The sequence below is a fragment of the Lepidochelys kempii genome, chromosome 25 (genome assembly GCF_965140285.1).
Source record: "Lepidochelys kempii isolate rLepKem1 chromosome 25, rLepKem1.hap1, whole genome shotgun sequence".
Classification (NCBI taxonomy): Eukaryota; Metazoa; Chordata; order Testudines; family Cheloniidae; genus Lepidochelys; species Lepidochelys kempii.
The window spans coordinates 7,007,895-7,251,687 of NC_136404.1; the positions used below are offsets into that span (position 1 = coordinate 7,007,895).

At 55.1% G+C, this 243,793-nt stretch overlaps 2 protein-coding genes and 1 long non-coding RNA gene across 10 annotated transcripts in view; 2 read left to right on the forward strand and 1 right to left on the reverse strand.

Annotated features, from left to right (window-relative positions):
- NFIC (nuclear factor I C) overlaps nucleotides 1-14,046 on the reverse strand; it is a 158,276-nt gene extending 144,230 nt beyond the window's left edge. For 2 of the 7 annotated variants that reach the window (XM_073324326.2, XM_073324332.2), the window contains exon 1: nucleotides 10,781-11,158. In XM_073324326.2, the coding sequence (XP_073180427.1) occupies nucleotides 10,781-10,903 (123 nt within the window). In that variant the 5' untranslated portion in view covers nucleotides 10,904-11,158. Of the gene's footprint in view, nucleotides 1-9,254; nucleotides 9,682-10,780; nucleotides 11,161-13,459 lie in introns of those variants that run through there. The other 5 variants (XM_073324331.2, XM_073324334.2, XM_073324329.2 and 2 more) reach the window with 5 other exon arrangements.
- Nucleotides 14,047-72,797: 58,751 nt separating this feature from the next.
- On the forward strand, nucleotides 72,798-78,661 carry LOC140903231 (uncharacterized). 2 transcript variants are annotated; one of them, XR_012156190.1, is made up of 3 exons: nucleotides 72,798-72,970; nucleotides 77,247-77,501; nucleotides 78,458-78,661. It is a non-coding gene; the product is annotated as an uncharacterized LOC140903231 (long non-coding RNA). The 2 variants fall into 2 exon arrangements; XR_013635033.1 differs by lacking the exon at nucleotides 72,798-72,970 and adding an exon at nucleotides 73,494-73,655.
- A 41,921-nt stretch (nucleotides 78,662-120,582) lies between these two features.
- Nucleotides 120,583-243,071, forward strand: UNC13A (unc-13 homolog A). The gene is made up of 44 exons (XM_078850628.1): nucleotides 120,583-120,827; nucleotides 161,481-161,510; nucleotides 163,635-163,734; nucleotides 165,559-165,676; nucleotides 166,573-166,696; nucleotides 167,570-167,643; nucleotides 167,953-168,007; nucleotides 170,047-170,082; nucleotides 171,697-171,907; nucleotides 175,535-176,020; nucleotides 180,483-180,582; nucleotides 182,556-182,605; nucleotides 186,090-186,168; nucleotides 190,246-190,251; nucleotides 191,004-191,075; nucleotides 191,634-191,853; nucleotides 192,085-192,312; nucleotides 193,146-193,287; nucleotides 194,261-194,430; nucleotides 195,433-195,548; nucleotides 196,149-196,312; nucleotides 198,569-198,719; nucleotides 200,907-200,975; nucleotides 201,437-201,526; nucleotides 202,047-202,181; nucleotides 202,950-203,083; nucleotides 203,494-203,579; nucleotides 205,578-205,704; nucleotides 208,467-208,563; nucleotides 209,557-209,700; nucleotides 210,681-210,764; nucleotides 212,710-212,787; nucleotides 213,195-213,283; nucleotides 214,249-214,401; nucleotides 215,413-215,536; nucleotides 219,316-219,321; nucleotides 222,378-222,416; nucleotides 224,222-224,251; nucleotides 226,543-226,599; nucleotides 227,063-227,143; nucleotides 227,494-227,641; nucleotides 234,901-234,993; nucleotides 235,341-235,500; nucleotides 236,801-243,071. The coding sequence occupies exons 1-44, from the start codon at nucleotides 120,806-120,808 to the stop codon at nucleotides 237,087-237,089; spliced, it is 5,067 nt and encodes a 1,688-aa protein (XP_078706754.1). The 5' UTR covers nucleotides 120,583-120,805; the 3' UTR covers nucleotides 237,090-243,071.
- The last annotated feature ends 722 nt before the right edge of the window (nucleotides 243,072-243,793 follow it).

A 243,793-nucleotide genomic window follows, 5' to 3' on the forward strand; every position in this document is an offset into this window, starting at 1 on the left:
GGCTGCCATGCGGGGTGGCCACACCCTATCGCACAGACAGAATCACGGCGCTTCTGGGTAATGGGGAGGGAAATGAACAGGGACAAATTAATCCATTGGCCGTGAGTGAGACGGAAAGATTCCCAGCCCACGTGACGCAGGAGAGAGCTGAGAGCACCAGAATAAACTGAAGTGATTTACTCTGGCGCTACAAAGAGAATAAGCTACCCACAACTCCAAGGGAGTCGGCTGTATCCCTGGTGACAACACAAACCCAGAAAGGAAAGTCCCAGTGGTTTGTTTGCCAGGCCAGATCTGCCAGCTGAAAAATTACAGGCTTATAATACGCATGGGGTGGGCGTGTGCTTTCAAAACCTGCTGGGGTCAAAAATAGAGGGCCTGACTCTGATGGTCTCCTTGTAATTAAAGAGAGAACCTGAGCCACAAAGTTCAGTCCCAGGTCAAAATTCACCCACAGTTTGGAGAGGGAGTTTTGTTTTGGCCTGTTGTTCTGACTGGGTGAAGGTCCCCACGAGGCAGCATTCCGGGGTAAGGACTGTGAGCTGCTGAGGTCCCACCTGAGACCTCAGAATGGGGCTTGAGCCCTGCATAGCCCTGGCACGGACTCTGCACCTGGCTGCCTTTCACTCCCATGGTCTGTACAGAAACCGCGCCAACATATGAGATGCACCAATTAGATGTGATCGGCAGGGCCAGCCGCGACATTCAGAACTGGGGCCAAAAGTCACCCAAGTTTTCGTGTGTTTGAATAAAGTCACATTAGCTCAAGTCATCGTGGTCTTAGGGTTAGGGCACTAGACTGAGGAGCCAGGAGAAGGGGGTGCTGTGATGGGTTCAGCCACTGACCTGTTTTGTGAACTTAGGTAAGTTTCTATGCCTCAGTTTCCCTTTGTGGGCCTTGTCTGTTTAGACTGTGAGCGCTTAGGAGTAGGGACGTTCTCACTACGTGTGTGTAAAGGGCATAGTGTTTGGGGTCACTGCAGTGCTAGAATACAATGAATAATAACATACCCATCTTCAATTCCCTTTTACAGCACCAGATTGGCAATGTTCAGGGGGTCACTTATTGGGCACAAACTAATCCCCAACTGCCAGGGTTTGCAATGAAATAAAACCACTGGGCTGTTCTAGTGGCATCACAGCCCATCAGAACAGAGATCAAGGCACCAGGAACAGGAGAGGAGGTGAACTTGAACTCTCTCACTGGAGAAGAATTAGGCTGGTGTCTGTAAATAACACAGGGACCCACCTCCTTTCGTAAAGGGATCGCTTAAGAGAGCCTAGCCAGGCCCCCTACACACTGTGCTTGCTTTTACTAGATAAGTATCAGGCATGTCAGCTCTGATTGTCCCTGGAGGTAGGACGGCCACTTGTCCGGTTTTACACCAGACGGTCTCTCTTTTGGGCTGTCCCCTCTCTGGTACCGGGCCATAACCAGACGTGGTTCTGCCGGTATTGGACAGGGGACGCCCTTTGGAAGAGGGCGCTGCCTCGGCTCCACCAGCGTGACCTCACACGCACCGTGCACACCAGGGCATGCTGCTGTGGGCGGGTCAGGCAGGCAGGGGTGGGAAGTGCCGAAATGTCCAGTATCGCGGGAACGTGGAGGCCTTGTTAGGGATCTCCGAGGATGTGTATTGTACCCTCTCCACCCGGGCTGCTCAGTCTTTAGCAAAGGCTCTCTCCAGCACTGCAGTTCACTGGGTGTGGATCAAACCAAACCAAAGCCAAAGGCTCCACCTCACTGCAGAGCATCCGGAGGGCTCAGCGCCTGGGTCCGAGCCTGGGCTTCGCCGTGCCTGGGGGTGAGCAGCCCCGCTGAAAGCCCTACCCAAGCGGCTGCGTCCTCACTGGCACAGCCAGGCACGTCCGATGAAGCGAGCTGCAGCCCACGAACGCTGATGCTCTAATAAATGTGTTAGTCTCTAAGGTGCCACGAGTCCTCCTGTTCTTCTCACTGGCACCGTGCTTCCCCCACGTGTTGCTAGGACGTATCCTGCGAGCACGTCCCAGGGGCTCCCAGCTGCAGTGAGTGGAGCTGCTCGGTGATTCCTTCCCAGCTATGGGGGGAGAACCCGTCTGTCCTACTGGGCACCGCGGGGGACTGTGGGCAGGCGCTGGAGGACTAGCAGCACAGAGCGGTTTGGCCACAGTCATGTTGCAAAGCGGGTTCCCAGCCTGAGTCAGGACAGGGCCTGAACTCTGACCCACCCTCCAGCTGGGAGGCTCAGCCCAACCCTCCCCCCCCCACCTCCAATGGGGTGAGAGGGTTCGTTTGCGGACAGGAGTGGGGTAGGGGCAACACCAGGTTCAGAGGTGCACCTACAAATCTCTCCCTCTCTCAACAACCCGACTTTCATTCATGCTCCAGGCACCACAGACTATTCCACATAGATGGGACCTGAGTTTCTCATGGAAAAGAAACAAGGAGAACATAAAACAACGTTCAGGCCCTCTTTAGCCATCACAAAGACACAAAAGAACAGATGCACATGGCCAGTTTCTCTTTCACCTCTACATTTCCAAGCATTTTGAATCAGCATAAGGGTGACTCCAGAATCCAGCTATAACCTCACAACAGTCGTAATCCAGATCCTGCTTCTACTGCTTGGGACCAACACTAACCGAACTGCCAGAGCCCCTGGGAAGAGTAAAAGTGATCAACACCAGGAAGTGATTTCACTGAGGCCACTTGAACTACAGCTCCCAGAATGCTCCTGTAACCAACATGTCCTAAAATAAAGCCACAGACCATGTTTATCAGGTCCCCGCGCCCTTAAAGAGACACTGTCAGGAAATTCAGGCCCAACATTGAGATTTTGTTTATTAAAATCTCCGATTAACAGAAATTCTCTCTTGATTTCCCCCCAAATGTCATTGGAAGCAGTTTTTTTTTTATTTTAATGTGATCTCCCCACCCGCTTTTTGCAGCTTAGCAACCCAAACATTGCAGTGCCAGCACATGAGAATCCGAGACTGACTAGCAAGGAGTCTGTTTTCATTGCCAGGCTGAGCAAAATGCTGCAAATAAACCAACCGCAGAAAGGAAGAAAAGAAAATTAGATGCCTAACATTAATTATTTAAGGGTATTTTGGTAACCCAGATGAGGGTTAATAATTTAATGTTTTGAGCCCAGGTTGGCTTTTCGTTACACGGTGTGAGCCCATCAAAACTGACACAGTTTGTAAATCAGAATCACATCTGGCCATTGGTTTTAAACAAACAGTGTCCAGAAGGGGTAACTAAACAACCTGCGATGTATCCCAGAGGGCCCTGTTCTGCCCCGACTCCCCGGAAGTCAATAGAATTTCCCTGGGGGAGCTGAGAGAGGAAGCTAGCTCAGATGCACAGACACACACATATACATCCATACACTGACACGCGCAAAGCAAGACCCTGCCAGCTTCATGTTACTGATCCGACCCATCCCTGCACCCCACGTCTCCCCAGCTCCGGATCTGAGCTCCCTGCAGGCTGTGGGTTCATATCCGGGTTCATAAATTGCACTAAAAAGGGGATCTATTTTTACTGACCCAGCTTTTAAAATTAGAGCAGGCAGAAGGAGCCAAATCCTCTGCTAAGCCACTGCAGAGCATACGGGCATGGCTGAGAGACATGGCCGAGCCCCCGGACGGCTGTGTCCTGCGCGGTGGAGGGTGGGCACAGACAGTGGGAGAATGTGACATGGGCGAGAGAGAGAATCACGAAGGTTACATTTTAAGAAGGGGCCCATTGTTTTTCCTAAACAATGCGCAGTAAATGGGAGAATCGAAAGTATGTTGCAACTACCCCCCCCCACAACCCACGAGTTCCTAGCTAGTTACCCCTCATGTTTCAGCACATGATCTGAGATCACTGCTGGAGTTCACTGCTCGAGCGGCTGTCTCATCTCCTCTGACCTCCCCTTGCAAAGAGGCACCAGGGCTCCCCTTTTTGAGCACCTGAGGCCCAGCCCCGCAGGGCCCTGGAGCCCAGCCAGCCAGCAGGCTCAGACCTGGGCTCGGAGCCACCAGCCCTGCCAAGTCATTTTCCAGCACAATTCAACTGAGGTTCATTTGAAGCGAGTTTTTCAAGGCACTCCCTCTTAGGAAGGACTATTTTCTTCACTGATACCCACACCCGGGGGACCTGGTTCTCCTCCGCCTGACGCCAGGGTAAATCAGGTGTCACTGGCCTGAAGGTATGAATGGGCCCAGCGGGAGTAAACCGGCAGAGCCCCAGTGGGAGTGGAGCTGGGCATCCGACCCCCTTCACAGAGGCTCCCACACGGGCTGTGGAATGAGGACAAAATAGCACAACCGCCAAGCACATCTCCCGTCCCTCCCCCACCCAGATAAAGACCTAGCCAGGGGGGAGGAATTTCAAGTGCCAGGGGCTCAGCAGGTGGGGGCTTATCAGGTGAGACGACAAGATCATGTGGTTCCAGGGCCAAGGTCTGCATCAGAGACCTGTAGAAAGCCCGATATCACCTTTCCACACGTCCACACACACCTGGTCCAAAGCCGCACTGCCCCCCACACAGGTGCTGCGTTTCCTTTTGACCATCTACTTCCTCCCTCGGCTCCTGCCCCTTGGGTGACGCTGGGCAACACCCCTCTCCTTTGGGAGTTTTAAATACCCATACAGGGCTCTCCTGGTCAGCGTTTGCACACAGTTAGTTCCCTGGATCTTCCCCAGAAGCAGAGGTAGGTGCCCGGGATCCAGGCACCTCCAGACTTACACCTGAATGCAGATTCTGGCCCTGAACTTCACTCAGCCCTTGTGGACCCTTCACGGTTTGCACTGCTCGTCTCTGAAACCCTGCAAGCGCCTCCTCAGCTCTGCAGCACCAAACGTCGGACCAAGACCTGAGACGAGCATCCGGGAGACGTGACCAAACCCATCAGCAGAAGAGGAAAGCGCAGCTGGTATGGGATTCCCTGATGCCGGGGTAAGCCCAGAGAAAAAGCCTGTCCCAGGCAAAGAACTGGGAATAACAACAAGGGAGCGAACGCCAGAGGCCCAATTCTCCTGCCCTGTGTCTGGTCATTTACTCCAGCGTGGCACGTGTTTCACACTCACCAGGCACTAGTCGCTGACTGCACAAGGGCCAGAGGTGGGAGCTGAAGCTGCTGTGGTCTCTATGCAGGAACCCCTGGTGGATTCTCTGGCCTGTGCTGTGAAGGAGTCAAACTAGATGATCACAGTGGTCCCCTCTGGCCTTGAACTATAGGAATCTTCCCCAGGAGCATTTTTCTTTTTGGGGGGGCGGGGGGAACCATGATTTAGTGCTTCTGACGGATTTCAAAGGGGAAATATTTGCTCCTCAGAAGTAGCTTTAGGAACTCAAGATAAGAGTTCATAGAATCATAGAACTGGAAGGGAACTCGAGAGGTCATCCAGTCCCCTGAACTCATGGCAGGACTAAGTATTATCCAGAGTTACCCCTGGCTGGGGCAGTCCTACCTTGTCTGCAAACCAGGGAGTGGATGGACTCAACCAGAAATAAGAAATAATAATTAATTGGCAGGTCACATGCTTTCTTGCTTCTGTAGGCCGAGCTTATTGCACACACTAGGGGCTCCTGGCATTAATAATAATTAATTGCACTCATAATAAATTGCTCATCTAAAGCACCTTCCAGCTGAGGATCTCAAAGCACTTTGCATTTATGAATTTAGCCTCAGAGCTCCCCCCCCAAACCCTCCGTGGAGGTAGATGACTATCACTGTCCCCATTTTACAGATGGATAAACCAAGGCACAGAGGGGGGAGAAGTGTTTTGCCCGAGGTCACACCCCAGGAGCCAGTGGCAGAGCCGAGAGCGCCGTGCGCTAACCGCTAGCTCATGCTGCTGTCCCTTCCCTCCCTGCGAGGGGATAGCAGTGAATCTGGGTTTCGGTGGAGGGAAGCCCCTAGTCAGGGAGAGGCAGCTGGACAGTGTGCAATCACGTCATCGTGCTTCTGGATCGGAATCAAGCCCAGCATTGCAGAGCCCTGGCCAGCGCTGCGCTCGGCGGAGGTGCCTTGCCAGGGCTATTTTAGTGCTGCTGGGTTGATCTCGGAGGCTCTGAGACTCTTTAAACAGCAACACCAGCCTGGGACGAGCTCTGGCAGGGAAGGAATGATTCTAGAGCTGTTGCTCGTCCGTCCCTCCCCCCCACCCCCCCCGGACTCTGCTGGCCCACGAGCAAGGGCAGAGGGCACTGTCTGCGGGGAGCCCTGCAAAGCCAAACCTGGGGCGGGTCCACAATGCCGGGAGGGCAGGAGGCACGTGGGGGTTTGGCTAATTCTGGCAGCTCCCCGAGCCAAACAAGGCTCCCTGCTGGACATGAGTGGGAGCTTCTGCTCCTGGCTTGTCTCAGTCCGGTGCCAAAGCAGGAGAGACCCACTCAATGGGCACAATTGTTATCCTTGGTGCACTGGGCTAGATTCACATTGGTGACTGACAGGCAGCAGGCCCACTACCAGCCCCCCAAAGACATCTGGTCCCCAGCAAGTGCTAACCTAGGAGGAGCTGTATAGGGAGCGAGGCGTGTGCATGGGGATAGGAAGGAAGGAGAGAAGGAAAGATCTTTAAGGTTACAAAGTCAGAACTGAGGAAACACCACAGTTAATGTCACTCATGCAGCCTTAATTCTTCAGCCTCTCGCATGTGTGTTTAACGACATGATCACACAGGGTCTTGGCTCTGTAGCCATCTTTGAATCTAGGCCCTTCTGTCTACAGCCACAGGCCTGTCCCACGGCAGCTCTAGCGGGGGACAGGACACACATTTTGCCAGCAGGCTACACAGTTAGTGGCTGTGGTGGGGTATCAGGCTTCCTGGGTTCCCTTCCTGGAGCGGTGAGCAGAGCATGGGCTAGTGGTTAGAGCAATGATTGCAGCCAGCAAAGTCAAGCACACAGATTTGGCACCTTCCCTCCCAAAGACAGCATGGCTGAGTCGCTGAGACGCATGTTTGGCATCTGAGACCCTTGGGTTCTATTTCCAGACGTGGCCTTGTGCAAACTCAGTTACCTTATTTGCAAAATGTGGGGAGAACAACCGTCGCATGGCTCCTGGGGCAGGAACCTGAGGCCTGTCTCAGGCACACGGGTTGTGAACTGCCCAGAAATACTAACACCAGTAAAACAGGTGAGACCAAAACCCAGGGGCGTCTCTCCCCCTTTCTCCATGAGACACAGGCAGCCGCAACATGCATGACACCTGGCAAGTCTGGCCTAGGGGGCTAAGTAAGGGGAGGTTAGCCTGATCCTGGGCACTGCCTCCTGGGTGGTCAGCGAAGCCTCCTGTCCCCATTGCTTGTCCATCTCCCCTTGGGTGCAGATCTGTGGGCCCCTACCCACACCCAGTGGAGGGGGCAGCATGTGACCCTGATGTGGGGGTTGCAGGAAGGGGAAGCAAGAATCAGGTTAAAGCCATAGGTAAGTCCAGCCCCAGAGGGACTGACTGGCAGACTGAAGGAGAGGCGAGTGGGGAGTCTTGCTATTCTCCTGCCCCACTGACAGCACACTCCTTCTGGGGGGCAGCTGGGGAGCTGAGGGGCTGGGACCCCGGAGCAGACCGAGCCTTTGGTCCCTGCCCTTTCTCCTCCCCTCTTTTGAGTGTAACCCCCAGTCCTAGAATAGACCCTCGCAGTCACTAAGGAGCAGAGGGAGGAGAGATTCATTTAGCTGGAGCAGGGAAAGGGTTACTCAGATGCAAAGGGAAGGCTGGCTGCTCAATAATTAAATAAATATCAAGAATCAATATGGACAGAGCAAGCGATCCAGCCTCCCCCTCCAACGTGGCCCTGCCTCTGCCGAGTTTTGGTGGAATATGCAAAGAAACTTGAAAGTGAATATTTTAGCCACAAAAAGAAACTATGCAAACAGAGCCCACAACAGTAACACACAACACAACCAGGGAATATTCTCTCCTGTCAAATAACACACACAACACCAACTGCGAACAGAACCTAAAAGAACACCCACATACCATCTTGCAGCCTGTGTTTTACAAACTAGCATACACACAACACAGGGCCAATGTGCTGCGATCTAAAGTGACACCCGTGGTCAATATGTTATAACCCAATGTAATACAAACCCACACAATAGTCCCAGGGATCCCCTAAAACAGCACACAGAGTGGGAATATTTTATGAACCAGAGTAACACAACGCACAACACAGGTAGAGATCCTTGCCACCCCCTTTAAAATAACAGGCACATAAAATACACAACACCCAGAGACTATTTATTTTATCACCTAAAGTAACACAACCACCCACAATGAATAGGTTATCATCTAAAGCAACACATGCATAATCAATATTTTAATAACACAGACACAATATACAGTAAGAAAATATCACACACAACACAGGCCGTGAATATTTGTGACCACCTCTAGGATACACACTAGCCACAGTGCAACAGATTATCCCCTAAAATACACACACACACACACAGAGTTGCTCCTAGAGAGTCCACACACACACACACACACACAGAGAAAAAAGAGCCCATGTGATTCCAACTTCTTACAAAGTTAGATCATTTCGAAGAAAAACTGCCCCCCTCATGCCAGAAAGGCGCTTCCCCGCAAGCCCAGCCCTGGGGACATGTGCCGTTCTGTGCAGAGGAAAGTTTCACGTGTATTACTGGGGGGGACGGGGGGGGCTGAAAGCAATTAGTTCTATACCGATGATTTCCCCTCTAAATGCCCAGGAAGGCAGGAGTGCCCCGAGGCGAGCCGGCTGCGAGCTGCCAGTCGCTCTTTTTAATTACACACGAAATGCCCCCCCCCATTTCCCCCTCTCTTCCTAAATGCCCCCCCAACCTTGCAGTCTCCCTGCACCCATCCACCTCCCTCCGCATTACAAAAAAAAAAAAACAAAACAAAAAACCCACACCCGCAACCCTGCGAACAACACAGCCCCAGTGAAAGTGAAGCGGGGCGGGGGGGGAATCACTAGACAGAAAAAACAACCACCACCCTAATGAAAACAACCGGCAAGAACCGAGCTTCATCCCTTCTGCAACGAGCCCAGCTCCTTACACACACGCCAGAAATCCCGCCCTTTTTTCTTTAACTGTAAAACTATTTTGCACTAATGGTGGCAGAGAAATTACTCCACCGAAAAGCCCCTGATCTCAGCAGAGGAAGCAAATCTCCCTCCGTCCGCATCCCAGTTACTAATAAAAGACAGCCAGCAGGGGAGCGGGGGCTTGAAGGGCAGCAGCCAGAGGGGATTTGGGGCGGGGGGGGGGGAACGGGGGGGCTGTTACCTGAGTTAAGCACAGAGGAGACGAATACATCCCGAGCTGATCTGGGAAACTGACTAATTGCAGAAGAGAGACCCAAGGCGCAAAAGTTACTGAGTCATTTCGAAGGCTGAAGCAGGTTCCCCCCCTCTCCTTCTCCGGAATCTCTCTCTTCTCTGGAGACGGATCGCAGGCGGGGGGGGGCTGTTGGGGGGGGACCCAAAATAAAGAGAGCGCGAAAGATCCAACTTTAACCGGAAAAAAAATCAACCCGAAATTTAAGAGAAAAAATAATCATCCTCACGGGGGGGAGGGGGGTAGATCTCCAGCCCCCCCCCACAGGATCCCCCCCCCCAAACAAAAGTGATGGGGACGGAGCGGGAGCGGTCGGGGAAGTTACAGAGAAATTCGCTCCATTTGAGACACGGGCACAAGAGAGAGGAAAGAAAGAATGAGAAAATGAAAAAAAAAAAAGGGAGCGAGGAATGAAGTGACGTTATGAAAAAGCCCATCCCAAAATATTACATCCCATTTAAAGATGCAGGATCCCCCTTTCGGCCGAGCTCGCTGCGCCGCTGCAGGGCAGGGCTGCCCTGGGGGTTGGTTGGGCACGGAGTTGGGGGGCGCGGGGGGCAGCGCAGCGAGATGTGGGGGGGACGCCTCGGTTCCGGGGGGCGGGGGGCACACGGCGGCTGGGAGATGCCAGGGCTGGCGGAGCGTTTGGACGGAGCCGGTAGGATCAAAGCTGCCGGTTCACATTCGTCTGCTGGGCAAGCGCCAAAGGAGGCGCTGAGGATTCAAGGCCCAGAGGAGGGAGGCTCTGGGGAACTCACTGCGCCATGGGGCAGGGGCCTGGGTCTGTTACACACACACCGCCCGCTGTCCCCTCAAGTTTCACCCCTTGCGGCCAACGCATTGTCCGCGCTACAGCGGGGAGATAGAGACCTACACGCGTGTGAACGGCCCCCAGGCCGACACACACATACACAGGAAGCCCCCCCCGCGGTTGCTGCTCCGGATCGGGGGGGGGTTCGTGCCCCTGGGAAAAGAGCTGGCGGAAGCGCATCGTCCGAGTTTTTGTGCCCCCCCCTCCCCCGATATTATGTCGGATGGAATCTTCTGTTGACATCTGGACTCAGGGCATGTAGACAAAACAACAACAACCGCCCAGGAGCGACTACCAGCCCCTGCACCTCACTCGCCTTCTTCCCAGCCCGCAGCCGCTGCCGGGGGAAATCGACAAGGCCAGAAGCGACCCCGACCACGCAAGCGGCAGCCCGAGCCCACCACGGGCGCCCTTGGCAAAGAAGCTGCTCTGGGAGCAAAATCCGGATCTTTTGCCTCGGTCCCCAGCGCAACAGGCCGAAGCGGCCCGTGGAAACGTTATTAACAAATCAATAGCAAACCGTGACTCTCACTAGCGCTGTTACCAGCCCCCCCCCCCAGGACCCCGACTTTCTGCCCGGCCCCCCTGGGTCCCACTCTGCGAGCCTGGCATTCGCACATCAAACCCCGCTCACTCTGCAAGCTGGGCGCTTTAGTTTATTTACTTCGTTTTCTCTTTTTGCTGCAGTCAGACGAGTTAACTTCTCCTCGGGTCGTTCGGTTTTCAAGGGGGCCATTGTAACGATAAGCGACAGGTGAACATTAGAGGACACCTCTGTCAGGTTCATAGATTCCTCTAGTCCAGCAGCAGCTCAGAGTTTGCAACGCCGGGGGGTGGGGGGGGGAGTCGATCAGTTCAAAATTAGTAACATCATTTCGCCTCCTTCCTCAAAACAAACAGCACAAAAAGAAAAGAAAACACCAAACGCAGCGCAGCAGCGAACTCCAAACCACAAATTCTCGCTGCACAAAGCGGCGAAAACAACCAAACATTTCTCGAGGCTTTAATAAAACTAATTAGAGAGAGAGAGAGAGAGAGAGAGAGAGAGGACACGTATCGAAAAAAACAAAGGGAATCCCTGCTTCATAATTCTGAAAGTGAGACCTGAGCCCTTCTCTGCCATGGCTAAATGTCAGACTCTCGAGGTTTGCGATTTTTTATTGACTATCCCTCCACTTCTTTTTCAATTGCGTTGGTCTTCGCCCTGACCTTAAACAAAAAAAGAACACGGGAAAAGTCCTCTCTGGGTAGGAAATTTTGCAGGATTTGGAGGCGAATATTAATTAAAACGACGGGTTTTGCCGAAAGAACTCGTTTGGATTCGAATTGTGTGCATGTGTCTATTCTGTGTGTGGCTTTATAAACGCTGATGGCTTTATAGCTACAGCGGTCTCTCGATATAAGACCAAATGTAGCAGCATCTACGTATAATTATAGGACAAAATATATTCACATGGCTTTCCACCTTATTTTCCTAGTAGCTTATCCACCTCATTAATCCATAGCATCTATAGGGCCAATTATAAACCCTTATTTTTACCCTTACACTTTTGCTTTTCCAAATTCCACAGTGCTTTGCTCTGCAAAATAAATCCAGAAATCACCCCCCCCCCCCAAGTATTTTCTGCAGAAGGAAGCATTCCGCGGGTTTGATTTTCTGCGTCTTGCAACGTATTGCAGGCGGGAAGGGTTCGTTAGAGATTCCCAAATGAACTCGATCCTGCGAAGTTTGTAAGCAGGAGAGTCCCGAAGTTGCTAAGCGCTGCGGGGAGAGAGGAGGCGGGCGAGGGTTCCCTCACTTCTCCCTCGGCAGCGCAGTTTGGAAGGGATTCAAGGCCTAGAGCTGATAGGAGCGATCGAAGAGGAGGCCTAGGGTAAGATGTTCTGTGTTAAACACCTACCCACTGCGGCAGGCAGCCCGCTCTGCATACGCCATCCCGATGGCTTTCCCCTCTGTGCGTGGACAAACCACCTTCTCTTTTGCTTCTAAGGTCAAAGGGATTTTCGTTTTGGGCCAAGTTTTTGGAAGCATCGTTAGAAGAAACCTGTGTTTATTCCAGGCCATTCCCTTTTATCGCGGGCGCAGAGCCGCTCTGAGATTTTCTCCCCCTGCCCCCGTCAAAAGGTTGCATTAAAAAAGAAAACTTTGGTGTCGGAGTGGAACAAATCTGTCTTTATAACATCTTTCGAAAACCCCTATTTGGGGAGTGTTTATTTCTCAGCAACGATCAGAGCACAACAGAAAGGCCCCGAAAGCAGATTTGCTCGGAGAACAGGGTGCTGGGTTTTTTTCAAACACAAATCTCTTCTATACTGAAGAAATAAAACAGCCCCCAAACCTCGAGGCTATTTTTGGAAAGAGAACTGAAATTCGCTTTTAGTTTCTTTGGTGCTGTGGCGGCAGGTGAAGGCTGCAACCTGTCTCCGCTTCGAAACACCACGTTTGGGAGCCCTGATCAGCAAGGGGGGCTGGATCCCCGGGGATACGGAGCCTGTTTCCCTCCCCCCAGCAGCCAGCCAGCCCTGAACTTTGCTGGCGCTGCCAGGCCCGGGCTACCAGCTGGTTAGAGGAGCTGCTACTCCCGCAGCTGGCATGCAGGCTGGGGGCGGGGGAGAGACGGGTGTGCATTGCACGGGGCGGGGGGGGGGCGCTCCTTTCCCCCGCGGGCCCTGCCGGGCCGAGCCGGGCCAGCTCAGGCAGGTGGGCATGAAAAAACAGCGGGGGGAAGGGCAGCAGCGCCGGCTGCGCAGCCGGGGCTTGATCGCGCCTCTGCTGGGCGTCACTGCCAAGTTCAAGTCGGTGCGGCTTGCAGTCCTCTCCGCCCCTTTCGGAGCGGCCATTTTCCGCTACATCCAGCTCGGCGCCCGCTGAGCAGCCCTGGGCTGCGGAGAGCACCCCCCCCCTCCCCGCCGTGCCCTCCCTCCAGCCACCCCCCCCCCAGCCTTTTCCCCAGCACCTCGGGGGCGGGGAGGAGTGGCAAAGAAACTTCCCCAGCAATAACCATCTCCCTTCCCCCTGCCTCCCCCCCCCCGCCGGACGGCACAGCACGACACTGCCTCGCAGGCAGCTCCTGGTCACTTCTGCATCCATTCCAGCTGCGTCCCCAGCCTGCACCATCGCTGGGCAGCCCCCATTCCGCGCCCCCCCCAAAACACAGACCCATGCAGGACACATCTCACCCCCTCTGCCTTCCCAGCCCTCCACGCATCCGCTGTGCCATTTGGGGGTAACCCCGCCCCCCCCAAACATACCCCCCACCCGCAAACTTTTGCTGTTTGATCCATCCACCAAAGAGGGGAGGGGGGAAAGTATAAGAGAAAAGGAAACTGACGGGGAACCTACCATAGCCAAGTGAAATTAACGAGGCTCCAGACCAAGTTGCCGCAAAAGGAAAAGGGGGGGGGAGGGTGCGCGAATTGTGTTTTCCACCCACAAAAAAGAGGGGGGGGGGAGGGAAAAAAATCACAAGTGTCCTCAGAGTTGGCTCATCTCTCCGGCTCCTTCTTGCTCCGGGTGCCCATGTCAGTGCCCCCACCGTGGCTGGTGTGTATTGTTATTGTGTGTGTGTGTTTGGGCTGGGCTGGGCTGGGGGGGGGGAGCGCACACCCCGGCATCAGATCGACTCCAGCCTCTCGCTCCTCGGCGCGGCGCGGCGGGCGGGCCGCTCGAGGCGGCGCCGGGCGCTGCGCGACCCCAGGGAAGGGCAGCGGCGACGGGACGGGCGGGGCGCCGCCGCCGCCGCCGCCGCTCTCCAGCCTCTCCCGGGGCTCGGGCGGCGCGGCCGGCGCGGGCTCCCCTCCGCGCTGCGCCGGGGGCGGCGGGGGCTACTGGGAGGCCATCGCCCGCTCCGCCTCGGCACCCAGGCGCACCCACGCGCCCATCGCTGCCTCCCCCCCGGCACCGGCTCCGGCCAGGCACCGCTCCGGATTGCAGCCGCCCCCCCTTCCCCATCGCACCCCTCCCCTCTCCTCCCCCCGCCGCGCCGCAGCCTCCTCCCCTGCCTCCTCCCCCCTCGCCAGGACGCCGGGCCGAGCCGCACGGGGGGGATCCCTCGCCTGGTGGGGGGCGGGGGCTTCTTGTCCGCCCCCCCCACCCCCCAGCGCCAGGGGGGAGAGCCGAGGCGTCCGCTGAGCCGCCGCGGGATGCCCGCGAGGGTAGGGGGGCGGCGGCGGAGCAGGGGCCGTGCCCGCATCCGAGCAGGAGCCCGCAGGCTAGACCGGGGGAGGGGGGGGGTGAGTGTGCGTGTGTGAGCCGCCGTGACACAGCCCCGTGCATCCCCTGCCGGACGCACACACACACCTGAGCGTGCCCAGCGGGAGAGACACACCGGATCTGGGCTTGCACGCCCACTGCAGGGCGGGTTGCAAGGGGCAGTTACATGGGGGGGGGGCTGGACTCCCCTCACCCCCCCCATCCCCCCCGGCTGTAGAGGTGACAGCCCAGCTGGAGAGTTCTGCATCACGGAGTGACCCCCCCCCCATCAGAGCTCCCAGGACACCCCTCCCCCTTTCCTCAGCCCTCCCCATCTCTTAAAGCTGCACACCCATTTTAAAAACGGAGAGGCCGCTGCACTAGATCCGAGTTCCCTAGCAGAGCAGACACCCCCCCGCCCCAAGTTCCAGCGCTGGTGTGTGTCTGAAAATACAGCGTCAAACATTAACCGCCGCCTCCATTAACTCCAGCGGAGCCCTGGCAGGCACCAGCGGGCAAATGGTTGAATTTGAAACGTGCCTTCGAACTTTTGAGTGGCTGGGAGGGTGAAGGATGAAAGCAGCGAGCCAGACTAGGGAGTGGAGAAATGACTGCATGGGGCACCCACCTCCTGGGCTGTCCAGGGGCCTGACTTCACCTGGGCCGGTGGGTACTCAGCACCTCTGCAAAACAGGCCCCATGGGAAGTGGTGTGAATGCAAAGAGAGGGGAGTGTGGGCCCTATTCTTGATTCCCACCTGCCTCTGCGAATTCAGAGTGGGGCTATAGAAAGAGGAAAGGGAGCGAAAAACACTGACCCTTTAGTTAAAATCATATGCCAGCTGTTCTGCAGCCTGTGTTCCCACTTTTAGCTTTGACTGCTGAATTATGGTGTTTTTAAAAAGAATGATCCTTTGAATGTTCCTGCACACTAATAATATTTAACTCAAAGCAAAGTTCCTTTTGGGTGATAGTTTCCCATTAGGGGCTAACTGGGTTCACAGTACTCTAAGGTGATCAGTGACTTATCTTCAACCCTATGGTACAACTTTAACAGCAGGTTTACTGGGATGGCCAAGGGACTGGAGGCTTGTGAAGTGACACACTGAATATGGTAAAAAAGTTACACGGCCTCCTAAGAAGTGACAGTCTGGAGTTTCTCTGTCTGTTGCCATATCAATATTAGATGTAATTAAAAACATATTTAAAAACCTATTTTGCACCAACATTCATTATTTATGTATCTCTACGGGTAATATACAAAGGTCTAGCGTGCGTGAAATATTTGAAATATGGAATTTTGCATGGACCTGTATTTTTAACCCGTCCTTCCATTCCAGCAAAAGCTTGTTACCTCTTTTAACTTGCTCTGGTTTTTTTATATAAAGGCACCGAACTGGGATTTTTTTTCAGCGTGTGTGGAGGTTGAATGTACTGTGGATGTGTATATTTTTATATATGATGCCTACAGAGTACTTCACAAACAGCACCATAATCTAGTGTTATTTTCCTGGTCAAAGAATTCTAAAATGGTAAAACAGAGTAAATACAGTGCTTGTATTTTTTTTTTTTTATAAAATTACTGAAAGCTGCAGAGGCACTGGGTTTTCATTTTTGAGTTTGCTTCCTTCCCCCCCCCACCCCACCCCCGATATAAGATAGATCAGAGAGCACTGATCGTTCTTAATAGGAATAGCATCGATTTTAACACGGATTTTGTATAATCTGGAGATTTATGCATGTACACACACATCCTCCCCATAACCCATTAAAACACATACTACACGTAATAAGATGTTGTACATTATGCAGAATAATCTGTGTATTGATATCATCTATATTTTATTGCTGTTCAGTTTGTTTGTGGTCTATTTAAGCACTGAATTTGCCTTATGTAAATGAAGATCTAATTTTGCTTTTATTTTCTGTCCAAAACCATTTATATTTACAAGATGAATTTATTTTTTTAAATCACCATCTGCTCCCGAACAAAAAGTCACTTCCCTGTTTTGACGATAAACAGCCTCCTGGCCAAAATAAGTAATTAATTTGCACTGTACCAACTAAATAAGTCTTGTGGAAGTTAAACCTGAAAGTGACGGTTGCTTTGCTGAGGAGACTATAGATTTTATTTTATGCATTTAGCACCAGGAGAAACTAAGAAAAAAATAAACATCAAAAAGAATTTGCCAATGTCTTAATGGTTCTGATTCAGCAGTTTAGTGGCTGTGTTGGGCACAGTGTTAGAAGTTTGAATTTCTTCCCAAACTGTTTTTATATTATCCTTTTGTATCACTGTAGCCCAACCCAAGATTGTGCTGAGCGCTTTCATTATCTTTTTATGTTCGGGGGAAAATTGGTATTCGCACTTATGCACCGCACAGAACTGGTTTAATAAAGCGTGGTTATTCTCAGGCCAAATCTGAGACAAAGGGAAAGTACTCAGCAGTTCTGAAACTTCCCAAGGTGAGAGGCACTGTATCTATCAGCAGAAGTATGCCGTGAAATACACATGCAGGGTGTTTTTAATAACACTTGGCTTTTCTAAGCACATCAGCAGAAGGGTCACAAAAAAGACGTGTCACTTGTGATCACTGGCAGGCTGGGATCTTCAAGACCTGTAAATGTGGGGACCAACCTGCTCTAGTATGGGTCCAAGGGACGGAAGGGAAATATGACATATGATCTGCAAAGGGGGCAAAATGGGTTTGTGCCTTTTTTTTTTCTTTTTTTTCTTTTCTTCTTTGGCGCATGAAGCTCTGCCAGATTTTTGTGTATGTGTCTCTGTGTGTATAATCAGGAACGCCAAAGCTTATCTCCCCCCACCTTCTTCCTATTGCTAAAGAATGTTTGGATGATTCAAAAGTGGGTGCTTTTTCACCCCTAAATTGGAAGGTTGGGAGTACTGGATCTTCAAAGGGACCTTATCTCACAAGTATGAGAGTTAAACTAGTGTTAACAAAACCCAGAGGATTTTAGACAGGCCAAATTGAAATCCTCCTCCCCCAATTAGTCAGATTTCCCAAACCACAGTGATGGGTCCAGTGTTAGATCCGGAATAAAAAGGGAGAAAAAACTGAAAATGTGTCCGTGCAACTCCTCCCCCTATTTTTGACCCACTCTAATACATAAATATATTAATTATTATTATTATTGTAGCACCTAGAGGCCCCTACCAAGGCCAGGGAGCCACAGTGCTGGGTATATATTAGTAACGGTCCCTGCCTCAAGGATCTTACTATCTAAGGCCCTGGTCTTGCAAAAACTTATGTTTGTGCTTAATTGTATCTGCTGTGAGTAGTCCCATGGAAATGTCAAATTAAGCATGAGTAAATCTTTGCAGAATCAGGGCTAGAATCCAGGTCTTTGTTCAAATTTAGTCCTCTGTTAGCTCAGCCCCTATGCCTGCTCAAGGTAGCTGTGCCCTTAATTACAAATGTATAATCCCAGCACGAAAAGAGAACATATTTCTCAAAAATCCCTTTTTAGGCCTTTTCTAAGGAAGCAGAAACAGGCATAAACCCAATTCAATTTTTTTTTTTTTTTTTTTTTGCAGGTCACCATAAAGCTCAATATAAAATAAACATTTTGGGTTGCAGTTTCCTCTCACTGAGGGTGTGTTTACACCGGCTTAACTCCACAGGCTTCAGTTGAGCTGTTCCTGAGGGACACCAAGAGCAGAATCAGGCCTTTCCTTTAAGTGTGAGAGTTTATGTGGCAGCTGTCAAATCAGAATTGGCTTTCCTTCTCCAGAGCACCTCTGAGCTACCTCCCCAAATGGGATCTACCTGGAAATACTCCATGGGTGAAATTCACCTCTGCGAAAGGCCTATGAACTACTTAAGGCCCACTTAAGTGATATCTAGGACTTGTGCTGCACAAGATGAATTTCACCCAACAGCATTTAAAATTAGAGGGATGAAACACTAGCTCTGAAGATTCTCCAAAATGGGGGAAGCCCAGGTCCTTGTCTAATTTTCATGCCTTGCCCCTTTAAGAGACCAAAGCAAGCCCCCAGAACTGAACATCCCCTGAATTTTGAGGCATGTCAGATCTGGGTTTAAAACGTTGTGTCTGGGACACCATCCCTGTCAAAAGCTTTATTTTAAAAAAAGGGACATCTCCCAATTTATTTATGGGGATTAGAACTTCTTAGTGTCAACATTCAGAATGTTGGGCTCAGCAAAATGCATGCAGTTACCTTTCAAGTAACACCCTGCCGTACGAGATCCCCTCATCATGGTGGGGAAGTATAACACAGTCACCATTAGCTTTTTACTAGCTGGGTTCGTGTCTCTCTTGCATTGTCCTCTGCTAAGGGAAAATTTTACTCTTGGTTGCAGTGTATGGCTATCACACGAGTCACAGATTTATATCCAAAACGATAATCAGGGGAAACTGGATCCCTGAAACTGGATTGTAGCAGAGAAGTTTTGTATATTTCACATCCAGATTAATCTGCATTATTTTTATGCAGCTTGATTAAATATAAGGAGCAATATTCTTCCTTTGATTGCCTTGTGGAAAATCCATTAACATATATGGCTTTTTGAACCAGATCCTGAACCGATATAAATAACGAAGTCAAAAGAGCTAAGATCAGTTACATTGACCGAATGAACATCCAGCCATTTAGGTCTAAGCTACACAGTTATTTTCTTTTTGTGTTTCATTTTCTTGTATCCAGATGTGTTTCTCTTTGATTTAAAAAATTGAAAAGTTCAAAATTGAGATGAAAAAGAGTGAAAAAAACCAGCAAATTTTTTAAATGTATTCCCCCCCCCCCGTATTTACAAATTACTGGTACTTTTTTTTAACCACCTTTATATCTATTCTAAAATCTCCCAGTATTTGGGAATTCTGATAAAAATCAGATAAGAGATTCTTGTAAATTCTTCTGTGAACATTTGGGGATTTTTTTTTTTTTGCAGGAAATTTTAGCCACCTCTCTTATCTACTGCTCTCCCAGATAACGAGGGAAATCAGCCCATTAAAGATCATAAAACAGTGAGCAAAAATTGCTTGTGATAATTCCTTCAAATTGAGTGATTTTGCTGTGTAACCAGGTTTGCCTTCCATGAACATTTGAGAGCTTCAATTTACTAGTGCAAACCTGACAAAAAGGGAATTTTAAACTCAATTACTTTAATCAAGAGGGAGTTTTACATTTTACATTCAACTGTAAAATTTGCAATTGGGCTGTAGGCCCTAGTCCTACATGGGCTTAAGTTTAAGCACTCATTGATTTAGAACTAAGCCTATGGATGGGTGTTTACAGGGTTGGAACCTTAGTTATATTATATTAATTATATTAATTACATTATAATTATATTATAGTGTCTGTTCAGTGGTCATGGTTCAATGGATTTAGGATCAGGTCCTTAGTTATATTCAGTTCTGTTTATGTATCATAATTAGGGCTGTCGATTAATTGCAGTTAACTCATGTGATTAATTCAAAAGATTAATTGCAATTTAAAAAATCATGATTAATCACAGTTTTAATCGCACTGTTGAACAGTAGAATACCAACTGAAATTTATTAAATATTTTGGATATTTTTCTACATTTTAAAATATATTGATTTCAGTTACAACACAGAATACAAAGTGTACAGTGCTCACTTTATATTATTTTTTATTACAAATATTTGCACTGTAAAATTATTAACAAAAGAAATAGTATTTTTCAATTCACCTCATACAGGTACTGTAATACAATTCTTTATCGTGAAAGTGCAATTTACAAATGTAGATTTTTATTTGTTACATAACTGCACTCAAAAACAAAACAATGTAAAACTTTAGAGCCTACAAGTCCATTCAGTCCTACTTCTTGTTCAGTCAATCACTCAGACAAACAAATTTGTTTACATTTGCAGGAGATACTGCTGCCCACTTCTTATTTACAATGTCACCTGAAAGTGAGAACAGGCATTGCATGGCACTTTTGTAGCCAGCACTGCAAGGTATTTACATGCCAGATATGCTAAATATTCATATGCCCCTTCATGCTTCGGCCACCAATCCAGAGGACATGCTTCCAAGCTGATGATGCTCGTTAAAAAAATAATGTGTTAATTACTTAGTGACTGAACTCCTTGGGGGAGAATTGTATGTCTCCTACTCTGTTTTACTCATATTCTGCCATATATTTCATGTTATAGCAGTCGCGGATGATGACCCAGCATGTTGTTCGTTTTAAGAACACTTTCACTGCAGATCTCACAAAACACAAAGAAGGTACCAAAGTGAGATTTCTAAAGATAGCTACAGCACTCGATCCAAGATTCAAGAATCCAAAGTGTCTTCCAAAATCTGAGAGGGACGAGGTGTGGAGCATGCTTTCAAAAGTCTTAAAAGGGCAACACTCCGATGCGGAAACTACAGAACCCGAACCACCAAGAAAGAAAATCACCCTTCTGCAGGTGGCATCTGACTCAGATGATGAAAATGAACATGCGTTGGTCTGCACTGCTTTGGACGTTAACAAGCAGAACCTGTCATTGGCATGGACGCATGTCCTCTGGAATGGTGGTTGAAGTATGAAGGGACTTATGAATCTTTAGTACATCTGGCACGCAAATATCTTGCGATGTCAGCTATAGCGGTACCATGCGAACGCCTGTTCTCATTTTCAGGTGACATTGTAAACAAGAAGAGGGCACCATTATCTCCTGCAAATGAAAACAAACTTGTTTGAACGATTGGCTGAACAAGAAGTAGGACGGAGTGGACTTGTAGGCTCTAACATTTTACATTGTTTTGTTTTTGAATGCAGTTTTTTGTCCATAATTCTACATTTGTAAGTTCAACTTTCATGATAAAGAGATTGCACTATAGTACTGGTATTAGGTGAATTGAAACATATTATTTCTTTTGTTTTTTACAGTGCAAATATTTGTAATAAAAATAAATATAAAGTGAGCAGTGTACACTTTGTATTCTGTGTTGTAATTTAACTCAATATACTTGAAAATGTAGAAAATATCCAAAAATATTTAAATAAATGGTATTCTATTATTAACAGTGAGATTAATAGCGATTAATTTTTTTAATCGCTTGACAGCCCTAACGATAATTGTACATTTGTATTAAAGCGGGTGGGGGTATTTTTCAAATGTTGAAATTTCAGCAAAACATTTTTTTAAAAAACCCCACACCTTTCAACAAAATATTTACCAAAAATGTCCCTTCTTTTTTGACTAACTATAGAGCTGGCTAACGTTTTCCAAGATGGGCAAACTTTTTCAAAATTTCCAAATTTTACAATGTATTAAAAATTATTTTTTAAAGGAAAGCATTTTTGAAAATTTGCCCATGCAATTCTTCCCCATGTGTTGAATGGCACTTGTTTATTTATGTATTTATTTATTACGGTGCCTCAGACCAGGACCTCCTTACGCTAGGTGCTGCACATAAACAGAACGGAAAGGCTGCCCCACCCCAAACACCTCACAATCCAAGTAATATCTAACTATTTATTTTATTTCCTTGTGAGACCTTAAGATGGCTACTCTGGGTCATAGCTGCTCCCCTGCTGACTGGAAGTGTATGTCATAGGCTCCATACTGCTTAGAGGTAATAGTCGTCCTCCTTTAGGTCAAGTGGCGGGAGGAGTCTGTGCTTTAGAAGCAAAAGGATCTCAGTTAAACCCTGTTGCCACCAAAAAACCCCAAGTAGCCACAATGTGTAGCCACATGACACTGATGACGTGTCTATATGCCACAGATTAGTTACAACATTTAAAGGGGCCGGGTCAGCTAATTTCAGGCCCAAAATTTGGATTTACAAAAAAAAGAGGGGAAAGGTCCTAGTATGACTAGAAATATTAATGTTTCAGTTCAAACAGGTTTTGGCTGAAAGGGGCCAGGAATTTCCCCATTCCCCTGTAGAGCTGGAAGCCTCGGTCCGGCCGCTGTGTTCTAGCTCAACCGGCTCAGAAAATGAAAGTAGCTGTGCAAGGACATGGTCTCTTTTAAAAGTCAGTGTGTTAGGAGCAAACATTTGCATGCAACAAGTCGCTGCAAATTGGAGTAATACTTGTAAAACTGCTCAGACACACTGATGATTAACCCTTAACTAGCTGTATCACAGTTTAACTACACTGCCAGCATTCTGTGCATGCTTTCTTGCAGCTGCTGAAGGACAAAATGAGGCCATTGTTTCCCCTTAAAGCTAAGAAAGAGGGGGGAATAAGCTTGGAATTTTAATCAATTGCAAAAACAAACAAAAGGCAGTTAGGTAACCGACTACCTGAGCTTAACCACAAGCCTGATTCTAATTTCAGTTACGGTAGAGTGAATCGGGAATGCCTCTGCATTTGAAGTGGTGTAAATGAAGAACAGAATTTGCCCCTTGGAGTTTGAATTGATTGGGTAATCCATTACTCAGGGCCTCATTCTCCCCAGCAGTCAGTGGGTTTGGACAGGGTATAGATGTGGGGACCCAGTGAAACACTTGCTGGAGTCCATGAGGCAGATTTTGCTGTCAGTTTTGCAGGTGTAAATTTGGAGAAACTTCACTGACATGGAGTGTGTCAAGCTGCCAGGCACTGGCTCAAGAGCCTGAGTCCCAACCTCTGGGCAGAGTGTCAGGAACCAGGGCACAAGCCCCACATTGGTGGTGAGTTCTATACTTAGATTTCACCAACCAGTTATCGAGTGTAAACTCCTCGGACGCTGTAACAGCCTTAATATGGAGTCAGAGACTGTCCCCTTGGGTACTCCAGTCTGTCCTGCCACCCAGGTGAGTCTGCCGGTGTGATAGCTAGTACCTTACACCAAGAATCACAGCAATATTCAGGTTACTCCCAGTCACTTACCCCAGGTCAATGGCACTTTATACCTCACACCAAAGACAAGTTGTAGCAAATCCTATAATAAACTATCTAGAGTTTTATAATGCAGGAAAAGGAACCAAGAGAGTTATGTACAAGGTTAAAGCAGGTAAACATAGATACACACAAATGAGTCCCAATCCTAAATTTCAAAAAGCAATGAAGCGACTATGATAAGCAAGCTCTATGTGTCCTTTAGGGCTAACCTAGGCCAAGTACTGGGGGTTTTTTGCTTATACCTCATACTCCTGACCCCCCAGAGTCCAAGTAGCCTAAAGATCCAGTTCCCCTTTGTTAGTGGTTTTTAGTCCCTTTCCCCTTCTGCTCTGCAAACTCAACTGATTGAAGGAATTCACTTGCAAGACTCATCTTCATGAGGTGGGGGCGGGGGGACGAGGGGGAGTAAACAACAAAGTCCTTTGTCCTCTTTAATGTTCCACTCTATTTCATCTGATGTCGCTGGGCCTTCCGTGTCAGGCAGGCCAGAACACCTCGTGCCGCAGAACAGCATTTCACACTAGTTAACGTCTCTCTCCTCTCTGGTGATTTACACAGTTACAGAGGCTCACAATACAACCGAACAAATGTTCCCTTACAATATGGGACATGGATGTTGTACGGGGGATTAATGCTGGCAGCAACTCACCATAAAGTCTAAACACTAAACACATTCTTATCACCCTAATACCTATTTTAACAATTCTAACACACAGGCAAGCCAGGCTGGATCCAGCTCTGTATTTGTCAGAATTCAGTGGAGACTCAGGCACCTTGGCACGAGCTGGCACCTGACTGCCAGCGTCACAGAGAGAGTTATGCCCGAGGTACACCAACAGAAGTAATAGAAGAAGCAAGTGTGACAGGAACTATGCCTGGATAAGGATGCAAGGCTTTGGGGCTATGCAAAGCCCATTGAAATCAATAGAAAGACTGCTTGCTCTGGGCTTCGGATCAGAGCCCGAAGACTGTGCGCAAGAGAAACAAACCCAGAATTCCCATACGGGGCATGGCTAGAGAGTAACGTTTGGACCTGATCCTGCAAACAGATGAGTAACTTTGCTAGTGTGTTGTAGTAACAGCCCCCCTGCCACCAATAAGTTTGGATCAGACACTTGGCCTGTTAGGAAAGTGTTTCTCCAACTGTTCATTTGCAAGAGAAAATTTGTGCTGGAATTTAAAATAAAATGTTTTAGAGGAAGTGTAAAAATTAGATTAGTTTCCAAAAATTAGCCCCATAGTCCTCTGATGTATGAAAACAAAACACCATATGAAAAAGTATCACTGGTATAAATGTACTTTCTGTGGGAGAACTTTAGCAACTTACATAATCAATTGCCAGCATATTTCTGTAGCTAAATCCAATTACTACAGACAAATTGGCATGAATATTTGTCTTGCAAACCTTTCAGTCAACACAAAGTGCTTTTCTTCTTCTTCTTATATTAGAATTAGAAAAAGTACAGGGAAGGGCAACAAAAATGATTGGGGTATGGAACAGCTTCCATATGAGGAGAGATTAATAAGATCGGGACTGTTCAGTTTAGAAAAGAGACAACAAAGGGAGGATATGATAGAGCAGTGGTTCTCAAAGCCGGTCCGCCGCTTGTGCAGGGAAAGCCCCTGGCGGGTCAGGCCAGTTTGTTTACCTGCTGCGTCCGCAGGTTCGGCCGATTGCAGCTCCCACTGGCCGCGGTTCGCCGCTCGGGAAGCGGCATGGGCCAAGGGACATGCTGGACGCCCTTCCCGCAGCCCCCATTGGCCTGGAGCAGTGAATCACGGCCAGTGGGAGCCGCAATCGGCCGAACTTGTGGACGCAGCAGCTAAACAAACCGGCCCGGCCCACCAGGGGCTTTCCCTGCACGAGCAGCGGACCGGCTTTGGGAACCACTGTGATAGAGGACAATAAAAACATCCATGGTGTGGTGAAAGAGAATACAGGCATGTTATTTGCCTCTTCGCATAACACAAGAACCAGAGGTCACCCAATGAAATGAATAGGCAGCAGGTTTAAAACAAACAAAAGGAAGCACTTCACACAAGGAACAGTCAACCTGTGGAACTCATTGCTAGGGGGATGTTGTGAAGGCCAAAAGTATAACTGGGTTAAAAAAAGAATGAGATAAGTTGATGGATGATAGCTCCATTAGTGGCTATTAGCCAAGATGATCTGGGATGCGACCCCATGTTCTGGGTGTCCCTAAACCTCCAACTGCCAGAAGCTTGGACTGGATGACAGGCAATTCAGAGCCTCGACACCTCTAGGCTTGTCAGTTCATAGCCCAGGCAACTCTAGGCCTGGCAGTTCAGAGCCCTGGGACATCTAGATCTGGCAGTTCAGAGCCCCGGCACCTCTAGGCCTGGCAGTTCAGAGCCCCGGCACATCTGGGCTTGTCAATTCAGAGCCCTGGCACCTCTAGGCCTGGCAGTTCAGAGCCTTGGCACATCTGGGCTTGTCAATTCAGAGCCCCGGCCCTCTGGGCTTGGCAGTCCAGAGCCCCGGCACCTCTAGGCAGGGCCGTATTAACCTTTTGTGGGCCCGGTGCCAAACATATTTGTGGGCCCCCACGGAGGCAATGGACCATGGCGCGGGGAGGTCAGCCCCAGGAGCGAGGGGCCGGCCAAGGGCAATGGGGCATGGCAGGGGCAGCCCTGCTCCGCCCAGCGCGAGGGCACTATTTACAAACCGGCAGTTGCCAGACGCACAGTGGCCCACCCGGCCCTGTGCTGCCAACATGCCCCTTCCCCTTGGGGGCAAGCCCATGCCGCGCCACACAGCCCCCCCACCCAACACCCCCCTGACTCCGCATGGCCAGAGTCCCCCCGGACCCACTATGCCCAGCGCCCCCCCCAGATCCCCCCCCACAAATGCACAGTGCCCTGCACAACACCACCACTGCCCACAGCCCCACCACAACTGCCCAGCACCCCCCACAGAACCCCCACTCCCTAGTGCCCCAACACACACATCTTCCCCGTCCCCTCGCAGCCCAGCACCCGCCCAGACCCCCAAGAGACCCACTCCCACGCCCTGCCTCCCGGCCGTCCTCATCGGCCCTGCTGGGAGGTGACTGTCTGCTGGGCTGAGCCGAGGAGCAGGGGGGTGGGGGCAGGGGGCAGAGAGAAGCAGGGGGGTGGGGCAGGGAGCGGAGAGGAGCAGGGGGTGGGGGCAGGGGGCAGAGAGGAGCAGGGGGGTGGGGCAGGGGGTGTAGAGGAGCAGGGGGGTGGGGCCAGGGGGCAGAGGAGCTGGGGGGTGGGGCCAGGGGGCAGAGAGGAGCTGGGGGGTGGGGCCAGGGGGCAGAGAGGAGCAGTGGGGTGGAGCCAGGGGGTGTAGAGGAGCAGGGGGGTGGGGCCATGGGGCAGAGGAGCTGGAGGGTGGGGCCAGGGGGCAGAGAGGAGCAGGTGGGTGGGGCCAGGGGGTGTAGAGGAGCAGGGGGGTGGGCCAGGGGGCGGAGAGGAGCAGGGGCGTGGGGCAGGGAGCGGAGATTAGCAGCCGGGTGGGGGCAGGGGGCAGAGAGGAGCAGGGGGGTGGGGCAGGGGGTGTAGAGGAGCAGGGGGGTGGGTCAGGGGGCAGAGAGGAGCAGGGGGGTGGTGCAGGGTGCGGAGAGGAGCAGGGGGGTGGGGCAGGGGGCAGAGAGAAGCAGGGGGGTGGGGCAGGGAGCGGAGAGGAGCAGGGGGTGGGGGCAGGGGGCAGAGAGGAGCAGGGGGGTGGGGCAGGGGGTGTAGAGGAGCAGGGGGGTGGGCCAGGGGGCAGAGAGGAGCAGGGGGTGGGGGCAGGGGGCGGAGAGGGGCGGGGGGTGGGGCCAGGGGGCAGAGAGGAGCAGCAGGGTGGGGCCGAGGGTGTAGAGGAGCCCTCAACCAGCCAGCAGACAGGCCGAGAGGATCAAGTGGTGGGCGGGGGGAGCCAGCGGGGTCTCGGGGCGCAGGGCAAGCGGAGCAGGCCAGGGCCCCTTCTCAGCATGGGCCCAGCTCCATGGAGCCTCTGGTGCCATTGTAAACCTGGCACTGCCTCTAGGCCTGGCAGTTCAGAGCCCCGGCACCTCTGGGCCCGGCAGTTCAGAGCCCCGGCACCTCTGGGCTTGCTGCATCAGTTATGAATGTAAAAATATTGCTTGAGCCCTGGCACCTCTTTCATTACAAAGTAAGCACTGACGACAGGGGATGGCTCCCTTGACAATGTCCCTGTTCTGCTCATTCCCTCTGGGGCACCTGGCATTGGCCACGGTCGGAAGACAGGAGACTGGGCTAGATGGACCCTTGGTCTGACTCACCATGGCCAGTTTTATGTTCTTTCCCCAATACAATTTTACAAGAGAGGAAACTTACTCACAAGCTCAATGTAAGTAATAAAGACTTTGGAAACAGGACATGATTAAAAATGATACAATTCCAGATGGTGCTTATTTGGTTTTGAGAATCCATTACACTTTTTCCTTGCCTCTTCATTAAAGTGTTGTTTTTTAAATTTGGCTTTCCTTTTTCTGATTCTGCTTTTTTGTTTCCTCCTCCAGAATCTGCTTTGAATTAATGAAATTCAAATCCAACAATCTGGGGATGAATATTATATAATTTCCCATGTTATTTTATTCATTTATGTGCTTATTTTGATTGGGAGGGCTAGGCTGCATTAGGGTATCAGGGGAAAAAATAGCCATGTAGGGAAGCCTGTGGCAGGGGACTAGGTGATCTGGGGTCATTTCACAGGACTTCTCAACTGCCAGTGTGACTTAGAGCAAGGAATGGGGGCTAGACTTCTCCCAGTGCTCAGCTCCTATTTAGGGAGCTAAATGAAGAGCAAGATGTTGAGCATTGGGAGCTGCTCAGTGGAGAGCACTTTTGAAAACCTGGCTGTCTTTGCAAAAGATGCTCTCCAGTTCAGCCAGCAGTGACTGGGCAGGAGTCCCTGGGTGATGTTCTCTGGCTGGCCTGTGACACACAGGAGATGAGGCTGGATGATCCAGGTCCCTTTGGGCCTTGACATCCACAAATCTCTCTCTGGTTCAGTTTCTGGATGTGTACAATAGGGAGGGAACGCAGGGATGAGCTCTTCAGTCTTTCCGAAGTGCCCAGATATTGGGAGGGCCACTTTCACGGCCCTTCTCAGTCAATCCCCACCCTCCTTCTCCCGTCTCCATCACTCTTGAGCCGTCAGTGCCCACCTCCAATCGGGCAATGATGTCGCCTCCACTGCCCATTTGTTACGTTTTCAAACAAGCGCCTTTGTGGTTTCTCCCCGGCTGCCCTGTGTGCTTGGGAGGTGCTCTCCATGAACCTCTGCAAAGCCACCCCATTGACCTCCTTCCAGCCTCTCCTCTAAGCGCTCCTTTGCTGCGGTGCCTTCAGAAACGTGACAACCACTGTGCGTCACCTGCACTATCTCCTGGTGCTCCCCTGTCTGACTGCGTCCAGCCGCGCCCTCTTGTCTTGTACGGAGGACGTGTTCACACTGCAGTCGGAGGGGTAACTGCTGTATGTTTAGGCACCCCTGGGCTCACTTTGAACGAGCTACGGCAAAGGTAGCTCAAGTAACAAGAACAGGAAAGCTACAGCGGGACAGGCAGCTGCATGGGCTAGCCCCACCCGCCCAGGACGGCCACTCAGGTGTGTCTCCATATGCTGCAATCACCCTTCCTGATTGTAGTGTAGACGTACCCTAATTAGTCCAGTGGTTCTCAACCTATTAATTTTTTATTAACCTATTCATTAATGTTTTATCTGGTCTGCAGGTTGAGAATCACAGCACCCCTTCCCCACAGCTATGCCTAGCGCCCCCACCCTGGGGACCCCACCACAGAGTGGGACCAGGAGTGGAGTCCTGGTGGCGGGGCTGCGTAGGAGGGACTCTGGACCCCGCTGTGCGGGGCCAGGAGGCAGCCCCGACCCCAGACGTTGCTGTGCAAGGCCAGGCAGCAGTCCCAACTCCAACCCCAGACCCTGTAGTGTAGGGGCCGGGCAGCAGCTCTGACCCAACCCTGCTGCCAACCCGACCCCAATCCCTGCCATGTGGGGATGGGGGATTGTTCCTGCTTGGTTGGGGACTGATCCTGCTTTGAGCAGGGGGTGGGACTAGATGACCTCCTGAGGTCCCTTCCAACCCTGAGATTCTATGATTCTATGCTGGTTTGTGGGGCTGAGCAGCAGCCTTGGCTGTGAAGCCCGCCACCCTTTCGCACGCCGCTGTGCCGCAGCAGTGTGCTAACTGGGCTGCATGCAGCCTGCGGGCTGCGGGTTGAGAATGCTGCCTGAGACTCTCCGCTTCTCGGGCCAGGGGCAACTTTTTGTTCTGTGTTTGTACCGCACCTCGCATGATGCGGTTCTGGCCCGTCACCAGGGCGCCTCGGTGCTCTGGAAATACAAGTACAAATACGAATACTAACGCTTCACCATGCTCACCTCGCTTTTTGGCGGGATTCTCTCTCCTTGGCACCCTCAGACACAGCCAGGAGCGGGCTTTGGGGCCGGGTTTCTGTCTCCCACTTGGGCAAAGCCACAGGAACTCCGCTGATTGGCGTAGGCGCACTCTGGATTTACACCCACACAGCGGCACAAGGCTAGGCCCAGGGTGTTTTGTCCTCAGGGTTAAGCCACCTGTATTTATGTCCGTCTCGGGAATTACATGCTCTTTGCTGCTGTCTGCTCTTCCTCCCACCTCGCTAGTTTTTTGCTGCACCATTTCCCCATTTTCCAGAACCAAGCTGCGGGCCTGGTCAAGAGCTCATTGCAATCCACTGGACTCTTTCCACTGAGGAAAGGCCGTTGGATTATGGTCTCAGGGCCCAACTGCTTTAACCAGGAATTGGATCAGCCCCAAGGGCCAGGCAGGTCAAAGTATTTTGGTGCCTAAACCTGCAGAGAGGCACCGAGTGTGATTTTTAGAAGTGCCAAACTCCCCTGGATTTCAGGGGCACCCGTCTGCCTCTTAGGCACTTAAATACCTTGGCAGATCTGGCCTAAGCCAAGACCACACTAAATCTTCAAGGTAGCGCTTTCAGTTTCATCTCCCTCATGTACTTGCAGTGGCCTTATTACCATAGTATTCAAATACCTTGCTGTCTTTAAAGGAATCAGCCCTCCAGAGGCAAGGCAGGACCCCACTGTACAGATGGGCAAATGAGGCACAGGCAGACTAAGGGACTTGCCCAAGGTCATACAGAAAGTCTGTGGCAGAGCAGGGCATTGACCCAGGCTTCCGGAGACCAAAGCTAGTATCTCAGCTTCTGCACCCTGCTTTTTCTCTCTTATGCAAAGGAGCTTGCACTGCTGCGGTCCACGCACATGGCGCGCGTGCCCCTTGAGTTCCACAAAGGCAGTGTACCTCCGATGGCCGCAGAGGGATGGATGGGTCTCTGCTCAGTGAACGTCACCCAAGGCAATAGGAGTCAGTACGTTTTCTCTGGAATATGGGGACCTGGAGCAGAAGTGCACTTTAAAAACCACTTCAACGATAGATCCGGGACATACGCTCATCTGTGATTGCCCCTTACACGCTTTCAACCTATGTGTGTGTGCAAAATGTGGGATTGTTCACCCAAATGGTCACAGGGAGCTGTTTGCTCATGCGTTTACCACAGCTGTGGGGGCATCTTGGTAATTCCGCGCCATGCTTCTTTAAAGATTGGCTTAGAAACAGGCCCCGAACAGGAGCTCACGGTCAGGCACTTAGGGGCTAATAATAATGACTGCGACAAGCCGGGGGTTCACCAGTCGGAAGCGACAGAGGAGCAGAGAGACTTGGGCATGTGGGTCAATCACAGGATGACGATGAGCCTTCAGAGTGAGGTGAAAAGGGCAAATGCAATCCAAGGATGTGTTAGGTGGGGCATTTCCAGTAGAGATGGAGAAGTATTAACCCCGTGGTACAAGGCACTGGTAAAGCTCATGTGGACTCCTCCTGGGTGCAATTCTGGTCACCCATGCTCAGGAATGATTAATTTAGACTGGAGCAGATGCGGAGAAGAGCCCCACAGATGATCAGGGGAATGGGGGGTCTGTCTTATGAGGAGAGACTGGCAGATCCTAGCTTGGTTAGTTTAACACTAGAAGGCTGAGTCGGGCTAGGACAGCTCTCTATAGATGCCTTAGGAGGGTAAATACCAGGGAGGGTGAAGAGCTGTTTAAGCTCAAGGACAATGCTGACCATGAACAAGCTCTGGCTGGAACCAAGAAGCAGGTTTCTAGCCTTCTGAGGGGGAGGCTCGGGAACAGCCTCCCAGTAGGAGTTGTGGGGGCAAACGACTGACTTCGTTTTCAGCGAGAGCTGGGTCCATTGCTGAGTGCAGTGGCCTGATGGGTTTGTTTGTGATGGTAGGTGGAGGGCAGGGCTCAGCAGCCTGGGGGTCACTTCCCATTTATGTCCTATGTTCCCACAGCTCACGCTTCGGGGTTTCAGCCAGTCACTGGCAGGGGTCAGGAAGGGATTCCCCTCCCCCCAAAAATGTTTTCAGGGACAGCCGCAGCTGGGAGAGGTCACTGGCCGAGGAGGGCCAGGGCTGTGAGGTGGCCCGGGGCAATCTCTCACTCAGCACAGGGTGTGCTGGCTGGTCCTTGCTCACATGCTCAGAGTCTCTCTGATCACTGTATGTGGGAAGGAATTTCCCCACAACTCAGACTGGCAGTGACTGTGGCGGGGCGGTTGCCTCTCTCTGCAGCGTGTGAGTGCGGGACACATGGCAGGAGTCTCTGGGTATCTCTCACGTAATAATTTCCCTGCCATTGAGGTGTCTCAGTCCCTCCTGTTTTCTGCCTGTGCCACCTAATAGCCTGGTTTCCTGAGGGCTGCAGTACTGTGCTTTCATGCTGGTTGTGGGGTCAGCGTGCGAGGGCCGGGAGCGGTGCTGTACAGGAGGGCAGACTGAATTACCCCTTCTGGACCCTTCTGGCCTTGGACTCTGGGACTCTAAGACACAGCTGAATTGTGGGGTGCTCAGAAGGCATCGTTTTATTGTATCACAGTGGCACACAGAGGCCTCTGGTAAGAACATAAGAACGGCCACACTGGGTCAGACCAAAGGTCCATCTAGCCCAGACTCCTGTCTTCCAGCAGTGGCCAGTGCCAGGTGCCCCAGAGGGAATGAACAGAACAGGGAATCACCAAGTGATCCATCCCCTGTTGCCCATTCCCAGCTTCTGGCAAACAGAAGTGAGGGACACCATCCCGGCCCATCCTGGCTAGTCAGCATTGATGGATCCATCCTCCATGAACTTATCTAGTTCTTTCTTGAACCCTGTTATAGTCTTGGCCTTCACAACATCCTCTGGCAAGGAGTTCCACAGGTGGACTGTGTGTTGTGTGAAGAAATACTTCCTTTTGTTTGCTTTAAACCTGCTGCCTAGTCATTTCATTTGGTGACCCCTAGTTCTTGTGTTATGAGAAGGAGTAAATAACACTTCGTTATTTACTTTCTCCACACCCGTCATGATTTCATAAACCTCGATCATATCCCCCCTTAGTCACCTCTTTTCCAAGATGAACAGGCTGAGTATTTTTAATCTCTCTTGATCTGGATGCTCTGCCATATGCCTACTCATTTTTGTTGCCCTTTTCTGAACCTTTCCAATTCCAATGTACCTTTTTTGAGATGAGGGGACCAGATCTGCACGCAGTATTCAAGGTGCGGGCGTACCATGGATTTATGTAGAGCATTGTGATATTTAATGTCATAGGCTCAGAGCCCCATTGTGCTTGGTGCTATATAAACGCATAGCATGAGATAGTGCCTTTCCCAAAGAGTTTGCAGTCTAAACAGACCAACGAAGCATTATGGTCCACATTGTACAGATGGGGAACTGGGGTCAGGGCAGATGAAGTGACTTACCCAGCCTTCCAAAGAAAGTCTGGAGAAGAATTAGGAGTTTAATCCAGATGTTATGCGTCCCAGTGCCTAACCACAAACCCATCCTTCCTTTTGGCGGTGCTAGGTGTTGTACACAATCAAATAATAATATTACCTAGCATGTCCCATCAGGAGCTCACAAAGCAGTACACAAAGGAGATCAGTACCATTATCCCTATTTTACAGATGGGGAAACTGAGGCACAGAGAGAGGAAAGTGGCTTGCTCAAGCTCACCCAGCAAGAAATAGAACCCGCATCTTACCCAGGTGGGCTGCATGAGTAGGAGCACTGCCAGCAGATCGAGGGGAGTGATTATTCCCCTCTGTATGGCACTGGTGAGGCCACATCTGGAGTATTGTGTCCATTTTGGGTCCCCTCTACAGAAGGGATGTGGACAAATTGGAGAGAGTCCAGCAGAGGGCAACAAAAAGGATTAGGGGGCTGGGGCACATGACTGATGAGGAGAGGCTGAGGGAACGGGGGTTATTTAGTCTGCAGAAGAGCAGAGTGAGGGGGGATTTGATAGCAGCCTTCAACTATCTGAAGGGGGGTTCCAAAGAGAATGGAACTTGGCTGTTCTCAGTGGTGGCAGATGACAGAACAAGGAGCACTGGAATGGGTTACCCATGGAGGCAGTGGAATCTCTATCCTTAGAGGTTTTTAAGGCCCAGCTTGACAAAGCCCTGGCTGGAATAATTTACTTGGGGGTGGTCCTGCTTTGAGCAGGAGGTTGGACTAGATAATGTCCTGACGGCTCTTCCAACCCTGATCTTCTGTGATTCTATGATCTCCTGAGGCCCAGGCCTGTGCTCTGTCCACTAGGCCACATTGCCTCTCAGGTCCTCCCCCAAAGAACATTAAATGAGGGTGAGCGGTGACAGATGGTGGTAGAACACAGCATGGCCAACATGAAATGTTCAAAACTCACAGGTCAGGCCCACCCCAGATAACGAGATTGGTGTAACAATCATGATTATTATTTTTTTAAATATTTTTTTAGTACTTTTAATTTACCTTTTGGTTTTTGAGACTTGGGTCATACTTTCCAACTTTTACATGGGCTTGAAACTAGCTTTGAAGGAAAACTGAGATTGTCCCATGATCCCCTGACTCCGGGAGCTGGGGCTTTAGGAATAACACCAAATATTGCAAGACTCCTGATAAAATAGCAAGAGGTTGGTAAGTGCTGGGAACACAGTGGGAAGAGGAATTGTCCAGTGATTACAGTCTAGATGTTGCTGCTCTTCTCCAGGATCGTAAAGACAGAAATTTATTCCAGTAGACACAAGGGCTCACTCAGCTTTGGGGAGATACAGCCACAGACTACTTTTGATTCCTCTGGCTAATTGGGGATTGAATGAGAGCCGGGTGTGTTATGCCCTCAGTCACAGTCTGTCTAGCCCCAATGACATAAATGCTGACCCCACCCCAAGCGCCAGCTCTGCAGCTCCCATTGGCTGGGAACCGAGGGCAATGGGTGCTGAGGGGAGGCATTTGCAGATGGGGCAGTGTGCAGAACCACCTGGCCATGCCTCCACATAGGAGCCGGAGAGGGGACATGCTAGTTGCCCCAGCCCCAGCCCTGATCCTCCTCCCACCTTCCAAATGCCTCGATCCCAGCCCAAAGCCCCCTCCTGCACTCTGAAACCCTCATCCCCAGCCCCACCCCAGAGCCTGCACCCCCAGCTGGAGCCCTCACCGCCTCCCGCATCCCAGCCCCCTGAGCCAGCTCGGTGAAAATGAGCGAGTGAGTGTGGGGAGCGACCCGGGGTGGGGGAGGATGAAGTGAGCGGGCGCATGGCCTCGGTGAAGAGGTGGTGCATGGATAGGGCCTCAGAGGAGGGGCGGGGCAGAAGGCGGGACAGGGGTGTTCAGTTTTGTGCTGGTAGAAAGTTGGCAACCCTAATTAGCAGAGATCAGTGCAGTGAGGCCTAGTGGGGAGAGCACTGGCCTGTGGCAGACTCAGCAGACCTGCGTTTTCTTCCTGGCTCTGCCACGGGCCAGTGGGATGGCCTTAGGCAACTCACTTGGCTGCTCTGTGCCTCAGTTTCCCCACCTCTAAAATGGGGTGATGATACTCTTTAAGATCTACTGATGAAAGGCACCATGAGAGAGCCAGGGATTATTGTGACTGTCTTACTGGCATTAGCAACCAGGCAGAAGGCTTCAGTCTCTTTCATGACACTTTCCCTTCCTCCTTTATAAACTCGCTATAAAGAGCTGGCGTGGAGGTCAAAATCAGTACCCCCTTCCATCCTGAAGCACTCACACACTTCCCCCACCTCTGACATACGATCAGGTCTGGGGTGAGGCAGCGTGAGTCGCCATTCTGCACCAGCCACCCTGGGCAGAACAGCACCTTGCCGCTGAGCCGAGGGGGGCTAGGAGTGAAGTGCGATGAACTGCTGTGGTGGGCTGTGTTCTTTGGGCGGGGGGAGGGTTCCAATTAGAAATGAAGCCCAGAACATATGACATTTAACCTCTCCTGGTATTATTTATATACATGCAATTTATCAGAAGCTTTGATTATGTTCCCAAAAGGCCAATTAAATCAGGATGCATCTCCTTGAAAAGGGTGTTGTGTTTACCCAAACGGCACATTGTGCATCACCACAGCCAGTTTGCGACTGTGTGTAAATACGTGTTTGGGAGCCATGTGATCTGCAGTGCAAACATCCTTCTGAGCGCTCTTTGAGCGTTCCTACCCAGAGCCAGCCTGCAGTACCGGCCAGGTTTCCACCGCCTCTCCCTCCAGAGAACTCACAGCCAGAGCACAACTCACTTGGGAGGACATTTTTCCAAAGCAGCTCAAGATTCTGGGCACCCAACATGAAGCGTCAAGCCCCCTCCCCACGCCCTTTAAAATTCAGGCCTCTTCATTGGGGTCTTGAACTGAGTCCCCAGAATCAACGGTCATTTTGGAAATCTTGGCCTTGAGCTTTATTGACACTGGAGTCGGGATCCGAATGCTACCCTGGTTCTGAAACTCTTGGGTCTGGATCCAGACTCTGCAGCTGTTTGAAAACAAACCGGAATGAAACTATCCCTAGGTTTTTACCTTCAACACATTGGGTGCTCCCCTCTTCTTGCACATGCTATCCATGTGTCCAGCATGTACGTCTGTGATCTAGCCACACTCGTGTGGTCCTCAGTGTATCAGAGTGGCTCAGAACCCCACTGGGCAGCAGGGAAATCCCACTCTCATTTCACAGCTGGGAAAGCATGGGAGGACCTGAGGCTGCATCTTGGAAATCAATGGGACTGATCTCAGTGGGAGCAGGGTCAAGCCCCGACAGACAGATTTTCATGTTGGGTGCTGATCCCGTTCGGAAGTGGGGCCCTATGTGTCACAGTGGGGATGGCGGGAAGTTCTGGCACTGGGTGGCTGACGCTGGGTCACACAGGGAATTTGCAGCACAGCAACTGAATGTAACTCTCCTAGGATCCAGTCAGTGCTGTGAGCACAGAGCAGTGCTTGCCAGCTCTTGAGTGAAAAGCACGCTGGGAAGGAAAGAGAGGATGTTTATCCCCATCTTATAGGCAGGGAAACTGAGGCATAGAGAAGTGACGTGACCTGATAAAGGTGATACAGCAGGTCAGTGGCAGAGTCAGGGACAAAAGGCAGCAATCCTAAGCCACCAGACCTTGCCGCTTCCCAGCGAGGCAATAAACAGGCTAACGAGCTAGAAAGGGAGAGAAAGTAGACAAGAAATATTGTACCTGGTACAAAAGAGAAAACTCTCCCAGTTTTGATGTATTGGTATTAATAATAACGAAGTAGTACTTATGGACTCCAGCAGAGCTCAGGGCTCCCTTGTGCAGGGTGCTGTACATCCACATGGTGAGAGACTGCCCTGCCCCATTGAGCTTACTGAGGAAATAGACCAGCCAGGCAGGGCAGGCAACACAGGACATTTGCAGGTAGAAATATCAGTGAAATCTCTGCCCACAGATGATTTGTATGTCCCTGAACACTGGAGACATGCGAGTCTCCAGCAGTTTGGGACTTTGGTTCAGCTGGAGGCTGCTTTTAGCCCTAGCCGAACTGCTCTGGGCTGTAGAATTAGGCTGGCGTTCTCAGGAGAGGTAGCTCTGGTGAATTCTGCAGATAGGTCAGGCCAGAGCTACCACGAGAACAGCCTTACGTGCAGCTATGCCAACCTCCTCTCTGTGGCTGGAAGCGCCAACAGCTGAAAAATAACCGGGGAAAGCACAGGACTGGGACCCCGGAGCTCTGGGATCAGTTCCTAGCTGTGCCACAGACTCAGCGTGACCTTGGGCAAGGCAGTGCGGGGGAGACTTTCAAAAGCACCCAAGGGATTTTAAAACACATGTCCTGTTAATTTACAGCGAGATTTATGCACTTAAATCCCTTGGGTGCTTCTGAAAAGCTCCCTCTTAGCTGTGTGTGCCTCAGTTCCCCATCAGCCTTGTGCCTCTCTTGTTGATTTAGATTGCAAGCTCTTCAGGGCAGGGACTGTCTATGTAGACTAGCCCCTAGCGAAATGGCCAGATCCTGGTCAGGGTCTCTTGGCGCTACTGTAATAACAATAATAATAATTTGATCCCCACTTCTTGGAACCTACAGGAAACCGAAGGTCCCAGTCACATGTCAGGCAGAACGTTCAGGGCCCATCTGAATGTTATTTGAAGTGCTAGTGGGCCCAGCCCTGATTCTCTGATCAGCCCCTTGGCATCACAACTGGCAGGGTGGGGCCCAGCAGCCTCTCTGACCACAGCTAGGGTTGTGTGTTCGACACCGAATCCAGCCCTTTAATGACAAAAACATTTCCTCATGCATGCGCTCTGCCATATGTCTGCCAAAACCTCCAGGTTTTGGGTTGGTTTTTTTATTGCTTTCTAAAAAGAACTCCAAAGACACATGACACATTTATGATCTCTTGGCGCATAAATCTCCCAGGCTGTTGTTTCCCGTAAAAAGGGCACAAATGTATAGGAATTTATTGCACTGAAATCCAATGCATTCTGAGCAGCCACAAGTCAGCGTTCAAGCACTGTGGCTCTCCACCTAATGTACCATCCCGGTGAAAGGAAGTGACGGATCTCCCGTTCCCCCAAACCTCTCACAAACCCTGTTCCCAACCAAGAATCAGCCCAGCCCCTTGAAGCAACACCAGTAGCTAGTTTTTCTAGAGGAACAGTGGACCTCCAGGATCCAGACCTAGGGTGACTCCAGCCATTGGTGTTGACGCAAATGCGCTGTGTCCAACTCTAGCTGTGTTCCCGTGGCAGGAAGGTTATCTCCATCCAGCCCTCATCTCTTCCCTTTGTCCACCAAAGATCGCAAATAGAGCTGGCTGGCCATTTTCTGACAGGATGGTTTTCCACCCAATGAGGCTGATTTGACAAAACTGAAACATTTCGTGGGAATGTAGCCACTTAATAAGAATTTTAGACTAGCAATGATCAAAATGCTGCCTTGCAATTTGTACATGATACTATAATATAATATAATTAACATTTTGATAAGGTTGAAACAAAGTATTTCAAAAAATTTTGTTTCATGAAAAATTCTGACATTTCCTCCTGATTTGGGCTGAATCCAAATTTCAAACTCTTTGAATTTCCGGCAGGGTGGACATTCGTTATTTGAGCAGCTCTGATCTCAGAGAGCTGGAGGGTAATCTGCCAAGCACCCTCCAGCCTGCCATGACTGCAGGCACTTAGCACCCTGCAAAGGCAGGACATTAAGAGCAAAAGGATCAAGTCACTCCTGGTTCATTCTCCACATCCTTGTGTGCAAGCAGACGACACACCAATTGCTAGCGTGTTCAGGCTCCTCCAGCTACTCCGCTCCTTAGAGAAAATCAAGCTCACCCATGTGCTGCTGTATCGGCTCCCCTTGTTCCAGTGTTCCCATTACTGCCCCACCCCCCAGTCAGGTGCTACCCCCTTCTCCTCCCCAAACCCTGACACTTCTTCCCCTCCACGTTCCTGAAATCCGCCTGGTGAGCAAAGTGCTCATCTGCAGTCCCCCCTCCTGCGACTCCTCCTCGCTGGCCTCCAGCTTTTCCCCCTCCAGCCCAGATCAACTCTCTGGCTGGGTGCTGAGGTCCTGGAGCCCCCTGGGCATCCCAGCAGTCATTTCACTGGCTCTCCGCCATTAGCCCTGGTATCCAGTGTCCCATAGCACCCAGGTCAGCACTGTACCGGGTGCTGGGTACACCCATTGTGAGACCGTCTCTGCCCCTAGCAGCGTAGCGTCTACACAGACCCAGCACTGCCAACCTCAAGAGAGCAAAAAATAATGAGTCAGGCCCAAAAATCATGAGATTTTTTTTTAAAAAGTTACCTTGTGCGTTTTTTGGTCTCTTGCCTGTTGGAGACCCCGGGCCCATCCCCCGTCTCACCCATGCTCCCAGATGTATTGTGTGTGTGTGTGGGGGGGGGTTGTCCACTGCTGAAGGAGCTTTCGCCCCTGAAGCTGCCCTCCAGGAGCTCTCATCCCCGTTTGCCCCTTCCCAGTGCGTAGTGGGGGAGCTGGTACCATCCTGTCTCTGTTGCTCACAGGAGAAGGGGACAGAGCTGTCCTGTGACAACGGCTTTGGGGTGGTGTGGGGAGGGGGAGGCAGAGGGAGGGAGAGGGTTCTGGCTGCAGCAGCTCTGGTTATTCTGCTCCAGGAGAAGAGCAAATGGGGTGGACAGCCAATGCCCAAATTCGCTAGAGGGCTGGAAAGTCTCGGCTCATTGTCAGCCTGGGCTCTGGCCCTGGCCAATCCCATTGGCAGGAGAACACGGTGAGAGCCGGCGACGCTGCTGTAGATAGGGCAGGCAAAGTAAAGATTCGCACTCATTTTACAGAGGGGAAACTGAGGCACAGGTTGGTGAAGTGACTTGCGCAAGAGCCTGCAGCAAGCCTGTGGCAGAGCCGAGCACTGAGCCACAAACACCTGAACCCGAGTCTGGCATCTCACCCACAAGCCCGTGCAGCCTGTCCACCCAATTCAAACGTCTTCTCCCAGCCTTCCAGGCTCTATGCTGGGCAGCCCTTTCCTGCATCTCTGACCTTGTCTCCTGGTCACTCCCCCATCCTTGCTCCTGCCACTCTGCCTGTCCCGCCAACCTCGATGCACCCTCGGTGTCAGGCTCTGGGTTCTAGGCAGCCAGGCCCGGTGGTTGGAGCCAGGGTCAAGAACAGGTACCATGGGTTGGAGCCGGCTGATAGGTCAAGCCCAAGCCCAAGCCCAGGGCAGTGCTGAACCTGGGATCCGGGGACAGGCCGGGGGTCAGAGTCCATGGACAAGCCGAATCAGGGTCAGAATTGGAGACCAGAGGCAGGGCGAAAGTTGAGCAAGGGCCAATGGCATCAGTAACACCACAAGGCAGCCGAAGGATTCCTGGCCAGGTAGGGCTGGTGCACACACTGACTTGCATCTCGAGCAGCCAGGAAGAAACACCTGAGTCTGTCGTTCAGCTGACCCAGGCTCTGCCCAAGAATAGGCTGCAGTCACATGAGGACTGACTCCCTGGAGGCTCTGCTGGAACAGGATCAGTACAATTGCACAAACAGTCCTGATCCAGCCATGAATCTATCTCACCGTCAATCTCCTCCACAGACCTGGATCCCACAGCATCACCCACTCTGGGGACAGTTCATGTGTTGGTCAAAAATTGTCCACCACAACCACTTTTGGACTGAAAATTGGATTTTCGACAAATCAAATCTTTTGTGAAACCTGTCTGCTTGCCACGGAACATTTTGATTTTTCATTGGAAGAACAAACAACTGAAAACTGAAATATTTCAATTCTGAAATGCCACCGTGTTGCCTCATGGGAGTTGTAGTTTGGGTCCCTCATGGCCTCATTATCCGACATGGGCTGGACTCCCCAGCTGCACTACATCTCCCATTAGGCACCAAGTCCTTGTGACTGCCCTGACGCACTGCCTTACCTCATCAAGAAGGGACACTGTGGTGTATCATGGGAGATGTAGTCCAACCTGGAAGCCCAACCTATAGAGGAAAGTGGGAGCATGAAACACCTGAACTACAACTCCCATGAGGCACTGCATTGGTCTTTCCAAATTGTAATAGTTGAGATTTTGATTTTAACTGAAAATTCAAAATTTTCCATGAGAAACAAAATTCTGACCAGATCTAATTTTTTTTAAAAGTCCCAGCTGCTGGAATTAAGTGATCCCATAAGAAACTCAGCTAAAAAAAAGATTTCTAACTCCTAGGGTTGCCAACCCTCCATGATTACCCTGGAGTCTCCAGGAATTAAGGATTATTCTTTAATTAAAGATTATGTCATGTGATGAAACCTCCGGGAATACATCCAACCAAAATTGGCAACCCTAGGAGCTTCTGTGGTGAAGAGAACAGTTGGAAAATGTGATTTAGTATTATGTAGTGTAGTGCCAGTCTTTACAAAAGGGAAGAAGGAGGATCCTGGGAGCTACAGGCCAGTCAGCCTCACCTCAGTCCCCGGAAAAATCATGGAGCAGGTCCTCAAAGAATCAATCCTGAAGCACTTGCATGAGAGGAAAGTGATCAGGAACAGCCAGCATGGATTCACCAAGGGAAGGTCATGCCTGACTAATCTAATCGCCTTTTGTGATGAGATTACTGGTTCTGTGGATGAAGGGAAAGCAGTGGACGTGTTGTTCCTTGACTTTAGCCAAGCTTTTGACACGGTCTCCCACAGTATTCTTGTCAGCAAGTTAAGGAAGTATGGGCTGGATGAATGCACTACAAGGTGGGTAGAAAGCTGGCTAGATTGTCGGGCTCAACGGGTAGTGATCAATGGCTCCATGTCTAGTTGGCAGCCGGTATGAAGTGGAGTGCCCCAAGGGTCGGTCCTGGGGCCGGTTTTGTTCAATATCTTCATAAATGATCTGGAGGATGGTGTGGATTGCACTCTCAGCAAATTTGCGGATGATACTAAACTGGGAGGAGTGGTAGATACGCTGGAGGGGAGGGATAGGATACAGAAGGACCTAGACCAATTGGAGGATTGGGCCAAAAGAAATCTGATGAGGTTCAATAAGGATAAGTGCAGGGTCCTGCACTTAGGATGGAAGAATCCAATGCACCGCTACAGACTAGGGACCGAGTGGCTCGGCAGCAGTTCTGCGGAAAAGGACCTAGGGGTGACAGTGGACAAGAAGCTGGATATGAGTCAGCAGTGTGCCCTTGTTGCCAAGAAGGCCAATGGCATTTTGGGATGTATAAGTAGGGGCATAGCGAGCAGATTGAGGGACGTGATCGTTCCCCTCTATTCGACATTGGTGAGGCCTCATCTGGAGTACTGTGTCCAGTTTTGGGCCCCACACTACAAGAAGGATGTGGAAAAATTGGAAAGAGTCCAGCGGAGGGCAACAAAAATGATTAGGGATCTAGAACACATGAGTTATGAGGAGAGGCTGAGGGAGCTGGGATTGTTTAGCCTGCAGAAGAGAAGAATGAGGGGGGATTTGATAGCTGCTTTCAACTACCTGAAAGGGGGTTCCAAAGAGGATGGCTCTAGACTGTTCTCAATGGTAGCAGATGACAGAACGAGGAGTAATGGTCTCAAGTTGCAGTGGGGGAGGTTTAGATTGGATATTAGGAAAAACTTTTTCACTAGGAGGGTGGTGAAACACTGGAATGCGTTGCCTAGGGAGGTGGTAGAATCTCCTTCCTTAGAGGTTTTTAAGGTCAGGCTTGATAAAGCCCTGGCTGGGATGATTTAACTGGGAATTGGTCCTGCTTTGAGCAGGGGGTTGGACTAGATGACCTTCTGGGGTCCCTTCGCACCCTGAGATTCTAGGATTCTATGATTTTTAAAATCCCAGGGGTGTTAAGGTGGTTTCATTAGTTTTCAGCGCACAGCTCAATATTTTTGAGCACTCGCGGTCGACAATACTGGAAACAGCCTCTCCCCACCCTGGCCCCCTTCTCTGCCACATTCTGATCACTCCTCCGTACTCATTTCCTCCCAGATGTGCCCCTGACTCAGGGAGTGGCTGGGGTAGTTGCCACACTTCTCCATCCCTACAGCGCCCAGCACAATGGGACCTTGGTCTCGGCCAGAGCTGCGAGGTGCTAACGAGATACAAGTACGGCTGCCACTACCAAAGAAGGAATGCAGGCTAAGATAGATTTAGCACAGTTTGTGAGCTACCCGCACTGCTCCGGAAGGCTGGGAGAGGAAACTAGAAGCCAGACGTGATTCTCTGAGCCAGTCTCCCGGCCAATTCCCTCCCATCTGGGAGTCACGAGTTTCAAGGCCAGCTGGGACCACCAGTGTGAGCCTCTAATGTGGCTTCCTGACGCTGCTTGATGTGTGTGTGTGCGTAGGGTGTCTATCAGAAACAACATATCCACCTGAACCTGTTCCCCGCCCCCATCCATTCTGCCCCCCAGCCCCATCTCTGCTCCTGCTGCAGCTCCTGAGGCTCTTCACCTCCCCTCCTAGGTGGGGGTGGGGGGAGGCTGCAGCAGGGTCTCTTCCCCCTTCCCAGGCTGGGCGCTACCGGGGGCAAAGGGAGGAGCAGAGGAACCGTCCTGTCCCCATTGCTCATGGGGGAGGAGACTGAGCTGCCCTGAGCTGCGCATCTCTTTGCTTCCTCCTCCCTCTCCCCTTCTCTGAGAACAGTGTCAGCTCCTGATGCGGGGGGGGGGGTGCTTCCTGTGGATCTCCCCCACATACCCCCCTCCATTTCATTTGCTGGCTCTAGGGCCCCTTATGAGCAGGCCCAGCTCAAGCACTGCGTCCTGCATAGCAGAGGCCAGAGGATTCCATCCAGTCATTCCTGCAGCCAGCCCATACCCTGTGGTTGAGCTACAGTGCGTCTTTGGAAACAGAGTAATTATTCTAGACTAAAATCACTTTTATTTAGAAATAGAGTGTCTACATGGAGCATTATACTAGCATAGCTAGAGCAGAATAATTAGCTGCTTTAGCTATGCCAGTCCATTCCCCCATGTAGATAAGCCCTTAGTACCAACTGAAATATCCCAGTATTCTTTCTTTCTTTCTTTCTTTTTCAAGCCCTGCTTTGACGATGTAATTTGATCACTCTCTTCCTAGCCTTATTAAAAGATCTTCTGAAGACACAAACATAAATTTAAAAATTAAGAAGACAATGAACGACAAAATGGGGTGAGAGGAGACAGAGAGAGCCCTCAACACTCCATTCTAAAACAGCCTGGCTTTGTTTTGCAAGCCGACCAGGGCAATGGAAAATGAGAGGAATTCCTCACCCCAAATGGATCTTGCTTTACTGCCAGCTGGCACGGGGTATTTGGTATCAGCTGGCATGAGGAGATAAAAGGAGAGCAGTGAATCATCTTACCAAGCCCCTCACGTTTCTGCAGCTTGCAGCAGATTAACACAAGGAGGGTGGCTTTTGTTCCACTGCTGTGTTTTGTCGGTCACCTCCCTGCTGTAATCATTAAAGAAGCTACCATTAGTAACACCTAGCATGTGGCCCCACGGTGCCGGGTGCTGTACAAACACACAGGAGGAGACACCCTGGGCCATAGAGTTTACAGTTTCACTGGACAAAGGGATTATAATTATCCTAATTTCCTAGATGGGTCACAGCCCTGAGAGACTAAGGGACTTGCCTGAGATCAAACAGGGAGTCTGTGGAGGAGCTGGGAATCTACTGTAGCTCAATGCACCAGCACACCTGACACAAATCCTCCAAGCAAGGAAATGAAGTTAAGCCACCTGGCCGTACCTTCCCTCTGTCCCACAACACACACCTTACCACTGCCACAGCCAGGGGCTGCACACCACACCCTTAACTCAGCTCCCTGCCAAAGCCAACTGGCCATCGCCCCCCTTGACTTACCCTTCTGCGCCCAGCTCTTTATCAAGCTTCCCTCTCCCAGAGCAGCCAACTAGAACACCAAGCAGCTACAACCATTAGCGCTGGGGAAAGAATCTTGTCAAGGGGGTATGTGCAGATGGGTAAAGACAAGGGGCAGAGATAAGGCTGCGAGGCATGAGCTGTGGGATATGTTAGCTGGGATGGTGGTAGGCACGTGGAGGAGTAGAAGGGATGTACCGTTAGGTGTCTTAACTAGTGTGTGTGTGTGTGTGAGAGAGAGAGAGAGAGACAACGGCAATGTTACTGCTTCACAACAATATTCATGTGTGTGTATTAATTAATAACAGTATTTAGTGCTGGGTGAGCCATCAGCAAAATGATTGGCCAGCATACCAGCAACTTCTCAAGGGATTTTCACCTGCACTGCACCCCCTCACTCTTTTCATCCATTGATCCCAGGTGGCCATGTGTCCTTTTGACCTGAACAGCTAACCAAAGTTTGGAGCCCTATGGGGTTCCAGTTGCAAGCAGAAATTGGCAGTAGCCAGGTATTTATTTGATGCCATCTTCTTTATTTACAAGGAATGGACAAAGTCCTGAGTCTCTGAACAGAGAAGAACCCAGCGCAAAAAGAATGGCTTCTTAGCCCTTTAGCCAACATCTATCTGACCCACAATCTTTCTCTCTAGCTTTTTCCAGGGTCACACTGTCTTACAGGTTCCTGGCTGGTTGGCTTTTCTTGCCTCTCTTCCTCCTCCCACAGTCTGTTCCTTTCCTTTCTACTTTCTTTCTGTGCATTCTCTCACATGCCCATGCTCACCTGGACACAAAACCCAAATGAACCCTCTGCCCCCATGGTGCTGGTTTTTGGGCAGACTCCATCAGGCTTTGTGTTAGGTGTGGCTCCTTTACAGTCTCTTATGGTTGGTCTACGCTAGAAAATGAGATCGACCCAGCTATAAGAACATAAGAATGGCCCTATTGGGTCAGAGCAAAGGTCCATCCAGCCCAGTATCCTGTCTACCGACAGTGGCTAATGCCAGGTGCCCCAGAGGGAGTGAACCTAACAGGTAATGATCTAGTGATCGTTCTCCTGCCAGCCATCTCCACCCTCTGACAAACAGAGGCTAGGGACACCATTCCTTACCCATCCTGGCTAATAGCCATTAATGGACTTAACCTCTATGAATTTATCCAGTTCTCTTTTAAACCCTGTTATAGTCCTAGCCTTCACAACTTCCTCAGGCAAGGAGTTCCACAGGTTGACTGTGCGCTGAGTGAAGAAGAACTTCCTTTTGTATGTTTTAAACATGCTACCCATTAATTTCATTTGGTGGCCCCTAGTTCTTATATTATGGGAACAAGTAAATAATTTTTCCTTATTCACTTTCTCCACACCACTCATGATTTTACATACCTCTATCACATCCCCCCTTAGTCTCCTCTTTTCCAAGCTGAAAAGTCCTAGCCTCTTTAATCTCTCCTTATATGGGACCAGTTCCAAACCCTGAATCATTTTAGTTGCCTTTTTCTGAACCTTTTCTAATGCCAGTATATCTTTTTTGAGATGAGGGGACCACTGTACTGTACGCAGTATTCAAGATGTGGGCGTACCATGGATTTATATAAGGGCAATAAGATATTCTCCGTCTTATTCTCTATCCCTTTTTTAATGATTCCTAACATCCCGTCTGCTTTTTTGACTGCTGCTGCACACTGCGTGGACGTCTTCAGAGAACTATCCAGGATGACTCCAAGATCTTTCTCCTGATTAGTTGTAGCTAAATTAGCCCCCATCATATTGTATGTATAGTTGGGGTTATTTTTTCCAATGTGCATTACTTGGCATTTATCAGAGGGGTAGCCGTGTTAGTCTGGATCTGTAAAAGCAGCAAAGAGTCCTGTGGCACCTTATAGACTAACAGACGTATTGGAGCATGAGCTTTCGTGGGTGAATACCCACGTCTTCAGATACATGCATCTGACGAAGTGGGTATTCACCCATGAAAGCTTATGCTCCAATACATCTGTTAGTCTATAAGGTGCCACAGGACTCTTTGCCACTTTTATTTTACATTTATCCACCTTAAATTTCATTTGCCATTTTGTTGCCCAATCACTTAGTTTTGTGAGATCTTTTTGAAGTTCTTCACAGTCTGCTTTGGTCTTGCCTATCTTGAGCAGTTTAGTATCATCCGCAAACTTTGCCACCTCACTGTTTACCCCTTTCTCCAGATCATTTATGAATAAGTTGAATAGGATTGGTCCTAGGACTGACCCTTGGGGCACACCACTAGTTACCACTCTCCATTCTGAAAATTTACCATTTATTCCTACCCTTTGTTCCCTGTCTTTTAACCAGTTCTCAGTCCATGAAAGGATCTTCCCTCTTATCCCATGACAACTTAATTTACGTAAGAGCCTCTGGGGAGGGACCTTGTCAAAGGGTTTCTGGAAATCTAAGTACAAATCTAAGTAATCTATGTGTGCAGGGGTATGAAAAATCCACATGCCTGAGTGATGCAGTTAAACCAGCCTAAGTCCTGGTGTGGACAGCGCTAGGTCAATGGAAGAACTGGCTGTTGTGACGCTACATGCTGCAAAGACTGTGAGGTGCTCAGGTGCTTTGGGAGTGGGGGCCAGACAAGTACCTTAGCTGGGTTGGTCACAGATTGCACGTTGTCTACAGGAAGGAAAAGCAGCAGCCAATAGTCCCTGCCCAGTACAAGTCCACGGAATATTTAATCTTTTTATTACTGACCTCAGCACAAAAAGTGGGAGTGTGCTAATAAAGTTCGCGGATGATACAAAGCTGGGAGGGACTGCAAATTTAGACCATGTCTACACTATGAAATTAGGTCGAATTTCTAGAATTCGGTGTTGTAGAAAGTCGATTGTGTGTGTCCCCACACAAATGCTCTAAGTGCATTTAGTCAGCACAGTGGATCCATAGTACCAAGGCAACCGTCGACTTCCGGAGTGTTGCACTGTGGGTAGCTATCCCACAGTTATCCTTGGGGACCCAGCCTAACCCTTAATGCCCTGGCTCATGAAGCCGTACACAGGCACCCTGGACAGTAGTAATGAGCTGTTTAACTATAGGCTGAGCAAGTGCAGAATGGTGGTAGAGTGTGCATTTGGACGTTTAAAGGGTCGCTGGTGCAGTTTACTGACTCGGTCAGACCTCAGCGAAACCAATATTCCCATTGTTGTTGTTGCTTGCTTTGTGCTCCACAATCTCTGTGAGAGTAAGGGGAAGACGTTTATGGTGGGGTAGGAGGTTGATGCAAATCGCTTGGCAGCTGAATACACACATCCAGACACCAGGGCGGTTAGAAGAGCGCAGCAGGAAGTGCTGCGCATCAGAGAAGCTTTGAAAACCAGTTTCATGACTGGCCAGGGTACTGTGTGACACTTCTGATTGTTTCTCCTTGATGAAAACCCGCCCCCTTGGTTGCCTCTAAATTCCCTGTAAGCCACCCGCCTTCCCCCCTTTGATCACAGCTTGCTTGCAAAGGAAATAAAGTCACTATAATTTAAAAAACATGTATTCTTTATTAATTGATAATAAAAATAGGGAGATAACTCACAAGGTAGCCTGGGTGGGGTGTGGGAGGAGGGAAGGAAAAGGCCACTTTAAAACTTCTTGAATGCCAGCCTTCTGTTGCTTGGGCTGTCCACTGGGGTGGAGTGGTTGGGTGATTCCCCCCGCTCCGCATTCTTGGGCATCTGGGTGAGGAGGCTATGGAACTTGGAGAGGAGGGAGGGCAGTTAAACAGGAGCTGCAAGGCAGTCTGTGATCCTGCTGCTGTTCATGAACCTCCACCAGACGCAGGAGCATGTCCCTTTGATCCCGCCGTAGCCCCAGGCTTGCCTCATGCCTCCTCTGATCTTCCTGCCGCCACCTCTCCTCACGTTCATCGGCCACTGTCCTGTACTCTGCTATTTTGTCCCTCCACACATTCTGCTGAGCTCTGTCAGTGCCGGACGACTGCATAAGCTCAGAGAACATGTCCTCGCGCTTGCGTTTTTTTCACCGCCCTATCTGAGATAGCCTTTGGGACAGAGGAGGGAGGCTTGAAACATTTGCAACTGCTGGAGGAAAAAAAGGGAGTGAAGTATTTTAAAAGATACATTTTACAGAACAATGGCTATACTCTTTCACGGTGAACAACGCTATTCACATTACATAGCACATGTGATTTTGGTACAAGGTTGCATTTTGCATCTTATATTGAGTGCCTGCGGCTTTGATGTTAGAGATCACACACGCAGTGCCGGGCAACAGAATTCGGCTTGCAGGAGACCATGGTAAGCCATAGTCTTTCGGCTTCTGCAACCTTCATAACAGCAGCGCCCTCCTCTCCCATACCAAGCAAAGCCCGTTGAGTTGGCCATTTAGTGCTGCAGTTTTCCTGTTAACGTGCAGCAGCAGAAAACCAAACTAACCCCCCCACCCCATCCAATTCTCTGGGATGATCGCTTTACCCCTCCTCCCACCGCGTGGCTGGTATCAGGGAGGATCCCTGCTAGCCAAACACGAACAGCTCAGCGCCAATGGCCCCCTCTCCCACTGCATGGCTAACTGCGGGGAAGATTTCTTTTCAGGCAAAGGCAAACAGCCAAGTAGGAACGGCCACCTGTGAATGTCCCCTTAATAAAATTCCCCTATTTCAACCAGGTTACCATGAATGATATCACTCTCCTGAGGATAACACAGAGAGATAAAGAACGGATGTTGCTTGAATGCTAGCAAACACTGGGACCATACGCTGCCAGGCTTTGTCATGCAATGATACCAGATTACTTGCTACTAGCATGGCATGGTAAAGTGTCCTACCATGGAGGACGGAATACAGCTGCTCTCCCCACAAACCTTCTGCAAAGGCTTTTAGAGTACCTGCAGGAGAGCTTCATGGAGATGTCCCTAGAGGATTTCCACTCCATCCTCAAACACATTAACAGACTTTTCCAGTAGCTGTACTGGTCATGAATGCATCCCAAGTCCTCAGGGCTACTTAATCATTAAAAAACGCTTGCTTTTATAACGTGTGTTATATTTAAAAAGGTACACTCACCAGAGGTCTCTTCTCCGGCTTGGTTGGGTTGGGAGCGTATTTCAGTCAGGGTGAGAAAAAGATCCTGTCTGTCGGGGAGAACGGTGTATTATGTGCTCTCCTCAAGCTTGTCCTCCTCCTCATCATCTTCCCCATCTGCAGAATCCTCAGCCATGGCGGAGAATATCCCATCCTCGGAGTCCACAGACAGGGGTGGGATAGTGGTGGTGGCCCCCCCCCTAGAATTGCATGCAGCTCAGCATAGAAGCGGCATGTCTGGGGCTTTGTCCCGGAGCGTCCGTTTGATTCTTTGGTTTTCTGGTACGCTTGTCTGAGCTCCTTAAGTTTCACACGGCACTGTGTTGCGTCCCTGCTGTAGCCTCTGTCCCTCATGGCCTCGGAGATTTTTTGAAATGTTTTGGCATTTCGTCTTTTGGAACGTAGTTCTAATTGCACGGATTCCTCTCCCCATACAGCGATCAGATCCAGTACCTCCTGTTCGGTCCATGCTGGAGCTCTTTGTCGATTCTGGGACTGGGACTGCATGGTCACCTGTGCTGATGAGCTTGCCTGGCCAAACAGGAAATGAGATTCAAAAGTTCCCGGGGCTTTTCCTGTACACCTGGCCAGTGCATCCAAGTTCAGAGTGCTGTTCAGAGTGGTCACAATGGTGCACTGTGGGATAGCTGCTGGAGGCCAATACCTTCGAATTGCATCCACACTAACCTTAATTCGAAATGGCAATGTCGATTTCAGTGCTAATCCCCTTGTTGGGGAGGAGTACAGAAATCGTTTTTAAGAGCCCTTTATGTCAAAAACAATGGCTTCGTTGTGTGGACAGGTGCAGGGTTAATTCGATGTAACACTGCTAAATCCAACATAAACTCGTAGTGTAGACCAGGCCTTAGAGAAGGACAGGGATATCATTCAGGAGGATCTGGATGACCTTGTAAACTGGAGTAATAGTAATAGGATGAAATTTAATAGTGAGAAGTGTAAGATCACGCATTTAGGGATTAATAACAAGAATTTTAGTTATAAGCTGGGGACGCATCAATTAGAAGTAACAGAGGAGGAGAAGGACCTTGGAGTATTGGTTGACCACTGGATGACTATGAGCCGCCAGTGTGATATGGCTCTGAAAAAAGCTAATGCGGTCTTGGGATGCATCAGGCGAGGTATTTCCAGTAGGGATAAGGAGGATTTAGTACCGTTATACAAGTCACTGGTGAGACCTCATCTGGAATACTGTGTGCAGTTCTGGTCTCCCATGTTTAAGAAGGATGAATTCAAACTGGAACAGGTACAGAGAAGGGCTACTACGATGATCCGAGGAATGGAAAACCTGTCTTATGAAAGGAGACTCAAGGAGCTTGGCTTGTTTAACCTAACCAAAAGAAGGCTGAGGGGAGATATGATTGCTCTGTATAAATATATCAGAGAGATAAATACTAGAGAGGGAGAGGAATTATTTAAGCTCAGTACCAATTATTTAAGCTCAAGAACAAATGGATATAAACTGGCCATCAGGAAGTTTAGACTTGAAATTAGACAAAGGTTTCTAACCATAAGAGGAGTGAAGTTCTGGAACTTCCAAGGGCGCAGTGGGGGCAAAAGACCTATCTGGCTTCAAGATTAAACTCGATGAGTTTATTGAGGAGATGGTAAAATGGGATAACATGATTTTGGCATTTAATTGATCTTTAACTATTCATGGTAAATAGGCCCAATGGCCTGTGATGGGATGTTAGATGGGGTGGGATCTGAGTTATTACAGAGAATTCTTTCCTGGGTGTCTGGTTGGTGAATCTTGCCCACATGCTCAGGGTTCAGCTGATTGCCATATTTGGGGTCGGGAAGGAATTTTCCTCCAGGACAGATTGGAAGAGGCCCTGGGGGTTTTTCGCCTTCCTCTGCAGCGTGGGGCGTGGGTCACTTGCTGGAGGATTCTCTGCACCTTGAAGTCTTTAAACCACGATTTGAGGACTTCAAGAGCTCAGACATAGGTGAGAGGTTTATTGCAGGAGTGGGTGGGTGAGATTCGGTGGCCTGCGTTGTGCAGGAGGTTGGACTAGATGATCATAATGGTCCCTTCTGACCTTAATATCTATGAGTCTATAATAGTCACCTGAGCCTGAGCAACACGTGTACAGCCGAAAAACTTGCCCCACATTTCGAGACAATTTACAAGCAGCAGTTCCTGGCCAGCTAAGATGCTTGTTACAAACTGCTCACCTGGCTCCCTTGTCTATGTCTACACTGCAGCCGGGAGCCAGCCCTCAGGCCCGAGGAGGCTCAGACTCAGGGGGCCCGGTGGAGCCAAGCCTCTGCCCATGCCACCCTGACATTTCTAGTGCTCTAGCTCAAGCCCTGCTCTTGTTCCCAGGCTGGTAGGCCTGTGCCCAGCTGCAGTGTAGCCGTACCTTGGTGACTAGGCGTGGAGGCTGAGGCAATAAGTAACCTGAGAACGGTTTCTGCATGGTTCCTTTTCTACAGGTATTCAACATTTCTTTTAATTTCAACCTGCTCTTCAGCTGGAAACATTCCACACACATTTCACTGAATTTCTTCAGGATTTAAAAAAAAATTGTCAACATTTCAAAGTCCAAACCATTTCCTCCAGCTGTCGCGATAGGTCAGCCCTGAGGCCTTGTGGTGTATCTCTGGACAATTGCTGGTGATGGGCCAACGTGCTACAGACAAGAAACTCAACAGCACGGATTCTACTTCAGTTCTTGTGGTGTCATTTCCACCCGTGGGTGGAAAGGCCTTCAAATCAGGATTCTGCCCTCCCTCACACGCCGGTAGCTGTTTATACCTGCATTGCACAGGTGCTAGGCAAGGGGGAATCAGGCTCAGTTATATAAATCTCACGTGCTCCTGAGAATGTTCTTCGGTGCTGAATGCACAGACCCCTGCCATGTGAGCTACAGGAGATCATCTCTCGGTAACAGCAGCAGTAGATCTCTAGCCTCTCTGGGGAGCAGCCACTAGGGGCCAGTATTGCATTCACACAAATCCAGTAGGTTGTAACAGCCTGATCTTCAACGCCTGAGGGCTTGTCGACACTTGACAGGCTACAGCCGCTGTAGCGTTTCAGGGTTCCCCGGGGACTGTAGTTAATTCACCTCCCCAAGAACTGGTAGCACTGTCTACATCGGGAGTTAGGTTGGCTTCACTATGCCACTCAGGGATGTAGATTTTTCACACCCTTCAGCGATGTAGCTGGGGCAACTTAATTTTTGAGTGTAGACCTGGCTGTATTCTCAAGCTGGAGCACAAAGAGAAGGTAACATGAAATCCTCTAGGGTCCTAGGCCTGGACTACACTGAAAAGGAAAAATCCACACCCCTGAGTGGCGTGTTAAAACAGCCCAATCCCCAGTGTAGACAGCACTAGGCTGATGGAAGAATTCTTCCATCTCAGGGAGGCAGATCACCTCCACAGATGGGAGACCCCCTCCTGTTGGCATAGGTAGTGTCTGCTCTGAAGCGTTTCAAGTGTAGACAAGCCTGTAGTAACCTGCACATCTGGTGCACTTCAGCCCTCTGTCATTGTTCCAACATAACGCCCATGGGAAAAGGACAGCCAGAGCTTATGTTGTCAGTAACACTGTGTCACTGTACCACTGACACCCGGACGTGGGCCATGTATCTCATCAGCTCAGTGCATTCATTTTTAAGCCCTTAAACAGACGTCGGAGGAACACGCAGCCAAACTCTGCAGACTGAAGAACTACACCCATTAATTCATAGCTTCATAGACTTTAAGGCCTGAATGTGCCACTCTGGTCATCTAATCTGACCTTCAGTGTAACTCAGGCCAGAGAATTTCACTCAGTTACTCCTGCATTGAGCCTGATAACTTGTATTTGACTAAAGCAGATCTTCCAGAAAAGCCTTAGTGTCAGACCCCAGGCTGCTTAATTACATTTTCGAAAGGGATGCGAAGAAAACACGAGACAGTCCAAAATATTTGGTCCCCAAGGTGCATTTTGCAATAATGATAATTAAAGACAGGTTTTTTTCCCCCTTCAAAATGCCCTAGAAAAATCCAGCCACTCCGCAGATCACACTAAGTGTTTCCAATTAATCCTCTAACTGCAAGGTCACAGCTTGTCGAGAATTTCCTCGCACTCGCTATTTAAAGATATTTGATTCCAAATCGCGGAATGATCAGTAAATGCAGTAAGCATGTTGCAGCTATGAGCGGTGGGGGTGAGCGGCGGTTCTGAGCACAGCATTTGAAGCGGTTACATGCACTCGATAACAATTGATTAGCCGTCTATTAGGACATCTATTCAGCTTTCATAGGCTATTTTTGAGAGGAGCATTAAGAGGATGTGCGCCTGACAAATTTGTCACCCCATGCAAAACTGAACAGTCTGGTTCCACCTTCTTCCCAGTATCGCTGCTGCTCACCACAGGACAGACCTCGCCAGACGTGATAAGCGCATGGCGGGGGCATGCAGACAGCTGCCTGCTGACAGAACCCTTGTTTCTCTTCCTTACTCCTAGCTGCTAAACGGCACTCAAAGAAGCGAAAGCGGCAGGGAACTCTTTCCCGAGGAAGCACTTGCTGGAGTTGCCAAAGGGGGTCACTGTGCAGCGGTGAAAGGGAGGACAGGTGCCCCCCAAGAGGAGGCGTGTGACCCATTTTGCTAAGATGTGTCCCACCCTATGAAAATAATGGCCAGCCCCAAACATTATCCGGAACGCTCAGATTGGGCAGCATCTCCCCTGCTAAGGCGTTGCCCACTCTTGTCCAGTGAATGCCAGAGAGGCCCCTGGTACGTTCTCATTAGCATTCTCGTTAAGAAGAAAGAAACGATGTCGTACTCTGAAGGGCTTCCAAGGGGCTGCAGATGCCATCGAGGTGGGGAAAATCCCCTGGCCAGAGAGGGGCTGGGGCTGGGGAGGGAAGCGGATCAGCAAACTCCCTCCTCCCCCAGATACTGTTGCAAAGTGGACAAATATGGAATTTCCACCCCGGGCTTCACAGCCCCTGAATCTCTCATCTAAGGGCACCTGCCCCAAACACTAATGCTGCTGGGCCAGTTCCTGAGCTGGAACGCCTTTCAGTGGAGCTGAGGATCTGCCCCATTCGAGAGGGGCAGAGTGGCGCAAGAATGCGGGCAGCAGTGCTGGGAATCGAGGGCTGCAATCCTTAGCCAGGCTCAGAGCACTCTGGCAGGGTGGGAACTTTCCCCCTGTCTCTTCCCCAGAGCTCCCCCCACCTGTCTTTCGTTATTGCCCCAGGCTCTCTCCCCTCCGCCCACCCAATGGACCTGACTCAAAAGGCGGGCGATCTGGTGCAGCAGGAGGCAAAACAGCAGCACCCAGAATTAGCCAACCCTTGCCCAGAGACAGTCAAGCAGGGACACTCCATGTGCCCCACCAGGGATTGTGGTCAGGTGGCTAATGTGCAGGGCTCCTAGGCATAAGCTGTGGGTTCTGGCCCTGCCTCTGGGGTGGGGAGTTGCCTCCTTGTTGCAATCTGTCCTCTTTCCAGCCATGGCCTTTGAAAGACCCCCTGTCCCAGGGCTGGCCAGCTCCTGCTGGGTCCGGGGGCTATTTTTAGCTGTGGACCAGGATTTGGGTGATAAGAAGCAGGCGCCAGGCAAGCTGATTTGATTGCTAAGCTGCTAAGCCAGGAGACAGGAGCTGGGTTGGCCAACGCCCGCCCAGCCCTAGAGAGAATTACCAGGGGTGGGAAGGCAAGAGCAGGAGAGCCAGCATGCTCATCCAGCAAGGCTGGGATGGGGAGACCCAGGATTTGTGCCAGTCAAGTTTTGGAACGTACTAAGGGGGAGGCGCAAGGTGGTAAATTGAAGGGTTTATCTCCCCACTCTACCCTCTGTAAAGCATTTGGGGAGACGCAGTTGGTATCAGAGGCAGCCTGTCTGGGTGTGGGGAGGGACAGTGCATGTGGGGCTGGGTGTGCGGCGGGGCAGCATTCAAGGGTCCTCTTGCATGCATGGAGTAGATGGGCCGCATGCACTTCCGCAGACTAGGTGACAGGGTGCATGCAGATGGTGTGGAGAGACAACCAGGTGCAGCTGGCAGAGCACCTCCAGGTTTCCCCCAGATGGGAGAAGTAGGGTGACCAGGCGTCCAGGTTTTGAGCGGGACACCCGGTCGAAAAGGGACCCAGGCAGCTCCGGTCAGCACCGCTGACCGGACCATAAAAAGTCCGGTTGGCAGTGCTGCAGGGCTAAGGCAGGCTATTCCCTACCTGTCCTGGCTCCACACTGCGCCCTGAAAGCGGCCAACAGATCTGGCGCGAGCACCGGCTCTGCCCTCCCATTGGCCAGGAACCACGGCCAATGGGAGCTGTGGGGACGGTGCCTGAGGGCGAGAGCAGCACGTAGAGCTTCCTGCTGCACCTCCGCCTAGGAGCCGGACCTGCTGGCCACTTCTGGGGTGCGGTGCGGAATCAGGGGAGTCAGGACAGGCAGGAAGCCTGCCTGAGCTCCCCTTCTGCACTGCTGACCAGGCGCCACTAGAGCTAAGCCCATGCTCCAACCCTGAGCCCCAACCCTCTTCTCCAACCTGAGCCCCCTCAATCCTGCACCCCAAACGCCTCATCCCTGGCCCAGCCCACAGCCCCCTCCCACACCCTGAACCCCTCTGCCCCACCCCCTAGCCTGGAGCCCCCTCCTGCACCCCAAACCCCTCATCTCTGGCCCCACCCCAGAGCTCCCACCCCCAGATGGAGTCCTCACCCCCTCCAGCACCCCGATCCCCTGCCCCAGACTAGTGAAAGTGAGTGAGAATGGGGGCGAGCGAGCCACTGAGGGAAGGAGAATGTAGTGAGTGGGGAAGGGGAGGGGCCTCAGGGAAGGGGCGGGGCTAGGGTGCGCGGTTTTGTGCAATTAGAAAGTGGGCAACCCTAGGGAGAAGAAGCTCTTACTTCAGGGCACCTCGCGGACTCCAGTTAAAATGTGTCTAAAGTGAGATGTATGTAAATGCACACGGAGAAGCAAGCCAGTGGCCTGGCCCAGCCTTGCCTTCCCCTGGCAGCTGGGACCATATGCTATAAAAATCTCTGGGCAGTTTTCTTTCCTTTGCATTTTATCCATTTAACACTTTCATTCTGGTGCTAGCACGCCTGTGCCGGAACGGGGTGTTCTTTTGGGAAGGACCCCCCGCCCCACGCCAGCCAGTCAGGATCCCTCCCCAACCTTCTGAGCAGCACGAGACAGGGGGCTGCAGGCCCTTTAAATCGCCCGGGCGGGCACGCGGAAGCCCTGGCTGTGCCGGAAGAGTGAGCCCAGCAGAGCAGCTGGCAGCTCGCTGGGCACCAGCCAACAACCAGCTGGGCACCAACCTTTCGAGGTGGCCCATTGACTGTTCTGTCCTGGCCGGGCACAGCCGTCCCTAGGATACGGTGAATTGGGCCAGAGCGATTGGCCATCACGGTCAGTCCCAGAAGTGACAGGTTGGTCCTGGAAGCAACAGATTCGTCACTCCCGCCCCAGGCCCCGCTGCCCCTAACGTTGGCCCTCACCCTGGGGCCCGGAATTGCTGTCGGCAGGCCTGGGGGGCTGCTTTGAAACTTTGGAGAAACCTGGATGCTAATTGGCTAGCCGAGAGGCCCCGTGTGTTAGGCATTGGCAGCAGGTGGGGAAAGCGAGGCGACAGCAGGCAATGGAGCGGAGACCCTCCCCAGAAGAGTCTGTAATGATTCCCCAGGCTCCAGGGCTGGGGAGGGGAAGCAGCTCTGGGGGAAAGCTCTTACAAACAGGGTGTAGGGGTTTAGGTGAGAACAAGAGCCCGAGTAAAGGCACCCGTTTCAGTTCCCAGGGTGTCCCATGTCAAACCCGTTTCATTTTGTGGCGGGTTCTTGACCCCTGAGTTTCAGCATCAGCCAGTCCCAAGAACCCAGCTGCAGTGGAGACGTTCGGCCTGCATTCGGGTCAGAGATGGGCCCAAATTCCAAGTCCAGAGCTGGCTTTCTCCCAAAGCTCAAGGATGCTCAGAGCTGGAGTTCTGGTGCTGGCCCATCTAGACGCATGACTTTGGTTTCTGGCGTTTCTTGAGCCAAAACCATATGAAATCCCAGTGAGGTTCCCACTCCCACCTGTAAATCAGCCCCCCGTCACTCCAGACCTGACCTCCTGCTCTCCAGAGAGGGTTTCAAAAGTGGCCCAGGTTTGGGCTTTGCAACCAGGCTTTCACACCCCTCTGAGGTTTTGCTCCTGATTTCAGGAGCTCCTGCCAAGGAGAATCAAGGAGAAAAAGAGCGTGTGTTCCTCCCTGGAATGGCAGGCTCTAAACCGGGGGCTGGTAGCACAGACTTTGTACCACACTCCAAAATCAAAACTGAATGCCCCCAAACCTAATATTAGTTTGTAATTGAATCAGCCTCATTAGGTGAAAGGAAATCACTCCCTGTCGGAGCTCATCAGCAATCAAAGTCTCCACTGGATCAGTGTTCTCCTTATCCTCTCATGACAGGGAAAGGGATCCCCAATCTACAAGCTCCAGGTGCCCAATCGCCCCTGCCTCTGCAAGGGGCAGTGTTGTCTAGTGCAGCAGTTCTCAAACTGGAGTCCACGGACCCCTGGGGGTCCATGAGGGTACTCCAGGGGGTCTGCGAGTCATGTCCGGGGCTGCCAGCCCTGGGGATCAACTCCACCCCCTCCCTCCCAGTGCCTCTTGCACGCCACAGAACAGGTGTTCAGCGGCGTGCAGGAGGTGCTGGGAGGAAGTGGGAGGAGCAGGAACGAGACGTGCTTGGAGGAGGGGGTGGAAAGAGGCAGGGAAGAGGAGGGGCAGGGGTGGAGTGGGGGCAGGAAGGGGTGGGTGGGGCTTTGGGGGAAGGGGAGGGAGTGAGGGACTGGCCTGGGGGCATGGCCTCAAAATTAGAAGCTGGCGCAGGGATCAGCGAAAAATTTTAAATCAGAATGGGGGTCCTCAGGTTGCTAAAGTTTGAGAACCGCTGGTCTAGTGGATGGAGCAGTGGCCTGGGACTCCGGCAGACTGGAGTCTGTTCCTGGCTTTGCCATTGACCTCCTGTGTGACCTCTGGTTCCCTTTCCACCCATAGTCTATTTAGATTGTAAACTCTGTGGGGCAGGGACCATTTTACCATCTCTCCGTGCAGCGCCCAGCACAATGGGGCCCGGATCCCAGCTGTAGTATCACACAGAATAACATCCGTGCAGGTCGTTGAGTGGTGAGCACGCAAGGTTTGTGGGGGTCTATGGGGGCCCATACCCCCCTCCCTCTCATCCCTTCTTATATGACCGGGGTTGAGGCGTCACTGCCTGCGTGGTACTAAGACGCCACGTCCGCTGCTATAGTTGTGATGAACCAGACGGAGAAACGATGGGGCGCAAGCGGCTGCCGTGGCCGGAAAGTGGGGCGAGGGGCTGGGAAAGGCCCCGGCTGGATGCCGAAGGGGCAGGTCCGCGCAGGATGGTCGCCGTGCAGCAGAGAGCTCCGTTCCTTGCACAGCCAATGCTAACGCAAGGGAGAAACTGGGGGTCGCTGACACCAGCCCCGGCATATTCCTGGTGCAACCTCTGAGCCATTCCGCTGCATCAGCGCTCGGCTGCTCTGCTTTGGGACCCTGGGCACAGGAGCGGGAGACAGCTCTGCCTAGAGAGGGGCAGGGAGCAGGTGCGGTAGAAGCTACTCCTGGTGCCCTCCTCCCTGACCCACAGCCACGCCCACGCTATCTTAGTCCTGGGCTCCTCCATCCACAGCTCGGCTGATGCCCCTCAGTCCTGACCTGCAGCCCCCTGCTTTTCCAGTTGTGTCCCCCCTCAGTTCTACCAATGCCCCTCAGTCCAGACATGCATCCCCTCTGCTATGGCTGTCCTGGGCTCCCCCACATTGCTCTGCTGATGCGTCTCAATCCCGACCCAATGCTCCCCTGCTTCTGCAGATCTGGGCACCCTTCAGTGCTGCCAATGGCCCCCAGCCCCAACCGGCAGGAGCCCAGCTTTTCCAGCCCTGGGCTCCCCTCCTGCCACAGCCCTGTGGATGCCTCTCCGTCCCACCCTGCAGCCCTTGCTGTTCCGTCGTGGGGCCTCCCCTGAGCAGAGGCTGCCAAATTTTGGCAAATTCACCCCGACTGGTTTGGGGAAGGACCATATGGGGGAAAACTCATTGACCCTTATGACCTTAACCAGGTTTGATCCCAGCCTGTTGAGAAGCAGCTGGATGGTGTCCATGAGCATCTCATTGCTCATTCAGTCCAGTCTCTCTTAATCCCATTTGGAAGGAGATTAGGGGATAATCTGAGGACATTAGCAAGACCCTGGATCTTAGACTGGAGAACAGAGGTGATGAGCTGAGTCACACATCCTGTCCAAATCGCTCCTTTAGTCCCTCTTTTCCCGTCTGCCACACGCAGCCTCCACCTCATTGTGTCAGAGCCTCGCACTCCCTGTGGCACTCAACTGCCCCCAAAATGCCACTTGGCCTGGGACCATTGCTTCAGCTTGCTTTGGCATCTTGCACCATGGCTGCACAAGGCCCAGCTCCGTCCCTCCTGCACACGCTTGCCACGGGGCCTTTTCACAAACCCACACTCGTTCGGCACAAAGCTGGCACTGGGCTTTGCATTGTAAACCGAGGTTAGAGAGGACAGAGTGCAAAAGGCCTTGCCTGCCCCACACCCTTCTGCAGCTTCTAAGAAGACAATGCAGGCGTCCAGTCTGTTCCTTCAGTGAAATGATTTGCTGTGTCACACACGGCTGATTTATCACCCTGACTAGCTCTTGTGGTCGTCTGGCCGCCATGCACAGAGCACCCCATAGCTGCAAAGAGAGGTGGGCGCAGAGCAAGAGACAAATGGGAACAGCTCCTTTGCCCTGACAATATCTATCTATCTACCTATCTCCATCCACCCCATCTATCTATCTATCTATCTATCTATCTATCTACCACATTCAAACTCTCTCCCTTTATAGAGTTGTTCATTCTAAGAATCTCAAAGCACTTTACAAACAGGACTTCCTTAAACTTCATTACAATCCCCATCCCCGCCGCCAACAAGGGAGGTTTGTGTTGGAAGAATTCAACAGAGGGGGAAACCGAGGCACAGAGCGGTGCAGTGACTTGCCCAAGGTCAGAGAGTGAGTCAGCGGCAGAGCCAGGAACAGTGCATAGAATTCTTGACTCTGGTCCGATGCTCTAACTCGTGCTAGAGACAACAAGGGTGATGGGAGAGAGACAAGCTCCCAGTGCGTTATGGACCCAGCGCGCTCTGCCCCAGGCAAAGCTCCTTGTCTGCAGAAGAGGAGGTTGGTGGGTATTTTGCTCCTGATCCACCGCAGGTGGTGTGGGCGATGGCTCCCCAGCGCTGGGTTTCAAAGGGCGGCCCGTGGCACAGTCCCCTCGGGTACAAACCGAGCCAGGGAAAGAAGTTGGACAGATCGATACACAAATAGCTTCGAGGACAAAGCACAGATGCTCTGGCAGGAATTAAGGACTTTATGCCTCTGGCAAAAACAGGCACTTTGACAGCACAAAAGGAGCTACCCAATTCCGAGTGCAAGCTGCCATCTGCCCTGCTACCTGCCAGCCCCAGGCGGGCCGGCTTGGTGTGGCAAGGAGGGAACCAAACCAGCCAGCCTCATGAGCAGGGTGTCTCATGCCATGGCAGGGCATCTGTGCCAGGCAGTGTTAGAAGGGGTCAGCGATCCCAGTGGGACTTGGTGCAAAGGCCCATAAATCACAGCTCTTTCACCCGACATGCCCTGCTAAACCAGTCCAGCACCACACCACTTGCCACCATCTCGAGCCAGCGGGCACAGAAAGAGGTGGGATTAGGAGATTACTAATGGAAGGGACAATTGGTTACTCCGAGGAATAGGCATGGCCAAACATAGGGAGCAACAGGCAGGTAAGGTGAAGTATTGGATGGTTGAGACAGACCTGGGCAGGACATCTGGGTTCTCTTGCCAGCTCCCCACCGGCTCTCTGGGTGAGTCACGGCAGTGTCTGAAACATGGGTAGATTTTTGGCATCTCAGGGAAGGGCAAGTACAAAACTGAAAAATGCTTCTAAGGTACCTACCTGGCTCCCATTGCCATAGGCCCCATGCACCTCGCTATATTTATCCTACAAACCAGGAGGGCAGGACTGGGATCCCCCTTCTGTAGATGGGGAACTGAGGCACAGAGCCTCAAATGTATTTTGGTCCTGAGCTCCCTGTGATCTTGAAAACATTCGCAGACCTGGGCTGACGGGACTTGTTCAAAGTCAGTCCAGGGCAGAAGGAGGAACAGAGCTTCCAATTCTCAGCCTAGCACCCGGCACACTGGGCCACCCTCCACACAGAGCCCCAGACTCCAGGGCCAGAAGGGTCTACAGTGTCTGTAGCACACAGGCCAGAGACCTGCCCCCAGATCACTCCTAGGGCAGATCTTTTAGAGAAACATCCAATCTGGATTTTTAAATGGTCAGTGATGGAGAATTCACCACAGAAGTGTGTCTTTGGGAAGCTGATGGGTCAGAAACGTAGCTGCAGGGAATATGATTGCTCTTGGCTTCTGAGCTAGCCTGGACCACTTTTCAAAAGTGTAAGGACAGCCCAGGATCTGATGAGACAACTCCCCCCACGCAGCTCCATTCGCCAGAGGGAATGAATGAGGAACCAAGAATTTAAATCGGTTGCCAAAGGCCCCATAGGAAATTTTTGGTGGAAGCCTGATTGACCTCTGGTGGGAGCCAGTCACCTGGCTAAGCCACTGGACCCCAGTGCTATAACCCTCCCCATTAGATTATATATATGACATTATTCTCAAGAAAAAGTAAAAATGTTTTTTACCAAAAATATCTGCTGTCAGTTGCTAAATACAGTAACATTTCCCATTGAACCGTGTCCTTTCCAATGTAAATGCTGACATCAGGAAAACAAAAATGATTCCGAATCTACCCTCACAACAATCTGTGGGTCGGAGTTAAGGTTATCATGCAGCAAAGAATATCCATCGCTGAAGACAACACATTTGTTTGCTATATTAGCAGCGTTCAATTTACAAACGGCCTTTCCTATGAGTCTCCATGCTTTGTTCATGCTTGGGTTTGGCAACGTGTAAAGTACATTGCAGTCTTCTAGAAACCTGGACTCGTTTCAGAAAAGTTTTCTTTATTTGTCTGTGGAATATAAAAAACACTCACCAGGAAATGTCTGAGCCAGACCAGGGTTCTTCCAAGAGCAAGGTCCTGTTCCCCTCAGAGACACAGGACAAGAACTTGGCCAAGTCCCTTCTAACTCTGCTGGCTTGTGACCAGACTTGAGGATTTAAGGCCAATATCAAGTTAGAGAGGTGGGGAGTGGGTGGGAAGCATCGCTCTGAATGGAAAACCTTAGCAAGGGATGGGGCTGAGGGCACTGTCTCAGCATAGCTCTTTAGCAAAGAGGAATCAAAGAGGAATTGTTTCTTGACTTTAGCAAAGCTTTTGACACGGTCTCCCATAGTATTCTTGTCAGCAAGTTAAGGAAGTATGGGCTGGATGAATGCACTATAAGGTGGGTAGAAAGCTGGCTAAATTGTCGGGCTCAACGGGTAGTGATCAATGGCTCCATGTCTAGTTGGCAGCCGGTATCAAGTGGAGTGCCCCAAGGGTCGGTCCTGGGGCCGGTTTTATTCAATATCTTCATAAATGATCTGGAAGATGGTGTGGATTGCACTCTCAGCAAATTTGCGGATGATACTAAACTGGGAGGAGTGGTAGATACGCTGGAGGGGAGGGATAGGATACAGAAGGACCTAGACCAATTGGAAGATTGGGCCAAAAGGAATCTGATGAGGTTCAATAAGGATAAGTGCAGGGTCCTGCACTTAGGACGGAAGAACCCAATGCACAGCTACAGACTAGGGACCGAATGGCTAGGCAGCAGTTCTGCAGAAAAGGACCTAGGGGTGACAGTGGACGAGAAGCTGGATATGAGTCAGCAGTGTGCCCTTGTTGCCAAGAAGGCCAATGGCATTTTGGGATGTATAAGTAGGGGCATAGCGAGCAGATCGAGGGACGTGATCGTTCCCCTCTATTCGACATTGGTGAGGCCTCATCTGGAGTATTGTGTCCAGTTTTGGGCCCCACACTTCAAGAAGGATGTGGATAAATTGGAGAGAGTCCAGCGAAGGGCAACAAAAATGATTAGGGGACTGGAACACATGAGTTATGAGGAGAGGCTGAGGGAGCTGGGATTGTTTAGCCTGCAGAAGAGAAGAATGAGGGGGGATTTGATAGCTGCTTTCAACTACCTGAAAGGGGGTTCCAAAGAGGATGGCTCTAGACTGTTCTCAATGGTAGCAGATGACAGAACGAGGAGTAATGGTCTCAAGTTGCAGTGGGGGAGGTTTAGATTGGATATTAGGAAAAACTTTTTCACTAAGAGGGTGGTGAAACACTGGAATGCGTTACCTAGGGAGGTGGTAGAATCTCCTTCCTTAGAGGTTTTTAAGGTCAGGCTTGACAAAGCCCTGGCTGGGATGATTTAACTGGGAATTGGTCCTGCTTTGAGCAGGGGGTTGGACTAGATGACCTTCTGGGGTCCCTTCCAACCCTGATATTCTATGATTCTATGATTCTATGATAATCAGCTTGTGCGGAGGGACAACCTGTCCTGCTCCATGGACTTGGCCAGGTGGGGAGACGATATGATTGCTGGATCTGATGCCATAGGAAGCAATGGTGAGTCCTTGCCCCAGGAGGCCGGCTGTCCAACGAGGGGCGCATTAGAAAGATGGGTTAGATGTGGTGGATGTTTGGGGCCCTCTGTGAAACCCCTGGAGTATCACAGTCCCATTTCTCATGGGCAGGGATCCACTTTATACAAACCACCCTGCTGGGGACAGCCTCAGCACAGGGGCTAACGAGCAAAGGGCCCTGGAGGGGGCCCAGCCTAGAGGTCAGTGTTGAGGGGCGGTGTTGGGGCCACTCCCACCGTGGGTCCATTCTGGAGAGGACTTCAGTCCGCAGGGCTGGCAGCACGTCCTATTGGCACTAGGAGGAGGAGAAAGATAAAACATCCTATGTGCCAGCTCCATCCACTTTATTCTTGTGCCACGCAGAGATACAGGGCCAGATTCCCCTCCCTATCCCTGGTTACCCAAGGGGAATCCCCCCCAGGATGTGAGAACTCTCCTGGTCTCCTCTAGGAAGGTTCTTACATCACCTGAGTATCTGAGCACTTTGTAGAAGGGTGATAAGCAACATGACTGTCCCAAGCGGGTCAGCTGCCCCCCATCAGTGAATAGTCCCTATATGGTTCCTATATGGCCCCCCCAGCACCAGAGTATCTGAGTGCCTCGCCACCTTGAATGTATTACCCCTTGTGAGGCAGGGCAGTGCTACTATCCCCACTGAGCAGATGGGGACCAGAAGCACAGGGGGGCTGATTTGTAAAGGTATTTAGGTGTCTAACTCCTATTGAAATCAATTAGAGGTGCCTAAATATCTGGCTCCAAGGGTATGTCTAAACTGCGGTGTAAACCCAGGGTTTGAAGCCAGGCTTTTGTCTACACACAAATCGTGCTAACCCAGGGCTCAGAGCCAGGGTTCCAGGACCCCACGGGCATGGAGGGTCTGCACCTAAGTCAAGCCAGGACCCAGGGTTCAAGCCCTGTTGCTTTGCAGCTGTAGAAGCAGCCCCTCTGGACTCCAGCTCTGGGAGTCTGTCACGTTCCATGGGCCGACTTTCTTTGTCCTCCGGACAGTCAAGTTTTCCCACACTGCGCCGTGAGCCAAGGGCTAAAGTGGCCACATTTTGGGAGGGCGCTAAGATGTCTGGGATATGGGAGGTTGGAATCGGGCCTGCATAATGCTGTGTAGGGGCCGGAGCCCCAGGTGGGGACCTAGGGTTCAACAACTCCTAATCTGGGGTTGCAAATGAACGGGGCGCTGGTACAATTTGTAGAGTGGGGGTGCTGAGAGCCACTGAACCAAACTGGAAACCCTGTGTGTGATGGAACCAGGGGGTGCGGCAGTGCCCCAGCACCTCTAGTTCCAACACCCCTGCAAATAAGTGTAGATGCTCAAGCCCGAGGTCAACAAACCCAGGGTCTGCTAACTTGAGTTCTACCACCCCTGGGCTTACACTGCGGTGTAGACTGACCCTCAGGGACTCACCCAAAGTCACACAGCGAGTTTGTGGCAAACCAAGGAGTTGAACTGAGTCCCAGAGTAGTGCTCTAACCAGTAGCCAATGCTTCCTTTCTGGAGGGGGGTATGATGTGACAGAAGGGGGAGTGACAAAGTACAGCTGTGCTCCATCAGCTCCCAGCTGGCCTGTGGTCTGTTAGGGAGCACTGCCGACTGGTGTAAGTTAGAGCAGCCCCCAGACAGCTCCAGCTCATGCTGGGGCTGGAGCTGCTGCAGCGCGTGAATCAAGGAGCCAGGGACCATGTCGCTGACAATCCTGCGTCTGTCCCTTGTGCTGAGCAAATTTGGGCAGGAGAAAAGAACCGTCCCTCTCACACTGACACTGGTTGGTTTCCTCCCCCGGCCATGCCACTAAGCTCCCCAGATAACTTTGCTGCCCCGATGTGGTTAATGTCAAACGAACACATACAATGTGTTAAGAAACCACATTCAGGCGGGAGGAAAAAGGCAGGAGTTTATAAACAAACGCTGAAGGTGAATGGTAACCACAGGAAGTCAGTTATTAATCCAGGCAAGACATTTACCCCTTTGATTTCCTGTAATAGCGAGTTTATGTAATGGGGGGAAGGGTGGAGGCAGCTTGCCTTAGCAAGTCGGGGAGGCGGTTAGTTGGGGAGCTTGGGGGGGCGGCTGGGTAAGAGCTAGGGCGGGGGCTGAGATGAACTCACACTGAACCCTGCGCTGAGCGTTTAAACTTGAGGCTGGAGGCTCGTCTGGAAGACACTTTAGCCAAGCACAAGTTATCGGGCTCAATCCAGGGGCAAGTGGGTGAAATTGATGGGCCCAGGCTGGACAGGTCGGACTGGATGGTCTCCTGGTGCCTGCTGGCTTTAACTCTATTGAGCTGTGAAAACTGGGGTTCCATCCCACCCTACTTCCCACTGAATCTCAGTCTCAAACCTGAACCCCGAACCCAGCCTTGGCCCGGCTGAGTCTCGCCAGAGCTGCCAAGGGGCGTCCCGTGACAAGCGCTCTGGTCCCGGGGGGTTTCTCTCTCTCCCTCAGAAGGCAGCCGGTAGGGCGCTACCCTGGGCTCACAGACTCCCTGTATGACCTTGAGCAAGTCTCTGAGTTGCTCTGTGCCTCAGTTTGCCCTCGGTGGAACAGGGATAACATACCAACAGATGCTGCGGGGGGTGAGGAGGGGCGATGTGGGTGACTGCACCCTCACTCAGCCTCGCTCCAGCCCCTGTCCTGTCTCCCTTCCTTTTCTTACACTTAGCTGATCCCCTCCTACCTTAATGCACCCAAAACATTCAGGGCACTCTTACGTCATTTGCTGCCTTCACCCTGACCACCCTGCTGGGATGTCCTCCCCCTACCCCAACCCGGGGTCGGGTCTATGTGGACGGTAAGCTCTTTGGGGCAGGGACTGTTGGTGCAGCACCTAGCACCGGGGGCCATACCTACCCCTGACTGACCCATCCTCAGCCTGCATGGGCTCACGAAGGATTGTGCTCAAAGGCCCAGGCACGCTTCGATTAGGGGGCATGGCTTGATGACAGCAAGCAGGCTGCCCCATCTGTCACTCATGCCTCTAACATGCCCATTTTTTGATCATTTTTTGTTTCTTCCTCCCCGCAAAAGCCTGGTTTTCAGATTTCGTTCAGATTTGCCCAGTTCACAGGGTCAGAGCAGGAATCAGCTAAAACTGGGGTAACCCATTGCACTCCCGCAGCCCCGGCCCTGAGAGAGGATCAAAGCGCCTTCTAAATATTCATCAGTAAAACCTCACCACAGCATTGCAAGGCCGAAGGCCCTATTCCCACATTGTAAGATGGGGAAACTGAGGCACAGGGAGGCGAATCCACTTGTCCAGGACCAGGCAGAGACACAGCAGGTCAGGATCAGAGCCCAGCTCAGCCTTCCAGTTCTGCCCCTAGGCAAGCCCGCCCTTGCCCCTGAGATGCAACCGTCGAGGCCGGTGTCCCCATCACCCTCTCATTTGCCTGCTGGTGTACACATGTAAGGAACTTTGGGTGCATGTGAGTGTGTGCGTGTGCTATGCACTACAGGGTGCAGGGTTAGACGCAAGAGGAAATCCCGAATCACTCAGAGCACCAGAGGAATCAGCCGAGCTCTCGTCACGTCCAAGTTTCCTTTCTCCCTTGTTGTTCCGCTGCTCTTGACTCAGTGAACATCAGTCCTCCCCGTCTGATCAGAGCCACAGCTGGGTCTCGGCCGAGGCTGCACACAGGACGCGCACAGCTGCATGGGGCGGGTGTGTGGTCATCCTCCTGGGCCAGCCCTGAGCTTTTTCCCGCCAGAGGAAATGTTGCAATCAGGAGACGCTCTGACCCTCCACTACCAGGCTGGGGCTGGAGGGGGAATGATCTGGCCTGAACCTCGCTTTCAAGGCTGGTCTGGAAGCGCTTCTTGGAAAAGCCCTGAGAAGGGGGAGCGCTCCGGAGCGGAGAGAGGCTGAGCCCCACCTCCCAGCCACTCCCCTGGCTTCAATTGGCTGGACGGTAAATAAATAAAAGGGAATTAAATAAACAGAGGCAAGTTGGTTTATATAACCACTGGTACAGTTTGTACTGGAATGCTGCACGGATTAGAGAGCTGGCACCGGCTGCGGGTCATTAAACAGACGGGCTCAGCCCTCCCCCGGTAGAGCGAGGTCTCCTGGGCCATCTCTCCCATCGGCCCCGGCTGCTGCACCCATAAAAACGGGACAGCTATTTATCTAGCCGGGTACTTTTTAACAAGCAACCTTGGGGAGGTGGAGGGGGGGTGCAGACTTCGCCCCAGTCATGCTCGGGCACGGGTGCCAGTCTGGGAGGGCTGGCCAGCACCCAGCGGCAATGAGGGAGGGGAGGGGGAAGGGGGCGGCTGAGTGGCCAAGAGATGGGTCCAAGCTGAAACCCTGGGTGCAAACAGCTCTAACCCCTGGGAGCTGGATCCACCTTCCCCTGGCAACCCCTGTCATGCCCCTGGGCAGTGAGAAGAGACAGCTAGGCTGGCCCAAGGGGAGTCTGCTGGGCACTAGCCTAGTGTCACCGCACAGGGTCTCTACATCCTGGCCTGTATTCTGCAGCCAAGGAAGGGACTGGGAGTGACCCCCCACATCAGTCCCCATCTCAGCAATGAACAGAGCTGGACTCCTGGGTGCCAACTGCCCTGCAGGCCAGATCAGAACGCTGGGGCAGGAAAATGCTTGGGAGCCTCCCATGGCATGGGAAAGCCCCCCACCTTCCCCGGGGCCAGGCCTGAGGGGCACTTCCAGAGCCGGGCATGGGGGCAGCCGTGTCCCCCAGCAGAGCTGTGCCGACCCAGGAACGGGAACAGACGGGTGCACAGAGGAGCCAGGCAAAGCTGCTGCACCTGAGGCAGGCCCAGACAGGCCTGGCGGACAGACAGGGAGGCTAATGAGCGGGCCCTGGGGTGCCATGCCTGTGCAGAGTTAGTGGAGCGTTCGGTCTCAGGGGGCACCCGAGCTGGGTGCGTTGCAGGCAGGAGGCACGGGGGGAGGGGGGGGAAGGGGAGGAGGCAGAAAAACAAAGGCAAAAATATTTTGCAGGCAGCCTTTTATTTTTAGCCACAGCGCTGAGGAAAACCCACCTTGGAATTCCTTACTGGCGCTCGGAAAGCAGAGCCGGAGCTGGGCACGTGTGATGCTGCCAGCTGCCCGATTTGGGGGCGGGTGGGGCAGGGATGGGGAATGGCCCCCCTTTCGCCAGCTGGCAGCTGCGGGGGCAGTGAATCTGCGTTCTCGCTGAGGAGGGGGGCTTGGCAGAGAGGCGAAGGGCTTAGAGACCGAGCTCCCCCCTCAGTCCTAGCTCAGAGCCAAGGCACAAGTCGGGCACCTGCCCTGAATCAGAGGAAGGTGCTAAGGAGCTTTGGGCCGCAGCTGGTGCCTGCTCCGAACCAGGAGGGTGTCTGGGCATCTGCTGTGCTCTGTGGGCACCGTGAAGTGTGGCATCTAACTCTGCAGGTCGACCTGCCCAGATGCCAGGGATGAGGATCCCCGGGATTGTGCAGGCCACCTCTGCGCCCCGTGCGCTGGCCATGGAGAGCTCTGGGGCGCCGGCCTGGCAGAGAGAGAGGCCAGCACCTGCCAAAGCAGCAGGCTCATGCAAGTCACGGGTCTTTCAGGGGCCAGCCACATGGAGTTCCCCGGGGTGGCTGGGGGCAGGCAGGGACACGGGTGCCAGGCGGGGCCTGCGCTCCGAACCAAGGCAGCATCGGGGAGGCCTGCGAGCCGGCGTATTTGTTCCTGTGTCTATTACTCAGCGCCTGGTATATGGGATAAAGGTCACGTCCCGGGGGCGCCGCTTTCGGCCACGATCACTCGGAACATTTTCAAACTCAGCGTCCTCCAAGATTGGGTCTGGGCCTCCGAGAGCTTCCCCCGAGAGCCCCCGAGAGCCCCCGAGAGCCCCCTGCAGGCCGCCCGAGCCCCAGAGGACGGCAGGCCACGGGCTGCGGCGGGTAAAGCTGGGACTGCCCAGAGCAAGTGGCACCCGAAGGGCTCTGGGAGGCCCTGGCGCTCAGGCTGTGCCCAGCCCTGGGCAACGGGGACGCATCGAGCCCTCTGAAAAGCTGGAGGTGACTCTCTGGGCAGAGCACGGGGCGGCTCAGGGCGGCTGGAGAGAAAGGCTGAGGTGGAGTCAGGGCAGCACGGGAGGAAGTGGGCCAAGCAGTAAGGGGGTGGGGGGACCAGCATGCAAATAAGCTGCCCATGGATGAAACTGCTCCATAGCTAGGGCTTTACTCAGAGCAGACTCTTCCAGCCCCTGGCTGTCCCGGGGAGTGGCTGGCTGGCTGCTTATTCCAGCAGTTTGTTAACATCTTGGGTCACCCCTCAATGAACAAACATCAAAGCTGGGGCATTCCAAGGGTCCTCAGTCCCTAGTGCCCCTGGTCACATAAGCAGTGGTGGGAAAAGGTTAGCTCCAGCAGGCGCAGACGTCCTGATCAGTGCGTGGCTAATGCAAGAGAATATTGGGTCAGCTGGATTCAGCATTTCGGTTAAAGGTATTGGGTCCTTTGTGGTTCTTCTCTGTACAGAGACCTCCTCTTTAGCATCCCAACTATGCATATAAAATCATAAAATCATAGAATCTCAGGGTTGGAAGAGACCTCAGGAGGTGTCTAGTTCAAACCCCTGCTCAAAGCAGGACCAACCCCAACTAAATCATCCCAGCCAGGGCTTTGTCAAGCCGGGCCTTAAAAACCTCTAAGGAAGGAGATTCCACCACCTCCCTAGTTAACCCATTCCAGTGCTTCACCACCCTCCGAGTGAAATAGTTTCTTAATATCCAATCTAGACCTCCCCCTCTGCAACTTGAGACCATTGCTCCTTGTTCTGTCATCTGCCACCACTGAGAACAGCCGAGCTCCATCCTCTTTGGAACCTCCCTTCAGGTAGTTGAAAGCTGCTATCAAATCCCCCCTCACTCTTCTCTTCTGCAGACTAAATAACCCCCCGTTCCCTCAGCCTCTCCTCATAAGTCATGTGCCTCAGGCCCCTAATAATTTTTGTTGCCCTCTGCTGGACTCTCTCCAATTTGTCCACATCCTTTCTGTAGTGTGGGGCCCAAAACTGGACGCAATACTCCAGATGTGGCCTCACCAGTGCCAAATAGAGGGGAATAATCACTTCCCTCGATCTGCTGGCAATGCTCCTAGTAATACAGCCCAGTATGCCATTGGCCTTCTTGGCAACAAGGGCACACTGCTGACTCATATCCAGTTTCTCGTCCACTGTAACCCCCAGGTCCTTTTCTGAAGAACTGCTGCCTAGCCAATCGGTCCCCAGCCTGTTGCAGTGCATGGGATTCTTCCTTCCTACGTGCAGGACTCTGCACTTGTCCTTGTTGAACCTCATCAGATTTCTTTTGGCCCAATCCTCCAATTTGTCTAGGTCACTCTGGACCCCATCCCTACCCTCCAGCGTATCTACCTTTCCCCACAGCTTAGTGTCATCTGCTAACTTGCTGATGGGGGTCTATCTTAGCTGTCACCACTCACAAAAGAGATCTTGGAGTCACTGTGGCTATTTCTCTGAAAGCATCCACTCAATGTGTAGTCAAAAAAGCGAACAGAATGTTGGGAATCATTAGGAAAGGGATAGATAATAAGAGAGACAATATCATACTGCCTCTATATATATCCATGATACGCCCACATCGTGCACACACTGCGTGCAGATGTGGTCGTCCCATCTCAAAAAAGATACATTGGAATTGGAAAAGGTACAGGAAAGGGCAACAACAATGATATGGAAAATGGTATGGAACAGCTTCCGTATGAGAAGAGATTAATAAGACTGGGACTTTTCAGCTTGGAAAAGAGACGACTAAGGGGGGAGATGAGAGAGGTCTATAAAATCATGACTGGTGTGGAGAAAGTAAATAAGGAAGTGTTATTTTCTCCTCCTCATAACACAAGAACTAGGGGTCACCAAACGAAATTAAAAGGCAGCAGGTTTAAAACAAACAAAAGGAAGTATAACTTCACACAATGCACAGTCAACCTGTGGAACTCTTTGCCAGAGGATGTTGGGAGGGCCAAGAATATAACAGGGCTCAAAAAGGAATTAGATAAATTCGTGGAGGACAGGTCCATCAATGATGAATAGTCAGGATGGGCAGGGATGGTGTCCCTAGCCTCTGTTTGCCAGAAGCTGGGAATGAGCAACAGGGGATGGATCACTTGATGATTCCCTGTTCTGTTCATTCCGGGTCTGTATCTCCCGGGCTGTACCTTCCAGGACTGATCAGGGGAGAGGGGGCCTCTGAGAGGAAGACATTACTGTGCACATACCTTGGGCAAAAGGTCACTTGTTTCGTCTGACTTGGCCCACAGACAATGCTGTAGCCGTTAACTGCACTATCCCTTCCATTAAACCGGCTCAGCTCTGGGCACACACTGGGACTCCGCAGAAGCCTGTCGTCTGAGGCCTGATCGGAATTTTCCCACGCTCCCTATTGCCAGACAGGAGCTGTGAAATGAATTGGATCAAGGTGGAATTCTCCAGCCAAACATCCGCCGGCCCCGTGCTGCACAAGCCCTGGCTCCTGGTATGTGATTCACCTGTCTACAGGAGATGGGCACATTTCCACTGGGAAATCCCACAGGTTAGCAGTGGGGGACGCGGGGCATCAGAAGCACTGGGTGTCTTGCTAAAGGATCTGCTGTAGCTCACCTGTAAGACATGAGCCGCCTGCAGGAAATCACTGGGCAAAGTTCCCTGGCCTGTGCTATGCCAGGTGGTCAGACTAGATGATCAGGCAGGTCCCTTCTGACCTTGAAATATAACCCTCTCAGCACACCCTGCATGGTGCACCTGGGTTCCCCACCCAATAGCCCTGTGGCTCCTCTGCCTGGCGGGGGATGGTATTTCACTGCAAGGCTTCATCTCTGAGTAGCCCAGCTCCTCAAACCAGGGCCCTGGCTCCCAAAACTCGGCCCCACCTCAGCTGGGCCACAGGTTTGTGTGTTCCTGTGCTGCCACCTAGAGCCTGCCCAGTGCAATGTGGTGGGCGGTGCCGGCCTGACCCAGAGCCCAGCCTGCAAACCACAGGGCGGGTGGAGAAGGGGAATCCTGGAGCCATGAAGAGAGTACTTAGAACAGGAAACCCAGGCCAGCTGGGTCGCGGCAGGGATCGCTGATGGGGACAAGCAGGCCAGATTGCCAGCCTAAGACAAAGCTACAGGGGAGATTTTCCTGCGTGCTGTTCATTTCTGGGTGCACCAAACAAGCCGGTATGTACACATTTATCTTGGGCGATGCACTTTGCCCAGTGCCAGTCCCCCAGGCTGAGCTCCGTGCTGCACTATCCCGTGCAGGTCTCAGGAACCCAGTGCAAACGCTTCCAGCTAAGTGCTCTTAATAGCCCCTTGTTTGCTAAGTGGCTTTGCCTCCTTCCTGACTCTGAGAAAGTGCTTTTGTTTAAAACAAATGAAGAGGCTGCCTGGCCTTGTTCCCCCCAACGGCTGGGGTGGGGGGGGGGGTCTCAGACATGCCTCCTGGTTCACTGGGTTTAGGTTTGGTACCAGCTCTGTGGGAACGCTTTTGTGGGAGCCCCTTGTTAAAAGCTTGGCAGCATGTCCCTGAGCAAATGCCACGATAGCATCTAGCTGCATACCCAGCTGGTTTCCTCAGTCACATTCCTGTAACCCGGGGCTTCTGGTTTCCATTCCTGGCTCTGCCCGGCTGATGCCTCTCTGGGTCTCAGTACCCCCAGCTGTGAAATGGGGAGAATGACACTGCTCACCCGTCCCATGGGAGTGGCTGAATGGGAAGCCCCTTGAAACTCTTGGATCAAAGGTGCTAGCCACGGGGCGAAGGATTCTCACTGATAAATCAGTTCGCACTGGGGGTGGTAGAAGCTCTGGGCCTGTTTTTCAGCGGTGCTGATTCAACACAGTTAGCGCACGGGAGCTTGTCTCCCTCGACCCTGCCCTAGCAACGCCAGCACCCTCCCAGCCGAGAGAGATGCTCAGGCAGTCAAACGCTGGGGTTTTGGTGCTGAGTGTCCCAGGTTCAATCCTTGCTAATGACCCCATTCCTGTCTCTGTCTGTACTCAGCCGTGGTTTGTCCATGGATGCTGCAGGGGCTGAGCACCTCTGAGAATTGGGCATCCTGTCTCCAGCCCTGACTCCCCTCCAGAAAAGATCATGGATACTATAGTCCTAACATCTTATTACGAGGGGTCTACCAAATTCACGGCCGTGAAAATCATGTTACGCATCGTGAAATCTGGTCTCCGGCCACCCAGCTCTGAAGGCAGAGTGGAGAGCGGTGGCGGCTGCTGGCTGGATGCCCAAATCTGAAGGCAGCAGGGGTGGCTCTGAGGGAGGGGGCTATAGCCACCCAACATTTGCCTTAGCCCTCCGTCCCCCACAGAGCCACCCCTCCCAACACAAAGGTCACACGTGGCTCAACACTTCTCTGCTGCTGCTGCTGGTGGCACTGTCCTCAGAGCTGGGTGCCCAGCTAGCAGGGCCGCTCTCCAGCTGCCCGGCGCCCGTCCCGTGTCCCTGCCCGCTGGGGCCCGCCGCCCAGGGAAGGTGGAGGGTCTGAGGCTCCTCACAGCAGCACGGACTGACCCGGGCTCCTGGGCCCCCCAGTTGCTGCTCACTGAGGGCTCTGTGGGGGCTGCAAGGAGCCGAGAAGCTGCTGCAGCCCCGAAGCCCCAAGCAAGAGGAAGAGGAGATGGGGAGAGTATCTCAGCCGCCCCGCCTGGCTCCAGCTTCTGGCCTCCAACCTTGCCACCAATACCTGACCCTGCCAGAGCAGATTCCATCCCCAGATCTCAAAGCGCTTTACATTTGACATGGGGAAATCAAGGCACAGGGGAGGAAGGGATTTGTACAGCAAGTCAGGGGCAGAGGCAGGAATAGAACCAGGAGTCCTCCCCTGCTGAGCCAGCTGTTGTATGGTCACGAGCTGGGAGACAGGCCTTGCCCCACAGAGCTTGTGGTTTAAATTGGAAGGCTCACCCCCAATTTAAAGATGGGAAACTGAGGCCCAGAGAAATGTGGTGATTCGCTCAAGATCAAACAGGCAGTCTGTAGCAGAGGAACAAATTGAGAGTCCCTAAGTTCTAGGCCGTGCTCGCCAGGGCACACCGCCCAGGGCAGGTGGAGGGTGCAGGGCTCCCCACAATAGCCTGGACTGTCCCCCCTTTCTCCCTTGCACACCTTTCTCCCTCTTCTCCCGCCACGTCTTGCCCCTCCCCTCTCCAAGCAGTAAAATGCAGCATTCTCTGGTGTCTTCCCTGCACTGTCTCCCATGACCCTCCCGCTCACCCTTTTTCCGGGGAGACAGCCTCTCAGTGGCCCTCGGAGCACCACCTGTTACCAGTTCATCCGGGAGTGGGGTCATTAGCACAGCTAAGGGAACAAGCAGCCAAACACTAGTTTAATTTTCCGCTGGCTCACACAGCTCATTATTTGTCTGCGGTCTTTCCCTGCAGAAAGCATCTGGCCATTTCCTACGAAGGGGCTGGCGGGGGGGAGGGGGTGTGTGGCAGGGGAGGGAGAGATTCTGGGCTACGGACATTCTCTGGCTAAAAGGAGAGGCTGGCAAAGTGCCCCAGTGTCAGGTGGGTGAGGGGAAAGAAAGAGAAATCTTCAGGAAAGAATTTGGGAGCGCCAGAGCAGATTCCATCCCTAGATCTCAAAGCGCTTTACATTTGACATGGGGAAATCGAGGCAAGGGGGGAGGAAGGGATTTGTACAGCAAGTCAGGGGCAGAGCAAGACTCGAATCAGGAGTCCTTCCCCGCTGCTCCTGCCCTTTCCAGCCAGGCTACGTTCACAGCGTCTGTTGCATTCCTCTCTCAGGAGGGCCTAGTAAAAGAGGGGTGTGAGCACAGACCCACGCTTAGGCTAGTCCAGTGCCCTGCCTCTGTCATACGAGCACAGATCAATGATCTGTCTACTCCGGCATCCTGCCTCCTCGGGTCCCGGCATAGACCAGTGGTCCATCTACACTGCTCTCCCCTCTCCCCCTTCACCAGGACTCACAGTCAGCTGGCACATCCTGGGGCGGTTGCCAGCCCCTCTTTCCTGCCAGCACCATATTCTCCGGAATCTAAAGTTTTCATCTGAAGGCAAAACTCAGTCTCTAGGCTGCACCACAAGGAACAGTGGCTGGGAGAGGTGTGAACCAGCCCCTTCATCTGCCCACTGCTGACATTTAACTATTTCCCTGCTCATCAGAGCCTTTCAGAAAGGAGAGGGAGGGGCAGTTAGGAGGATCTGCCCAGTCTAGTGTGCGGGACAGCTCCTTACGGCACCCTGGGCGAGGGGGCTTCCGAGACACCACTCCTTCCCCATTTCCCAGTCAAGGAGCCTCGCAGAGCTGGGTGTAACTGAGACCCCACCCGCACCCCCTCGAAGTGGGGCTAATGGAACGGATCCGAAAATGCAGGGGTGGGAGGGGTGTGGAAAATGTCAACTTTCCATCCAGCACCAGAATATTTTCCAGCCAAAGCTCCAAAGGTGGGGGTGGTTTTTCGATGAAAAGTCGGGATTGCCCCCCAGGAGGCTAATGCCTTCTGCCAAAATTGAGTCAAAAACCCACTTTTCTGTCATATAATATTAACTGAAAAGTCATTGGCCAGCCCCAGTCACCAGAAGCCCAGGCGAGCCCGGGGCCTCTGGCCCGGCTCGTGGGGAGCTGAGCTCGGAGAGCCAGGGGGACAGCACACAGCCCTGAAGGGGTCAGAGCTTATTCCATGGGCACAGCTTGGAAGCCCAGAGCCACGTTTGTTCCCAGTCTGGCCCCGGCCCTGCAGACCCCCAGACTGTCCATCGTGGCATTCGGCCTCTGGCCATTTCTTGCAGGTTGCTTGTGTCCAGCGATTCCATGATCCTGCCCCTACCACGTGGGGTGAGACAAATGACCCAGCGACTTCCGCCCTCAGGAATCGGGGCCTGCTCTCCTGGGAGTCTGACCAGTGCAATGGCCTCTAGCTGGCTGCCTGTTGGCTACACTGCCCGACTGGTGGGAAGAGTCTCAGAAGCATTTACTGCACTAGGTCCGGTGCCCGCTGACTCCCAGCCCTGCTCCTGGCTGGCCCCAGCTTTGCCTCACTCCAGGTAACCTGGCTCTGACCCTCGGCTCTGATTCCTGAATTTGGCTCTGACCCTAGTTCTGACCCTTAGCTCTGATTCTGGCTTGCTGCCTTTGGCTCTGGCACCTGCCCTCCGACTCCAGCTCTGACCCTGGGGTCATGTTCCTGGTTACTGATTCCTGCTCCAACCACTAGGCATGACTGCCCACGTACCGTCTCTGACACCCGTACCTTTTCTGCAGTGGTGGGCAGCAGCAGGTTCTGATGGGCATGATGTAAAAACCACCGCCGTGCTCCTAATTGTCCAAGACTCCTCTAGAGTGGGCGTGTGCACCATGTTATTATTAGCTAACATTTACACAGCCATAGCACCTACGATCACAACCGGGTTGGACCCATTGTGCTAGGCGCTGTACAAACATATCATGAAGGATGATGCCTGCACCATAGACCTTACAATAACGCTGCCTTACACCCCTCTTCCAGCTGCTGTACAGAAGACATTCTACTCGGGGACTCCACCACACAGCCACAGCAAACAACTTGAAGGGCAATTTCACAAAAGCCCTGAATTACAGACTCCTTTCCTTAGTGAATCAGAGACAATCTCAGCTGGGGGCATGAGCATGGGGAGAACATAGAGACTCCATGTTCCAACAGATACCAGCAGCCTCTGTCTGCTTCTGGGCGATGACTGTCGAGAGGTGGACAGGAAACATTTTTCCCATCCCAGGGAAATTTCTGAAATGTCAAGAAATTTCCCATCCCGAACCGAATAGCTGAAAACACTGTCAGTCTGGGCCAATCCAGCTGTTTTATTTCAATCACTTGGAAATCGATATTGACCTTTTTATCGTTAAAAATTATTTAAACTGGAAATTAACTTACACTGGAAACCCCCAAATTGTTTCATATTGAAAAATGGAAAATGTTATTTTGAAACTGTCCTGCTTTGACAATTTCAAGACTTTTTTTTTTCAGATTTGCTTCCAAATGGGAAATTCATCAAACCCAACCCTTCCCTGCACAAAGCGTCGCTTTTGGCAAATCGGCAAAAACGTTTCATTGAAAACTTCCTGACCGGCTCTCCTAAGATGCTGCGTAGGAGGGGCCATTGTGTGTGAGCAAAATCCCAGCCCACCTGCCTTTCTCCCATCTCCCCGCTGTATCTTAAAGCCTTTTGATCGTGGTTTAATTAGATGCCTGCGGAACTGGCTTCTTTAATGCAAAGTTGCTCAAAGGTTAAAAGTCCAAGCAGCCAGACAGCCTCTCATTTCCTCAGCCCTACTCACTACCCTCTGGGGTCCTGGAGGCTGGGGACAGACTCCGTGACAAGGAGGGGCACAGGGCTGTATTTTGAGCAATGAACAGCCCTCCAGGTGTAGGGCCTATGGAGGGAGTAGAGTCCAGGGCTCCTGTGCTACTGACCCTCCCCCAGGCCCCGAGGCTGGGCCTCCTGCTGAATGGACCCCTCAGAGTGGATCAGAAGAGAGAGATTCCTCCTGCCCTTGCTCACCCCGACCTTTTCTCTCTCTGAGCCCAGCCTTAGGCTCCGGGATGGGGCCCTGGCTGACAGCTCTGCTCCTCACCCTGAGCAAAACTCGCTCCCATCAGGGGAAAGCTCTTCTGGGTGGGAGACGCAGTGTTCTCAGGGGCCGGTTCCAGGATCATCCCAAACGTCCCCAGAGCCAGGCAGGCTCCTCCAGCCAGCCTTCTCCAACATAAACACACAGAGCAGCGTGGACATGTTAAAAATAATAATCCCTCCAAAGCAAACATTCCCGGCCCCTTCCCCCGCCGTGGGTCACCCCCTGGGGAGAGGATGTGAGAGAGGTGAGTCACATTTAGTGCACAAGGGGAGGATGCTCAGATAGTGCAGGCGGAGGGCAGGATAAGAACCTGTAAAGCACAGAATAGAATGGCCCTGTCAAATTGACACCTGGGGCAATTTAGAAACCACCTAAATGAAATCATGTCTGAGGCTCAAATCCAGCCCTCCAACCTCAGCACCCCTGGGGCTCTGGTGCAGTTTGCAGCTGCACTTGTGTGGCTCAGGTCCACCCCTCCAATAGGTGGCTGAAGCTGGTACCTCGGGGCCAGACTAGCAGCCCAGGGTGGCCCAGCGTTGCCTGAGTCCTGGGAATCGCCTTCAGGCTGGCACCAGCTACAAATATCCTGCCGACACTGAGGAGGTCAAGGGAGAGTCGAATCCAGGAGAGGCTGGGATTTGGGGGCTGATGGTGGTCTCATTGACGGCTGGTGCTCTCCCTGGTCTGATTGGAGCATCCATCTCTCTTCTCACACTGGAAGCTCCTTGGGGCAGGGACTGTCCATCTCTATGTTATATGTGTTGGCTTGTGTGTTTATGTGTGTGTTCTTCCTGTGCACTTTCCCAGCTCTGCGCAGGTAGCTGGCTCAGCAGACCTCAATAGTCCTACCCAGTGTGGTTACGTGCTGGAGGCTGGAATGATTTGAGGTCTGGAACACCTGCCTTACAGCGAGAGACCAAAGACGTTCAATGTAGTTCACTTATCCCAGTGGTTCTCAAACTTTTGTACTGGTGACCCCTTTCACACAGCAAGCCTCCCAGTGCGACCCCCCTCCCTTATAAATTAAAACCACTTTTTTATATATATTAACACCATTATAAATGCTGGACACAGTGGGGTTTGGGGTGGAGGCTGACAGCTCACAACTCCCCATGTAATAACCTCGCAACCCCCTGAGAGGTCCTGATTTATCCAAAAGATACCATCAGATTAGGCCTGAATAGAGACTGGGAGTGGTTGGGTCATTACAAAACCTAAACTTAATTTCCCCCATACTAATTTCCCCCTACTGTTACTCACACCTTCTTGTCAACTGTCTGTAATGGGCCACTCTCTTACCACTTCAAAAGTTATTTTTCCTCCCTTGGTATCCTGCTGTTAATTGATTTATCTTGTTAGACTGACCTCACACTTGGTAAAGCAACCCCCTCCTTTCATGTCTTTATACCTGCGCCTGTATTTTCACTCCATGCATCTGATGAAGTGGGTTCTAGCCCACGAAAGCTTATGCCCAACTACATGTATTTTAAAGAATCCTTATTGAGGTTACAGGGACAAACCATCCCGATGTGTAGAAAGAATAGTAAATACGGCAGGCGACCAGGTTGGCTTAACAGTGATATCCTTGCTGATCTTAAACACAAAAAAGAGGCTTACAAGAAGTGGAAGATTGGACAGATGACCAGGGATGAGTATATAAATATTGCTCGGGCATGTAGGAATGAAATCAGGAAGGCTAAATCACACCTGGAGTTGCAGCTAGCGAGGGATGTTAACAGTAACAAGAAGAGTTTCTTCAGGTATGTTGGCAACAAGAAGAAAGCCAAGGAAAGTGTGGGCCCCTTACTGAATGATGGAGGCAACCTAGTGACAGAGGATGTGGAAAAAGCTAATGTACTCAATGCTTTTTTTGCCTCTGTCTTCACAAACAAGGTCAGCTCCCAGACTACTGCACTGGGCAGCACAGCATGGGGAGTAGGTGGCCAGCCCGCTGTGAAGGAAGAAGTGGTTCAGGACTATTTAGAAAAACTGGACGTGCACAAGTCCATGGGGCTGGATGTGCTGCATCCAAGTGTGCTAAAGGAGTTGGCAGATGTGATTGCAGAGCCATTGGCCATTATCTTTGAAAACTCATGGTGATCAGGGGGAAGTCCCTGAAGACTGGAAAAAGGCTAATGTAGTGCCCATCTTTAAAAAAGGGAAGAAGGAGAATCCTGGGAACTACAGGCCAGTCAGCCTCACCTCAGTCCCCGGAAAAATCATGGAGCAGGTCCTCAAGGAAGCTATCCTGAAGCACTTACATGAGAGGAAAGTGATCAGGAACAGTCAGCATGGATTCACCAAAGTCATGCCTGACTAACCTAATTGCCTTCTATGATGAGATAACTAGTTCTGTGGATGAAGGGAAAGCAGTGGACGTGTTATTCCTTGACTTTAGCAAAGCTTTTGACACAGTCTCCCACAGTATTCTTGTCAGCAAGTTAAAGAAGTATGGGCTGGATGGATGCACTACAAGGTGGGTAGAAAGTTGGCTAGATTGTCGGGCTCAACGGGTAGTGATCAATGGATCCATGTCTAGTTGGCAGCCGGTGTCAAGTGGAGTGCCCCAGGGGTCAGTCCTGGGGCCGGTTTTGTTCAATATCTTCATAAATGATCTGGAGGATGGTGTGGTTTGCACCCTCAGCAAGGTTTGCGGGTGACACTAAACTGGGAGGAGTGGTAGATACGCTGGAGGGTAGGGATAGGATACAGAGGGACCTAGACAAATTGGAGGATTGGGCCAAAAGAAATCTGATGAGGTTCAACAAGGACAAGTGCAGAGTCCTGCACTTAGGACGGAAGAGTCCCATGCACGGCTACAGACTAGGGACCGAGTGGCTCGGCAGCAGTTCTGCAGAGAAGGACCTAGGGGTGACAGTGGACGAGAAGCTGGATATGAGTCAACAGTGTGCCCTTGTTGCCAAGAAGGCCAATGGCATTTTGGGATGTATAAGTAGGGGCATTGCCAGCAGATTGAGGGACGTGATCGTTCCCCTCTATTGGACATTGGTGAGGCCTCATCTGGAGTACTGTGTCCAGTTTTGGGCCCCACACTACAAGAAGGATGTGGAGAAATTGGAGAGAGTCCAGCGGAGGGCAACAAAAATGATTAGGGGTCTGGAACACATGACTTATGAGGAGAGGCTGAGGGAACTGGGATTGTTTAGTTTGTAGAAGAGAAGAATGAGGGGGGATTTGATAGCTGCTTTCAACTACCTGAAAGGTGGTTCCAAAGAGGATGGATCTAGACTATTCTCAGTGACAGCAGATGACAGGACAAGGAGCAATGGTCTCAAGTTGCAGTGGGGGAGATTTAGGTTGGATATTAGGAAAAACTTTTTCACTAGGAGGGTGGTGAAACACTGGAATGCGTTACCTAGGGAGGTGGTGGAATCTCCTTCCTTAGAAGGTTTTAAGGTCAGGCTTGACAAAGCCCTGGCTGGGATGATTTAGTTGGGATTGGTCCTGCTGTGGGCAGGGGGTTGGACTAGATGGCCTCCAGAGGTCCCTTCCAACTCTGATATTCTATGATTCTATGTGTTAGTCTCTAAGGTGCCACCAGGCCTCCTCGTTCTTTATCCAAAAGAAGATGAAGAGCTGACTGAACCCTGGGGGAGACCAGTCCTTCTGGAGGAAGGACGTTTCTCCAGGCGTGGGGCTCTTCACTCTCGCAGACAAAGGCAGAGCAAGAACCAACAGCTGGAAGCTGAAGTGAGATGGATTCAGACTGGAAACAAGCTTCTATCTTTTTAAAGTGTCTTGGATTAACTTTTGGAACACACCTGGGAGATGGGGGACGGAGCTGGAGGGGGACGGAGCTGGAGGGGGACGGAGCTGGTGAGGGACGGAGCTGGAGGGGAATGGAGCAGAGGGCCAGAGCTGGAGGGGGACAGAGCTGGTGGAGGATGGAGCTGGAGGGGGACGGAGCTGGTGAGGGACGGAGCTGGAGGGGAATGGAGCAGAGGGCCAGAGCTGGAGGGGGACAGAGCTGGTGGAGGATGGAGCTGGAGGGGGACGGAGCTGGAGGGGGACGGAGCTGGTGAGGGACGGAGCTGGAGGGGAATGGAGCAGAGGGCCAGAGCTGGAGGGGGACAGAGCTGGTGGAGGATGGAGCTGGAGGGGGACGGAGCTGGAGGGGGACGGAGCTGGAGGGGGACGGAGCTGGAGGGGAATGGAGCAGAGGGCCAGAGCTGGAGGGGGACAGAGCTGGTGGAGGATGGAGCTGGAGGGGGACGGAGCTGGAGGGGGACGGAGCTGGTGAGGGACGGAGCTGGAGGGGAATGGAGCAGAGGGCCAGAGCTGGAGGGGGACGGAGCTGGAGGGGGACGGAGCTGGAGGGGGACGGAGCTGGTGAGGGACGGAGCTGGAGGGGAATGGAGCAGAGGGCCAGAGCTGGAGGGGGACAGAGCTGGTGGAGGATGGAGCTGGAGGGGGACGGAGCTGGAGCTGGAGCGGGACGGAGCTGGTGAGGGATGGAGGTGGACGGACATTTTTGGTTGAAATGATTTTTCAGTGAAAAATGCCATTTTCTTCAAAAGCAAAACATTTAGGAAAACATGTCAAGTTCGACAACATTTCATTTCTGGGGGGTGGGAGGGGAATGAAACAAAACATTTTGATAATGTTGAAAAGTCCTGTTTGGACATTTTCAGAACAGACTGTTTTGTTTCAAACCTTTTTTTAAACACAATTCATTGATTTATATACTTAAAAAAACCTTTAAAAGGTTAAAAACAGAATATCAGTGTTGGACGGGACCTCAGGAGATCATCTAGTCCAACCCCCTGCTCAAAGCAGGACCAATCCCCAATTTTTGCCCCAGATCCCTAAATGGCCCCCTCAAGGATTGAACTCACAACCCTGGGTTTAACAGGCCAATGCTCAAACCACTGAGCTATCCCTCCCCCCCAAATGCAATGGTTCCATTTTATTGAAGCAAAATGCTTTGATTGACCCAAATGGAAATTTGTATTGCAATTTCATTTTGCAAAAAATTTAGATTTTTTGGGGGGTTCATTTTCATTCCCTTTCAGAATGGATTTTTTTTAGTCATGGAATTTCCCACAAAATGGAAAATCCAAATTCTCCATCACTTGAAATCTTTAAAACAAACTGAATGTCAAATATTGTCTAGCTCAACCATAAGATGTGGGCTTACTGAAGGAATGGCTGGGTGATAATAATCTGCCCTATGCTATGCTTGCAGGAGCTCACAACGACTCCTTCTGGCTTTATAGTCTATGAATCAATGAACAGTTAAGCTGGTTTAATAATTCATCGCGAAAAATATTCCTTGTAGATTCTGGCACTTTTACCATGGAATAACCTTCTCAGCTCTGGCTGCACTGTCCGAGTGACTGAGCTCCATTCCTCTCCCTGAGTCCTTGTCAGTTAATTGTAGACTCTCTACTGTCAAGTCTGGATATTACCTGTCTGGAGAGCAGATTGCACCTCACTGAAGATGGCTGAAAACTAAACATCTATTTTGGTAAAAAAAAAAAATTCGAAATCTCTTCTTGAACATATTCTTGGGACTGGATCCACTTTTTTATTTTCTTCAAATGTTTTTTAAAATGTTGCCAGAATGGTCATATCGCCATTTTTGGCAAATGCAGAATTTCTATCACCATTTCAATAATGTTTTAAATATTTTATAGAAAGAAAAGCGATGCATTTTTTGCTGAAAACCAAAAAAAAACAAACAAACCATCAGCAGCACAGATAAGGTTTTGGAAAAATTATTTTCAAACCATGGATCATTTTTTTAGCAATGTTAAGTAGCTCAACAGCGAGACAACGGGTCAAGCAGGAGTCGCTTTGCCTCCAGCACGTTTATGAGTCCAGGGACTCGCCTGCTTGGAGCACTGCGTCAGTTCCACGTGCAGCATGATCTTAAACTGACCTATCAAATTGGCGGAAAAGGTTCCGTGTAGTGTAAGTCGATTAGGAAGAGGTTTAAGGTCATATGACATATGCTGCTCTGTAATTAAACCAGTGCCAGGCAAAGCCTAAGAGAAGATGGCGGGATGTCCGACTGCACATGTACTTAGCTCCTTCTAATTATCGCTTTCTGGGAGTCTGAATTTCAAATCTGCGTGCCTGTAAGGGACACCCATGTTCTGCAGCGGGAGGCTTGAACTACCCCCTGGGTGCAGAGGAATGGGCCTCAGGGTAAACCAGGAGTAACTCCGCTGAAATTGATGGAGTGACTCCACCTCTACACCAGTGTAACTGAGATCAGACTCCAACCCTGGGCACGCACACATAGCTGGGCCAGGCCTTCTGGGCAGGGTCTGTGGCGGGGGTGCTGGCCTGGCACTGGATCTGTCAGGGAGGTCTGTCTATCTAGCTCCCTCCTGCCCCCACTCACGCTTCCATCTAGCAGGGAAACGAGGCCAACTTCAAAACACCTCGCGATAAATAAATCATGCAGCCCCATGCGCCTCCCCTTCAACCAATCACTAACCCTCAAAGCAAAACCCCAGAGCACCCCTGCTCTGCCTTTGGCTCTTTGCTCCAGCAAACCTCTCGGCTTACGACCACCGGCGGTTTGCAGCACCTTCAGCTCTTCCTCTGCCACCAGGATCTAAACCCTGCTGCTGCAGCGGCTCTGGGTCCGTTGCGGAGTGAGCTGGTTTGGAATTTCATTGCGCTGCACAAACCAGGGCGAGAAAGATCAAAGGAAAACAGCCCATCTCAGAAGAACTTCATGAGCAAGCCAAGGAGTTGCTAAGCAGCCGAGCGAGGGCTCCGGTTTTGTCTCTGCAGGTGGGTATCCGAGTATTTATTTAATCAGTACCAGCATGTGCAGCTTGGCTCCAAAGCTGAATCCAGTCAGATGCTGCGGCTGGATTATTATTACCACCCACACCCCCTTGGCATGGCATCCCTTGTAATGCTGCACCCGGGGAATAGACCCTAGGACCTCCTGGTCCTCGAAGCCAGTGCTGCAGGGCCCCACCAGTGGTTGAATGCTCTCTGGGCCTGTTTCCCCCTCACCCATTGTCTATTTAGGCTGTAAGATCTATGGGGCAGGGCTTGTCTCTCTCTACATGTATGTGCAGCACCTAGGAGAAAGTGCCTTTGATTCCTAGATTCCTGCCTCAAGCCCATAACTGCCGGTTGAGCGAGAGTGTCAGTTTTAGACACGGACATTCAACCCTGATTTACGGACCCCAAGAGATGGAGAATCCACTGCTTCTTTTCCAAATGGACATCAGGCGCTAGGAAACTGCAATGAGAATGTCACCCAGCAGGGGGCGCTGATTTCACTAACCGGCTTCTCAGCTGATCTAGTTCCATCCTTCTAACTTTCTGGAGTGGACAAGGAGTCAGTAGGTCCTACTGCAATGTGGAAGTATCAGCGATAAAGTGTAAGGTGACCCAGCTGACCCCATTCTGATCTCATTCACACTGGTGTCATTTCAGAGTAACGTCTCTGAGTTCAGCGGAGTTATTCTGGATCCACAGCAGCGTCCAGCATCCACTGGTCTAGAGATTGCAGCAGATCAGCCCTGTAGCAAGAGACACAGGAGTTAGCTGCTTACACTGGTGTGGGGCTGTGGCTTTTTCTCCTTATCTTTCCTGGCATTTTGAATTGCTTCAAAACTGATAACTCCCTTGGACCATCAATAAGAGCTGACTCCATGCTTGTGGGCTGATATTGCCGGATGGGGCCAGCGCATCTCTTGGCAGGGCATCCCCCATGTCACATGGCATTCTGGTTTGAAGAGCCAGTGACACATTCGTACTTGGATCTCCACTTACTGCATCGAAAAAAGGGAAACGATCGACGAGGCCTTGCTGCGATTTGGGATCCGGCTCCCTGCACCAGCCGCTGGAGCTTTGCTCTGGGGACTTCTTGTCATGAGACAATTCAGGTGTATTTTTAGCCTGGGAATTCATAGCTATCTACAGGATCATTAATTCTCTTCTTCATCAGGCAAGCCATCACTCACTGTATCGCTGGCAGAGAGATATGCCGCAGAAGCTGTACATAGCACTGGTGAATGATCCAAAAGCCTACAGCCAAGCACTTCTGAACGCTGGGAGACTTTGGACTCCAAACCTGGCTTCTGATGCAGACGGAGCAATGATTATTATTAATGCTGCGGTTTCACCTATGGGCCAGCCGAGTGTACGGCCCCATTGCACTAGGCATTGTAGAAGCATAGGGTACATCTGCACTGCAAAAAACACCCCTTGGCACCAAGTCTCAGAGCTCGGGTCTGCTGACTTGGGCTCTCAGGCTCATGGGGCTCATGCTACAGACATGGCTAAAAATAGCCCTGGAGATGGTGGGCTTGAGCCCCACCCTTCTCACTGGGTTTCGGAGCCCGGGCTGCAGCCCGATGGGGAATGGCTGCATGGCTATTTTTAGCCCCATACCCTGAGCCATGTGATTTTTTTTCCTCTTTTTCCCCCTCCATGTTTGGCCAGTTCGATGCATGAGAGCAAACAGCAGGGCTTGCAGTTAAGGCAAATTGGGGGCCTGATGTTGAACTCAGTTACTACAGCATGAATCTGGAATAGTGCCATTGAAATGAATGGGATTACACCAGATTTACACCGGACTAACTGAGCTGACAAAGCTGGCCCTGGATATCCTGGTTCAAGTCCCAGGCCTGAGACAGAATTCCTGCTGGAGTTTGGGCAAGGAATTTAGGGCCAGATTTGCGAGAGGTGTTGCCATGACTTGGCTAAAAAGGGCGGTGGCGTTAGAATATGTTAATGAGCAGGTTCTAACCCACATTTAACATTAGAGGAGGTAAAACCTCGGTGGGACTGTGGTCCACTGGTGCATGCTATTCACAGCTTTGTCCACTGGAGTCTTCGGAGATGCTGTTTAGATGCTCGCTAATGCTTTCTGCGGACCCCGCCTTTTATCCAAGCCTCTGCAGCCCCTTGGGCTCCCATTGTTCTCAGTGGCCTGGGGGAGGGGACAATTCACTATTGTTCTCAGCTGGTAGCAGAGTTCTTTCAAAAATCTGACCATCTCTCCATGCCTCAGTTTCCCATGGGTTACATTGGAAAATTACCCCTTCCCCTGACTTCTCTCTCCTGCATATTTAAGGGTGGATTGCCACCCGCTCTCGGTATCTATGTTGGCATTGCGTTGACCGAACTACACCAACCGTGACTCTGCGCGGCTCCTGGGGGTGGAGTTATTCAGTTCCATAGGTTCCAACGTAAGCGGCCTTGCATCGCACTGACTATAGTGTAAAGCAGACCTCAGGCTGTGCACCCTTTGGTGCAGGCTCCTGCTCTGTGTTTGTACAGCACCTAGCACCCTGGGGCCTTGATCACGATGGGGACCGCTAGTGCTGCTGTAATTCCAACAATGACCAGGAGTGTCCATGTGTGTGAATGACAAAGGGAAGTGTCTATCCTGGAGCTTTATGATGCTATTATGGGGGAGTTATAGACTTCCTAGAACTGAGGCCTGAGTCTTCCTCCTTTTACCCCAGCTTCATGCTGATGCAACACCGCTGATTTCAAGGGATCAGGCCCCTTGTGACCAAATCAGGAGAGGGCCGGGTCTCTGGCATCTCAGGTCTTGCTACCCCACTCCAGCCTTCTAACAGCCTGCAAAGCACTATGGGACTCCTGCCTGTCCTGGAGTGAACCATTGTCCTCCTCTCTCGGTCCGGAAGGTCACTGCCACCCCCTAGCTCAGGATGATGAATGAATCTCCCCACTGGGAGAGGAAGCCCAGCTGGGAGAGGTTGCGTGGGCTGCGTGAAAGGGCCCAGTTTTCTTGCTGTGAAATCCCTGCACCGATCCCTCTGGGTCCAATGTGGCAGACGTGGGCGTTGCCCAGAGAGTCAGCATGCATCAGGGATTAGCTAATGGGCACCTATTGTTCCCAGCAGAGGCTGAGCGAGGGCAGAACAAGCCCGGTCTTGAAGGGGCTAATGTTAGCATCCACGCAAATCTCACTGCGGCCTGGGCAGCTGCAAAGAGAAAACAGAGTAGGGCTGGGGGAGGACACCAGCTGCAGCGTGTCGAGCATTCTTGGTCTCGCAGCCAAAGCTCTGCAGCCTGAATTATTATTAATTTTCGGGGGCCCCAGCCACAGTCCAGTACCCCACTGTGCTAGGCGCTGTACACACATGGAACACACAGACACGCCCTGCCCCAAAAAGATCACCAGGTGAGTTCCTTTCTCTGAGCAGGCACAGTCTTTGCTCTGCACCTCCACATGGTCACATGCCTCATGCCTGCACCAGGGCACGTGTGGTTGCCCGGTCATTCCTTGGCCCGGGACAGCACCTGTCCTGTTGGCCAGGGATGATGTGGACATCACATGGTCCCCTGGACTGAGACCAGCAGCCGTTTCCTAGCGGGGCCCACCAAATACTCTCTGGGTGGGAATGGCTTTCAGTCAGACTGGATTTGAACTGACAGCTGACATTCAAGGCCCTCCGCTGGTGTAAATCAGCACAGCTCTGCTGACTCCAGGGATGATCTGGCCCTGGGATATTAAAAGGCCCCTCAGCCATGACCATTGCTGGAGCCATTCTCTTTCTTCTTCTTCTAGGAATGTTAGACACTTTCATTCAGAGAGGTTAAGACCAGAAAGGTCCGCTAGATTGTCTAGTCTGATGTCCTGTATAGCACGGACCAGAGAATTTGACCCAATTAGCCCTGGACTGAGCCCAGTGTTTGGCTAAAGTGTCTGTCAGAAAGGCTGCCAGTCTGGGTGTGAAGAGATAGAGAATCTGCCCCTTCCCTCGGGAGTTTGTTCCAATGGCTAATCACCTGCACTGTTCCAAATCTTGCCCTATTTCTAATCTGAATTTAACTTCTTTCTTTACTGAGACTGAGAACAAACGAGCCCGGCTCAGAGACTTCCATTTGATTGTTGATGGGGGTGGCCAATTTCTGGTGCTCTGGGAGTTCTGGTTAGGTAGGAATGATCTCAGATCATGTTTTCCACACCGCATCCAGAGAGATTTCCTAGCTCCGGTGTATTGGCAAGTGAGAGCAACAGTATCCATGCAAAAAGGATCAGCAGCCAGGTACATGCCTTGGAATTATACGGCTTTCACAATCATTGTAAAGTGACTTCTGGCAGCCCGCTCTGAGTCCTGGGCTTGACTCACAGGCCCCCACTTTAAAGAGGGGATTCCCCAGATTGCAGCTCCAGATCCCATTTCCCTAAACTTGGGGAAGAGGGTGAAACCCAGCTCTGTTCTGCAGGGCAACAGTTTCAAGGATCTAGTATGGTCTTGAAAGCCAAGCAAGCCAGGGGGGGTTTCATTGACAGCATGAAAGCACAGAGCTGAGGCTTTGCTCGAGGCTCTAGCTAAGGCTCTCGAGAGCTGGTTTCAAGCCACAGCCTAGCCACGGATTCCATGCATGCGTTGCTTCATTTTACCCTCTGCTTGAGTCCCCCCATGTCTCAGCTGGGCCCTGCCCCCGGGGGGAAGAGGGGGCCGAGAGGGTAAGATCCATGAGGTATTGCACTCTAATCAGATGCTGCTGTAGATCAATAGCTCGGCAACTGGTTGCCTAGACAGGCTGTTGGATTATAGGCTATTCATCCCTCCTTTCCTCGAAAACAGACAGTTACCAGCTTTGCAGCTGCGCGGAGCTGTGTGCGGGAAGGGTCATAAAAATAAGTTTATTTAAAAACAAACAAACCCCCAGACAACTAGTTAAACTTCCCAAAACTTTCACAGCACACGGACAATTCTTAACCCAGTCCCCTGGGCCAGGGATTTTTTAAAATTGTTTCTCAACATTTCGGGTTTCCTTGACCCTCCCTTCCCCCAGTGGAATCGCTGGTTCCCCATCGCCCTGCAGCTTGGGCTGCCATTTACCTCCGTGCAAAGTGGATGTAAAACACACAGAGATGCTCCAGAGGAAGGCGTAAGAATCCGACGCTGGGTAGACGTGGGATAACCTGCCCCCAGGGAGTCTCTTCCTAACACCAAGATCCTGCCCTAAGGCCTGCACTATACCTACAACGTGGGTCCACCTAGCGATGTCGCTCAGGGCTGGGGAAAATATCACTCCCTGTGTAACGTAGCAAGGTCAACCTAACCCCTGCTGTAGACACAGGATTCTTCTGCCGACCCAGCTACCGCCCCTCAAGGAAGTGGATTTACTACAACACCAGAAAACCCCCTTTCTCGCTGTCGTATGTGTCCACACCACCGCGCTGCAGCTGTTCCACTGTAGCAATTGTGGTGTAGACAGACACCGCAAGGCTGTGTGTTCACAAGTAGCTAGTCAGGGTCAGTCCCGGGAGGGGAGGGTATAACAGAGGTGACATTGACTAGCTACATCAAGGTAAAAGTGACCTGTGCTTTGTCTCCACTTAAGATTTTGCACCTGGAGAGCTATTCCCATGTGAAAAACAGACCCTAGTTCGCAGTGAATCCAAAGCCAAACTGCACTGGTTTAACTAAGAGCGAGTCCACACGGGGAATGGAAGTGAAATAACCATGTTCACCCCTGTAGCTATTTTGGTTTATGTTTGCAGGAGAACGTTCTTACTTCAGTGCAAGGGTTGCCTCTATATCACTCTAAACTGCCGAGGCGTTGACTTAACCGAGATTGAACTAGGACACGCAGAGTGAAATGAAAGCGGTCACACACCAGCTTACAGCGAAATCACCAGAGGGGTGAATGACAACCCCCAGCGTCAGTTCACTTATATCTGCTGTGCTGACAAGCCCTGCACATGTGATTTTAGTTAAATCAGTGCAGCTTTGTGTGTGGACGCTCTTCTATCGGTTTCAACCTGGTTTATATCGGCGTCAGTAAACTTACAAGCGCCAGCCAAATGGAGAGCACCAGATTGAAACCATCATAAGCTGCTTGCCCTGGTGGAAGGAAGGCCTGCTCCGTGCGCTGGTATTGTTATTTTGGTTAGGAGGGTGAGTTCTTCCCTGGACACTTATAACAGTACACCTGGTGGGGATGCCACTATGAAGGTGCTAATACCCAAGATTGCTATTTCCATACTGGAAAGGGAATAAGAGGTCAGACTAGATGATCACATTGATCCTTCTAGCCTTATAATCTATGAACGAATCTATAAAGCACATTTATACCAGTGTAACTGCATCCACATTAGGGTACTGGTCTAACTATATCAGTAGAAGATCACTCCTTAACTAAACAGTGATGCTGACAACACTCTGAGACTAGGCCCACTACTCCAGCTCTGCACTCGTTCGGTAAATGACTGCAGAGCGGTACGGGGCCATGGAGAATCAGGCCCATGTGTCTATAAGACACCAAGAATTCTCTCCTGCACACAATCACTGGGGAAATGAACACCAGATGCTGAACTGCAAGGGGGACGTGCGATTAACAACCCAACCCCTCATGTATCAAATTGGGCAGCACTGCTTCCTGCCATGCTGCAAAATGTCTTCGGAGCCAGGAAGTGAAAAAGGGACCTTCCAACCCACTGGCGCATTCGTGGGAAATAACGAGTTAAAATTCAAACAACAGCAACAAAAAATCAACCAACCAAAGAACTAACCGGACAAGAGAGTCTAAGGCCAAAAGAAGCAGAGGAGGAGAAGAGAAGAGAGGGGGAAATGGGATGGTGAAGAGAGAAATGGAAGATGGGCAGAGATATAGGACCTGATCCAAAGCCCATTGGAGGCTAATCACTCAGAGCATGGCGCAGGTAATAGAGAAAAGGCCAAAGACTCGTGTTTAGCATGGTGGAGCTTTTCTCCCCGTTATACAAACTAGAGAAATCGCAAATTTCCATTCATCAAGGGCCTGATCCTTTGCGGCATTAAATGCAGCCCCCATCCTGCCCGGTTCTGAGCTCCTGCTGCTCCTGGGATTTGGAGGAGCTCAGAGCTGTGCCAGGTCATGTCTCAAACAAAGCAGAGGGTTCGTCCAGGGATGGGCCGTGTCTAATATCTTACTGGTCCACCACACCGACGATGCCAATCCAGACATGAAGTCCCTCACCCCACACAAAGTCTCTTTACACACATACATCCATAAGCGCACACCCCCAAGGGAGTTAGGCGCCTAGCCCCAGTGACATTTATTTGGGTGCCTAACTCCCTTGGAGTACACACACACAGGGCAAGGCCCAAGGTAAAACCACAGTCTTGCAAGCAAAAGATTAGCAAACAATGGCTGATGCAGAGGGCAACTAAAACGAAGTAGAAATGCTGGTGTGGCTAGTCCAGAAAGACCCCATCCTGCCACAGTGACAAGCGGAGAGTAACCACCTAGAAAGAGATGAGGGGATTTTCTGATGAACCCCGACAACCCCTGATTGTTCTCAGCCTCCTCACTCTAGAATTGAGCCGATCTTGTCCTGGGTCCCCATAAGCTTGTTTAGTTTCAAATGAACACGTCCCAGCAGGATCCCAACAGGTCCCAACTCACCATCCACCAGGTCTTAGCCGTCACATTGTAGCACAGTTGCCATTTCACAGAGCTCTCAGCAGCTTTGCCGGCCAGGGGTGGGCCGGTGACCTCCATTTTGCGCCGGGGAAGATGGGACCCGCAGTGGGGCTACTTCAAAGGGCACCGGGGGCTCCAGTGCCTTGCAGCCAGCGCTGATTGGTCAGTTCCAATCAGCCTCGTCCAGTGCAAAAAATGTTCCCCCAAAAACAGAGCCCGAGCCCCAAAAACAGAACGAAAATGTTAAAATGTCTGTAAAAGCCAGGGGGGAGGGAAGTCAGCTGTCGTAATGAACCTGATTAACTAATGAACCATGCCACTAAAATAATCAGATCATTACATTTTATCCCTGCCTCCCCCCCAGTTCCATTCCCCCTCCCCCCTAAAAAAATCCAAAGCAGAGAACTGCAGGCAGATTGGCTGGATACGCTAATCCAATTCCCTCTAGTCAGGGCTGGGTTTGTGCGTGGTCACTGTGTCCAAAGAGGCTGTCCTAACATTATGGTACAGCGTTTGTGTGGCTGAGGGGGTGTCCAGCGGGGTGGGGTGGAATCCATTGCAACATGCTTTCCACAACCAGGTTCTCATCCCTGCCAGTCACGCCCCCCTCATTTCTGAATGAAGAAGGGAGAGAAGCATCTTTGTGACTGACTGACAGAATTCATGAATGGAGGGATGTGTGGGCTCTATTGTAGTGGTTTGTGGTTTCAGGGCTTTGCAGCTTCTTTTTTATTTATTTCTTTGGAGACTCTTGTTTCCTTTCAGTGCTGTGGGTGCCTTGCAGGTTTGGAACACACACACCCCCCCTTAGGTATATATGTGAACATACAAAATTATACACACACAGAAGCATGTCTGATATATGTACATCTAGAAACAGACACACACACACAGGTTTATGTGTAGCTATAGGTACACACATACACACAAACACACACTACATCTGGCAGCATGCTCCTCAGTTTGGATAGACGGATACGCACTAGCTAGCTGGGGGTAGCCCCCAGAGTATGAAACCAGGTGAGGCTGTACTCCAGGGCTCCCAGCTGCTGTCTTGACATCCCCACAGGGGTATATACGTAAACATACAGAGGTTTACGACCCCAGAAACCTGAATCAGAGCTGTACTCATATGGACATCCATTCCCATCGAATGTATACGTATAGCTGACTCTAACGCACACACTCACAGACAGACATAAAACACACATGCAAAAAAGCAGAGAAACAATCCCAGCCACAAAGCACACATAAATGCGCTCACACATCAACACAAACACACATGCACCAGATGCAAGGAGAATGGACAGGCGCGTCTCCAAATCACACAGGTCAGAAAAACACAGATGAAATGCCCGTCAGGCGTGCACCTCGAAGCAAACACACAAGGAGTGTATGCAGTCCAGGCCAAGACAGACCCACAGGCCCTCTCAAGCCACACAGACATGAACCACGCCCCCAGATGCACAACGGCAGGGTTGCCGGTCGCCACTCCTGGCTCTACACTGTTATTCCAACAGGCTTTGGAGCGGCTTTGCCTGGTGACTTCTTTTGTTTATTTCACACTCAGAGAGCCAGCCAAGGAAATGAGACCGAAATTAACGCTGGGCCCAGCTAGCCTGTGTTCAGCCTAACACCTTGCTTGTTTTCTTCTTCTAAAGAAATCTCTGTCATTGCACCCACTCAGCGCTGCCTACCTGACTGCAGGGCCCTGCGGCGTGGACAAGGCTGTCTGACAAGGCTGTCCGCAGGATCAGAACAAGCCCACTTGGGCTCTGATCTGGATCCAGCCTTGGCATCACCGGTCCTCCTCTGACCCACCACAGGGCACCTGCTGCTCACTGGCCTGTAACTGATTGCCTGGATTCTGTTGGCATGTCTGCCTCTTTTCTAGTATGGCTCAGAACTTTGGGGGCAAAAGCTCCCCCCTTCCCAGTGCAGCCATGGATTGCCCCTGCGGGGCACCTTTCCTCCGAGAATCTCAAAGACCCGTGCAAAGGTGGCACCATATTTTACGGCTGTGAGGGCAATGCACTGGCACGGGGGTGGAGAGGGGGCATCTAGGAGCTTGGGCCCTGCACTGGGTGCCTGGAGACGTGGGTTTTTGACCCAGCTGTGCCACTGACCTCCTGTGATAGCTGGCAAATCTCTGCTTCTGTTTCCCCTCCTGTCCTGTGTGTCCATCTACTGAGATTATCTGTTCTCTGGGGCAGGGACCGGCTCTCTCACTGCGTGCCTGTACAGTGCCTGGCACCATGGGACCCAGATTCCCATTAGGTTTTATTTGTGTGATCCTACTGCCTGGGCTGGCCCTGGTCCAGGACCCCAAGTGCTAGGCACTGTACAAACGCTGACCCAGCCCCGAGGAGCTGACAGCCGGGGCACTGAGGTGCTACTGCGGTACAAAGAACAATTGTGGGAGGTGGCGAGAGAGACTCGGGGAGGGGAAGGCTAGGCGCTCATGGGGAGACAGCGGGGTTATGGATGCCAGGGTGGAGGCAGGGCCCTGGGCAGCCGAGGAAGGATTGGGAGGTTGGGCAGAGGTTATGTGGTTGCTAGAACAGCTAGAAGCGGGCAGACTTGTCAGGGACGCTTTGTCAGCAGGCAGCCCACACAGCTGGGGGGGAGAAAACGGTCCTGATTTCTAACTGAATGTGCTGCCAGTGGGTGGGTCAAACTATTAGGGAAAAAGCAAATTCTTGTCAAATCTCTGCTAGCCCTGGGAGGCCTCAGTATCCCCTCCTGAGTTCTGATGAGGTGAGAGAGTGATGGATGGAGACAGCACCCCTACTTCTGGGCTGTCAGGGGAGGGGGACCCTGAAATTTGGACCCATGTTTCAGCAGGATGGGGGGTTTTTAGTTCAGCTCCTCTTAGAGAGAAGCCCCAGAGCACAGGCTAGGAACCAGGGCTGCCAGTCTCACAGCAGCCTGGTTCTGAGCCAGTCAGCGGAGATTCTCTAGCAGCCTTGGAATGTGCCAGCTGGGTAAGGAGAGTGATGGGGAGAGGGGGAAAAACAAGCCTACATGCCCATGTGCAAGAGGGGAAGGCTGGCCTAGTGGGTTGGAGTCTGGTGCTCCAGAGGTCTGGGTTCAATTCTTTGCTGTGTTGCAGACTTGTTGTGTGTTCTTGGTGCGTCAGGCATTTGGAGTTGTAAATGGTCCGGACGTGGTAATTTGTAATGTCCATCTGGCCCGTCATATAACTCGCCTTCGCACCTTGTGGTCATAGGGCGATTATCACGTTGCCGTGCAGTTCAGATACAGTCAATGGTTGTGCTTCCCAGAGAGAACACAGGTGTTACACGCCTCCGCAGGCTAATCAGCCCAAGAGACCATCTGCCCCACAGCCCCTCGATATTTTATTATGGTTGGAATGGCCTGATTTGGGGGATCCGGCTGGGGAACCTGAGAGCCAGCCACCCCTAAATTGGGGGAAGGGGAGTTTGGATCCAGACTTCACAGCGGAGGCCAAGTGCTATACAATAACATCTTGAGCATATCTCAGACACCCGGAGTTCTATATTACAGACAGGGACCCATCCTGACAAGGAGTCTGGATTGGCCAGCAGCTTGGGAGACCGGGATCCTGTTCCTAGCTCCACCCCTGGCCTGCCTCTGTTCCCTTCCTGCTCTTTGTCTGCCTTGTCTATTTAGATTGTAAGCTCTTTGGAGCAAGGGCCATCTCTCACTAGTTGTATGTACAGCGCCTAGCACAATGGCCCAGATCTCTACTGGAATATGCAGAACCCTACGTTATTAATACCATACACACCCATCTGTGTTATATACATACAGCTTGCATGATGGCTGTCATAAATATAAAGGGAAGGGTAAACCCCTTTGAAATCCTTCCTGGCCAGGGGAAAGCTCCTCTCACCTGTAAAGGGTTAAGAAGCTAAAGGTAACCTCGCTGGCACCTGACCAAAATGACCAATGAGGAGACAAGATACTTTCAAAAGCTGGGAGGAGGGAGAGAAACAAAGGGTCTGTGTGTCTGTCTGTATGCTGGTCTTTGTTGGGATAGACCAGGAATGGAGTCTTAGAACTTTTAGTAAGTAATCTAGCTAGGTATGTGTTAGATTATGATTTCTTTAAATGGCTGAGAAAAAAATTGTGCTGAATAGAATAACTATTTCTGTCTGTGTATCTTTTTTGTAACTTAAGGTTTTGCCTAGAGAGGTTCTCTATGTTTTTTAATCTAATTACCCTGTAAGATATCTACCATCCTGATTTTACAGGGGGGATTTCTTTATTTCTATTTACTTCTATTTTTATTAAAAGTCTTCTTGTAAGAAAACTGAATGCTTTTTCATTGTTCTCAGATCCAAGGGTTTGGGTCTGTGGTCACCTATGCAAATTGGTGAGGCTTTTTATCCAACATTTCCCAGGAAAGGGGGGGGTGCAAGTGTTGGGAGGATTGTTCATTGTTCTTAAGATCCAAGGGTCTGGGTCTGTAGTCACCTAGGCAAATTGGTGAGGCTTTTTACCAAACCTTGTCCAGGAAGTGGGGTGCAAGGTTTTGGGAAGTATTTTGGGGGGAAAGACACGTCCAAACGGCTCTTCCCCAGTAACCAGTATTAGTTTGGTGGTGGTAGCGGCCAGTCCAAGGACAACGGGTGGAATATTTTGTACCTTGGGGAAGTTTTGACCTAAGCTGGTAAAGATAAGCTTAGGAGGTTTTTCATGCAGGTCCCCACATCTGTACCCTAGAGTTCAGAGTGGGGGAGGAACCTTGACAATGGCCATGTGATAACATGCTTTTATCATTCATGCACCTCTGAGCCTCTCCCCTGCCCTCTGCTGACTCACCCGTCTCCCCTGGGACTCAGGTTTTAACTGTCCAAATCCCGGAGCAGTTTCAAACACTAGTTTTTTTTTCTTTTTCTTTTTTTTCAGACCACGGTTGGAGGACCAGCACCGGGTGGCATGGAGAGATGACATGGGGTGGCAAGCGCAAGGCACAGCGTGCCCGGCACACACGCTGGTGTGGAGTGGTATGTTCAGCACGTGAGGAAGCACAGGGCGACATATATGGCACACATGTGGCGTGGGATGACCGTGTGGTAGCATGATTGTGGGACACGTAGTCGCAAGGGATGGCACGTATGTCATCCATGGTGGTGTGGAGTGGTATTTACAGGACACAGGGTAGCACAGATGGCATGTATGGCACAGATGGCATGACGTGGCATGTATGGCACACACAATAGCTTGGATGGCATGTATGTAACATGTGGTGACATGGAGTAATACAGGGGTGGCACAGAGATTGGGGGGACACTCCTTCGAGCCGGGCTACGGGCAATCCGTAAGGTCTTGCCTAGACAGTGACTGTCAGCAGGGTGCTTCCTGCCAAGCCTCTCCTGCACAAGGCCCTTGAGCACCTCCTTGCCTGCTGCACCCTCCCCCGGCCCCCTTTTTAGCGAATCCCTGGAGCAGTGTCCCGTGACCATCCCAGGGGACACCCAGCCAGGCACAGCAGGCCGGTGCCTGCCTCAAAGCCAGGAAGTGACCCCCACCCCGTGCTTTCCTTCCCGTCTTTGTTCTGACCCTTTATCTGCTCCGGTGACAGGTATCAGGGCTGCCTTGGCACCTGGGAGCCCAGCCATAGCCCGGGGCCCCATGGTACTCCAAACACAGAACAGAGCCAGCTCCTGCCCTGAAAAGATCTCTCTCCATCCCTCTCCTCCCATTGTCCCCTTTTCTCTTCTGCCTTTCTCCTTCCATTTTTCCTCTCTCTCCACCTCTTCGCTGCCTCCCTCCTTGCTCGCCGGTATTTCTCCCCTAGCTCGTTTCCCCTCTCCTGCTCCGCACACGCTGTTCTTGTCACACTGGGTGGGAGGTCATGCCCACTGCACTTCCAAACCCTTTCTAATTGCACAAACAGACTCTGTTCCACTGCTCCTTCAACCCCCTGACACCAGCCCCTCACGCCACGATGTGTCAATGCACAGAGGGACTCATCCACCAGCCCCAGGAGGAGAAGCAGCTGCTGCCAAGAAGTCAATGACTGGCATTGACCTCCCAGGATGGAGCACATGGCAGCTAGCATCGCTGGTGGCAAGGAAGCGTGGCAATCCGTCTACAGCCCAGAGCTGCCCCAAAGCCTAGAGAACAACCATGGAGCCCTCTTAACAGAGTGGCAAAAGCAGCACTGCCAACTCTTGTGATTTTATCGTGAGTCTCACAATATTATAATTTTTCTTAAAGCTCCAGTTCCTGGAGTCAGGGGATCAGCTTTCTTTTTTTTTTAAGCAAATTACTAGCCCTTGTGGTTGCAGAGAAAAACTTGGAAATGTGCGCCCTAAAGGCTCAGAATAGTAGGAATTCACCATGTATTATTTTTTAAATAATCTCGTGATTTTAAACCAATCTCATTTTTGGGGCCTGACTCAAGAACTGAGGCTGCGTGGGGGTGTCGGTGTTGCAAACAACTACTTCAGTTATCAGCTCTTTGGGGAAAGGAGCATCTCTTTGTTCTGTGTTTGCACAGCACCTCATGATAGGATCCTGGCCCATTACAGAGCTCCTTGGCACAATACAAACAGGACCTAACCATACCAATAGCTTTTGAATACATCTTTTTAATTACTTTTTAAATCTAAATCAATAAATCGAAAGAAAGAAAGAAAGAAAGAAAGAAAGAAGCAAGCTCTGGGCATCATTTATTCCAAGGACTGTTTTTTTTTATTTCCAGTTTTGAAAAAAAAAACAGAAATTTTCAGAAAAAAAGAAAACAAAACAGGAAGCTTTTCAGGCAAGTTTCCAGTTTAGAAAAAAGACTGTTTTTCCTTAGACGAAAAAGAGCTTGGCACAAGGAACTGATCCACCCACTCTGTTTGCAAATGACCAGGGGTGGGAGCAGAGAGCCTGGAGTGGCCTGTGGTCAGAGCTGATTGCACAGGAAGGGAGCCTGCCCAATTGAGTGTGTGATGATGATCAGGGCTGTGTGAGCCAGGACATGTGTGTGGAGAGGTCATGGGCTTGGAAGACTCGGATTCAATCCCCTGCTCTGTCTCAGACCTCCAGGATAGTCCCTGAGTCTGCTGGGGGCCTCAGGTCTCCAGCTGCACCATGGAGACGCCCGCCCTGCCCCAGAAGGGCTCGGGAGGATAAATGCCTTGGATACTGGGGCAGTGGGGGCTGGATAGACGCCAGAGACAGACAGCTGTGGTTCAGATGGAGCCCGCAGAGCCACACTCGCCGCTGCGTGTGCATGTTAGGGGCCGTGTGTGTCTGGAAGTGCTGTGCGCACGGCAGAGACGGGGCTGGTGCACGGGGTTTTGTGGGGACTCTCCCGAGCATCAGATGCATGATTTTTCCCCTCCCCCATGCTCACTGCCCTATGCGCCCCAGCAGTGGGAGAGCAGCCCCCTTCCCCAGCCGGGCCAACGGGGGAGAGGGTGGGGGAGCCCTTGGAAAGAGTCCAGCCTTAAACCTTAGCTCGACATAGTGACAGTGCTGAGGGGCGAGAAGCGGCCACACCCCTGAGTGCCACAATTCAGCCGACCTCTCCCCTGTGTGGACGCAGCGAAGTAGGTGGACGAAGCTTCCGTCGGCCGAGCTCCCGGCATTTGGGGAGCTGAGTTCCCGCAGCAAAGGGAAAACCCTCCTGTCGCTCCACAATGGGGCTCTGCCGGGATAGCTACGGCCCCATGGTGTAGACACAGCCCCTGGCCCGCAAGGGGGCTCTCTGGGGACCGTGGCGGCGGAGGGGAGGGAGCTGTCTGCAGTGCTGGGGACCGAGGCGAACTGGGGGGGAAGCAGCAGAAACCGGGCGCTGGGGATACAGAGCCAGGGGGCAGCCTGGGGAGAGGTCGTTGCTGCATCGGGTGCCAGGCCCCAGCAGGAGCAGCTGCCTCCAGCCACGTGCCGCCCGGGGGCACTGCCAGCTCTCACGGGTGGAATCACAATCTCCCAATGATGCAATAAATGCCAACCGGCTAGCGAATCTGAGCCCTCTGATTGGCTGCCCACCCCACTTGCCTGCCTCCTGGGGCAGAATAACCAATCAGAGTTGCTGCAGGGGGAGCTCGTCTCTCTTTCCCCATAGGAACCCCATAGGTTCTTGCAGGTGGGGGGAGATACAGAGTCCAGCAGCTCCCAGCCCCCTGCTTCTCTGTGAGCAATGGGGTCAGGACGGTGCCTCTGCCCTTCCCCCTCCACCCTGCAGCACCTGGCCTGGGAGGGAGGTGAATAGCTCCTGGAGCCAGCCACCCCCCCACCTGGAAGGAGGAGGGGACCCCGCTGCACCCCCCAGGCCTGGGAGCGGGGGCTGAAGAACCCCAGGGAGAGCCAGGACGAGGCTGGGGGATCTGAATGGATGGGGGTGGGGCCCGAGGGGCAGAATAAATTGGAAATGTGGGGTGAGAGCTCCTGGGGCGGGAACAAACTCACATATCCAATAAATCTGGTACCATGGGGAACCCCGATTGTTACCCAAACACAGGATGGGCTGGGGGGTTCAAATATTAACCGACAGACCAAGCGTCCCACAATATAGTCTAACAAACAGCCTCATGGTTCTGGGGGTGGATCCTGGCCAGGCAAGCTGCGGGACCCCATAGTCACTAATAGAGGGATGGCTAATGGAAGGTCCCTCTCTCTGTAGGGGCGTTGCCAGGTAACTGATTCATCCACTCTAGTGAGGGCATGTGCCTCCGTGCCTTTCCTGCCAGCCCTAGGAATGGTCCCTTGACTCTCCCATGTGCCGGAGAGCTCACTGGACTCTCAGCGCTCACGTCTGGGCCTGGGTGTCCCTGGTGTTGCTGAGCATCTGGAGAACCGCGGGTGCCCAGCCGTGTGCCAGCGGCCAACACTTGGATTCCATGCTCTGGGCAGGCACACTGGGGCAGGAAATGTGTGGGCAAGGGCTGGCTCCGTGGTGGGACTGCTGCAGCACGGTCATTCACAAGGAACGAGGCTGCCCGGCAACCCCAGCACGGCACGACAAGCTCGCTGGGCTCTGTGAGAAGGGGCCTTCCCCCGAAGTGTCGGGCTGTGGATTTGAGGCCATAGGGAGGCTTGCAAGTTAGCCCAATGAAAGCTGGCACAGCTGGCACCCCTGAGTTAATGCTTCCGCTAAGGCTCGGGGCAGGGCCCAAATCCAAACCTATCTCCTGGCGTTGGTAGGGGCTGTGGGGTGACAGGGCTGGAGTGGCACTCAAAGAACCCAGGATAGCTCTTCTACTGGGCAGGAAGGGGCTAATGCACCCCAGCCCCATTGGTCTTATTTGCAGTGTGGCAATGCCTAAGGCCACACCTGAGACCAGGGCTGCATTGTGCCCGGTGCTGTACACACCTACACAGACAGTCCCTGACCTCTCGAGTTTACAAGCGGAGCTGGGTGAATTTATTTTTTTCAAATTCTGACATTTCTAAATTCAGGGGGAGGGTGGGGAATAGGAGCCCTTCGCCTCCCCTGACCCCCATACTCCCACCAGCTCTACCAAACACCAAAAGGTACAGGAAGTATGATTTTCACCATCACCAATGGGGAAACTGAGGCACAGAGGGATTAAATGACACGGCCAAGGTCTTGCAGGGCATCTGTGAGAGCTGGGAATTAACCCCAGGTCTTCTGAGTCCCAGGATAGCGTTTTAACCACAAGACTAATCTCCGTCCATTGCTCTGTGCTGTCTTTGCATGCAGCAGGATTGCTCAGTTCTGAATGACCCTGGACTGAATAACTCTGTATTATTACAGCCACTTGGGTGAAAAGTGCTTTACAAACATCGGGATCTGCTGGTCCCTTCTGAGACAGGTCCATGAGAACAATCATAATACTAATCTCAAATGCAGCGCTTCTCAGCAGTACATCTCAAACTGCTTAACAAAGGGAGGGCGGCGTCATTATCCCATTGTACAGATGGGGAAACTGAGGCATGGAGCCGGGAAGTGACTCACCCAAGGTCACAACAGATCAGCGGCAAAGCGAGGAAGAGGAGCCAGGGCCTCTGATGCCCAGTTGTGTGCTACAATTGCTGGCCCCTGCTTCTGTTTCGCAGCATGTTCCACCAGCCGCAGGTCAGGGCTAAGGGTGCTGTACGGCAACGCAGCTTCTCTGCGGGCTCTGCAGGGCAGGGGGCCGTGCATTGGGCCTGCCTGTGCAGTGCCTAGGCCCTGACCCTAGCCAGGGACCTCTGGGTGCTACAGAGCTATTGCTGTGAATAGGAGCGAAGGTGTCAGTCCTGGGTAGCCCTTCTAAGGGGCTGCAGGGACTGTCATTTTCCCTGCTAGCCAACAGAGGGAGCTCCCACCTCACAGAGCTGCCCAGCTCCTCTCCTGGGGGAGACCCAGCCAGGGCTGGCTAGGAATTAGCAGCATTAGTGTTCGCATCTGTCTGTCTGTCCTGCCAGGGCCCCACAGGGCCCCGGCTTGAGGGTCGTCATCCACGTCGCCAGGCGACGATGCCAGCCAGCAAACGATGGGGCATTTCGCTGTCCTGCCCCAGCCCCCGCGAGGCAGCATCCTGGCTGCGGGTCTGGGGACGCGTTGGGGGGGGGGGCGCGCTGGGCCATCACATCCAGAAGCATCAAATTGTCTGAAACATTTTATTAATCCCCCAGCCCCACCTGTTTGGATTTTGTGCCGCTGATCGGGCCCCGCGGCCGCTCCGCTCCTTTGCAAGATGGTGGGTCCCTCCCCACCTGGGCCTTGACAGGGGTCCAGGTGGGGGCTGGGGACCCCTCCAGCTCCCATGTTGGGGAGGACATGGAGAACAGAGACGAGGAAGAGGGAGGGAAAGGAGAATGGAGAGCGAGAGGAGGGGAGGGGTGGAAGTCAAAGGAAAGAGATGCACTGCAGGGTGTGGAAAGGGGCAGAGAGGGAGAGAAAGAGGCTGGTAGAAGGACAGGGGGTTGGTGGGCAAGACACTGGGCTGACACTCAGGAGACCTGCATTCTGTTCCCACCTGGGCACTGAGCTGCAGTGAGACCTGGGAGCTTGGGGGGCCAGGGACAGTCTCCCTCCCTCGGGGTCAAGCAGCGTCGGGGGCCTGGGGCCCTGCACAGCAAAGGCCTCGTGGAAACAACCAGCACTAGGAAGGGGAGGAACGCAGCGAGCTGGAGAGAGTGACCCCCGTGCCTGCACTGGGCCTGCCCCCACGGCTGCCTCTGCCTCGCTGGAGGGGGTGGGGCAGCGTCGGAGCAGCACAGGAGAGCTGGTCCCAGGGAGAACCCTAAATGGACCTTGGGCAGCCCTGGGGGGCCTTCAAGATCCCTGTGTAACGCCGCGTGGCAGGTCCCCGCGGTGATAACCAAGATCCCTGTGTAATGCCGCACGGTGGGTCCCCATGGTGATAACCATGTTCCCTGTGTAACCCCGCACAGCAGATCCCAGTGGTGATAACCAAGCTCCCTTTGTACCCCACACAGTGGGTCCCCGTGGCAATAGCCAAGTTCCCTGGGTAACCCCCCACGGTGGGTCTCTGTGGTGATAACTAAGAACCCTGTGTAACACCGCACGGAGGATCTCTGTGACAACAGCCAAATTCCCTGTGTAATTCCACACAGCGGGTCCCCGTGGTGATACCCATGATCCCTGTGTAAGCCCACATCCCCATGGGGATAGCCAAGATCCCTGTGTAACACTTCATGGCGGGTCTCAGTGGTGATAACCAATTCCCTGGGTAACACCGCACAGAGGTGATACCTAAGATTCCCGTGTAACACGGCACGGGGGTCCCAGTGGTGATAGCCAAGTTCTCTGTTTAACCCTGAATGGCAGGTCCCCATGTCGATAGCCAAGATCCCTGTGTAACACGGCACGGCGGGTCCCCATGGTGATAGCCAAGATTCCTGTGTAACCCCACACAGTGGATCTCCGTGCTGATACCCAAGTTCCCTGGGCAATCCTGCCTGGCAGGTCCTCATGGTGATAACCAAGTTCCCTGTGTAACACCGTGCAGAGGATCCTGGTGGTGATAACCAGGAACCCTGTGTAACTCCACACGGTGGGTTCCCATGGTGATAGCCAAGATCCCTGTGTAGCCCAGCACGGAGGGTCTCCGTGGCAATATCCACTCGGTGCTGCGCGGGGGTCGGCTGACAGGAGTGCCAGGCAGTGTGTGCCAAGGGCACGTCTCTAACGTTGGCCTGGGGCCTTCAATGGCGCTTTCACCATGGGGCTGTGGGGATTCTATACACATTTGTTTAAAATTAAATGTCGAAGGTAATTTGATGTTCGTTACTGGGATGAACCAGACCCCTACAAAAGCCGGGCATGGGCGGGGGGCCTGCGTGCTCTGCCCATACACTGCAGAGCTGGCCCACAGCACACCCTGATATTCCCGTCCTCATCTCCTTAACCCACTGCCCTCCTGCTATCTCAGCCCTGGGCTCCCCCATACCCAGAGCTCTGCTGACACCCCTCAGTCGTCACCTGCAGCCAGATGTATACTTGGACTTGGGGGTGTTCACCAACCAGCCTCCCTGGTGCAAGGGCGTCCTGGGGCAATGCTGACTAGCGGCCAGGGGCTTGACCCGCTCTGTGCACACCCCATTATACAGTCCCCCGACACACCCAGACTCCATGCCCCCTCAAACTGCAGCCAGCCCTGCAGGGGACAACACTTGGCTGACAAGTGCGAGCTGGTTTCACATACTTTCAAAGGAACTTGATGGACAGGTTTGGCCTAGGCACAATGAAATGCTCCATATGTCGCTGTTTAAAAAAAAAAAAGAGCGAGCGAGCAAGCGAGAGAGAGAGATCTTCCCAGGGTGGGACCTGGGAAAGTCTCCAGAGCCTCACTTTGTGGAATTACTGTACTTCCGCTGAGCGCATCAGCCAGCGTTCTGCCACAGAACCGGTCCAGAGCAGTGCCCAGGGCTGGGTCGTCCTCGTGGGGGGGTCCCTGCAGTCATTCGTAGCTGTTCTCAGAGTGGGACCCTTTGTCTGCCCCATGCCATAAAGAAATGGCCCCTGCCCATGGCCCCCTTGCCCCCTGGATCGCGACCCCCAGCGCAGAGAAAGGCAAGGCAAAGCCGGGCCCTCACGACACACCCAGCATCACCAGGGATGAGGCTATGACTGCAGAGCTCCAGGGGATCTTTTGCCGGGATGACTTACGAGGCAGGGAGGCGAGCTGGGCAGTTCAGAGCCCCCAGCTCCTTAGCTCCAGGCTAGTGTCGGATGCTGGTGCCCAAGGGTGCTGTCTGGCAGGCCACAAGTTGGTGGGTTACAGTCCTGCTCTAGGGGACAGGTGCCCGCCTCGCGACTTGGCACAGGAGTCAATGGCCAACCTGCTCCCTGGTGTCTGTGCCTGCCAACCCGGGCTGCAGGGCCAGCCTGTCTTGCCAGTGTTAAACTCCTGTAAGTAGGGAGACAGCATGGCCCTGGGACAGAGGCATTAGACTGGGATCCAAGAGAGCTGGGCTGTCTTCCAGCAACCACAGGCAATCACTCCTTTCTCAGGGCCTCAGTTTCCCCTCCCGCTCTTTGTCTGTCTTGTCTAGTTGGGTGGTGAGCTCCTGGGAGTAGGGCCCGGCTCTCCCGCTGTGTCTGTGCAGCCAGAGCCTGGCATGACTGAGCTCTGAACTCACTTGGAGCCTACAGCTGCTACTGCAGTAGAAATGATAATGAAAATGAACAGAGCTGAACAAGTCAACCACTGCCCAGGGTTGGCCCGACTCCTTGGCATCCATCTGGTCTTTGCCCACAGGCGGAAGTTCTCGGATTCATTCCTTATGGAAGCTGAGTCACTGGCTTCTCTCCCAGCTGCTCCTAGGCTGTGTCTGCACTGCAGAGTTAACCTGAGCTTATAACTCAAGTCCCGTCCACACACAACACCCCTCTGACTGGGGCTGCCTGGCTCGGCCGGGGGTAAAGGCCACAGCTCGCGGGGATGCGATTCACCAGCTGCTGACGTGTCTGCTCTTTGGCCCGATTGCTCCGTGGCATTGTGTAGCCTGGATGCTCCTGCCGAGCTACCTCGCGGGCAGTTCAGACGCAGGCCGAGCCCTTGCGCAGGGAACCTTCCACCAGCTCTCGATGGCACCCGACAAGGCCAGGTGACATTTCCTAATGGTCCCTTCTGAAAACTTAACACCAGCTCCCCCCAGAAACCTGGGAAATGACCCTGGGTGCCCTGGAGGGGCAATTACCCTGGAGGGGCAATACCTCCCCCTCGCAAGCACCGAGTCCAGGGCTTTAAAACAACATGACCCTTGGGAGCGGGGTGGGACAACCGGCAGAATGAACTTGGGAAAGGCAGCGATGAATAAATGAACTCTGGTAAGTAGGACTCTCTGCCCCAGGGTGGCCCAGCCCCGGTCCTCTCCCAGCTGGGAGTAGCTGATGGGGTCCAACCTCTCCCCCTCCCCCACACAGGTGGGTTGATGGAGCCCAAGGGTTCAGGCAGGGCTGTGGGGGCTGCTTGGCCACCTGGCATGATGTCGGCGGCGCTTGCTGTCTGGGAATCCTGCACAACAGTCCCTCGGCGGCTTGGCCTAAGGCACCTCTGCTCCAGCTACCACCTCGTAGCCACCTGCTTCTTGAACACACTTCCCCTCCTTCGTCGGCTACTGTCTTCTCCCTGGAGCCGGGACCAGGCCTTCCATCTCTCTGCTCACCCACGGGCCTCTGAACACTCTGCAAAGGGAGCTCAGTGACATGAGACCTTCCTGCAGATAGGGAAACTGAGGCACGGAGCAGCACGGTGACTCCCCCAAGGGTACCCAGTAGGTTAGTGTCAAAGCTCAAAGCTGAGCCCAGCTCTCTTGGCCCCTAGGCCAGGATGTTACAGTGCAGACCACCCTGCCTTTCCAGTGGCCACCAGGGGTGGTCGGGTGCATAGGAGCACAGCACTGGACACCTACCACAGCGGGTGGGGCGTGTGCTTTTGGCTATCCCACCCACTCGAGGATGGAGCGAATGAGCCCTGACCCTGGGGCCGCTGTGCTGGGAAAGCCCCATGTGCTTTGAAGCCCTAGCCGGCCGACTTCCTCGAATCCTGCTGCTTTTTGAATCTCATTTCTCAGCACTGCCTGCCAGCTCTGCATGATTCCCAGCCACGCCTCTTGCTCAGCCTCTCCTCTGCCGCAGCTCCCTCCCCACACCCCATTCCTGGCAGAAGTGGTAGCACTGGGGGGAACCAGCCAGGCTGGCAGAGTCCCCTGCATGCCTGTGTAGCACCGGGGACACAATGGCATACTGCCAAGGATCCTGATACCCTCAGCCAGCCTGCCCATCAGTGCCCAGTTATCTATGATTTGCAGGGTGCTGGAAGGGGGCAGTGGAGGGCTGGCACTGAAGAGAAGATCTCTACAAACTCTTAGCAGTAGTTGGGCTTTTATCCACCCTGTAGACTTCAGCCAGCCCTTTGGGAGGAACACACACAGTGCTCACTGTAGGAGTGCAGGGCACCAAAGTGTGCAACACAGCATGGGAGGGCATCAAATATACATGGCATATATATTTGATGGCATGATAAACTCTCCCTCCGCTGAGACAGGATCATCCCTGCGCAGCTGGGGGCCACAGGGATTCACTCAAAGGGCCCTGACTGGGATGCGAGAGGAAGCCTAAGTGCCAAACACCAGCTAACGCTCAGCAGGATTAGAACGCAGGTGCCGTGGGTTTAGGCACATTAATTGCTAGCCCCTGAGCTGAAGGAGATCTCTGCTAGTCAACGCTGATAGTCACAGAGCTGTTCTCATCAGGAGATCTCAAAGCACTTTTCCGAGCAGGTCAGTATCATTATCCCCATTTTACAGATGGGAAAACTGAGGCACAGGGAGGGGAAGTGACTTGCCCAGGGTCACCCAGCAGGCCATTGGCAGAGCCAGAAATAGACTCCGGGTCTCCGGAATCCCAGTCCAGTGCCCTATCGTGTCCTGTACTACCTGGCTGAGGGGCACAGTGAGGTCGGAGGGCATGTGCAAAGGGAGCCTGTGAACGTTGCCTAACGAATCCTGGTGGTCGCATCTCCTGGCTATTTACTGCACCAGCCAGTTGCAGTGCGATGGCTAGTAGTGGCCCATTGCTGGTCTCTGCTGGCTGGATTCTCTGACCGGCTCCAGGGCATGCAATCATGTCTCCTTCCAGTGGCTGGGAGTCCCCAGGGATCCAAGTCCTGCCCCTGGGAATGGTGATTCCCCTGAAGCTCAGGTCAGAGATGCCTTTTGCTTATGAGCCTAGGGGCCGAACATGTGTATGGCCACCACGTATTGGTGAGTACAGAGGCTGCAGCCAGCGAGGGGCAGCATGGTCTAGTGGGGGAAGCAGTAGGCTGACACTTCGCAAACCTGGATTCTGGCCTTGGCTCTGACTTGCTGCGTGACCCCTCCCCAGCTTTATCCGGGCTGTCTGTCTAGGCTGGCAGCTCTCACTCTGTGGCTCTGCATCTCCCAGCACAATGGGGCCCTGATCTCTGTTGTGCCCTGGGCTACTGTAAGCCAGATAGTAACATCCTGTCAGCTGCCCGGCAGCCATGCTCTCAGGATTGTCTCCTGCACTTAGGGGATTAAATTCTGGGAATGATAATGTGGAAGAGTAAATTTGCAAACTGCATGATTTATAATGTTCCATTGATAAAACCTAATGACTTCCTCCTCTGCTGAGCCTTCCGCTCGCCAGCGGGCCTCGCTGCATCACCTTTGATGCATCCATCCATGACTCAGGTGGCCAGAGCAGACAGGTCCAGGCTGCTGATGCATCCAGCTTCCTCCGCGGGCACTGAACCAGACGCACAAGTTCTGACCTGCTCTGTCACCCACAGGATGGGGGAATGTACAGGCTGCTGAACGTGGCCAAGCAGCTTCCACGTCAGAGGGGTGTTTTCTGGGCAGTTTCACCAGGACATGGGCTGTGGGGCACTGGCTGCTGTCCAGATGGCATGGAACCCAAGGGACATTCCGTTTTCCCAAAGACAAAGGCAATTACATTACATGCTTCCCAAGAGGACTGGCAATTCAATTTGGGGTTTGTTAGCGCAGGCCAAATGAGAGAGGAGCTGGCTTTAATGGCTTTGCCCTTTGCATTATGATCTAGTGGCCAAGGGGCACTGCTTTCGTGGTTTGGCCACTGCCATTCGCAAAAAACTTTCCAGAGAGGCAGAGCTCCATCTGAGCCAGAGACCATTCCTAACTTGGGGCTGGGTCCTGCACGTCTCGCAGGTTGGGGCGTGCCCAGCCCCTCTGGGCATGGAGCAGCATAGCCCCGGGAGCAAATCTATGCTCCGGACGGCGGAGGAGGAAGAGAGGCTGGATGCTTTGAACTGGGTGTCAGCTAGTGGTCTGGGCTGGGGTCTCCCCCCTGCCCGTGTGCCACAGGATCCATCACTGGTGACTTGGCCATTAGGTGGTTCCCTGCAAGATGCAGTAGGAGCTTCATTTTGGACCTGGGCATCTCCCCCATAGCTGTGCTGCAGTCACGTGGCAGACAGCTTCCTCCCAACGCATTTTCCAGCCACTGGGCAGAGCCCAGGCTGTGCCGTCTAGAACATCCCCGTGTCCTACCCACCCTCTGTACACACTTGGGTGACCATGCCAGACCTGTGCCAGCACAGAGGCGTGATAATGGGGCCGGGGCCAGCTTCTCTTGGGTACTTCCATTAATGATTCACTGCATCCCAGGGCCCCAGTCCCACCTGCACATATGTTTGGGGGAGGAGGGGCATCTTCCTAAATCTGGGGCTCCCGACCTAGGTGGATGGGGGAAGTCCCAAGAGGGGAGAGTGCCTCTGGATGGTATGATCCTGCTGCAGTCCACCACTGCTCTGGGTAGGTTCCAATGCAGCCAGCTGCATGATGCAGCGTCGTCTAGAATACCCACAGCCATGGGGAAGGACAGTCCTGGTATTTCAGAGTCCCGTCCCCTCCTCCCCCCGTGGATGGGTTTGGGGCACCTCCGAAGGCAGGCTCTGTGACCTGTGTGGCTGGGTCAGGTTCCAGCAGAGAGCAAGAGATTTCTAGCTGCACCTCCTGAGAGGGCGTGAAACCAAATCATGTTCTTAGCCCTTCCCATTTGCACCTCACTGAAATGTGGTGTCCTAGGACCGAGCCTGGGGAAAGGACAGTACACCCAGCACCTGTGTGCCCTGAATGAAGCTTCACAACCCCCCATCCATGGCAGAAGGAGAGATTATCCCCTTTTTACAGGTGGGGAAACTGAGGCACAGAAGCTGACTCCACTGCTAAACAGTGAGTCAGAGCTGGGTCTAGGACTCACAAACCTGATTCCCACACCTGTGTGATAACCTCTAGACCAGGGAGGAAGGCACCCAAGGGTCTCATAGATTGTATGACCAGCTGATCAGTCCATGAGCTGCCAGAATTTACTAGTGTTCTGAAGGGTTTGTGACTTGGGTGGTAGGGAAGGACGCATATCAGAGGGTGGGTAATTAACCACTGGGCTGCGGTGGATTCTCCATCACTAACAATTGGTGAATCAAGACTGGATGTTTTACTTAAAGATCTGCTTCAGCTCACCCTGGAATTAACCCCGGGAAGCCCCCTGGCCTGGGCTGTGCTGCTCAGAGATGGGATGATCACAATGGTCCCATCTGGCCTTGCCATCAATGAGGTTCCAGTTTACCAGGCCCAGGGCTTGGCGGTGGCGAGGTGCATCGAAGGCCTGGTGGGCCCGAATACGAGCTCGCAGGGTGGAGGAGCGAAGGACAGTGACGCACCCGACCGCAGTGCAGGGAGCTGGGGTGAGTGTGTGGAGGGGTGCTAGAGAGGGCTGCGGCCTGTCTCTTTTCATGAGTCGCTTCTCAGTAGCGGAGGAATTGGAGCTAGGTTCGAAGAGCCGGCAGTGGGAAGTACCAAAGTCACATAGCCAGATAGCCTGACGAGCCCCCTTCTCCTGCTGGGAGCACCCCTGATTTCCCCAGACGAGCAGGGAGAAGCTTAGCTAGTGCACGGAGGTGAGACCTGGGAGGAAAAGCCAGGTGTTGTGGGGGTGGGGTGAGCCCGTGCATACTGCTCCTTCCCTGCTCCTGGAACTGTGATGGGGGGGCAGGGTATAAACCCCACGCTGGCAGTGACAGGCGTACAGGGAGCCAGAGATCCCGAGTAGCCCCAAGGGGATTAGACACCCCAAGGGGATTAGACCCAGCTGGGGAGAACCAGGCTGGGTGGCTCCTATACAGGGGGACTGCAGGGCCAATGGGAGGGGGGAATGGAGAGAGGAGGCCAGTGGTATGAAGCGTATACCCCAGGCCTGGAGGATGTGTTCCTGGGAAAGGTGTCCGCGGACAGGTGGATGTAGGAACAGTCTGGGGACGCAGTGGGGGCTTGTAGGGAGCTGCTTAAATGCAGGGTCCCAGGGCTGGAAGCCAGAGGAGAGGGTGGCCTGGGATCCGGGCTGGGTTCCTGGGCCATCCCCAGACAGATAGGAACTCCCTCCTCAGGAAGAAGTGGGAGGGACTGAAGAGCCCTTGCTGGAGCTGATGACCCGATGCAGGTTGTGGGACTTTTGGCCTGTGGACTCTCTGGCCCCGGAAGGGGAGAGATTATGAATGGCCTGGCCTGAGGGCTGGAGCTGTGAGAAGAGACTGACTGTCACAGCACCGAGCCGCTGTCAGGCATTGTCACCGCAGCGCCATGCCCAGCTGTGAGGGGATGTGCCGGCTGGTGATTTGCTCCATTTCAGGACCCAGTGCGGCACTGAGGGTACTGGTCCCCGAGGTGCTGCCACCTCTGGTGACGAAGGGGGAACGTTCTGTAATGTTTTCATGAATCCTATGAGTGCCTCAGTTTCCCCTGTATTTCACATGGCTACCCGGTGTGGGGTGGGGGAAGGACTGTTTGCTTTGAGGGCAGGCTAAGAGACAAGTTATGAATGTCTCCTGGCAGTCTGAGCCAGGATGGGCCAATTAATAGGATGGGTGAAGGCCAGCCCTGCATCAATGGAGGGTCTGAGAATACAATGGAAAACCCAGTCCCCATGACACTGACACCCAGCATCCAACACCCCAGAAGGAGGAGGGTTCCCCACCCCTCCCAGCATGAGACTAAAGGGGTGGGAAGGGGTGAGGTGGAAGGACAGGAGTTGGCTGCTGGAAGGAGTCGGGGGGCTCTGACCTGGGAGCTGACCGAACACAGAGGCTGAACAGTGGGGTTCCTTACAGCTTGGCTGGGCTCCGGGCTCAGCAGGATGATCTGTGCTTTAACCTTCCTCCCGCCGTGCAAGCCTAGGACTCCCCATGCTGTGTTCCGGGTGACTAATCAACCCGATTGTTCCGACAGCACTGTGTATGCGTCACTGTCAATGCTTGGCATGGTGCAGAAATCCCTGCGGAGTGCACACGTCTCTCTCAGGCCTCGCTGAACCGCGCTCCGGGTGTGACACAGGAGTGAACGTAAGAACGGCCACACTGGGTCAGACCATCTAGCCCAGTGTCTTGTCCCTGCCGGATGCTGCTGAGGGAATGAACCGAAATGGGCAGTTTATCGTCTGATCCATCCCTTGTCAGCCGGTCCCAGTTCTGGCACTCCTAGAAGAGTGGGAGCCCGTGGGGGTCTGGCACACGGCAGAGACTCCTCCGAGAGACTGTTCCAAAGCTGGGGGTGCAGCACCGGTCCTCCTAGGGGAGATTCAAAGCCAAGGTTGCCTTTGTTCAAAGATCACACTAGCTCGGGTGTCCTGGGCAAATTCCAGCTCCACCCACCCGCCTAGCTCCAGGTACTTGCAGCAGAATAGGGTGTGCGGCTTCCTAATCCCTTGTGGAGGAGCTGCGAGCCATTCCTGTGCAGCTGGGAGTCCTGGTTTCTTTGCATTGCAGCAGCCACAGCTGAGACTGTGCTAGAGTGCGACAGCCCCTGCCCCAGAGAATGACAAGCCGAACCGAGAAGGCAGCCACGGCGCTCTGAAAAGAGCTGTTGACCCCATTGTACAGCTGGGGAATTGAGGGACTTGGCCAAGATGCCCCAGGGAGTCAATGGCAGAGGCAGGAATTGACCCCATGTCTCCTAATGGTGGTTTATTGCCTTAGCCACAAAATCTATGCTCCTCTGTGTACTGGGAGGGGGGCGGGGGGGACTGTCTTTACCACCCAGCAGATCCGCCCCACCCCCACTTCATGCTCTCTTGGCCAAGGAGTGATTCGATGAACAGCTGTTTCAAGATGTTCCCCCTCCTCAGCGGAGGGTCACTTCTGCCCTGCTCCAAAGGAAGAACGGATAGGGTTGGTGGCGGGGGGAGAACTGCTCTTGTCTCCGCTCAAGGGCCATCCATATTCATTGGCCAACATAAATGATAGCCACTAGCCCCCCGGCACTGCATTCCATTACAGCTGAAATCTCCCCTGGGCATCCCTGGGAGGCATGTGGCCCTGGTTTGGTGGCTTGGTTTATACGCTCACAGGGAGCCTTTAATGGAATTAAACAAGAAAACTCAGATGGGACTGGGAATTTAAACCAGATGCTGATTTGCTGAGCTTTTCCCACACACTGTATGGAAGGTTGAAGTCTGGTTTCTTAAAGGGACAGAGGCAAGGAAGGTAGGGTTAACATTTAGGACTTGGCTTGAAAATAAACACTCATGTTAATAGGGAGATTTTCGTGGTTTTCCTCTGATTTCAATGTCCTTGCTAAAGTCACCAGCTTTCGTTATTCCCAGCACCACATGGAGGCATCAGGTGAGAGTGGGAGGTCCCATTGTGCAGGGTGCTGTACATACCAAAGGGTGAGAGCCAGTCTCTGCCCCCCCCCCAAAGACCCTGCAGTCTAAATAGCAGAGCTGGTCAAAAATGGGGGTGGGCTACGTTCCTGCAAAAATTTCTGGTGAAATAATGGTTTTGTCTAAATTTTGCACCAAACATGTCAATTGTTCAGCAGAGACGGGGGGGGGGGGTGGTGAGATCGGTTATTGCCCCAACTTCCACTGGGGAAAGAGATAAACTTCCGAGCTCTGCAGGGCTCCTCCCGAAGACCTGAGGAAGAGCTGTGTGGTGCTCGAAAGCTTGTCTCTTTCACCCGCAGCCATTGGTCCCGTAAAAGATATTCCCTCCCCCATGTTATCGCTCTAAGAGCCTTGGGCCGACAGGTTTTCAGCACAATTTTAATGTCCCTGCATTTAGGCTGAGAACCAAAACGATTTCCTTTTCCGCTGAAACGCTTTGGGTTTGGGGGCTGAGAGCAGGCACTCTTCATGGGGGGTGGGGTGGAAACAGTTCCAATGGAAAAAAGGAAAGGAGGACTTGTGGCACCTTAGAGACTAACCAATTTATCTGAGCATGAGCTTTCGTGAGCTACAGCTCACTTCATCGGATGCAAATGTTGACCAGCCCCATGAACTAGACAAAGCAAAGGACCAATTATTATCCCCATTTTATAGATGGGAAACTGAGGTTACGAGCAAGTGAGAGACTTGTCCAAGGTCACCACTGGGATTTGAACACAGCTTGACTCCTGGATCTCAGCCACTCCAGGGGCCCAAAGAGGCAGGCTGTGTCAGCTGGGCCCCTTGGGCCGCAAGTTACCGTTCTGACTTGCTGGGGGTTTGTACCTGCTCCGCCCTTACTTTACCCCGTGTCCATGATGACACAAGGCGCAGGGCTGGGGGGAATTCTTAAAAGCCACCCTTGTCCCCACCTCTGTCCCAGCTCAGGGACTGGGAGTCTGGACCAATTTCTTCTGTGTAGCTACTTCCCAGATGTCTGGCTGACGTATGCCTCGGCCTTGTGGCTGCTGCATGAGTCCAGCCTGGGGTGCCAGGCGTCTGGTCTCCGACCGGAAGGCCCGGTCGAAAAGGGACCCTGGCGGCCCCGGTTGGCACCGCCGACCAGGCTGTTAAAAGTCCGCTCCCTGCCTGCCCTAGCTCGGCCCGGCTCCCGGAAGCGATCACCAGGTCCCTGCAGCCCCTAGGCACAGGGGCAGCCAAGGAGGGTCTGTGCACTGCCTCCACCCTCATGGCCGGCTCCTCAGCTCCCATTGGCAGGGAACTGCACCCCCGTGGAGCTGCGGGGGCGGCACCCGTGGGCGCAAGGGCAGCGTGTGGAGCGTCCCTGGCCGCTCATGCACCTAGGGCTGCAGGGACCTGGCAGCCACTTCCTGGGAGCTGCGGTAAGTGCTGCTGGGCCTCCGCACCCTGAACCCCCTGCCCCAGCCTGGAGTCCCCTCCTGCACCCAAACTCCCTCCCAGAGCATGCACCCACCCCAACACCCTGCCCCAGCCCACCCCACTCCTGCATCCCAAACCCCTCATCCCTGGCCCCACCCCAGAGCCCACACCCCCAGTCAGAGCCCTCACCTCCCCTCCGCACCCCAGGCCCCTGCCCCAACCTGGAGCCCCTTCCTTCACCCCAAACCCCTCATCCCTGGCCCCACCCCAGAGCCCACACCCCCAGTCAGAGCCCTCACCTCCCCTCCGCACCCCAGGCCCCTGCCCCAACCTGGAGCCCCTTCCTTCACCCCAAACCCCTCATCCCTGGCCCCACCCTGGAGCCCACACCCCCAGCCGGAGCCACCTTCCTTATATGAACAAAGAAGCAGCTGACTGTCCCTTTTGTTGATTTCCAGTCAATCTTTCTTCCTGCAAACACTGCGGGTGAATGCATGTTCGAAGGATGCCACAGTGTTCTTGGCTTCCTGTCGCCTGGCATTAAGACTGATCCGCAGTTGGGCAGATCAGTACAGCCCGTACTGAGTTATGGATTGTCTGACTTAACACGGTCAGACTGGCTGGGTAGTTTGGGGTTTTAAAAAAAAACAACCCAACCCAAGCCAACCCTTTTCATTTGAAAGTGGCTCCGAGATCTGCCCTGGGGCTGCTGTTACTGCTGTGCGCTGAGACCAGGATGGGCTGGACTGTGCTGGGATGTCGTGGATCCTCCATCACTTGCAGCCTTTAAATCGAGATGGTTTTTAAAAGAGATGCATCTAGCTCAACCATGAGGTATGGGCTGGCTGCAGGAGCCACTCTGTGGCATTCTCTGGCCTGTGCTATGCAGGAGATCAGACTAGATGATCAGAAGGGTCCCTTCTGGCTCTAATACCTGTGAACATGACCCTTAGGGAGTAGCTCATTCTCCTTTGTGTCCTGCATCTTGTGCAGTCATTGGCACCGGTGCGAAATCTATCTTAGGTGCTTATATGACCATGAGCGGCAGGTGAGCCCCTGAGCCCCCATGGCTGGAGGAGGCCCGGTCCGCCTCCCCAGCCGCACTGGACTCAAGTGCTGGCCCAAGTCACCGGCCTGACCCCCAGGCTGGCCCGAGCCGCCCCTGGCCGCCCCAGCCGGCAGCTGGTCTGAGGTCCAGGCTGCTGGCTGGAGCTGAGCCCCTACTGGCTTCAGGGGAGAGGGAAAGGGAGGGTGGGGCCTTGGGGCGGAACATGGGCAGGGCCATTGGCTGGGTCAGGGGAGGCTCAGCCTGCCCTGGCCTTTGATACCCGTCGCCCATGTCTATGACCCCCATTACCAAAGCATCTGAGCACCTCACACTTTCCCAACAGCCCTGGGAGGCAGGCCAGGCCCGGCATCCCCATTGTACAGGTGGGAAACTGAGGCCCAACTCCTCAGATGTATCTAGGCACCTAACTCCCATTGACTCATCCCAGGAGACAGGGAGTCAGCAGCCGAGTGCCTATGGAGCACTGGTACCCGGGGCTCTGCCCATCGGGCCATCCTTGTGCTGCCGTGGCGACCTGCTACCCCCAGGTGTATAGGACGACACAAAGTGCAAAGCAGTGAAAACTCAGGCCCTACGTGTGAATTTTGCTTTTGTTTCCTCCTAACCGTATTTTCAGTGGCTTCACATAAGCCCGCAGGAAAGCAGGAATTTCAAAGGGAACGAGACAGTATTAAAAACAAATCTATCTCATGAGATTCCCACATCTCAGCCTGTTTCGGAGTCGGGGTACAGTAGGGGAAGCTGCTCCCCACCCCACGCTGGGTCTGTTCTGTGGATTTAATTTACCCAGGGTCGTGGTGGCGTATCCACCACTGGCAAGTTTTAGAGCCCAATTGGATGTTGGTCTAACAGACCTGCTCTAGGAGTGATTTGGGGAAGCTCTCAGGCCTGAGTTATACAGGAGCTGAGGCCAGGTGATCACAACAGTCCCTCTTGGCCTTGGAGAATATCAGCTCAAGGCTTCAGTCTTCAGGGCTTTCCGCCACCGGCAAGCTGCCAATGTCATGGGGCCTGCCCTCAGCACAGCAGTCTCGCTGCCCTAATTCACCTGCCTAGGGCCCCAAGGGGATGCCCAGGGGCCATTCCAGCATCTAGGAATAGCCAGGGTGCAGCAGTGCTCCAGCCATGTCCTCAATCTCATTCCTATACCCTCCCGCCCAGCTACACCAGGGACTGCCAAGGGGCTGGCACAGAGCCAGGATTTCCCCAGTGCCGTAGACTGCCCCGGTGGCCATGGGTACATCCGCTTTATGGCTTCGTTGTGCTGCTGCAGGGGTGACAAGGGCCCAGATCACAACAGGGGATCAGGCTCCAGGGGTGCACCTGAGCCAGCATTGACACCTGGCCCACTGGAGGTGTCATAGCCACTCCATAGACGGCCTCCAAGCCATCGCTGAGCAGTACGGGAACCTGCCAGAGGAGACCCCAAAAGCCGGCTCCTTGGTGCTAGCAGAGGGTGTATGTGATGCCTTGTGGGTAAGGCACCGGTGGGACTGACTTCCTAATGTCTCTTCTTTCCATCTGTTAAATGAGATTAATCACACTGACCCACAGGCTTGGGGGAAATTCATCCTTATTTGGGAGATTCAGACACTGCAGCCTTGGAGGGCTTCGAATCATGGAGACACGTGATCAGATCAGCAGCTGAATAAGCCAGCCGTCTGCCAGACTCTTCAGGGGCTGAGCCTGGGCTACTTAGGAGCCAAATGTGGCGCTGAGGTGGATTGATACAGTCTGAGTGCGGAAACCTGCCACCCCAAGCCATGCAATGGACTAGACAGAGGGCTGGAAGGCTGAGCCACCATCGGGGGGAGAGGGGTCCGAAAGGGTGCAAGAAAACAATGCTACGATTTCAGTTGGTTCCTAAGATCCAGCTCTTTGCTGAAAAGTGTCAAAGTTAAAATGGCACCATCGTACCCAGAGGAGCTGCTGTCGGGGTGAGAAATTTGCCCCTGTGCAGAGGGCCAGCAGAAGGGCCAGGCAGCCCTTAAGCCCATTCCACTGAGCTTTGCCAGACCCCATCTGGCCTGCATTTCAGAATTGTTACATGACCTGCGGTGACAGGGGAAGATGGGCCATGCTTACAGTGGCCTGAAGAAAGGGGTGGGTCTGCCATGAGCCGGGAGGAGCAGCGTTAGTAAGACAGTGCTTAAAGCATGCTGCTCAGGAGCCCAGTGTGGTTTTTATAGCTATCCTTGCTGGGTCCGTGTCCCGCTGTGACCTCCCCCATTGTATACCCTGGCAGTGGGCTTTGCACAGGTGTCACTCAGGGCAGGAGGTGTGATGAGGTCCCAAGATAGCACCGTGGGGTGGGGGGAGGGTCCAGGAAGAGGGGAGAAGGATGTTCTTGTGCTTAAGCCAGGGGACTGGCGTTTTGGAGACCTGCAACCCACTCCAAAGCTGCTACAATGTGTGTGACCTGGGATAGTCCCGGTGCCTCCGTTTCTTTTCTGTCAAATGGGGATGATGCTAAGACTTGCTGACCCAGCAGGGGCATTGGGAGGCGAATGTTTGGGAGGCACTCACATAGCAGGGTGCAGGGGACCACAGAGACTCAGCAGATCCAGGCTGTTTTACTGCAGCTGTGAATCTGGCCCTCACCTCTCGGGGCGGGAGGGATCTTTCTATTCCTGAGCTGAGCCAGTCTGACGTGGAGTGAGCGCCAGACCCAGACACCCAGCCCTCTGATGCTCTTTGGACAGGGTGCTCTTCAGAGCAGGCCCCTCCCCAGACCTCCTTGGTCCAGATACCGGACCCCCCCACACACACAGACAGCCCCAGAAAGCACACCAAGTCATGCATCAGAGGGGGAAATAAGCAGGTTTCAGGTGAACAGTAGCCCAGCTGCGGGGTGGGGGGCGATCTGGTCCCAAAGCCAGGTACATAATGGTCGATGGCCCACGGCCTGCGAGTGCTTTCGGTGCTGGCGAGCCAAGGGGATTCTCTGGATGTGCATTATTCATACACACACTTCCACTGACAGCCAGCTTGGGTGCCTTTAAGAATAGACCCAACCCCAGCTAATCAGCTGCCACCAGTACACCCGCCTCCTGCCTCTCATCAGCTTGACGTCAGGAGCTGTCCATAGGCCTCGGTGCTGAAACAAAATGGCTGGCTGCTAGCGACCCGGGCGAGGAGCAGCCCACACAGAGGCAGATGGAGCAGTATGCAATTTTCTAGCAAGCACACACCCTTTCCCAAGCAGGCACCCAGCTAAGGGCTCACTCAGAAGTCCCCCGGAGCCCATGTGGTAGCAGACAAGAGGACGGAACATGTCTTTGCTCTGCGTTGGAGGTAAGGCAAGGACCAGCCCGGGTGTCTCTATTATATCTCCGGGCACACAGATTGGGTAGCTATGTGCAATACAGACTGCTCGGCTGCTTAACAGCTGGGAGTCGACCTGTGTGTGTTGCAACCCAGTGGCTCCGTCGATATATGAACCCAGCTAATGGGTGCAGGAACAGAGCATTAGAAACAGACACTGACCGAGGGAATTGGGGGGTGGGGGGAGGGCGTGAAATGGGGCTATTTAATAAATGATCCACTCTGGCAGCTGAAAGACCATTTCCTTCTTTCCCACCTTCAGCACATGGCTAATTTGTAGGTGTGCGTGTGCTTGCCTTTAGGATGCCTTTGTAATAACGGAGGAAGTCGATGGAAATCGTTGCAAGACCCACACATTTTTGTTTGCATTGAATAGCTCCTATCTGCCCCCCTGTAGCAACCGAGCCGTAGGATTTTTTTGGAAGCAATTATTGCGGGTGGATGGGGTTGGTATTTATTACATGTTAGAGTCTAACTATTGGGATTTAAAGAGGGCAGCTGAATGTGGGTTAATCCTAGAGCTGCTTTCTCTGCAATGATGGTTAACCCTGTGCAGGGCATTTGCACTGCTAATTTATACCAGAATTGATTTTCACTTTTTTTTGGCAAGCTATTTTTGTATTTTTGTAGCGAGGAGTGATTTGCACCTTCTCTTTAATGCACTGGGGGGGGGGGTTCTCTCCTTTTGAACCAATATTAATTCCAAACCTGTCTTTCTAATGCCGTTTTATTCATTTTGAAGTCAGTAAGTTGAGAGGTGACATTTGGAAAGATCGCTTAGTTTATACTTGGCATTTTACAGCCCATCTGAGGGTGTGTGTGAGAGAGGGAGTGGCGGGGGGGTTTCCATGTACATCCATTTAATGTTAAACGTGTCAGTATTCTTGTTCTGATCCATTTCCAAAGAACTAGCAATGTCGTCATACATACACATACACATACACATAAGGGATCGAGAATAAGCTGCTGGCTGGGGCTGAACTTTTAAGGATGTGGAGCATGGAATTTAGGAGCCTTTTTATGATTTTGAAAAGGGTCCCAGTGGGGAGGGAGGTGGCTGGCTAGTAGCACTATGCCTCGCATACACTAATCCTGCTTTGAAAGCACTCGGTGGGACAACCTCCAGGATTTAGACAGATGTTTATTTGGCAAAGCTCGGTTGTTTTCAGGGAGCAGTGGTCCCCCCAGTGTGCTGGCTTCCCGGCTGAATATGCCACTGCATGGAGCCCGTCTGAAAGCCGGGGCGCTCAGCAGTGTGCGAGCCTTCCCCACAGCAGCTTCATTCACAAAACCCAACCCAGTCTAGAACACCCAGCTGGCATTGTTAGACGGTCTTTGCATATTTGGCAGGTGCACTGAAAGAAATTGCATATGGGGGGAGGGGAAGAAGAGGGGGATGACACAAATGATGCCCTCTTACCAGAGCTTGTCCCAGCAGACCTTTCTGGAGGCGATCGGCTTTGCATTCAAAGCCGTGTGTCTGCCTTTGGAGGAAACCCATAGAAATGTTAAGGAATAAAGCACCCCCTTTGCCCACCATGCCAGCCGGAAAGAGTCAGGGCCAGCCCACCCGATCCAATTACACTGCTCTATTTACATGTTCCATTGATCAGTCCCCTGAGCCTTGGGCATATGCATGCAAATTAATAAAGAGCCTGCCATAAATGATTGGGGAAATAGCCTTTTGCTGCCTTGCGGCGCCCTGTGGATTGATGAGGGGGCGGGGTGTGCTGGGAAGGGGGGGTGGATTCTTATTATTAAAGGTTTCTCCTATAAATCACGGCGCAGATTGTTCGGTGTGCTCCAGCGACAGGCTTCTGTTGAGAACAGTTTATGAATGAATTCACTACAGAGGATGGCGTCCTGTGGTTTGCTGGGTGGTGCAGCCTTCGATTTTTGGCAGGCTCTGAGTGCCTTCCCTATATGGCACGGATGTCCTGCCTTGGGCCCCGGCTCTGCCCTGGAGCCATGAGCATGGGTGTGTATGTGGTGCGGTTCACAGACTCCCTTGACGCCTGCCCTGCCAGGCTGCAGCCCCTCTTCCCGCTCCTACAGAACGGCTCATTGGGGTTCCAGCTGCACTTTGCCCTGCACCTCCTGGATTAGCGTCAGGGGGACCGGAACCGAGGGGCCACAGGGTCATGGCCCATCCACTTTTCACCATGGCCACAGCCCCCTGCCCCGCCTCTTCCCCCAAGGCCCTGCCCCCCAGGCCTGGCCAGAAGCTGGAGCCCAGCCCAGGGGGTCTGGACAGCTGTGGGGAGCTATGGACCCTCCACCCGCCTGGGGTGGGGGTAGGGGTCCCAAAAGCAGCCCCCGGTCTGTGTTCCCACCCCCCAGTCTCTCCGCAGGGCAGTTGGAGGGTCTCCCCATAGCTGCCCGTGCTGCTCTTATCATGGCCCAGTGTCTGCTCTTTGGCCCCCAAGACCCCCCCCCAGCCAGGCCAGAAGCTGAAGCCAGGTCGGGGTAAGAGCTGCGTGGGCAGCTGTGGGAAGTCTTGGGACCCACCTCCCCAGGCAGGTGGAGGAGCCTGGGCTCCGTTCCCCTGCTCGGCTCCGGCTTGGCCAGGGAGAAGCAGTGGGGCGGGGCCATGGAGGGGGCAGGGACTCATGCCCCTCCCCACATTGTTAGGAAGAATCCATCCCCCCTATTAGCGTACACTCCATCCGTGGCCCCACAAAGTCGTGAGACCTCCTTGTCAACCTCCTCCTGGCGCTGGCCAAGACAGCCAACCCTCACTCCAGGAAGAGGAAGCTGGATGGGGGTGGCTCTGTGACTGTGGCTCCCGTCCCCAGCCCCTCGTCCGATCACGCCTCCAAGCAGGATTCTTCTGGGCAGGGTCCACTGACTCCTCAGACACCCGTGAGCGCAGGTGGACACCGTCCGGGGTTCTCTGGGCTCAGTGATTCCTCCCCCTCAGTTGAGAGGGGGACCCACCTGTCCCCATCCCGGCATTAGGTATCCAGCACGCACGGCTGCCCATTGCACCTGGCTCTTGGTTTTGCCCTGGTTTCTCCCTGCCTTTCCCTTTCTTTTCCGTGCGGTTTGCAAGTTCCCCCAGCAGGTGCGTTAAAGGAGCACAAGTCTGGAAGCTTCGGAAGTCAAACCAGACCTTTGCTAAATTACTCGCCTCTGCCACTGGCATTTTAATGTCACTGTAAAAGCATCAGGGAAAAGTAGGGCAAGAAATCTGATGGCACATATTTATTTTTATGCACGGGGCTGGAGGATTTAAATAACAGGGCATGAGCCACACCCCCGCCTGCTTTTCTGACTAAGACTGACAGCTCTGAGCATCTTTCTTTAACGAGCACAGCTTCCAGGGGGCCGTCAACTCGGCTTAACTGTCATTTATTTCAGAGCCCTTCACAGGCACCGTAGCTCCAGGGCAGAACAAGTTAGATTGTTTGAATGCACAAGCTTAATTAACAATGGGCTCAGCAGGGTTCGCCTCACCGTTTTTTCTGAGCAGGCTTCCGGGTGGAAAAGGATCAAGGCCAGATTCTCAGCTGGGTTAAATCGATGGCCTTCCAGTGGCGTGACCTCACTGACGCCAGCTGAGAATCTGGCCCCACATCTTTAAGCGGCTTCAGATGCACTTGCTGCAACTTTGGGAAGTAACATGACGACAGTCCTCCCGGTTTTTGAGTCTATTTTTGCTTCCGTGTCTGATAGAGTCAGTTCACTCTTGCCCATGCCTCCCTGCTCTAAATTAAATCTTCTCCTCGAATCCTGAACAGGAACCGGAGCCCTACACAGATGCCCCCAGAAATCCCAGCGGAGGACTATATTCTGCTTGCCATTGTGGGTCCTACAATGAAATACAGCACAATAATAGCCAGGGCTGCAAACTGGGGTGTAGTGTGACCTCTATGAATGCAGGAGACACAAAAAACCGAGGCCAGCGCTGATCAGTGATCTCGTCTGATGAACATAAGAACAGCCATACTGGGTCAGCCCAATGGGCCAGCTAGCCCAGTATCCTATCCTCCGAAGGTGGCCAGTGCCAGGTGCTTTAGAGGGAATAAACAGAACAGGGCAATTATCGAGTGATCTATCTCCTGTCCTCCAGTCCCAGCTTCTGACTGTCAGAGGTTCAGGAACATCCAGAGCATGGGGTTGCATCCCTGTCCATCTTGGCTAACAGCCATTGATGGACCTATCCTCCATGAACTGATCTAATTCTTTTTTGAACCCAGTTATTGTTTTGGCCTTCACAACATCCCCTGGCAATGAGTTCCACAGGTTGACTGTGTGTTGTGTGAAGAAGTACTTCATTATGTTGATTTTAAACCTACTGTCTATTAATTTCTTTGGGTGACCCCAGGTTCTTGTGTTTATGAGAAGGGATAAATATCAATTCTCTATTCACTGTCTCCACACCAGCCATGATTTTATAGACCCCTGTCATCTCCCTCCTCAGCCATCTCTTTCCCAAGCTGACCAGTCCCAGTGTTTTAATCTCTCCTCATATGGAAGCTGTTCCATACCCCTCATCATTTTTGTTGTTCTTCTCTGTACTTTTCCAAGTTCTAATCTCTTTTGAGATGGGATGACCAGCACTGCACTCAGTATTCAAGGTGTGGGCGTACCATGGATTTATAGAGTGGCATTATGATATTTTCAGTCTTATTATCACTCCCTTTCCCAATGGTTCCCAACATTCTGGTTGCTTTTTTGACTGCCGCTGCACATTGAGTGGATGTTTTCAGAGAACTCTCCACAATGACTTCAAGATCTCTCTTGAGTCATAACAGCTAATTTAGACCCCATCGTTTTGCATGGATAGGTGGGATTATGTTTTCCAATGTGCATTACTTTGCATTTATCAACATTGAATTTCGTCTGCCATTTTCTTGCCCAGTCACCCAGTTTTGGAAGATATGCCTGTCCTTTCCACTGCACTTTAAATCGAGGAAGAGAGATCCTCAGCTGGTGTAAACTGGCATGGTCACATTGCCTTTGGTGGACCTGTCAGTCACACCAGCTGAGCATCTGGCCCTAGGTATCTGAAATACATAGAACAGTAAGAAATCACTCTTTCACACAGTTGGCCTGATTCTGTTTCCTTTCCTCCGACTGGGTGGGATCCAGTCCTGCGAGGAAGGCCCATGTGCCACTCACATCCTCCAAAGGGGGCTTGCTGGTGCACATGTAACGCGGACAGACCCCGGTTGGCAGGATCGAACCTGGGACCTCTGGAGTGTCATTCATGAGCCTCTACCGCATGAGCTAAAAGCCGACTGCCTGTTAGCTAAGGCTATAAAGCAGATTCATTTTATCTCTCTCTTTAAGTGGTCTCGGTCCCACTAGATGGGACAGAACCCCACCCCCAGGAGGTGTCTTGGTTACATGCACAGAGCCTGTGAGGGCCCTCTGCACATGAATGAATTCCACCTCCCAGGCCACCCTTTCCTTGGTGAGCCTCTTAGACAATGGATTCTCACCCGCCCAGCTGCACAATGCCATCTCTATTTGCTCACTAAGGCACTGATCCTTCTATCCGACCTACCCACTCGTCCAATGGGGCCCCTGGTGTGGGCCACATGCAGGATTGGGGGCCTCCTCCTGGAACGGGGCGGTTAGTTGCCAGCCTGACACAATGACAGCTCCTGGGAATATATTTAGCACCAGTGCGACGTTGGAGTCATTTCTTTGTGGATTCTTACTTCCAGGCGTCCTATAAATAGGAACTTGGGCGGTGGTGTTTTCTTGACGTTATTAAAGTGCCTTCCTGAAGTGTCTGTAATAGTAGGACGCTGCAAAATGTTTGTTCAAAGCCCTCGTTTTGAGAGGCTTAAAACAACTTCAGGTGGGTCAATTCAACATCCAAATTTCGCGTCGCAGCAGGGTTTGGGTGGGGGAGTCTGGAGGGGCTATTCTCCCCGGGTGGGTTAAAAGACTCCCTTGGCCATCCCTTCGCAAAACGCAATTCAAAATCAGCCCAAGCCAAGCAGCTGCTTTGGAGTGGAAAGCAGGGCCTGCCACAGCCACAGGGACAGGCAGGAAAGGAGCAGGAAGGTTCTGAGCCCTGTCTCTGCCTTGTGCTCCTAGTTACGCCTGCCCCAAACGCTCCCCGTTCGCATTTGGCCGCATTTTACCCCCTTTGTTCTGTGCCCCAGATACCAAGCGCTGCCCGGCAGTGGAGAACTGGCTTACGGTTCCCAGTGCGTTTAAACAGCAGAACATAAGAACGGCCAGACTGGGTCAGACCAAGGGTCCATCTAGCCCAGGCTCCTGTCTTCCGACAGTGGCCAATGCCAGGTGCCCCAGAGGGAATGAACAGAACAGGGAATCACCAAGTGATCCATCCCATATTGCCCAATCCCAGCTTCTGGCAAACGGAGGTTAGGGACACCATCCCTGCCCATCCTGGCTAATACCCGTTGATGGACCTAGACTGTAAACTGGCTTCCATGGAGTTACTCCTGATTGACACCAGAGAGAGAGAGGAGAACTGAGCCCTGGCTTGCTCCATAGCTCAGCAACACCCCCTGTGACTCCAGTAAAACAGGATTCAGGATTTGACCCCACTTGGAGCCCACGACTGTGTTCTCTGGGTGGCTTTACAAGGCTTAAGATACTCAAACTTAGTAAAAGAGACCAAGGCCCAGAGCCTTCATGGTAGCACCAAAGAGCCACTGAAATCAATAGGAGTTAAGCGCCTAAATACAATTGAAGATCTAGGACCAAGTTCCCTGCTGCTTGAACCAGACACCTAGGAAATCAGAATCCTATCCATGGAGAGGGTCTGGGCAGATCGTGCAGCTTGTGTTCACAGTCACCGGGTTCCTGCTCCATTGTATTTCTGCAGGCGAGTGAATTCCAAAGGCGTGGGGCCAGCCTCCACCCCTGCGGCCATCAAGTCCCAAAGTTCCAGGGACAGGCGATGACGGGGGATCGGAGCTTTGGTGGGTTCCCTTACACGTCCTTTCTGGGCCCAATGCATTAGCGTGCCAGGGAGCACTGGGTGCGGGAAGCCTGGGTTCTGGCCCTGTGAGGTACGTAGCGCGCAGCTAAAGGCAGGTGCGGTGAAAGCTGGGACTCAGGAATGGCCGTGTTAGCCTGGCCGCTCTTGCAGGGGCATTAAACACACCCCGAGATAGCAGCTGTCAGCTACTGGTCACCAGAGTCAGTGGGAGGTGGGATCCTGTCTCCCTTTGCGGATCCCAGCCTGAGGGTAGGTTGAGATGCTAAGGGATGTGGTGGTCTCCATCCATTCCCTAGCTGACCGGGGTCCCCAGCCCAAGCTGCCATCTGGCACCAGCTGGGCCCAACCTTGGTGATCTGAGCGGGGCAGTCGAGAGATGAATGAGGCTGTAGCGTGAATTGTCTCTGCTAGAGGCAGTCAGGATGGAGGTGTGTTGTTGGGGAAGTATGGAGGGGAGCATCCTCTGCCCACACTGGAGATTGTCTCTCATTGCCACCGTGGCTAATGTAGAAACCTTAGAATCATAGACTATCAGAGTTGGAAGGGACCTCAGGAGGTCATCTAGTCCAACCCCCTGCTCAAAGCAGGACCAATCCGCAATTTTTGCCCCAGATCCCTAAATGGCCCCCTCAAGGATTGAACTCACAACCCTGGGTTTAGCAGGCCAATGCTCAAACCACTAAGCTGTCCCTCCCCCTAAGCTGTCCCTCCCACTAAGCTGTCCCTTCACCACCATTCAATTGACTCAAAGGGTGGAGTCCAACCTGCACTTCATCAGACTTCAAGAGCAGAACCATGGCCCGATGTACACCAGGTGATGCCCCTGCCGGACAAAGCTGATCAGGACTACGGTTCTCACCTTCCCCCGTGGTTCTGCAGAGCGGGGCAAGGAGGGAGGAAGGTGCAGAAGGAGGTGGAGGTGCAGAGAGGGTGGGCAGGAGCAAACCAGCAATCAGCAGAGGAAGTCCAGTCAATCGCATCGTCCTCTAGCGTCTGTCTCCACATGGACCCCCATCTCCATCACCCAGCGAGCCCAGGTCCCAGCTCTCAGCACAGGTGCCCATAGTTCGATGTGGTGATTCTAGTGCCAATGACTTCTCCGGCGGGGAGGGGATGAAGCTGGGACTGACCTCTTTTCAGGCTACCTAATTATTCACACAGTTTGGCATCTGCGCAACTTATTGCTCTTCCACTCCAGCAGGGCCACACAGTTCCTCTCCCATCACTGGCGCTGGGCTGGTTTCTCTCTTGGTTGCCTTCTCCCGGCATTGATTTTGCTTTTGGAAAAAATGATTTTCGCTCCTTTTAATAGTACAATTACCGGGCCCCTCCCCTCTGCGCTGCAGCTTGTCGCTCTGGGCACTGAGGGAAGGTGTTGATGCTTAGAGGAAGGGAGCTGGGCTTGCATGTGCAGAAGTGTCTGTTCTCAGTGCTCTTTGGGTGGCTGGGAAGAGATCCTAGGCTGGGAGCTCCCGGAGAATCAGGAATGCCCAGTGCTCGCTTGTACCTCTGAACCCCGGGCACAAGTTCAAACCCTGCAATTGACTCAAACAGTGGAGTCTGTGGAGCAAGTCCCATGCTGTCAGTGTAAGGGGGCTGTAAAGTGGGCAGGAATGGCCCTCTGCAAATGCTCCCTTGCCCCCCCTCCCCCAGCAAGCCCTGCTCCCAGCCCTTTGCATAAGGAGCAAGATCTGGGGCATGGCCACCATTCACTGGCCCCGAGAGGGACCATACGGAGGAAAAGCATACATTAGAGCAGCCCCGAGGCTGTTCTAACTTACTCCAGAATGCAGGGAGTACTGAGGAAGCTTAAAGCCCCTCCATCTATATCTGCCTCTGCAGGGAGTCAGGCTAACTGGGAGTCAGACCTGTTGTCTGCCCGTGGGCAAGTCATGTCCCTACTCTGTGCCTCAGTTTCCCCATCTGTAAAATGGAGATACTCTTCCTCTCCTGGGGAGAGGATGAGCTAATGTCAGCAAAGCTCTGTGTAACTGCTCAGTGTTATTACATAGCTGAGGGAAAGGGGCTGCCTTTCAGCAGCAAGCGAATTGCCTGGGAGCGCGCCACGCTCTAGGAATTAAATTTGCATTTGGAGCGTGTTAATTTTGTGCCCCAACTCTTTGGAGGTGAGGAGGCTCTGGCTCATCTCCCCCTCGCTCCGGGCACCCTTCTTACAGAAGAGCATGAATGTCACGTTTTAAAGGAACAGCTACAGGCTCCAAGCCTGGCTGTGCTGGGCACTGGCCAGACCAAGTGAGAGACAATCCCTGCCCCAGAGAGCTTCCCGCCTAAAGACACAAAGGGCAAATGGGCACAGAGAGGGGCAGGGACTTGCCCCAGGTCAGCCGGCAGGGGAGTGGCAGAACTAGGATTAGAACCCAGCTCTCCAGCCAGAGTCCTACCCACTAGACCACACGGAACCCAAAGCTGCTCTTGCCCCTTGTGGCCACTGTACACCCGGCCTTTGGGCTCCTGCCACAGAAATCCACCTGCCCAGACGCCTTGCACTTACCCCATCTCAGCTCGCCGCTTTCCAGCCGATGGGCTGTAAACCCAACCACATAGGAACGTATCAGCTCCCCGCTGGCCCACTCTTCCAGCCATGCGTCCCTCCCCAGGGTGTCACGCTCCTGTCCAGCCACTGGCTGCCGGCTAGGCTAATGGAGCAGGCTTATCATCCGGCAACAACAGCCCGGATCAAAACGTAGCCCCATGGACCCTTCACCAGGCCACGGCTGCCTGCTTGCTACCAAAGGGTGGGGCCTGAGGCAGATCGGCGCCACACAAGGCTGAGAGAAAGGAGTTGCTTGGATTTCTTTGCTGGAGATCTCAGGGTGACTCCCTGTGCTTGGGGTTCCAGTCAGCAGGCAGCTGAAGAGAGCTGGCGCTGGGCACGGGCACTGTGCCACGTGCTGCTTCACACCGTGGCTCATTAGACGTCCTGGCGCGGTTCTCCCTCGGATGGTGGCTTTGGGGTACGGTGATAGCCAGACTGCTCACACAGCTGGCGGCTGTCTCTGATCTAGCTCCAGACAATGCCTGTTGTAGGCAGCCTGCTGCCCAGCCAGGGAGGCGGCTAGCGGTTAGCCAAAGTGCGGCAACTGCTGGGCTGGCCTCTTCCGTTCCCCAGCTCAAAGCCATCGGTGCAGCGTGGCTCAGCTAACACCCATGCTGGGGTGCTCGATAGGGCCCTGAGAGATTCAGCGAGTTCCTCCTGGCTTGTATCTTCTGGAGTCCATTCGTACTCGGAGGGAGACCCAGTTCGGTAACAGGGTTGGGGGAGGGAAGGGGAGACATTTCGTCTTAAACTTTGGCAGGTGGACGGATTCAGCATGGAAAACACTTCCCTAGGCTAGGCAAGGGCACACTGCACTCCCCAGAGCCAGAGCTCCTTGCTTTCATCCTTCTCCAGGTACATTGCAGGCCTCAGGGAACGCGGCACACCTTGCGAGGGAGGAAGGAATTTATACCCCCTTTACAGAGCAACGAGAAGCAAAATAGCTCCCCTCTTGTCACTGCCAGGATGACAACTCCAGCATCCTGACTCCCATTCCCCTGTTCTAACCACACATCTCCCGTGTCTACAAATCCTGCATCTTGGCAGGGGTCAGGCAGGATGCCCCTGGTGGTCCCTTCTAACCCTACGTTTCTATCGGACTCCCAGTGCTCTCCTCTCACCATTAGCTCACACTTCCCTGTCACAAACACTCTCACATGGGGCTCCAGTGTCCGGCCCCACCTGCGATTGTCTGGACCGGGGCACAGTGGGGGTGAAACACCCCCCTTCAGGTCTGGCCGCGTTCCGCACTGTCAGACAACAGGCAGAGAATTGCCAAGTAAGATATTGTTGGCACCGCTGGCTCAGTCACCTCGCCCATCTGTCTAGCCACATGTGATGCCACCCGTACAACCGGCTGGAATGGTAGGACAGATCAAACCCAACCCACTGCTCCCTGTGGGTCCAGTTCCCTTCTCAGCCACCCCCGGGGAGAGGGGGAAGAACCCCTCTGCTGTCCATGCAGTTAGTCAGGCAAAGGGAAAGGACAGTGGGCCCTGCTGAGCCTTGTTTAGGAGGCAGTGTTGTCTACTGGATAGATCACTGCGCTGGGACTTGAGACACCTGCGTTCTATGCCTGGCTCAGTCACTGACCTGGGGCAAGTCACGGCCCCTCTCTGTACCTCAGTTTCCCCATCTGCAGAATGGGGATAAAGTCACTGATCCACTTTGAGACCTACTGATCAGAGCTAGGTCTTATTATTATTGTTTAACAGCCTTGTGATGGGGTGTACTTGCCCGCATTGGAGATGAAAGGGTTAAGCTAGCACTCCTGGCAGCTGAAACCGTGCCCCCTCACCCCTGCTGGGCCACACTTCCCTATAAAGGGAAGCAGCCCTGCCTCGTTCTAGGCTGACTGCTGGAGAGGAAGGATGCACCTTGCAGGCTCCAACATGGGAGTAGTCAAAACTCTAGACCGTGGGAACCAGAGGTGCTGAGACCCAGTCAGATGCCTGGATATCTGTGGACACCCAAGGGAGGTTGGAGCTGCCGGGAGCAGTGCCAGCTGAGGAGATCGGAGAACCCGCAGGTGTCCAAACCGCAACATCAGGAAATACAGTCGGAAGTAGCCCAGGGGAATTAGACAGTGGACCAGTTACAGAACTGGATCTTGAGTCAGCATGTTTCAGTTGGATCCCCGCTGACTCCGTGGCACACGCACTCGCCCCTGCCAGGCCCTTGGCTGGGACCCCTGGAGAGGGAGGGCCTGGGTTCCCCTCCCATGGCCGCCACACCCCTGCCCCAGGTAGTGGCCCATTTCCCCAACTCTGGCCACTAGGATGCATAGCACTGCTAAGGAGGGCAACCTCATTGACTCTGGCCACTAGGGCCGTACAACCGTGTTGAGGAAGTCAGCCACGCTGACTGTGGCCACTAGGCCATACAGCCTGAGTGAGAGGGCGATTATATTGACTCCGGCCATTGGATCACACTGCCCTGCCATCAAGGGCCACCGTATTGACTCTGACCATTGGGCTGTACTGCCCTGAGGCTAAGGACAAGCAGGCAGACTTAACCATGGTGCCACGACGCCATTGCCTCTCCTCACAAAGGGGGATGGGGTGTAGTTGCCCTGCAACATGCCTGAACTTGCCCTGCCCCTCCAACCGTCCACCCCCAGCCTCACCCCTGGCAGAGCTACTTACATCTGTGCAAAGCAGGCCTGACTCTCCCAAGCACTAGGCCTGATGTGTGCTGAGCTGGAGGCCCGGAGCCAGTGGATGCTGTCATTTCAGGACTCCCCTGCCTCCTGGGAGAATCCCAGCTAGTATACAGCCACTTAAGCAGCTCCTCTACGAGTCCCACTTCCAGTGTAGAGGGTGTGTGTGACGAAGCGGGACTGTTCTTAATGTTTCCTCTGCATAGTGTGGGGGTGCCTTAGTTTCCCCTATGCAGTTCTTAAGTCTCTAGGGGGTGGGGTAAGGGTGTATGATCATTGCAGAGCCCTAGAGGGCAGGTGTGGGCAGGGGTCTGGACACAGAGAATGGCCGACACCCTCTTTCCTGGCAACTGATGGCCTGGCCCTTCTTCCCCCCCCCCCCCAAGGTGAGAGCTAAAGGGTTGGAGAACAAAGGAATCAGGTGACCTCCTGGCCCGGGGAAAGGGACAAAGCCCAGAGGAGGGGGGGCTGGAGAGAGTTTCAGTTTGGGCTGGCTGGGGAGGTGGAGTGAAGTGCAGACATGGTTGTCTGGCTCACTGCCCCCCAAAATGGACCCAGCTGAGGGGTCCTGTTCTCTGCACCTACAAGCTCTGGTTTAGAGCATGTTCCTGTCATCTAATAAACCTCTGTTTTACTGGCTGGCTGAGAGTCACATCTGACTGCGGAGTTGAGGGGCAGGACCCTCTGGCTTCCCCAGGACCCCGCCTGGGCGGACTCGTTGTGGGAAGTGCACGGAGGGGCAGAGGATGCCGAATGCTCCGAGGTCAGACCCAGGAAGGTGGAAGCTGTGTGAGCTGTGTGTCTTGAAGACAGTCTGCTCACAGACAGGAGACTTCCCCAGAGTCCTGCCTGGCTTCGTAGGGAGCAGCTCCAGAGCATCACCTGGGGACTCCGTGACAGTTGGCCTGGGGAAAGGGGCGTGGCTATGGCTCCCAGCATCCATTTGGTCTCCAGTTGCTGGAACAGCCTCCGGGGATGGTTGGGAGGTGATCCAAAATAGAGCAGCCTTAAGGCTGCTCTACTCTGCACTGGCGATCAGGCAGGTTGGGATCAGGACGACACAAAATCTGTTTTTTGAGATGTACGCAGCACTTGCAGCTCTCCTTGGTTTCAGCTCGAGTGCAGGTGCTCCGCGAGTCTGGAACCCCAGTCCCAGGAGAGCTCAGAGACTGCGGCATTTAGAACCTTTGCAAATGCAGCTGTGAGAGTGTATGCCTCAGCGTTTGGAAATTAGCAAGGGTGTGTGTGTCACAGATCTGGGCAATGGGTGCCCTTCATGGCTCAGTCCCCCCTACCATTAGCCTGATGCCTCTCTCGCTCTGAAAAAGACATGATCTCTGTATTGCAGGTGGGGAAACTGAGGCACAGCAAAATGACTCACCTGTGGTCACACTGTGAGTCAATGACATAGGTGGGAACAGAACCCAGGAGTTACTGGCTCCTGCACAGCTGCTCACTCCCCCAGTTTGTGCCTTTGTCTAGTGTCATCCATGCCACCCTCAGCACTGGAGCCTCTGACCCCCTGGTGTGGGGAAGGTGAGAGGAGAAGGGGCAACTGCATCAGGTCCCCTTAGTGCCATGGGCAGCTGGGTGGATCCCATGGAGCACATCATGTGCTGGGGCAGCTATTCCTCATGGTGATCCACGGGGGCACATTTGGGGGAGCTGCACCTGGCCTTTAGCTCCCTCTGTGCAATGGGCGACTGGAAACATCGTATGTGGGATGACAGACCGGCTGGTGGGGAGATACACTCGGGGCTGCTGGCTGCACCCTGGCGGTGGGCCCTCTTTTGGCCACTTCCATGTGGAGACACTGAACGGGTGTCCCACCAGGTTCTGCCAAAATGAAAGCTGGGAAACGCTCCCAGCTGGGGATCAGGGCTTGTTCCCCCCAACACCCCAATGAGGGAGGTTTTGCCCTTGTCCTCCAACAGAACCCCTTTGCCTGGACTGGAGTGAGCAGCTGAGCTTTCCCCAGAGGGCAGGTGGCCAGGAGCCTTTAGTCTGACTGTGGCTCAGGAAATCCTGGAAAGCAAGGAACACACAGATCCAGCGCGTATGGCGGGGGGCGGGTGTCCACCTGTGACTCTGTATTTGATAGGGTGGTTATTTGGGGGGTGACTTTTTATTAATGGGATGGAAGGAGAATGAAAAAAGGCCCTGAAATATCATGTAAACCATGGATGTGGTGAGATGGGAGGAGACGCAGCTGAGATCTGAGCCACGCCCCCCCAGTGTGCTCAGCCCTGCTCTGACATTGACTCGCTGTGTCCCAGGCTGCTGGTTTTGAGCACCTTGGTATTTGGAGGCTGAGCCTGAGACACATGGGGCCTGTTTCTCTGAAGTGCAGAGCACTCCCAGTGCTGACTGACAGCCATGGGAGCTGCAGGTGCTCAGCTTCCCAAAGAGCACACCAAAGCAGGGGGGCATTTGCAAATGCAGGTCTATGGGTGCCTCAGTTTCCCATCTATAAGTTGGCATTGATGCTGTAATGTTGGTTTCCTCCCCTAGGTTGCTAAGGGCCATGGTTTGAGACTGGCTGAGGGAGATGGAAAGTGGTTTGAGGACAGGGGGGTGCCTGTCCTCGAGGAGACGAGAGCTGCTGAGGGGGGCGCTGGCTGAATCAAGGAGTTCCTGGAGTTTTAAGACCCTTCCTTGGGATACCCTGTGACACTCTGGCTCTGCCCCATCTCCCCAGGGTGTGGGGAGGGTTCAGTAGCCAGTGTTTGCAAAGTGTTTTAATGGAAACTAAGGTTTGAATTTCCCCCAGTTCGCATGCACACTGGTCTCCACTTGGTTGGACCACAGGCAGGCTGTATGTCAGGTTCGTAAGGCTGCTCTCAGAAAGGGCTGATTCTGCAGAATTCCTGCCAAACCTTCCCTTTCCTTTCTGGTGGCCTTGCAAGAACCCGACAACAGCCAGAAATTGCCATTGTCTCCACCCTGTTCACCACTCTTACTATTTCCTGGCAGCTGTAGGGATAAAGGGACAAGATCCGTCCAGCAGAGCTAACGGAGAATCTCTTAGCAGTCAAGTGCCCATGACACGGAGTTGTGCAGCCCTGATTCCATCCAGCAGAGGGCAGGGGCACAGGCCTCTGAAGATGATTGGTGATTAAAACCCACACCTGCAGCACCATAAATGTACAGCAGGTTTTGCCAAGGCATGTTCCTTGGCTGGGCAAAGCAAGGGCCGTTATCGGCCCAAGCAGGGTCTAATGTGGATAGCTGCCCAGCAGCACTGAACGGTTGAGGTGTTATCTTGCCCGATGGTTTTATAAACCCTGACAGGTGCGGGGCTGTATAGTGGGGGAGTGTGCTGCAAAGGGGGCCTTAGACCACAGTTTGCCGCCTGTCAATTCAGGCCTGAAATACAATCTAATTAATGAGAATGCTGGAATGGAGAGAGAGACACACACACACACCCCGGCAAGTCTGTTAATTAAAACAGCTCCTTAAATACAGCTCCTGCCGGAGAACAATGGCCCACTGCCACCCGGTGTTCTCTGACAGTGGCTGATAGCAGATGCTTCAGAGGACGCGCTAGAATCAGCCAGCAGCAGGGCATAAACTGAGGCTGCCTAAGTGCACCTAATTATATACTTAATGGGGCAGCATCGCAGGAACCCCTCCTGAGCTGGTATAAGTCAGCCTGGCTCTATTGATTTCAATGGAGGGTATTGATTTAGGATCTGGCCACATCTCTGTTGCCTCCTCTCTCTCCAGGCAGTAGCAGCCGTGGGCCTGAAGCTTGTTGATTTTAGTACGTCCGGCTTCTCTGAGATGGCCTCTACTGAAATCCTGAGTGCGCACGCACACACATGCAAACACACACTTGTGCACACACCTAAACACGTGTGCACACGCACTTGTGCACACATCCATACACGTGTGCCCACACAGACATCTGGGTGCACATACGCATCATCTCCTCCAGCTCTTTAGTTGGCCGCGGTCACTGGATACAAAGGGGTTGGGGCTAGAAGGCTCTCGAGGCTCACCGGGGACACGTGCCGCATAGCCGGGGGTCCTAGCTAGCCCCAGGTACCCAGAGGGCACTGACCAGCAACACAGGGGGGGCGCAGTCTCCACGGCTTGCCGGGGCAGTGTGGTGGAAGCAATGCTCTGTCCCCATTGGGGAAGGGGTGACTTGGCTGCACCCCCCGCTGGCTAAGGAGGGAGCAGGACCAGACAGCTCCATGCTGAGGAGGTTCCATAGGCCATTCCTGTGGGGGCCCAGCAGAGCCCATGGCAGCTCCAGTCCACAGTCAGCAAGCGAAGGGATCCTGAGGCAGGGTGGAGATGGAGTGCCAGAATTTCCCCCTTACCGTGTGCAGTGGGTGAAAAGGAGCCAGGCTCGAGCCTCGTTCACGTGAGCCATGCGCTTCGAGATCCTCGCCGGGGAGCCGCTGGAGCGATGCAAAGCCTGGTCAGGCCAGTGCCGGTGCTGGTGTGGGACACGGACAGGAGAAACTGGGGTCTGGCAGATTGTAGGGGGTGGGAATAACACCTCACGGGGGTGAGTCAGCCAGAGACTCCCCCATCCCTCCCTTCTCCCTGACCCTTTGCTAACCCGGGCTTGAGCATGCAGGGCCTGGGGCCAGCCCCTGCACCCGCTGCAGCAGACGGAAAGACGCCCACTGGCTGCCGTGGAGCTGGGCCCAGGCAGAGGGAGGTGCCTGGTGAACTCAATCGTTTTCCATTTTCACCCCATCTCCGCAATTCCCGATCCAGAGCCAGGGCAGCAAATCTCTTGTGCTGCATTTACTGAGAGCAGAACCAGGCCCAGCTGGGTCCAAACCAACCCCTCCCCCCAACGGCACCTCTTCCCGTCTTCTTCCCAGCCTGGTTCCAGGGGCTGGGAGAAGCAGCTAGGAAGGGGGAGGAGGGGCGTGCTATCCAACTCAAAGCACAATGCTGGCCTGCCCTAGCTATGGGGAACCCCAGCTGGCCGCAGTATGCAGGGGCTGTCTCTATAACCCAAGTGACACAGCACTTGCTGCAGGACCCTACCGCTGGCTTCCTCCTCTCCCTGCATTGCTGGCATTAGGGAGGGGGGTTAGACTCCATCTCAATCTCTGTGCAAATGCTCCATCTCTCCTCCTGCTACACTAAGAGCGGGGCCAAGCACGGCCTTCACCAGCTACCGGCAGCTCCAGCCCTAGGTTTTACAGGGCCTGCGTCCATGTGTGTGTGTTGAGGGTCCCAGCCAGCCTTCCACTGGGGAGTAGGGTGGCTTCAGGACCCATGGGAGAGGCGGGATGGGGAGCTAGGGAGAGGATCCCGGCCCTTGTGGTCGCTTCTAGCCCTATGATTCTGTAGCAGTGAGCCCGCTGGCGAGATACCTGCCTGTGCAGAAGGAGGTGCCTGGAGCAGGGGCCGTTCCCAAATGCAGGGCTGCATTGCACACAGCTAGAGCCAGACCTGGCTTGTCACACCCCGCTCAGGAGCCAGGAAACCCCCGCCCAGCTGTGCACGCTGCTCCCTTTGTCGCTTTGCACAGATGTGCAAGCTTTGTGGAGGTGAGTGATGCCTCCAGCCAGGAGATCACAGCCTGGGGGGAGGGGTCGACGCAAAGTGCAGGGGCAAGAAAGGCGGGTCGCGTGTCCCCAACCCTCTGAAGCCGGTAGATTTCATTCATCTCGCTCCCCCGTGGCCAGGTCCCGGAAGATCTCCAGGCATGAATGATGCACAGAACGGAGTGAATGGAAAGGGCTGTCGCTGGCTGCTCTGCCGGATCCGGTGACAACATGTGGCGAATACCAAGTGACCGGGGTGGGGGAGGGGACCCAGCGCAGGTGGGAAAGGGGAAATAAATGACAGGGGAGTGGAGGGGCTGGGGAGGGGGCTGGTGTGTATGAGGCCGAGGGCGGCGTGCGTGGGAGTGGGAGGAGATGGCTGGAAATTTCCAGTGCAGCCAGAGGGGAGCCAGGTTTCCTTCTCACCCAACCCTGGCGCTGCTCAGAGCCTGGGGGCTGATCCTCCTCTCACGCCAGTGTGAATCGGGAGTCAGTGGAATGAACCTGCTGGGAGCGAGAGGGGAACTGGGCCAGTTCAGAGCCAAACTGCCTTGCACGACTCCCCTTCTAGCCTCTGTGGCCTGCTCTCAGGAGGCGCCGTGCCCCAGTGATCCCCGTCGGCGGGGGTTCTCTGGCTGGCCAGGGTCAGCAGCTCTGGGGTTTGCTGGGTCCATCCCCTCCTGCCCATGATGGTTGTTGGTGTACAAGGCCCCTTTCCCACAGAGCTAATACTGCATGATACCGACACTAAACAGCTCTGCAAAGAAAGTAAAGGAGCGAAAAATATCGGGGCGGGGGGGGTGTGATTTAAGGTGTGCTTTAGGTACAGGGGAGCAGTTAAAGATTGTGTGCAAGGGATTCTGGGAGCTGAGGGCCAGGTGCACACAAGACATGTAGGCGCGGGTAGTGACATTAAAGGGCCTGATCCTGAGAGCCCCCCTCCCCGGTTCCCAGTGGAAGCTGAAGATGTGTGAGACGTCTTGCAGGATTGGGTCCTGAATGAGCAAGGAATCGAGCAGAGATGTGTAACTATGGGCTGGGGTGCAAACTAGGCTCTGGAAATCAGCAGGGACTCGCGTCTGGGGCTGGATCTACAGAGTCCGGGCATCTAGCTCCAGCTCTGCCTTGGCATTGCTGTTTAATTCTTGGCAAGTCACTTCCCCTCTTCATGACTCAGTTTCTCCATCTGTAAATCCACAATAGGGTCCCACTATTGTAAAGCCTTTGGAGATCTCTGGATGAGAAGTGAAAGATCAGCCAACACCAGGACCCCGGCTGCCCCCTGCTATGGCTGTGTGGCACAGGGATGCTGAGGTAGTTCTGTGAGAAGTGCAGGTGGGCCTGTGCTGGGGTCAGGAGCAGATGTCGTCTGTGCCCTAAGGAGAGACGCAGCCAGTCCTCTCCAGCTGGGCAGGTCTGTGCCAGGCAGTGTTCCTGGCCCGGCTGGTAGCACCATGGTGGGTGGTTAGGGGAGAAGCTTGAGGGCTCCAGGAAAAGAGTGAGTTGCAACAAGGGCTGCTTGGCCACAGGGTGGGGAGGGCCCCCCAGGTGGCACGGAGGTGAGGGGGAGCCGAGCAATTGGAATGGGTTGGCTGGCTGGACGAAAGAACACAGCTCTGGGCATGTGGCCTTTGGCTAAGGATCCAACCAGGGGACGCAGGTCGCCTCGGATTCCCTGTGCCCACGGGGCAGAGTCACTCAATCTACCCCATGTCACTGGTCCCTGTCTGCAAAGTGGGGGTCGTGCCCCACAACCTCTTGGCAGGGCTGGGAGGGCAAAAATCCACTGGTGGCTGCGAGGCACTCCGAAGTGTTGTGATGGGAGCCCGATAGGTCCCAGGTCCCAGCTGTGGCCTGGATTTATTTTATCGTGATTGTTATTTTAACTATGGCCATGATCCTGCTGCCATCTGCCTCAGTGGAAGATTTTGTCCCTTCACTTCACTGGAATAGGGATCTGGCTGATTTCAGACCCCCCCCCCTCCACCCCCGCTCCCTCCCGCTCTAGCAGAAGGGAAATGGGCGGGAGTGCTGTCCTTGGTCCTGATACTGCGCTTTCCCTATCAGCTGCTATTTCCAGCGCTGAATAATCCAACCGCAGTGACATCGCCTGCAAATCAGCCCACGAGAGCTGTTAATCGTAGGACCTGGAATAACACGCGAGGTGGTGAAGAGGGCTCAGAGGAGAATAAAGAGGTCCCTTTGTACAGCCCAACGTGTTTAAAATAATCCACTGTCCACACAATGAAAGCCACGTTTTGGGGCAGAAATACAGTTCCACTTTGGCAGATCCTCCTCCGCTCAGACAAAGGCAGCCTGGCTTATTTGTTTTCATTGCAACCTATTTCCTGCCTGCTGCCAGGGCATAAGAACCAGGTCTTGGATCTGTGCAGAGAACTTCCCACCTGGCCTGGCTTTAAGGCCCAGAGCCTTTAGCCATTCAGAATCTATTGATTGACTGTGGCTTAACCCCACTGGGTTTTCCTCCTCATAAGCTGTTTCACATCCACTTTAGCTGTCTCACTAATTTCACAGAGATTATTATGGAAAGAAAGCTCCCCATAGCTCACACACTTCCACTGACAACCTGGTCTTGGCAGAAGGCCCCAGGCGAGGGGTGCATGAATTGATGTGGTTATTCTAGCCAGGGCTGCCGCAGTTAAGGGTCTGTTGGTATGTCCTTACCAAGCCCCGGTTTCAAAGGTTTATTACAGCTTGTCCCAGATTGGAAATGGGTATGAAATGGTCTCACTCTAGGAGGAAAATTTGCCTTTGGTACATTTGCTTTGAAATCAGCCTGAGAATTTGTAAGTGGAATGGGTCAAATTTCTGAGCAAAGGGAGGCTTATATCAAAGGTATGTGGGATTTTTATTTTATTCTAGACATCTGGTCAGATATCTTGCACAAAGCCCAGAGTTGGGGTGTGTTTGTGGGTGGGTGTGTGAAAAACAAGACAACAAAGCTTCCATGGAACAAAAAAATGTGGCTTTATATGTCCCTGCTTAGCACAGTCACACCAGGATTGTTTGGCTTTTAGGGTTTTTTCTCAGCTCCTCCACCCTTTTATCCCACATGGAAATAGAAGGACATACAGTCCCCAAATACTCAGCAATGTGAAGGATCTGAGGGGAAACAATTAGGAGGGTTCTCAGGAAAGAGGGACTTTCCACCACAGCTAGCACAATGGGGCCCTGACTTCTCCGGCCCAGACGTTTCGAGGTATTAAGGCACCGTGACAAAGTCAGGCTGGATGGCTGCAGGAGGGGCTGGCAAAACAGGCATGTTAGCCCTACAATGCTAAAGGCCCTTTTTCCTACAAGCTGGGAAGGGGTTACTTCAGGTCAATTAGGAACATCTGAGTCCAATTAAGGGCTGCCTGAAACCTGTTAAAATAACTCTCCTGGTGAGATAAAGGTCAGGGAGAGATAGGGGGCTTGCTCCCTCCTCCAATGTGAGAGATTGTGACCCTTCCCATAGGGGACACACCCAAAACCCAGTGCCTGTTTAGGGGAAGGACTGGCACCCCAGGGCCAGCAACAGGACACCTGCCCCAGTGAGGGGGCCAGGGAAAGGTATCCCCTTTTGTTGTTTCCCTTTGTTTGGCAGAGGAGCACACCTCAGGCAAGCTCTGAGGCCTACCAGGAAGGCTCTGAGAAACAAACCCCTAAGAGGGAAGACCCCAGAGCGGGGGCTGATTTACCCCAGGCCCTGTCCCTGCCAGAGGAGGGAGCGCTAAGTCTGGCGAGGCAGAAGGGGTTCCCTGCCACAGCACCTAAATATCTTTCCAAATCTGCCCCCTGATGCCTATCGCGAGGGAGCCCCTAAGCGCTACTGTAAAACAATAAATAATAATCCGTGCAAACAGCCTCTCTTAATTTCTGATTTAAAATGAGATACTTTCACACTAGATTTCCATGACTCTTCGGGGATCTTTGTTTAAAGACCCACTTTCCACCCTCCCGCTTCCTGTCTGATCCTGATGGGAGGCATCACGTGACCTGATTTTCTGTTGCCACATTCCTTTCCATGGCAACAGACTGTGACATGACAAATGAAGGCTTATGCCTTCTGGCAGGAGAGGAGGACACACAGCTAAGGTAATGGGTCCAGTCAAGGACTGGAGGCCAGTGACTCTGGCTGGAACCCACGCCAGGGATGCATTGGCTGACACTGAACTAGCCACTATTCCTTCTATGCCTTGGTTTCCCCAGCTATATCATAACCCCACCGAGGGGCATGAGAGGGTCAGTGCATCCCGCTCTGCAAAGTGCTTTGCGATCCCTGCGTGACAGGCCCTGTAGATGTAAATTCTGTTTTATAAATCCCATTCCAGCCGCTTGGCTCCTGATGGAGCAGTGCGTGCTGGGAGCTGTATGGGAGATGAGAGTAACTGAAAACAGCCTCTGAGGTAGGAGGCGCTGCTGGGCGCAGGGCACTTGCTTATTCAGGTGCCCAGCCAAGGATTTAGGGCTTTGGGGATTTTCAAAGGATTTTCAAAGGCATTATGGGAGTTTGGTTTCCAAATGTCACTGACAGCCAATGGGATCTGCGTGCCCAACTTTCTAGGTTGCCTTGAAAACTCCAGCCAAGGAGCCTCGCTTTAGGTGCTGGTTGTTGAATCTCTTACCTCTAAGTTACAAGAGGGTGCGGCTTTTTCTCTGCCACGGCGTCAGGTTTAGCCCAGCAAAAAGAAACAGGCAGATCCAATGCTGGGGCCAAGCTAGCCGCTGAGAACGCCCCTTTCATTCCTTCCTGGGGCCTGCCAGGGAACGGGCGAGCCAGGGCTGCATTTGACCAAGCAGTGGCAACACGCTAGCTGTGAAAGCTAGGCCAGGGTGCAGAATAGCAGCTCCAGACGGCTGCAGAAAGAGACAGAGACAACAGGCCAGACTAGACGTTGTTCTCTGGATAATTGTTGCCCTCAGCTTGGTTCTTTTCTTTTCTTTTCTTTTCTTTTCTTGGGCTTAGAAGGAAAAGTGGCTGAGTAGCTACTATCTGTTCCTGCTTCTGGAGCACAAAGGAAGGAACTGGAGAATCTTACTGGGGTCCTTACGATGCTTTAATAGAGGCAGGGAGTTTGCTGTCGAAGGGAGGAGCCTGCTCAGAAGCTGCTCTCTCTGCTCCCAGGATGAATGGTAGCCCTCAGGTGTTCCTTCCTGGGGCTGGGCCTGTGACTCTGAGCCACAATGGCAAATGCTCAGCTCCCACTTTTGGCTCCTTGATTTCCAGTGTGGTAGCCAGCCCCCAGCAGCTCCCGGTTTTCTCAGTGGGGGCCAGGTGAGAGGGGGATTCGCCCCTGTTCTCAATGGGAGCTGACTGGCTCCTGAGCAATGGAGGAAGCGTTGGTCACTCCATGTACGTGCCTCAAGCGGGAGCTGAGCTCCTCTGAAAATTGGGCTCCGGTTATGGGAACGGCGCGCTTTCAAATCCAGCCTTCGGGGGGTGGCTGGGGGGCAACGTGCCAGGCGCTGCAAGCAGGGAGACATGGATGGTCAGGATGTCTTCATGCTGAGCTGGTGTTAGACACTCCTGGATGCTGTGGATCGAGGCTGGCCTTTGCCAAAGTGGCCTCTGATTTTGGGTGCCCAGCTGGCGGCTCCTCTGGGGCATCCCAAAGGAGCAGCCCTTTCTGGCAAGGCGGGCAGGACTGCAGGGCAGTGCTTCCTGGCCACTGTGTTTGAAGGGGCGGGGGCCGGTATATTTTTCCTCAATGGCTCAGGAACTCAAATGAGCCGCACAGAAAATACTCTGAAATGGGGGGGCTCAGGGTCCAGTTATATTGTTATAAACAGACTTTTAAGCTGTATGAGCCGTCTTTGTCCGACTCCAGCGTCCTGCTTGTGCGGCGTTGATGTGTGGTGCTATGCGACTCGATTCCAGGCACTCAGACAATCCCCGTTAGGAGCTCTGCACCCAGATGGGGAGCTTTTTGCTTTCATGTGCCTCTGTCCCACCTCCATTCCACCGCAGAGAGAGGAAATGAATTTCCAGCTGGGCTCTGTAGCCTTTTTACCACCATAAAGACTCGCTTGGATTATCTGTCTCTTAAGCTGAAGGGATGCTGTCAAGATAAAACCCTTCCTCCCTTAGAAAAAGGATCTCTACCCATGTGGCTAATGGCCCGATCCTGTCATCAGGTGTCAGCAGAGTCATGTCAAAGTCCACAGAGACATGCAGACTTCCAACTGCAGGATCAGGACCTAGATGGTTAAACTGGAAGGATTTTTCAAAATGTAACTGGCTTCTCACTGTTTCTGCTGTTTGTTTACTTCTTGCACTTCTCTCAGCCTGGAGGGGGAAACTTGCCTGGTCTGTTTCACTTTTGCAGATAGTCAAGTTTCACTCTCTGGTTCTTTTGCGCTGGCCCCAGACTTTTGTGGGTGGATTCAGGTCATGGCAGGGAAATGTTGGCCAATCTATTGGGAGGGCTTTTAATTGCCTCATCAATTACCTCTATATTATTGTCGTTCCTCAGCTAAAAGAGAAGGCTGGATTCCAGGAATTTAGCCGTCAGCCTGGCACTGGGGCAGCCTGTTCAGGGTAGGCTAGTTTTGGGGAGAGTCACACGCTCTCCCCAGCCACACAGAGTTTGGTGAATAACTTCAAGGTGAGACAGGGTGGCCTAGTGGTTAGAACCAAGGGCTGGCACTGGGAGTCCTGACTTTGCTTCCCAGCTGTGGCTGGGGGTGGGGGGTACATGAATGAGTGGCTCAAATGCTCCGTGCCTCAGTTTCCCCATCAGGAAAATGGGTGACTGTAACCATAATAATCCATCCTTCCTTCCGACAGGGTGGAGTAGATGTTTCTGAAGTGCCTTGAGATCCTCAGATGAAAGTCAGTCTGGGAAGGGCCAATTTATTAGTGCGACTGAGGGACGGCTGCCTGGTGTGCAATATTCCTGATCCTCCGGTGGCCCTAGGGTTAGGACACCTTGGAGTCCACCTAGCGTATGCCCGGCTGCTCCCACGAAGCAGGCCCAGGGCTGCTGAAGGAGACTGATTAGTGTAGCAGCCCGCTTCGCACAGTCGCTGACCCCCTCCCAAGCTGGCAGCCAGCGATAAGCAGCTGGCTAGCTGTGAAGCTTTGAAATAAAATTCCCTTTGAGATTGCAAAGGGCTATTTCAGGCCCGTTCTAGTCACCTTGGTTTTCTTTTCAGATCACAAAGGTCCCCTCCCCTCCCTTCATTATTTCCTCCTTTTCCAGCTGGAAACCCTGTTGGGGGCCATTTCCCTGAGCTGAGATACAGAACTGCGAGCAGGCACCTGGCCCAGCCTGAGACGATGGCCATTGAGATCAGGGTGAAGACGCCCCCTGACTTCAGCCTTCCCACCTCCTTGGGGTCAAATGCCACGTCTTGTGCAGCGAGAGAGACCCCCCTCTCACCCGGCCCTGCAGCAGAGGGGAAGGCACCGGGAGCTGCAAGCCGAGGTCTCCCCAGTATCTCTGAGCACTCGGTAGCCAAGGCCCTGCCTGTTTGGTAGCTCGCAGAGGTTGGAAGAGGTCACTCCAGGCAGAGCTGGGAATGGGAGCCAGGTCTCTGATGTGACAGACAAACCACATCTGCTTTGCCCGCTGCCGCTCAAAGAAATGACTCTATGATGTGTGTGTGTGGGGGGGGGGGTCTCTCTCCGGTGTCCAGAGTAAACATAAGGGTTTGTGAGTCTGTTTCTGCCTCCGTGCTGGCCAGGATGCCTGCTCCGATGTGAAGATCCAGGGATCCCAGCTTCGAGGCCTGTAGGAGACGCAGATGGGGACACGGTCCCCCTGGGTCTGTGCTGTTTCTAACCACCAGACCGTCCCGGGATGCCTCGAGAGGCTGGAGGAAGCTGCACTTGTGCCTCCCACCAGGCTCTGTTTTCCTGTGGGGCAGGTGGGGAGAGCTGGGAGGGTTCTGGGAGGAGGGAGAAAGAGACTGTGGGGAGAGAGAAAGAGGGGGGCTGGGAGGGGTGAGGCTGAGAGGATGGGGGACTCTGAGGGGGTGAGGTTGGGGGGCTGGGAGGGGTGAGGATGGGGGGGTCTGAGAGGGAACAGCTTGTGATTGGGACAGGCTCTGAAGGGGGGGGTGAGGCTGGGGGGCTCTGAGGGGGTGAAGTTGGGGGGCTGGGAGGGGTGAGGCTGGGGTCCAGAGAGAGGCGAGCCTTGGGAGAAGGTACAGCGCGTGGTAGCTGAGAGGAGGGGGCAGCATAGGGGTCTAGGGGGGGTCAGGGGGAGCCTGCAAGCAGAGAGCAGACGCTGTGAGGGTTAGCAAGGCTGGGAATGCCTCTGGCTCTCTGGAGGCTGCAGCAGTCCAGGCCAGGAGCCAGGCAAAGGTGGCACCCCAGGGTAAGAGGCAGGGGGCCAGGGAGAGGGGAGGAAATCTGATGAGGTTCAATAAGGATAAGTGAAGGGTCCTGCACTTAGGATGGAAGAATCCAATGCACCGCTACAGACTAGGGACCGAGTGGCTCGGCAGCAGTTCTGCGGAAAAGGACCTAGGGGTGACAGTGGATGAGAAGCTGGATATGAGTCAGCAGTGTGCCCTTGTTGCCAAGAAGGCCAATGGCATTTTGGGATGTATAAGTAGGGGCATAGCGAGCAGATCGAGGGACGTGATCGTTCCCCTCTATTCGACATTGGTGAGGCCTCATCTGGAGTACTGTGTCCAGTTTTGGGCCCCACACTTCAAGAAGGATGTGGATAAATTGGAGAGAGTCCAGCGAAGGGCAACAAAAATGATTAGCAAAAAGAAAAGGAGGACTTGTGGCACCTTAGAGACTAACCAATTTATTAGAGCATAAGCTTTCGTGAGCTACAGCTCACTTCTCTAATAAATTGGTTAGTCTCTAAGGTGCCACAAGTCCTCCTTTTCTTTTTGCGAATACAGACTAACACGGCTGTTACTCTGAAACCTGTAAAAATGATTAGGGGTCTAGAACACATGACTTATGAGGAGAGGCTGAGGGAGCTGGGATTGTTTAGCCTGCAGAAGAGAAGAATGAGGGGGGATTTGATAGCTGCTTTCAACTACCTGAAAGGGGGTTCCAAAGAGGATGGCTCTAGACTGTTCTCAATGGTGGCAGATGACAGAACGAGGAGTAATGGTCTCAAGTTGCAGTGGGGGAGGTTTAGATTGGATATTAGGAAAAACTTTTTCACTAAGAGGGTGGTGAAACACTGGAATGCGTTACCTAGGGAGGTGGTGGAATCTCCTTCCTTAGAGGTTTTTAAGGTCAGGCTTGACAAAGCCCTGGCTGGGATGATTTAACTGGGAATTGGTCCTGCTTCGAGCAGGGGGTTGGACTAGATGACCTTCAGGGGTCCCTTCCAACCCTGATATTCTATGATTCTATGAGAGCTGGGGCCTTGGGAGGCGACAAGGGAAGCCTGTTGGGGAATGCAATGAAGGGGGCTTGGCTTGTGGGGCTGCAGGGGCATGTCTCTGTCCCCCTCCCCCAACACCTCCCAGCTCCCATCGTTCGCAGATGCCCAGCGTGCTCTGGGTCTGCACTGACTGGGCCTGGTGCGTTACCGGGCGAGTCCAGAGTGCTGGTCTGGAAGATGGAGGGGGCCTTCCCGGGACGATACACTGCTCAGTGTGCAAGGGGTCTGTCTGCTTCTGTGTCTGCATCACAGGGGCCCCCTCCGGTCCCCTTAGGCCAGTGGGCAATTGAGCCAGAGAGGGTGCCAGCCACATGCTGTGCCTCCATCCAAGCAGCCAGAGAATTGACCCCTCCCTCTTCCTCCTCCTCTGGCATGCTGACTTGTGTCTCTTGCACATCTGGGCCTTTTGCAGAGTGCTTTGGATTGTGCATCAAATTATTTCTTCCCAAGTAGGAGGCTCATGAAAATGCATCACTTTCCAGGAAACGAAATGCACTTGCAAAAACTGGCATCACCTCCGAGAGAGCCTTTAAGCCATCCGAAAAGGGACGGCTCTTCCGGTTAATGAGATCCTGTCAGATCCGATTTGGCCCCAGCTTTCGCTTTTGTACAAATTTTAAACGTTGGCAGGAGCTAAGCTCTCTAGAAATGGCTCTGGGGTTATTTTAAATTCCAGTGGAAACAGAGTCAAGTCTTTAAGGAACTCCCCACAGTTAAGCCTCCCCCTGTAGCATTTGCGACCCAACCACTGCAGCCTTGTGCAGGTGCCCGAGAAGCTGAAAGGAGACTAGCTCGAAACCCCAAACGAGCTCGAGGGGTTCGAAGTCCAGTCCTGGGCATGTATTTTGCAGAGCAGCGATCAAGAGCTAACCCTGTTTCATGTAGGTAACATGGCTCCGAGTGGATTTTGTGGGCGAGAGGGCGACAGCTTTTTAAAAATTCAGGGTAACATTTTCCGAAGCACCAAAATGAGCCAAGCTCCATTGAGAGTTGGCGAAAGTCCTTACGGGATGGTTTTTGTGCTGATGAAAGGGGATGGACCGGGAGCCCTGGAGACTGACTACATGGCATGGGTACTGTCTGGCAAGCGATGCCCCTCACTATCAATGTGACTTGCGAGGGACCCACCGCTAGAGCACATCAGTCTCTTCTCAACAGAAGCTGCCAACAAAGGGACCAATCAATGCCAGCTACGACGGGTCCTGGAGAACAGGTGAGACTCACCATCTCCTCTCCCATAGGACACAGCTCCCGGGGCTGCCCGTCTTTCTCCACCAACCCTGAATCGGACTGAGTCATCTTGACAGAGCCAGGGGTGTTGGGATTCTACCCCCCACGCCCAGGACTGCCTTTCTGAGCCCAATATACAGGGCGATCTTTTGCAGACGGCCAGGGCTTGTCTACATGGCCCTGCAGTTCGTCCTGGGGGGGTGATCGGCAGTTTGTTGTGCTGGAACTGCACTATGTGAACTTGGCCGGTGCGAAGTAAAAGGTACCTAGTTTGCATTGCATTGCATAGTTTGCATTGTCCTGTCTAAAGAGCCTCCACTCCGTGGGCGTTCCCATGGCTAATGCCAGGCAGGAAATGTTCATCCAGTTTTCCATAAGAAAATGCCATTTAGACTAAGCCAGTTTTTTTCACAGCATCGTATGGATGTTGATGAAATTTCTCTGAAATGGGAATTCCAATATTTGACCAGCTCTGGCTACGACAAACTCTGGTTTTAAAAGGCTGGTAAACTGGCAAGTCACAATAACTAATCTGAGGCTGAAATTCACCTCCCTCGGCCTTGACACACACACACACACACACCCCTACCCCGGAGGGGTTGGGGTTTGTACAAAGTTTAGAAGAATATGCTTTGGCTGATTGCTTAAGCCCTGTGCATTAGAAAGAAACCGATTAACCAGTTTGGGAGAGAGGCCATGTGTGTGTGTGTGTGATTCAAGAACACAAGAACATCTTGAATCTGTGAAACAAAAGGCAACTTGGCAGTAGCCCAATCTGTAATAGGGTCTAATTACTTTAGGAGCTTTGCAAAAGAACGACAAAGCCGCCTGGTTCCTGAGCCTTAACATTTAGCTGCTGGGCCTGGGGCTGTAACTTTCCTGGAATTTTCCTACCAACTTTTCCCAGCGTGCTGCGTTACAGACATGCTGCCCCCACAGTGTGTGATCTCCAAGGCACAGGAAAGAACCAGGGCATGTTTACAAGAGAAGAAGAATGGTCTTGTGGCTTACAGCAATGCTTAGCTGCTAGTGCTTATCCATAGAGCTCAAAGCACTTTACAAAGGAGGTCTGCATTATCCCCATTTTACAGATGGGGACACTGGGAGGGTAAGTGGCATGCCCAATCCCACCCAGCAAATCAGTGGCAGAGCTGGGAATTGACCCCAGCTCTCAGTCCAGTGCTCTCCTTGCGAGGCCACAGTGTCTCCCTGGAGGAAGTAGATCGAGACTCAGGAGAACTCAGAGCATGACCTTTGGCAAGAGACTAAGGGCCAGGTTTTCCACAATGCTCAGCACGTGGGTGCTCTTTGGAGAACCAGGCCCCGGTTGTGGGTGTTGAGCCCCTGAAAGTTTGGCCCCCGGAGAGCTGGCAAAAATGTGGCCCCACAAATGTGACCAGATTTTGAAATGTCTCAGCACCCAGTGTGGCATCTGATGTTCAGGAAATTTGACCCCAAATTTGCACCTCTATAAACAGCCCTTCCTTGCTCTGTGTTGTCTATTTCACTTGTAAACCCTTCTCACTCACACAGGTGGAACTCCATGGGATCCAGTGGAGTTATTCCTGATTTACACCCAGTGTAACTGAGAGCAGACTCCAGCCCCCAAGGCTGGCAGGGAGCAGAGAACCAAACCCTATAGAAGCTGCCCAGAACCCCTGTGCCAAATCCTCCCGGGCTGTGAAGGGTTTGAAATAAAGATGCAGGTCGAAAGCTGGGATTTGTGGCTGAGGGCTTTGTTTCCTTTGGCCCAGCTCCTCCCTTCCATTGCAGCAGGGCATGTTGTGCTGCTCTTTCCCTGCTGAGTGGCAGAGCTGTGACAGCGTCTGGGTGGAGAGTGGCTGCCACGTGTCCACCCCAGAAGTGGCTGCGTGTTGGCAATGGATGATAGTGATTTTTATACATGTCCTAGGCCTGATTCTGATCCTACTTACCTCAGGGTGCAAATCAGGAGTAAGTCAGTGGGCGTACACTAGGGGCTGGTCTGCTCCAGGAACTTACATGGGCCTGGCTACAGCTTCTCAGGGCACCGGATTACCTACAGCGATGGGAGAACCCCCTCCAGTAGTGTCTACATTGAAGCACTCCAGCTGGGGCACTGTTGGGCTTGATTCTGATCTGTGTTACCCTGGTGTAAATCAGGAGTAACTCCACTCCAGACAGTGGCGGTTCACACCGGTATAAGGCTGATGTGACAGCAGAGTCTGTCCCCCTGTGTCAAGGGAAGTTATGCTCATTGCTTAGGCTTGGGCAGCCGTGCCGCTCAGCGGGGTGACGTACCCACACCCCAGCTGATGTGCTCCCCAGACACAAACCCCAGTGCAGACACAGTTATGTCGACGGAAGAGGGGTTCTAACACCATTCGGGAAGGTGGGTGTGTGCTGCTTCGGCACCAGGTTGGGGCACAGGCCACGTAGTGCAGATGTACCTTTAATGGGCCCTTCGTCTTAGTTATGGAGAGGCCTTGGGGTCTCACTGTCCTTTCACCCCACTTTTACAGCTGTGTCACTCCCCTATTCCAACTGGCGCTGCTCCTGCTGTATCTTAGCTCAGACTCAGACGCTTCTGAGCGCCGCAGGTAAAAGCCCCTTGCGGTGGACTGCGTTAAAGCCCCGAGGGGCCTCACAGCTTAGTGTTTGGAGGCCGTTTCAGATAAGACCTCACCCCTGTAGGTCTTGTATGCTCTGCATGGACATTAAAGATCCCACAGACCTCCATAAGAGCTTGGTTTCGCAGCTGGAACTCTCACTCTGTGCTGAGAACTAGATGTCCACCCCAGAGACGGTTGCATTTCAGCAGTGAGTGAAGTGACTCCATGTGCATGTAACTCATAAAGTGCTTTGGAAGGGTCCTTGGGGCTGGGACGTATACCATGGTAGGGCCTGAAACAATGTGCCAGGCCTGCTGGAAGCTAGCAGAATCTGAGGAATTTTGGGTCAGTGCGAAGCGTCGGACCCGCCTCTCGTGGGAGTTCTGCTCTCTGGCAGCAATGTACAGAATCAGGCCCTCACATCCGAGGGCACATCCTGAGCGGGTGTAAATCCACTGAACGGAAAGGAACTGAGAGCACAGAGCTCAGGGAGCAATTTGTCTCTCACCAATCCCAATGTAAATCAGGAGTAACTCCACTGAAATCTATCATGTAAACTGGTGTGAGAGCAGAATCAGGCCTCTGATCTCGAAACTTGCCCTTTGTAAAACAGGGACCATGTTATCAGGAGGCAGAAAAGGTTGGTTTCGGGGACAGAAGCCAACTGCAGACAGCAGGCCAGATCTGCAGCTGGTGTAAAGTGGCGTATGTAATGAAGTGGGACTGTTCTTAATGTTTTCTCTGAATAGTGTGGGGGTGCCTCGGTTTCCCCTATGCAGTTCTTAAGTATCTAGGTGGTGGGATAAGGGTGTATGATCGTTGCAGAGCCCTAGAGGGCAGGTGTGTGCAGGGGTCTGGACACAGAGAATGGCCGACACCCTGTTTCCTGGCAACTAATGGCCTGGCCCTTCCCCCCTGCAAGGTGAGAGCTAAAGGGTTGGAGAACAAAGGAATCCGGTGACCTCCTGGCCCAGGAAAGGGACAAAGCCCAGGGGAGGAGGGGCTGGAGGGAGACATGGAGTGAAGTGCAGACGGGGTTGTCTGGCTCACTGCCCCCCAAAATGGACCCAGCTGAGGGGTCCTGTTCTCTGTACCTACAAGCTCTGTGTTAGACCATGTTCCTGTCTTCTAATAAACCTTCTGTTTTACTGGCTGGCTGAGAGTCACGTCTGACTGCGGAGTTGGGGGGCAGGACCCTCTGGCTTCCCCAGGACCGCGCCTGAGCGGACTCGCTGTGGGAAGCGCACGGAGGGGCAGAGGATGCTGAATGCTCCGAGGTCAGACCCAGGAAGGTGGAAGCCGTGTGAGCTGTTTCCCCTGCAGACAGGCTGCTCCCCGAGAGGAGTCTTCCCCAGAGTCCTGCCTGGCTGCGTAGGGAGCAGTTCCAGAGCATCGCCCAGGGACTCCGTGACAGCATAGCTCCAGTGACTTCACTGGGGATCTGGCCCAGCCGCAGAGACAGGGAAGACGGGGGTGGGGGGGGGCTGTCAGTTACAAACAGTTCCTCAATGAATTGATTTTCCCTTTGAAAGCAGCGGAAGGAGTTGTGTCTCTGGGATTTAGCTCACGAGCGGTGATGGCTCAAAACTGGGTCAGTGGCTTTTACGCGGGTTGAACGTGCTGCCCGGAGAACGAGATTTAACCCTCGCTCCCAGGCAGGCCAGAACTGGGCCACCGATTTCACAGCAGCTCCTGCGTGTCCTGGGGGCGAGGAGAGGCTGATGCGGCTCCCGGCACATATCCGGGCATAAGGCCGTGGGCTGAGCAGATCCACAGGGCCTTGTGCTGCCTCTTGCTTGCCCTCCCCTCGGGCTCCTCCGATTTACATGAGGGTAAGAGAGAGGAGACTCGCCTTGCTGACGCCGATCTCCGCTGTCGCTCCACTGAGGCGCAGTGGGTGATCTCAGCCCAGTGTAGCCAGCCCCAGCATCCTCTCCCAGTAATGGTCGGGCCAGGGGAGCCTGCGTCCATCAGGAATAGCTCCTGGGACCGGCGTGGAGTCACCAGGGCTCCGGCTGACCTCTGAAGAGGGCCGCAGCCGCATGGGAGGCTCACCCAAGCCTGTGTGTCCGCACACCCTACCCGCAGAGAGCCCCCAGCATGGCCAAGCACTGGAAGGATCCTGCTGGTGGCAGATGCTCTTCCAGTCCCACCATCCTCTTGCTGGGGAGGGACCCCGGGACACGGTGGCGGGGGGGGGGGGGCGATGCAGAAAGAATGCGCTGTCTCTGGAGTGACAACCCTGCCCCCGGCACTGCAGCTCCCTTAACCCTGCTGGGTTACGCGTCTCCCCGTGGCGGGGGAGGCCAGGCTCCCCCAGACAGATGCACGACGAGCCAGCAGTGGGTGGGGCCCGGCGCATCGCACGCAGCGGCTAAGAGGATGTGATGTGTCAACCGGCGGGGTGGATCTGCTGTGACAGGCCCTGGGGGACCTCGGCAAGTGGAAGAGCCTGGTGCACAGAGGTTGCCGGCGGCAGGTCTCGTCCCCTCGCCGGGATCTTTCTTGCATGAGGACGCCCCTGCTCCCAGGGTGTTCAACAGGGATGGGTCCAGACAGCAGCTCTGTCTATGCGCCGGGTGACTGCATCACCTGCTTCCTCAAACCCACTCGGGGAACTTCCAGGAGACCCCTTGCAGGTCTGACGAACACTCTGGAATGAGACCGACCAGGACACCTGGGTTCTTAGACCCAGCTCTGCTGCTCACTCGTGGTTGGGCCAGTCCCTGCCCCTCTCTGTGCCTCAGTTTCCCTGTTTTTAAACTAGGTGCGATAAACTCTTTGTTCCCTCCCATGGCTCTCGGGGGACAGTATGAGCTCTAGACACACACACACACACACACACACAGAGGAGTGCACAACCTCACTGTTTCTCTTCCGGTATTTCCCCAGTGGCAGGAGCGTTACATCCTAGCCTTCACGGGGAGCTGCGGGAGTTGGCTGCCCGTCCTTGGGATGTGGCAGGCTGACTGGCCCCCCAGCCTCCTTCATTTAATCCTCATCTGAATGCAGTGAGGTTTCAGCCCCACATAACTAACCCAGCACCTGCCTCCAAGTTCCTGTAGCGTCCGCAGCCGAGCTGGTTCCCCGCGTTCAGCCTTGCTGTTTAGATCCTGCCGCTTTAAAGGGAGCGAAGGCCTAGGGCTGGGGAGGGACAGAAACCAGTGGGAGCCAGGGGCCGGCAAGGCAGGAACAGGGCAGCTGCATGCCTGGGTTTGGGGACAGGGTAAGAGATGAGCTATTGATGAGCTAGGCTGGGTGAAGCCACTGCCGGCCTCTGGGAGCAGTTCACACAGTCGGGGCTGCTCTGCGCTCGCTCCAGACGGCTCAGCCACATGCAGGGGAGTTTCCTCACTGCTGCCGAGGCTGTCTTGGCATTCGAGGATTGGGACTGCGGGGCAGGGCTCAGATGGAGAAAGAACTGGGGGGGATGGGGGCAGTGTTCTTGGGTCTTGTCTGCCCTGCCCTTGGTTGTCTGCAGTCTTGTAGCTGTGTCTGTCCCAGGATGTTGGAGCGACAAGGTGGGTGAAGGAATAGCTGTAGCTGGGCCAAGACAGGGTATTACCTCGCCCCCCCCTCTGCCCCCCCAGCCCCTGCCACTGCTTAGCTTTCAAGTGGCGCTGTTCAGCCATGGATATCAGAGCCCTTTGCTCTATCCCCATTTTAGAGACGGAGAAACTGAGGCACAGAGAGGGGAAGTGACTGGCCCAAGGTCACTCAGCAGCTGAGCGGTAGAGCTGGGAGCAGGTCACAGGGCGCCAGAGAGCTGGAACAGGGCCCTGGCTGCCTCCTTCAAGGCTATTGCTCTGATGGGTGTGACTAGCGTTCCAACAGCCACATCACCCAGCCCTGCTCCAGGAAGGGTCAGGCGACAGTGGTCAATGCCCAGGCATCCGGGGGAGGCTTTCGAAGGCCTGCTACAGGCTCAGCTGCAGGGAGAGGGTACAGAACAGCTGGCAAGTCCTAGGCTTGTGCTGGGGTGTGAGTGCGTGGTTACAGTCACAGGGGTGGAGGTCCTGGCCATGGAAAGAGAGCGCCGAGCCATGTGTTTCCCTTGCACCGAGGAGCCCAATCCCCTGCACTCCAGCCACTCATGACTCCGTCTGACCTGAGTGCTTAGCCAACGTTCATGTGCCTGGGGGTTGTTTCGGGGAGGAGGAGAAACTGATGATGAAGTCAGGTATTTCTTGGATGCAATTGGGGTTCTGCACAAAGAATGTACAAAGTCTGTTTCCCTGAACACAGCCGGAATCGAACAGCGAGAGACAGCTTCTTTGCTCACAACCCCACGCCCCCTTCAGCCAGTACTTTGCCCAAAAGCTCTCCCCGTTAGCTTTTTCTCAGGGCCACACTCCCAGTGTTTCTGTGGCGGGTGCTTCTCTGCCACCTTCTTAGCGCTGCCTCTCTTTTACCCACATGCCAGCCTTCCCGAAACAATACCCCGTGAAACTCCTCCCATGTGGATCTGTGCTTTGGGTAGGGGGCTGTTACTGTTTCAGCTACCTGGTTCCGCAAAGGAGCTTGATTGTGGTTTCCATTTATCCCAGATGAAGGACAGTGTTTGCCACCCAACTGTTTCAACAAAGTTTCAACCCACAACACCCGGAACACCACTTCCCATTCACGCAGCTGGGATGGGCTGCCCCTCAGGTGGCTAGTCTGGGGCTGCTTCCCTGGAGCCAACCCCCCAGCTTTGCAGGGGTGCGGAGGCAGAGGGGAGACAGGGGAGCCCATGCAGGGGCCTGGCCGGTGTGTGTTAAAGATGAAGGCAGCACGCAGTGCAGGGGACTCGGGGAATGGCTGCAGCGTGACTCAGCTGTGGAGAGGCTGCGCTGGCTTGTCTTGCCGCGAAGGAGAGGCTGCAGATCAGGCGGCAGCCTCCCTGCCAGGCCTCGCTGTGAGTTTCGCTCTCATTGCACAAGCCGCTGATGCCAGTATCCTCCTTGGGTTTCCTCCAGCTGAGGCCCTGGCCCTCCAGCGGGCCTTTGGGAGCCCATCCTGCCGCCCAGGGATCTCCCAGCCGCTGCCGGCTAATCCTGGCCCTGTCTCGTGGTTCAATCCCGTCTCCCCACTCTCTAGCTCACGGCGCTCGGCTTCCCCCACCCCTGAGTGGCTGGTCTCTTGGCAGGAAGCTGATAAGAGCGTTTCCGACATGTTTCAACTCCTGCTTTCGCTCACTGGTTTCAAAGCCAGCCCCAGCCTGTGAGCTGTGTTGGGACTGCTCCGACTGCCCAGACGGGAACGGCTCTGTGGCTAGACTCCAGCCAGGTCCTGTGGCGACATGAGAGGCCGAGCTTCCTCTAGCCCAAAAGATCTCCTGAAAATCCCAGTGCCAGCTGGCCATGCCGCCCCGCCCTCTCTGCTAAAGCGTGATCCTTCCGGAGAGTGCTTTGGCCAGCATCACCATAAAATGCCTCAGATCAAGGGACTTCCCCTCTGCTCCTTAGGAGGCTCCTCCCCAAACTAGCTTTTCCCTGCTGGGCCGTGCTCCTAACTCTCACTCCAGTCTCAGGGCCCAACTCTCCTCTCCCTTGCTCTGCTGCAGATTGGCAGCACCTCCACGGAAGACCAGGGGAGTTTTGGCCGAGTACCTGATTTCGTTAGTGGAATTGTTCCCCGTTGCATATGAATCTCCTCTTGTGCAGGCACAGTTTTGTTCAATATCTTCATAAATGATCTGGAGGATGGTGTGGATTGCACTCTCAGCAAATTTGCGGATGATACTAAACTGGGAGGAGTGGTAGATACGCTGGAGGGCAGGGATAGGATACAGAGGGACCTAGACAAATTGGAGGATTGGGCCAAAAGAAATCTGATGAGGTTCAATAAGGATAAGTGCAAGGTCCTGCACTTAGGATGGAAGAACCCAATGCACAGCTACAGACTAGGGACCGAATGGCTCGGCAGCAGTTCTGCGGAAAAGGACCTAGGGGTGACAGTGGACGAGAAGCTGGATATGAGTCAACAGTGTGCCCTTGTTGCCAAGAAGGCCAATGGCATTTTGGGATGTATAAGTAGGGGCATTGCCAGCAGATCGAGGGACGTGATCGTCCCCCTCTATTCGACATTGGTGAGGCCTCATCTGGAGTACTGTGTCCAGTTTTGGGCCCCACACTACAAGAAGGATGTGGATAAATTGGAGAGAGTCCAGCGAAGGGCAACAAAAATGATTAGGGGTCTGGAACACATGACTTATGAGCAGAGGCTGAGGGAACTGGGATTGTTTAGTCTTCAGAAGAGAAGAATGAGGGGGGATTTGATAGCTGCTTTCAACTACCTGAGAGGTGGTTCCAGAGAGGATGGTTCTAGACTATTCTCAGTGGTAGAAGAGGACAGGACAAGGAGTAATGGTCTCAAGTTGCAGTGGGGGAGGTTTAGGTTGGATATTAGGAAAAACTTTTTCACTAGGAGGGTGGTGAAACACTGGAATGCGTTACCTAGGGAGGTGGTAGAATCTTCTTCCTTAGAAGTTTTTAAGGTCAGGCTTGACAAAGCCCTGGCTGGGATGATTTAATTGGGGATTGGTCCTGCTTTGAGCAGGGGGTTGGACTAGATGACCTCCTGTGGTCCCTTCCAACCCTGATATTCTATGATTCTATGATTCTATGAAATCCGTTACCTTCACCTGACTCGCTCCCTAAACGAGCTCCCCTGTGATTTAAAGACCAGGTGACGCATCCAGGATCTATTGCCTTCTGGGACCAACAGGAACTCACCATCATGTTGGAAGCAGTGATGGGAAAGCAAGACTCAGTCGTGCCCTTTAAGGTTTATTGAAGGAAACAAGGGGGCGGTGGGAGGGAATGAACCAGTCCCACTTGAACCCTCCACCCTCCTGCCAGGGAGCAGAAAGTTCGGCTTGTTACAGCTGGACTCGGCCTCAACTGCTGAGACGCGCCGGTGGGTTACCCAAATTCTGGGGAATATTTGCGGCCTCCTTTCTTACAACACAAACAGCATTTTCAGCAGGCCTAACCTAGGGCAGCTATCTAATGGGTCCTCAGGAGTGATTGTGGGGAAATGCTGGCACAAGGAAGGACTCGGTGAGAGAGAGCACAGTGGGTGTGTCTCGCCTGGTACAATCTGCACTGAGCTGAATGCACAAAGACAGCTGACTCCAGCAGACTCCTAGAAGTGTAAAAGGGGGTGGGAGGACAGGAAGTGGTTTGTCCCATCCCATGTGGGGATGAAGCCAAGAGCCTTCAACGTTTTTCATCTAAAAACAGGGGGGAAGAGAGGAGAGGAGAAAGTGCCCTAGCTCAGCAGTCAAGGGCTCATCTGGAAGTGGACTTTTACCTTGGCCATGTAGGCTATTCTGTGGCGGGTTTCTCCCCCGTGGAGTGAGTCTACTGTGATGAAGTGAGCTGTAGCTCACGAAAGCTTATGCTCAAATAAATCTGTTATTCTCTAAGGTGCCACAAGTCCTCCTTTTCTTACTGTGTATAAGTACTTAGCTATTCATTATGGCAGAGTATGAGAGAGATACTGACTCTGTAGCCCAGTGCTTGGGGCCCTGACCTCAGATGTGAGAGGTCCATGTTCCAATCCCTGTTTCTTCAACCTGGGTCCCTGCCCCCTCCAGGGAGTGCCCTTGCTACCAGGTTATTCTGGGGTCTCTCTTCGCTTCGGTACGGGACCTGCACAGAGCCTCATCAAACTCAGCCCTTTCCCAGGACAAGCTTTGTCTATTTCATCAAGACACTCCCGACTGGCGCCGCAGCAGGGCACGTGAAAGGAACTCACTAGCTAACCAGTGACATGCCACATTAGCATCCAGCGAGACACTGGCATTTCCTTTAGCAGCAGAGTGACGAAGTGGGACTGTTCTTAATGTTTTCTCTGAATAGTGTGGGGGTGCCTCAGTTTCCCCTCTGCAGTTCTTAAGTATCTAGGTGGTGGCGATAAGGGTGTATGATCACTGCAGAGCCCTAGAGGGCAGGTGCGTGCAGGGGTCTGGACACAGAGAATGGCCGACACCCTCTTTCCTGGCAACTGATGGCCTGGCCCTTCCCCCCTGCAAGGTGAGAGCTAAAGGGTTGGAGAACAAAGGAATCAGGTGACCTCCTGGCCGGGGAAAGAGACAAAGCCCAGAGGAGGAGGGGCTGGAGGGAGTTTCAGTTTGGGCCTGGCTGGGACATGGAGTGAAGTGCAGACGGGGTTGTCTGGCTCACTGCCCCCCCAAAATGGACCCAGCTGAGGGGTCCCATTCTCTGCACCTGCAAGCTCTGTTTTAGACCATGTTCCTGTCGTCTAATAAACCTTCTGTTTTACTGGCTGGCTGAGAGTCACGTCTGACTGCGGAGTTGGGGGGCAGGACCCTCTGGCTTCCCCAGGACCCCGCCTGAGCGGACTCGCTGTGGGAAGCGCACGGAGGGGCAGAGGATGCTGAATGCTCCGAGGTCAGACCCAGGAAGGTGGAAGTTGTGTGAGCTGTGTCCTGAAGACAGGCTGCTCACAGAAAGGCGACTGCCCCAGAGTCCTGACTGGGTTCGTAGGGAGCAGTTCCAGAGCATCGCCCGGGGACTCTGTGACAAGCAGCGTGCAGGAGAATCTGGTTCCTTTGATCTCGAGAGCAATGCCACATTAAAAGAGAAAAAGACTCCTTGTGCAGCACCAATTCTGCCAGTTTAGGATCTGGAGTTGTCTGGCCAGTATTGGGGCGGGGGATTTGGGGCAGGGACTGACTCTTAGTCGACCTGTGCACAGTGCCTAGAATGGTGGCGCCTCTAGGCTCTGCCCCCCTCCCCCATAACAATGCCTTCGCTAAGCGACTCATCTATCTCACAGAGCTTCTGCAAAGTTTAATTAGCATCTCTTTGACGCTTTGCTATCTGTGGCTGATGGGCGTTATTCCAGAGAGAGGCGGAGGAATTCCTGGCCCTGTCTATCCAGGAGAGAGCAGGGGTCCTCAAGTATCCTAGCCAGCCAGATGCGAGAATAGGTCTCATGACAAGATCGCAGCATCCACTCAACGCAGGCCTGGTGAGAAAGGTCCTTCTGAGCTCCTGCCATCAGCTCCCCCGTGCTCACTAGCACCAGACAACGCACCTCCCAGGACTTGGCTGCTGTTCTCATGCAATGAGAACCACCCGAAGCACGGCTGAGAGCCCCCCAGCCCAGCCCCACCCTGTGTCCAGAGCTCAGCATGAGGGGCAGGGTTTTACACCGCGCTGTTTCTCTGGGGCTGGCAGACAGCGCTCTTAAGGTCGAGTCGCTCGTGTCAAGAATTCATAACTGCATGGCAGAACACGAAGGCAGTGGGGATTGGGGGGCGCCTGTGAGTGGCTCGAGGCTGAGAGGGGGCCAAGACACACAGGGGCCAGCATCTTTCCCAGAGACATTTGCTAGTGGGAGGGGGTTACTTGTCTCCATGGCATTTTGAGATGGGGATGGGGCTCAAGTCTGGATCCAGGCCCAAGTTCCAAGGGGCTCGGATCTGGGGGGTGGTTACACCCGGGACACTGGGATGCAGACCCAGCCATTCCCACCTTTCAGGGTTGTAGGACAAGGGGTGACTGACTGCACCCCAAAAGTCTCAAAGACACAGGAGGGTCCTGACCTGGGCCCGAGCTGCCAGCCCCCATTGCAGTGAGCACTAGTACATCCGGAGTGGAGGGGAGGGTGGGGCGCCTGGTTTCCTGCAGAGAGGGGATCTCCAGCGGGTCTCGGCCTGGCTCGCTAGGAGCGGGGACAAGATGGGGCCATTAGCACTTCTCAGGCAGCTCTCTGGGCATGGAGGCTAAAACATTTTATTCTCTCTCTCTCTCTTTGCAGTTAAAAAAGCCAAGTTTGACGGGGCGCAAGGTAAGTCACTCCCACCACCCCTGGTCACATGGGCTACACGAATGCTTGGGGCAGGAGCCTCTCCCCAGGTCCCCATCCGCACTGCAGGAGGGGGCCGGGTTTCCCGCAGGGGGCAGCCGGGCTTCCAGTGTGGGTCTGACTTTAAAAAGTAGGGTGGGCTAATGAGACGAAGGGTCATTTAGGGCCCCTGGGTGAGCAGCTTGAGTTTGCTGGGGAGAAAGGTACCGAGGGACTAGGCAAGAGGAGCCTCCAGGCCTGAGGGAGGGGACCCTGTAGCCACAAGCCAGGCCTTGCTCTAAGGACTCATGGGGCAGCCCGTCCCAGCTTCCCCAGAGTTTACCGAAAAGGATCAGCAGATACAAGGGACAAAATAGAGAGGAGGTGGGGTCCAGTGGTTAGAGCAGGGGAGTTGGTGCCAGGACTCCTGGGTTCTGTCCCTGGCTCTGGGAGGGAAGTGGGGTCTAGACACACATGGGTCACACACACACAGCACCCACATCTACAGGCACACAAGCATACTATGCACACAGGTGTGTCGCACACACAGATCTCACTGGCTTCCTTTCTGTGACGCCTGGGCAGGTTCACCCCATCTGTGCAGAGCTGGGGGGCACCCTGCTCCCCTACCTGGGATGGGAAGGCCCGGCAGCGCCCCCTCCCCGTCAGCCAGTGTAGAGCAGGCGTGCAGAGGGGCTTTGCTGGGGGCAGGGGCCATCCAAACCCATCCAGAGCTGAGGGAGTTTGGCCCCTTTGTCCCCGTTTGCACAGAGCGCCAAGCACCACGGGAGCTGAGCCGGCACCAGGAGCGCCCCCTGCTGGACAGCAGAGCTGCTGTCAGTCCCCTTCTGCCCCTGCCTCTACCAGCGCTGGCCCGGGAGGGCGGGAGGTGTCCCACGCACACAGCAGTCGGGTCGAGGGGGGGCTGCCCCAGAGGAGCGCCAAGCAATGCGCTGGGGGCTGTGGGAGAGGGGAGCCAGCCACGCGGCCAGAGGCAGCTTTGCTGAAACACCCAGCGGGGTGAGTGACGCCCCAGGTCCGGGGTGGGGGAGGGTGCTGAGCTGGAGGAGAGAAGTCAAGCCGCTCTCAGTCTCGTCACTCCTGGACATTTGGCACCTCTGGAATCCCCCCCGCTTCCACCCCTGCCCACCAGCTGGTGCTGCCATCTCTGCCCAGGGCGAGTGAAACGCAGGCCAGGCCAGGGTGGGCTGGGGGGTGGACTGAGGGGCATGAGCAGAGCTGTGGGGGGGCAGATCCCAGGACTGGGCTAGCAGGGGGCTGCAGGTTGGGACTGAGGGGCCCTGGCAGAGCTATGTAGGGCAGTGGGGTCAGGATAACCTGCATTAACCATGCTCCATGTGAGCTGAAGCAGCGTCGGGAGCTGACCATGCCCCTAGCTGGCGACAAACTGCTGAAAGTTCTCGCGTGGGCCGGTCCCGGTGCTGAGACGGTCGGGAAGGATGGGGGGGGTGGTGCTGGAGGAGTGGGGGCTGGGCCGGTCCCAGGGCTGAGGCGGTCGGGAAGGATGGGGGGGGGGTGGTGCTGGAGGAGTGGGGGCTGGGCCGGTCCCGGTGCTGAGACGGTCGGGAAGGATGGGGGGGTGGAGTTGGTGCTGGAGGAGTGGGGGCTGGGCCGGTCCCAGGGCTGAGGCGGTTGGGAAGGATGGGGGGGGGTGGTGCTGGAGGAGTGGGGGCTGGGCCGGTCCCAGGGCTGAGAAAGTCGGGAAGGATGGGGGGGTGGAGTTGGTGCTGGAGGAGTGGGGGCTGGGCCGGTCCCGGTGCTGAGAAAGTCGGGAAGGATGGGGGGGGTGGTGCTGGAGGAGTGGGGGCTGGGCTGGTCCCAGGGCTCAGATGGTCGGGGAGTCATGGGCAGGGTCGGTGCTGGAGCTGGGCTCAAGGAGGGCAATGCTGGAAGAACCTCCCTTGTGTTAGTTGGAGACTCCGCATGGGGACGGGGAGGCCCCTGGGCTGATGGGAAGAGCCAGCGGGTGGCCTTTGAGGCTAGGGGTGGGGAGCATTTCCAGCCCCAGGAGGCTGTCCGACCCGCCCAGGGGACTCGCGGTGCCTCCCCGCCCGGGACAGGGCTGATCCGGGCCCAAGGCTCCACCCTCTGCTCCCTTCCCTGCAGAGAAGTTCAACACCTACGTGACCCTGAAGGTGCAGAATGTCAAGAGCACGACAATCGCAGTGCGGGGGAACCTGCCCTGCTGGGAGCAGGACTTCATGTTGTGAGTACAACCCTTGGGTGGGGCGGGGGACGCCAGGAGTCTGGGGGCTCCCGGGGCCTTGTGCTCTTGGGAAGCTGGTGTCAGATAAACCCCGTGTGCCGCATGAGTTCCACAAATCCTCAAAATCAGGTATGTGCCGGATAAACTGGGAAGTCGGGAGCTCGGATGCAGGATCCTCGGAGAGTCTCAGGTCACCCCGCCTTCGATGGGTGGCCTGGAGAAACTCCCGGCCCCTCGGCAGCCTCCAGGCCATGGAGCCTGCAATCGCGTGGAGGGGAAGGGGAGGCGTCTCTTGGCGCACCCATGGCCGTTGGCCCTGCCAAACCCCCGGGTGGGTGCCGGATCCCTGCTCTCTGCCTGGGCACGATGCCCGAGGCACTCGACACACTGGTTGAGAGCCAGAGAAAGCCACTGCAGTCTGCAGAGGGGGCCTGGGGAACCAGAGCAGGGTGAAACCAGGAATTCCCGACCTGTCAGCAGTGTAAACATCTGCCGTGTCACTGAGAGAGGGGCATGGGGCATGCCTGGAGGCCACAGCTAGGCACAGAGCCTGGGGCTGCTAGGAACATGGCAGCTGTTAACCCCCAAGACGAGGCAGCCCCTGGGGGAATCCCAGCAGCAAGGGAGAGACTGGCGCTGAGGACCGGGCTGCTCCACATGGCAGGAAACCGCCTGTCCCCTTTGCTCCCTCATTCTGCATCCATCTGCTTAAAGCGTCAAACACCAGCGCGTCCCAGACCTGGGGTCAGGGGGCTGCAGGAGGGCCGCTGCAGACACAGCCGTGACTCACCAAAGGGCCCTAATTACCATCACTCGAATGATGCTCCCATCTCAGGCTACACACTCCGGTGGGAGATTAAAGTGATGTCACGGAGTGTGGGGGAGTCCGGGGCCTGCACCCCTCTTCCTGGGATTCACCGTGACCCTCAGCCAGCCAGTAAAACGGAAGGTTTATTGGACAATAGGAACACAGTCTAAAACAGAGCTTGTGGGTACAACCAGGACCCCTCTGTCAAGTCCTTCTGGGGGGCAGGGAGCTTAGACCCCAGCCCTGGGGTTCCCTGGTTCCACCACCCAGCACCAAACTGAAACCAAACCCCCCCCAGCAGGCTCCCTCCTGCAGCCTTTGTCCAGTTTCCCGGGCAGAGGTGTTACCTCCCTGTCCCCCTCCTGGCTCAGGTGACAGGCTCTCAGGTCTCCCATCCCCAGTGCAACTCCCCTGCCACATCCCCAGGTCAGCACTCCCCCCTCCCTGCTGCGTCACAAGTGCCAAGGGTCAAACCATTGGCAGCTCCAGATTTGTCCTTGCTCAGAAGCCGGCTCCTCCGACGGTCGAAGACTCTGACGTCTACGCAGCAAAGCGGGAGGAGATTCGGAAGCATGTTGGTGTGTGTTAAACTCACACCTCGGATGCTGGGAAATTCAAACTCCCCCTCCACACACACATTTCTGTAGGACCTACCAAAGAAAAAAGTGCCCCCCTCCACAATTAACTCCGACACAATTTCCAGAGCTGAGCTGTGTCCAGATGACAAGTCACAGCTAGTGCAATCTTGGGAGCTGGCGCTGTCTATCTAACCTCCCTATGCCGTGTTCCAGCGCTGGGGGGGGGGCTCCCAGTTCCCCCGGTCCCAGCCTCTCCCAGCAGGGGGCGCTGTGGGGAATGGGGCAGCAGCACTGACTCCCAGCTGCAGTGAGTGGCCCTGTGGCATGAGCTCACTCATATATGGGGCCGGGAGCCAGGCCGCCCAGGGCTTCGGGAGAGGCAGCGAGCCAGATGGGACCAGCGCCGATGGGCACGTGGTCACTTTGCTTCCCTTGCAGTGAGATTAACCGGTTGGACCTGGGGCTGACGGTGGAGGTGTGGAACAAGGGGCTGATCTGGGACACCATGGTGGGGACGGTATGGATCCCCCTGCAGACCATCCGGCAGTCCAACGAGGTAGGCACAGGGCGCTCTCCCCAGCAGGGCCCAGACAGCAGCCACTCCCGGACCTTCCTGGCTCCTTGTCCCGGTCTCTGCCCTTCGGAGCCCGGCCAGGACTGGGCATTGCTCGCCACCTGCCGGCCTTCTGGGGGGCAGGGAGAGGGGAGGGTCTGTGTCTCGGGGGAGCCACCCGTCCCCTGGACCCCGAAGTCCCCTTCCTGTGCCGAGGCTTAGCCTCCTCCTAACCCACAGGGCACTTCCTGGCAGAGCCAGGCTGGTGGTGCCAGGAGACAGGTGGGGAAGAGCAGGTGTCCACCTGCTTGGGGGTGGGCAGAGTCAGCCAGGGGGATTTGAGGTTCTCTTCCAGCAGCTGGGAGGAAAGCAAGGTGGGGGGGGGGCAGGGAGGAGGAGTCTCCAGGGTGCAAAGGGTTAATGATGAGCCTGTGGACCAAGCCCTTGTCCCCTCTGAAGCGGTCGATGCTCTAAGGCGCCATGGGGCAGGCCAGGGATTTAGCCTCCCTGCCCTGGTACTGCTCCTGCATGCTCCATGACCTGGCACTGCCTCAAATCGTCTTCTCCTGAAGGGGGGCTCGAGGCAGGGGGCAGGTGGATGGGACATGGCTGTCCAGACAGCACAGCTCTTCGCTATTGCTGCTAGCAGGAGGGAGAGCAGGGGTCTGGGACTCCCAACTCCTGGGTTCCATTCCTGGCTCAGGAAATCGCTTCCCCACTTGTGCCTCAGTTTCCCCCCCCAGTAACAGACCCTCCCCCAGCACACAGAGCTGTGAGGCTTAGCCCCATGAAAGGGCCAGAGCAGGGGAGCATGACTGGGTTATTTGCCAGGCTGGGAGAGTCTAAACTGAGCTTCGTTCCCCTGGCATCTGTCCTGACCCCCCAGTTCTCTCCCCTAGGAGGGCCCCGGGGAATGGCTCACCCTCGACTCCCAGGTCATCATGACTGACAATGAGATCTCTGGCACCAAGGACCCCACCTTCCACCGCATCCTGCTGGACACCCGCTTTGAGTTACCGCTCGGTATGGTGCCCTCCTCAGGGCCAGGGGGCAAGAGGGGCTCCTGGCCTGTGCCCCCATCCCGATCCGTGTGCCTGGGGTTCTCCCTCCTTGGGGATATTTCCTGCCTCACACCCCAGATGTGTAGATGAGGGGGGATTGAAAGAGTTGGGGGGGCCCAAAACTGGAAACACAATGGGGGCTGTGGTTCAGGATTGAGGGGCACCAGCAGAGCAGTGGGGCGAGCCCAGGGCTGGGATAGCTGGGCCTGTGGTTTAGGATTGAGGGGCACTGGCAGAACTGTGGGGCGAGCCCAGGGGTCAGGACTGAGGGGCATCATCACAGTCCTTTCCTGGATCCCCTCCCTCACGCCGTGTGCCCAGCTTACAGCTCCTCCTCTCCACCCTCCTTTCCCTTCCGGTGACGAGCTGATCGGAGTGTGGGGCTCCCCAACTCCACTCCCACTCCCCAGGCTGGAGCTGGGAGCCCTGGCTCCTGCCTATCTCGGTCCCAGCCTCTGGTCCTTTCCCCTGGTGAATTGATGCCAACAATCAATGCAGTGACATCGCTGGCTCCCTGTAAGGGCAGATTTCGCCGTCGCCCGCCACAAGCCAGCATCGGGGGTAAGGCTGGGACGACAATTTCTCTCCCATCTCCTCTGGCCCAGCCTTGCCACCCCCCTTCCCTCCATGCCCCACAGATCCACCCCCACCCCCACCCCCAGCACAGGCTGCCTCTCCCCGCCATCCTCTGCTCAGCTGCAGGCCCAGCCAGAGGCCGGTCCCATGCTCCAGAAGTGGGCCCCCATATGCAGGGCCCCAGGGGCTGCGTTGGGAGGGAGGGGCCGGGCTGCAGAGACCCCACAGGCTGCTGGCAAGGGGGCCTCTCTGCTTTCAGACATCCCCGAGGAGGAGGCCAGGTACTGGGCGAAGAAGCTGGAGCAGCTGAATGCTATGAAGGATCAGGACGATGTAAGTCAGCTCTGGGGCCTGGCACCCCCTGCCGGCCCTGATCCCCTGTGTGTGTCCTCAGCTCCCCCCGCCCCCCAGCACTGCTGGGTTGTGTGCATGCGGGTGGTGCCTGGCTGGGCGAGCGTGCCAGGGCCTCACTGGCAGAGACAGGACCAGGGGGACGGGGCAGGAAATCAGAGCATCCCGCAGGGATCTGCACTGAGTGCCCTGGGGGTCACCCCCTGAAGGGCTGCGGGACCAGGGGGAGGGGGCTGGGCCGGAGACTGCCTGGCTGGGGGGCCCGTGACCATCCCTCTGTTCTCTCCCCAGTACGAGTTCCAGGAGGAGCAGGACAAGCCGCTCCCCGTGCCCGGCTCCCCGTGCTGTAAGTACCGATCACCTCCAGCATCCAGCCCCCAACTCCTCTGGGTCTGTGACCCGCCCGCTCCCGCAGAGCTGGGTCACAGGCGCCTCTCGGGCCAGACCCCTGTGGGGCTGGATGGTGCCTGGACGGAGCTGGGGGGTGGGAGGAGCTTGTGGCATCTCCTGACTCTGTGCAACACCCCGGAATTTGTTTGACCCCCACCAGGTGAGGTGGGATGAGGATGATCATAGGGCCTGTGTCTCCCTTGCCCCCCAACTCATGGTCCCCACCCAGTTCCCGTGCATGGCCCCCCCCCAACCTGATTAGCATGGGGCCGACGCCTCTCACCCGCACCCTGCGCGTCGCCCCCTCTGGGTCAGCAGCTGCAGCTTGGCAGCGTTCCTGCAAGGGGGCGACAGCTGGGGAGGGGTCTGGGCTGACGACACGCCCCAGCCAGGGAAGCAGGGACTCGGCCTCGGTCGCTGGAGACATGATCCCCCTCCTCCGAAGTCCTTGGCCCCCTTCCCTCTCTCCTTCCTCCTGCTCTGTCTCCCTCCCCTCCTCTGCCATGTGTTCGCTCTCCTCCGCTCCCATCCTCTGCCTTGGTCTGGGAAGCTTTGGAGCAGGGTCCATTCGGCTCGGCCCGCGTCGGGGAGGCAGGTTGCCTGAACAGAGGGGGGAGCAGGAAGGGCAGGGAGCAGTTGGGACGGGGCTGAGGAAGAGCTGACAGGGATGGGGACTCAGCAGTGGCTTAGGGAGAAGGGCCCAACTCACCGAGGGGAGATAAAGCCACGGCATGGAGGGTCGGATCTGGCCGAGTAGCACCGAGCCTGGAGGAAGCTGGGTCTGGGTGGCCCTGCTCACGTGGGGAAGGAGCTAAGGCATCAGGGCCGGAGCATCTGAGGTAGGGAGGTGCCCACATGAAGGCAGAGTTGGGGACTCGATCCTCCCCAAATCTCTTGGCCTTGCAGTGAGATGTGGCCCCACCCAGCCCAGCTGGCAGGAGAGTCGCTGGGTGACCTTGAACCAGTCACTTCCCCCAGCCTGCCGACACTCCATGCCTCGGTTTCCCCCTCTGCGACATGGGAGTCATCACACCCACCTCAAAGGGCTGGGCGTTGAGGCAAATTGGTCAGTGGGCCTAATTCTCTCCTGCCCTAAGGCCAGTGAGGTCAGTGGGGTTACCCCAAGGATGACTCTGCCCCATTAGATCTGAGCCAGGCATGAGGGGTTCTCACCCCTGCTTCTGCTGACGTCCTTCAGCGTGGCGTCCGGCCTCCTGCGTTTGCTCCCTCCTGCTGCCCCAGGCTTTCTTCCCCTGGTTCGCTGTGGCACGAAGGCTGGGGAGCTGCGTATGCAGCTGTGGGCTCTGGCCGAACGGCTTGTGGGTCTTTTTGGCACGCTCGTGTTGACGAATTCGGAGAACAACGACCAGCCGAGATCTGGCCAGGGAGCGGGGCCCCCCAGGCCCTGAATGTGGAGATGGCGGCTTCAGGGCCCAGTGCCAGGCTCTCTCTTCCCGGGGAGGGTGGGAGGCTCAGAAAGAGGGGCTCGGGATGCCCAGAGCAGCCCCACAGCAGAACACCCCGGCCCCTCCCGCTCCCCATCCGGGGTGAGAAGGAGGCGACCCAGATCCACCAGGATTTAAGAACCACTCCCCCGCCCTATGCTCTTTCTCCCAGCCTGCTCCGAACATCTGGATCTGTCTCTCACAAACCCCCGCTCTTCCCCCAGTCCTCTCCTGCCACGAAACCTTGCTCTCCCCATGTCCTTGCAGCGTGCCTGATCCGCCCTCTCCGAGCCTACGGCAGAGAGGGGCCCAGGATGCGGCGCTCAGCTCAGGGTCTGAATTTCCCCAGCACTTGGTGGGGGCCGGGGTTGGAGCCAGAACCCCGACTCAGCCCGGCGTAGTGCCGGAGTCTGAGCGTCGGGGCTGCGGGGGGAAGCTGGGGGTTTGCTTTGGGCCTGGCTCTAAATGGGGCTTGGTTGTCCCACCCGGGCTCTAACACCTCCTCCCACAGCCGTGTCCATCTTATTGTCTCTGCCCCTTTTCTTTATAGGCAACTGGAATTATTTTGGCTGGGGAGAGCAGCAGAGTAAGTATCTGATCGCCTTCTTGCCCCGAATGCAGGTGGCACCCCCCTTTCCTACCCACTGGCCTCCCAAAGGGCTGCCCATGCATCCACCCCCAACCAGGGGGAGGAGCATTCTGCCTCTGGCCCCCTAAGGCCCGGCGGCTAAAACAGAAGAGCCGTGCAGGGGAGCAGAGGGGTCCAGGTGGCTCAGGGAGTGGCATGACTAGCGGGCAATGCAGGGGGGCCTGGGACTAGCCTCACCTCTGCCTTGGCCTTGCCTGGCTTTCATCTTTTCATGTAGCTGGGACATCTCCCCAGTGCTTCTGGATAGAGGGGCACAGGACTGTCTACAAATGCTTTTTTAAATGGGGTGGGTGGATGGACCGTCCCCGGGGCAGGGAGGCTGGGCTCAGGGGGATGGGGCAGCATGCAGATGGCATTGCAATCTTTGGTCAATCCCAGCACGCCGGGCCCGGACACAGGGCACTGGGCTTTTCTTGGTCCATGGGCACCAGCCAGAGGGGATTGCCCAGGGACCCCCTGCCTCTCCAAGGCAGGAGAGCAGTAGGGGTAAGTCGGCATCCTGTAGACCCCTCCTCCATCTCTTCCTCCCCCTCTCCCCTCCCACCTTATGTATACTCCCATTCCCTCCCCTCCCTCCCAGGCTGGGGTAGCGGCTCTGGCTGATTCACCAGGATAAGGAATCCCATTGCACTCCACCCCCTGGAAGGTGGAAGGTCCTTGCGGGCTGGGGGAAGGCAGCTTGGTGGGTTGATGCCCTGAAGGCCCTGGGCGCTCCCAGGCTGGAGGATGTGGTAGGCCTTGACCTCCCGCTCACGGCACCATGGCCACGCTGCTGACATCTGCCCAAGCTGGGAACGACGCTCCAGTGTAAGATGCACAGAGCTCGACCGTCTAAATCCCCCTCCTCGACTCCGCCCCACCCGCTCCAATGCACCAGCTGAGCACACGGCTCAGTCGTGCCCACCAGTGCTCAGGCACCAGGTGGAACCGTGTGGCCTCGAACTCCTGTGTCAGGCCCACTCCCTCCAAACGGAAAGGAGCCCTAAGAGGTGACGGAGGGCAGCCTTGAGCGGGACAGAGTTCTGCAGGATTGGGGAGCTGGCATGGTGCCCAGCCACCGGGGTCTAGCCTCTGCCAGCGGTCTGTGCACAGGGGGTGGGCTGTGGATCAGGGTGAACGGGCACACGGAGGCAGACTGCTGCTGGGGCGCACCGGGGCAGCTTGGCTTTGGTCAGAGCCATCGGCTACCGGAGCATGAAACTTCCCTGTGTACCCAGCAGGTGCCAGTGCCCCTCTTCCCACACACACAGCCGGGGCTGGATACCCAGAGCTTCTGGGCATTGGCAGTGCCCTGGACATCAGCGCCCACCAAGCGTAGGCCCCTCTCTAGGCCTCAGTCGGTGTCTTCCAGCTGAGTCTCCTAGGAGAAAGTCCCACAGAGGCGGGGGCCTTTGAAGCAGTGGCTCGGTTCTCACTGATGCCAGCCGGGCAGTAGAGGTTGGCATTGTCCTTGCTGCTGAGACAGTGGCTATCTCAGGCCTCTCTGTCATGCTCTGGCCTCTGGCCCCTTCCCATGCAAAACACTCACGGGTGGCAGCCGGCCCTTTGCAGATGACGACCCCGACAGCACCATGGATGACCGGGACAGCGATTACCGAAGCGAGACCAGTAATAGCATCCCGCCTCCGTACTACACCACTTCCCAGCCCAATGCCTCGGTCCACCAGTATCCCATGAGGCACCAGCAGCAGAGCTCCCGCGACTCGTACACGGACTCCGTGCAGAGCTACGAGGTGGACTACTCGGATCAGCGGCCCATCAGGTAGAGTTGGGGAAGGCCGGCGCCGGCCCTCGGAAGGCAAGTGCTGCAGATATGTGGTGGTTGGCAGCCCCAGCCATCAGGTGGGAGAGGTTAGGCCAGGCTATGCTGCAACAATGACGGGGAGAGAGATGGATGGGAAGGGAGCTGTCTCGGAGGAGGAGAAAAGCCTTGCCCTTGGGCAGATTATCTAGAGCTCTTGGCACAGGTTGGACAGAGCTGGTATGCAGTGGTGCCCACCCTAGCATTTCTGTGCCGACGCCAGCCGCTTCCTCCAGAATCTTAGCTTTCATTCAAAATTAAAATCCAGGCTCTGTGGGGAAAGCCCCGGAGGCTGCGCGGATGCGGGCAGTTAGAACCTGCTGCCCGAGGAGAGGGGCCAGCGGCTGCCTGCATTCCTCTCGCTGGATGTTTAACTCTGAAACCTAATGATGGGCTCCAGTGGTGCCCTTGTTCACTGTTCTGTGGTAGTAGAAACAGCTATTCTGGGATTGTGGGCGGAGTTTGGGATTGTGGGTGGAGTTTGACTAACCAGTGCTTCCTCCCCATCTAATCCCTGGCTAGCGTTAGAATTACTGAAGGGTAAAGCAAAACCCTAAGAAACATCGGGGAGATGAAGGTTTGGGGGATCCATCCAAGTCCCAGGGACAGTCCTCTCCACTCTGGAGACACCGAGGGCAGGGCTATCGCTGATCAGGATTTAGGTGCTCGGGCAGGGCTGTGCAGGACGGACCAGGAGTGGAGTAGCTGAAGATGTTACAGAGACGTTGTGGAGCTGTCTGGGCCCAGCCTGGAAGTGTAGCCGGGCTGTCCACATTGGCAGAGCTGTCGGGGGAAGTTTCCATGTCGTCTGCCTTCCCTGCACCAATCTATCTGTTGGCCGCACAGCCTCCCTGCTCTTCAGCGTTCAGCCTCAAGACCCCTCACTCCCACCCTCAGGGAGATCCCAGATTGGGGAATACCCTCCTAGCCCTCCCCCAAAATCCTACACTCCCTCGGGCATGGGGGGAATGGCCACAGGACCCCCAGTGCCATGGCTCCGTCGGTGTGTGGGCGGATGCCAGGGGCGCGGCCCCGAGGAGAGGCGGTTTCATGCGGCGCGGCCCTACTGGGAGCTCATTGTCTGCTGTGGGGTCGTTGGTTCCCGGGTGACCGTTGCTGACCATGTTCCTCTCCTCCCCGGCAGACGCTACGATAGCGTCGATTCTGCCACAAACGGGCCCAGCGACGCTGAGTCCGCCTCTGAGTCGAGCAGGCGGGCCAGCCGCCAGTTCTCCCTTGAGAGCAGGCGGTCCCTAGACCTATCGGAGAGGTGGGTCTCTACCTTGTCTCTAGCCTTGTGCCTGATGCAGCGTGCTGTGGTGGGTCCTTGCCGCCCGGGTTAGGCCGATACCAGTCCCGGCAATGGCAGCCCCAGGTGGCTGCCGGAATTACCCGCTGCCTCCCCCCTCCCCGGCCACTCCTGCGTATCAGATTCATCGGCCCCGGGGGGAAATGACAAGGCTCCTTTGCGTGGGTCCCTCGCGGTGTCCAGTGTAAAGTGCATTGCACATGCATCCCAGCTGCAGAGAGAGATGCCCGAGCCAAGGGACCGGACCGATTCTCTGAAGGGTTCTCCCTGAAGCAGGGTTCCCTGGCCATCGGGCAGTTGATGCCAGTTGAGCAGGTTGGCATTGTCCTTGCTGCTTTGACAGAACCAGAACCAGTGTGGGGGGGGGAGAAATACCTAAAGGGGGCAGGATGGAGCCTGGCAGCTTCCTTCACCTGGCTGGGATTGAAGGCATTCTGTTCACCCCCTGTGGCCTGGGCGTGCGGCTGGCTCGGTCGGCCCACGCAGCCTTGGTCCTTTGACCAGTCCCATTCTCACCACCCCAAAGGTGGGGTCGGCCGCCCCTTGCTTGGGGTCCCCATTGCCCCATCTAACTGGCCTCCCCAGTCGGACCAAATCTCCGGGGTGCAGTTTCCCGGAGCGCTCAGCAGGGTGGGAAGCCAGGCTCCAGATCTCAGCACACCCTCCACCCATGCACGACCAACGTTCAGAGCCCAGCTTCAGCGCTGCTGCTGGCTCCCTCCCGGGTGGCCCGTGAATGATTTAAGCAGCGAGGGGCCAGGGTAGCTGCCTGGCAGGGTAGCTCTAGGCCTCATGGGGAGGAAACACTGACGAGAATGTGCAATGCATTTGAGGACACCTACCCTTGCCTGGGGAAGCCTGATCCTGAGACCTTGATGCGCTCGGGGTTTTACAGGATTGGGGCCTGGAGCCCCACATGGGAGGGGTGACTCCTGTGCTTTTGAGCATTTTCCTGGCTCTTTAAATTCTCTTTTGGGGGGTGGGGTTTGGTGAGGGGGACTCTGGGTGCTGAGGAGCCCGGAGTGGGGAGGTCTTACCTCTCTTCTCTGCCACAACCTGGCCGGGTCCCCTCGGTGATGAGTCCCAGCTCTGTGAGCTTGGATGACCTCCCCCGGTGCGTCCATCCGCAAGCCACCCATACTCTCCCAGGCCAGGCAACCGGCCCCTCCAGCCGGCTTCCTGCCGAACGTGGGGCTTGGCCAGAAGGGTACCCGTGCCGGTGTGTGCGTGCCCACCCCCCACTGCCGGTGCCGGAGATGTGGTGTCGGCCTATCCCCAGGCGTGTCCCTGTACTATGTCTGCATGCGCGCTTACTGTGAGCCTCTCCGCTCGGAGGCACCGCGATTGCTGTGGTGCTCGGAGAATCGCCCCTGGTTTTGTCCCTCCTTGTGTCCAGTGGTTTGGTTTGTCAAAGACCCCCTTCTCCCCGAACCCCCTCCCTCTGAGCCCTCCACCTTCCTCCCCCGGAGCCTCCCCCTGACCGGATCCCTGAGCAGTGGGCTCGGCCTGTGGGGAGAGGCCCGAGGAGCGTGTCTGGGGTGGGCGGGGGCCAGGCCAGGCTGGCGGAGGAGCTGGGCAGTGGGGCGGTGTGCCGGAGAGGCAGTGGGATGGGGGGGGCGGAAAGGAGGGCAGGAGAGAGGAGCTGTGGGGAGGAGAAAGAGTTGAGGGATTTCTGAGCGCGATGGAGGAGCGAGTGATGGGGAGAAGAGGGAATGGCCGGAAAGGGCACGTGGGCGGGGACGTGGGGGGGGACCATGGGCATGGGCTACACCCGGCTGCCCGTGCAGCGCCGCTCCCAGGGGGGCACCGCGTGCCTTGGCTTACAGAGGCACGTCTGCTCTGCCTGCCGCCTGGGGGCTGCTGAGAGGATGGGCAAGGGGTCTCTGAGGTACCCCGGCCTAACTGGCCAGCCGCCGATTGCAGGCCCCCCCACCAATTTCCCATTCTCCGGCCCAGCCGTGAGGCCCAGGATCGGGGCCAGAGCAGCGGCGTGGCACTGGGCCCCTCCGGTGCCTCCTGAGCTGAGGAGCAGGACTGGAAAGCGGCGACATTTCCCTCTTCCTGCCCCCGCTGCCGGCTCACCCGCGGGCCCAAGCCGCGGGCGGGTACCAATGGGCCCATCCTGGCACGCCTCCCCTCAGCGGCGCCGCCTGGCGGCCAGGCTCCGGCAGCCTGGGGAAGGATACAGCCAGCTGGATGGGGCAGGGGGAACCGGCTGGGACCCACAGGCTCATTTTAAGCCTTTTCTGTCCTCTCCCCTCCATCCCACCCCCACACAGCCCCACCGGGAGCAGCCACTATGCCTCGTCCGGGGAGCTGAGCCAAGGCAGCTCCCAGCTGAGCGATGACTTCGACCCCGACAACGAGAGCCTGCGGGGCTCGGAGCTGGACGAGCGGGACGGGGACTCCTACCACTCCTGCCACAGCTCCGTCAGCTACCACGACGACTCGCCCCACTGGGAGGAGGACTTCTACCCTGAGGAGGAGGACGAGGACTACAGCGAGAACGAGCGGGACTACCCCCAGGCCCGGGCCGCCCCGCTGCGGGACCAGGAGGCGGACGAGGCCAAGCCCCTGGAGCGCGAGCCCTACCCACAGCCGCCGGTCAAGCAGCAGGTGCCAGCACAGAAGCAGCAGCAGGAGAGGAAGGAGGAGAAGGCCGCTTATGTCCTGGAGGAAACTCCGGAGATCCCCCAGGGAAAGCCAGCAGCGGAGGAACCCCCGGTCCCAGAGAGAGCGCCGGAGCCCCCAAAGCCAGCCGAGAGGTGAGGAGGAAGGGGGGCGCTGGCAGAGGGAGGAAGGGCTCCCAAGTGGGTGGCGTTTTCTCCTGTAGGTCTCCAGGCTGCCTACGGTGCTCACCCACCCTGGGGCCAGGCAGCTGGGCCTGGCTGGGGTGAGCCGTGCAGTGACCTGTGCTGGCCCAGGGAACTGGAACGTAAAGCCCGGGGCTCGGACTGGCAGCGTGCTGTGTCCGCAGGGCCAGCTCTCTGGCGTGCCCCGTCCCTGCGCTGGTCCTGGGCGGCCACGATGGGCGTGAGCCATAGCTGGCGGTAACAACTCATGGTGTGTATGTCACGCTAGCGACCCGTGGAGCCGGCACGCTAGCAACCTGTGGGGGGCTCACGCTAGCGACCCACGGGCCCAGCACACTAGCGACAAGTGGGGAGCTCACGCTAGTTACCCATGGGGAGGTCACACTAGCGACCCACGGGCCCAGCACACTAGCGACAAGTGGGGAGCTCACGCTAGTGACCCATGGGGAGGTCACACTAGCGACCCACGGGCCCAGCACACTAGCAACAAGTGGGGAGCTCACGCTAGTGACCCATGGGGAGGTCACACTAGCGACCCACGGGCCCAGCACACTAGCGACAAGTGGGGAGCTCACGCTAGTGACCCATGGGGAGGTCACACTAGCGACCCACGGGCCCAGCACACTAGTGACAAGTGGGGAGCTCATGCTAGTGACCCATGGGGAGATCACACTAGCGATCGGGAGACCCAGCATGCTAGCAACCCGTGGAGCCAGCACATTAGCAACCTGTGGGGGGCTCACGCTAGCAACCCACGGGCCCAGCACACTAGTGACTCGTGGGGAACTCATGCTAGCGACCCATGGGAAGGTCACACTAGTGACCCGTGGGGCCGGCACGCTAGTGACCCATGGGGAGGTCACACTAGTGACCCTTGGTGCTGGCATACTAGTGGGGACATGAGCTCCTTGCACACTGTGGCCCACTGCTACATGACCCGGGGGGAGCATGTGGCTGCCATGAGTGTGCCCTGTGCCAGGCTGGCTGGTTGCTGGGCACCCCACTGCTGCACGGCGACCGGGCCATAGGCATGGAGGAGGGGCCCGGGCTGACGTTCTGAACCAGGCTTAGGGCCCCGTCCTGTTCTCCTTGGTGCCCACGGAGCCTTTCCCTTTATGCCAGCAGCAGCTGGAGCAAGCCCCAGGACCTGGGCCCCAGCAGCCTGAAGCAGCTGTGGTGCCTCGATCCCAAGCTGGCGATGCCTTTACCACTGTGGCACCCAGACCTGCTCTGAGCAGGGGCAGACAACACAGGACCAGACATGCTGCCTGCCCCGGGAGCGCTGCCCCACCCCCTCCGGCCGGCAGAGCTGACCTGGGGCCAGCGCCCAGGGGAAAGGCTTGGGAGGAAAAGCCTGGTACAGAGGGAAGCCCCCGGAGCTGGGTGCTGAGCTTGGGTCTGCTCTGTCACAGCTCTGGGCACCTTTGGCACAGCGAGCTGCAAGCAGTGAAGGGCCTGCCAAGCTGTCCACAGGTCTGGTGCTCTCAGACAGCTCTGCAAAAGTCCCTGGGAGGACCTCTTCAGGGGATCAGCCCCCGCAGGGTCACACAGCCGCTGGGGTCAGCCCCTCGGCTTCACTGCTCCTGGGACCGAACCTCAGAGCCTCAGCCCCCCTGGGTCATGCCGTGAGCTCCCCACAGCGAGTCCACCTGGCTTGGACACCTGGGGAAGACTTGCACCCCCAAAGGGAGCAGTGCACCCCAACTTCCTGCCCCTGTAACAGCTGTCTGGAACACAGCGTAGAAAGTCCTTAGTTACCATAGAGAACAGAAAGTTACAGCAAAGTTCATCGGGGTCAATCCAGACCCTCTAAACCTTTTTCCCTGCCTCCAGCAGCCCACACTTACCTACCCCACCTGGTCCCTCCTCAGTCCTTTGTCCTCCAGCTGCTCACACTCGGCTGGCTTCTTAAGGAGGGTGGGCCGTTCAGGGTTGTTTGTTGCTAGGTGCCAAGAGTCCGGGCAATTGGAGTGACCATTGTCTTCTGGGACTGTCCATGGCCCCCAGGCAGCTAGGCATCCATCACGCCTGTATCTCTGGGTCTCTGCAAAGAGTAAACAACCCATCCCTCTCCCCCCAGTCAACATGCACCACCCAGGGGAAACTGAGGCACCCTCAATATTCATACAAAACAATATGAAAAACTCACACAAGCAGAAGAGGCAGCCTGCGCTCAGAGGTAGCGCCTACATGTGCACTTGCAGCCAGCCATGCTGGGAGGCGAGCGCTGACTGTATTCTCTTTAACCCCCATCAGAGTCAGGTGGAAAGAAGCTCGGTGTCTCATTTCACCTAAGGCACAAGTGTTCCGCACATCACCCCTGGTCTGGCCGTTCCTGAGCCAGCAGGAACGGCACTGATGGGCCGGCTGGCATTTCCACAAGGTGGGGTAAAGCTCCCCTTTTGGTTGGAATGGAAAGGGTCCAATTTGCCCCCCATATGAAGGTCCCTCCCGTGGGAGGGGGAAGGTCCAATGTTGTGGGCTCGGCCCCTCTGGAAAATCAGGCCCCTTTTGTTCAGGTTCCCAACTCTGGATGGAGGAACTAACTTTCAGCCAATTTTTGGCCTCTTTTAATTCTTTTTAAACCTTTAAAAGTTTTCACTTGGCCGTGTCCCTTTAAACCACTCACCCTTTCCGAGGAGCCCACAGCAGTTGCTTTGCTGGTTGCATGAGTGCAGCCTTCCTGCCGCACTGGCGTTTACCGGGTTTCCAACCAGTGTAGGATTTAGTTCACTGCACTGGAGTCACGTAGACCCTGGGGTGGCTCTGGTGTTCACTGGACCAGAGCCATGGGGGCTCTGGAGGGGCATCAGTCTGATACCTGGGTGTTGTCACATGTATTAAAGCAGGAAGAAAACTTCCTGGAGGGTGTTTGTCTTTCCAGGCTGCAGATAAAAGCCCGTCCATACCCTCCTGAGTTGCAGAGATGAAGAAATTTGATGGTTGCATCCCTGGAATGATGTGAATAATTCACGGATGTTAGTCTCTGCTTTTAATATTAAACAGGTCTATTTTTCTATGGTTGGGTGAGCAGAATTGTTCCAAAATGGAGGGGATGCAGCCACAGACTTCTTTCTTGGGTTTTTTACTTTGTTTAAATTATAGACCGAAGCTCTGATTTAAAAGAGCACATAGTGAGCTTTAGAATTATATATATTTATAAAATTAAGAAGGGATGGGGAATCTCAGATGATTCTCATAAAGTTGGCCTCATCTTGCATGCTGAATGCAACATACTTGTAAAGTGTGTGTTCTGCACTCAATGTCTCCCGCCAGTGCGGGGGGGTCAGCATAGAAGATAACAGCCTACTACTGCTACTTACCCCTAACGGTTACTCCTCCAGCTCAAGTGATAGCAGTCTGTGTGTCTGTAGTAATGGTTGCAGACTCCAATCCTCCTGAGACATTGTTCACTTACTTGACTGGATTAAATGACTCGAGATATGGGATGGCGTTTGGGCAGAAATCTTTGACAGCCTTTCCTGGAGGGATTGGTGTTTAATTTTCAGTGCAGTTCTGCACATCCTGGGTCTCCTGGGACCAGAAGCAGAAGTCCCGCAGTACGGTGCCTCCAGCTCTTTCCTGTCTGAGTCCCAGCCCATGCAGGAGCTGTAAGACCCTGTGATACTGGGAGGGAGATTTCCAGCCTGGCTTGGCAGCTCCAAGGGGCTTGGATAGCGCAGAAGCCAAGTGACCTTTCAGAGGAGCAGTCGTGGTTGTTGGGTGCTTACCTGAACTTGAACCGCCAAACTTTCGGAGCTTTCCTATCACTAATTTCGTGTCGATGCCCCAGGGCAGGGCCCACAAAGGAAATATGAGGCTGGGAGGTCAGGACTCCTGGGTTCTGTTCCCAGCTTTGCAGCAGGACTGCAGCCAAATCATTTCCCTTCCCTTTGCATCTCACTTGTTTGTGTTAATGGCTTAATTTTTGATCACGTCTGATTCTGGATAACACAACCTGTTAAATGCCACTCCTTTCTCCCTTACCAGCCCAGAGGGAGGTGAGCAACCTCTACCACGCAGCCTTCCCATAGACTGTGTGTCAGCAGTGCCATGCCCTGGAGGGCAAAGCAAAAAATGGGTAGACAAGAGCATTTTGCCTTTGCAGAGATGTTAAGCTAATTCCAGTTGAATTCCAGGCATGCTGAAGATCCCATCGCTGGTGAACTGGAAATAAATAGTTCGTGCAACATTGGCTAAACAGCTAAAACAAAAAGCAAGACGGACACACACACACACACACACACCCATCTGTAGCCAGATGCCTTCATCAAACACTCTGGCTCTGTAGGAAAGTTGCAGACATGGGTGTCCGTGTAAGTTGGCGGGTGCCACCCCCCAGGCTGGGTCTGAGACCCCCCCCTCCCCCCCACCCCGAGTGAGGCCCCACTAAATGCTTGTTCTGTCTGTCCAGTTTCAGAGAGCGGGAGGATGTGGAAGTCCAGGACGCCAAGTCCCAGGCCAAGGCCAAGTGGTTAAGAGCATTCAACAAGGTTTGCATGCAGCTGCAAGAGGTGAGTGCGCCCCTCCTGCCCTCACCAGCTGACAGGGGGCTGGCAGGGACCTGTTCAAAGAGGACTTAGACAAGACAGGTTGATGACTTTCCCTAGCCAGAGCAGCCCTGGGTTGGAATCGGACGGTAGATGACTCCTGGGGCTGTGGGGAGGGGGTTAGCAAGGGGTGGGGGTTCGCAAAGGCATGGCCTTGTGCAGCCCTGGTTCACTGGGCCTGGTGGGTCCCAACCGAGGGTGAAAGCCCCCCTAGCTTCTCCCATTTGCCCTTGCCGGAGATCATGGGCTCAGGGCCTCCTTGCCATCAGCTGGGCAGTACTGACCAAGCCACCCTCCATGGAAAGGAGCAGGAGGTTTCTTCATCTAACTAGAACCTGCCTTTGACCCCAGTCCCACCCGCAGAGCAAGTGCCGGGGCGGCTAGTGCACAGCCCTGGAGTGCTGGAGACTTGGCCAAGATGGCGGGTAGGATGGCTGGGGGAACAGGAGAAGGAGCTCTGGGCAGAGCCGAGCCCTGCCCAGCCCTGCAAAGCACTGAAGAGCTGCATGTTCCCAGTGAAGTCAGTGGCCCGTTTGCTGAACTGGGACTTCAGGATACGTCTACACAGCCCAAGGTGGGCATGGGCCAGCCTCCCTGACCTGGCCTGAATCCAGTGGGCGTGGCTAAGCGACGACAGGCTTTGGAGTGGGCTAGCGGGCCCAGTGTGGACCCTGAGTCCGCACTGGGCTTGGGTTACCCAAGCTGAAGCCCCTGCTGTGCTGTCTTCCAGCTGCCAGCTGCACTCACTGGCTTCAGGCTAGCTCGGGTGCTGTGTAGACAGGCCCCTAGCCCCCAAGCAGGACTTCTTCCCCAGGAGAAGGGTAGAGTACAGAGCACTGAAGCAGGGCTCACTTCTGGATGTGTCTGGTTCGTGCAGACGTTGATCTGTCCACGTGGCTCCCTCCCCCACCTCCACCCTCTGTCGCTTTTATTGAGTTGACCATTTTTTGTTCTGTTTTTAGACTCCATCCTCCATCTTTTCTTTTTCTTTTGGTTCCGGATTCGCCCCCCTGGGGCGTCGATTCCCCCCCCGCAGCTTCTCTTTTCAGTTGTTCACCACCCTGGCCCTTGTGGCCGCCTCTCCCCTCCCCGCGGGGCAGGGCGGTGGCCCGCATGCAGGTAAGCATGTTTGATTGAACCTGGACCCATGCTGCGTGTGCCCATCCTGCTGTGTGTGTGAGCGTGTGCGTCGGTGTGTGTGGGTGTGTGTGCACACGCAGGGAGGATGGGGTGCCACACTGAGGTGCCTTCCCTGGTGTTTGCTCCCGTTCTCCCCCAGGCTCTGCTGCTCCCCCATCTTTTTTCCCCAGTCCTGGCAAGTGAAAAATCAATTGGGAAAGCAAAGTCCTCCATGGATATCTGGTCTCTACCCACATCCCTCTGCAACAGCCCATCCCAGATATACTCAGCATCCCATAGGTGCTCTGCCAGTCCAGTGTCTTCCAAAAGAAAGACTGGACGGAACAGACCAGTCAAACCTTCAATTCATTTGCTTCCAGATTACCCCAGCACATGGTCCCTGTAGTTTGTGTGCTACCAGCAAAGGGTTAATCAGCTTTGTCAAACTGCTAGGCAACAGAGCTCCTTGCTAGAATCTGCATGGCCAGAGTGCTGGGCGTTTGGTTTCTCCTGCTCGTCTAGTTGAATTTAGCTTTTAGTTAAATGCGGCTGTTATTTTGCTCATTCATCTCAGGACTCTCTAATATATTTTATTACCAGTTCAGACCCCTGTCCCCCAATCCACCTTACCCCCGCCCCACCATGTCTGCTGCACTGTGTATTGTTGTCCAACGCTCCCCATGTGCTCCAAGCACTTGTTCGTCAACACAGGGAAGCCCCAGTAAATCTGCTGCTTGAGCCTCGCCCCAGCTAGCTGCCCGCCTTGGTTTACCTGCACGTCCAGGAGGCAGCGCTGACTCTGTCTGTCTGTCCTACAGGCCCGGGGAGAAGGATCTGGCGAGGCGAAGTCGCTGTGGTTTAAAGGCGGGTGAGTAACTGGGCAAACCTGAAACCTCTCTGACTTCTAGCCCCATGGCATCTGCGAAACCTGAGCCTGTTGTTGGGAGGAATGCTGCTGTTCCCTAGCGTTGGCGGCTTGGGTGGGGGGCACCTTGGATACATGAGCCTTATGGAGTGGCCCTGTGGGGCGGGGAGCATTCTGGAACGAGATACATCTCCCTAGCCTACGACAGCCACAGCAGTGCTGTTTTTCAGAGATGGGCCTTTTCCGTAGGCCGTTCCACTGGGCACAGGTCAGTTACTGCAAAGGGAGCATGGTGCAGATCTGCAAGCCCCCAGCAGCACCCATCCGGGATGCAAGCCAGCAAACGGCTCCACTTCTCCACGGGAACGAATCGGGCAGAAAAAGCTGGGGAAGAAGAGGAAAGAGCAAGTGGATCCGGCTGTCACCGACCCCTCTGCTGCACCTTGCAGCAGGTTCCCACCCTCTTTCTGTGTTCTAAGTGCCCAGGATGTGCCAAGCAGCGACGCGTGTGATGCCCTTTGCTCTCTGGACATGCCACATTCGGTCCCCTTCCCGGGCGGCATGCCACAGTCCCGTCTTCCAAACTGCTCGGGAAGGGCACTGCTTGTCAGACTTCCCCGGGGAAGAGGAGGCTGAGTTCCCCTAGGGTAGGGGTTCTCCGACTTTTCGACTGGTGACCCCTTTCACATACCAAGCCTCTGAGTGCGACCCCCCTTATACATTAAAAACACATTTTTATATACGTAACACCATTATAAATGCTGGAGGCAAAGCAGGGCTTGGGGTGGAGGCTGACAACTCACAACCGCCCATGTAATAACTTCGCGACCTCCTGAGGGGTCCCGACCCCCAGTTTGAGAGCCCCTGCCCTAGGGGCTGGCTGGCTGAGGTGAAGCAGCAGTGACATCTCTGGCTGAGGGCATGAGGCCAAGCTGCCAGCCATCCCTTGAGAGGCAGGGAGCTGTATCAGCCACGCTTCCCCCATGACGGATACAGTGGGACCTGCTTCCAGGGAGCTCTGGTCTCCTGGATCTGTGTGGAGAGACCCAGAATTAAAGAGTCAGAGAAGCCCCCACCTGCCAAGTCCCTCAGAAGACACATGGCTCAGCTGTGATGAATGGCAAGAGCATTCTGTACTGAGGCTGCTGAACATGGGCAGACCTGGTTCTCACTGGCTCCCATCCCAAGGCGGTGGCACTGGGTCTCCAGAACTCCTGGCCTGGCCTAAGTAGCTATCGGAGTGGGTCAGAAAACCAACAGGTTTTTCCCTGAGAGATTTCAAGTTTCTAACTGACATTTCAAAACAAAACAAGCCTTTTCATTTCCCCTTCCAGCCATTCCCTTGCCACAACAAACCGTTCAACGACCCAGAACAAAATGCCAGTGTGAGGCAAAATGCACATTTGCGTTTTGAATTGACATTGCAACGTGAAATGCTTTATCTGGCTTTAAATTCAAAAGCCCAAAACAAAGCAGCCTTTTCAGTCAAAAGAACCACTTTGTTTAGTTTCGGAGTGTCACTTGGGGACAAAAATGCCCACTCTGATGTTTAGGGCAGGAAAGATCCAAAGATTTTGTCTGAATTGACACTTAAACTGTTAGAGAGCTTATTCCTTCACCCTCCCACTTCCCTGGTCCTTCTCGCATGAACAGAGAGCAACAATACCCGAAGTCCGAAGGTGCAAATAATTCAATGTTTATTGGGGTGAACTTCCAGCAAGCTTAAATCCAAGTTCCTTTTTCTTTATTTTCTAATCCCAGTTTACTTCCTGTTTGCCCCTAATTTATATAGTAATATTCTCAGCTATACCTTAACCAATCATTTTACTGAAATCTATCTAACCAATCCTAACATATTGTAACATAATTATCGAGCCAATTACATCCCACCACCTTAATTAGTTTACACGCAGCAAAATTAATTATACAGCAGACAGAAACAATTAGAGAGCCAGACAAATTAACAATAGAAAAGATAAAACATAGAGAAATGAGGGCTTCACAACCACAACTATTGAGAAGACAGGATGCTATCAAACTAAAAGTTTTCTTTAACCATCTTTCTCTGGAGGAAGGCGATAGGCATTATCAGGACAGGATTGTATTCCTAACAGCCCAATAGCACTTTATTTCAATGTGACGAGTTTGGAATGTGAGGACGTGACCCATTCGCTTCCCAGCTTGTGGCTGCCTCTTCTGCCTTGCCAAAGGCAAAGGCCTTCGCCTACGAACAGGGCCTCAGACTAGCCTAGTGAGAGAAGGCCGATACACAGGCGGACTGTGATTTTGATTCTTTGTTTTATACCTCTATAACTAGCTAAGTGATAAAATCACACCTACATTCTTAGCGTAAATGGCCTTTACAGACATCTCTGAATATCTCTATCCTAACATAAACATTTCTCTTTCAACAAACCTGGGAGGTTTTAGTGGGAAAACGTTCTGCACAAACTAGTTACAGCAGCTGTAGTAGTAGCAGAGATTGCACCCTACAGAGCCTTCTAGAGCGAGGGGGCTGGATCATCCGCTCCTGGGCACCTCGCGTCACTGTTCACTTCTGTGCAAAGTAGGGGCAAAAAACTCAGAAACCCCAAAGCCAGCCCTGGTGTGCAGCATTTTCCATTGAAACCAGCATAGGAGCAAAGTTCCAAGAACCACCATTGACAAAAGGCCGAAACTTACTGAAATTCACATTTGTGTTCTTCAGAATAAACCCCCTTTCTCAGTGGAAGGCTGAACACTGGCTGAGTCCCTCCCTGTTCACACTGGTGTGAGCGAACCCCGAGCGAGGCCCTTGGAGTGATCGTCCCTGCCCCGAGCTAGTGTTTGTGGTCTCCCTGCACGGCCCCACTTCCCACCCCCCGCCCTTTCACTGCTGCATAGCTGCTTCTGTGGTCCCGGTGGTCTCTCCCTGGCCGTGCCACTGCAGGGTCTCTTTGACGGGGAGGGGGACATGCGCAGGAGCGGCTGGTGACTCTTGTGCACGGTGTCAGACCGTGCTCTGTTCCCCTCTGTCTGTCTCTCGGGGACAAACCCACCTGCCATGCAGGATGGATCTGGAGAGCCTGGGCAGGAATGGACACAACAGATGGGCTCAATGCTGGGGCAGCTGAGTGGGATCTGGTGCTTTGATCTACAGGAAATCCGTCTGTCTGATCGGGCGGTTCCTTCTGGCCTTCCACTCTGTGGCTTGAAGGGGGCTTGGGGCAGGGTGTGGGCCAGCCGGGGCCAATGGACCCAGCACTACATTGACCCATCCGCTGTCCCCCCTGCGGGGCAGGGACGCAGGTAGGGCAGGGGCTGCTTCATACAGTAGTGCGGCGCATCTCCGCTGCCCGCTGGGGAGACGCCGCCTCACCCTGGCATGCAGCCCGGGAACACCTGCCAGGTGCTGGGCAGGGCACAGGCCCCTCTGTGTGTGTGCGTGGGTGTCTCGATTGGTCTCCCCTTCCTGTCCCGCCCCCTCTGACTCTTGTCTCTCTTCCAGGCCTGGCGGCGGTCTGATCATTATTGACAGCATGCCCGACATACGAAAGAGAAAGCCAATCCCCCTAGTTAGCGATTTGGTGAGGCTCCTCCTAACGCCGCTGGCTTCCCCGGCTTGTCTGCTCTGCCCTGCTGGAGTGCGCCGCGGATCTGGCCCGAGCCGGGTTAACCAAAGGGATGGTGCGGCTGCCGCTCTGAGGAGGGGGCCTCTCTTAGCATCAGTAGCGGCCTCCCCGCTCGCCCGTCAGTGGCTCCCTCCTCCCTTAATCCGGCTCAGGCGCTCTTCGCCCCGTTTGCCTCGCTTGCTCTGTTTAACATGGCTGTGTTTCTGTTCTCTTTCCTGTGGTGCTGGCTGGCTGGGTTGTACCGCAGGGGAGCGGCGGTAAAGTTTCTGCGTTGCATTGACAGCATGCCTGATATTAAGCCTGGACGCAAATCCCTCCCACTAGTCAGCGATCTGGTGAGCTCGTGGTCTTCCTGGTTAAAGAGAGAGCACCCTTTGCATCACCTGCCCGGTCCTTCCCTCCCGCACCCAGCCCAAAACCTCCACCGAGCCCCAGCAGGCTGCCTCCAGCGAGGCATCTGGATCACAGGGCAGGGAGGGGCACGGGACTGGGGTGTGGCGGGCATGCCTGGTAGTTGGAGCAGGAGTCAGGGCCAGTGGTTAGAGCGGGAGTTGGCAGCCAGGAATCAGAGCCCAGCATCAGAGCCAGGGTCAGAGGCTGGAGCCGAGGGTCAGGACTGGGTTATCTCAGGTGAGGCAAGGCCGGGGTAAGGCTGAGGTCAAGGCATGAGCAGGGCTGGGTTCCAGACAGGTACGGGAGCTGTTGCAGCCGTGTGTGAATGCGCTGAGCAGCCGCTGAACTGCTGCTGGGCTTAAGAGCCGGTCTGCGGCCTCTTTCCCCCGTCAGGCAGCCGATACAGAGAACCGCGTGGGCGAGGCCCTGATTCCTGGCAGCCTGGGTGTGCCGGTGCCGGAACCATGTCTCCGAGCGGGCGTCACTCCCTGGCTGCATGGATGGCACAGGCTCCTCCAAGCACAGAACGAGCATGCGAAAACCTAGCAGTCAGCTGCCCCCCAACAGCGGCCCCACCTGCCACAATGCTGACCCACTGGAGCCCTTCTTAGGCGTGCTAAGAGGAGAGAAACCCAGGCCCCGGCGAAGCCCAGGGGAGCTTGGTCACTGACTTCTGTGGGGCCAGGATTTCACCCCAAGTCCATTCAGATATTAGCCTCTCCGCAGCAGCTGGGCCTGCAGCTGGGGACATCCAGCAGTGCGAAGGCCTCTTCTCGGACACGCCTGGGAGACTTTGCCCTCCAGACGCTGTCTGAGTGAGTGTGTATGAATTGCAGGGGGGCTGGGGGAGAACCAAGACATGGAGAAGGCAGGGGAAATCCTGACCGTCTCAACCATCAGCTGAGAGAAAGCCAGGAAGCAAAGTGACTTGGCTCAGAGAGAAGGAGCAGGGTTGGATCAGGTGTCCCGGCTTGGGGCCTACCTCTGTTCCCTCTTCACCCTGCGTTGTGGCTCACTGAGGTTTTCACAGCCAGGCTGGACAAACCCCTGTCAGGGCCAGTCTAGGTTCACAGGGTCCTGCCTCAGTGCAGGGGGCTGGACTAGGGGACCTCTCAAGGCCCCTTCCAGCCCGGCATTTCTGGGATTCCCAGGGACTCCCCTGTTGGGAGTGAAAAGAAAAGGAGTACTTGTGGCACCTTAGAGACTAACCACTAACCAATGTAGCTCACGAAAGCTCATGCTCAAATAAATTGGTTAGTCTCTAAGGTGCCCCAAGTTCTCCTTTTCTTTTTGTGAATACAGACTAACACGGCTGCTACTCTGAAACCTGTTGGGAGTGTCACTTTCTGCCCTTGAAGGAAGTGGGCCATTAGCTCCGCAGAGCTGGCCCATGGGTGTCTGCCCCCCAGCCCCTCGGGTTCCTAGGCAATGAGTCAGCCTGCTCAGAGAGCGCGGAGGAGGTCACTGTTCCAAAGGGTGCTGTCTCTTTAACAGAGGTTCTAGGGGCCTTGTCCAATACGGGGCATCAGTCCGAGTCCTTCTGTGGTAACATTTGGTTTCTAGTTTTGTTCCCAGATCCCTTCACAAGGGCAGTGGAAATCTTCCCAGCACATAGACCGCACCACCCAGCGCATTCCCGTAATTCCCAGCGCATAGACGGCACCACCCAGCACGTTCCCGTAATTCCCAGCACATAGACCGCACCACCCAGCGCATTCCCGTAGTTCCCCGCACAGAGACCGCACCACCCAGCGCGTTCCCGTAATTCCCAGCGCATAGACGGCACCACCCAGCGCGTTCCCGTAGTTCCCCGCACATAGACGGCACCACCCAGCGCATTCCCGTAATTCCCAGCACATAGACGGCACCACCCAGCGCGTTCCCGTAATTCCCAGCACATAGACCGCACCACCCAGCGCATTCCCGTAGTTCCCCGCACAGAGACCGCACCACCCAGCACGTTCCCGTAATTCCCAGCGCATAGACAGCACCACCCAGCGCGTTCCCCTAATTCCCAGCACATAGACCGCACCACCCAGCACGTTCCCGTAATTCCCAGCATATAGACGGCACCACCCAGCGCGTTCCCCTAATTCCCAGCACATAGACCGCACCACCCAGCGCATTCCCGTAATTCCCAGCACATAGACGGCACCACCCAGCGCGTTCCCGTAGTTCCCCGCACAGAGACTGCACCACCCAGCGCGTTCCCGTAATTCCCAGCGCATAGATGGCACCATTCAGGACACTCTCGTAATTCACAGTGTATATTCCACTTTATGGAGCACAGCCCCATAATTCAGAATCTCCATACCATTAGAGTGAGCGTGCTTTTCTAATTTAAGCTGTGTATACCACAATATACAACACACACGCACCCATAAGTAGCAGTACATACCCTTACAACCGGTGCCTTCCTGTAATTAACTTCTCTAACCAACACGCTCCCGTAATTCACAGACTATATACCATTACGTGCTCTGCTGTAATTCACAATATATTGCAGTGCCAAGGCCCAGTCAAGCTCCCCTCAGTGCAGACCCCACACGTTACACACATCCTGCTTGGTGCTATTTTCACTGGTGACAAGTACAAAATTCGAAACCGGACCCCTTGTTGCCTTCTCACCTAGGCTCCCCCTTTGCCTTCCCCTTCCTCTCTTTAATCCATTGGTTGGGGTTGTGCTTTGCGCCCCGCCCCAGGGATTCTGTTCTCCTTGTGTTTCTCTCCACGCAAGCTGCCTCGCCTCGCCTTGTTCCTTTGCTGCCTTGTCCACGTGGTGCCTGCGTGCTGCTCTCCCCTGGCCCTGGGGTGGGGGGGGGGGCAGCTGCTGCTGATGCCCCTGTGCTGAGTGGTGTTTGTCTCTTTGTGTTGGTGATGGAGCGATCCTGGGCTGGGTGGCGAAGGGAAGGTGTGTGCCCTGGGCTGTAGTATGTATAGGGGGATACGGACAGCGGGGAAGATGCCCCGTGCTTGTGATGGGGGCTGGTGGTGGCTACCTGGTGACTCGCTGCACTGGGATGCATTTTATCCCCATCCACCATGGATAGCTTTATCTCTGTAGCAGCCGGGCTCCCTTCCTTGGGTGATCCCTTAAACCCCAACCACGTAGAAAGATTCCCATAGACTCCACTGAGCTTCAAATCGGGCCCTAGACGCCCAGGAAGCAAGCTGGCCCTGCCCGGCGGCTGTGCCCAGGCGAATAAAGATGGGAGTATGCACCCTCTCGTCTCAGAGTGAAGAATGTGCTGTTGCCCTAAAGGAGTGGCAGAAAGCCCCCTCCCGACCCCCCACCAAACCCTATCGCTGGCTCAGAGCCGTACCTGAATCTTAAACCTGCTTCCTCTGGTGTATGCCTAAGTTTTGTTACACCCATGCTCAGCCACCATGAAACACCTGAGGGGTGGGGGGGCCCATGCAATACCTGAGGTACAGAATGCAGCTAGTTCCAACTCCTGGCTGAGAGTGGGGAAAAGCAACAGAGAAATGTCCAGAAGTGGGTTAGCGTTTGGTGCCGTCTGTTTACCCATTGACTCCCTGTGACAGAGAGGAAAGAAGTAGGACTTGACTTCCCTGTGTGAAAGGGCTGATATAACTGTCTTTTGCTTTCCATCCCTCTGGCTCTGGGCTCCCTCGCAGGCTATGGTAAGTCCTGCATTGTTTCTCGCACTTGAGTTTCCTCCCTTGTCCTGTTTCTTGCAGAAAATATTTGGGGCTTTTATATAAACTGCCAGGCAGCTCCTGCGCAGCTCCCACGTGGCATGGCTGGGGACGGCAGAGAGTTGTAGATTCTGGCCAGGAGGGGGTAGGGGGGGAGGATCTGGAGGTCAATTCAAGACCACCCCAAACTGTTTGAATGGGGATGAAAATTGAGGCCAGTGTGGGCTGGTGAACTGGGTCCTGTCTGGCCACATGCTGCAAAGGCCACCTGAGTTGAGGGCCAGGCAGGTGTCTTACACCTGGCTTTGAGGAGCTTGCCTGTTGTCAGAGATGAGGTCTCTGGGCTTGAACGGTTGTCCTGCTTTGGTAGCTACCATGTGACAAATCCTGAACCCCCCCTTTCCCCGCCCAAGCTTTGGCCCATACGCCTAAAGGGCTCGTGGCCTTGGCGTGCTAGTCATTTCATCCACCCCCTGCTGCAGCAGCAGCGCCCAGGACCAGTCTGAATGCGTCCCACTGGCCTGCTGAGTACTTTGGCCATCGGGCCTGGGAGGGGCCCGGCACTGCTGGGGTATGTCCCTAGAGATGCTCTGGAGATGCTGCTGTTTCCGCCACACTGAGGAGCTGGGCATCTTGACTTGGGACCTTTGCTTTTAAAAGCCCACCCGCTGGGGGGCGGGGCTGGCTGTGACTCCTCCCTGCTGATACAGCGGTTTGGTTGTGTTTCACTCCAACAGTCGCTGGTCCAGTCCAGGAAAGCCGGAATCACGTCAGCACTAGCATCAAGCACCTTAAACAATGAAGAGCTAGTAAGTGCCACCCCTCGGCATGTCTCACTCTGCTGCCGCAGGCTCCAGACACGAGCCTGTCAGACTGCACGAGCAAAGCAGGGTCAGGCGGGGTCGTCTGTGGGACGGGACCCTGCCACGGGTCTGCAGGGAAGCGATGCAGATGAGTCAGCGCTGAACCAGGGTGGTTAGCAGGGGCTCTGTGCAGTGAGAGGTGTCATCTCTCAGAGGGGCAAAACTAACCAGCCTGCTTATGGCTGTTAAAGCTCTCCCAGCTGGGGTATGAAATGGGCTAATCCCAAGGAAGGTTGTTGCATTCTGCCCACTTGTTCTGGTGTCCTTCATTGCCCATCCCATTGCTGCGCGCTGTTAAGCAGCGGCTGCGTCCCACCCCAGAGCTGGCCGCACATCAGTGGCAGGGGAAGGTCTGCATGCCCAGTACTGGAGGGATGAAGACCACTGTCTATAAGCCCCATCTCTGGGGTCTCTCGCTGGCTGGGAGCAGCCCTGCCCCGCTCAGACAAGAGCCTGCCTGGTGTGAGCGTTTTCTCCTTTCCCCCGCCCCACTTCTTTGCTTAGAAAAACCATGTTTACAAGAAGACCCTTCAAGCCTTAATCTACCCCATCTCCTCCACGACACCCCACAACTTCGAGGTCTGGACCGCCACCACCCCCACGTACTGCTACGAGTGCGAGGGGCTGCTGTGGGGCATCGCCCGGCAGGGCATGCGCTGTACGGAGTGCGGGGTGAAGTGCCATGAGAAGTGCCAAGACCTGCTCAATGCAGACTGCCTACAGAGTAAGGGGTGCAGCCTCTCTCTTCCTTTGGCTTCTGTGCCTTTGATGTCTTACAGACCCCCATGCAGGGGGCCCGAGGGTGGTGGGGGAGGGTCTTACGTATCCCCATTAACTCTTTAATGCCAGCACGGAATGACTTCTTGGGTGGGGGCCACCCCTGTGCGAGTGCTCCCCAAAGGCAGCCTGTCCCAGAATCTCCCCTCTTCATTGTTCCCCTCCCAATCACCTCCAGGAGCGGCTGAGAAGAGCTCCAAGCATGGGGCAGAGGACCGGACCCAGAACATCATCATGGTGCTGAAGGACCGCATGAAGATCCGGGAGCGGAACAAGCCCGAGATCTTCGAGCTGATCCAAGAGATCTTCGCCGTCTCGAAAGCCACCCACACCCAGCAGATGAAGGCCGTGAAGCAGAGCGTGCTGGACGGCACCTCCAAATGGTCGGCCAAGATCAGCATCACAGGTAGGTGCAGGGCCAGGCTGACGTGCCCTGCCAGCTCTGGACATGCACCTCTGAGCGAACACTGATAGAGGGGGATGGGAGTCGAACCTGCGGCCCCCTGGAGAGCCCTGGAGGTCCCCATCACACCGAGATACGCTGGAGCTGAGACCGTTCAGCACCACGGCACAGGGACACCCTGCCAGCTTCCTAACTCCAGGCCAGGCGCCCAGCATGCTGTGTGTTGCCTTGACCCACTGGAAATTGGCTAAGGACAGAGCATTGCATGCTGGGACCTGAAGTCTGCATGGGCTGCATCTCCCTGTTAATGAGGCTCTCGATTCCCAGGGTTATGTGTGCAGGTCTCTGGAGCCCAGCTTTGTTCCCTGCTGTGGATCTCGCAGCAGGATAGATCAGGTCCCTCGTGCATCAAGGGGTAGATATTCTTCCGCTGTCATTAGCCCATTGCAGAGACTGTGCCAAGTGCATGCAGCTGAGAGGAAATTAACCCCGCGCTTTCCTCCCTTTGGGAGCCCAGGAAGCACGTGTCTCCAGTGCGGCTTTTGGTGAAAGGAAATGAATTCCCATTAGAACCTGCACCAATTCAGCTGGATGCCTGGATCCAGCCCTTGCAATGGATCCCAAGCAAGCCAAGTCAGTCTCCTCTTTCGAGCGCTGGCTGATTTGAAAATCGCATGTTGCCCGGTTGTTCTGTATTTGCCATTGATTCCTGTTTTTATTTGTTCTCTCTGTTGTGTGTGTATTGTGTCTCTGTGGGGCTGGCTGGTGCGTGGTGCCGTGTGTGTGCATATAAACATTTGTGCCTCTGTGCGCATGGGGTGTGTGTTGTGTTATAGTTGTCTGTGCCCAGGGCCTGCAGGCAAAGGATAAGACAGGCTCCAGTGACCCGTATGTTACTGTCCAGGTTGGAAAGACGAAAAAAAGGACTAAAACGATCTATGGAAATCTAAATCCGGTCTGGGAGGAGAATTTCCATTTGTAAGTTACATCCTACTCCCAGTCCTACCTCTCTAGTCCGCAGGCCTGCCCTACAGCGTGGGGGGCCGTGTGTTCCTTCTTCTCAGTCACCCAGGTCTGCAGCTTGATTTGCATCCGCACTGCACAATGACAGGACTTGGACCAAGTCACAATGGGTTTTGAGCTCTGTCCGATACCCCGTCCTCAGACCTGGGACCAGCACGCTTGCTGACCTGAGTCAAACTGATTTGTGTGCAGCCCGAAGGGGGGTGTGGGCTGAAATTGGAGTCAGAGCAGCGGGCTTAGCGTACTGTGTAGACATTCCCCTGCCATACCGACCCCTGGTGTGCACTGGGCTCACTATATCTGGGATGGATTTTCTCCGGGGGTCAGTTTCTTCTGGTTGTTTCCAAACCCTGGTCAGGAATTTGGAGGGGACAGCCTCTCCCCCATGACATTACTGCACTTAATAACCAGCACTGGAGGGATTGGCTGGCCTGGGGCTTTGGGTCCTGTGGCTTCATGCCGCCTGAATGCTTGATCTTCCCACCCTTCCTGCAGGAGACCCTTGTATGACCTGAGCTTTGTGCTAGCTCTCTCTGCCGGATGCCCCAGGAGGCGGAATTCCAGCTCTCCTGGGCCAGGATTGACACTGGACGGTTCACCCCTATTTAGAAAGCCTGCACAAGGTCCATGCATGCACTTAAGCCCGGTGCATGGGCCTTGTGGGAATTAAAAAGTGCGTCCGCACGCCAGCACTGTTTCTCGACGGTGGGGAATTGCAGGCTCAGAGGATGCTGGGCCAGGGGCAGTTACCCACCCCCAGCACTCCCAGGAGCCTTTTGCAATAGGTCTGAGGGAGCTCCCAGTTGAAAGGCTGGGTTTTGCTGGGGGATAGGGGAGGGGTTTTTTTGCTAGGAATGCCCCATTCCTGGAGGCTACCCTGGTTCACGTCATTGCTCTGGGAATTTCTCTGTCCTCCCCCGAACCCCAGCGAATGCCATAACTCCTCCGATCGGATCAAGGTGCGGGTCTGGGACGAGGACGACGATATCAAGTCCCGCGTCAAGCAGCGCTTTAAGAGAGAATCCGATGACTTTCTGGGCCAGACGATCATAGAGGTCCGGACACTGAGCGGGGAGATGGATGTCTGGTACAACTTAGGTAATTCACTAATTACCTATACAACCCTAGGGCCCGCTCCGGCCCCCGCGCCAGTCAGTGACCCGCTCCCATTGATTCCACTGGCTGCGACTCTGTGGTATGTAGCGATTTCCGTGCAAACGAGGTTGAAAAGCTTTTCAGAGTTAGCAAGTCAGAGTGTAGTCGCTATTTATCATTTCCATGGCAGGTGCAATTCATTGTATTGTATTTATTTGTTACTGCATCATTGGACAGAGGCCCTAGGGCTGGCAGGGACTCCCAGGCCCCCGAGTCCAGTCCCTGCTAGCGCAGGCAGCGCCAGCTGATAATCCTGCTCTGACACACGTCACGCTCCATCCTCAACCCAGCTGGGTCCTGTGTCCCCAAAGCTCCTCTGGGGAGGCTGCTCCAGAGCCTCTCTCCTCTGACGGTTAGAAACCTGCATCTGTCCCTGGCCGGTTTATCCCCGTTCGTTCTTGTGTCCCCCTCCGTGGCGTCCCCATGTATGTATCGAAAGCAATCAGATCCCCTCCCAGCCTTTATTCTGCCAGGCTGTACAAGGCAGGTTCTTGTCTCCTCTCGTGAGGTAGGCCCCACATTCCCCTGATCACCCTAGGAGCCCTTCTCAGCACCTGCTCCATCCTTCACCGGGGGTGACCGGAACTGGAGGCAGGAGTCCAGACAAGACTAAAGCTCCAAAATTCATTGTTGTTTGTGTTATAATACCACCTACAGGCCCCATTGTGCAGGGTGCTGTACATACACGTAGCAGGAGACAGTCCTCACCCCGGAGAGCTACAGCTGAATAGACCAAGGGAACAGCATTATCCCCTTTTACAAACAGTAGCTGAACCCAGCAATTTGCCCAAAGCCCCCAGGGCATAGCCAGGCATTGAACTAAGCCTGCCTACATGCCAGGCCCGGGCTGCACCCCCCAGGCCAGCTTTTTCTGCTGCCGTTTGCTATTGTAAAGGGCCATCAGTGAGCTAATGCTTCCTCTGCTTCCTGCTCTCTGATCCTCAGACAAGCGGACAGACAAGTCAGCCGTGTCCGGAGCCATCCGGCTGCACATCAGCGTAGAGATAAAGGGAGAGGAGAAGGTGGCACCGTACCATGTGCAATACACCTGCCTGCACGAGGTGAGCCATGCCCCAGGGGCCCCCACCCCACCGCACCCTGCCCTGCTGCCTTTTATCGTCAGAACGTTGGTTTTAAAATGTCTTAACGTTTCAAGTGAATTTGAACAGCCTGGTCTGGGAGCCCCAGAGAGCGAAGGGCTCCCGTCCTCTCCAGAGCGGGCACAGCATGGGCACAGATTCTGTCGCACACTGCCCCATGCCAGCGTACCTCACCTGGGACTCGAAGGGACCGTGTAGGGAGCTTGGTCTCCAGGGCTAGTGGACCTGTCTTCCTAGGGCATCTGTTTATATCGCCCCCTGCCCCCCCAGGATCTGAGTATCCCTGCCCACTACCGGCTACAGCCCGAGTCTCCACCACGGCACCAGGTGCACCCGTGCCAATCAGAAAGGCAGTGTTCTTGCAGTCACTTTCCCTGGTGCAGATGCTTACCAGGGTGCCAGAGAACTGAGCTCTCCGTTCACAGTGTCCGCTCAGCAGGGCCCGGCCTCTGATACACACAGCAGCGAAACAATCCCTCCCCAGACCCACTCGTACTGATTCTCCAGTTTAAGCCTTTCCTAGCAGTGATCCTGAGGGCTCTCTTCTGTCCCGTGCGTTAGAACCTCTTCCACTTCGTGACGGACATACAGAACAACGGGGTGGTGAAGATCCCCGAGGCCAAGGGGGATGACGCCTGGAAGGTGTACTTCGACGAGACGGCCCAGGAGATAGTGGACGAGTTCGCCATGAGATACGGGGTGGAGTCCATCTACCAGGCCATGACGTGCGTCTCTCCCATTTTCTCCCTGTTTGTTTGAAGGGGTTAAATTAACACTGGGCAAGGGGTAAAGATACAGGGTCAGATCCTTGGCTGGTGTCACCAGGGGCAGCTCCCTTGAAGTCAATGAGTGAAGTTGATTGACACCAGCTGAGTCCTGCCCTGTGCCATGGGAGGGGAGAAAGGCGTGGAACGTCCCTCTCTGCGCAGGGCCTGGGATACCTCATCACCAAGAGCCCCTGGCACTGGTGTCCACTTGCTTTCCCCGCAAGGGGTGGGTGCAGAGCGTTTGGTTAGTCCAAGCCCAGGGGGCGGGTGCCCCTGCACTCCCCGGTGTTAGCAGGGAGCGAGTTCAGCCGTTCAGACAGACACGTGGAGCCTGCAGCGTCCCTCCTCCAGCTGGCTGCTACGGAGTCGCCCCGACGGGCGGGGGAGAGGCGCATGCCACCTCGGAGCGTCAGATTGGTTCCGGTTTTAAGAGAAAGGTGCAGGGCTCAGTCTGCTCCCAAACATACACACTGCACACAGCCTACGCACACTGCACACACTGCACACAGCCTACGCACACTGCACACAGCCTACGCACACTGCACACACTGCACACAGCCTACGCACACTGCACACACACCCCCTACACACACTGTACACAGCCTACGCACACTGCACACACTGCACACAGCCTACGCACACTGCACACAGCCTACGCACACTGCACACACTGCACACAGCCTACGCACACTGCACACAGCCTACGCACACTGCACACACTGCACACACCCTACGCACACTGCACACACACACCCTACACACACTGCACACAGCCTACACACACTGCACACACACACCCTACACACACTGCACACAGCCTACGCACACTGCACACACTGCACACACCCTACGCACACTGCACACACACACCCTACACACACTGCACACAGCCTACGCACACTGCACACACTGCACACAGCCTACGCACACTGCACACAGCCTACGCACACTGCACACACTGCACACAGCCTACGCACACTGCACACACACCCCCTACACACACTGTACACAGCCTACGCACACTGCACACACACACCCTACACACACTGCACACAGCCTACGCACACTGCACACACACACCCTACACACACTGTACACACCCTACACACACTGCACACACCCTACGCACACTGCACACACACCCCCTACGCACACTGCACACACACACCCTACACACACTGCACACAGCCTACGCACACTGCACACAGCCTACGCACACTGCACACACACACCCTACACACACTGCACATGCACACACACACGTGCATTCTTCACACCCTGCACACACACACCCTGCACACTGCACACACACTATGCACCTTGCACGCACACACGCTACACTTCCGCACACACACTGAACACACGTGCACCCTACACACCCTGCTCACACGCACACTCTTCATGCAGGGCACACACCCACACTGCGCACACACATGCACCCTACATGCATTGCACATACACACACACACTGCACACGCACACCCTATGCACACTGCACACACACTGCATGTGCACACACACTGTCCACACTGCAAACACCCTACACACACTGCACACGCACACTGCACCCATTGCACACGCACACTGCACATAAACATACGCTGCACACACACTGCATATGCACTACATGCAGAGCACACTATTCACACATGCACACACCTTGCACACACTACACATACTGCACACACACACACATTGCACACACACACCCTGCACACCCTTCACATACACACATCATGCATGCACACACACAAACACACACCTTGCACACTGCACACATGTGCACACCCTTCCACACCCACACTCACACACCTTGCACACCCTTCACACACCACCACACAATCACCAAACCACCCCCTACACACACACGTTCTACAAGCCACACACCATGCATACATAAACAGATGAACACACTCTATGCACTGTCCCCTTCTGACACACTTGCTTCACAACCCACACTGTGCACAGGAGCACCCACAGCAGCCCCTTCTGACACACAAGGCCCATGCTCTACAAAGCACACCCGCCACACGGCACATACACATCCTACATCCCACGGCCTTCCCCCACCACGCTGAACCCTGCATACCCTGCTCTCACACCCAGACCACACCAGACCCGTCGTGCAGCATACCCCATCACTGCAGCATCCCAGCCCTCACCCGTGGCCCCGGACTCTGCGGGCCTTGCAGCCTGTCATCTCTTCTCTTTCAGTCACTTTGCCTGCCTGTCCTCCAAATACATGTGTCCCGGAGTGCCAGCCGTGATGAGCACCCTTCTAGCCAACATCAATGCATATTATGCCCACACCACCGCCTCCACCAACGTGTCTGCCTCAGACCGCTTTGCTGCTTCCAATTTCGGGGTAAGTCCGATGGTGCGTAGAACTCTCCTTCCTATTTCTCTCTTCTCGGCGCTCGTTGGGAGGGGAGCGGAGTAGAAGGAGCCGTGCAAAACCATCACCTCCAAAGGGCAAGTGCTCCTGGCTTGATCGCCACTTTGAAAACCCTCCCATTTTTCTTGCCAAATTTGCAACTATTTCACCTAAAAGGGGAAAACTTTGCTTTAAAAAAAGCACTGGAAGTTTTGAGTGAAATCTGGCCCATTTTTTACCACTGGTGGAAATCGCAATGAAATTATATATAAAAACTCACCCTTTTGATGCCAAAAAACCTCCCCACCCACCAGCAGAAAGCAAATCTTTGCAGGCGGACAGTTGCCCAAAGAGAAATCCCGAACGCTTTCGCCAGCACCCGTTGTGAGTTTTGCACGGCCCTGGTAGTTCTCGGTGAAACCTGAATTCAGAGCAAACTCACCTGGTTTTATGGGTATCTATAGAACCACAGACTGCCCTTCTGGTTTGGACAAACCTCGGAGAGATTTGCATTTTGGCCCTGATCCTGCGAAGACTGGAATGTGTTTGACTGCACTCATGTTGACCAGCCCAGGGGAGTTCAGGGGAATACTCGCATGTGTAAAGGGAAGTAGGTCCATAAGTGTTGGCAGGATTGGGACATGGGGCTGGAAGCTAAAACCAGGAAAGTTTCTAAAGGTGACAGATTAACACGTTAGTTAGTTGAGTTCAAAATGATGGTTCAATTCTTGATCTCTGTTCACCCCGTGCAATTCTGGAATAACCCCATAAAAGTCCCTAGCAAATCCCTTCCCCCACAGAGAGACCTTGCAACCAGCCCTGGGGAGGGATATAACAGCATGGGCCAGCGTCCCAGCAGGAAACCAGCCTGGCAGACCATTTCCGTGCTGAGCATTCTGGCTGTGGAAGCAGGCTCAGTCCCTTTCCCATCCTGGCCGCCGGCCAGTGGAAAGTTTACTTACTTACGATTATTAGTTAGTAGTATTACTATTTAGTGAGTGCTGATGGGGCACAAGCCCAAGGCCTCAGCCTGAACGCTCTGCCTTAGGGCTCTCCCTTCCTGTGCTGTAAACCCAGAGTGACTCTAGGGAACTCAGTGGAGTTACTCCAGATTTACAGCAGTGTAAATGAGACCAGATTCCAGCCATTAGGGTTTATTCCAGCAAAGTTCCCATTATCCTCACTGAGTAAAGACTTCAGGCCCTTTTAAGGCGGCATCATAGAATCGTACGACTGGAAGGGGTCTCGAGAGATCGTCCAGTCCAGTCCCCTGCACTCATGGCAGGACTCAGTATTATCTAGACCATTCCTGACAGGTGTTTGTCCAGCCTGCTCTTAAAAATCCCCAATTGCGAGATTCCACAACCTCCCTGGGCAATTTATTCCAGTGCTTCACCACCCTGATAGTTAGGAAGCTTTTCCTAATGTCCAACCTAAGCCACCCTTGCTGCAGTTTAAGCCCATTGCTTCTTGTCCTATCTCAGAGGTTAAGAACAACAATTTTTCTTCCTCCTCCTTGTAACTTGAATGTACTTGACAACTGTTATCATGTCCCCTCTCAGTCTTCTCTTCTCCACACTAAACAAACCCAGTTTTTTCAATCTTCCCTCACGGGTCATGTTTTCTAGACCTTTCATCATTTTTGTTGCTCTTCTCTGGACTTTCTCCTGTTTGTCCACATCCTTCCTGAAATGTTGCACCCATTTTGTAGTCCAGTTTACAGTTGTGTACCAGCTAATACAGCTCATAGTAGAGGAGAGCTCGGGCTCCCCTGCAATGGATCTAAAGGGGATTCTCTACTGAAGCTGCTGGACTCAGACAGACCCTGTGGTTCTCTCTGGCTGTCCAGCTTCCATCCCAGTCTCACCAGACAGGGGCTGCTGACAACCCGGCTAGGATTAAGCTGCTCCTGAGTTTATGTTTGTTCTGAACCTTCCTGATAAGTGTAACAGAGAGATCGTAGCTGGCATCAGTAAACACGCTCCCCTCATCCAGCACGGCTCTGCTGAACCCCCCCGCCTCCGTGCATGGGTGCCCCTCTTGCAGGGGGTAGCGGCAAAGGGACAGAGGGGGGCGATCTGTCAACCTTGCGCTGGAAACGGCTGAGCTGGGGAGGTGGGGAAATGGGCTTTGGTCGCCCTTCTCCTGTTTACCTGGCGCCGGGGTGTGTCTTTGCAGAAAGAACGTTTTGTCAAGCTGCTGGACCAGCTGCACAATTCGCTCCGGATTGACCTGTCCATGTACCGGGTAAGGGGAACCAGCCCCACAAGGGGTGAGGGATGGGGACGAACGCCTGCAGACTTTTAAACGGGCTTCAGAGCTGCTCCCTGATCACCTGCAGCTTAGTCCCTTGTGCGAGGAGTCTCCTGCCACCAGGCTAGAGCCTGTCAAGGGCTCAGGCTGGTCCAGTGGATGAGGTGCTGGAGGGGGATTCAGGAAACTGGATTCTAGGCCCAGCGTCTGCTACTGGCCTTGGTGAGTCATTCTGTGCCTCAGTTTCCCCAGCTATGGAAACAGCGCTGCTCAGCTTGGAGAGCTGTGGATGTAAATGGGAGGTTTTCCACAGGTTTCAGTGGGAGCAGGTTTGGTGTTAAACACCAGGTGGCTGTGATCAGATCACCTACTAGCTCTGAAACTCCAGCCGGGGTAGCCCCTGCTTGCTCTCCTAGCCATCATGTAGCCCTCTAATCTTCTCTCTTTCCTAACAGAACAACTTCCCTGCCAGCAGCCCGGAGAGGCTGCAGGATCTGAAGTCGACGGTGGATCTGTTAACCAGCATCACCTTCTTTCGAATGAAGGTAATGCCTGGTGCCTGCTGGCTGGTCCCTCCCAGAGGAGCAGCCACTTGGCCTGGGATTCCTCTGCTTCCAGAATGCAGCTGAGGAGCTGTGCCGCATATTAATTAGCTTAATTAATTGCCCATCCTGTGTACTGAAATCCAACACAAACCACCATGGAGTTCAGTGGTAATAACAGTGCTTCTGTCGAATGGCGTCTGGAGATCCTGAAGTGACAGCAGTCCCATGCCAGGGGTCTGCCTTGCGGGCTCAGAAGGGGTGGGATTTCTCACCACGGGAGGCATCCTGCTCCAGGCAAGCAGCCCTGGGCTGGCACTGGGCACATGGGCACTGAGCAAGGCTCCTTCTGTAACTCAGGGGGCCTGTGATGCATCCCATGGCAGCTTCCTGAGTGACACCTGCTGTCTGGGGTCCCTCCCCTGAGCTCCCGGCAACATGGGTTTTCTCTTCCAGGCAGCGAGTCCGTCTCGGGAGGCATCCGTTGCAAAGCGTGACCATGTCTCCCTTCCCCATCCCACAGGTGCAGGAGCTCCAGAGCCCACCTCGGGCCAGCCAGGTGGTGAAGGACTGCGTGAAAGCCTGTCTCAACTCCACCTACGAGTACATCTTCAACAACTGCCACGAGCTGTATAGCCGCGAGTACCAGACCGACCCGGTACGTGGGGCGGGGCAGGGCGGGGGGGAGCGCCCCAGCTGGCCGCCCTCCCCGCCGTGTGATAGGCAGGGCCTTTAGGCGCGGTGGGTGTTGCACTTTCAGCACTTCCGGACCAGAGGTTTTGGTGAGCCTTTGCCCGGAGCAGAGCTTGTCAGCTGCTGGGTAGCAAGAATCTCAGCTCCTAGTTCCCAGTTGTGGGAGCTTTCCTCGTAGCTGTCCGCACTTCCCGTAACCAGCTCCCCTTCCCAGCCGGCTGCCTCCTGCTGGACCAGGCTCCGCCGGCTGGCTGTTGGGTGGGGATTGGGCCCAGAGGAGCTGCAGCCTTCCTTTACTCGGTGGAGCCGTTTAAGGATAAGGCGAGGCACGGGACAGGAGGCAGGAGTCTCCGGGAGTGCCTGTTGGCCAGCTGGGATCTCCTCTCCCAGAAAAGCCGCGCATTGTAGAACGGGGCCCGAGTCTCCAGGTTTCCCATGTGGGGCTGGAGGGAGGACTCTGAAACGTGTGCAGAGATGCTCCCTATCGGGAGCCTGGCCCTAGACTGGACCCCAGCCTGGTTCTGTGCCTGTGTCAGAGCAGCCCTCTCCTGGTCCCCAGAGGATGGGCTGGAAAGGAGCTAGCAGGTCACAGCCATCCCTGATTTCCAAGCCAAAGGAAAATCTCAGCATCTGGAAGCCAAACTGAGGTTGTGCCCCATGGGACAGCAATCCCTGCATTCCCACATGCGATTAACCAGAGACTTTCCTTCCCTTGTCTTTGGGCTTTTCCCAGACAAAGAAAGGCGAGGTCCCCCCCGAGGAGCAGGGGCCCAGCATCAAGAACCTGGATTTCTGGTCCAAACTTATCACGCTGATTGTCTCGATTATTGAAGAGGATAAGAACTCCTATACGCCCTGCCTGAACCAGTGAGTACCGGCCTGGGAATGGTCACACCAGCCCTGCCTCCACCAGGGAGTGTCAGTAAAACTGAGATCTGAGCTGGTTCGCAGACCCTGTGCTGGGAGCATCAACGTATGAGACACCGGGATTCTGCCCTAGCCTGAGGAGAGACCTCCGTAGGAGACTTCCCTCCTTGCACCTCCATGGGCAGCTCTGGCCTTGTCCCTTGCTTGGGATTCCTGTCACCTGCCCCTCTCCTGCCTGTTTGGAGCTGAATGGAGAAGCATGGAGCCTCCTGGGAAAAGCCCTGGGTGGCCCATGTGTGTGCCACCATTCCTGGGTCTGCACTGTGCCTTGGAGGCACCAGGGAGACCGTCCCTCTCTGTCGGAAGCAGTTGGTTTGGGGATTCATCCATTTTTCCTCCCTTCCTGCCAGGTTCCCCCAGGAGCTGAACGTGGGTAAGATCAGCGCCGAGGTGATGTGGAACCTCTTTGCTCAGGACATGAAATATGCAATGGAAGGTGAGTCTCTCCTGGGCTGAATTTTGTCACTCCTCTGCCTCCTGCTGGGAGGTGACAGGGGAATCAACCTCCGTTTCACCGAACCAAAGCCATGGCGACCCCCAACTCCACCACGGTCCCTGTGCTGCAGGTCCGTGCAGCCGCAGCTGTGGGATGGGATGCAGCGCGTTCCCCTGCTCTCTGAGCTAACCGAGAGTCTCTGCTAACAGCACAGTCCCATGATGCCACTCCGGACACACCCAGCAAAGGGCAGCACTGCACGTACCCACTCAGCTAACGCACGACAAGACCCACCAGGGAAAGGGGCATTGGGAAGAAGCAGCATCCACCATGAGGCTGGCTGCGGGGCGGGGGTGGAGAATAGTCCCGTCCTCTTCCCGGGGGAGATGCAGCCGTATTTCCCTCTCTGCTCTAGTTGCAACAATTTCAGTTTGGAAAATAGTAACATTAACCCACTGCTCAGGGTGGGCCAAGCCCCCGTCCCCGCTCCTCTCCTGCATGGAGACCTGTGCATCTGGAAAGCTCCAGGGCAGACAGTCACCAGCTAGCTAAGGTGCCTTCGCCTTCAGGGATTCCAAGTCATCGAGTCCAACCTCCTGCACAGCCTTCCCCAGGGATTCCTGCAGTGGAGCGGGCTGTTCTGCCCTCTTCCATCCTGTGATCCTACCAAACCTACGGCTGAACGTTCAGCTTTCAGAAAGACACCCAGGCTCAATTTAAAGACCCTGAGAACTGCTGATGGTAGCTAGGGAAGCTGCTCCTTCCTGTTAAGGATTTGCCCCTTGTTTCCAGTCAGTGTTTTCCTAGCCTCATCCTCCAGCCATCGGGCTTCGTTAGGCTCAGGCCTTTATCCACTAGCTGAAAGGGCCCCAGTGGTCAGATCTCTTTCCCCAGTTAGGTGCTTAGCCCACCTCCTCGCTCCTACCATCCATTGACTTCAGTGGAAATAATTTGGCAGATCTCGGCCTTATAGACCATGATCATAAGAACAGCAAAGCTGCCAGACTGGGACAGACCATGGCCATCTTGTCCAGTATCCTGTCTCTGACAGTGGCCTGTACCAGAGCTTTGTGGGGAGTGTACAGAGCAGGAATGATCCAGCAGAGTTGGAATGATCCACCCCTGTCTTGCTCTCTCTGCTTCTGGCAGTCAGAGGTTTGGGGTCACCCCGAGCATGGGGTTGCGTCCCTGACCGTCTTGGCTGGTGGCCATTGATGAGCTATCCTCCAGAAACTTACCCAGTTCTGTTTTGAGCCCAGTCATACTTTTGGCCTTCACAACATCCCCTGGCAATGAGTTCCACAGATTAATCATGCACTGTGTGAAAAGGTACCTCCTCCTGCTTGTCTGAAAGCCGCTGCCTACTAATGTCCTCAGGTGACCCCCGGTTTTTGTATTGTGGGAAAGGTAAACAACACTTCCCTACTCACTTTCTCTGTACCGTTCATGATTTCGTAGCCCTCTGTCATATCCCCCCCAACCCCTGCCAAGCCTCTCTTCTCTAAACTGCACAGTTCTCACCCTTTTAGTGGCCTCTTCCCCTTCCCCCGATGCGCCAAGCAGGTGGTGAGCCCCTCCCATCTCTCTCTGGGCCCTGACGCCCCAGCCCCGCTTACAGGCTGTCGGCAGCTGTTCTATCCCCTCCAGGAGCACAGCACTAGGTCGAACTCCATCCTGGAAAGGAACCGTGGTGGCCAGAGTGAGTCTGTGGCTCCCTGCCAGCCTGCTGGCCAATGGCCGCTCTCCGCTGTGCCCAGGCTAGAAGCCTATGGGGCGGGGGGACCTCCAGCCTGGGAGTGCCCCCCCCGGGTCCCTAGCTTGGCCCCCGCTGCACTAAGCCCCCTGACCTCCCTCCCTGCGGGCACCTAGCCTGGCTTGCACCTCTCGGGATGGGTCCCGGGGAGCTTAGCCTGAGCCAGGGCTTTGGGATTCATCCCGAGTGGGGTGAGCAAGGGAGAGATCCCCCCACCCATGGCCTCCCTCTCTCCTCGCCCGCAGAGCACGACAAGCATCGCCTGTGTAAAAGTGCTGACTACATGAACCTGCACTTCAAAGTGAAATGGCTTTATAACGAGTACGTGACTGAGCTCCCTGCCTTCAAGAGCCGCGTCCCCGAATACCCCGCGTAAGTCCTGGTGCTGCGGCCGGCCGGCCGGCTAGCGGGGGGTCTGGGCCTCACAGGGGCAGGTCAGGGGCCGGGGACTCCTGAATGGCCCCTTTTAGTTAAAAGCAGGAGGCAGATTCCAAGGAGCCAGGCACACGCCCCACTCACAGCCGGTGCCCTGCACACTCGCAGGGGTGTAAGATAGAACATTGGTTGCAACAGTGTCTGCCGTGTGTCCCCAGGCGCTGGCAGTGCGGTGCCATCGGGGACTGGTTCTCTGCTGCCCAGCCCCTCCCGCGGCCCTTTACGCTCGGATCTACTGCATTTCCACACGCACAGGTGTAAACGCCAGCCCAGGGTGCCAGGCAGGGCGCCTCAGCACTCCTGGGGGAGAGGCAGGTGCATTTAACCCCTCAGCTGCTGGATTGAGGCATTGGGCAAGGCACACATCTAGGGTGACCATACATCCCATTTTGGCTGGGGCAGTCCCTCTTTTAAGCCCTGTCCTGGCCATCTTGACTTTTTTGGCAAAAACGGGCATTTGTCCCATTTGTTCTTGCCAGCTGCAAATGGGACAAAGGCCCACTTTTGCCAAAAAAGTGGGGCACACACTCCTTTGGGGGGTTACAACTACACCAGCCCTGCGGGGGGGGCGGGGCAGGGCTCCAGTGAGCAGCAATGCCAGCCGCACAGTGGGGAGGCAGGGTGCGGTGAGCAGAGATGCCAGCCCCATGTGGGAGGGGCAGCAGGGCTCGGGCAAGGAGCGACGCCAGCCCCGTGCGTGGAGCAGTTTGGGCTCGGATGAGAGCCCTGCGTGTAGGGAGGCAGGGCTCAGGCCAGCAACTCATGTGTGGGGGGGGAAGAGAGGGCACAGTCCAGCCCCATGTGCGGAGTGGGGGAGGTGGGGCAGGGTTTGGGCAAGTGGCTCGGGCCAGCCCCATGTGGTGCCCTCTTTTCCCTTTGGGGAATATGGTCACCCCACACACGTCTAACACTGGGCGTTCTCTCCCATTGCAGTCAGAGGATGGGGAGAGGAAGGAGGGAGGAGAGGGGAGGAGCAGGATCTTACCACCCTTTGCCTCTGTCATACCGAGCTCCTCCTCCTCCCTCCTGTTCCTCACCCCTCCATTTGCTCCCTCCCCTTCCCTTCCTCCCCACTAAGGGCCCGGCTGCGCTCGGAGCTGGAGCTGGAATGTCCCGCTCGAGGCGACATGCCTGCACTCCATGGATCACAGGTGCAGTGGGAAGGGCTGGCCCCCCAGACACTCGTCTGGCATCGCCTTGTGCCTGGCAGGTCCAAAGCAGGCCGGTTTCTGGGCTGCTGCCGCGTGTTCCCGGAGCTCTTTCAGCCTTTCCGACTCTGCTCCGGGTGTTACCCAGCAGGCTCCCTCCCGTCAGCGGGAAATGCAGGGGCCCGAGGGATCGATTGCTCTGGATCAGTAATTAAATCCAGCGGCAGCATCGATTCTCCTGCCTGCTCTGGTGGGTTTCAGATCTACAGCTCAGACGGGAGGGGAGCTGCGAGCCGAGACAGAAAACCAACACCCACCTCCTCTGGGATCTTCCACTTTGGCACCCAGTCTCGGCTGGGCTCTGAACGAGGCTCTCTTAGTTATCCGCTTAATAAGGCTCCACCGGAGGGTGCTCGGGGGGACAGTCAGGGAACTGTCATGCTTCAGTTGATTTCCCAGTGGGTCAGTGCGAAGCTAGTATTTCACTCCAGCAGCTAAAGGCTTGATGCCCTCAGCACGTAGGTTCGTTAGTGCTCCAGGGGCCTGGGAGACAGACAAAACTCCACACATCCCTGTGGGACAAGGTGCCCGTTCAGTTCACCGGGCCAGGACTTGTCCTTCCCTAGGCGACCATGGCACTGAGTGGCCAGCCCGGCTTCTGTCTGTTTCCCACTGACGGGGCTTGCGGACAGGGGTTAAAAGTGTCTTCCAAGCCCTGGTGCCTGTTCCACTGGGGTGGGGGAGCGCCTGGCCCCAGAAGCTGCCTCCCGAGGGAGCTGGGGCTCCCCCTCCGTAACAGAGCTGAGGTGTGTCTCAGTGCGCTCTGGGAAGGGACCGAGGCCAGGCGCCAAGTGTGCTTCAGGAGATGGATTCTGATTTCTGATTTGGACCCCGTGCAAGGAGTACCAGGCAGCTCCTTCCACCTGCTCAGGCCCAGGCAGGGGTCTGTGGACAGAGCGGGGTGAGCAGGTCCAGGTTCGAATGCGGGAGGCCGGATTGTCAGAGGTGCTGAACCCCTGCAGCTTCTCTTGGGGATGCTGAGCACCCCCGGAGACTGAGAGAATGGTCCCTCCTGCTCTGAGATCAGGGTGACGGGACACGGGTCGGATTCTCCTCTCATTGTCCCCGGTGTAAATCGGGAGCAGCTCCCAGAGACGCCACTGGGCGCAATTGTCCTTTTGCTCTCGTGAGCACAGTCCCACTGGCCTGCAGTGCAGCTGTCCCGCATTATCCAGGGAGTGCAGACCTGGGCTCAGTGGGATCATGGGTGGAAGAGGAGAAGCCAGCCCGATGGATTGGAAGCCAGTGGAGTAAATGCCAGATCCGCCCCTGGATAACAGAGGGCAGACGCTGGCTGGGAATCCCTCTTCTCCCCTCTGCCGTGTGGTCTGTGCGGACCAGATAAGGAGGGCAGCCTGCCCAGGGACTGCATAGCGCATCAAACTGACCTATTTCCCTTCTCTCTTGTGAGCTTGTTGGAGCGTTATTCCAAACAGCGGGGACGTGAGACCCTCTCCCGCTGCCCCATCTCCCCGTCTCTTTCTCTTCCAGCTGGTTTGAGCCTTTCGTTATCCAGTGGCTGGATGAAAATGAGGAGGTGTCCCGGGATTTCCTGCATGGAGCGCTGGAGCGGGACAAGAAGGACGGGGTATGGTATAGAGCCAAAAAGTGACCTGGACGGAAGTCTGCCACCCGGGGGTGGGCTCGAGTCTAGCCCAGGTGCTGAGTCTTCATTCTAGGAGCCAGTTCTCCCCTCCCGCGGGTGTAGCACACTGGGGTTTCCCTCGGAGTGAGTGAGCAGAGCGTCCAGCCCTCCAATTGTAGCCATCTGTCAGGACAGCCCTGTCAGGGTTTTGCATACAGCCCCGAGATCTGTACCTAGCGCTCCACCTCCCTGTGGGAACGAGATGGGGCACATCTGAGGTGCCTTAGAAACAGCCATATTCACCCACCGGTACCAGAGAACCTCTGCCCCAGGGGGTGGGAAACCAGCCAACCTGTCCAACCTACCCCCTCCAGTGACAGCTGGAGAGGGAAAACTTCAAGAGAGCTGACCCAGGCCATCCCCAAAAACAGGAGTCGGATCCAGGCCATGCGTGGTTAGAGACCAGTTAATCCCCGTCCCCGGTTGTTTTTCATTTTTGCTGCCAATGCACTTCTGGGTCCCGCCGGCCGGCTGGACATGCTGTAGGAGAGGCTCTCTCCGGGTTATTTCTGATCCTCCATCTTGAATCAGGCAGCAGCAGGCACATGGCCAGCAAGCCTGGTAGCGTGAGCATGCAGGGCCAGGCTGTTCGGAGGAAGCCAAGCTTGGCAGCCGGATTTATGAAGAGAGAAGCCTTGATCTGAACAGGGAACTGGGAATAAGGACCCCTGGGTTCTATTTCCAACTTCACTCCTGACACCTCTGTGATGTTGGGCCAGTCACAGCCCCGCTCTCTGCCTCAGTTTCCCCATCTATACAATGGGATACTCACCTGCCTTTGCAAAATGCTTTGAGATGCTCAGAAGAAGGCAGGACATAAAGTCAGTTCAGCAGCTGTCTCTGTGACATATCACCCAGACCCGAGGCTCTAGCTCTGAGCCCAGAAAATAACCCGTTCTTTCCTATGCTCTGCTCCCCCTCTGTCTCCTGCTCCAGTTCCAGCAAACCTCTGAGCACGCTCTCTTCTCCTGCTCCGTGGTGGACGTCTTCTCCCAGCTGAACCAGAGCTTTGAGATCATCAAGAAGCTGGAGTGCCCCGACCCGCAGATCGTCGGGCACTACATGCGGAGGTTTGCCAAGGTAAGGAGCCCGGTGGGGCCAGGCGACGTGCTGGGTCCAACCTTGTGTTTACACTGCTGTGACCCCCACCCCGGAATGGCAATGGTCCCAGCTTAAACAGCGGAAGACCTCAGCTGGAGCAGCATCTGCACCCATTCAATCGTCCAGGCTGCAACATGCTGCACAGTTAGAGATGGCACTAACCGGGACGTGCACCCGGGACTGCAGTGCCCCGATGGTGGAGAAGGCGTGGGACCGGGCCATATTGTAACTAACGGGGATTCTTTGTTGAGGCTGCTGGACCCAGGCAAACCCTGCGGTTACCTCAGGCTCGCTAGCTCCTGGATTAATTAAACGCTGCAGGCTTGAGTCTCCTGTGACTCACAATGGGTAAGTCAGGGTCACTCCACTAACTTCCACGGGGCGGCACCATGGAAGGGAGCTGAGCCCTGCGCCGCCGGCCCCATGTCAGCACATCGCCTCTCCCCGGCAGCAACAAACAGCTGTGGAAGGGGCTCCTGTCCCGGGGCCCTGCCATGTGCCGTGTGCCAGCCATGGAAACCTGCAGCACTAGTGCTGGGGAGGAACGGCAGCGCTGGGAAGTGCCTCCCGCCCACACGTATCTCCAGCGCTCCTCCTGGGCAGTGTGGGCGCAGGGAACGGGATTTTATAGGGTTAATTCAGGTCTTGTATAACAAAAAGTTGTGGGGGGCCAAAAGTGGGAATGGGGGGGTGGCAGCATCCCCATTGAAATGCCCCCCATCCCGACAGTCACACCTGTGCATAGCGCTGACGCACAACGGGGGCCTTTTTGTTTCCTGGAGTTCAATCTGCAGCTTCGTAGGCCCAAAGCAATCCCCGGGCACTTTATTTCAGACCAAACCTGGATTTCACAGTCTCGTTCCTTTCCTTTTCTCTTGCCTTGCCTTCCTTTGCCCCCTCCGGCTCTCCCGGCTCGCTCTGCTCCGCCCCCGGCCTGGCCTGGCCATTCCTGCCTGCAGACCATCAGCAACGTGCTGCTGCAATACGCCGAAATCATCTCCAAGGATTTCGCTTTGTACTGCTCCAAGGAGAAGGAGAAAGTGGTGACGTATCCCCTCCTCCTGCCTTGCTCTCTTGCTTTCCGATTGGCGGGGCCACTCTCTGTCGCAGTGTCTCCATGCCACCGATGCCACCAGATCCCCCCTGGAAGCAATTAGCGCCAGTCTCCTCTGTACCCTTCCTCTTCTCCTCTCTGTTCTCTGTTGGTTGCCTTGAAAGGCCCCGTCTCTGCTATTTGCAAGCTGCTCTTGGGTCTTATGTGACTCTGGGGCACCCGTTCCCAGGAGTGATTCTGCCAGGCTGGATCCAAACCCCTGGGACACTTTGGATGCACATGGGGTTCTGAACGTGGCAGCCTGTCTCTACCGTGGGCAGAACCAAAGCCCATCCTATCCAAACCCCGCCAGAGTCTGGGGAGCTCTAGATCCGCACCCAGGTCCCAGCTGTGTGGGTACACAGGACACACTGATGCGTGCTTACACACCCATCCAACCCCCACACAAGCAGGTGTGTCACACCCTCATTCCCATGCACTGGCGTACAAAGGCGTCACGAGGCAGCCCTGTTCCTCACTCATGAGACACGCTCCCTTTAATCCCGCAAAGAGGTCTCTAGATATGGGAGGGCCCATTTCTCCTGCTGAAGCTGGTGTAAAGCAGGAGTCCTTGCCGCAGTGTCCATTGAGTTCAGTGATGTAAAGCTAGGGTAAATGAGAGGAGAGTCATACCCGGAGTCACTCCACGGACTCGGATGGAACTGGCAGACCTGCCACCAGCTCAGAGCAGGCTTTGGGGGTTTAAAGGCACCGCTGTCAGGCCAGCTGGGTGGCAGATAGATCCCACCTGCATACTCGGTCCAACAGGCCAAATTCACCCTGTGGCGTAACTCCATTGGCTTCGCTAGAGTTCAGCACGGGGTGGATTTGGCTCAGTGTCTAAAATGCCAGGCTGTCAGCCAGCCGAATGGGTGGAGCAGTGACGCTGACCCACACCCAGGACCCTGCCCCCCGGCCAGCAAGCCCCTGGAGTTTCCATGCAGGGCCAGAGAGCTGGTAAATCCAGGCCTGGGTGCCTTGCTATCATGACCGGGGAGCACCGGCCTCTCCTGTGTGTGTCACACCCACGCCATAAGGCGAGCCTGGGCAGCTGGGGATGTGGAGTTTGGGGGCTCCTGTGAATGGAGACGGAGCTGCTGGCTCAGGCCGGAGCCCCTCCCCTCCTCCCTCACATCGAGTCACGTGGCCTGAGAAACCTCTTCTGGAAAACGCTCCCACGCTGACCGCTCCACCTCCCCTGCCCTCCCGCCACCCGTGTACTCACACCCCGGGTCAGGATTCCCGAGCCTTCCCGCCCACCAGCTCTGGGAATTGGGAGATCTCCATCTGCCCCCTGCTCTGTGGCTGACTCTCCAGCTCTTGCTCTGAAGTTTGGAGGCCTTCTGCTGGGCCCCTAAATCCTGCAGCAAGGTCTCCAGGTGCTGAGCACCCCAACCCCCAGTGAAATCAATGAGCACTGAGAGGGCTCAGTGTCTCTGGCATATGGCCACTTAGCCAGGTGACTAATGTGGCTATAGATCCCTCAATGGGGGCAGCTGAGCCGTGACCTCTCTGCCCCGCATCTCTAATGTGAGCTAAGGAGATGGGGGAGGTCCCCACCCACCTGGGCTGCAAAATCCCCCAGGCTCAGGAATGCAGCCACTGGCCCAAGGTTTCATAGTTAACAATAGCACAAGTGTTGGCTGGTGGGGGGCGGGGTGATGAATGCTCCAGGGCTTCAGCCAGGCTCTAACTACTAGAGACCCAGAGATCAGATGTGGGGCAGCCTACCCCACCATGCCTGCTGGCCAGGCCAGTGACAGCGACAGGACCCAGCGAGCTGGGCCTTGGGTCTGAGCCGGTCTGGCTGTTGCTGCGTTCCCCACTGCTGTGATCGCAGCCAGTAGGGTGTGAGCGTCCTGCACTAACCGCCTCTCCCTCTGGTCCCCCTCTAGCCCTGTATCCTGATGAACAACATCCAGCAGCTCCGTGTCCAGCTGGAGAAGATGTTTGAAGCCATGGGGGGGAAGGAGGTTTGTACCGGGGTGCCCCACTCGCTCCTGCAGCTGGACCCCTGTACGGGGTGTGCCCCGACGTTTCCAGACGCTGGCCCCATAGTGAGGCTCTGCAGTGGTACGTCCCAGTCTGGTGGGATCTCCCACCCCCAGCGGGGTGCCGCTGGCCCCCAGGGCACGGCACTGCATTGGCCCCTGTCTCCTGGCCCCTGGGCAGCAGTGCCGTCTTGCGGTGCTGTGAGAGACCCAGCGACCCGTGGCCAGCTTCTGTCCCCGTCCGGCTTTCAGGCCAGCTTCCACCCAAGACAGACTCGGCCCTTGCTTCTCAGGGCATTCTGGGAGTATTCTGGGGACCATGGGCCCCCGAGTGTCCAGCGCTGCCCGCAGAGGGGCAGCATCTGTTAACCAGGCACGTCCCCCTGCAGCTGGACGCCGAGGCCAGCGACACCCTGACGGAGCTGCAGGCAAAACTCAACAGCGGCTTGGATGAGCTCAGCGGAGTTTTTGCCACCAGGTGCGCTGGGGAGAGGGCGGGGGGAGGGGTATCAATCGTCGGATGCAAAGCACAGGGTCAGGCTCTGCTCCTGTTTGGAAGGAGGCTCCTTGTATGGTGATTCTGGGGATGAGCCCCGAGGGTCACGGTCGGGTTTGGGGCTGCAGGAGTTGGGGGGAGCCTGCAGGGATGGGGGTCCCAGGAACCAGTGTGCTGGGATGGGGGTCCCAGGAACCAGTGTGCAGGGATGGAGGGGCCCCAGTAACCAGTGTGTGCTGGGATGGGGTTCCTAGGAACTAGTGTTCCAGGGTGGGGGGTCCCTGGAGCCTGAAGGGCTGGGAGAGTCCTGGGCACCAGAGTGGGCAGGGATGAGGGGGTCCCCAGAGGCTGCAGGGATGGGGGGTCCCAGGAACCAGTGTGCTGGGATGGGGGTCCCAGGAACCAGTGTGCAGGGATGGAGGGGCCCCAGTAACCAGTGTGTGCTGGGATGGGGTTCCTAGGAACTAGTGTTCCAGGGTGGGGGGTCCCTGGAGCCTGAAGGGCTGGGAGAGTCCTGGGCACCAGAGTGGGCAGGGATGAGGGGGTCCCCAGAGGCTGCAGGGATGGGGGGGCCCAGGAACTAGTGTGTGCTGGGATGGGGGGGCCCAGGAACTAGTGTGCAGGGATGGGGGGCCCCCAGTAACCAGTGTGTGCTGGGATGGGGGGTCCCAGGAACTAGTGTACAGGGATGGGGGGCCCCCAGTAACCAGTTTGTGCTGGGATGGGGGGTCCCAGGAACTAGTGTGCAGGGATGGGGGGCCCCCAGTAACCAGTTTGTGCTGGGATGGGGGGTCCCAGGAACTAGTGTGCAGGGCTCGGGGTCCCTGGAGCTGGCAGGGCTGTGGGGAGGGCGGATTCCCCAAAACCAGTGGAGCAGGGTGTTCCTGGGCCATGGGGAAGGGCTCCCTGCCCTGCTCACGGAGCTGCCTGCCCCCTGTGGCACCCAGTTTCCAGCCTCACATCGAGGAGTGCGTGAAGCAGATGGGCGACATCCTGAGCCAGGTGAAGGGCACCGGGAATGTCCCCGCCAGCGCCTGCAGCAGCGTCGCTCAGGACGCCGACAACGTCCTTCAGCCCATCATGGACCTTCTGGACAGCAAGTGAGTGCAGGGGGCTTGGGGGGCACTGCGGGGAGGGGCACTGGGGGCTCCGCAGGGGGGCTGGGGCTGGGAAGGGCATGTGGGGTGGGGGAATGAGGAGGGCACAGTGGGGGAGCGGGGCTGAGGAGGGCACTGAGGGGGGCAGGGCACTGCAGGGGAGGGGGCCCTGCGGGGGAAGGTCCTGTGCCCTGTGATCAGCGGGGTGCCTAGGCCGCTGTGCCCAGAGGCCTGCGCAGGGTAAGGCGTGGCGCTCAGTGGGCAGTGTCCAGCGCTCCGTGGCTTCCCCCGGCCCAGGGGTGCTCTGCTGGGCCCAGCGGTGGCTCTCGTGAGCGACAGGATCCCTCCCTGCACCCCGAGCCCTGTGCCCACCCAGTCCCTGCTGTCCCCAGGGCACAGCCTCTCTCTGCCCCGGGCATGTCCTCCCTGCTTTGCCCCGGTTGCCTCCCCCCTGTGCCCCGAGGTGAGCCCTCTGCCCCCGTGGGGCGCTCTGCGGCCAGCCGCGGGCCGCGTGTTCCTTTAATCCCCATGACCTCAGCCTGGCAAAAGGCCGAGCCCGTGTCGGGTGCTGCTTTTGCTCCCTGGGTTACACAGAGCCCTGTGACGACTAGCACTGCCCAGAGGATGGGGACACCGGGGTTCGGGTGGCTGGGGTGGGCCCTCGGCCGCCAGGGGAGGGAAGGAGCTGTCAGTGCAGAGCACAGGAGTCAGATATGGCCGGCAGCTGGCAGGGGGGAGCAGGGCCCGGAGCACCAGGACCAGCCCATGCAGGCTGAGGGTGTTGGAGTATGGGGGGGCTCCTATGGGAGAGTCCTGGAGAGCATGGGGGGGTGCATTTTGTGTGTATGTTTGTAGGGACATTGTGTGTGTGTGTGAGTGTGTAGTGATGTGTAGGGGCTGTGTGTCTGTGTGTGTGAGTGTAGGGACTCTGTGTGTGGGGGGGGCTCTGTATGGGGGGTGGGTGGCATGCCCAGAACCCAAGTCCATCCTCTCCCTCCCCGCCTCTGTTCCCAGCCTGGCTCTCTTTGCCAAGATCTGCGAGAAGACGGTGCTGAAGCGTGTGTTGAAGGAGCTCTGGAAGCTGGTGATGAACACCATGGAGAAGACCATCGTCCTCCCGCCGCTCACCGACCAGACGGTGAGCCCCCGGGGGCGGGAGTCAGGACATGGTGGGCAGGGAGGGAGGGACACGTGGGGACCCTCCCCTGGGCTCTGGGCTCTCCATGGCGGAAGCTCAGCTGGAAGCGGTCTGCTCTGGAGCCCTGGCACCGCGTGAGCCTGGGCATCGAGCACTTAGCGGGGCGGAGCTTCATCCAGAGCGTGCTTGAGCTCTCTAGCTCCAGAGCTCAATCAGGGAATGAGGGGCTCAGCTCCCCCCTGCCCTGCCCAGGACGTTTCCAGATCACTCTGGTGTGGGGGGGGGAACTCCCCCAGCGTTTACATTCCCCGAACAACGCCTGGGAGTAAGGGTCTGGCTGGAGAAGCGTGTCTCCACCTCACCCCTCTGCCCCGGCCCAGCGTGCCCAGCGAGGGCATGGAGTGCCATGGCACATGGAGTCAGGAAGTCGGGCCTCCCACTTCAGCAGCAGAAGCAGAACCGTGGTGCCCCCCTTCCTCTAAGTGTGGGGTGCCAGGCAGGGGAGCACCCTGATCTGCCTCCTGAGCACAAGCACTGGGCAGGTGTGTCCTGAGCACGGCTCCCTGGCAAGGGAAGGACTTTGTCTCCTCTCCAAGAGCTGCACATGCTGCTTAGGGCAAAGGGGGCTCCTCTTAGCATCTGTTGCCGCTTCTGGGCATCGGCCTCTCTGCGAGGTAGGCAGAGGGCGTGGGGGAGAGAACATCGGGTTGGGTTGTCTCTGGGTGGGAGGGTGAGGGTGGGGAAGGAAAGGGGACGGGGGCATGTAATGAGGCTGGTTCTGGTGGGACCCAACTGAGAGTGCCAATTCAGGACAAATTGCTTCAAGCAGGGCAGTTACAGCCCAAGGTTGGGGTTCCTTTGCACACCAAGGCAAACCAAACCAGCCAGCCAGAGAAGACTTTGGTTTTACCCCACTGGCTAACCACAAGTCACATAAGCAATTCTCTTCGACACTCCAGTTTCCCAGTATCACCACCAGTGCCCCTCGTTATGGGGACAGATGGTTATGAAAACCAATACCCCAGTAAAAGAAAAATGATTCTCCCAATCCCAAAGGACCAAGCCCCAGACCCAGGTCAATAGACAAATCAGATCTTACCCACAAATCACGCTGTTGCCAGTCCTTTAGAATCTAAAATCTAACGGTTTATTCATAAAAGGAAAAAGATAGAGACGAGAGCTAGAATTGGTTAAATGGAATCAATGACATACAGGAATGGCAAAGTTCTTGGTGCAGGCTTGTAGCAGTGATGGAATAAATGACAGGTTCAAATCAAGTCTCTGGAGAACGTCCACACCTGGGATGGGTCATTCAGTCCTTTGTGTAGAGCTTCCGTCTGTAGCAAAGCCCCTCCAGACGTACGAAGTAGGATTGAAGACCAGATGGAGGAGCCGCAGCAGTCTTTTATAGTCTTTTCCAGGTGTAAGAGCCCCTCTCTGTTCTTACTGTGGAAAATTACAGCAAAATGGAGTTTGGAGTCACATGGGCAAGTCCCGGCATACCTGGCTGAGTCACAAGGCGTATCTGCCTTCTCTCAATGGGTCATTGTATAGCTGATAGTCCTTAATGGGCCATCCAGCAGGCTAGGCAGAGCTGACACCAGCTTGTCTGGGGTGTCACCCAGAAGCACAGCATAAGTTTGAAATACAGACAGTATAGAGCCAATATTCATAACTTCAACTGCAAAATGATACATATATACAGATAGCATAATTATAACCAGCCAATCATAACCTTCCCATAGACACCTCACACAACAACCTTTGTACAATATGTGCTGCAAATATATAACAGTGGTTGCAACAGTGATCTAGACCAGGTTTCAGAGTAGCAGCCGTGTTAGTCTGTATCCGCAAAAAGAAAAGGAGGACTTGTGGCACCTTAGAGACTAACAAATTTATTTGAGCATGAGCTTTCGTGAGCTGCAGCTCACTTCATCGGATCTATACAGTTACAGATTTTGTCAATAATGTCACAGGGGGACATTTGCAGGGGGATTTCTGAGGTTCTCCACGTATTGCATAAAGGGCCCATAAGGTAGGTATAAAGAGCCCCTGGAGATGCCCCTGGAGTAGGCCATGCTCACAGCCCTGGGGCAAGGGATGGATTGGGGGCACAATCGGGGAACGCTTTCCTCCAGCCCGGACGTTGCTTCCCAGGGCCGTGGGAAGCAGAGCGTCAGGAGACACCGCCGAGCTGCTCTAATGAACCCCAGGGGCTGGACAAGCCCCTGAACTTCCCCCCGAAGTGCAAAGATGGCTTAAAGTCCCCTTAATTCCTCCTCCCTCCTGATCCCAAGTGCAGTGACTGAGAACTGAGGCCAGAGACTCCAGAGGGACCGGGCCTACTGCCCCATTTGACCGGAGCTTTGCCTTTGAATTTCCAGGCCTTCTACAGGATTTGGGCGGGTTTCCCCTTCAATGGAAACATGCTGCTGAGGTTTCCTGAGAAGGCTGCTGGCCCATCCACTTAACTTTAATGAAGCTTTTTGCATGGGAATTTCCTAGTCTAGCTTTAGTGTCCCAGACAATGGGAGATTTTCACTCCTGGGGAGCCTGTCGCGGGGGCTAACAGCTGCTCCCCAGGGAGATCTGCCCAGGCAAACAGATGCACCAATCCCTCTGGGAGGAGTGTTCTGGCATTCCAGCCGGCTGCTGTCTGCCACTCCTGAGTCACTCCTACAGCCCCGCTGCCACTGTTGCAGTGTAGGGAGCTCTCTCACCAGCTAGCTGATGGCGGGCATATTTTGAGGGGCCCTTTAAACTTGATCAGAGACCTGACAGCTCCGTGCCATGAGTCACAGGAACCCAGACAGCAGAATGCCATGGAATCTCCTCCACGCAGCATCAGAGGATGCTTTCCGCTGCCACGCGGCGGCCCAGCCGTGAGTCAGCCTCGCCCGCATTTAGCTCAGCCGCCCTGGAACTAAGCAGGCTGTCTGCTCTGGCACTGCAGCCCGTTCTTTTGTCACAGCTAAACAGAGCTCGGCTTGCTCCGTCTGCGTCTGGGGGACCGGAAAGACAGCCCCCGAATTGTGCAGGGAGTGGTGGTGGGTGGAGGTCAGTGTTGATCGGTGGGAGGCCAAGGAGGCCTGTCCTGCTGGAGGTCGCTTCTCAGGGTGCATTTTGGAAGCCCATGGGGATTCACCCCAGGACGCTGCTGCGTTTCGGCGTAGGTGATTCCCCATTGCACTTTCACTTGGATCTGAAATTCTTCACGTCCTGACCACACCTTGCGTAGCATTGCCGTGCGCTGCTAAACAGCTGCCGTGCTGCATTCCAGCACTGAGTGAGCCCTGCATGGCAATGGTCGTTTAAGACAAGTGTTGGGCATTTTTAGAATGAAAGGTGGTGATTCAGCCATTGTTAGTTACAGCTTCTGAGCAGTAGAGAAGGATTTTGCCCATGGCCACAGGCTTATCTCCTTGGGGAGCAGGGGGTTCTGCCTTTGGCACCATTGATTCAAAAGGCCTCACAGGGGGTTAGATTGCTTGGTGTTTTCCTTTGTTCATAGATCTTTATTGTGAGGTTGAGAACATCCCCTTCACCAGGGATCCCCCCTCACCAGAGTCCCCGTCACCGGGGATCCCCCCAGCTCAGCCCCTTGCGCCCTGGAGCTCTGGGTCTGCCGGGGGTTATTCCTGGGGGTGCATGGGGGCAGTGGGCCCGGTGGTGGTGGTGGTGAGGCTGGCCAGGGGGAAAAGGGGAGGCAGGAAGGCAGGCGGGCACTCATGTGACGGTTGTTCTCTCCAATTGTTCCGCTCCCCTCACAATGGCAGATGATTGTAAGTACGGCAGCTCCCTGTCTGTCTGTCTGTCTGTCTGCTGTGTGTCGGTTCCGATCTCAGCCGGTTATTGTCTTGTGTGGCTGCCCATGCCCCCTCCCCGCCCCCGCTCCGCTCCCTCCCCGAGTGACCCCACCTCTGTCCCCCCCGTTGCTCAGCTGCTCCTCATCCACCGCCTGTGCCCCGATCTGTAGGGCGAGCCTGTCTCCCAGGGGCCAGGCAGCGCCGCGGAAACTCACCGTGGCTGGATCCGGTCGGGGGACAATGTGGTGGGGAGAAGGGGGTGGAAGGAAGAGATGTGGAGTCCTTTTAGGGACAGCTCCCTCAGACCGGCTGGTGCCCTAGTATTGGAGGCCAAGATGGGACCTGCATTCTCGTGCCCGCACGCCCCTTGGTGGGGGCTTTGGGGGCTTTCTTTCCTGTGTGCTGCACTGGGGCTTAGTGGCTGGTTCCCTCCCTGGCCCAAGCAGCCCAGCAACAGCCCATCTTTATTTAAGGGACTGTCCTGCAACTCCTAACAAAGAGCCCTTTCCTTCCTCTTCTGGGTCTTGGCGTGACGCCCGTTTGGTGACACTCCTGAAGCCCAGCACTCTCAGCTAGCAACCCGTGTCTCTGGTCTCTGTCCTTTAGGAGAAGTGGGTGAATCTGGGGACTGGGGCGATGCAGAGAGGGCTGGGGGGGGGACCTTGAACCTGGGGGCCCTGGGCACTGCAGGGTTGCAGTCCAGCTGGTGTTTAGAGCAGCACGGAGTGGGATGGGGTGTGGGGAGCGGCTGTGTGAAATCCCTCTGTGTTTCCTGGCCCAGGGTGTGTGGGGAAGGCAAAAGAGTAGCAGCGTGTTTCAATAGCTAGCAAACCAGGCTCTGCTGCTTAGTTCTGCCAGGCTGGCCCAGGCCTAGGTTGCTGCTCAGAGCGTGGGAGTGAGAACCAGGCTTTCCTGGCAGCTCTTCCCCGCTCTGCCACTGACTGTCCGTTTGGCCTTGGGCAAGACACTGCCCCTCCCTGTGCCTCGGTTTCCCTAGGTGGGTGATGAGACTGAGCTGCGTCTGAATGGAAACGCAAGGCCCCTCCTAGGGGTTATTACTGAACGAAGGATCACGGAGCGTGAATCAAGTGCGCTTAAATAGGTGCCCTACATGCATTTGTACTTTGAGCAGCTGTTCACAAGGCCCAGCACCTCGCTTTTCTGTCATCGGAGCCTGTTCAAAGGGCACTGTCAGTTCTTCCATTTCACAGGCAATGGCCTCACGTGTTTAGAACAGGGGACTTGGAGCCGGGACTCCTGGGTTCCATCCTCAGCTCTGCCGCTCGCTCAGTGCACAGCCCCGTCACATGGGGAAGTGGGAGCTGTAATGTAATGGTGGTGAGTGTACGGGGCTTGCTAGCGAGTCAGAAGTGCTACTAGCAAAGGCTCTGTTCAGTGTCAGGCATTTTAATTCCCTTCCTATTGGTTTGTGACTATACAGCTTTTTCGCCCGCCCTGTTGGCCACCTGCCATGCTGCATTCCCCCCTTCCCCCTTTTGTTTCCGCTGGAGTTTGAGACGCTTATTCAGGTTTAGTCCCTGCTGTGTGGGATCCGGCCCAGTTCGGGACACGGAGCCTAGTGCTCCCTGGCGAGGCAGCACCAGCGGGTGGAGACCCCTTGGCGTTTTTAGCGGTTCCTCCCGAATTGTGGCGTTAGCCGTTCAGCTGCTGAGGAGACGGTGCCGGTGCGGGGCTGATCCTTCCCCCGACACTCCAGCTCTTTAAAGGGGATGCCCTTGTGTCCAAGCGACTCACCATCGTCCCTCTGGGGCTCGCCTTCGCTAGGGTAGGAAGACGAGCTTTGCATGCGATGGGTAGCATGGGTAGCTGGCTCGCTGAAGACCCCGAGTGGAGGCCCACAGGCGGTACCTGTCCTACAGCGTGGCCTGCTTTCCGCTAGGGATCTCCAGAGAGAAGAATGCCTAGTGCAGGCAGCCTTCGGCTTGTGTCCCCTCCTCCCGGGCAGGCTGCTCAGGGCAGAGCGATGTGACCGCTGCTGCTTGGCTTCTCTGGCTCCCCCCACCTGTCTGTACAGCAGTGGATTCCCAGGCCCCCATCCCGCCTGGGGATTTTTGTCCTTTCTGGATGCCCACCCACCCCCCATTCATCCCACTGCTGGCTCTCTGCTCCCCCAGCTCAGCTGTGGTGTCTTGCATAATCCCAGCCATGCTGTGAAACCCCTTTCGAAGGACACTCCTAAAGCACCCCCCTTTGCTGGGAACGGGCACGCCCCCCCCTTTACCAGCTGTGCCCACTGCCTCCTCTCCTCCTTTTTAGCTGGCTGTAAAAGCAGCATCACTCAACACTGTTGCCCTGCTGTCTCCAATGCCACGTTCACCTCCAGGGGTCCAAAGTGGGAGAGGCCTAGCGGGCAGGTGGGATGTGCCCCCCCGATCCACTCCGCCCGCAGACCCGTCAGCCTCCCCGAGCAGCAGGGGGCGGGGCAGAGTCTGGCACCTGGGGCCTGACCTCGTGCTGTGAATCCCTCAGAGTTAGGAGCCTGACCGCCTTATGGCCAAGTGACGTGCAAGGTATTGTCACTGCAGGGAAGGGCCCCTTTGGGCAGACACCAGCTGGGCTCCCAGGGCAGGGGCCTGGCCCATTTCAAGGCCAATCCGTGCCCATCCGGCCAAGGTTTTGGGGGCGAGAATGCGCAGCCGCCCTGCCAAGCTGCCTGGGATTCAACGAGTGCTAGGCTTCCCCTGCGGATTGCCAGTGAGGTGCCTGAGCCCCCCTACACACACACACAGACACACCCCCACCATCACGGTCATAGGTGAGGACTGAGACTAGCCCAGGACGGGAAGGTTGCGAGACGCAGCCATACCGCCTCCTATGGCAGTCCCTCCCCTTTTGCATCCCCAGCTGCCAAAGCCCCCCAGTCTGCAAGGGAAGGAGGATGTGGGGAGCGTGGGGAGGGGGGGTCAGTTAGTGCATCCTTCCCCTCCAGCGAATGATCACACACAAACACACACCCCGGCACACTCACACCTCTCTGGACCATTGATCAACTTCTGACGTTGTTTCTGCAGGGGACGCTCTTGAGAAAACACGGCAAGGGGACAGAGAAGGTAACTAGCCCTCTGGCTTCTTTGACTGTCTGTGCTAGCCATGTATTGTCCCCCACCCCCCACTCAAATCAATCTGCTAGCCCTGCTCAGTACAGCGAGCAGAGACAGACCCGGCTGCCTATTGCCCGGGGACCCGGGTGTTGTGCTTCACATGTTGTGTCGTCTGGATATGCACTGTGTGTGTGTGTGTGTTGTCGTACAGAGGTGTAGTTGTGTGTTGTGTTGTCTGGGTCTGTATTGCCCGGGGATGTATGTGTGCATGAGCAGTTACACGTGTAGGTGTTTAGCGGGGGGGGGGGGTTTGTGGTGCGTCTGTGTATATTGGGAGTGCTGGGGATACCCATGCATGTGGCGTCCAGGCTGGGGAGGCGGTGTCTTGCCCGTGGCCTGGGGAGACTGGCGCCCGGGAGCTGGAGCAGAGCAGGTGCGTGCCGGGAACCGGGTCTGCTGCAGGTCAGATGAGCCGCAGTGGGGACGGCCCAGCCGCGGCTCTAGCAGGCCCTCGAGGACGGTTTGCCAGGAATGAGCAGCAAGGCGTCTGCATGGCTGTACCACAGCCCAGCCCTACCCTTCCTGTGGATTTTATGGTCTGGCCCCTATGATTAGAGAGGGGACAGAGCCGCCCGGCCATGGCCCCAGGTAGTGGAGAATGAGGAACCCTGGTGCTTTGGGGGAAAGGCAGCAAAGCCCATCCTCTACGGAATGCCAGGGCTGGTTCACCTCCAGAGAGCCCGGCGGCACCCGCCCGGGCAGGGACCGATCTGCCGGCGTGGCAGGCAAGGCAATTGTGTGTGTGTGTGTGGCAGAGGAGCTATTTGATGCCATATTGAGGTGTGGGGGAGCCTTTCTGCTCCTGACGCCAGCTAGCCAGGGGCTGCTCCTGCAAAGTGGCCTGTACCGTCAAGGTGAGGCAGGCAGGAGTCCTGTGGGACTCCGCCATGCACGGGAGCAGATGCCAAGAAGTGTCCACTCCAGGTGGGCACAGAAATCCAGGTCCTCCAAACCTGCCCACCTGCAATGGGTTTTGTCTAAAGAGCAGCAACCCTGGCTAGCCAGCACCCTAGAGTGAGTGACAGAACCACTGCCCATGGGCGCAGCTCTTCGTTGGCTCTGTGGAGTGTCCAGAAACCTTCGACTGTGCTGTGGACAGAAGCAGCAGGAGGCCAGGACTCCTGGGCTCTGCCACTGATTTGCCATGTGATTTTGAGCAAGCCACTGCCTTGCTGTGTGCCTCAGTTTCCCCAGTAGTAAAACAAGGCTACAAGTAGTGAGAGGTTGGTGGATTAGTGCATTGTAAAGGGCTTGGAGACCCTGGAAGGGTATCATCATTCAGGAGCTTCCCCCTACTCATCCCAGGAAGGCAAACGGAGCCCCATAATACCTGTGATGGGGATTAGGGTAGACTTCCTCCTGCAGCCGCCACCTGGGAAGGCAGGGAGAGCTCCCAGCACACTCTTGCAGGTGGAGCTGCATGAGAACTGGTGGACTCATCACAGGTATTTCCTGAAGTCTGCAAGCAGCCAGTGGCGCCATTTGTGGGGGTGGAACAAAGCTCAGTGAGCACAATGGGCCAGATCCTCTGCTGGTGTGCACCGGCGCCAACAAAAACAGCACCAATTTACCCCAGCAAAGAATTGGGCCCAACTCTTTCTGCGCCTAGCTGGCCAGAGGAGCGGACCCAGGGTCCGATCCCGCTCGGGCTAGTGGGCTTGGCCCTGGTGAGGTGCTCCAGGGGGGCGGGTCCATCCTCGGCCGGGTCGGTTTGCTGACGGTGATAACTATATCCAATGCTGTTCTCTCTCCAGAGCAGGGTGAAGCTGCCCAGTCACACAGATGTAAGGAGACTCTTTGATTCTAAGCCTGCTCGGTTTTTGCTCTCTCTCTCCTCTGTGCCTCTTGCTGTTGTTTTCTCACCCCCTGCCCCACCCTGTGCTCCCCAGGGCTGTGTCTCCTCGATCTCGCTGCTGACTGGGGCTCAGCTCGCTGGCCTGCCTGCATGCGGGGGCGCGGGCTGGGCTTTGAGGCCAGCACAGGAAGGGCTCCTGGCAGCCCTTCTGCTGACAAGGGCTAAGGAACCATTCCTGACTGGGGCCGGGTGTGTAGGCAGGGCTGGGCCCTGCTCGCCCAGCAATCCAAACCCTGCCGAAGGGAGTGGGGCCTAGTGGTTAGAGCAGGGGTCTGGGGGTCAGGACACCTGGGTTCTTGCCTGGTTCTGGGAGGGACTAGGCCTAGTGGTTAGAGCAAGGGACTTGGGGTCAGGAGTCATTCCTGGCTTTGACTCACTGTGCGGCCACTTTCCGGCTGTGCCCTAGTCCGCCCCACTGTGGCGTGGGACAGGGCCCATTGCAGGGGCAGCTGGGTTTGTCGGTCACTGGTGGGAGCAAAGGGCTCCATGAGGCCCTAGGGTGGTTGCAGCATTGCCATTCCTTCAGCTGCTCCATGGGGGGCCCTGCAGACGGTGAGCTGGGCCCGAGGGCAGTGACTTCGCCTCCCCACCCCACCATGGGCAGGCCACAGCCTGATTCACCCCAGGCCTGGCTGGGCCTGGGAGCAGCCCTTTGAAAGGGGCACTGCGGGAAGGGTGACCTTTCCCCTGTGAGATACCCCTCCCCAAGGGGTGTCAGCTTTTACGAGCCCCAGCTCCGGTGAACCTGTCGACCAGCGCGTGGCCAAGGGGTGCCCTCTCCAAGGTGGCACTGCAGCAGCTGCCGGGCAGCGGGAACCCGTACAGCAGAACGGCTGTCAGGGAGGCTAGAAGGACGCTCAGAGGCGTGAGCATCACATGGCCACCGAGTGCCCCTTAGGGCTCCCCGGGGACCCAGGCTGGTCCCTGAAAGCTCAGCAAGCTGGACCTTCCTCCTCTAGGCTGGAACCTGTCACCTGTGTGTCGCCTCCCAGCTCCTGTGTGTCTCTGCCCTGTGTCACCCGCTCTCTCGCTCCTTTCCTGTTAAAACGTCCTCTCTTCTTTTGCTCTCTGGCTCGTTTCTCTGTGGGGATGGAGGGGAGGGGGGGAAGCAAGGTGGGTGTCAGACTGTCTCTCTGACCTCCCCTGCCCCCACCCTGAGCCCCACGGTTTGGTCCCAGGGGGTTAAGCGTGAACATTGGACTCATGCACGTCAGAATCAGGGCCCGGGGTGGGGATCCTGCGGCAGAAGGGAGCAGGGGTCAGATCTTGACTCAGACTTGCTGGGAGGCTGAAAGGCACCTTGTAGGCCAGTCGGAGCGGAAGGGGAGCAAGTGGCCCCGGCTCCCACTCTGCCCTGGGGAGCCATCGGGGGGGGGGGGGGGGCTAGGGCTTGTCTCTTAGGTCCCCTTTGAAAATTCCAGCAGCAAACTGCAGGTCAGGGAGGAAGGACTCCACCCCTCCTGCCCAGAGCCATTCCTGGCCAGTGCAGCCATCAGGGCCAGGTCACAAGGGCCTGCACGGGCCAAAGGGAGAGCAGCTGCTGCTTTGTAACCAGAGAGTCAGTCATGGCTTAGCTCTGGCTGGGGTTAGGCCAATGCACCCTCTGGGAGCTCCTCCCCAGAGTCACACAGCTGCAGTGGGAGTAGGAAGGGGAGCAGCCCTCATGAAGCCGGAACCGTGTGCAGTGGAGGGAAGTCAAGCACTTCCACTCTCCAAGCCCAGCGGGAGGAGGGGTGCTGCACACGTACCCCCACAAATCATTTGGACTGATGCTCCGAGGGTGTTCGTTAACATCAGCCTGCGTGAGTCACAAACATCTCCATGGCTATCCAGCAGCGGTTGGGGCCTGGGGACCCTGCCAGGCAGAGAGCTGCCAACTCGCTGCTTCCTTGGTACAAATATAGGGGAGTCCATTTTTTCACATGCCGGCTGGTCCGTCTGCCGGGTGGAGCCCCAGGCCCCTTGGTTGCTCAAGTGCGTCACGGCAGGGGGATCTGGTGAAATTAATTCAGGGAAACCCACAGGGCACTATTCGTACACATCCCCCCGCCATTTTATACCCTAGTATTGTCCCTCCCCTGCACTGCCCTGCAATCCCCTGCCAGGCGGTCTCTCCTCCCAGCACTAGTGACTGGGGGTGGGCCCTGCACGGTCAGCTAGCATGGGGAAGAATCGCTTTCAAGCCTCTTCGCCTTTTGTTCTCTTTCTTGTGCACTGCAGGGCACCCAGATGATCTTCAATGCGGCCAAGGAGCTGGGGCAGCTGTCCAAACTGAAGGTAAAAGGAATGGGACAGCACCGGTATATTTAATCTCTGGGTGAGGCTGCTCCTCCCCAGAGGTCAATTAGCCAGTTATTGTAATGCTGGAATATAAGCAGTAGCACCTGGAAGTCTCTTTAGCTTGTCAGAGACATCGTTAATATAAAGCAAGAAACCAGGCTAATTAAGGGGAGGGATAGCTCAGTGGTTTGAGCTACTGGCCTGCTAAACCCAGGGTTGAGCTCAATCTTTGAGGGGGCCATTTAGGGATCTGGGGCAAAAATTGGGGATTGGACTAGATGACGTCCTGAGGTCCCTTCCAACCCTGATATTCTATGATCCTATGAAAAGGACCTGGTATAGTAATTGAGAGACATCAGGCACCTGTCACCCCAGCTTGGCAGGGGGGGAGGCAGGTGCACTATCCTGGGAACTGGCATGGTACAGCCCTGGCTCTAACTGAGTAACTTGCTGGTTTCAGGACCACATGGTGCGCGAGGAGGCCAAGAGCCTGACCCCCAAGCAGTGTGCCGTTGTGGAGCTGGCCCTGGACACCATCAAGGTAAATCCGTGCCGTCTCCCCTGCACCTGGTCGGCTGCCTGCCCACCTTTCCCTCCTGCTAAAGGGTGGGATAAATGCAGTCTGTCGAAGCCCCCCTTCTCTGGGAGTGGAGACAGAAGAGGTGTCCGCACCATCCAGCCAGGGAACTGCAGCAGGATTTCCCATCCGCCCACGACAGCACCATGGCACGAGCGAGAAGCGGAGACCTCCCTGCTGGGATATCCTGGGACTGTGCCCACAGCAGATTGCCCACCATGCTGGCTCCTTGAGTAGCTGTCCAGCCATGCCCACCATTCCCTGAACCCCCACATGGCTCCCTTCTCACCCGGTCTCCTCTGTCTCCCCCTCAGCAATATTTCCATGCCGGAGGAGTGGGGCTGAAGAAGACCTTCCTGGAGAAGAGCCCCGACCTGCAATCGCTGCGCTATGCCCTGTCTCTGTACACGCAGGCCACCGACCTGCTCATCAAAACCTTCGTGCAGACTCAGTCATCTCAGGGTAAGAGACCCCACGGCCCCCTTTGCGCAGCCCCCGCCAAGGGCTGCCACAGCCGCTGCGCCCACTTGTTTGACTGGTGTCCTGGGTACGTCCACCTAATGTCCTGGGTGCATCCAGGATGGGGGCACTGGGCCAGCCCAGCGAACCCCACTCGGCGTGCTGGGCATGTCTGTGGGGAGCGCACCTGCTGGGGGTGTATCCTGCTGTTCCTCGGGTAGCAGTGAAACAGGACTCTAACCCCAGTGGGGCATCAGCCCTTCCGCTGCCCTGCCTGGGTGCTGGAGAGTTGGTGGGCAGGGGGCATTGGTGGTGGGGCCCTGGCACTGCTAGGGAAAGGGGCCGAGAGCCCCCAGGCCAGCAGCCTGGCCCCTGTTATAACTGCTATATGCACCTATGGAGCACACGCAGCAGGGGAATCTGGGGTGCATGCAAAGGGATCCTGCAGGACGCCCAGGAATAGCAGCTGTGCTGGCTGGGTCCTGCACTCCCGGGCTCCAGGCCCAGGGGAGCCAACAGCCGGGGCATCGCTGGGGCAGGAGGGGGCCTTCCCAAGGTGGCCACTGGTTTTGGTGCCGCAGCTTTTGGAAGCTCAGCCTGGTGCCTGATTGTCAGAGGCACGGAGCCCCCCAGCTCCCTTTGATGTTACGGGCCACCAGCACCCCCAAAAATCAGGCTCCAGGTGCCTCCCTCCGGGTGCCCCAACTCACTGGCCACTTCCAAAAATGTTTAAATAAAATTCTCAGCGTGCCCCAGGAGCACTGGGGGATGGACCCCGTGTGCAGGGCCCAGCTTGGAAGGGGTTAACCCTCCACATGCCGCTCCCCCTAGGCCACAGCTGCCAGCACTGGTTCCTGCCTCGCATCCAGGCCTGTTCCTCTTCAGGTTAGCACAGGGAGCTCCCCCTGGTCCGGACCACTGCGGGAGGGGAAACCGAGTCAGGGACTCTCCAGACAGCAGAAGGAATTAACCGGTTCAGTGCTGGACGGCGCAGGCAGGCCCTCCAGTGTGTGCGCGTGGGCACCGGCCAGGCACTGCAGGGGTCGGGTGGAGCCCTGGCAGGCATAGTGGGGAGTTTGTCCTGTCTGTGCCTCCCGTCTGGTGGCCGAGCGGGGGGTGCAGAAGAGGCTGTGCTGGGAGATGGTAATGCTGCCCGCTCCCCCTTGGCAAGGGCCATGTACATCCACAGGGCTCTAGTGACTCGGTACTGGTGGTGGACTGTGGGATTCCACTGCTAGTGGGACAGGAGGCCACAGACCCACCCTCCCAATTGGTGCTAATTAGCCCCCAGCCGGCAGTAACAACCTGTATGAAAGCACCAGGGATCCTGGAGTAACAATGCAGCGAAAAAAGCCCCCTCCCAGGCAGTGCGATGCCCACGCCTGCTGGCAAATTCCAGACCCTAAATCGCTGTTGTCCACGGGGGACCCCAGCTGACGCTGGCCCCAGATTGCTCAAACCATCCTCCTGGAAGCATCCGGCTCCCAGCACACCCCCTTTTTCCCCCCCGCTGTCTAACACAATGTCGCTGTAACGTCTTGTTTTGGATTCTCTAGCTGAAGCCGGCACCTGTCTGCGAGATCTGATCTCTTTCTCTGTTGTTTTTCCTCCCTATTTTTCAATGTTTCCCTTTGCCTTCCCTTACACGTGCTCTGTCTCTCTGTGTGTGTGTGTGTGTCTCTCTCTCTCTTTCTCTCTCTGTGTCTCTCTCTCTTTCTCGTTTACCTTTTTACTAGTCCATGGTGGAAAAGGTATTAGGTTTACCCTTAGTGAAGAAATTTATCCTGAGAAGGGTACGTCTAACACTTCCGAACCCTGATGCACCCATCCTGAGCACCCCACCTCCAACCGGCCAGAGCTAGTAACAGTCCCTCCAACCCCGATCGGGGCGCAAAGGCCTGGAGAGCTGGGAGGATGGGGAGGGGGTGTCGTGTGGCTTACGGGGGGCCTGTTCATTCAGGGCTGGGGAATGCCTGCTCTAAAAGCGACTGGGGATGGGGAGAGAGGAGGTGGTTGTGTCTTTCTTTCCAGCCAGACCCCTAACCTGCCTCGGCCCCACAAATGGGCACTTCTTCCCAATTCCTCTCCCCCCAAGTCATCCCTTCTTGGCCACTGGCTAGACTCCTAGGCCCAGAGGCTCCAAGGCACCTTACTCGATGAGAGTTGGCCTTCAGTCGGCACTTGCCCTATTGAAGTGGGCGGATTTGCCCACTAACTGAGGGCTACACCCAGCCCTGGTGTTTCTCACTGGCTCACTGCTGAAGTGGCCCCAGGGAGGGTCATTAACCACGGGAACGGCCTACCAAGGGATTCGCTTGGAGTCTGTACCCCTAGACTGGGGGTCTTTGGCTAAGATCTCTAGCTCAACCACAAGCTATGGGCTGGATGCAGGAATCCGTGGGTAACATTCTAAGGCCTGTGCTCTGATCACAGGGGTCTCTTTGGGCCTGTGAATCTAGGTCACTGGGCGTTGATCCCAGGGACCCAAGGGCTCGGTCTTATTCTGCCTCTGCCAGACCCCCTCTCCCACGGTGCAGGCATTCACAGCACTCACAAGTGGGTGGGAAATGACGGGGAGCCGGCTGAGGTTCCCCCCGCCCCCACGATGAGACGGCTGCAGCAAAGAGCCGAGAGCTCCCTCCCGCTGCTGAGCCTCAGCAAAGCAGCTGCCTGCCTCCAAACCTTTGGGGACCCCGGGGCAGGGTGGGGGAGGTGGAAATCCGAGCCAGCCCAGCCTCGGCCTTTGAACACTGGGCTCCAAAGAGAGCCGAGGGGGCCCAGTTGCGGCCAGCGGCTCACCAGCCTCACGGAGACTCTTACTAGCCTTGCTCCAGGTGCAAATAAGTCCTGTCCACCTTAAGAGTGCATCCGAATGCGGGGGTGGGGCTGCCCCATCCCCTCGCCCCCCCTTCCCCCCCATGCAGCTTGGCCCTGCCACTTGCATTCCAGCCCTCGTGTGTTAGTGCCATTCAGCCTGGTGCAGGGGTCACTGCGTTTTGTGTTTTCCATGCTTGCACTGAGCACAGAGATGATCACTCCTCCCTCCCTCGGATTATGGACTGAGCGAGTCTCAGCATGTGACTCCGGGGGGATATTGTTTTAGTTTGGTGCAGCTCTGGAGGGAAAAGAAAAAGAGACATGAGTTTAGCCACGCAGGGGCCAAAGGCTATGGATCCAGAGAGTTTCCCCCTCACCCCAGCCCCCCACCCCCTTTGGAGCAGCAGTGGGGCCCGGTCCCATCACCTCCACCTTTGAGATGGAGCTGTATGCACCAGCCACCTCCCGTACACTACAGTCATTTGAATCGAGCCACTTCAGTGCGGCAGAACAAACCTCTGCACTACAGGAGGAGCTCTGGTAGCCATTAGCAGTAGTAGGCTATTATCCTCTACCACACACCCATTTGGCCTTTAGGTTACAGGTCCCAGTGCACACACTGGGTATATGGGCAACATGGCTGCATGGGATAGAGGCTGAGACTTTGACCCCTTCCCCAACAATGGGGGGGGCCTTCAGTGCAGACCCCCGCACATGCCCCCTCAAAGGCTGTCTCACTGCTCCCCTCTTTCTGGTGCCCCCTGTCATGGACTCCCTGGGTGATGCTCTGGAATTGCTCCCTATGAAGCCAGGCAAGACTCTGGGGAAGTCTCCTCTCTGGGAGCAGCCTGTCTGCAGGACACACAGCTCACACGGCTTCTACCTTCCTGGGTCTGACCTTGGAGCATTCAGCATCCTCTGCCCCTCCATGTGCTTCCCACAGCGAGTCCGCTCAGGCGCGGCTCCTGGGGAAGCCAGAGGGTCCTGCCCCCCAACTCCACAGTCAGACGTGACTCTCAGCCAGCCAGTAAAACAGAGGTTTATTATACCACAGGAACATGGTCTAAACCAGAGCTTGTAGGTGCAGAGAACAGGACCCCTCAGCTGGGTCCATTTTGGGGGGCAGTGAGCCAGACAACCACGTCTGCCCTTCACTCCATGTCCCCAGCCAGCCCCAAACTGAAACTCTCGCCAGCCCCTCCTCCTCTGGGCTTTGTCCCTTTCCCGGGCCAGGAGGTCACCTGATTCCTTTGTTCTCCAACCCTTTAGCTCTCACCTTGCAGTGGGAAGGGCCCAGGCCATCAGTTGCCAGGAAACAGAGTGTTGGCCATTCTCTGTGTCCAGACCCCTGCACACAGCTGCCCTCTAGGGCTCTGCAGTGATCATATACCCTTACCCCACCCCCTAGATACTTAAGAACTGCACAGGGGAAACTGAGGCACCCCCCACACTGTTCAGAAGAAACACTGAGAACAGTCCCACTTCGTCACACCCTCCCCACCGAAAGTCACCAACCCGGGCAAGTCAGTAGAAGCCCAGGCCTAATGCCCCCCTATCCAGCAGTAGTTCACCCTAATCCCTGGTGGGAGGGACCTTTGGGTGTCCTTCCCCATCCCCCGACTCAGAGCCCAGCCATGATTGGCTAAAAGCCGGCTGCTGGGGCTGGCGAGGGACTCCTGCTCTGCGATCCATGGTCTTTGCTTGTCTGACTCAAGCCCTGCACAAGAGGACGTTAGCCTTTCCTTCTCCGGCCGGGGCTGTTTTCCATGATGGTTTGGAAGATTCCGCCCACCCACCGTTTAAATGTCTTACCCCCGCCCCCACCCTCAGTTGGACTGAATTGTTCATCATGCACCTGCTCCCATCCTCTCTCCCCTCCCCGTCCCCCCCACCTGCATGCAGAGCCCCAGGGAACCCTGTCTGGACTGTGAACCGTCTTGCGGGTCAGGATTTGCCTGTGGGGTAAGGCGGGGTGGGGGGTCAGCCTTCAGGGGGTAGGATAGGGTGGGGGAGCTGGGGGCTGGGCTGGGGAGGTGCTGGTGGGCTCAGGTCACGTGGGCTTGTGCGCTGCTAGTCTGTGACTGTGGCATTCTGGCTATCAAGGAGACGCTGCTGCCAGAAATCAGGTGGGCTCTGGGCTGATGGCTCCAAGCAGGTCCCGGTGAAATATGATGGGCGGGGAGGCTCTGCGGAGCCCATAAGACTCTCCCCCCTGCTCCCCACAGCTCAGCAGAGCTGTCAGCGTCTGCCCCAGGCAGGGCACTCTGACTCCGGGGCTGCCTGGGTGTCCTTAGCGGGGCTCGCCCCTGGTAGCTCTCTGGGACAGGAGCCCCCCCCCCCCCCCCCCCCCGTGCCCGTGGGCAGCCTCCTCCACTCCTGGGCACCACGCAGCAGGTGGGGATGTAGCAGCCTCCCTCGCTGAGCCCAACCTGCCTGCTGCCAAAGTCGAGTCGCTTCCCAGGGACTCATTAGAAAAGAACAAAACGGGTGGTAATTGGCCGTCACTCAGCCTCATGCACGGTCCTGCCCAGAGGCCCAGCCTCTGCCCCCGGATGGACTACAGGGTCTAAAGCCTGGCCGGGCCCTTCCCCAAAGCCATGAGCTGCCACCTGTGAATTATGGCTCAATAACTGAGCAATTTTGTTACTGCAATTAGCTTGGGCCCTGCCGTTCTCTTCGGTTCATGGCGAAAAGAGCCATGAATCCCCCCTCCTGGCTCCTGCACGTCATTCCGAATGCATTGGCAGGGTGACGCTTCCTACGCGGGCTGGCCTGGCACAGGCGCAGGGCTGCCTGGGTGTCTGGAGCTGCACAGCAGAGCAGGGACGTGGGCCGGGGGGGGGGGTCAGGGCTCCTGCGTTCTAGGCCTGGTTCTGCCACGGCCTTGCTGGGTAGAACTTGGCCATGGCGCCTAAACGTGCAACCCAAAAGCAGCCTCACGTTGTGCTGGGCACGATCCAGGCCCCGGGTTAGCCGGTGACATGCCACAAAGACGCCGACCATGCGAGGGGAGAGCCCAGCTCCTCAAAGGGGCTGGGAGCTTGGCCCCTCAACCCCTTTGGGGCTGTAGGCCAAAGGGACTCTCACGGGAGGGTGATGGAGCCAGGCCTAGGACGCTGAGCGCCTGCCTCCCAGCCTAGTCTTAGCCCACTAGGCCGCACTGTTTCTGGGCAGCTGTTTCCTCCTTTACTCAATAGAATCAGAGAATCTCGGGGTTGGAAGGGACCTCAGGAGGTCATCTAGTCCCACCCCCTGCTCAAAGCAGGACCAATCCCCAACTAAATCACCCCAGCCAGGGCTTTGTCAAGCCTGACCTTAAAAACTTCTAAGGAAGGAGATTCCACCACCTCCCTAGGTAACGCATTCCAGGGCTTCACCACCACAAGAAGGATGTGGATAAATTGGAGAGAGTCCAGCGAAGGGCAACAAAAATGATTAGGGGTCTGGAACACATGAGTTATGAGGAGAGGCTGAGGGAACTGGGATTGTTTAGTCTGCAGAAGAGAAGAATGAGGGGGGATTTGATAGCTGCTTTCAACTACCCGAGAGGTGGTTCCAGAGAGAATGGTTCTAGACTATTCTCAGCGGTGGAAGAGGACAGGACAAGGAGTAACAGTCTCAAGTTGCAGTGGGGGAGGTTTAGGTTGGATATTAGGAAAAACTTTTTCACTAGGAGGGTGGTGAAACACTGGAATGCGTTACCTAGGGAGGTGGTAGAATCTCCTTCCTTAGAGGTTTTTAAGGTCAGGCTTGACAAAGCCCTGGCTGGGATGATTTAATTGGGGATCGGTCCTGCTTTGAGCAGGGGGTTGGACTAGATGACCTCCTGAGGTCCCTTCCAACCCTGATATTCTATGATTCCTAATAAAACAGTGTTTCCTAATGTCCAGCCCAGACCTTCCCCACTGCAGCTTGAGACCATTGCTCCTTGTTCTGTCATCAATGGGTAGTTGAAGGGTCTAAGGTGTCCGGGTCAGAGTCGAGCTCACTTAAACTAGTACAGAGCCAGTGCCGGCTCTGGAATTGCTCGATTGCCCCGGTGTGGGTGGAACACCAGGCCCATAGTGGGTGTAGTGCGTCTCAGGGGACCGCCCTAGGGAAGGGAAAGGAAACACTTTCCATGGGCCAGGGGGCAATGGGACAACCATCATGCTCCTTTCACCGGGGCCCTGCTCAGAGCAAGGGGAAGGCTGCAGCTGGCTCTCCACAGCCCCCGGGCCGTCTCATGCTGGCTCTGGGTGGGAAAGGGAACAGGAAAACGCTGCTGAACATGTCGGGGGGGGGACGGGGGGATGACATCCATGAGCAGTTGTCTCCTCTCTGCCTTTGAGGTGCTCAGCCCAAGCTAGTGACCTGATTCCTCCAGCAGGGTGGGCCCAACTTGGTCTGCCATGTGTGCTTGGCTGGAGGGGGGGCTCACAGCTTGCCTTGCCATTGCGGCGCAGGATCTGGCGTGGATGACCCAGTCGGGGAGGTGTCGATCCACATAGAGCTCTTCACTCACCCTGGCACCGGGGAACACAAAGTCACCGTCAAAGGTTGGTGCCCGGCATGGGGCGTGCCCCGTGCTCTGAGCACAGGGAGGGAGGCAGGAGGCCAGGGATACCCTCCCGGCTCTTTGGGGACATGCACATGCCCGAACCTCTTCAATAGCCCTACCTGGCTGGCCCAGGATGTTGCCCTGCCGCCAGGGTTGTTGGGAGATGGGCAGGAGTGAGTCTCCTGTGGTCACAATGTTTCAGCAATTGAACTTTCGGTTGCCAAAGGCTAGGAGCAGCCAGCACTGCCTGGTCTGGGCTGCACTCTTCCCACTAGCCCTCCCAGTGCCCCCCATCCTCCCCACGGCCCCAAGCTACCAGCTGATGCACCCTTTCCTTTCTCGCAGTCGTGGCTGCTAATGACCTCAAGTGGCAAACATCGGGCATCTTCCGGCCCTTCATCGAGGTCAACATCATTGGGCCCCATCTCAGTGACAAGAAGAGGAAATTTGCCACGAAGTCCAAGAACAACAGCTGGGCCCCCAAATACAACGAAAGCTTCCAGTTGTGAGTGGCTTTGACATGGGTTTCAGTTGCCTCCCCCCGTCCATCATCTCTTATGAGCGAAGCAGGGCAGGGATTTGCAGTGGAAAATGAACTGCACGTGAGCAGTGGTGATTCAGTGATGTCTGTGCATCTCTCTGAGTCAGCTGATGCACTGGGGGGGAAAGCTGTTCAAAGTGCAACCTAGGGCTGGTCAAAAATGTTCCCTGTAAGATGATTTTTGATGGAGAATTGGGGTTTTGACTAAATGAAATTTTTCACAAAAAACGGTTGGGGGAGGGATAGCTCAGTGGCTTGAGCATTGGCCTGCTAGACCCAGTGTTGTGAGTTCAATCCTTGAGGGGGCCGTTTAGGGATCTGGGGCAAAAGTTGGGGCAGGGGGTTGGTCTAGGTGACCTCCTGAGATCCCTTCCAACCCTGAGATTCTCCATCTCCCATGACACACCACCGCCCATGGTACGCCATGGGAGACGGAGTCCAGGCGGGGAGCCACACCTATAGAAGAGAATGGGTGCATGAACTACAGCTCCCATGAGGCACCACGGCTGGGGCTCCCATGAGGCTCTGCTTCCTAGCTCCAAGGAGGGGACCATGGGAGTTGTAGTCCAGCCGGGGAGCCCTGCCTGTAGAGGAAAATAGGAGCGCGAGGCACCTGAACTACAGCTCCCATGAGGCACTGCAGCACCATTTCCAAAGTCGAAAAAAATCGACCTTTTCTCCCCACGTTGCTCCACCATCGCTGGAGTCAGGCTGATCATGAAACGCCCCCTTCGCTATGAATTGCCAATATTTTCCCCGGGCGATTACTAGTTGCAATTAATGATTCAGCTGACGCTCTCCCGGCTGGTTCCTGGTAAGAGGCGTTTAGCCCTGGGGTGGCAGGACGGTCACTGCATGGCTGGCCGCCTGGGCCTGCGATGGCAGCTGGAGCTCAGCTTCGGCGCCTCCAGCCTCTGGGAACCTCGCCCTGCGGCCAGCAGCGTTTTCCCTTCCCTCCGAGCCAGAGACGGCCATGCTGGGCTGGGGCACCACCCCCACTGCCCAGGCAGCTGCTGTTGTAGCCCAGGGACCCAACAGCTGCCAGGGAGAGACAACCACCGGGGTCCCAGGGCCCTGCCCCTCCTGGGGGCCTGGGGTCCACGTTCCCGCCTGGGTAGGTGACCAGCGCCGCTCTGCAATCCCCCCCGCCCAAGGCTGATTCCTGGGCAGCGACACGCCAGTGCCCAGGTGCACGCAGTGGCTGGCAAGCAGGACCCTGCGGGCGGGGCCGGTGACCGTGTCCGTCCCCTTCCCTCCCGCGCAGCACCCTGAGCAGCGAGACAGGCCCCGAGTGCTACGAGGTGCAGGTGTGCGTCAAGGACTACTGCTTCGCTCGGGAGGACCGCACGGTGGGCATCGCTGTGCTTCAGCTCAAGGACATCGTGCAGCGGGGCAGCTGCGGCTGCTGGCTGCCCCTGGGCCGGCGCATCCACATGGACGACACGGGCCTCACCGTCCTGCGCATCCTCTCTCAGCGCAACAACGACGAGGTGGCCAAGGAGTTCGTCAAGCTCAAGTCGGACACGCGCTCGGCCGAGGAAGGCAGCAGTTAAGGGCCTGAGCAGGTGTAGAACATCCCCAGCACCACCCCCGTCCTGTCCCTTTTCTACAGCATCCTCCAGCCACGTAAAAGCCATACAGGTCGTCCACAGCCCCACACCGGTTAGGGAAGGGAGCCCCCACTCCGGGCAGCCCTTGCCACAAGCAGGCGCCCACTTCCCAGTGCCAGGGATCAAAACAGACACTCTGTGCCCCTCCCTGCATCCCTGGGCTGCAGTTCAAGGGCCCTGCCCTGGCTGCTGTGGGGCAGAGAAGATGCAGCTGCCCCAGGGAGCACAAGCTGCCCTCGCTGCTGGCAGGGGTGGACTTATCGCCTCTTCCCAAACCTGTTTCTGTTGCGAAAGATGCTGGGAGAGGCAGAAGCCGAGGCCTGGAGCTGACCGTGAGGCAGGAGCGTTTGAACAAATGTGAGCCACTCAGTATGGCCGCAAGGTTGGCACATTGCTTCCCTTGGAAGTGGAGGGCAGCAAAGGCTCGATCCCAGCCCTTCCAGCCCCCACACTCGTCCCTGAGCTCCAGGAGAATTACCCTAGCTGGTAGCAGTATAGAGGATCTGACACATGATTGAGTAGGTTGATTCCCTCCAGCAGGAGGCAGCATCACATGTCCAAATCGCCCTGTGGTCATGGCAACGTCATTTAGCAATAGAGATGAGCCAGGCAGCAATGGGCACAGGGAGATTGAGCCGGGGCCTAAGTTCCTCCTCCAGGGCTACCTTCACGGAGCATGGTTGCTAAGGATACACTCGGGCCAGCATCAGCCTGCTCCGGCTGGCGGCTCTGGGAGTCCGCTGCCCCCCATGCCAGAGCTTGCCACAAGCTGAGTCAGCAATAGCCAAGCCCTGTGCCGTATCCCCCAGGGCCTGTACAGTCCTGGGCAGGTGGCTCAGAGCCGCTTAGTCTGAGGCCAGGCAGCAGGGCTGGGGCCGATCTTGTCCACCCAGGCCAGTGGCAGGAGAGTGCTAGCAGGAGAGCGGGGCAGGGGAGGGGGAGATGTGAACCAGGACCACTGACAAGTCCCTTCTACGGGGCCGCACACACGTGGGGTGGCATCATGCTAAGGAACCAGGATCCCAGCTCTACCCTCCCTCCCCGGCAGGCTCGGAGATGGCAGGAGGCCAGTGCCGCCGGGAAGAGGCAGGGCCTTGTGCTGTTAGGAAGGGGTCCCGCCCCCAGGTATAAATAGGATCCGGCCATGCAGCCGCAGCACCAGCGTCCCTCCCAGGCAGCGCCTGCGTTGGGACAGGGACATGCCATCTGCAGCACCTTTGCAAACACCATCTCCCCCCTCCCCGCAGGCAGCCCTTCCTGGGGGGGCTGAAGCAGGGTAGGCTCCCTGGGAGAGGAGGAGCCGCAAAGGGGGGGGATGCCTCAGGGGCAAGGGCCGCTCCTTGCCAGCCTGCGTGGGGGAGCCGGTGAGTAAAGGAAGGCTGGGTGGCGGGCGGTGGAGGTGGGAGGGAGTGAAAACATGGGAGTCGCAGCATGGGTGCCAGTGAGTTGATGCAGCAGATGGGACAAGGGGAGGCACCCGAGGAGGCTGGGTCACTTTACAGGCTATTTCTGCCACGGGGGAGAGTGGCACAGGCCCGTGATTCCTGCCTCGGCAGCGTGCTGAGGGCCCGGTGGTGCTGGGGTGGGTGCTCCCAGCCGGTAGGCAGCGGGACTCCCACCCGGGCCCAGGGTGCTTGAAAAGCAGTGGGGCAAAGAGCGCTGCCCCTGTGCGCATTTAGGGATACGATGGTCCCTAAACCTTCCTATGCCCCCCACCTGGGAGAGCTCCCACCACCCCCGGTCTGGCTGCAGGGGCGAGTGGAGTTCAGCAGCGGGGTCTGGGCTCAGCAGGGCTCCTGCCTGGTCCCCAGCGACGCGCTGCGAGCACAGGGGGAGGTCCGTGGGCTTTATCCATTCCCTGGCACAGCCTGAGCCCAGGTGTGCCAAGAACCCTCCTACCCGCTCTGCCTGGCTGGCCGCGCCTTGGCCCTGTGAGCGTGACTCCCCTCTCCCCAGGAGTGCCAACTCCGTCATTTTTCTGCAGGGACCATGCCTCCCTCTTCCATGCCTCGCTGGCCATCGGGCGCCAGCTGGAAACGTAGAGCCCATCTCTTCCCGGCAGCCAGGAACCCGGGTACCTTGCGGGTAGGAGAGAGACCCCATCCCCACCTTCACTGCAGCTTCCAGCCCTTCCCGCCACAGCCGTGGGGCTGTGCCCATGGGCGGCACTGCCTGATTTAGCAGACCCGAGTGCATGGGGCCTATAGGCCAGGGTGGGCTCAGCTGGTCCCTAAAGCCAGAGTCTTTGTCACAGCCCCACCCTGTGGGGCAGCTGGATGGAGTGATGGCCGGACCCAGTGGAGAGCCCAGGGCGCGCAGTTGAGCCTGGGGGAAGGGGGTGCTCTGCGCACAGATGATTTGAGGCCCCAGACAGAGCCTGCAGCCCCCCCGCCCTTGCCACGGAAAGCCGAGAGCCTGGCCCAGCTCCGTGGGCAGCAGCTGCCCAGGAAGGCCGGATCCTGTAGCCAGAACAGCCTCACATCAGGCCAGAGGCAGAGCTCACCCTGCTCGGGGCCCGGGCTTGGTTCTGGCCTCCAGCGTCTCGTACGCTCACTCCCGGCTGCCCCAGTGACTCAGCAGCGCCCAGGCCCTGGTTATGCAGCGAGGGCTCTGGCCAGGTGCAGGAGCCAGGCCCCGGCACCCGCTGACGAGGGGTCCGAGAGGCAGGAGGCTTGATTCAGACCAGGCACTGCGGGGCCCATGCAGCGGGGCTAGGCCCAGGGTGGCAGGGGGAGGCCCAACCCTCTGCTCCTTGCGCCCGCACCAGCCTCTCATCCCCATACAGGGCAGGCAACCTCCTACCTCCCCACAGGCAAAACGGGGGCACAGCAGCCTCCAGGCCCAGGCACCAGCTCCCCCCTCCCTGCCTTGCCCGGTACCAGCCTTGGCAGCCGGGCGGCTGTGGATTGAGTTGCACCAGGGAGCTGTGCCCAGGGAGAGGGGATGGGACAGCCTGGCCCCCACAACAGCTCTGTAAATATGTAAATAGCTGTAAATACAGATGGTTTTTCCGTGTTCTCTACCCGACTGCAACAGCTCCAAAGGGCTATCACGTCAGACCACGGCAACATGGCACAGGGGATGGAGGTGCAGCCCTTGTAACCCTGTGCCCTGCTCTGCCATGCTCACTTGTCCATGGCAAAGGCACCGCCTGGTCCCAGCCCCCTCCCCTTAGAGAGGAACCCCAAACCCAGGCAGCTTCCCCCAACTGTGTAAACACCCACCAGCCCTACCCCAAAGGAAACCCAGCAGCACCTTGGGAACCTCCAAGAACAGCGTGGAGCTGCCCCAAGGTCCAGTGCAGGATCCTGGCTCTTCCCCTGGCCAGAAGCGGGTACCTGAGAGGAAGGGGCAAGAACCACTACTAGATGCTGTGGGGTAATCTGCCCCCCACCCCTTCCTGGCCTCTTAATAGCTAGGGAGTTTTAATACCCCCCCCCCAACCTCCATTAATAACTTGCTGCTCTTACTCTCCCTTGCACTGGCTGGTCACTTCTGAGCCAAGAGTGGCTGCCTCTGCTACCCCTAACTCATTTCAAGCCCAGCCCCATGCTGAGCAGAGGGGCTGGCAGCTGGGCCTCCCTGGCTGGACGCAGCGGGGGGCTAGCAGAGGTAGGGCTGGTTTCAAGGCTAAAGGCCAAGCTAATTTTGGCACCTAACATCCCTCCTCCCCTCCACAGCTGGACTTAGACATTACGCCTCCAGCTCCCTGGCACTGGTCCGGGACAGCTGGGCCCTCTGCAGCGTTGTATCACGGCCAGGAAGGAGCTCAGGTTTTCCAAGCTGCCAGCCAGTCTCCCGGGGTAGGCGCTGCCAGCAGGGCTCCCGGTGCAGCCTGGGGCTGGCATGGAAGTGGGGAGCTTGAGAGAAACTGGGGGAGCTTGACCAAGGTCACAAGCCACGAGAGGCTGATTGGAAATGGCCCCTCTGCCCTGGCACAGACCCCTGAGTGCTTGAATCCCACAGCCAAAGAGATTTAACCTGGCCCAATCCTGCCCCAGCCCGATTGAATCCAGGCCCCATACGCACCCCTCAGCCCCTTTTAAGATATGTGGGGCACAGGAGGGCAGAGTGCCCACCACCACCAGCAGAATTCACAGGGCAGACACTGCATCCCTCTATGCACAGCTGGTTTCTAAAGGTTGGGGTTAACAGCACCCAGGGCCCCCAAGCAGTGCCAGGCAGGGCTGTAGTTTGCACAGGCCCATGGCTCAGGCAGGGGGAGCAAGCCCTGGAGCCCCCTTTCACACCTGGGCTTACGGTTTCCCACAGCAAAGCCAACAAACCAGCTTCAGCTGAGGGGTGCAATGTCCTGGAACTAGCTCCTCTGCAACAGCCCCCCAGAGCGGCCTCAAAGCAGGGGATGCGTTGGGCGTCAGGGGAAACGCGAGCAGCGGGACCGGGACTGGGAGCCTGGGTGGGAGCGGAAACGGGGCAGCGGGCACAGCCCTGCAGTGGCCGATCCGTTCTCATGCCTAGCACGGCACCCCACGGCGTGATGCAGCCTTGGCCCTGGCAAAGCAATATGAATGCCAGCAGGGCCCTGCTTAGGTGCAAGCCTTCCAGGGTAGCCTCGGCTCCAGGCCTTGCTTGGGCCTTTAAACAGCCAAGCTCCATGGAGCAGCAGGGCTGCAAAGAGCTTCAGGCCCTGGCCCGAAGAGAGCTGGACAAAGCAGCCATTTGCTTCATGGGGTTAGAGGGCAGGGACCCTGGGGGAGCTTGGAAACAAGGAGCTGGCAGGGCTAGGAGTGCACCCGCCCTGTGCTCAGAGGACTGGGGGCTCACTCCTGAGCCCTGTTCCTTAACAGCACAGCCCTGCTGTACCCCTCAGACCATGCAGGCCCCTGCTAGGCACAGGATACGGCCAGGGCATTAGCAGCCCTCTAGCCAGTGTTGAGGTGGGGAGGAGCAGCTTCAGGGATTTGGCTCTACTCCCCCCTTTAAGAAGGGATGCCCCGGCCCCATAAGGAGGTGAAGGCTCCTTTCCCCACACAATGCAGGGGTAGGGGGCAGTGACCTAGCCCAGTACAGCAGCCTGAGCTCATGCCAAGTAGACAACATGCAAGCAAGGAGAGCCCCCAGGCATGCAAGTAGGAACAGAGATTGACAATGGGGTTGCCGTGGCCTGGGGGACCATCTTAAGTGCTGCAGGGAGCTATGCAAAGAAACCCAGCGTGCTGGAGCAGGCAGAGTAGGGGCAGACCCAAGGGGGTGTAGAGCCCCAAGCACTGGGGGTAAATGTCAACCCTGGCTGACGTCAAAGTAGATGTTCTTTCTCCCTGGGAACGTCAACTCTGGTTAGGGATGCTGACCCTGAGCAGCTCCTGTCTCCACCCTCCCGCCTGTAGTCCTACAATGTCCTTTCCCAGACAGGGCGACCAGACCTCAGCCTCTCCCCTTTGCCCTCAACATCCAGTCCTTTTTGTAGTACGTGCCTGGGACCAAAGTGTTAGCTGCTCACACCTGTTTCAGTTCAATGTTTACACCCCTTTTCCAGCTCCTGCAGCGAGCAGCAATGCAGCCTCCTGCCCTGCCACCCAAAGGGCTGCAAAGACAGCAGCCCTGGCCGTTCCCCACCTCTCGCCCCTGCACTGACTGACCTCATCCCTGCCTACAGCGCGGCGAGCTAGGCCCCCGCTGAGCCCCACGGCTCCCGGAACACAAGACCCGTTGCCTGGGCTCCCTCTCCAAAGCGCCCCTTCGAGAACTTCCGGTCGGCATGTGATTGAAACTCAAACAAAAGTAACTTCTGCTCCTGTAGCACATCTGTCAGCAAGGGCCCGTGTGTCTGTCCATACCTGAACGGGAGCAAACAATGGTAAACATGGATGCATGACAGTGAGATGTTTTGCACTATTTTGACTTTTTTGGGCTCTGTAAAATAATTTTATTATAACTGACATTAAAACGAAAAGCACACCCGGCCGCTGTGTCTGCCTCCCAAACTGTAACCCGCTGAGTACCATGGTATGTCGTGATGAAGTGGGCCTGTTCTTAATGTTTCCTCTGAATAGTGTGGGGGTGCCTCAGTTTCCCCTAGGCAGTTCTTAAGTATCTAGGTGGTGGGATAAGGGTGTGTGATCATTGCAGAGCCCTAGAGGGCAGGTGTGTGCAGGGGTCTGGACACAGAGAATGGCCGACACCCTGTTTCCTGGCAACTGATGGCCTGGCCCTTCCCCCCTGCAAGGTGAGAGCTAAAGGGTTGGAGAACAAAGGAACCAGGTGACCTTCTGGCCCGGGGAAAGGGACAAAGCCCAGAGGAGGAGGGGCTGGAGAGAGTTTCAGTTTGGGGCCGGCTAGGGACATGGAGTGAAGGGCAGACGGGATTGTCTGGCTCACTGCCCCCCCAAAATGGACCCAGCTGAGGGGTCCTGTTCTCTGCACCTGCAAGCTCTGTTTTAGACCGTGTGCCTGTCGTCCAATAAACCTTCTGTTTTACTGGCTGGCTGAGAGTCCCATCTGACTGCAGAGTTGGGGTGCAGGACCCTCTGGCTTCCCCAGGAGCCCCACATGAGTGGACTCGCTCTGGGAAGTGCACGGAGGGGCAGAGGATGCTGAATGCTCCGAGGTCAGACCCAGGAAGGTGGAAGCTGTGTGAGCTGAAGACAGGCTGCTCACAGAGGGGCAACTGCCCCAGAGTCCTGACC

Excerpts from the sequence above, each read along its gene's own strand:
- UNC13A (XM_078850628.1), top strand. The coding sequence starts at position 120,806 with ATGTCTTTGCTCTGCGTTGGAG. Across the intron at positions 180,583-182,555 it reads TTTGCATGCAGCTGCAAGAG|GCCCGGGGAGAAGGATCTGG; the intron begins GTGAGTGCGCCC and ends TCTGTCCTACAG. Across the intron at positions 193,288-194,260 it reads TGGGAGGAGAATTTCCATTT|CGAATGCCATAACTCCTCCG; the intron begins GTAAGTTACATC and ends CCCGAACCCCAG.